Raw genomic sequence first — 288,358 nt, 5'->3', positions numbered from 1 at the left:
TTGGCCATGTCCCTGAGTATGGCACAGCTTGTGCTTTTTGATACTCCAGTAACGTTGCAGCTCTGAAATATGTCCAAACTAGTGGCAAATGGCATCTTGGCAGCTTCACGCTTGAGTTTCCTCAATTCATGGGCAGTTATTTTGCACCTCTTTTGCCCAACACGCTTCTTGCGATCCTGTTGGCTATTTGCCATGAAATGCTTGATTGTTTGGTGATCACGCATCAAAAGTTAGTCAATTTCAAGACTGCTGCATCCCTCTGCAAGACATCTCACAATTTTGGACTTTTCAGAGCCCGTGAAATCTCTCTCTTGACCTATTTTGCCAAAGGAAAGGAAGTTGCCTAATAATTAAGCACACCTTATATAGAGTGTTGATGTCATTACACTACACCCCTCCTCATTACAGAGATGCACATCATCTGATTTACTTAATTGGTAGTTAGCTCTCAAGCCTATACCGCTTGGAGTAGGACAACATGTATAAAAATTATCATGTGATCAAAATACTCATTTGCCTAATAAGTCTGCACACAGTGTGTGTGTGTATGTGTGTATATATATATATATATATATATATATATATGAATAAATCCCCAACAGTGTCACCAGCAAAACACCATTATACCTCATCCATGATTCACGGTGGGAACCAGGCATGTAGAGTCCATCTGTTCACCTTTTCTGCATCGCACAAAGACACGATGGTTGGATCCAAAGATCTCAAATTTGGACTCATCAGACCAAAGCACAGATTTCCACTGGTCTAATGTCCATTCCTTGTATTCTTTAGCTCAAACAAGTCTCTTCTGCTTGTTGCCTGTTCTTACTAGTGGTTTCCTAGCAGCTATTTTACCATGAAGGCCTGCTGCACAAAGTCTCCTCTTAACAGTTGTTCTAGAGATGTGTCTGCTGCTAGAACTCTGTGTGGCATTGACCTGGTCTCTAATCTGAGCTGCTGTTAATCTGCGATTTCTGAGGCTGGTGACTCGGATAAACTTATCCTTCGCAGCAGAGGTGACTCTTGGTCTTCCTTTCCTGGGTCGGTCCTTATATGAGCCAGTTTCTTTGTAGCGTTTGATGATTTTTACCACTGCACTTGGGGACACTTTCAAAGTTTTCCCAATTTTTCGGACTGACTGACTGACCTTCATTTCTTAACACTAGAAGTTCCAGGAATTTCGAGCTCCATATGGTTCCAATGGTAGAAATGTTAAATGACCCCTCTCTGGGACTTCTAGTGTTAAAGTAATGATGGACACTCGTTTTTCTTTACTTAGCTGCTTTTTTCTTGCTATAATACAAATTCTAATAGTCAGTAGGACTATCAGCTGTGTATCCACCAGACTTCTGCACAATACAACTGATGGTCCCAACCCCATTTATAAGGCAAGAAATCCCACTTATTAAACCTGACAGGGCACACCTGTGAAGTGAAAACCATTTCCGGTGACTACCTCTTGAAGCTCATCAAGAGAATGCCAAGAGTGTGCAAAGCAGTAATCAAAGCAAAAGGTGGCTACTCTGAAAAACCTAGAATATAAGACAGATTTTCAGTTGTTTCACACTTTTTTGTTAAGTATTTCATTCCACATGTGTTAATTCATAGTTTTGATGCCTTCAAGGTGAATCTACAATTTTCAGAGTCATGAAAATAAAGAAAACTCCTTTAATGAGAAGGTGTGTCCAAACATTTGTTCTATACTGTATATATATATATATATATATATATATATACATATATATATATATATATATATATATATACATACACGACCACCTAAAAAACCTACCTGCTCAATCCTATGGGGTGGTTTTTTTTTTTTTTGGAAAACTTTTTGCATCACAATCTATGAGTGCAGTGAATTTATTTATTATCTTCTTTTAAATGTTTTTATTAATTTAACACAAAGTAATATGAATATAACTAGACATGTTATGAAAATATACATTGCTGATTTTAGTAAACAACACATGTCAATATTCTAGGTTATAGAATGTTACTTTTAAATTTAACCACTACATACTAAACTACTACAACAATAAAATACATTAACTTTTAATCTGTCTTCCTTACTCATTGGAGTGGAAATCACCAAATTACAACATATCGATCAATCATAACCACAAGGATATTTTAGAAATGTAAATTATTAAATATATAAATGGGAGAGGGGAAAAAAAAACAAAAAATAAAAACACAGGTTTAAATAGAGTTACTTATCATTAGGTTATTCCATCTTTCCCAAATTTTTTGGTATTTTGGGTATCGATTATTAAAAGTGGCGAAACTTCTCTCATAATTATTATGAAGTATTATCGTTTCTTTAATTTCTGTAATAGATGGTATATCTGTCTTTTTCCATTTAGCCGCTATACGAATTTTGACAATTAAAAAAATGTGAATAACTAGGTATTTGTCTTTGGTAATGCTATCTAAATCTAATGAAAAAGAGCCATTTGAGGTGTAATAGTGATACTATTTCCAAGAATTTGGTTTATTAAAAGGTTAACCTCCCTCCAAAGACATCTCAATTTGGGACAAGACCAAAATATGTGAAGAATATCTCACTTTAAATTACATCCTCTCCAGCATAAATGGGAATTATTACTTGAAAAGAGCGAGCGCTTATGAGGAGTAAGGTACCACCTAGAAAGCAATTTATAATAAGCTTCATGAAGTGTTAAACATATGTTAGAGGAGTATGTATCTCCAATACATCTATTCCACTTTTCCAAGGAAAAGGTGTTTTTTAACTCTTTTTCCCATTTTATCATGAATGGCCTTTTTTCAAAGAGAATGTCTTTGTTGAATATTTCATATATACATCTAGTTTGCCAAATAATATTATTATTGGCATTACAGATAAGATTACAGGATTGTTCAGTTAATAAATGGTTGTCTTTTAGTAAAGCGGAGATAATTTTTCTGATGGATAAATAGCTGTAGAAATCAATATCTGGTAAATCATGTTGTTTTTTTAGAGTTTGAAAAGAAATAAAATTAGTCCCACCATGTAAATCCAAAATTTTTTTTAAGATTTCTGTTCCTCCATAATTCTGGAGTTTTGACTTCTGGGAGCCAATTGAAAAAGGTAAGGGGGATATTCTTTATTTGCTCATATTTATTACTTTTTTGATTTAATGCCGCTAATTTTCTCCATGTTAAGATAGTTGCACATAAAATGGGAGATTGAGGAAGAGGATGATGAGGATTCATTAGATTATGAATGATTAATGAATATAAAGGAATATTATTATGTAAGTCAGTTTCAATCTCCTTCCATGTAGTAGTAAGATTATCTTTAAACCAAATTTGACTTTGTCTAATTAAATTAGTATAGAAATAACTGTAAATATTAGGTAAGCCTAAGCCTCCTCTTTTTTTCTTTTTCATTAGAATATAGTTAGCTACCCTTGTTCTTTTTTTTATTTGAAACAAAGGTATTAATGAGCGACTGAATCTTACTTAAGTAATTTTCTGGAATAAAAAGGGGAATAGTTCTAAAATAGTATAAGATTTTTGGAATAATCATCATTTTAATAAATGATATTCTTCCAAACCAAGTGAGTTCATACTTTAAGTTTTTTAAGTCTGACTGAATTATTTTAATTAGGTTCTCCATATTAATGCTAATTATGGATTTTATATCCCTAGTTAGTTCAATTCCCAAATATGAGATTGTATGTGTAGCCCAATTAAAATCTGTTAGACTTTTAATTTCCTCTGTTATACCATGACTGAAATTTAATTCCAAAATATTTGATTTTGCAATATTTACTTTAAAAAAAGAAATTCTTGCAAATTCATCTAAACTATACAGAACTTCTGTTATGGAAGTTACTGGATTTGATAGGGATAATATGATGTCATCTGCGAACAGGCAAATCTTAAACTCACTATTTTTTAATTGGATTCCTTCAATATTAGCATTTTCTCTGATATATTCAGGAAGGGGTTCTGAGATTAGGGCGAATAGTAAAGGAGATAAGGGACATCCTTGACGGGTACTATTAGTTAAGTTAAATGACATGGATAAAAAATTATTTGCATATACTTTTGCTGATGGACAAGAATATAGAGCAAGAATGGAATTTAAAATTTGATTTTTTAGGCCAAATTTAAGTAATGTTGTTTTCATATATAACCAATTGACTCTATCAAATGCTTTTTCGGTATCAAGAGTGATAAGTAATGTTGGATCCTTCTTATTGTTCATAATGTTGATTAGATTGATTATTCTACGGGTACCATCAGATGTTTGACGACCTTGAATGAAACCTAGCTGGTCATTAGAAATTAGTCTGAGTAAAATCTTTTTTAGTCTATTAGTGATAATTTTGGAATAAATTTTAATATCAGAATTTATAAGTGAGATAGGTCTATAGTTTTTTAACGAATTCTAAGTCTTCCTTAGTTTTAAAAATTAAAGTTATAGTGGCTTGGAGCATTTCCTTGGGGAATTGACCTGTTAAAGTAGCTTTGTTAAAAATGTTGACTAGGTGTGGAGTTAGTAAGTTGGGAAAGGCCTTAAAATATTCGTTTGTAAAACCGTCTGGACCTGGGGATTTTCCAATTTTTAACAATTTAATTACATTTATTACCTCATCAAATACAAATGGGGAGTTTAAAGTAGATAATTCGTCTTCTAAGATTGAGGGGAGAGTGACTTTAGAAAGAAAGGTATCAATAGCTTCTTTTGTGGGCTGAGGAGTTTGTGGATCAGAATTAAGATTATAAAGATTTTTATAATATTTTCCAAATTCTGCTGCAATATCTTTTGGATGAAAACAGTCTTCCCCATTTTGTTTCTTAATCTTTCTTATTTTGTTTTGAATCCTAATTTCTTTCAGTTTTCTGGACATATATTTAGTGGGTTTATTAATTGAAGCATAATGGTTTGCCTTGATTGCACCTATATATTTATCATACTCTGAGAAAAGGGAGTTTTTAATTTCTGTTCTTATCCCAAGGATTTGACGATGAATACTTTGCGAGGGAGTTGGAGAACTTTGTTGTAAATCCTCAAGATCTTTTAATTGTGTTTTAAGATTCTTAATTAATTCTTTTCTCTGTCTCTTAATTCTAGCTGGAATTTCAATTAAATTACCTCTAATTACTGCCTTATGTGCATTCCATGTGACAAATGGACAAATAGATTCAGATGTGTTTTCTTGAAAGTAATTTTTTATGTTGGTTTCTAATTCTTCTTTTAAATGGGGAGTATGTATTAATGTTGGATTGCATCTCCATATATAATCCATACTTGTTGGGATCCCCAAATCTACTCTGCAAATAATTGAGGAATGGTCCGAAAAGGTTTTATGATTTATTGTAAAATTTTTAAATTTCGTAATAGAAAAAATATCTGTAACAGCTAAATCAATACGGGAAAAGGTTTTATGAGGTTCTGAATAAAATGTATATTCTTTAGAAGAAGTATGCAAACAACGAAAAATATCATAAAGTTTATTTGCAAAAAGCCAGTTTTTTAATGTTGGGTAAATTCCTCTATTTGGAGCTGTGGAATCAAGGTGAGCATCTGGGACAATATTAAAATCACCCAGTATAAGGAGATCTCCCTTTCTGACCTCTTGGATTTTGGACATTAATTTATTTAAAAAACTAATTTGCCCTTTATTTGGCGCATATAAATTAACTAATGTATGGAGTCTATTATCCAAGTTTGCAATTAAGATCAAAAATCTCCCTTCAGTATCTTTGTATTCCGCAATTAAATCAAAGGTTATAGTGTTCTTAATCATAATTAACACCCCTGCTCTTTTTTTTTTTTCGTTTAGAGAAGAAAAAATGTATGGGAAATTTTTATTATGAAATTTAGGATGAGAATCTCTAGCAAATTTCACCTCTTGTAAAAACACAACATCTGCTTTGTTATCTCTAATTTACTTCCACGTGACAAATCTTTTCCTTGGACTATTTAAACCTTTAACATTAAAAGACAAAAAATTTGTAGCCATAAGATGCAAGCCTGCTTAAAATAATGAGAGGGACACAAAAAGGAAAAAAAAAAAAAAAAACCCCCAAAAAACAACAAGTTAAGAATACCTATAATAAACAGTAGGAAATAACTAAATAGCTAATATCCTTATTGCAAGATTAATAATAAAATTCTTGAGAACAAAGAGTAAGAGAGAATTACTATTTTAAGAAATCGCTGCTCTACAAGACCTTAAACTATGTAATTGAATTATAACAAAGTTTACAAATACAAAGAACACGAAAAGAACTTTTAATCTTAGATTAATATCTTTCAAAATCTTTCAAATAATCCGCAGTCGAGAAATTAAAGATCTAATAAGTAGTAGTAACAACTAAACTAACAAACTGATCTTCCAAAGTATCCACTAACAATGGAAGCTCTTCGTTGGGGGAATAAGTTTGTGGAAAAGAAAGTTTCCGAAGCCAACCGTGCTAAATGAGGATTTTAGAAATTCCAAAGTTGGAAATGAGGATTTTAGTTAGACTCAGATCAATGTCTCCATAACAATTATTGGAATTAATATCTCCATTAGTAAGTGACTTTAAATTGTGAAACCAAGTGGGTTGATGATGGAGTTGTTCATGATTTCTTCTGTTACCTAAGGAAGAAAGAAACTTCATGCCCTCTCCAGGAGTGAAAATCGTTATGGTTTTTCCATTTTGATAAATTAACAATTTTGTAGGGCAGCCCCATCTATAAGGAATACCTTTTTGTCTTAGTATGCTGGTAACAGATGAAAATGACTTTCTAAGAGACATTGTGTATTTGGAAAGATCACTGAATACTTTAATCAGATGATAGGGAGATGGAAGGGTTTTCTTTTCTCAGATGTATTTTAAAAGTCTTTCTTTGGTACCAAAAAAAATGCAGACGTAAAATAGTATCTCTTGGGGTTTCTTCAGCAATAAAAGATGGTCTTGGCATAAGATAAATACGGTCAATTGTCAACTCCAGATCCGATGCAGATGGAAAAATCTTTAGAAGAAGATTCTTAATATAGTCTGGGAGTTTATTAGATGGAACACTTTCAGGTATACCTCTAAGTTTAACATTATTCCTCCTACTCCTGTCTTCGAGGTCTGAAAGTTTCTGTTGGAGGTAATAAATGTCTTTTTTTAGATCATGTTGATATTTTTCCAGGGAGTTTGTTTTTTCTTCCACCTGATCAATTTTGACCTCGTTTGCATTTATTCGGACATTTAATTGTTGTACCGTGTCCTGTAAAGCCTTAGTTTGTCCATTGCCAGCATTCAATTGTGGTTGAATGCATTAATAAGCTCATTGAAGTAAGGGTCTGAGCAATTGATCCTTGTTGTTTCTGTATTTGGTGAATTATAATGTTTTATTTCATCCATGTTTATAGAGTTATCAATTCTAGGTCGAGTCTTATCTAGACTATGAATAGGAGAGTCTTGTGAGTCAGAATCGCTAACTGGCCCTTTCCTTTTTGCATTGGTACCAGCTGGAGTAGTATCCATAGTGGAGACTTTACAATCCTGTGAATTTTTGGATATCAGAAGAGTATGTTCAGTAGGTTTTGTATAAGTTATTTTTCCAAAATTATTGGAAGAATTAGTTGTTGCATCCTTTTTAACATGTGTTCCTTTTGTTTCTACAACTTGAGAAGTTGAGGAACCTAAACACTTAGTATGAATTTTTTCAGGTTTACCTACATTACCTTGTTTTAAGGATTTATCGCTCATTTTGTTTTGTGATTTGACTCGGCTACTGTCTATCTCCTATGTATATCTCTATATCTATTCCAGCAAATGTGGACAGATTAGATTTACTATTGAACACTTGCAACTGGGTCCAATGAAACTTTGACAGCTTTTAATTCTTGCTCCGGATTTACTCAAAAAACACAGATACACACCAGATCTATTTCACTTTTGTCACTGGCCACGTATTAAGCTGTCAATACATGCTTAGCAAAAATAGTTTCAACACAGTTTGCACAACTCCCCTGAACTCGGAACTAGACACTCAGTATTAGGTTATATTTATAGAATAAGTCAATAAATGTGGCTTTTGTGAGAGCTTAAGTCCGCTACTCTTGTCTATGTCTTTATTAACTTCAACTCCTGTTTTAGTAAAGAAATACTTCAATGAGCCTTATGCTGAGCTGACAGAAATTCACTGAGTTGTCATGGAAATGGCACATAGACCTCTTCACTCAGGTGTCAAATTTCCCTGAGAGATATTTGACTAAAATGTTTTTTTTTTCTTTTAGAGAATTACCAATATTTGGGTGATTTTCTATGTTTAGTACTTACATTTGTCCCACAACATCTCTTTATCTCCTCAAACAGCCGTTTTTAATTAGTTATATCTCTCCTTCTGAATCTCCTCAGACAAAGTCTCTCAGAAGTGCTGCTCCTCAGAACTGACAAAATTCCTCTTCCATAATTATCTTTTTTCAGCACCAAAAAAGTCAAAAAAGGTCTCAAAATGTTCCAACAAATATACTGAATAAAATTATATATATTGTCTTGAAAATGTTTTCCTCAGTATAGCTTTATAAGTTGATATATATGAATGGCTCTCGGAGCACTCTCTCCCTGTGTCCTACATCGTCCTCAGCAGGCCACGCCCCCCTCTGGGTGGTTATTTTTATTATTTATTCTTTCTCATTCTCGGGTCCTCTATCAGAAGAGACCTGGGAGTTTGAGGGTTCTGTGCAGGATCCTAGGTGTTACCAGCATTGCACATTTCTGGACAGAGAGCTCAGTTGTTTACCCTGGAATCTGTTGCAGCCATTTTTCCAACTTAGGGGTCTCTACTCCGAGTGCTCCTATCACCACTGGGATCATTTTTGTCTTCCCCTTCCATATCCTCTCCAATTGTTCTTTGAGGCCCTGGTATTTCTCCAGCTTCTCATATTCCTTCTTTCTGATATTGCTGTCATTAGGCACTGCCACATCTATATCATTGCTGTCTTCTGAATCTTGTCCACTATCATGATATCTGGTTGGTTCGCCACCACTTGCTTATCCGTCTGGATCTTGAAGGTCCACTGGAATTTAGCCCTTTCATTCTCCAACACTTTTTCTGGGAACTCGCACCTGGACTTAGGGGGACTTTGCCCTTATGCTGTACAGATGTTCCTGTATACAATTCCCGCTACATGATTGTGGTGTTCGGTGTTCGCTGTTCCTGCTTGCATTTTGCATCCTGCCACTATGTGTTGGACTGTTTCTGAGGTTTCTTTACATAGCCTGCACCTTGGGTCTTGTCTTGTATGATAGATACCTGCCTCTATGGATCTGGTACTTAGCACTTGCTCTTGTGCCGCTATGATTAATTCTGCTGTACTGTCCCAGAGTCCAGTTTTCTCCAGCCATTGGTAAGACTTCTCCATGTCGGCCACCTCCATTATCTGTCTATGGTACATCCCATGCAGTAGCTTGTCTTGCCATGGGACTTCATGTTCCTGTTCTTCCTTCCAGGTCTATTGTTGTTGCTGTCTTCGGCTCTCTCGCAGCATCTCATCTGTTGGTGTCACTTTTCTGATGTATTCCTGGATACTCCTTGTTTCATCTGTGACACCCTGGCCTATCTGGTTGTCACAGGGTATTGCACAATTTTCCTTTCCGTGCAGTATCCACCTCTTCCTTGGTTCCAGGTGCCACCCAATGATGTTGCTAAGACCAGTATGCAAATCGCACACACACACACACACACACACACACACACATACACACACACACCAGGGGGCAGGTCCAGTGAGGAAAGGGCTGCACACCGAAGGGTTAAGCAGACTGGTGGGAGGTGACTGGGCAGTCGTCGGCAGGGGAGCAAGGAGAGTGGTGGCTATCAAGTAGCTCTCAGGAGGAGAGCAGGCTAGGGAGTTTGAGCTCCTAGGACAGTGTGAGAGAGCAGCCCTCAGAGAGTGAGGGGCTGAGGGGTAGAAGCTCCCGGAGGATCGGAATAGACTGGAACACACCAAGCAACATCATAGAGAATGGTCACCTGGATGTGCTCCCCTCAGCGGCAGCGGTACTGCAGGACGTTTGGTTTAATCACAGTCTGTGTGTTTACTGACCTTCCAAATCAGCACAGCCTCATCCAGCACCACGATTACTAACTGTGAGTTTCTCTGCTCCCTGTCTCCCAGGCCTACAGCCCATGGATCCCCCTACCATCACAGAGCTCCGGGGCATCCCCCCTACTCACGGAGGGGTTAAACACCTGGATGCCATCCCATCGCCACTGGACGCTCTCCACAGCAGCGGTGGTATTACACCTTACCACACACCATGGGTGGCGTCACGAACTCTAACGACAAAACGCCTTGTAAATACCCCCCTTTTATTTCGGGTGTACGCGCTGCCCCTCCTGGGTCCGGTGGTCCCTCGAGCCACCGCGGATCCAGATCCGAATCCGAGCAGCAGCCCGGCTGCTGGCGCTGGGGCGGTACACATCCATGATGGTGACTCGCACACCTATCAAGCCTCGACCACCCTCCTTTCTGTTGGGATACAATCTTTGGATGTTAAGCCCGCTTTCCACGCTACAATATATCTTACGATGTGTCGGCGAGGTCACGTCGTAAGTGATGCACATCCGGCATCGTAAGGTACATTGTAGTGTGTGACAGGTACGTGCGATTGCGATTGAACGTTAAAACGTTCATCGCATACATGTCGTTGAATCCTAAAGAATTGCACGTCCGGTTGTTCAATATTCCCAAGGCAGCACACATCGCAGTGTGTGACACCCCGGGAACATTGAACAGATCTTACCTGCGTCCCGCGGCTCCAGCCGGCAATGCGGAAGGAAAGAGGTGGGCGGGATGTTTATGTCCCGCTCATCTCCGCCCCTCCGCTTCTATTGGCCAGCTGCCGTGTGACGTCGATGTGACGCCGAACGTCCCTCCCACTCCAGGAAGTGGACGTTCGCCGCTCACATCGAGGTCGTATGGACGGGTAAGTATGCGTGATAGGGGTTAATCGTTTGTGCGGCACGTTCAACAAATTGAACGTGCCACACATACGATGGGGGCATTGCAAATCGCATACGATATCGTATGCGAAATTGCAATGTGTAAAGCAGGCTTTAGACTTGGGGTGGAGACTTCCATGCATTGTAAGGAGCTTCCGCGTCTTCACATCTGTAGCTTCCATTTCTTGTTTTGGCCAGCACAAAAGAATTTCTTCTTTGGCGAGCAGAGTATCTAATAACTGACAGAGAGTATGTACTGATGGCGCGGATCTTATTCTTCCCATTGAGATGGCTTTTCAGGACATATCCCTCTGATAGTAGTTGGATGTTGCTGCTTTCCTTGCCTCCTCATTCTGGTTACCGTATCAATGCGGGATGCCTAGGTACTTATAGCAGGTCCACAATTCTACTATGTGCCCTGCTGGAAGTTCTACTACATCAGCCTTTACTACTGTGCCTCTCTTCCTTACCAAACAGCCACATTTCTCTAGCCCTAAGGACATGCCGATATCTTCACTGTAGATCCTTGTCAGGTGAATTAGTGAGCTGATATCTCGCATACAACTTTATGTCATCCATGTAGAACAGGTGACTGATGGTTCTTCGACTCTTGAACTTGTATCCATATCCAGACACTGTAATTATCTGGCTAAGGGGGTTCAAACCTATGCAGAACAGCAGTGGGGACAAAATACAGCAGTAATTTATGCAGCCCTAAGGGTATCTGCGCACGTCTGCGTTCTATTCCGCAGCATTTAAGTCACTGCATGTGCATTTCAAAACGCAGCCAAAAAGCTGTGTTTTGAAAGCATTGTGCATGCAGAATTCATGCGTAATTCATGCGTTCTGGATGCTTGTTCTACCATAGACAGAGTGGGAAAAGCATCCAGAACGCAGAAAAGAAGTGACATGTTGCTTTTTAGAACGCAGCGTTTTGGCAAAATATTTAAGCAACCAAATCGCTGCGTTCTAAAACGCAATGTGCGAATGGATTATGCACAATCTTCATAGTTGTGCTGGGAACGCAGGACGCATGCTTTTATGCTGCGGTGCAAAATGCAGCATAAAAGCATGAAAAAAGCACACGTGCGCACACAGCCTAAGATTGGCACAAATTGGCCAATTCATGTGAGCCCATCAGTCAGGATAAAGGAACTGAATAAAGGTGGAACTATTTCTGCAATGCTGTAGGAATGACACAAATCCAAAAATACTGAAGTATAGATGGTTTATTCTACGTGTTTCAAAATGTGTCCTCACTGCTTCATCAGGAAAATCCACCTGATGAAGAAGTGAGGATGCCCCTTGAAACGCGTAGAATAAAACCACCTATACTTCAGTAGTTTTGGATTTGTGTCATTGCTACAGCATCGCAGAAATAGTTCCACCTTTATTCAGTTCCTGATCTATACCAGCTTTTGTGCACGTGGACTCTGCAGCAGCTGATTATGTGCTTTGATACAAGTTGTGTGTCACACAACCATATAAAGTGAGCACTATTCCTTATCATCTTTCATGTTTATTGGATAAGACGTAGAGTTGAGCGAGTACCTAACTATTCGTACACGCTATACTCATAATGAGTACTGTCTATTACTCGCGTATTCATTCCGAATAGCATGTGTAATGCAAGTCATTGGGGAAAACTCGCCATGTAACGAGTAACCCGAATGCCGTACTATTCACTACTCGCACGAAAAGTACGGCATTCAGGTTACTTATTACATTTTGCCCATTGACTTCCATTGCACACACTATTCGGAACAAATACGCGAGTATTAGACAGTATTCGTTATGAGTATAGTGAGTACGAATAGTTAGGTACTCACTCAACTCCAATAAGACCCTATTGCGCTTTCTATCCTTAGCTTTCATCTCATCAGTCATGATAAGAGGTACCGGACTTTGAGAGGACCCTAAACCTAAAATTTATTAAACATGTCTATTGAGCTAAAAGTCTACAAATTAAAAAAAGGCAGGTAGGATACAGAACAAATTAAAAACAGCCTTGTTACAGCTGTTTGTGCCCTCATGAATTGGCCATTTGGTGCACCATGTACCTTCATTTTTTCATTTTATATGTATATTCTATATGGCAATAATGTAAATGAAGAGAACCATACGACCAAAATCCAAAGTGCAAAAAGTGAGATCTTTATTGGTAGGGGTAGGTGCAGGGCGGCACAATACAAGTGAGGCCACAGACGATCAAACACTGACCATATATATAAGCAATTAGTCAAATCGATAATGCATCCATATAGAGATCACAAAACCTCAATCACCATGTGCCTATAGGGGAAACCATTGAAATCCGTACTTCAAAAAATTGAAAGAATACAGATATCAACAGAGTGGAATATATCATCACAAAGAGGGGGGATTTACCCATATATCCCATATATCAAATGCTCAATTGAATCCAATATGTTGACAACTTCAATGGAATCCCAAACCATGCACATTGATGAAAGATTTCACTGTATGCATATCCTGAATTAACATCAATCTAGAACTGACACAATACGCATCAAATCTATGCTATAAAAATATATATAGAGGTCAACAGGTTAAATTACATCATCCAAAAGAGGGAAAATTTCCCCACATCTCCCAAACATCAGGATATCCAAGTGATACTAGTATATTGGTAATCTCCAGGGAGACTCAAAATGTATATGTAAATGATGTAATCATTACTATGTGCACCGTCTGCACTGACATCACTCTATGACAACCACACTGGGCATCATTAACAGACTGTGGTCATAGCTGTGATCAGGAAATGCACACAGATTGTATATGGACGTGTAACACCAATCAGGAAGGGCTATACCATTATATGTATGGGAAGAAACAAACATTTCTATATACCTTGTTAGTGTGAGTCCTCACTGATGTGACTAAGGTGCCTATATATAGGGGGAACCTCACACAGATCATAACAATATTGTGGTAAAGCGCTGTACCTGAAGGATTGGTGGTCAGTGGATGTTGTCTGCGTCCTTCCCGACGGCCGTTTCGGCGAGAAACCTTCGTCAGGGGGCATGTACAAAGTGAGGGAACACGTGGATTAAAAGGAAGCGTCAACCAATCACTGCCAGCTACGGTATTGGTGACGCAGGCAGTAACCAGGACAGCATAGGATGCTCACCGCCAGCCGCGCCCACCTCCCGTCCGACGGTTCCGGTCACATGACCGCCACGTGTGCGCATCACGCGGCCGTCACGTGAGCGGACGTCACACCAGGAAGACGGCGCGGCAGCACAGAGACGCCCACTGCTTCCATAACGCCTGCGCATATTATATCGCATGTAGTATAAGATCAGCATTAATGTGGGAGGAATTTTATGGACGGGACAAAGTGCCAAATATATAGTATAGCCGATACATATGTATGTCATGGATGTATGGGTACTTTATATACACAGTGGCAAAGTCCAGGACCGATGTAGATATAAACATGACGTATATAGAAGCATGATATACAAAAATTGTGAATAATAAACATATAAATAGTAAGCGACCGAAGGATCAACATAGAAGATATATAAAACATTATGCAATCCCATTTCCCCACACAACACTGCAACATATGGGAACATCATGATATCATGGGAAATCAGTTTATCAAAATTCCATACTCGGTGGTATATCCGAACGATGGACATGACATCATGAAAAAAGTAGGATGCCATCATGCCAAATCATGTAGATCCCCCACGCACATTCCCATAAGATGTGGTTACGTCATGTATATCAAAAGAGCTACCCAATATTGGCAATAACTATAGCATCCAAAAAGACATAATGCTCTGTGGATATAGACTCCAAGATATGGGAACTTCATGATATCATGAAAAATCGAAACTCCATACTCGGTGGTAATTCCAAATAATAATCATGACATCATGAAAAAAGGATACCATCATACAAAATTATGATGGTCCCCCACATATATTCCCATAAGGTGCAGTTACATCATATATGATGGGAACTACCCAATATTACCCATAACCATAACATCCAAAAGGCACAATGTTCTATACATATACACAGGCCAACACACAATAGAGATATCAAATGCTCCTAAAGCTTGGTGCAGTCCCGGCTCTTCATATAGATATAGAGACTTCATGATGATATAGGGAATTCTTCCAATTTCAATCATGCAGGTATGTCCGAGGGATGATAGGGAGACGCCTAAGATAAATGGATTAAAATTAAAAACTAATACAGATAACAAACATTAAAACCAAAAATTAAAAAACCACATAGAATACTCCCCACATATAGATGACACTAGGTTCTCTTCATTTGCTATTTAATTACGACTTCTCCTCAGTCCCCATCCAGGATTCTATGCATACTATAATGGTCACTATCTATATTCATGTCTGGTAAATCATGGTGTGGCTGTGGTTCCTTTTGAATATATGGCAATAATGTAGTCTAAAATCCAAATATTCACTGTTTGCACACCTCCTCCAGCCACATACAGAGTGCAGTTGTAATGTGCTTTTATATATTATTTATATATATATATATATATATATATATATATATATATATATATATATATATATATATATATACACACAGTCATGGACAAAAGTTTTGAGAATGACACCAAAATTATATTTGCAGATGATCTGTTGCCCTCTGGTTTTTAATTGTGTTTGTCTGATGTTTACATCACATACAGAAATATAATTGCAATCATATTATGAGTACTAAAAGGTTATATTGACAGTTAGAATGAGTTAATGCAGCAAGTCAATATTTGCAGTGTTGACCCTTCTTCTTCAGGACCTCTGCAATTCTCCCTGGCATGCTCTCAATCAACTTCTGGACCAAATCCTGACTGATAGCTGTCCATTCTTGCATAAACAATGCTTGCATTTTGCCAGAATTTGTTGGTTTTTGTTTGTCCACCCGTCTCTTGATGATTGCCCACAAGTTCTCAATGGGATTAAGATCTGGGGAGTTTCCAGGCCATGGACCCAAAATCTCTAAGTTTTGTTCCATGAGCCATTTAGTGATCACCTTTGCTTTATGGCAAAGAGCCATTTTCCAGCATCATGCTGGAAAAGGCATTGTTGGGCGCCAAACTGCTCTTGGACGGTTGGGAGAAGTTGCTCTTGGAGGACATTTTGGTACCATTCTTTATTCATGGCTGTGTTTTTAGGCAAGACTGTGAGTGAGCCGATTCCCTTGGCTGAGAAGCAACCCCACACATGAATCGTTTCAGGATGCTTAACAGTTGGCATGAGACAAGACTGGTGGTAGCGCTCACCTCTTCTCCTAATAAGCTGTTTTCCAGATGTCCCAAACAATCGAAAAGGGGATTCATCCGAGAAAATGACTTTACCCCAGTCCTCAGCAGTCAACTCCCTGTACCTTTTGCAGAATATCAGTTGGTCCCTGATGTTTTTTCTGGAGAGAAGTGGCTTCTTTGCTGCCCTCCTTGAAACCAGGCCTTGCTCAAAGAGTCTCCGCCTCACAGTGCGTGCAGAAACACTCACACCAGCCTGCTGCCATTGCTGAGCTAGCTCGGCACTGCTGGTAGTCCGATCCCGCAGCTGAAACAGTTTTAAGATACGGTCCTGGCGTTTGCTGGTCCTTCTTGGGCGCCCAGGAGCCTTTTTGGCAACAATGGAAGCTCTCTCCTTGAAGTTCTTGATGATGCGATAGATTGTTGAATAAGGTGCAATCTTTGTAGCTGCGATACTCTTCCCTGTTAGGCCATTTTTGTGCAGAGCAATGATGGCTGCACGTGTTTCTTTAGAGATAACCATGGTTAACTGAAGAGAAACAATGATACCAAGCACCAGCCTCCTTTTAAAGTGTCCAGTGGTGTCATTCTTACTTAATCATGACCGATTGCTCGCCAGCCCTGTCCTCATCAACACCCACACCTATGTTAATGGAACAATCACTAAAACAATGTTAGCTGCTCCTTTTAAGGCAGGAATGCAATGATGTTGAAATGTGTTTTGGGGGTTAAAGTTCAATTTCTTAGCCAATATTGACTTTGCAAGTAATTGCTGTTAAGCTGATCACTCTTTATGACATTCTGGAGTATATGCAAATTGCCATTAGAAAAACTTAAGCAGTAGACTTTGTAAAAATTAATATTTGTAGCATTCTCAAAACTTTTGGCCATGACTGTACACTGTATATTGCACAGCTCTGGCAAAAATTAAGAGACCATTGCAAAATTTTCAGTTTTTTAGATTTTTCTCTTTATAGGTATATTTTTGAGTATAAAGTAAATTGCTCTTTTATTCTATAAACTACTGACAACATGTTTCCGAAATTCCAAGCAATAAATTTTGTATTTATTTTCTGAAAATGAGAAATGGTCAAAATAACAAAAAAAAGCATTGCTTTCAAACCTCAAATAATGCAAATAAAACAAGTTCATAATCATATAGAAACAATAATATTGATGTTTTAAGTCAGGAAGAGTTCAGAAATCAATATTTTGTGGAATAACCATGATTTTTAATCACAGCTTTAATGCGTCTTGGCATGTTTCCACCAGTCTTTCACACTGCTTTTGGGTGACCTTATGCCACTCCTGGTGCACAAATTTAAGCAGTTCTTCTTTGTTTGATGGGTTGTGACTATCCAATTCCTCTTAATTACATTCCAGAGGATTTCAATGGGGTTCAGGTCTGGAGATTGGGCTGGCCATGACAGGGTTTTGATATGGTGGTCCTCTACACATTGATTGACCTAGCTGTGTGGCATGGCGCACTGTCAGAAAAGTGGTCTCTTAGTTTTTGCCAGAGATGTATATTATATATAGCAGTAATGCCATTCAAATTTCATAAATTCGTGGATTGCATACATCTTAACGCTTAAAGATTATGTGGGTGTATTCTTTGCCTTACACTATGCAGCCATAGCAGTGACATGGAAATTTCTATTCCAAGCAAAACAGCTGTCTTCACAGGTGATTTGAATACTCCATTTGCTAGAACAGCCTCAAGGGAACTAACCAATTCGGTCATTACTGTGTGTGTATATATATATATATATATATATATATATATATAGTGCCTACAAGTAGTATTCAACCCCCTGCAGATTTAGCAGGTTTGATAAGATGCAAATAAGTTAGAGCCTGCAAACTTCAAACAAGAGCAGGATTTATTAACAGATGCATAAATCTTACAAACCAACAAGTTATGTTGCTCAGTTAAATTTTAATAAATTTTCAACATAAAAGTGTGGGTCAATTATTATTCAACCCCTAGGTTTAATATTTTGTGGAATAACCCTTGTTTGCAATTACAGCTAATAATCGTCTTTTATAAGACCTGATCAGGCCGGCACAGGTCTCTGGAGTTATCTTGGTCCACTCCTCCATGCAGATCTTCTCCAAGTTATCTAGGTTCTTTGGGTGTCTCATGTGGACTTTAATCTTGAGCTCCTTCCACAAGTTTTCAATTGGGTTAAGGTCAGGAGACTGACTAGGCCACTGCAACACCTTGATTTTTTCCCTCTTGAACCAGGCCTTCGTTTTCTTGGCTGTGTGCTTTGGGTCGTTGTCTTGTTGGAAGATGAAATGACGACCCATCTTAAGATCCTTGATGGAGGAGCGGAGGTTCTTGGCCAAAATCTCCAGGTAGGCCGTGCTTTCCATCTTCCCATGGATGCAGACCAGATGGCCAGGCCCCTTGGCTGAGAAACAGCCCCACAGCATGATGCTGCCACCACCATGCTTGACTGTAGGGATGGTATTCTTGGGGTCGTATGCAGTGCCATCCAGTCTCCAAACGTCACATGTGTGGTTGGCACCAAAGATCTCGATCTTGGTCTCATCAGACCAGAGAACCTTGACCCAGTCTGTCTCAGAGTGATCCAAGTGATCATGAGCAAACTGTAGATGAGCCTTGACATGACGCTTTGAAAGTAAAGGTACCTTATGGGCTCGTCTGGAACGGAGACCATTGCGGTGGAGTACGTTACTTATGGTATTGACTGAAACCAATGTCCCCACTGCCATGAGATCTTCCCGTAGCTCCTTCCTTGTTGTCCTTGGGTTAGCCTTGGCTCTTCGGACAAGCCTGGCCTCGGCACGGGTGGAAACTTTCAAAGGCTGTCCAGGCCGTGGAAAGCCAACAGTAGTTCCATAAGCCTTCCACTTCCGGATGATGCTCCCAACAGTGGAGACAGGTAGGCCCAACTCTTTGGAAAGGGTTTTGTACCCCTTGCCAGCCTTGTGACCTTCCACGATCTTGTCTCTGATGGCCTTGGAATGCTCCTTTGTCTTTCCCATGTTGATCAAGTATGAGTGCTGTTCACAAGTTTGGGGAGGGTCTTAATTAGTCAGAAAAGGCTGAAAAAAGAGATAATTAATCCAAACATGTGAAGCTCATTGTTCTTTGTGCCTGAAATACTTCTTAATACTTTAGGGGAACCAAACAGAATTCTGGTGGTTTGAGGGGTTGAATAATAAATGACCCTCTGAATAAACCTTTCACAATTTAAAGAAAAAAAAAAAAAAAAAGAAATAACATTCTTTTTTGCTGCAGTGCATTTCACACTTCCAGACTGATCTACAGTCCAAATGTCACAATGCCAAGTTAATTCCGAATGTGTAAACCGGCTAAATCTGCAGAGGGTTGAATACTACTTGTAGGCACTGTATGTATATATATATATATATATATATATATATATATATATATACATACATATACACACAGTACAGACCAAAAGTTTGGACACACCTTCTCATTCAAAGAGTTTTCTTTATTTTCATGACTTTGAAAATTGTAGATTCACATTGAAGGCATCAAAACTATGAATTAACAGATGTGGAATCAAATGTCTTATATTCCAGGTTCTTCAAATTAGCCACCTTTTGCTTTGATTACTGCTTTGCACACTCTTGGCATTCTCTTGATTAGCTTCAAGAGGTAGTCACCGGAAATGGTTTTCACTTCACAAGTGTGCCCTGTCAGGTTTAATAAGTGGAATTTCTTGCCTTATAAAAGGGGTTGGGACCATCAGTTGTATTGTGCAGAAGTCTGGTGGATACACAGCTGATAGTCCTACTGAATAGACTGTTAGCTTGCCATAATACAAATTCTTAGTAAAGAAAAACGAGTGGCCATCATTACTTTAAGAAATGAAGTCAGTCAGACTGAAAAATTGGGAAAAGTGTGAAAGTGTTCCCAAGTGCAGTGGCAAAAACCATCAAACGCTACAACGAAACTGGCTCACATGAGGACCGCCCCAGGAAAGGAAGACCAAGGGTTAGCTGATGACCAGCCTCAGAAATCGCAGGTTAACAGCAGCTCAGATTAGAGACCAGGTCAATGCCACACAGTTCTAGCAGCAGACACATCTCTAGAACAATTGTTAAGAGGATACTTTGTGCAGCAGGCCTTCATGGTAAAATAACTGCTAGGAAACCACTGCTAAGAACAGGCAACAAGCAGAAAAGACTTGTTTGGGCTAAAGAACACAAGGAATGGACATTAGACCAGTGGAAATCTGTGCTTTGGTCTGATGAGTCCAAATTTGAGATCTTTGGATCCAACCACCGTGTCTTTGTGCGACGCAGAAAAGGTGAACGGATGGACTCTACATGCCTGGTTCCCACCGTGAAGCATGGAGGAGGAGGTGTGATGGTGTGGGGGTGCTTTACTGGTGACACTGTTGGGGATTTATTCAAAATTGAAGGCATACTGAACCAGCATGGCTAACACAGCATCTTGCAGCGCTATGCTATTCCATCCGGTTTGCGTTTAATTGGACCATCATTTATTTTTCAACAGGACAATGACCCAAAACACACCTCAAGGCTTGGTAAGGGCTATTTGACTAGGAAGGAGAGTGATGGGATGCTATGCCAGATGAACTGGCCTCCACAGTCACCAGACCTGAACCCAATCAAGATGGTTTGGGGTGAGCTGGGCCCCAGAGTGAAGGCAAAAGGGCCAACAAGTGCTAAGCATCTCTGGGAACTCCTTCAAGACTGTTGGAAGACCATTTCTGGTGACTACCTCTTGAAGCTCATCAAGAGAATGCCAAGAGTGTGCAAAGCAGTAGCCAAAGCAAAAGGTGGCTACTTTGAAGAGCCTAGAATATAAGACATATTTTCAGTTGTTTCACACTTTTTTGTTTTTCATGAAGTATTTCATTTCACATGTGTTAATTCATAGTCTTGATGCCTTCAATGTGAATCTACAATTTTCATAGTCATGAAAATAAAGAAAACTCTTTGAATGAGGTGTCCCCAAACTTTTGGTATCTACTGCATATATATATATATATATACACACACAGACAGCAAGCAGTTTCTATAATATATAATATTTTTAAGTCAGCAGATGGTATTTGATGGGAAGGAACTGTTAATGTGAGATTGGTGAGGAGGATGTTTTGCAGGAGTGGAGTTTTTCCAAGTGGCTGTGGGAATGTGGACGGTTTCAGGGGAGGAGGCAGAGCTGGGTGGAGCCTGGGAGGAGTCTCAAGGGGTCCGAAAATTTTACCAGTATGGGGCCCTGAAATTCCTGGTATGATCTGAACACCACTTTTAGCCTCTAGATGTATGGATGTATAAAGAGAGGTCTTGACTTCGGTTAGGATATTCTAGCACAACATATACTAGAACATGCTCACTTCGGGGCGGTCTCTCTTTAGGAGTGTCTCCTGTTGTTGGACCTGGCTTGCCCATGATAAGCCATCCATTTTCGTCAGCCATCTAAGTAACTTGATTATAGCCAATCATTTATGGCTATAAAAATAATATAGTTATAATTGTGGTCCAGCGGTGGTGAGGATCTAACAACAAGCGCCATTGAGTGGTTATACTATATTTGTTAAGGAGATCCGATATACGCTATTCATTGATGGCACCATATTCATAGGTTTGGACTCCATAGTACATTTTACTACTACATCCTGCATATAGTCCTAGTACCTGCATAAGTGCTCCTGCTGCAATGTACCTTTATTACCTTATAGTACGCATGAAGTCACAGTGAAGGTCATATGAGACTCTATTCATTTTCTAGTTGCCGGCTTAACATCCGAGTGTCTCCATTAATGTAAAATTACGTGATAAAAGTCCAGTGTGACGAAGGCCAGTGGCCGAAAGGTCAATTGTTTTTAGACCAAGCACATATACATAATAAATGCTGAAAACCTGATCAATAAAAAGAAATTTGCATACTAAATCACCACATGTTTGCTTTTTTTGGGAGTTGTAGTGTGCCGGGGTTATCTTTCTTCTGCTTTACCCTGCATGGTTGGGCTGTTGTCTTCTAATGGGGCTTGTGTGGGATAGGTCCTTAAGTCCAGTCCGCAATCAGTTGATTTGACTCGGACCTGTCAGTTCAGGGCTTTGTACTGGGTCTGAGTACCCCTCCTGGTGCTCCGGTTTCCAATCGGTTCCCAGGTTCAGTACCGCCGGGCTGCCGCCCGACCCCGGTCCCAACGGTTCCACCGGCTGTAATCCCAGCTCCTGCAGGGGGCGCACCACCGTCTGCCTCCTTGCCAGTGGCAACAGGGCTCCGACCCAGCCACCTGGTAGTCTCTTGGCAGACCTGGACACCGGACTGCCCGTGAACTTGACTGCTCTCCACCTCCTCTAGACTACTCTGCACCTGAACTAGACTGTTGTGTCTGTGTTTTCCCGCCTCCAGGCCTGTGAACTCCTCGGTGGGCGGAGCCAACTGCCTGGCTCCACCCCCCCTGGTGTGGACATCAAACCTGGAGGGCGGTGACAAGGCTTTTAGTTTGACTGGTGTTACCTAACCGGGAGGGGGAGTGGTGTTGTGTGCGACTACCTGGGACGACCTGACTAGTCCAGGGCGTCATACCTATTCTGTCCTGTTACGATTTTTTGTAGCTCAGATGGCAATTCTCCTGCTTTTTTTAACCCCACATCAACAGAGAATCTCTTCCACTTCCGACCTGTCAATCAGCATTACATCCACAGTGATGCCTCATCAACAAAACGGAGTGAAAGAAAATATGCTCTTTTGATGAGAAGTCACAGAATATGGGATAATCACAGGCAGGAGTGGTCCATAACCATTCTGAGCTGTCACAGGCAGGAGTGGTCCAGAACCATTCTGAGCTGGAACACTTTGTTGCAGGGCAGAACAGACACATAGTTAGCAACTATCTGCTGGTAAGTTTATAGTTACATAGGTTGAAAAAACCTAGGCCCATCAAGTACAACCTTCCTCCACCAATTATACATTTTTTGTCACTAAATTATCTATAACCCACAATGTTGTGTGTACTGAAGAAATCATCCAGCCCTTTTTTAAAACTGTTATAGTATCTGCCATTACTACCTCTTGTGGTAGGGCATTCCACAGTCTGGGTGCTCTAACTGTAAAGAACACTTTCCTATGAAACTGCCAGAATAACCTTTCTTCCACCTGTAATAAGTGGCCTCTGTTACTTAACTTAATCCTTCCAAGATGATGCTATGTGCCAGTCCTTTGCATTGACCACACCTGTATTTATAGATATAAATGAGATCTCCTCTGAGATGTTTTTTTTTCTAAGCTAAACAAGCCCAACTTTTCCAACATGTCATCTTATGATAGGTCTTCCATTCCTTGCAATAATCTAGTTGCTCTTCTTTGAACTGACTGTAATGTCTGAATATCATTTTTAAAATGTGCAGCCCAAAACTGAATCCTATATTCCAGATGTGGCCTTACAAGTGACTTATAGAGGGGTACGTTAGGATCACTGGATCTAATCCCTTTTTTTATACAGCCTAAAATCTTGTTTGCTTTTGCAACTGCTACTTGACATTGAGTGCTGCTGCTCAGCTTACTTGTAACCTGAATACCCAAGTCCTTCTCCTGTTCTGTAGTCCTGAGTTTACTTCCATTTAATGTATATGCAGCAATAGGATTACTCTATCCTAGGTGCATTACTTTATATTTATCTAAAACTCATTTGCCAAGTGTCTGCCCATTCCGACATCTTATCCATATTGTTTTGTAATATTTACTATCCAAGTCAGTTTTTAATATCCTACATATTTTAGCATCATCAAGACTGACACTTTACTCTTACTCCCATCCACAAGGTCATTAATAAAGAGATTAAAAAGAATTGATCCTAGCACGATCCTTGCGGTCCCCCACTGCTAACTATAGCCCAATTAGAGAATGTACCATTTATGACAACTCTTTATTTTCTATCTTTTAGCCAATTCCTTAGCCATCTGCTTATAGTTTCTTCTAGTCCCTGTTTCTAGAGGTTCAGTATAAGGTTGTTATGTGTACAGTATCAAATGCCTTTTGAAAATGTAGATAAATCACATTACCTGTATTATCACCATCCTTATTTGCACTTAACTCTCATAGAAACCCAACATTTTGGTTATCCACAACTTATCTTTCATGTATTCATGAGGCTTGACCGTTATTATATTATTCTGCAATATATTTCTGTAGGTCATCTCTTATAATGCCCTCAAAAACTTTGCAAACTTACCAGACGGTAGTTGCCAGGATCTATCTTCTTACCTTTCTTAAATATTGGTACCAAGTCAGCCATCCTCCAATGCTATGAAACCCACCATGTTACAAGAGTTTAAGAAGATGAGATGCAGTGGTCTATCAAGTACTAAGCTCAATTCCCTCAATATACAGTGTGTCCACCCATATCCTGTCCACTGACATTAACTTGAGAACGGTGGCAGCTATAGGCATAGAAGTGGTATCTAGGTATAGTAAAGTAGCCATGCGCTACGCAATGAAACCACCTATAGCGCCACCTGGTGGAAAACAACGGAGTTAGCATTTTTATCTCGAAAACAGAATGAGATAAAAAATGGACGAGAAAAAAAGTGAATTAAAAAATTGTAGGGCATCATCAATTCAATATGAATCAACACCTTGCATACAGAAATGCTATGATATGAAACCCATGACCCCCCAAAATATTGAATGCTGGTCACACATATGGCGCTCATTTAACTTTGATGCTCAAAGTGGCCACCGTCAGCTGCAATGCACATCTGGACTCTGGACAGCATACTGTATCTTGCTGCACGTTGTGCAATATGGTAGGTGACACGTTTGCACAAGCCTCTGTGATACGTCATCATAGATCCTGCAATGTTGGTGGAGGGGTCGCATACACCTGCTGTTTGTTGTGACCACACAAAAAGAAGTCCAATGGAGTCAAGTCAGGTGAGCGTGGAGGCCACTCCACGCAGCCACCATACCCAATGACTTGTCGGAAGGTCTCCATGAAGTATCGCTTCACGTCCACAGCCTTGTGAGTTTTACACATTCTTATCACAGCATTTCTGTATGCAAGATGTCGATTTGTATTGAATTGATGATGCCCTACAATTTTTTAATTCACTTTTTTTCTCTATCTCGTTTCGTTTTCGAGATAAAAATGCTAACGCCGTTGTTTTCCACCAGGTGGCGCTATAGATGGTTTCATTGCGTAATGCATGGCTACTTTACTATACGTAGACAACACTTCTATTCCTATAACTGCCGCCGTTCTCAAGTTAATGGCGGTGGACAAGATATGGGTGGACACACTGTATGTGGATGAATACCATCCAGCCTTTAGGATTTGTCATTGTTTAATTTGCTCAGATACAGGCATACTTCCTCTTGTGTCAAACTAGTTGTATCAGGCAGGGAACTTTAATTTTTGCCTTGCTGAATGGTCCCTGGAATAGTCAGTTCATTGGTGAACACATATGAAGAGTGCTTGTCTAATATCTCAGCCTTTTCTTCGTCCTTTATAACTATCTTGTTATCTTTTATGGGGCCCATACCATCTTATTTTTTCTTTTTGGCAATGATGTATTTATAACATTTTTGGAGATTTACTTTAATGTCACTGGCGATTTGTGTTTTTAGCCCCATAACAAAAAAAAACTGCAGGATGCAGTGACGGACTGTAGCACATGACCATTGGACCTTGAGGAATATCATATGATTAATGTTGGTTAATGCACACTTTCTCAGAGAATATTTAACCTGACAAACATGTCATTCCTTCCAGCATCTGAAACAAATTGTAGAAAAAATATCAAGAAATGACACCTTCCATTAAAAACTGTACCAAAAATAAAAGGAAAAGGGAGAAGGTAGAAAAGGTGGTCTCTATGAAAATTAGAAGATAATTGTGGTTTAATGGAGTTTCTAGTATTTTACATTAGAAAAGGTTTATGGGCCATAAGCATCATTCCACAATGAGGATGTCTCACAAGGCTTGCTAATCAAAAGAGGAGACAGTGAAACAGTCAGGTAAGAGGCTATTTTCAAGGGTCTCATAACCACAGATTACTGACGTGGATGTTGGACCATACCCTGTAAATCGATTTTCACAATCTCTAATATTGGCTTGTCCAGCGACAAATTTTGTGATCTGCTTAGGTTGCTTACACAGGAAATGTCAAAGAACTTTGCATTATTTTTTACAAGTTTAATGTTTGCCCGCAGTTAACTGTTTTTATGATTTAGAAGGGGCCAAATCAGGTAAATAAAATAGTTTGAATAGTTTGACAAGTATGTAAATGACTCAATGCAATGTGAAGAACAGCCTTAAATGATCACTGACTGGTAACTTTTGCTGTTCAATGATAGTTTAATAGTCTGTTTACACAGGCCAACCCTGCTTGGATGTGCACAAAATGACCAGTCATATATTGTTCAGTGTGCATAGGATGCCATTGTTCTCGTTAGCACAGGTCCTGTTTTCACAGGATAATGCCAATAATGATTATGTTTTGTATAAACAAAAATATCATTTCACTCAACAAATGAGCACTAGATCCTTTATTTTGTGTAATTGTCAGTTGGGTTCTCAATGGACCTGACATTTTTCGAGCACAATTCACAGATCGTTCATCAGATTGAGGTTTAGTAGCAAAGTCATCACCACAAACTTTGTCATATTCTTTACATTTTGTTGAACACTTTTGTAGTGTCTCAGGGTTCAATGATATTAGCAAAAATTTACCATGAGGCCACATGAATGCCAGTACCCAAGGTTTCCCAGCACAACATTGGCAAATGCTTCACAGAGCTTAGACTGGTTCTCTCCCCCCACCCTCAGTACATTTCAGTTCTATTACTTACCCAGGTAAATGATGTACATGCTCCTTCTCACGGGGTCCTTGTCCGATATCACACAACCAACAGAGCGAGAGATGACTGAACATTCCAAAGATCATTTATTCCAAGCAAAACAGAATGTCCATCAAATAATCCACCACGCGTAGAGTAAAAATAGACCAGAAATGGCATAAATGTCCTGGGGATCAGTCACAATCCTCCAGCAGTCCTTCTCCAGGGAAGTCTGGATTTTTCACAGTCTCTCTGGGGTGCTGGCCGCAGCCTCAGCGTCTCCCTCAGAGATTCAATCTTGCTGCTTCTCTCTTGTAAGTCTCACCCAGAATGAATAATCCCCCAGGTAAACAGAGAGTTTAGGTTGATTCCAGGCCCCCTCCCCCACACCTAGGGACAGAAGCACTGCAAGGAGTTATAACCCTGCAGACAGGATAAATATTACATCGAATAGACAGACCACCACACCCAAAACATGAACCCACACAAAAATGGTACATGACCCACAATATCACACTCCTTACCATGATCACCTTCTTCAATTGCTCCAATTCTTCTGTTCTGAAACTCACAGGCCCAATGTAAGCTATCAGCTATGGACATTGGTCAGTAAGAGCACTCTAACCTTTTTGTGTGCTATGCAGCAAGCTGGTGCTCTGTGTGTCTGACACAGCCAGTATTAATCAGTTTGTGCTACAGCTACTCTTCTGTGGGTCAGATTAGGCTCTGATTGGCATGTGCATTAACTAGCCATGGGAAAATATGACCCTCTGACCATGTCACCAGGTATCTTTTCATGGTTCACTTTTGGTAGGCACTAACCACTGCATGTGAAAAAAAGAAAATCTTTGTGAAACAATTCAATCACTTGTTAGTAATAGTGCTTTCCTATTTGGTCTAAGGACGTGGCCAGTGTCCATATATACATGCAAATATAGATGATCGAGTCAGTCATCAGGATAAAACGTTCAATTTATTTAACACCTTAAGAAACGTTGACATATATTTCTGTCAAAGGTCGCATCCTTGCCTTTTATGCGGGTTCACACACTGAGCCCGCATCTTTTCCTGCACATGATGGCTGATCTGATCAGCTGTCATGTGCTTCTAAAAGCCATGGGTGGATCAGAGATCTGTACGCAGCTGTTAACCAGTTAAATCCTGCTGTCAATCTCCTTGTTCACAGGCAAGTCCATGAGGTTGTTGAGGGGTGCCAATGGGTTGCCTTGATAGCCAGGGGCCAGCTGATGACCTCTGTGTCTGTCATGACGCTCTTCATGTGAAGGCTGGCTGCGAGCCAGCATCATAGGAAATCATGATTTCTGCCATACAGACCAGAGCTGTCGCACTTCTCTGTACAGCACAAGCGATTGGATGATTGCTGCTTCAAGTCCCCTAAGGGGAGAGGTAAATACAATAAAATGTGGAAAAAAGATTTTAAAAATATGAAGCCCCCCTCCCCCAAAAACAGAAGTTCAAATCATCCTGCTTTTGCCCCATTGAAAATAAAACAATTTAAAAAATAAACATTTGGTATCGGTGAGTTCAGAAATGTCCGATCTATCAAAATATAAAATAAATTAATCGGATAGGCAAACAGCGTAACAAATAAAAATGACAACCGCCAGGATTACCTTTTTTTTGAGCAGTTACAACATTGTAATAGAATACAATAAGAGATTATCAAAACATTGCATTTACCCAGATATGGTATCAGTAAAAACATCAGCACAGGCTGCAAATCATAAGCCCTCACATAGTCCCAGATCCTGAAAAATAAAACCTTTAAGGTTCTCATAATATTGCACCAAAAGCTATTTTTTTAAATTTTTTTAGCAAACTTGAATTTTTTTTCACCACTTAAAAAAATAAATAAAATAAATCTACGTTTGGTATCTATGTACTTGTACTGACTTGGAGAATCATACGGCCATGTCAGTTTTACTATATAATGAAAATGGTAAATAAAAAAACCCAAAAACCAATTGAGGAATTGCACTTTTTTTTTTTGCAATGTCACTGCACTTGGAATTTTTTCCCGTTTTCCTGTACACTATATTGTGAAATGAATGAAAAGTACAACATGTCCTACAAAAAACAAGTCCTTATACAGCTATATTGACGGAAAAATAAAAAAAAAGTTATGGCTCTTGGAAGAAGGGGAAGTAAAAGAAAATGAAAAATGGCAAGGTCATGAAGGGGTTAAAGTGTATAAAGACAAAGGAAGTGGGTTAGGCTTCACTGTGGCGATGTCTAACCGACTCCTTTTGTTGTTGTTCACCTTGGATTGTTATGCACTTTAAACAAATTGAATGTTTTATCCAGATTCCTGACTTCATCCTCTATAATTAGACTGACCTCTACATAAAAGGAACACATTTCACAGACCTGCGGTTTAGGAGATGCTCTGACCCAGTTAGCTAGTTATTACAATATGACCCTTGTCAAAATTCCTCAGATTCTTATATATGCCAATCTTTACTGCTTCCTACATAAGGCCTGTCACTCATGTTCAGTTGATGCTGCTTTCAAGATTGAATATCAAAGATTGAAATGCAGATTGTTGTCCAGAAGTTACTCTCATACTATTTTGAATAGAGTCCAAAATATTGCTGCACCTCCACATCTTCTTTATTAATTGATGATGGTTTTCCTTTGTTACAAACTTTAGCACCGACTATGCTGATATTGTAAAAATATTTAACAGGAATATTCCAATTTTATATCAAGACCCCTCAATTGCCAATATTCTGCAGCTTGGGGTTCAACATTCAGCCTGTAGGGCTATATCTATTGGCAATATTGTGTTGCCTAGTGTCTATACCATGCAGACTGTTGGCTCCTCTACTCGGCCTAAATGTGTGGGAAATTTCAAATGCAGTTCTGACAAGTGTAAATTGTGCTCAGGTACAACACGTTTAGTGGTTATTGCAATACACTTAGGAGAATTTATTACCAGGAATGAATAGATATACAGCAATTGGTAATAGAGTTTTTTAAAATTTAACTTTTAATTCTAATTATTAAAATTGACTCAAGGTCTAAAAATTTCACCCGTGAATAGTGACCACACAAATAGACGAACACAAGCAATTTGAGTATTCAGATCCAATAGGCATGCAAGACCATATTGGAAAGAGAAAAATCAGATATCAAATACCCTCACATACCAACGGGTAGTGTAATTACACAAAAACATCCGTTTTTTTTACCTCAAATTGCTTTTTAGCACCTGACAGAAGCAGGGTCTCATATTTCACCCATCCTCTCTGACAGGAATAAGAAATAGATATTACCTTAGTAGGGCATGATACACATTATCTATTCAGCCCAATGATAACAGCTATGATATGCTCAAAAGCCCTCCTTGTTTTCTTCCCAACGCGTTTCCTCTTATTGATTCATCAGGGGAAATACCATTTGGAGGCTATAATATGAAAAAGGTATAATGAGCTACTGACCAGTCTAAGTGGTGCTCAGGTAGAGAAAAAGACATTGCTGTAAAAATCCCCAAATGATAAACTGATATTACCTTATCAAAGGAGCATGGGATCTATATCACTCTAGGTATGTGCTTCCATAACACCCCAGGTCCAGGGACCACGCTTCTTATGACGTCCACATGGATTACTAGGCCGCCGGCATTTTTATCCGGTCCCAATTAGCCTCAGTTTGAAAAACGCGCGCCATGTGACATTAGTCACATGACCGCCGAGTCATAGCGCCGCGTCATCTTTCCCTAACACGTGACCATCGCGTCATGAATCATGGTCACATGCTCAGGTTAATTCCTGGTAAGATGCATGCTGGACCAAGATCATGTTTACCGCGGTCACGTGGTCACCATTAAGCCGCGCCTCCAAGCCCAGTTTCCAACAGAGAACGTGAGGAGCAATAGTATTAGGAGGAGGCCGCGGTCATGTTACCTCCGTTCAAGCCACGCCCCCAACCTTCCATTTCAAGGCAATAATGGACGAATTGTGGAGATAAACACATCTAAAACAATCAGCGATTAGGCTTAATCCCTAAGGTGGGGGGGGGGAGAAGGGGGGGAATCTATATGTGGAAGATAGATCAGTTTATTAGTAAGATAGCAATAGACTGCAATGCGATTATCCCAATATGTTAAATCGCAGCTAATATCCCCTTCATCATGTACATCCCATGTAGGGAGTTCAAATACATAAAGAAGAGGGGAAGATTATTACTTGGGTATAGTCTTTTTCCCTATTTAGACTAGGTGATAACGAAGGACGGAGCCCCGTCCAGAAGAACAACTGATCCATAACCAATGGATACAGAACATGATATGGTATTTTTTGGCAAGCTCCTGACCAAACAGGGACAAGATATTACAATAAAAAGAGAAAGTTATCAATATATACATCTTAGGGGATAATAGATGGTTTTTGATTATTTTGACAGCATTGATCAATCCTCCAGACAGACAGTACAATAAAGAAAGAGAAAATGTCCCTAGTAAAAGGCTGTCATCTGAAACTGCCTGACTGCGGAGGTCGGCACCCTAACCGTCACGTCATGGCGCCCCCACTCTACGGTGGCTCACCCTATCTGGCCCTATACTATCCCTTCACAAAAAGCAACTGAAGGTAAGGATCTCATTTAATCCCATAGGGACCTGGGTCCTAAGAGTATAGATCCAAAAGGTCTCACGCTGCAAAAGGCTCTTGTCCCAGTCGCCACCCCGAAGGGGGCGAGCGACAGAGTCAATGCCCATAAAAGTGAGACCCCTTGTATCCCCCCCATGTACTTGATTGATGTGTTTGGCCAGAGGGGTATCTCGTTTATTGATTATGTCTCGCAAGTGTTCTCCAACCCTGCGCCGTAGCTCTCGTTTCGTCTTTCCCACGTATTCAACCGGGCAAGGACAGGTGGCTTTGTAAATTATCCCAGATGTATGGCAATTAATGAATGACCTTATTGAGTATGTTTTACCCGTATTATGACCTAGAAAATCCTTTCCAGTTTTTATAACCGGGCAAGCAATGCAACCACTACATCTAAATGAGCCCACTATACCATGCTCCAACCATGTAGTTCTTTTTGGTGGGTTAAAGTGGCTGTGAACTAGTCTGTCTTGTAGTGATCTATTACGTCGATATGTACACTGAGGGTGTCCACCCACCAGGTCCCCAATATCCAAATCCATCTGGAGGACCGACCAATGCTTGTTCAGAATGGAATATAAGGCCTTTGATCCATTACTATATGTAGTAATAAATCTGATTTTATCTTCCTCAGGTCGTCTCGGGGAGGGGACCAAAAGGCTTGTTCTATCCTTTCTACATGCTTCTTGGTATGCTGTTTTTAAGATCTTATCCGGGTATCCCCTTTCCCTAAAACGTTTCCTTAGATCCGCAGCCTGCTCCCGGAACTCACGGTCCGTAGAGCAGTTGCGTCTAAGTCTAAAGTATTGCCCTTTTGGGATACCTCTCTTTTGTGGAACTGGATGGCTGCTTTCCCAACGTAATAGTGAGTTGGTGGATGTGGGCTTTCTATATGTTCTTGTGGATAGGTTCCCCAAGTCATCTCTCATGATCAGAACGTCTAAAAAGGGAAGCTGGGTGGCGTTGCTCTCACTAGTAAAGAAAAGATCGATGGTATTATCATTCAGATGTGTGACAAATCTTTTGAAGTTTTCAGGGTTGCCCCTCCAGATCACAAAAATATCATCCAGATATCTTGACCAAAAAACTATATTCTCAATACCTGGGGGGGTCCCCATCACCAAAAATCAAAGTCTCCTCCCACCAGCCCAGGAGTAGGTTTGCATACGAGGGAGCACAAGGGCTCCCCATTGCAGTACCCCTGAGCTGGTGATAGATCCGCCCATCAAATAAAAAATAATTTTTTGTGAGGCAAAATTCTAAAATTTGGAGGAGAAAGTTGTTATGTCCCTGAAATTGACGCCCACGCGTTTTTAGAAAAAATTCAATCGCGTGTAGCCCTACTGAATGTATTATTGAGGAATTAAGGGCCTCGACGTCAATACTGCATAAAATGTCATCCGGTTCCAAAACAACACCATCCAATTTCCTCAAAAGATCAGTCATATCTCGAGTGAAAGATGACAGAGAATTTACAAAGGGGGTAAGCAATTTATCCAAATAGATACCCACATTTTGACACAGACCATTTACACCAGACACAATCGGCCTGCCTTTAAGGGGTGTTATACCCTTATGGATTTTTGGTAGGCAGTAGAAGGTAGCAGTTACTGGATGTGATGGTAACATAAATTCATACTCATTTTTGCTGATATAGTTGTTGGTAAGACCATCTACGAGAATTGACTTTAGTTGTCCCAAAAATAGCACAGTAGGATCTGAACTTAGTTTTGTATACCCTGCTGTGTCATCTAGAAGTGACCGACACATGTCCCTATATTTACACCAATCCATGACCACGACATTGCCTCCCTTGTCAGAGGGTTTTATGACAATGTCGTGGTCATGTTGTAGCTCGTTCAAAGCTCTCATTTCCTCCTGTGTGGTATTAAAGTCGGTGTACTGTTGTTTTTTGTCCAAATTTTCTATGTCCTCACACACCAAACGAGAAAAGACATCTATTGCAGAGACATCACTCTGAGGTGGAGGTAAGCGGGTACTCCTTTGTTTTAAATCGGTGAAAGGACCCTCACCAACAAGGTTTGGGTCTTCCTCTGAAATACCCATCAGAAGGCGGATATCCGGCAAGAGATCTTCTGAGACTCCCAATTCCCTACATTGTACCTTTTCATTAGGAATGAAGTGTTTCCGCCATTTTAATTTTCTTACAAATAAATGAAGGTCCTTAATGGTATCAAATACATTAAGTCCTGATGTAGGCACAAAAGATAGGCCCTTGCTAAGAACGCACATAGCTGCTGGGCTTAAGTTTTTAGTAGATAAGTTTATTATCTGGGAAAATCCCCCTGCAATGGGTTGTAGGGTTGCTGGCGGCTCCGAAGGTAATGTTGGTGATCTAAAAAATGGGGTGTATATGGTCGGCCTCCCCTGCCTCCGCGATTATAGTTCTTATTTTTATTTTTACCTCTCTTGGGTCTAGTATCGTTATCTGACACCTCTGTGTCAGTTGATGAGGGTTCTGTTTCTGGTGGTGGTATATAAGCCTTGTTGGCAGGAAAAAGATATGCCCTATGGTCCTTAAACTCCTGAAGGTCCCTGACGAAATAGCGGTGTTTTCTCTCCTTAAGATGGTATTGAAACCTTTCAACTGAGTTTTGTAGGGTAGACTCCCGAGATTTAAAGTCTACCTCTGATGAAAATTTTTTTGTTGTCTCAATTTGGTCAGTTAGTTTTTTTGACAAAACTGCTAATCTAGCTTTTTCTTCCTCTAAAAGGAGGTGCATTAATCGCAAAGAGCTGGCCGTAATTTCCTTTTCCCACTTATCAGATAGTCCCTGTTCCCTATATCTCGTCCCAGGGGTAAGAGTAATACGAAGGTGTCGGGGTACAATAGCTGCCTTTATATAATTTTCCAAACTTTGGACTTCCCACCATGAGCTTATATGGTCTTTATAAATTTTGGTCAATTCCTTAAATACAGTGCTATAGGCTGGAGTACAGCTCGGTTGAATGAATTCTCGTTCTGAGAAGACGTCTCTTGCTTCAGATGTCCAATTATTTAAATCAAGTCCCGTTGACAGGAAACCCGCCATACCAATATATATAGTACAATTAGGAGAATTTATTACCAGGAATGAATAGATATATAGCAATTGGTAATAGAGTTTTTTAAAATTTAACTTTTAATTCTAATTATTAAAATTGACTCAAGGTCTAAAAATTTCACCCGTGAATAGTGACCACACAAATAGACGAACACAAGCAATTTGAGTATTCAGATCCAATAGGCATGCAAGACCATATTGGAAAGAGAAAAATCAGATATCAAATACCCTCACATACCAACGGGTAGTGTAATTACACAAAAACATCCGTTTTTTTACCTCAAATTGCTTTTTAGCACCTGACAGAAGCAGGGTCTCATATTTCACCCATCCTCTCTGACAGGAATAAGAAATAGATATTACCTTAGTAGGGCATGATACACATTATCTATTCAGCCCAATGATAACAGCTATGATATGCTCAAAAGCCCTCCTTGTTTTCTTCCCAACGCGTTTCCTCTTATTGATTCATCAGGGGAAATACCATTTGGAGGCTATAATATGAAAAAGGTATAATGAGCTACTGACCAGTCTAAGTGGTGCTCAGGTAGAGAAAAAGACATTGCTGTAAAAATCCCCAAATGATAAACTGATATTACCTTATCAAAGGAGCATGGGATCTATATCACTCTAGGTATGTGCTTCCATAACACCCCAGGTCCAGGGACCACGCTTCTTATGACGTCCACATGGATTACTAGGCCGCCGGCATTTTTATCCGGTCCCAATTAGCCTCAGTTTGAAAAACGCGCGCCATGTGACATTAGTCACATGACCGCCGAGTCATAGCGCCGCGTCATCTTTCCCTAACACGTGACCATCGCGTCATGAATCATGGTCACATGCTCAGGTTAATTCCTGGTAAGATGCATGCTGGACCAAGATCATGTTTACCGCGGTCACATGGTCACCATTAAGCCGCGCCTCCAAGCCCAGTTTCCAACAGAGAACGTGAGGAGCAATAGTATTAGGAGGAGGCCGCGGTCATGTGACCTCCGTTCAAGCCACGCCCCCAACCTTCCATTTCAAGGCAATAATGGACGTATTGTGGAGATAAACACATCTAAAACAATCAGCGATTAGGCTTAATCCCTAAGGGGGGGGGGGGGGAAAAGGGGGGGAATTTATATGTGGAAGATAGATCAGTTTATTAGTAAGATAGCAATAGACTGCAATGCGATTATCCCAATATGTTAAATCGCAGCTAATATCCCCTTCATCATGTACATCCCATGTAGGGAGTTCAAATACATAAAGAAGAGGGGAAGATTATTACTTGGGTATAGTCTTTTTCCCTATTTAAACCAGGTGATAACGAAGGACGGAGCCCCGTCCAGAAGAACAACTGATCCATAACCAATGGATACAGAACATGATATGGTATTTTTTGGCAAGCTCCTGACCAAACAGGGACAAGATATTACAATAAAAAGAGAAAGTTATCAATATATACATCTTAGGGGATAATAGATGGTTTTTGATTATTTTGACAGCATTGATCAATCCTCCAGACAGACAGTACAATAAAGAAAGAGAAAATGTCCCTAGTAAAAGGCTGTCATCTGAAACTGCCTGACTGCGGAGGTCGGCACCTTAACCGTCACGTCATGGCGCCCCCACTCTACGGTGGCTCACCCTATCTGGCCCTATACTATCCCTTCACAAAAAGCAACTGAAGGTAAGGATCTCATTTAATCCCATAGGGACCTGGGTCCTAAGAGTATAGATCCAAAAGGTCTCACGCTGCAAAAGGCTCTTGTCCCAGTCGCCACCCCGAAGGGGGCGAGCGACAGAGTCAATGCCCATAAAAGTGAGACCCCTTGTATCCCCCCCATGTACTTGATTGATGTGTTTGGCCAGAGGGGTATCTCGTTTATTGATTATGTCTCGCAAGTGTTCTCCAACCCTGCGCCGTAGCTCTCGTTTCGTCTTTCCCACGTATTCAACCGGGCAAGGACAGGTGGCTTTGTAAATTATCCTAGATGTACGGCAATTAATGAATGACCTTATTGAGTATGTTTTACCCGTATTATGACCTAGAAAATCCTTTCCAGTTTTTATAACCGGGCAAGCAATGCAACCACTACATCTAAATGAGCCCACTATACCATGCTCCAACCATGTAGTTCTTTTTGGTGGGTTAAAGTGGCTGTGAACTAGTCTGTCTTGTAGTGATCTATTACGTCGATATGTACACTGAGGGTGTCCACCCACCAGGTCCCCAATATCCAAATCCATCTGGAGGACCGACCAATGCTTGTTCAGAATGGAATATAAGGCCTTTGATCCATTACTATATGTAGTAATAAATCTGATTTTATCTTCCTCAGGTCGTCTCGGGGAGGGGACCAAAAGGCTTGTTCTATCCTTTCTACATGCTTCTTGGTATGCTGTTTTTAAGATCTTATCCGGGTATCCCCTTTCCCTAAAACGTTTCCTTAGATCCGCAGCCTGCTCCCGGAACTCACGGTCCGTAGAGCAGTTGCGTCTAAGTCTAAAGTATTGCCCTTTTGGGATACCTCTCTTTTGTGGAACTGGATGGCTGCTTTCCCAACGTAATAGTGAGTTGGTGGATGTGGGCTTTCTATATGTTCTTGTGGATAGGTTCCCCAAGTCATCTCTCATGATCAGAACGTCTAAAAAGGGAAGCTGGGTGGCGTTGCTCTCACTAGTAAAGAAAAGACCGATGGTATTATCATTCAGATGTGTGACAAATCTCTTGAAGTTTTCAGGGTTGCCCCTCCAGATCACAAAAATATCATCCAGATATCTTGACCAAAAAACTATATTCTCAATACCTGGGGGGTCCCCATCACCAAAAATCAAAGTCTCCTCCCACCAGCCCAGGAGTAGGTTTGCATACGAGGGAGCACAAGGGCTCCCCATTGCAGTACCCCTGAGCTGGTGATAGATCCGCTCATCAAATAAAAAATAATTTTTTGTGAGGCAAAATTCTAAAATTTGGAGGAGAAAGTTGTTATGTCCCTGAAATTGACGCCCACGCGTTTTTAGAAAAAATTCAATCGCGTGTAGCCCTACTGAATGTATTATTGAGGAATAAAGGGCCTCGACGTCAATACTGCATAAAATGTCATCCGGTTCCAAAACAACACCATCCAATTTCCTCAAAAGATCAGTCGTATCTCGAGTGAAAGATGACAGAGAATTTACAAAGGGGGTAAGCAATTTATCCAAATAGATACCCACATTTTGACACAGACCATTTACACCAGACACAATCGGCCTGCCTTTAAGGGGTGTTATACCCTTATGGATTTTTGGTAGGCAGTAGAAGGTAGCAGTTACTGGATGTGATGGTAACATAAATTCATACTCATTTTTGCTGATATAGTTGTTGGTAAGACCATCTACGAGAATTGACTTTAGTTGTCCCAAAAATAGCACAGTAGGATCTGAACTTAGTTTTGTATACCCTGCTGTGTCATCTAGAAGTGACCGACACATGTCCCTATATTTACACCAATCCATGACCACGACATTGCCTCCCTTGTCAGAGGGTTTTATGACAATGTCGTGGTCATGTTGTAGCTCGTTCAAAGCTCTCATTTCCTCCTGTGTGGTATTAAAGTCGGTGTACTGTTGTTTTTTGTCCAAATTTTCTATGTCCTCACACACCAAACGAGAAAAGACATCTATTGCAGAGACATCACTCTGAGGTGGAGGTAAGCGGGTACTCCTTTGTTTTAAATCGGTGAAAGGACCCTCACCAACAAGGTTTGGGTCTTCCTCTGAAATACCCATCAGAAGGCGGATATCCGGCAAGAGATCTTCTGAGACTCCCAATTCCCTACATTGTACCTTTTCATTATGAATGAAGTGTTTCCGCCATTTTAATTTTCTTACAAATAAATGAAGGTCCTTAATGGTATCAAATACATTAAGTCCTGATGTAGGCACAAAAGATAGGCCCTTGCTAAGAACGCACATAGCTTCTGGGCTTAAGTTTTTAGTAGATAAGTTTATTATCTGGGAAAATCCCCCTGCAATGGGTTGTAGGGTTGCTGGCGGCTCCGAAGGTAATGTTGGTGATCTAAAAAATGGGGTGTATATGGTCGGCCTCCCCTGCCTCCGCGATTATAGTTCTTATTTTTATTTTTACCTCTCTTGGGTCTAGTATCGTTATCTGACACCTCTGTGTCAGTTGATGAGGGTTCTGTTTCTGGTGGTGGTATATAAGCCTTGTTGGCAGGAAAAAGATATGCCCTATGGTCCTTAAACTCCTGAAGGTCCCTGACGAAATAGCGGTGTTTTCTCTCCTTAAGATGGTATTGAAACCTTTCAACTGAGTTTTGTAGGGTAGACTCCCGAGATTTAAAGTCTACCTCTGATGAAAATTTTTTTGTTGTCTCAATTTTGTCAGTTAGTTTTTTTGACAAAACTGCTAATCTAGCTTTTTTTTTCTTCCTCTAAAAGGAGGTGCATTAATCGCTAAGAGCTGGCCGTAATTTCCTTTTCCCACTTATCAGATAGTCCCTGTTCCCTATATCTCGTCCCAGGAGTAAGAGTAATACGAAGGTGTCGGGGTACAATAGCTGCCTTTATATAATTTTCCAAACTTTGGACTTCCCACCATGAGCTTATATGGTCTTTATAAATTTTGGTCAATTCCTTAAATACAGTGCTATAGGCTGGAGTACAGCTCGGTTGAATGAATTCTCGTTCTGAGAAGACGTCTCTTGCTTCAGATGTCCAATTATTTAAATCAAGTCTCGTTGACAGGAAACCCGCCATACCAATATATATAGTACAATTAGGAGAATTTATTACCAGGAATGAATAGATATACAGCAATTGGTAATAGAGTTTTTTAAAATTTAACTTTTAATTCTAATTATTAAAATTGACTCAAGGTCTAAAAATTTCACCCGTGAATAGTGACCACACAAATAGACGAACACAAGCAATTTGAGTATTCAGATCCAATAGGCATGCAAGACCATATTGGAAAGAGAAAAATCAGATATCAAATACCCTCACATACCAACGGGTAGTGTAATTACACAAAAACATCCGTTTTTTTACCTCAAATTGCTTTTTAGCACCTGACAGAAGCAGGGTCTCATATTTCACCCATCCTCTCTGACAGGAATAAGAAATAGATATTACCTTAGTAGGGCATGATACACATTATCTATTCAGCCCAATGATAACAGCTATGATATGCTCAAAAGCCCTCCTTGTTTTCTTCCCAACGCGTTTCCTCTTATTGATTCATCAGGGGAAATACCATTTGGAGGCTATAATATGAAAAAGGTATAATGAGCTACTGACCAGTCTAAGTGGTGCTCAGGTAGAGAAAAAGACATTGCTGTAAAAATCCCCAAATGATAAACTGATATTACCTTATCAAAGGAGCATGGGATCTATATCACTCTAGGTATGTGCTTCCATAACACCCCAGGTCCAGGGACCACGCTTCTTATGATGTCCACATGGATTACTAGGCCGCCGGCATTTTTATCCGGTCCCAATTAGCCTCAGTTTGAAAAACGCGCGCCATGTGACATTAGTCACATGACCGCCGAGTCATAGCGCCACGTCATCTTTCCCTAACACGTGACCATCGCGTCATGAATCATGGTCACATGCTCAGGTTAATTCCTGGTAAGATGCATGCTGGACCAAGATCATGTTTACCGCGGTCACGTGGTCACCATTAAGCCGCGCCTCCAAGCCCAGTTTCCAACAGAGAACGTGAGGAGCAATAGTATTAGGAGGAGGCCGCGGTCATGTGACCTCCGTTCAAGCCACGCCCCCAACCTTCCATTTCAAGGCAATAATGGAAGTATTGTGGAGATAAACACATCTAAAACAATCAGCGATTAGGCCTATAAGGGATTAAGCCTAATCGCTGATTGTTTTAGATGTGTTTATCTCCACAATACGTCCATTATTGCCTTGAAATGGAAGGTTGGGGGCGTGGCTTGAACGGAGGTCACATGACCGCGGCCTCCTCCTAATACTATTGGTCCTCACGTTCTCTGTTGGAAACTGGGCTTGGAGGCGCGGCTTAATGGTGACCACGTGACCGCGGTAAACATGATCTTGGTCCAGCATGCATCTTACCAGGAATTAACCTGAGCATGTGACCATGATTCATGACGCGATGGTCACGTGTTAGGGAAAGATGACGCGGTGCTATGACTCGGCGGTCATGTGACTAATGTCGCATGGCGCGCGTTTTTCAAACTGAGGCTAATTGGGACCAGATAAAAATGCCGGCGGCCTAGTAATCCATGTGGACGTCATAAGAAGCGTGGTCCCTGGACCTGGGGTGTTATGGAAGCACATACCTAGAGTGATATAGATCCCATGCTCCTTTGATAAGGTAATATCAGTTTATCATTTGGGGATTTTTACAGCAATGTCTTTTTCTCTACCTGAGCACCACTTAGACTGGTCAGTAGCTCATTATACCTTTTTCATATTATAGCCTCCAAATGGTATTTCCCCTGATGAATCAATAAGAGGAAACGCGTTGGGAAGAAAACAAGGAGGGCTTTTGAGCATATCATAGCTGTTATCATTGGGCTGAATAGATAATGTGTATCATGCCCTACTAAGGTAATATCTATTTCTTATTCCTGTCAGAGAGGATGGGTGAAATATGAGACCCTGCTTCTGTCAGGTGCTAAAAAGCAATTTGAGGTAAAAAAACGGATGTTTTTGTGTAATTACACTACCCGTTGGTATGTGAGGGTATTTGATATCTGATTTTTCTCTTTCCAATATGGTCTTGCATGCCTATTGGATCTGAATACTCAAATTGCTTGTGTTCGTCTATTTGTGTGGTCACTATTCACGGGTGAAATTTTTAGACCTTGAGTCAATTTTAATAATTAGAATTAAAAGTTAAATTTTAAAAAACTCTATTACCAATTGCTGTATATCTATTCATTCCTGGTAATAAATTCTCCTAATTGTACTATATATATTGGTATGGCGGGTTTCCTGTCAACGGGACTTGATTTAAATAATTAGACATCTGAAGCAAGAGACGTCTTCTCAGAACGAGAATTCATTCAACCGAGCTGTACTCCAGCCTATAGCACTGTATTTAAGGAATTGACCAAAATTTATAAAGACCATATAAGCTCATGGTGGGAAGTCCAAAGTTTGGAAAATTATATAAAGGCAGCTATTGTACCCCGACACCTTCGTATTACTCTTACCCCTGGGACGAGATATAGGGAACAGGGACTATCTGATAAGTGGGAAAAGGAAATTACGGCCAGCTCTTTGCGATTAATGCACCTCCTTTTAGAGGAAGAAAAAGCTAGATTAGCAGTTTTGTCAAAAAAACTAACTGACCAAATTGAGACAACAAAAAAATTTTCATCAGAGGTAGACTTTAAATCTCGGGAAGGTAGAAAGAGGTTTTTTGCCCAGCTCACCTGTGTGATGGAAGCCAGTGATCCTGGGCTGTGCACGGAGAAGAGGTTTGGAGAGCCAGTCCATGTGCATTGAAATTGGTTGAAGGATTTCACCAGCACAAAACTCCAGGCATTTTGTTCTTTAAAATAAAACTTCCTTTATTTTCTTATCATTAAAAAGTCCATGCTAGGGTCGTCAAGCCCATGTCAGAGAGGACGCGTTTCGAACATCCAGTTCTTATTCAGTCTCTAAACCATCTAGTCACAGAACTGTTTAAAAAGGGGCTGAACCCAAACATGTGATCAAATGCAAGGAGAGAGCAAGACAATTACAAAAACATTAACCCCTTGAGTTATATCACTCCATATAATGCTTATAACACTTATATATATACAAAGTATTTTTTTAGCCAGATTAATATGCAAACATCAATTCATTTCTTTTATTTAAACCTTTCGGAAATCTTGTGCCCATTAAAAACATCCATTTTATTTCTCTCTGAAAGAGGATATCTTTCAAATTTCCCCCCCTTCTAGGTAGTTGAATTTTTTCAATGGCATTGACTTTCATGCCTGTTAAATTACCTGCATGTGCGTCGCGAAAGTGTTGAGACGCTCCTGATAATTTTCTGGTGGTGGCATTATTAACATCATAAATGTGTTCAGATATCCTCTTTCTGAGAGAACGACAAGTGCTGCCTATATATTGTAACTGGCAAATAGTACACGATATTAAATAAACCACATGGTCTGAACTGCAGTTTATGAGTGACATTATTTTATACGTTTTTTTATCTGTAAATGAAGAAAATTCCTTCACATTTGACATATAACCGCATAGTCCACACGATCTGTGGCCACATTTGAAAGAGCCTGTGCTGGGTAACCAATTGCCAGTATTTTTTTCTTTTTTAGTGGAACCGCACCTATTCATATGATCACTAGGTGATAACATGGATCCCAATGTAATGTTCCTTTTTGAAACAAATTTAACTCCATTTTTTAAGATTTTGTGTAATGTGTCATCTGTAGATAAAATGGGTAAATATTTTTTAATAATTTTGATTACATCATAATAATTTTTACTGTATGTTGTTGAAAAAACAACTGACAATTCTTTCTGGGGATTATCTCTGGTTTTATTCATGTCCAAATATTGTGACCTACTCACTTTGATTGCCTTGGTTTTGGCTTTCTGGAGATTTGTCATTTTATACCCTCTTGCCAAAAACCTTTTTTCAATAGTGCTGCATTCTACCTCAAAACCATTTTGGGTGTTGCAACATCTCCTAGCACGGACATATTCACCTGTAGGGATGTTATTTATAACATGCTTTGGATGGCAACTTCCCGCATGTAATAGTGAGTTGCCTGATATGGGTTTTCTATAAAGACTACAATTAATTTCTCCATTGTCACCCTTCCCATGGAATTGTATATCCAAAAAATTAATTTTTGATACATCATGAAAAAAAGTGAAAAAAAGATTATGGGCATTATTATTAATGTATGATATGAAATCCTCAATTTTTTTGTTTGGATTTTGCCATACAATAAGTACATCATCTATAAATCTCAGATATAATGCTATATCCGAGAAAAAAGGATTGCACTGATTAAAAATATATTGTTCTTCCCACCAAAACATAAATATGCCTGCTAGAGAGGGGGAAAACCGTGCGCCCATTGAACATCCCTGTAACTGAATATATCCTTTATTTAAAAAGGTAAAATAGTTGTTTTTGAGTAAAAACTCAGTTACGTCAATCAAATAGTCCTGTAATTCAAGTGAGTAGTCAGAATATTTTTTGAGCAAATCTTTCAACGCTAAAATGGCAAGAGAATGTGGAATGGATGTATACAATGATTGCACATCACAAGTTAACCAACTAAAATTATCCTGCCATTTCATCTGAGAAATAATATTCAACACATGTTTGCTATCCAGGACATAGCCAGGAGACATTTTAGGAAGAAATTGAAGGTGGTTATCCAACCACTCTGCTAGATGTTCAGTATAAGAATCTATACCTGAGACAATCGGTCTCATTTTTGGGGGAAATTGGTTTTTATGTGACTTGGGTAAGGCATGCAATAATGGTATTAAACAATAAGATGGATTAAGATAATCTCTCAATTTTTCATCAATTAAACCCAAATGTAAACCTTCTTCTAGAATTTTTTCCATGGATTTTTTTATATCTGCAGAGGGGTCATGATCGACTCTCCTGTAGGTATCACAATCCTGTAGCATAGTCACTACCTCCCTTTCATAAAGTCCAGTATCCAAAACTACGACTGACCCCCCTTGTCAGAATTTTTTATTATGATTTTAGAGTTTTTTTGCAAGGAAATAATCGCATCCCTCTCAGTCTTAGACAAATTTTGAACCATAGGTTCTTGTAAATGAGAAAGAGCAGTTAATTCCTTTTCTACTATGTTCTGGAAATCAGTCATCTGATCACACCTCGAAGGTATGGGATAAAAACTGGGATTAGGAACATTAAAGTGGGAAACCGCACAATGTGGATTGGGTCCGGCACCACTATCACTTGACAAATCATGCAAATCTTGTAAAGCCATTTGTTCTTTAAATCTCGGGAGTCTACCCTACAAAACTCAGTTGAAAGGTTTCAATACCATCTTAAGGAGAGAAAACACCGCTATTTCGTCAGGGACCTTCAGGAGTTTAAGGACCATAGGGCATATCTTTTTCCTGCCAACAAGGCTTATATACCACCACCAGAAACAGAACCCTCATCAACTGACACAGAGGTGTCAGATAACGATACTAGACCCAAGAGAGGTAAAAATAAAAATAAGAACTATAATCGCGGAGGCAGGGGAGGCCGACCATATACACCCCATTTTTTAGATCACCAACATTACCTTCGGAGCCGCCAGCAACCCTACAACCCATTGCAGGGGGAATTTCCCAGATAATAAACTTATCTACTAAAAACTTAAGCCCAGCAGCTATGTGCGTTCTTAGCAAGGGCCTATCTTTTGTGCCTATATCAGGACTTAATGTATTTGATACCATTAAGGACCTTCATTTATTTGTAAGAAAATTAAAATGGCGGAAACACTTCATTCATAATGAAAAGGTACAATGTAGGGAATTGGGAGTCTCAGAAGATCTCTTGCCGGATATCCGCCTTCTGATGGGTATTTCAGAGGAAGACCCAAACCTTGTTGGTGAGGGTCCTTTCACCGATTTAAAACAAAGGAGTACCCGCTTACCTCCACCTCAGAGTGATGTCTCTGCAATAGATGTCTTTTCTCGTTTGGTGTGTGAGGACATAGAAAATTTGGACAAAAAACAACAGTACACCGACTTTAATACCACACAGGAGGAAATGAGAGCTTTGAACGAGCTACAACATGACCACGACATTGTCATAAAACCCTCTGACAAGGGAGGCAATGTCGTGGTCATGGATTGGTGTAAATATAGGGACATGTGTCGGTCACTTCTAGATGACACAGCAGGGTATACAAAACTAAGTTCAGATCCTACTGTGCTATTTTTGGGACAACTAAAGTCAATTCTCGTAGATGGTCTTACCAACAACTATATCAGCAAAAATGAGTATGAATTTATGTTACCATCACATCCAGTAACTGCTACCTTCTACTGCCTACCAAAAATCCATAAGGGTATACCACCCCTGAAAGGCAGGCCGATTGTGTCTGGTGTAAATGGTCTGTGTCAAAATGTGGGTATCTATTTGGATAAATTGCTTACCCCCTTTGTAAATTCTCTGTCATCTTTCACTCGAGATACGACTGATCTTTTGAGGAAATTGGATGGTGTTGTTTTGGAACCGGATGACATTTTATGCAGTATTGACGTCGAGGCCCTTTATTCCTCAATAATACATTCAGTAGGGCTACACGCGATTGAATTTTTTCTAAAAACGTGTGGGCGTCAATTTCAGGGACATAACAACTTTCTCCTCCAAATTTTAGAATTTTGCCTCACAAAAAATTATTTTTTATTTGATGGGCGGATCTATCACCAGCTCAGGGGTACTGCAATGGGGAGCCCTTGTGCTCCCTCGTATGCAAACCTACTCCTGGGCTGGTGGGAGGAGACTTTGATTTTTGGTGATGGGGACCCCCCAGGTATTGAGAATATAGTTTTTTGGTCAAGATATCTGGATGATATTTTTGTGATCTGGAGGGGCAACCCTGAAAACTTCAAGAGATTTGTCACACATCTGAATGATAATATCATCAGTCTTTTCTTTACTAGTGAGAGCAACGCCACCCAGCTTCCCTTTTTAGACGTTCTGATCATGAGAGATGACTTGGGGAACCTATCCACAAGAACATATAGAAAGCCCACATCCACCAACTCACTATTACGTTGGGAAAGCAGCCATCCAGTTCCACAAAAGAGAGGTATCCCAAAAGGGCAATACTTTAGACTTAGACGCAACTGCTCTACGGACCGTGAGTTCCGGGAGCAGGCTGCGGATCTAAGGAAACGTTTTAGGGAAAGGGGATACCCGGATAAGATCTTAAAAACAGCATACCAAGAAGCATGTAGAAAGGATAGAACAAGCCTTTTGGTCCCCTCCCCGAGACGACCTGAGGAAGATAAAATCAGATTTATTACTACATATAGTAATGGATCAAAGGCCTTATATTCCATTCTGAACAAGCATTGGTCGGTCCTCCAGATGGATTTGGATATTGGGGACCTGGTGGGTGGACACCCTCAGTGTACATATCGACGTAATAGATCACTACAAGACAGACTAGTTCACAGCCACTTTAACCCACCAAAAAGAACTACATGGTTGGAGCATGGTATAGTGGGCTCATTTAGATGTAGTGGTTGCATTGCTTGCCCGGTTATAAAAACTGGAAAGGATTTTCTAGGTCATAATACGGGTAAAACATACTCAATAAGGTCATTCATTAATTGCCGTACATCTGGGATAATTTACAAAGCCACCTGTCCTTGCCCGGTTGAATACGTGGGAAAGACGAAACGAGAGCTACGGCGCAGGGTTGGAGAACACTTGCGAGACAATCAATAAACGAGATACCCCTCTGGCCAAACACATCAATCAAGTACATGGGGGGGATACAAGGGGTCTCACTTTTATGGGCATTGACTCTGTCGCTCGCCCCCTTCGGGGTGGCGACTGGGACAAGAGCCTTTTGCAGCGTGAGACCTTTTGGATCTATACTCTTAGGACCCAGGTCCCTATGGGATTAAATGAGATCCTTACCTTCAGTTGCTTTTTGTGAAGGGATAGTATAGGGCCAGATAGGGTGAGCCACCGTAGAGTGGGGGCGCCATGACGTGACGGTTAGGGTGCCGACCTCCGCAGTCAGGCAGTTTCAGATGACAGCCTTTTACTAGGGACATTTTCTCTTTCTTTATTGTACTGTCTGTCTGGAGGATTGATCAATGCTGTCAAAATAATCAAAAACCATCTATTATCCCCTAAGATGTATATATTGATAACTTTCTCTTTTTATTGTAATATCTTGTCCCTGTTTGGTCAGGAGCTTGCCAAAAAATACCATATCATGTTCTGTATCCATTGGTTATGGATCAGTTGTTCTTCTGGACGGGGCTCCGTCCTTCGTTATCACCTAGTTTAAATAGGGAAAAATACTATACCCAAGTAATAATCTTCCCCTCTTCTTTATGTATTTGAACTCCCTACATGGGATGTACATGATGAAGGGGATATTAGCTGCGATTTAACATATTGGGATAATCGCATTGCAGTCTATTGCTATCTTACTAATAAACTGATCTATCTTCCACATATAAATTCCCCCCCTTCTCCCCCCCCCCCTTAGGGATTAAGCCTAATCGCTGATTGTTTTATATGTGTTTATCTCCACAATTCGTCCATTATTGCCTTGAAATGGAAGGTTGGGGGCGTGGCTTGAACGGAGGTAACATGACCGCGGCCTCCTCCTAATACTATTGCTCCTCACGTTCTCTGTTGGAAACTGGGCTTGGAGGCGCGGCTTAATGGTGACCACGTGACCGCGGTAAACATGATCTTGGTCCAGCATGCATCTTACCAGGAATTAACCTGAGCATGTGACCATGATTCATGACGCGATGGTCACGTGTTAGGGAAAGATGACGCGGCGCTATGACTCGGCGGTCATGTGACTAATGTCGCATGGCGCGCGTTTTTCAAACTGAGGCTAATTGGGCCGGATAAAAATGCCGGCGGCCTAGTAATCCATGTGGACGTCATAAGAAGCGTGGTCCCTGGACCTGGGGTGTTATGGAAGCACATACCTAGAGTGATATAGATCCCATGCTCCTTTGATAAGGTAATATCAGTTTATCATTTGGGGATTTTTACAGCAATGTCTTTTTCTCTACCTGAGCACCACTTAGACTGGTCAGTAGCTCATTATACCTTTTTCATATTATAGCCTCCAAATGGTATTTCCCCTGATGAATCAATAAGAGGAAACGCGTTGGGAAGAAAACAAGGAGGGCTTTTGAGCATATCATAGCTGTTATCATTGGGCTGAATAGATAATGTGTATCATGCCCTACTAAGGTAATATCTATTTCTTATTCCTGTCAGAGAGGATGGGTGAAATATGAGACCCTGCTTCTGTCAGGTGCTAAAAAGCAATTTGAGGTAAAAAAACGGATGTTTTTGTGTAATTACACTACCCGTTGGTATGTGAGGGTATTTGATATCTGATTTTTCTCTTTCCAATATGGTCTTGCATGCCTATTGGATCTGAATACTCAAATTGCTTGTGTTCGTCTATTTGTGTGGTCACTATTCACGGGTGAAATTTTTAGACCTTGAGTCAATTTTAATAATTAGAATTAAAAGTTAAATTTTAAAAAACTCTATTACTAATTGCTGTATATCTATTTATTGCAATACACGCATTAACATTTGTACATTTGTTAATTGTAATAGTACCCACCTAGTGTACCTGGCATCTTGCCAGGCGTGCAGTCTGGATTATGAAGGGTGTACCATCAGTAAACTCATGATCCGCATCTCTGAACATCTATGTGATGTGGTTCCGCAACCTCTCAATCTGAAGAAGGCGATGTCAGGTTCACCCCAGCATTTCATTGAGGTGCATCAGGGTAATACGTCTTCCCTAGACATACGAGATATTGAGAGGGTTGATTGGGTGGGTTTCCTTCTCAAAAGAGAAGCTTTTTGGATTTTGGAGCTCTCCACCATACATCCTATGGGCCTTAATTATAAATCAGACCTGTTCTATCCATATTGAAATTTTCATCGTTTGCTGCGCTTGAGATTTTTTGCAGGGTTCTTGTTTGTCTCCTAGATGTTTCTATGAGAGGCTATATTACAATATCCTTATATCATTTTTTTATTTTTATTTCTGATTGAGTTTATTTGGTTGATTGTGAACTTGTGTCATGTGGGAATCTCTAGTGATAAGGGTGCTTTACATGGTAGCGATATCAGTAGCAATTTGTAGCAATAGCGAGCGTGTAAGTACCCACCCCCATCGCGCATGCGATTGTTTGTGATCGCTGCCGTAGCGAACATTATCGCTACGGCAGCGTCACACGCACTTACCTGGTCGTCGTCGTCACTGTGACTGCCGAACAATCTCTCCTTCAAAGGGGAGGGACGTTCGGCATCACAGCGACGTCACCGCAACGTCACTAAGCGGCCGGCCAATCAAAGCAGAGGGCCGGAGATGAGCAGGACGTAACATCCCGCCCACCTCCTTCCTTCCGCATTGTGGCCGGCGGCAGGTAAGGAGACGTTCCTCGCTCCTGCGGTGTCACACATAGCGATGTGTGCTGCCGCATGAGCGATGAACCACCTGGATAAACAACCCTTACCGATTTTTGAGTTTGGGACGACCTCTCCATGGTGAACGATTTTCACCATTTTTGAGGTCGCTTAAGGTCGCTGGTCAGTGTTACACTCTGCGATATTGTTAATGACGCCGGATGTGCGTCACTAACAACTTGACCCCGACGATAAAACATTAACGATATCGTAGCGTGTAAAGCCCCCTATACTCTTTTCTTGCAAGGTATTTATTTCCTTTGTTCTGGACAAGCAGTTTGTGCAATATGTCATTACACCGTGATTTTTTTCACCCCTAAAATTGTTGTTTATCTATTAATAAGAATAGTAACAAATATTAACACTCATACACTATTATACCTGCAAATTATTTATTTCATTTGACTGATTATAAATATATAATTTTCTCGTTCCAGATCTGTTTGAAATATTTGAAATCTTCACAATCTATTGTTTATTATATTTGTGTCCTGGATAAATCTGTGGCTGGCTACTATTATTTATATCTGTTTGCATATAGAAGTTTATATTCACGGATTTACTTTTTTCTAGATATGTCACTTTGTATGAGTTATATTTGGCCATAATCATTACTTATGTATCAGTCATCACAATATTGTTATACAGGTTTATTTTTCCACTCATTGCTTCTTGCTTTGGGAAAAAACTTTTTTATACTCATGTGATGTAGTAATTAATTGTGTTTGTTCCATGGATTTTTCTACCCCTCCATTTATGTGTTGGAGATTTATATATCTATATATAATTGCCTTATTCTGTCTGTCTGTCTGTCTTGCTCCAAAATTGTGTCCTTACGGTGACACAAAGCTGATTGGCCGCTGGGCTCGCCATGGCCCCGCCCCCCCGCACGGATTGGCCGCTCGCCCAGGCTGCGCCCCCACATGGATTGGCTGGCCGCTCGCCCAGGCTCCACCCCCCCCACAGATTGGCCTCTCACCCCGGCACCCTGCAGGCATTGGCAACTCGGCCACGCCTCGCCCCCCTCACGCAATGCACGCTAGCTCTGGCCCCGCCCCCCCACGCATTCCCCGAACCGACACGGTCATGGAGCCACGACTACCAGGTGAGTACTGTACCCCTGGGAGCCCACATCAGCGTACGCCGCCAAACCAGCCGACACATACCCTCGCATTGCTGGGGCTGGCAGGCGTATGCTGGTGTGGGCTCCCGTGCGAGCGGGGGACGAGATACGCTGGTAACCATGGTAGCATAGTTACCAGCGCATCAAGGTCCTGCAGCGGCGGAAAATACATACACACACGCACATAACAGCACACACACACACACACACACATACACACACACACACACATCAGATCACACTCACTCTCACACACACCTCACACACACATCACATCCACACATCAAGGTCCTGCAGCGGCGGAACATACACACACGCACACACATAACAGCACACACACACACATACACACACATCAGATCACACTCACTCTCACACACACATCACATCGCATCCACATACTCACAACATCCTGGGATATCGCTTGCTTCTTGGCGGCGATACTGTGCTGTGAGCTTCCAGGACCTGCCGGAGGATCACATGGCCATAAGCATGTGGTATCTCCGGATGTTGTGAGTATGAGCGCGTATGTGCAATATCGTCAATGTGTGTGAGTGTATGCGATTGGGTGTGTGTGAGTGTATGCGATCGGGTGTGTGTGAGTGTATGCGATCGGGTGTGCGCGAGTGTATGCGATCGGGTGTGTGTGAGTGTATGCGATCGGGTGTGCGTGAGTGTATGCGATCGGGTGTGCGTGAGTGTATGCGATCGTGTGTGTGTGAGTGTATGCGATCGGGTGTGTGTGAGTGTATGCGATCGGATCTGTGAGTGTCGGCAGAGGAGCACGGTGTGCTGGAGGAGGCTGGGAGGAGAGAGGCTGATCCTGGGGAAGGCTGAGATGGTGAGGCTGAGAGAAGAGAGGCTGATGCTGGGGGAGGCTGAGGCTGGGGTAGGCTTGGAGGAGAGAGGCTGATGCTGGGGACCGAAAAGGCTGATGCTGGGAGGAGACAGGCTGATGCTGGGGGAGGCTGAGGCTGGGGTAGGCTGGGAGGAGAGAGGCTGATGCTGGGAGGAGAGAGGCTGATGCTGGGAGGAGAGAGGCTGATGCTGGGGGAGGCTGAGGCTGGGGTAGGCTGGGAGGAGAGAGGCTGATGCTGGGAGGAGAGAGGCTGATGCTGGGGGAGGCTGAGGCTGGGTTAGGCTGGGAGGAGAGAGGCTGATGCTGGGGACAGAGAGGCTGATGCTGGGATGAGAGGCTGATGCTGGGGACAGAGAGGCTGATGCTGGGAGGAGAGAGGCTGATGCTGGGAGGAGAGAGGCTGATGCTGCGGGTAGAGAGGCTGATGCTGGGAGGAGAGAGGCTGATGCTGCGGGCAGAGAGGCTGATGCTGCGGGTAGAGAGGCTGATGCTGGTGCAGCATGGGGGATGGAACACGATGGGGGGTGCGCAGCATGGGGGATGGAGCACGTTTGGGAGTGCGCAGCATGGCGGATGGAGCACGTTTGGGAGTGCGCAGCATGGCGGATGGAGCACGTTTTGGAGTGCGCAGCATGGTGGATGGAGCACGTTTGGGAGTGCGCAGCATGGCGGATGGACCACGTTTGGGAGTGCGCAGCATGGCGGATGGAGCATGTTTGGGAGTGCGCAGCATGGCGGATGGAGCACGCTTCCAGGACCTGCCGGAGGATCACATGGCCATAAGCATGTGGTATCTCCGGATGTTGTGAGTATGAGCGCGTATGTGCAATATCATCAATGTGTGTGTGTGTGAGTGTATGCGATTGGGTGTGTGTGAGTGTATGCGATCGGGTGTGTGTGAGTGTATGCGATCGGGTGTGCGCGAGTGTATGCGATCGGGTGTGTGTGAGTGTATGCGATCGGGTGTGCGTGAGTGTATGCGATCGGGTGTGCGTGAGTGTATGCGATCGGGTGTGTGTGAGTTTATGCGATCGGGTGTGTGTGTGTGTGAGTGTATGCGATCGGATCTGTGAGTGTCGGCAGAGGAGCACGGCGTGCTGGAGGAGGCTGGGAGGAGAGAGGCTGATCCTGGGGAAGGCTGGGATGGGGAGGCTGAGAGAAGAGAGGCTGATGCTGGGGGAGGCTGAGGCTGGGGTAGGCTGGGAGGAGAGAGGCTGATGCTGGGGACCGAAAAGGCTGATGCTGGGAGGAGACAGGCTGATGCTGGGGGAGGCTGAGGCTGGGGTAGGCTGGGAGGAGAGAGGCTGATGCTGGGAGGAGAGAGGCTGATGCTGGGAGGAGAGAGGTTGATGCTGGGGGAGGCTGAGGCTGGGGTAGGCTGGGAGGAGAGAGGCTGATGCTGGGAGGAGAGAGGCTGATGCTGGGGGAGGCTGAGGCTGGGTTAGGCTGGGAGGAGAGAGGCTGATGCTGGGGACAGAGAGGCTGATGCTGGGATGAGAGGCTGATGCTGGGGACAGAGAGGCTGATGCTGGGAGGAGAGAGGCTGATGCTGGGAGGAGAGAGGCTGATGCTGCGGGTAGAGAGGCTGATGCTGGGAGGAGAGAGGCTGATGCTGCGGGCAGAGAGGCTGATGCTGCGGGTAGAGAGGCTGATGCTGGTGCAGCATGGGGGATGGAACACGATGGGGGGTGCGCAGCATGGGGGATGGAGCACGTTTGGGAGTGCGCAGCATGGCGGATGGAGCACGTTTGGGAGTGCGCAGCATGGCGGATGGAGCACGTTTTGGAGTGCGCAGCATGGTGGATGGAGCACGTTTGGGAGTGCGCAGCATGGCGGATGGACCACGTTTGGGAGTGCGCAGCATGGCGGATGGAGCATGTTTGGGAGTGCGCAGCATGGCGGATGGAGCACATTTGGGAGTGCGCAGCATGGCAGATGGAGCACGTTTGGGAGTGCGCAGCATGACGGATGGAGCACGTTTGGGAGTGCGCAGCATGGCGGATGGAGCACGTTGGGGAGTGCGCAGCATGGGGGATCCAGCATGATGGGGAGTGCGAAGTATGGCGGATGGAGCACGTTTAGGAGTGCGCAGCATGGCGGATGGACCACGTTTGGGAGTGCGCAGCATGGCGGATGGAGCACGTTTGGGAGTGCGCAGCATGGGAGATGGAGCACGATGGGGGGTGCGCAGCATAGGGGATGGAGCACGATGGGGAGTGCGCTGCATGGGGGATGGAGCACGATGGGGAGTGCGGAGTATGGCGGATGGAGCACATTTGGGAGTGCGCAGCATAGCGGATGGAGCACGTTTGGGAGTGCGCAGCATGGTGGATGGAGCACGTTTGGGAGTGCGCAGCATGGCGGATGGAGCACGTTTGGGAGTGCACAGCATGGGAGATGGAGCACGATGGGGGGTGCGCAGCATAGGGGATGGAGCACGATGGGGAGTGCGCTGCATGGGGGATGGAACACGATGGGGGGTGCGCTGCATGGGGGATGGAGCACGATGGGAAGTGCACACCTCCCCCCAACACACACACGCGCGCGCACTGCACAACACACCACACACACACTGGGAACCACAAACAACTGCCCTACACAGACACCCACACACACAGACAACGCTGCACACACACAACACCCAACACACAAACACCGCGGCACACACAAATATACGCACATACCGCACAACACACACATTGCACAAAACATACCTCCCCCCAAAACACACCACACACACACAAACTGCGCAACACACACACACAACGCGACAGACACACAGCGCTCCACAAACAACGCAACACACGCAACACACATACAACACCGCTCTCACCCCCCGTCACACCCAGACAACACCCAGAACATGTACAGCGCCCTACACAAACACTTGGTAACTACACACAACAACATCTATATATATATATATATAACAAAAATCATACATGAACTACACAATATGTAAATTCTAGAATACCCGATGCGTAGAATCGGGCCACCTTCTAGTATATATAAAAATAAACACTATCAGACACTCAGTGCGCCCGCAGATCAGCTGTTATTACTGTTATTAGCAATGGCTGAGGTCGGGTGTATACAGTGTACAACGTTGGAACAGTGCAGCTCTGTACACTATGTAGTGGTCGTTCCTGAAACTTACAATTTAACTAATGGTCATATATAAAGAGTCTGATTCATGAAATCTATTACCTCAGTACTTTGCTGTAAAAAGCATATTGCATCATTTTAGTGTAAATGTCGGCTGCGCTAAAATTATGCGACTTTTGGCGTTCTTATGCCACTTTCACCCACCTCTGACAAAATCAGTGGAGGTGGAGCACAATGGGGTCATAGTGACCGCTACTCATCAAATTCATGAACTTCGCCAGTCTTGATGAATGGGGTCCAAAGGCTTTATCTACAATCAAAATTTGTTTTAGGAAAGAAAAGCAGTAAAAAGTAATACAGTTTTGCAAGGCAAGCAAAGCTTTTATAACATTTGTAACTTGGTTTAAGAGCAATGATTTGCAATAAGAGCAAATACCGTGCACACTTCCGGTTCTTTCCTATTACCACGCTCTGACCCACTCTGGAGGTAATTTTCTCGTAAATATGTACTTTAAACACTATACCATTGTACAGTACAGTATACACTATATAGCATATCAATTTGCATTTGTGTATACAGTATTGTACTTTCTTTCTGCTAACCAGATCATTGCTTGTACTGTAATCTAATTGCCTGGGCAGTATTCCTACCCCACATTTGGCTTAGTGCTGCCCATATTTTGGGGAGAATAGATTTGGGGTGTGGTTTTTTGTGTATTGTACTAGAATAAAGATTGTCATATTTGTACATTTTTCTCTCAAGTATACCTTCCGCACACCAACAATTCTATTGTAAGCTAAAGTGCAGTTTAAAGTGTTTTATATGTTTAATTACTGTACAGTATTTTGTATTAGTGTACTGTTATCATTTTATATGAATACAGTACATTATTTTGTATTACTGTAATAAGTTTGTATAAATACAGTAAATATTTTTGAGTTGTGGAATGAATTGTCTGCGTTTCAATTATTTCCTATGGGAAAATTCACTTTGATATAAGAGTAACTTGGCTTAAGAGCACACTCCCGGAACAAATTATGCTCATAATACAAGGTTCCACTGTATTATAGATGCAAGGAAGAAGAGATAGTTTGAAAAAAAAGTTAAGTAAAAAGAACAAGTAGTGAAAAATATCACACATTGGTCATGTCTTTCCTTCAAGAAAAACTAAGTAACTGAGGATAAACAAGATTTGCAAAATCCTATGGGGTGGGGATAGTTGATAATAGAATGATGGGAGAAAGTAAGAAAACCTCAAGATTCTCCTTTGTGAAATTAAGAACAGCGAACTATGTGCTCAAGGCCAGTCTCACAAATTGGAAGCAAGAATCAAAAAAATAAATTCCTGATATGCCACTAAGCACATAACTAGCAGCTCTGGACTAAGCGAGCCACTTTAGAAAAATCACGATCATTCAAGGTGTAGTTGTTTGCTACCAATGTGGTTTTATAGTTTAACTAGTAAAGGATCCAAAGGTTTCTCTTAGGCTGCTTTCACACTACGTTTTTTTAACATGCATCATGAACGTTTTTTTGCTGTAAAAGCGGATCCTGCTTTTACAGCAAAAAACGCATGCAAACGCATGTGTTATTTTGCAGGATCCTGTCACTTTAAGTTTATGGGCGGGCATTGGAGTCTTGTGATCGGGAGTCAGTGGAACTGAACGTGATAGACTGGGAGCCGGCTTCTGACAGCTGCGGAGGCTCGTAACCAAGATAAACATCGGGTAACTGGCTTGGATACCCGATATTTACGTTGGTTACGAGCATCCGCAGGTGCTAGGAGCCGGGCTGCCGGCTCCCTGCACACGTAACCAATGTAAACATCGGGTAACTAAGAGAAGCGCTTTGATTGGTTACCCGATATTTATCTTGGTTACGGGTGTCCGCAGCTCTCAGGCGGGGGAGAGAGACAGAGAGGGAGGGGGAGAGAGGGGCTGATCACCCGAGGCTGGTTTCTGTGCATGCTCAGTAGAGCAAGCAGGATCCTGTCTATCAGCATGCCAGCATTCACATGTGTTTGCGTGCAGTATAGTCAGGATCCAGCAATTTGCAGTATTTGGACGCAGCTCAAAAACGCTACAAGTAGCGTTTTTGAAAAATGTTAAAAAAGTGCAACTTGCTGGATCCTCACTATAACGCATGTGAACGCATGTTGACGCGAGTCCATTGCAAATGCATTGAAATGAAAACGCATTTGCACTGGATCCGTTTTTGTGTTAAAAAAACGTTCAGGACGCATGTTAAAAAAACGTAGTGTGAAAGCAGCCTTAGATATATTTACTTTGAACCACATTAACGCTTTGTGTAATATAAAGTGCAAGAAGAGTTGGATGTTCTTCAATATCAGACCATGGTATACAGCCAGGCTGGCAGCTTGACGCTGTAAAGCCCAGAGCCAAAACCGGTTCCCCCTACTCAATCTTTTCTGTTGAGTGCTGCCATAAGAGATTACATCACCCCTATATACAGAATAAAATTAACAATTAAATTATGAAGTCAGACAGCTCCATCTGGTTTGATGATCATATTAGCAAGGTATAATGTGCCGCTGAGGGGCCTGTTCCCTGACTGCAACCTCTCAAACCTGTATAGTTATACCACTGGATATAGCCAACATGAACATATCCAGGACTATAATCACAAGAAGCAATCTATAAAAGGAAAGATCAGCTCTAAAAGGATGTGTCATATAGAAAGAGATGTCATGCCAGATATTAATGATGTAAAACACAGCATACATTAAAGATAACTGCTGGCAAGGTTCATTATCCGCTAAGAAATAAAAACTTTTAAGGTAAAGAGCTTTATCTTGTATTACAGACTGTAACACATTCATCTCTCAATATCTGCCAGACGCTTACAGTAAGTGTGTAATATTGAAATGATCCCTAATGAGCGCTACATTTAAGAACAATACTTTTGTAGTATGGTTCTCTCAGTGTAAAAAACGGGTCCTATGGCTCTCACTGTGATTACATATTACACCAGGGCTACACAGAACAGAAATATTGGTCACAGCATGAAGATCACAACAATCTTCATCATCAATACCCGAATACTGGCAACTATACATTCAACTGCCCTGGAAAAGGACAGTCAGAGGGTATCCGTCAGCAGGATTATGCATTTGAGAACAGCATAATGTAAGAAAAGAGATCCCAATTCCAATGATGTATGAATTAGTTTACTGGGTGCAGTGGTTGTGACACAATCTGAGTTTTTAGCTGTAGTAATGCAGCAAAACTCAGAAAGCTGTCCACACCCTTATCACAGCTTTCTGAGTACATTGTATAGTGACAGTGAGCTGCTTATCAGAGGGGAGGCATGGTTGGACCAAAATTCAGATGTCATGTAGTCTACGTAGTGATAATCTGATGGTGATAAAACCTTCATTCTATGGAATCAACAGCACACAGCCTAATAAGTGACACATCGCTGAAATCTTGTGCTTGGATTACATAGCAAAAACCTGCTGACAGGTTCCCTTTAAGGCTATAATTGTGTTCATATGAGGTTGATTTGCTGTTGAAATTTCTGAGATCATAATATACAGAATATCACTTCCATACAAGTGAATGGGATGTTTCTGCAGCATGTATGTAGATTTCTGAAATCCACATCCAGTTTTATTTCACATCTGATGCGCACATACAAACACACATACCCTTCGGTAGAGTGCCTTCTTTCTACGACCCGTAGTTGTTTGATCTCAATATAAATGGTATACAGTTATATAACAGTCTTGTCCTCTGTTTCCTTCTTTAGGGAAATTGGGACCCGACTTGGGACGTTACTGCATATCTTCCATTCTCTTGGCTAGTAGACTGACGACTGCACAATATAAAGAGACTATAGAATGAGGCCTCAATCTACCTAGCTGAATTCTCCCTTCTTGGACCCTTGTTTACTTTTATCTCTTTTGTATTCTTTATTTTTCAGAGAAGAGGATAAGACGCAGTGACTGAGAAGTTCTTTTTGTCACAACTAAGTGACTTTAAAGCTTGAAGGCTTTCTTTATGGTTGATTATAGTTTTATTGCATTAGTTACCACAAATAACTAAGTCATATGAAAACCATACATATAGATCACTACTACTAGTGTATGAAGACACAAGCCCTTCTTCAGGATAGAAATTTTCATAGACATAAGAAAGTATTTCCAAAATTTGATCGGTGATAGAACAGATTCTAGCAGCTTTATAAATCCTTCTACATCTCCACTATGACTTTGTTCTGAAGACGCTACAGATTGTAAAACAGGTGTTTGTGCCGTTCCCCTGAGATCTTGAGACGTCCTGATAAATTATAGGATGGATTGCTCATTTCCTTTCCTCAATAATAAGAGATGCCAGTCTCTCCAGTCCCTGCAATAGTCAGACAATGACAGCGTTTAGTGTACATGTAAGGAATGACAATACACAAGACATGATCAGCAGAATACTCAGCATGAATTCCAAGTAATGCACACACTTTCTGGTTAACTAAAAGGAAATGATTAGAGTCCTCTGGACTCCATAGTGAATTATATTTTTAGGTTTTTTTGTTACTTTCCTCTTGGATCTGGAAATTTTTACATTATGTTTTAGCCTCGAATTTCATGACTCTGGGAATCTTTCTGAAGCTTTCAAAAACTGAATTCAGATGGGGCCCAGAAAGGCCGTAAAAGCTTTGTAAAATCTCAAAATTGTTGTGCAACTATTTTGCGACTTTTGGTGCTTTCATGTAAGTGTGAGTTAGCTCCACTGAAATGGAAGGAGCAGAGGTGCGACTTGGCGTGTCCATATACACCTGGCTAATTCATCCAACCTGTCGGCATTTTGCGCGGCAGAAATGAAACTCCAATCTTAGACTGGAGTAGCATCTCTGAAACAAGGCACGGAGGCACAAGCCACTGAGAAGAAGTAGAGAATTCATTAGGTGGAGTGCGCTTCTTAATAGAGGTGAGTGAACCAGACATTCAGTTTTTGGTTTTCGACCAAACACCGACTAAAAAAAAAAAAAAAGTTCGGGTTCGGTTGCTTTACGTATGCAAACCACTCGAGCGAGCATCACTGTGCTCAGGTATGGTTGGTGCTGAGCCCACTCCGAGCAACTTGCAGTGTTTGATCGGCTCGCCACTGGGGGTAACAACAGCATGATCGGATGTAATGTGCAATCCCCGCAAAAAATGGGAAAACCTTGCCCACCATCCCCAGCAAGTATTCAGCTTATGGCTGGCTGTATGTGGGTGGAGACTCGAACTGCCAATCAGTGACTTCTATTGGGGTTCAGGCCAAATCCGATCCCATGGAGGTACAGTTCAGCTAAACCCAACAAACTGAACTTTCACTGGTTCGCTCATCTCTACTTCTTAATAAATGAAATGCCTTTATAGTCCATCAAGTCTAGAGTGAGCGTGAGCCAGTCTTGATGAATTGACCCCATGGAATACAATGAAACAAATGGAAACAAATGGAATCCAAACACTGCAACCTTTTCTCCAGACCCAATAGTTTAGTAAGTCACTTTCAAAACGCCAAAAATATAAAAAACCCTTTGTCAGGCCCAGCAGCAGTCATTTATCTTTACTACATGACAACATTGATATGAAAACACTGCACATACCTGGTCAATCTGCTCCGGAGTAGAGATAGAAAAGGAGGCTCGCACATAAGAACTGGGCTGGGAACTGTCAATATTAAATGCCGAGCCAGGAACTAGAAGAACCTACGGACGAACAGACAACAATCTATATACAGTGCCTACACCATTGTCTAGTATATTCCCGGTCACGGCTGACATTTGTTATTATACCACTGCATTACATTAACCAATTATTCTTCACAGCAGACACTACATGACATTTCCTAGCCTAATTAGAGGTTTTCTGGACAGTCACGACTTGTCTGCGCAAACAAGGCTGACACAAATCATCGGATATCATTTGCCAACATTACTTGTACTAATTACTAGATATTGGGGTAGATTTACTTCTGCAATTATTAAGAAGAGCATTAACATGTGTATGACAGGACCAACTCATCTAAACCAAAAGGATTTAGTGGACAATGCCCAGGACAGCATGATACCGGCTCAGCGGTGCGCACCATGTCGGCAGATAAAGCACACGTTACACCGCTTAGTCTCTGGCGTGGCTACTTTTACATTTATCAATAGTAATAGATCTGCCAAATTGTGTTCACTATTAGGGTAGAGTCACACAAGGGTATCATCGTGAAAAATGGACAGCAATAGAACCAATGTTATTTAATTGGACCGTTCAGAGAAGCATTTTTTTTTTTTGCTGACCAAATCTACACTTGAAAAGAAGATTGTAGCATGCATTAGTTTCGTCCATGTGTCAGGTCAGACATGCCCATTCACACCTATGGGTGTGCAGAAAAAAATGGATCCTATAGAACATCCTTTTTTTTTATGGATACGTTGCAATTCTTTAACATAGGAAATGACAAATGGCCTTGAGAAGGATTAACTGCTGCTATAAAGAACGAATTTCACATGGATGACAACGGAGAAAAAAATTGTTCCAGTTATCTGGTGATTTTTTTATATGCTTGTGTGAATCCGTCCTCAGTATGCTCCTGCAGTTTATCTAGTCCCTGCTTTTTACTATTCTAGCAAATATTAGATGTAAGGGACTATGACAGTTGGGTCAAATGAAAACATATACAGTCATAGCTGAAAGTGTTGGCACCCTTGAAATTGTTGCAGAAAATGAAGTATTTCTCCCAGAAACGTATTGCAATTACACGTTTTGTTATACACATTTTTTCATTTGTGTGCATTGGAACAACACGAAAATAAACTGAGAAAAAAGGCAAATTGAACATAATTTCATACAAAACCTCAAAGATGGGCCTGTCAACTTAATATTTGGTTGCTCACCCTTTGAAATAACTGCAATCAGTTGCTTCCTATAACCATCACCACGCTTCTTACACTTCTCAACTGGAATTTTAGACCACTTTTCTTTTGCAAACTGCTCCAGGTCTCTCATATTTGAAGGGCACCTTCTTCCAGCAGCAATTTTAAGATCTCTCCACAGGTGTTCAATGGGATTTAGATCCGAACTCATTGTTGTTCGTTCAGAACGCTTCAGTGCTTTGTTTCCAACCATCTCTTGAAGTATATTTCAGGTCATTGTCCTGCTGAAAGACTTATGACCTAGGATGGAAATACAGCTTTCTGGCACTGGGCACTACATTACGACACAATATCCTTTGTTAATCTTCAGATTTCATGATAACTTGCACATAACAAAGGCACCCAATACCAGAGGCAGCAAAACCACGTCAAAACATCTTTGAATCGCCACCATATTTGACTGTAGGTACTGTGTTCTTTTCTTTGTAGGCCTCATTCCAGTTTTAGTAAACAGTAGAATGATGTGATTTACCAAAGAGCTCTATCTTTGTCTCATCTATCTACAAGACCCTTTCTCAGAAGGATTTTGGCTTACGTACATTTTGTCAAACTGCAGTCTATCCTTACTATGTCTCTGTGTCAGAAGTGGAATCCTTCTGGGTCTCCTGCCATTCATTTCATTCAATTGTTGCCAGATAGTTTGTGCTGATGTTGATGCACACTAAAGGAGAGCTTGAATTCTTTAGAACTTGATTGGGGCTAATTGGGGCTGCTTATTCACCATCCTGCATTGCAACCTTTCATCAATTTTACTCTGCCATCCATGTCCAGGGAGATTAGTTACAGTGCCATGAGTTGTAAATGTCTTGATTATGTTGCACACCGTGAACAACATAACATCAAGATCTGTAGAGATGGGGTTGTAAACTTGAGATTGTTGATATTTTTCAAAAATTTTGGTTCTCAAGTCCTCAAGACAGTTCTCCACTTTCTGTTCTCCTTACTTAGATTGGCACATACAGACACACAGTGTAAAGATAGTCAACCTCTCCCCTTTTTATCTGGTTTCAGATATAATTTTCATATTGCCCATACATGTTACTTGCCACAGGTGACTTTGAATGAGCATGACATGCTTAAAACATGTTTTTCACATATACTTTTGGAAAGGCGCCAACAATTTGATCTGGCCCATTGAGGTTTTGTGTGAAATAATGTTCAATTTGCCTTTATACTTTTTTTTGTGTTTTTTTTTTGCTACTCCAATACACATAAAGAAAATAAACATGTGTAATTGCAATAATTTTCTGGAACAATATGGGTAAAAAGAGATGCGGGTTTTGATGCTGCGCTAGAAACCACAAGAACCAAGGGTGTATAATGAAATCCTTTTTCTTTATTTCTGCAGGTCATGTTTCAAAGACATATCAGTCTTCTTCATCAGGACAAAAATCAAAAGGAACAATTTTTGTCTTGATGAAGAAGACGGATATGTCTTTGAAATGTGTTGACCTGCAGAAATAAAGAAAAAGGATTTCATTATACACCCTTGGATTCTTGTGGTTTCTAGCGCAGCATCAAAACCCGCATCTCTTTTTTTACCCATATTGTTTCATTACTTTCTTCGGGGCTGCTACTGACCACCATTTAAATATATGTGCATTTAAGGAGTTGCGCCTGACAACTTCAACAGGTGAGTGTGCTTTTGGCAGTGTATTTTTGAAATCCCATACCGGGTAAGACCCTATGTGCGCTTCTCTCTTCCACAGATAAATACTAATTTTCTGGAGAAATACTTCATTTACTGAAACAATTTCAAGGGTGCCAACACTTTCGCGTATAACTGTAGGTTTGTATAAAAGCTGTATAAATAAAACAATAGGAGATTAACCAGTTTACACTTTTTGCAAAGATATTTTTTTTTACTTTAGATTCACTGGGACAATACAAAATGTTTGTTTTGGTGAACACGGCCTTTAAAGAGTAACTAAACATTTTATTTATATTCTTTTAGAATTTTGTCCAATATAAAAAATATGTAACTTTGTAAATTTCTATGTTAGGGGATTTGTCTTCATTCCTGTTAAAAAAAAAAAAAATTGCTTTTAAGTGGTTTCTAAAACCCAGAATTCCGAAATCTATTTCTCAGCCATCAGCTGCATTGATATAAAAATGTATTCATTTGGCGTATAGTGATGACAGTGAAGGGCCAGCTCAGCAACTGTGCCTCACTAAAGGCCACTTTACACACAGAGATAAATCTGCGGCAGATCTGTGGTTGCAGTGAAATTGTGGACAATCAGTGCCAGGTTTGTGGCTGTGTACAAATGGAACAATATCTCCATGATTTCACTGCAACCACAGATCTGCCAAAGATTTATCTCTGTGTGTGACGGGGCCTTAACTCTGTGGAGGAGCAAGGTGCTGAGGTGATATTTTCACTGCCATCATCTGTACTCCAAACAAGTATGTTCTGATGTAAATGAAACTAAAGGCAGAAAAATACTGGTTTAGAAGCCAATTACAAATCCTCTAATAAAGTGATTTGCAAAGTTTCATAGCTTTCCATGCTGGACAAAATTATAACAAAATATAGTTAGTCTTTAAATCTACATAGTAGATTTCACTCCATATTTAATGTGCCCTACTGATATCCATCTTTCTTCTCTCACAGTCTACCTTGGAGGTGTAACTTCAATTTTATTACAACCTTACAACTAATGATTTCATTACTAGGAGCAGAATTCTTCACACATTCATACAAAACTCTTATCTGCGTGCAGTCACCTCCATGTAGTGTACTATGCTCTTCTCTGTAAGCGCAGTATAATATAGGTATAGGTCTGCTCTTCCTAACTAAAGTGGCAAAATAAATACTGTACTTGTGGCTAATAGAAACTTTCAGAAAAATTATTCAGTATAAGAGATAAACATTCCCCAGTCCCAGTCATCAGTGAGTGATACATGTAGATACTCAGCATCCATCAATCTCTGCATTGACGAGGGCGAAGGCAGACAGAGGGGCTTTGTCTTCATCAATAAAGCACACTCATAGCTACTGTATTTTTTGATAACTGCTATTTGTTCTATTTGACTAATCAGAACATATATCTGTCTCCGTACCACAATATGGTGGCCTTAAAGAAGAACGCACAGTATTATGGCAGATCCACTTTAAAATGAAGCTGCATATATGTATGTGCCGTAGTAAGCTCCTTATAATGGGATCTGTTGGCTACAAACTTGTATTATTTACCTTTATGACTTAACAGAAGATACTACTTAAAGCCAGAAACTCTATGGAAATATAGTATAAAATTAATCAGAAAATGTATATTTAGGGGTACTTTACACACTGTGACATCGCTAGCCATTGCTAGCGATGTCGCGTGCGATAGCTGCCTCCCCCGTCGTTCTTGCGATATGTGGTGCTCGCTGCCGTAGTGAACATTATCGCTACGGCAGCGTCACACGCACATACCTTTTCAGCAATGTCGCTGTGACCGCCGAACAATCCCTCCCTCAAGGGGGAGGTGCGTTCGGCGTCATAGCGACGTCACAGAGGCGTCACTAAGCATCCGGCCAATAGAAGCGGAGGGGCGGAGATGAGTGGGACATAACATCCTGCCCACCTCCTTCCTTCCTTATTGCCGGTGGACGCAGGTAAGGAGATGTTCGTCATTCCTGCGGTGTCACACATAGCGATGTGTGACGCCGCAGGAACGACGAACAACATCGTACCGGTGGCAGCAGCGATATTAAGGAAATGAACGATCACCGTTTTGGAACAATTTTGCGATTGTTGATCGCCGCTCAGTGTTACACGCTGCGATATCGCTACCGGCGCTGGATGTGCGTCACTAACGACGTGACTGCGACGATATATCGGTAGCGATGTCGCAGCGTGTAAAGTACCCCTTAGAGTTGGAGGTACACTTTAAATGCTTTTTTTCCCCAAAAACAAAGTACATTTGAATTAGATCTTGGAATTATAATACGTTTCATAATCGGATGTGTTAAAAAATGTTCCTTCCTTGAGATAATCTTATATATGTGTGTCCATACAATGTACTGTGTATTGGCTGTGTCTAACCATACAGATCTACTCCAGTTCATGGTCGGCACCTGCCACAGCTCCTGGAAAGGGGTGGAAGCATAAGTCTATTATAATAAGTGAGTATACAGACAAAACAGTGGGAGCTTGCAGCTACTAGTTTTTGATGCTACAGATTTCCCTGCCTGTTTTGCACTGGAGTGAGGTTTTCTGCCATGTCACTAGTCCTGTGAGCTCATAAATCAAGTCTCTGACATATCGTCTCAGTGCCTTGATTTATAATGAGCTCATAAAGCTGGAGTTACTGCAGGAACACTCTCTATAGTGTTACCTCATGTAGGGAAATTTGTTACCTCATAAAGCAGCAGACCCTGCTGTTTCAACCATATACTCACTTATCATGATTAGGCAAAAATGGGAACTAGAAAGACAATAAGCGTAATAGGGTCTGATCTGAGATAAACATGGAGACAAATGGCAGATGTGCTCACCTGTTGAGGTTGTGAAGTCACAACCACTGTGTAAGCTTTGAGAAAGGCTGCTGTAGATCCATGATGTGAAGATTGTGTGAAGTTGGATTCAAGTGGGTTAAAATCTGTGCTGACAGTGATGAACAGGAGATGGGAATATTGAACTGCAGTACAGATTATAACACACTTGTCTCCATCTTGAAACACTGATTTATGCTCCCTGCCCTGGCCAGAGGCTGTGGTATGTGCCAACCATGAAATGGAGCAGGTCTGCACAGTCAGACACATCCATTACACAGTATATTGCAAGAGCACAGTAAGTCACATCCATTACACAGTGCATTTCAGAAACACGGTGAGACACATCCATTAGGCCTAGCCCACACGACGAGTAATACGGAGCGAGTGGAATGCGATTTAAAAAAAACAAAAAAAAAAACAACAAAAACAATCGCATTCCACTCGGACCAATATTACTCTATGAGCCCGCTCACATGATAATTGCAGCATGCAGCGGGTGCAATGTGAGCTTGTTTCACTTGCACCCATTCAAGTCTATGGGGAGAGAGAAACATCGCATTGCTCTCGCGTTACACCGCTGTAATGCGAGACCAGTGTGATTCTCGGAGCAGCCGTCAACAGAGGAGATAGGGAGATAAATCCCTCCCTCTCCTCCGCAGCACCGGTCCTCCCCTTCTCAGCACCGGCCCTGCCCTTCTCAGTGCCGGTCCTCTCCTCGCAGCTGTGGTCTGATCGAACAAATTGGACCACAGTTGCATGACCCTCGGCTCTCGCTGTGCTGCGAGCATGAGTCATGCAAGGACTTGCAGTAATTCCCGTGTGGCCTCAGCCTGACACAGTGCATTGCAAGAGCATGGTCAGACACATCCAATACACAGTGCATTGCAAGAGCATGGTCAGACACATCCAATACACAGTGCATTGCAAGAGCATGGTCAGGCACATCCATTACACAGTGCATTGCAGGAGCACGGCTAAACACATCCATTACACTGTGCATTGCAGGAGCACAGTCAGACACATCCATTACACAGTGCATTGCAGGAGCACGGTCAGACACATCCATTACATAGTGCATTGCAGGAGCACAGTCAGACACATCCTCTACACAGTGCATTGCAGGAGCTTGGTCAGACACATACATTACACAGTGGAAAGGCGCACATTTATAAGATTATCTCAGCATAAGAACATTTTTTTAACCTATCCAGTTGTGGAAATGATTATTATTCCAAGATCTATTGATTAAAATGTTCTTAGTTTGTGGGAAAACCCCTTTAAGGCTTGAACCTCAGACTTATTCTCATCCCCATCTATAAACTATTGTTTCTGATAGTTCTAGTGCTCCTAATGATTTGCAATATTACATCCAGACTAAGCTCACAAAATAGAAGTGCCCATCATCTGGAGTCCCCTGGCCTGTCATCATTTCTCAATTAGTCTTTGAACAGTAGCGGACACAGACAGAAGAGGGCCCTGTATAAGAACAATATTTTGGCCCTTTGCAGTCCAATCGTTTATCATAATGCACAAATCGTCTTGCTTTGAAGGTGGAAATGCGTCCCCTTCCCTCTTGGGTCCCTGTACGGCACCATGGATGCACTAATGGTACAGTATATCCGTCCCTGTCTCTGACTCATCAAATAAAACTACTCACTTCTTTTTATGATCAATGTAAGCATCAAAGACAGCATGACACTAGCAGACAAAACATCATTGATTCTTTACCTCTTTGCTGATTGCTTTCAACATGATTATTTGATGGGTATCTGGGACTCCAAGGATTTTCATCCACAGGAACATGCCTGCTGTAGGACTGTGCCACTCTGCTAAGCCTCTCATTTAAGAAATAAAGAGTTCACAGTCAGTAACAGAATACTAACCGTATATTTAGTTTAAATGGAACAAAATACATTGTTTATCTAGGATGAAAGGGACTAGAAGAGTAATGGATTATCAGATACCCTACATCATACATGTCAAAGTCAAGGCTGCGGGCCAAATCTGGCCTGCAATGTAATCATATTTGGCCTGTGAGGAAATAACCAAAAAACCACCAATTTACACTACTCTCATAAAAAAGAGAATTTTGTTTACTTACCGTAAATTCTTTTTCTTATAGTTCCGTATTGGGAGACCCAGACAATGGTGTTTAGCTTCTGCCTCCGGAGGACACACAAAGTACTACACTTAAAAGTGTAGGTCCTCCCTCTGAGCTTATACACCTCCTGGAGAACCAGATCTAGCTAGTTTATCGCTTTGTGTTCAGGAGGCATACATCCACACATGCATTCTCATCTGATTTTTGATTTTTGGAAAGAGTTTGAAGAAAAGCGGGTCCAAGTGGACCTTATACACCCCCTGGAGAACCAGATCTAGCCAGTTTAGTGCAAAAGCTGAAGGAGAATAGCCACCCACAAGTAAAAACAGAGCAAGAACCGGAACAACCGGAGACTCTGTCCACGACAACAGCCGGTGATAACACGCGGAACAAGAAATTGCCAACAGGCAACAGGGAGGGAGCTGGGTCTCCCAATACGGGACTATAAGAAAAAGAATTTACGGTAAGTAAACAAAATTCTCTTTTTCTTTATCGTTCCTATGGGAGACCCAGACAATGGGACGTCTCAAAGCAGTCCATGGGTGGGAAATAAACAGAAAAAAACGAAGAAGTAGGCGGAGCTAACTTCACAAATGGGCGACAGCCGCCTGAAGGATGCGTCTGCCCAAGCTCGCATCTGCCGAAGCATGAGCATGCACTGGGTAGTGCTTTGAAAAGGTATGCAGGCTAGACAAAGTGGCAGCCTGACATACTTGTTGAGCCGTAGCCTGGTGCCTGAAAGCCCAAGAGGCACCGACAGCTCTGGTCGAGTGTGCCTTGATCCCCGGCGGGGGAGGCACCTGAGAACACTGGTAGGCATCCGAAATGGTCGACCTAATCCAACGGGCTAAGGTCGGCTTAGAAGTAGAGAGGCCCTTGCGCCGACCTGTGGTTAGCATAAAAAGAGAGGTGCACCGCCTAAGAGCAGCGGTGCGAGACACATAGATCCGGAGAGCACGCACCAGATCCAGAGTATGAAACACTTTTTCAAAGCGATGAACAGGAGCCGGACAAAAGGAAGGTAGGGTAATGTCCTGGTTAAGGTGGAAAGGAGAGACCACCTTAGGAAGAAAGTCCGGAGTCGGACGGAGAACCACCTTATCTTGATGAAAAACCAAAAAAGGTGACTCTGAAGAGAGCGCAGCCAAATTGGAGACTCTCCTGCGGGAAGTTATGGCCACTAGAAAGACCACTTTCTGTGAAAGACGAAACAAGGAAACCTCCCTAAGAGGCTCAAAGGGGGGTTTCTGCAAAACCGTGAGAACCAAATTGAGGTCCCAGGGATCCAAGGGCCGCCGGTAAGGCGGAATGATGTGAGACGCGCCCTGCATGAAGGTGTGAACCTGAGCCAGCCGGGCGATACGCCGCTGGAACAGTACTGACAGAGCCGAGACTTGTCCCTTGAGAGAGTTGAGGGACAGTCCTAGCTGCAGACCAGACTGTAGAAAGGACAGAAGGGTCGGCAAGGAAAAAGGCCAAGGAGGATGGCCGGAAGAGCGAAACCAGGACAGGAAAATTTTCCAAGTCCTGTGATAGATCTTGGCGGAGGAAGACTTACGGGCCCGAGTCATAGTGGAGATGACTTCAGGAGGGATACCAGAAGCCGTCAAGATCCAGGACTCAAGAGCCATGCCGTCAATCTGAGAGCCGCAGAATTCTGGCGGAAAAACGGACCTTGTGAGAGAAGGTCTGGACGGTCCGGAAGATGCCAAGGCACCTCTACGGACAGATGGAGCAGGTCTGGGTACCAAGCTCGCCTGGGCCAGTCCGGAGCAATGAGGATGACTCGACGGCCCTCCATTCTGATCTTGCGCAGGACTCTGGGCAAGAGAGCTAGAGGGGGAAACACGTAGGACAGACGAAACTGGGACCAGTCTTGAACCAGAGCGTCCGCGGCGAATGCCTGAGGATCGTGGGAGCGAGCCACGTAAACAGGAACCTTGTTGTTGTGACGGGATGCCATTAGGTCCACGTCCGGAGTGCCCCATTTGCGGCAGATTGACTGAAAAACTGCCGGATGCAGGGACCACTCGCCACTGTCCACGGTTTGACGGCTGAGATAATCTGCCTCCCAGTTTTCCACGCCTGGAATGTGGACTGCGGATATGGTGGATTTGGGAGTCCTCCGCCCATTGAAGGATGCGTTGTCTGACTGTACTCGGATGTGCTTGCCCGCCAACAGGTGGTGAAAAGCTAGGAGAGCCAGAAGCACTGCTCTGGTTTCCAGCACATTGATCGAAAGGGCTGACTCGGACGGAGTCCAAGTGCCTTGCGCTCGGTGGTGGAGACATACCGCTCCCCAGCCGGAAAGACTGGCATCCGTGGTGAGGATCACCCAGGACGGGGCTAGAAAGGAGCGCCCCTGAGACAGAGAGAGGGGCCGAAGCCACCACTGAAGAGAACTCCTGGTCTGTGGCGACAGAGCCACTAACCTGTGCAAGGAGGAAGGTCGCTTGTCCCAACAGCGGAGAATGTCCAGCTGCAGGGGACGCAGATGGAACTGGGCGAAGGGAACAGCCTCCATTGACGCCACCATCTGACCCAGCACCTGCATCAGGCGCCTGAGGGAATAACGGCGGGGCCTCAGCAGAGAGCGCACCGCCAGTTGGAGGGACTGCTGTTTGACTAAGGGCAACTTCACAAGTGCCGGCAGAGTCTCGAACTGCATCCCTAGGTACGTGAGACTCTGGGTCGGAGTCAGAGTAGATTTGGGAAGATTGACAATCCACCCGAATTGGGCTAGAGTGGCAAGAGTGAGCGAGACACTCCGCTGACAGTCTGCGCTGGATGAAGCCTTGACTAGAAGGTCGTCCAGGTAAGGAATCACTGCCAACCCCTGGAGGTGCAGAACCGCAATCACTGCTGCCATGACCTTGGTGAATACCCGAGGGGCCGTGGCTAACCCAAAAAGGAGAGCCACGAATTGGAAATGTTCCTCTCCGATTGCAAAACGTAGCCAACGCTGGTGTGAAACTGCAATTGGCACATGCAGATAGGCATCTCTGATGTCGATGGATGCCAGGAAATCCCCTTGGGTCATTGAGGCAAAGACTGATCGCAGAGACTCCATGCGAAAATGCAGCACCTGAACATGCTTGTTGAGAAGCTTGAGATCCAGGATGGGCCGGAAGGAACCGTCCTTTTTGGGGACTAGGAAGAGATTTGAGTAGAAACCTCTGAACCGTTCCCGGGCGGGAACCGGCACAATTACTCCGTTGGCCTGCAAGGATGCCACGGCCTGAGAGAAGGCGGCGGCCTTGGAGTAGGGGGGAGTTGACAGAAAAAATCTGTTTGGCGGGCTGGAAGAGAATTCTATCCTGTAGCCGTGGGAGATGATATCCCGCACCCACTGATCGGAGACGTGTTGAAACCACGCGTCGCCAAAGTGGGAGAGCCTGCCACCGACTAAGGATGTTGCTGGAGCGGGCAGATAGTCACGAGGACGCTGCCTTGGCGGCAGCACCTCCTGCGGTCTTTTGTGGACGCGCTTTTGGTCACCAGTTGGATTTCTGGTCCTTGGCTGAGTTAGTGGACGAGGCCGAGGGCTTAGAGGACGACCAGTTGGAGGAACGAAAGGAACGAAACCTCGACTGATTCCTGCCCTGGACAGGTTTCCTGGTTTTGGTTTGTGGCATGGAAGTACTCTTCCCGCCAGTAGCTTCCTTAATAATTTCATCCAGCTGTTCACCGAACAGCCGGGACCCAGCAAAAGGGAGTCCAGCAAGGTACTTCTTTGAAGAAGCATCTGCCTTCCACTCTCGAAGCCACAAGATCCTGTGGATAGCGAGGGAATTAGCCGAAGCCACCACAGTGCGGTGAGAAGCCTCCAGCATGGCAGACATGGCATAAGATGAAAAAGCTGAAGCTTGGGAAGTCAAGGAAACCATTTCGGGCATAGATTCCCTGGAGAGGGAATGCATCTCCTCTAGAGAAGCAGATATGGCTTTGAGAGCCCACACTGCTGCAAAAGTCGGGGAGAACGAGGCCCCTGCCGCTTCATATACAGATTTGGCCAGAAGGTCAATCTGGCGGTCAGTGGAATCCTTAAGAGAGGTGCCATCAGCCACCGATACAACGGTCCGGGATGAGAGTCTAGACACCGGGGGGTCTACCTTTGGGGAGTGAGCCCACTCCTTGACCACCTCAGGTGGAAAGGGAAAACGGTCATCAGAACCACGCTTTGGAAAGCGTTTGTCAGGACAGGCCCTGGGTTTGGTCACAGCAGCCTGAAAACTAGAGTGGTTAAAGAACACACTCTTTGCCCTTTTAGGCGAGGTAAACTGGTGCTTTTCTGCCAGAGAGGGTTGTTCCTCTGATACTGGCGGATTGAGATCCAGTACGGAATTAATGGACGCAATCAAATCACTAACATCAGAGTCACTTTCGGACAGATCAATGGGGTATATGGAGTTAGCCTCCGAGCCCCCAGTAAAGGCATCCTCCTCGTCCTGCGAGTCAGCTCCTGAATCAGAGCCGCGGGACGAGGAAGGAGAGGGAACCCTGTGTCTCTTCTTAGAAGTATGGGGTCTGGGCCCTGATGATGAATCCTCTGTGAGCTCCGGTCCTGAGAGACCCCTAGCAGCAGAGGCACCCTGTGAAGGGGGCTGATGCATATTCAGCAAAGTCTTGGACAGAAGTCCCATGGACTCAGCAAAGGACTGGGAGATAGACCTAGAAAAGGATTCTACCCAAGCCGGGGTTTCAGCCACAGGAGCAGGAGCAGCTTGACAGACCACTGGGAGTGAGACTCCAGGCTGAGGCACCGTCAGGTTAGAGCAGGCATCACAATGTGGATAGGTGCTCGGTTCAGGCAGTAGGAGCTTACATGCAGTGCATACTGAATACAGCTTTGGAGCCTTGCTCCTCGTGTGAGACATGCTGCTGGAGTGGGGGCTCTGCCAGAGAATGACCCCCAGAGAGTATATGCAGAGGTCCACAACCAGAGGTTGTGGCTTACCCGACCGCTGGAGCCGTGTTGTGAAGCCCGGACCCCAAGCACCTCAGCAGGGATGCTGCAGACCAGCGCTGCAATGACTGATCGCAGGGGGAACGCTGAGAAAATGGCCGCTGGAGCGAAGAGAGGGGGCGGGACTTGCTTAAGGAGCGGGATCTGGAGGGCCATAGAGACCTACAGGGGAGGGGACGTACACTGCAGTGAGGAGTGTCCCTCCCCTGTGCAGAACGGCCGCCGGGCGGAGCCGAGCCTGTCCCTCTGCATGGATGACATGCGAGGGCAGAGAAACCGAAACTAGGCCTCCGGCGAAGCCGGGGTCTAAATTTGAGCGATGTGGCCGGCGAGCAGGCACCATCGGCGCGGTTCTCAGGCGATAGCCAGAGAACCCGCCGGAAATGTCATAAAACACAATCAGCACACTCTCCCACAACAATAAAGTACAGGGACCCCCAATATATAAACGTCTCAGGTACTTAGCTTGCTGAGACGCAGGGTTCCAAGTCCCTGGGGATGAGTGCTCCGGTCCAGCAGGATCCTGAAGGGCTGCGGATGGAGACCGGTCTCCTGCCAAGCATGGAGAACCGTGCTGGCTCCCACTTCAAGCCAGAGCCCAGGAGGGATGGTGAAGGAGCGCGGCATGTAAGGCTTCAGCCTTGGAATCAACCTTAACAACACCACCGACACAGTGGGGTGAGAAGGGACATGCCGGGGGTCCACTTGGACCCGCTTTTCTTCAAACTCTTTCCAAAAATCAAAAATCAGATGAGAATGCATGTGTGGATGTATGCCTCCTGAACACAAAGCGATAAACTAGCTAGATCTGGTTCTCCAGGAGGTGTATAAGCTCAGAGGGAGGAGCTACACTTTTAAGTGTAGTACTTTGTGTGTCCTCCGGAGGCAGAAGCTAAACACCATTGTCTGGGTCTCCCATAGGAACGATAAAGAAAAATATTTTATTCAATAAATATTCTAAAACAGAACAATTGTGATGTTCTCTCTCTTATCATCAAGACCACATATAGGACAAAGACAATTGGTGCAGGTGTTAACCAGTGTTCAACCCTCGCCAAAAGGTAGGCTCAGGACAGATGGTTCGTAAGGGAGAACAGGGTTCAGAGGTTTTCTTAGATAAGGATCAGGATAATACTGCGCCACATGGATCCTAAGTTTTTCTCCTGCGCATTATCTCAGGGTCCTAACCTCTGTTCCTATCGATACGCTATCCCTCACTGTCCTAGTAGCCTATAGCGGGGGTGACCATCACCAGAAAAAGTGATACGGTGTAGTGCAGGACAGAACCACAATTAAACAAACAACATGAATAACTTATGCGTTAGTTATCAAGGTTCTTCAATGGGACACGGTTTCCCTTGCATAGGTATAGAACTGTTAGGTAAGAGTCAAGAGGTCCACTTAGCTCATGGCCCCCTCAGACTCTCCCGACGCGTTTCACCCCCCCTAACGCAATACAGGGGATCATCAGGGGATCAATTCTGAATCACTTCATTAATTATCACACACACGGGACTATTCCTGAGTTTCAGGCTAGGGCTTATTTCTTAGTTCATGTGTAACGTAGTTAAAGGAAGACTTGTTAGTCCGGTCAGATGTTACTGATTAGTCCCTGAGTTGGGATGTAATAGATGATTGTGCACGCAGTGGTGGTTGGATTGTTTGGACGGATGAGATTATGTCCACTCTGACTTCAGCACCGAGTAGTGTACCGTATAGAGCAGAATATGGCTGACACTCCTGTCAGAGGAGTCAAAAAATACACACGGAATACGTTTCCTATTCTAGTGGTATGTCTGTAGATATCCTCATTATTCTGGACAATGTATGGTCACAGTTATTCCCTGTAAAATGAAACCACATGCAGAGGAGGAGAAAAAACAGCTCCCTGTCCTATGGATATTTCAAAATCTCACTCAGCATTAGGGTCACTAGTGTTCCCGGATAGTGAACTCCACCAGCAAGGACTGTAAGTCCCGAGTATTAACTACTCTATCACGCTGGGAGCTCACAGCTGTAGTGGATTCCTCCAGGGTACTATGCAGCACGGTCAGAACGTGGCCATCATCCAGACTCATGAGTCCATGAGACCATGCTAATAGTACAAATCTATACTCCTCATCCTCCTACTGTATCATAATCTGCCACCACCTTGATGACATCGTGATAACTTTCATCCACAAAACGTGTTGCAACCTCAGAGTGATACGCCAGGACTGCAGAGGCAGCCGGAGCTTTACTGGAGGCGCCTTATCCAACAGTGCAGGTTGTGGGCACTAAGAAGGGCAAAGCCAAAAAGGCTGCTATCACGAAACAGATGGAGAAGGACAAGAAGGAGGGCGATGATCGCTTCACACTGCTGGACCTTCTGTTGGACTTCTATAAGTAACCTAGGGGCTTTGAAAACTTACCATGAAGTATCCTATGTACTTGTACTGTACACAGAGCTGCACCTGACGATCAGATGTGATTGTTGCCGTATGTGCAGGTAGTGCCCACTTACAGCACATCCAATGGCAGAACATGGCACTGTAGGATATTACATGGCTACCAGTACAACACTGGCCATTGTGATCAACAGTCTCTGAAAACATGACAGCTAATCAGACAAGGGTCTCTTTATTCTTGGTTTGGGGTCTCAGATGTCTGTCCTGGGGGCTAATCCTGTGATTAGAAATCCACTGAACTTCTCTCTGTACATGGTTACATTCTTGTATATTATTGTATCCGGATTACAATGCTCACATTTACAGCACATTTCTATATCCATTCTTTACATTTATTGTATATTTATCTACATAGAATTTACTTATTAATTGTACATCATATGGATCTATTAATTAAAATGTACTTTGTTTGTTAGACAACTCCTTTAAGTTTGCTTCCATATGCTTAAGGGGTGCTTCACACACAGCGAGCTCGCTGCCGAGATCGCTGCTGAGTCACGCTTTTTGTGACGCAGCAGTGACCTCATTAGCGATCTCGCTGTGTGTGACACTGAGCAGCGATCTGGCCCCTGCTGCGAGATCGCTGCTCGTTACACACAGCCCTGGTTCGTTTTCTTCAAAGGCGCTCTCCCGCTGTGACACACAGATCGCTGTGTGTGACAGCGAGAGCGACAAATGAAGCGAGCAGGGAGCAGGAGCCGGCGTCTGGCAGCTGCGGTAAGCTGTAACCAGGGTAAACATCGGGTAACCAAGGTAGTTACCCGATATTTACCTTAGTTACCAGCCTCCGCCGCTCTTACGCTGCCTGTGCTGCCGGCTCCGGCTCTCTGCACATGTAGCTGCTGTACACATCGGGTTAATTAACCCGATGTGTACTGTAGCTAGGAGAGCAAGGAGCCAGCGCTCAGTGTGCGCGGCTCCCTGCTCCCTGCACACACAGCTAAGCGGTGTGCGCTGGTAACTAATGTAAACATCGGGTAACCATACCCGATGTTTACCTTAGTTACCAGTGTCCGCAGCTTCCAGACGCCGGCTCCGTGCAAGCGCAGGGTCGCTTGCACGTCGCTGCTGGCTGGGGGCTGGTCACTGGTCGCTGGTGAGATCTGCCTGTTTGACAGCTCACCAGCGACCATGTAGCGATGCAGCAGCGATCCTGACCAGGTCAGATCGCTGGTCGGATCGCTGCTGCATCGCTAAAGTGTGAAGGTACCCTAAGGCAGGACCTCACAGGCCACCAAAGTTTTGTGATTCCACGGCACTTATTTGGCCCGAGGTCACCATAGAGATCGTCGTCATGTCGCAATCGTGTTGTGATGATTGGAGCAGATAGGGAGAAGTCTTGCATTTTGGTGCCGCTGTCACTATTCACTGCGGCATCAGAGGCGTCCATTGTGGGCGTTACTGCAGGGTGTCAGCTATGATACACAGCTGACACTCGCTGATGATTTCACCAACTCTGCTTGTAAGATGGCACAATTGTAGTGCTGTGCATGTTTCGCGGTTTGAGGGAACGCAGTTTCATCAGCAGCGTACTTGCACAGCAGATGTTGTTAAGGGGTTAAACCTGTAGCAGTACGATGAACAGTGTCACCGAGCATTAATGCTGCTATTTGGTATGACCATTATCAGTTAATTCATAAGATGGCTTTCATATTAGAAAAACATTCTTCTGCACAAAATGCTTTTGACTTGTTACCTACCTGTTAACCACTTATCTGCAGATGCAAGCATGGCGTCCCTCTGAGACCGGTAGAACTGTATGACACTGCAAGTCACAAAAAAAGGAAAATATACATATATTGTAATTATACTGTATATCTCCACACACACACACACACACACACACACACACACACACACAACTTAGTACCCCATTGTCACAAAAATCACAAATGACCAGGGTTAGGTACGAAACAGATGGAAAAAAAGAAGGGAATTTTGTTTACTTACCGTAAATTCCTTTTCTTCTAGCTCCTATTGGGAGACCCAGACAATTGGGTGTATAGCTTCTGCCTCCGGAGGCCACACAAAGTATTACACTTGAAAAAAGTGTAACCCCTCCCCTCTGCCTATACACCCTCCCGTGCACCACGGGCTCCTCAGTTTGGTGCAAAAGCAGGAAGGAGGAAACTTATAAATTGGTCTAAGGTAAATTCAATCCGAAGGATGTTCGGAGAACTGAAAACCATGAACCAAAGGAACAATTCAACATGAACAACATGTGTACACAAAAGAACAAACAGCCCGAAGGAAACAGGGGCGGGTGCTGGGTCTCCCAATAGGAGCTAGAAGAAAAGGAATTTACGCTAAGTAAACAAAATTCCCTTCTTCTTTGTCGCTCCATTGGGAGACCCAGACAATTGGGACGTCCAAAAGCAGTCCCTGGGTGGGTAAAAGAATACCTCAATAACAGAGAGCCGAAAAACGACCCCTTCCTACAGGTGGGCAACCGCCGCCTGAAGGACTCGCCTACCTAGACTGGCATCTGCCGAAGCATAGGTATGTACTTGATAGTGTTTTGTGAAGGTGTGCAGACTAGACCAGGTAGCTGCCTGACAACTGCTGAGCCGTAGCCCGGTGTCGCAATGCCCAGGACGCACCCACGGCTCTGGTAGAATGGGCTTTCAGCCCCGAAGGAAGAGGAAGCCCCGAAGAACGGTAGGCTTCAAGAATCGGTTCCTTGATCCACCGAGCCAAAGTTGACTTGGAAGCCTGCAAACCCTTACGCTGGCCAGCGACCAGGACAAAGAGCGCATCTGAACGGCGCAGGGGCGCCGTGCGAGACACGTAGAGCCGGAGTGCTCTCACTAGATCTAATGAATGCAAATCCTTTTCACACTGGTGAACTGGATGAGGGCAAAAAGACGGTAAGGAGATATCCTGATTGAGATGAAAAGGAGATACTACCTTAGGGAGAAACTCCGGGATAGGACGCAGAACCACATTATCCTGGTGAAAAACCAGGAAAGGGGATTTGCATGACAGCGCTTCAAGCTCCGACACTCTTCGGAGTGAGGTAATTGCCACAAGAAAAGCCACCTTCTGCGAAAGACGTGATAAAGAGACATCCCTCAGCGGCTCAAAAGGTGGTTTTTGAAGAGCCATTAACACCCTGTTAAGGTCCCAGGGTTCCAGCGGACGCTTGTAGGGTGGAACTATGTGGCAAACTCCCTGCAGGAACGTGCGGACCTGCGGAAGCCTTGCCAGGCGCTTTTGAATAAATACTGAGAGCGCCGATACTTGTCCCTTGAGAGAGCCGAGTGACAAACCCTTGTCCATTCCGGATTGAAGGAATGAAAGAAAAATGGGTAAGGCAAAAGGCCAGGGAGTAAAACCCTTATCAGAGCACCAGGACAAGAAGATCCGCCACGACCTGTAATAGATCTTGGCGGACGTTGGTTTCCTGGCCTCTCTCATAGTGGCAATGACATCCTGCGATAAACCCGACGACGCTAGGAGCCAGGACTCAATGGCCACACAGTCAGGTTGAGGGCCGCAGAATTCAGATGGAAAAAACGGCCCTTGTGACAGCAGGTCTGTGCGGTCTGGAAGCGCCCACGGCTGACCCACCGTGAGATGCCACAGATCCGGATACCACGACCGCCTCGGCCAATCTGGAGCGACGAGAATGGCGTGACGACAGTCGGATCTGATCTTGCGTAACACTCTGGGCAACATCGCCAGAGGAGGAAACACATAAGGGAGTCGAAACTGCGACCAATCCTGAACTAACGCGTCCGCCGCCAGAGCTCTGTGATCTTGAGAACGTGCCATGAAGGCCGGGGCCTTGTTGTTGTGCCGTGACGCCATGAGATCGACGTCCGGCATTCCCCAGCGGCGACAGATCTCTCGAAACACGTCTGGGTGAAGAGACCATTCCGCCGCATCCATGCCCTGACGATTCAGAAAGTCTGCTTCCCAGTTTTCTACGCCCGGGATGTGAACTGCGGAGATGGTGGAGCCTGTGGCCTCCGCCCCCAGCAGAATCCGCCGGACTTCCTGGAAGGCTTGACGGCTGCGTGTGCCGCCCTGGTGGTTGATGTACGCGACCGCCGTGGCGTTGTCCGACTGTATGCGGATCTGCCTGCCCTCCAGCCACCGATGGAACGCCTTTAGGGCTAGATACACTGCCCTTATCTCCAGAACATTGATCTGAAGGGAAGACTCTATCGGAGTCCAGGTTCCCTGAGCCCTGTGGTGGAGAAAAACCGCTCCCCACCCTGACAGGCTCGCGTCCGTCATGACCACAGCCCAGGATGGGGGCAGGAAGGATTTTCCCTGCGATAGAGAAGTGTGAAGAAGCCACCACTGAAGAGAGGTTTTGTCTGCAAGGGAAAGAGACGTTCCTGTCGAGGGACGTCGACCTCCTGTCCCATTTGCGGAGAATGTCCCATTGGAATGGGCGCAGATGGAACTGCGCGAAAGGCACTGCCTCCATTGCTGCCACCATCTTCCCCAGGAAGTGCATGAGGCGCCTCAAGGGGTGTGACTGACCCCGAAGAAGAGATTGCACTCCTGTCTGCAGCGAAAGCTGTTTGTCCAGCGGTAGCTTGACTACCGCTGAGCGAGTATGAAACTCCATCCCGAGGTAAGTCAGTGATTGGGTCGGTGTCAACTTGGACTTTGGGAAGTTGATGATCCACCGAACCGCTGGAGAGTCTCCAGAGCGACGGTCAGGCTGTGTTGCCACGCCACCCGGGAGGGTGCCCTGACTAGGAGATCGTCTAAGTAAGGGATCACCGAGTGGCCCTGAGAGTGTAGGACCGCCACAACGGATGCCATGACCTTGGTGAAGACCCGTGGGGCTGTCGCCAGGCCGAAAGGCAGTGCCACGAACTGAAGGTGTTCGTCCCCGATGGCGAAACGCAGGAAGCGTTGATGCTCGGGTGCGATCGGCACATGGAGATAAGCATCCTTGATGTCGATTGATGCTAGGAAGTCTCCTTGTGACATCGAAGCGATGATCGAGCGGAGAGATTCCATCCAAAACCTTCTGGTGCTCACATGCCTGTGGGACTTGGCTGAGGGCCGAAAGGACCGAAACCTCGGTTGTATTTTCCGTTGCTGAGGTCTCTTCGGTTTGGACTGGGGTAAGGACGAGTCCTTTCCCTTGGATTCCTTAATAATTTCATCCAATCGTTCGCCAAACAATCGGTCGCCAGAAAACGGCAAACCGGTTAAGAACTTCTTGGAAGCAGAGTCTGCCTTCCATTCGCGTAGCCACATGGGCCTGCGGACTGCCACCGAATTAGCGGATGCTACCGCTGTACGGCTAGCAGAGTCCAGGACGGCGTTCATGGCGTAGGACGAAAAAGCCGACGCCTGAGAAGTCAAAGACGCAACTTGCGGAGCAGAGGTACGTGTGACCGCATTAATCTCAGACAGACAAGCTGAGATAGCTTGGAGTGCTCACACGGCTGCAAAGGCCGGGGCAAAAGACGCGCCTGTGGCTTCATAGATGGATTTCACCAGGAGCTCTATCTGCCTGTCAGTGGCATCCTTGAGCGATGAGGCATCTGCAACTGATACTACAGATCTAGCTGCTAGTCTAGAGACTGGAGGATCCACCTTGGGACATTGAGCCCAACCCTTAACTACGTCAGAGGGGAAGGGGTAACGTGTGTCATTAAGGCGCTTAGTAAAGCGCTTGTCCGGAGATGCTCTGTGCTTCTGGACAGCATCTCTGAAGTTAGAGTGATCGAAAAACGCACTCCGTGTACGTTTGGGAAACCTAAACTGGTGTTTCTCCTGCTGAGAAGCCGACTCCTCTACAGGTGGAGGCGGGGGAGAGAGATCCAACACCTGGTTGATGGACGAGATAAGGTCATTTACTATGGCGTCCCCTTCAGGTGTATCAAGATTGAGAGCAACGTCAGGGTCAGAGCCCTGAGCTGCAACGTCCGCCTCATCCTCCAGAGAGTCCTCAAGCTGAGACCCCGAGCAGCGTGAGGAAGTCGGGGAAGATTCCCAGCGAGCCCGCTTAGCCGGTCTGGGACTGCCCGGGGCCTGTGTAAGGACCGGTCTGGACTGCAAGGCTTCTAGTAGCTTGGCAGACCATTTGTCCATAGACTGAGCCATGGATTGTGAAAACGACTCAGAGAATTTCTCAGCAAAAACTGCAAACTCTGTCCCTGCCGCCTGGACAGGGGAAGCAGGAGGGTCTGCCTGAGCCGAGGGGCCCACTAGTGACCGAGGCTCCGGCTGAGCAAGTGCAACAGGGGTCGAGCATTGCTCACAGTGAGGAACCTGCAGGTAACATAGCCGCACAAGAGGTACAGGTTGCAAAAAAACCTTTTGCCTTAGCGCCCTTGCTCCTTGTGGACGACATGCTGTTGTCTCCTAGGAGAGTGATCACTGAGGGTATATAGCCAAAAGCAAAACAACCCGGCCGAACAGAGAAAATATATACAAATATATATATATATATATTATATATATATATATATATATATATATATATATATATATATATATATATATATATATATATATATATATATATATATATATACTCCGGCACCCTAGGGGGACCAGCACCGGGTGACCGGTGTGGCTTACCGACCGCCCAAAGCGGTGTGTGTCCACCAGATTCCCTGCCTTAGGTCTCCCAGAGCTGCAGAGCTCGTTCCTGAAATCCTCCACCGGCAGAATGTGTAAAAATGGCTGCCGGAGCTCTCAGGGGAGGAGGGAGCCGTGGGCGGCGACTAGTAAAGTGCGGGAATCTGGTGCCCCACAGTGATCAGTGAGGGGGGGGGAAACCTAAAGTATGCTCCAGCCCTCACTGCCGACGTCAGGTCGACCGTCCCGCCCTTACCCCTGACTGGCAGGCCCGGGGGCGGGAGTTATGGTACTAGGCCGCAATGAAGCCGGGGACTAAATTTAATACCGCGGCCGACAAACAGGCGCGGTCGGCGCGGAAGTCCCGGTCGTCACAAAACCAGCAGCTGCTGCAGTGTCTGTGAAACAAGCGCTCCATGCACCGTCCCCATGGGGACACAGAGTACCTTTAGATGCAGGGCCCTGTCCCTGAGGATACAAAGACTCCTGTCCGGCAGATTCCCACAGGGGCTGCGGAGGGAGCCCGGTCCCAGTAAATGGATGACCTTCTCCCAGAGCCTCTAAGGGATGGTGAAGGAAAACGGCATGTGGCTCCAGCCTCTGTACCCGCAATGGGTACCTCAACCTTAACAGCACCGCCGACTTAGTGGGGTGAGAAGGGAGCATGCCGGGGGCCCTGTGGGGGCCCTCTTTTCTTCCAACCGATAAAATCAGCAGCTGCTGCTGACTAAAATGGGAGCATGAGTGGATGTGTGCCTCCTTCCACACAAAGCTAAAAACTGAGGAGCCCGTGGTGCACGGGAGGGTGTATAGGCAGAGGGGAGGGGTTACACTTTTTTCAAGTGTAATACTTTGTGTGGCCTCCGGAGGCAGAAGCTATACACCCAATTGTCTGGGTCTCCCAATGGAGCGACAAAGAAAAGCAGAGCTTACATATGAAAAACAATAGTAGTTACTTCTTAAAAGAAGACAAAAACAATACAATTATTAGCTGTCTTGAAACACTGTGAATTGATTGAAGTGGAATGATTTTTCATACCTCTCAATATGCTCCAGGAAGCCGTCTACACCCCATTTCTGCAGCAGCTGCACTACCATTATCTGAAGAAGAGAAAAAGAAAACAGAAGAGAATAGCAGTCCAGTTTAGATGTCCAAATAACTGCCCCATACACATGAAGACTTGTCTCCGCTCCTGAAGAACAGAAGGATTGGGCATAAAACCCCCAAAACTGCTCAATCTTCATCCTTCATCTGTTTGGGGAGAGTTGTAAGGACCCTATATGATTAGATAGTTGGCCGATCCCGTGGTGATTTGGCTGAATTTTATAAATTGTGTACAGGGGCATTAAAGAGTCAGCAGGGCTGTGGAGTCGGTAAGCCAAACGTCCGACTCCTAAATTTCCCTGATTCCAACTACATGACTCCGACTCCCTCATACATGCCTCATGTTTGTGATAAATTTAGTGTAGTAAAATGGTAACATAAGGCTTTTAATCATTATTATGATACAACAATCAACTACAAGCCTAGATTCTGTGATCAGGAATAGGACATTTCATAACTTTCCCAAATGTTTATGAAAAAATATTCATCACATACTGCATTGAACCACTGTATCCAATTTATTATATATTTTAGGAGTTTGAGTCGTTCCATTTTATACCGACTCCACTAAAATGGACACCGACTCCACAGCCCTGAAGTAAGTGTCATTTTAATTTTTATTTCATAAATCAAAATACACATCAAAATAAGAAAACTGTAACCTTAGAGAAATCTGCTTCCTTCTCCTCCTGGATTGATCATTCATTATCAAAATTCTCAATTCATGGGTAAAATCTGTCTACAGACTTTTCTATTACTGAGATAGGAGATGACAGTTGGTGCTCATATAGTTCTATGGAGAACTGTAACTGTTTTTTCAGGAGACTTTGCAGTATATTCTCTGTGTCGGCCACTAGCTCATCCCTCCTCTATAGAATTTTAAAAGCACCAATTGCCATCTCTAATCTCTGTAATGGGCACATCATCTTCAATGATCACACACTTTACCTGTGAACTGAGTGAAAGTTGAATTCAGGTAAAGAAAGAAGCAGATTTGTGTGATAAGATATATTACAAAGTTTCTTATTTTTACATGTGCTATTGATTTAGGAAATAAAAAGTAAAACAATGGTTACTCTTCAAGCCTTTTCTATAATCAGATGGTTGCCACTCCAAAAGGGAAGCATACTGATAGTATAAAGGTAGAACTTGTTGAGCAGGAAATTTCCAAACATGGAAAACATTCTAAGGTATGTGCCCACGGGACAACGTACCCACGGATTTTGCCGTGAAAAACCTGCGGATTTATCTGGATTTTCAAGATAAATCCGCAGGTTCTAGCAAGTACAGACACTCCCCATGTTATCCTATGGTATTGGGGGAGTGCTGTATTAATGCTGCGGTATGTGCGGCTGCTGAATATGCTGCAGATGTCCCGCAGCCGCACATAACTGCATGTCAATTATTCATGCGGAAATATCTGTGGAATTCCCGCTCCTCCACTATGGAGATAGAGGGCGAGATTTCCGCAGGAATTCTGCACGAAATAGGCACTGTTTACCGCAACAACTCCGCAGAAATGGATAACTGCGGATTCCGGGAAGCAGCTGCGGTAAACCTGCGGACAGACCTGCGGCAAAGTCCGGGTGTACATTGTCACGTGGGCACATAGCCTTATGGCTAACAACTATTACACAACAGTAGTATGTGTATTTTTTAGCTCCTGACCCCCCCCACCCCAGCATTGGCAGTAGAGAAGGTGTGAGAATCGTATAAAATTACCTGGGTAAAGGCACTTGTATGTAATGTTGATGCCTGCATGTGCAGAACAATCCGATCTATAAGCGGTTTAGGGCCAGTTAAATAGCCAATCCTTAGTCTGGTAAAACAAGAAGATAAATGCTCTATTAGAAATAACACTCCTCTACAGATGTGCTGTATAAGGCCACGTTCACATGTTCAGTATTTTACATCAGTATTATACGCTAAAATCAGGAGTGCATAAAAAAAATCCAGAAGTGGTGCTCATGTATCTATTATACTTTTCCTCTGATTGTTCCACTCCTTGTTTTGCCTACAAATACTGATGTAAAATACTGACCAAATACTGAGCGTGTGAACGTGGCCTAACATTATATATTGCCTACATTATACACCAATCAAGTCATTCATTACTGAAAACAGGATTCTTACTGAAAAGTTAGAAATAATGATCTTACCCTGAAGAAAGAATCTTTGACATGGAGTCAGCTCTAATAACTCTACCATCAATGTCCATTGACAGAAATGATGGTGCCCAGGGCTAGGGAAAGCGAAGAAAAGGATACATTGATAAATGCTTTTAAAACACACGCCTCAGCATTGAAATTGCAACCCCAAGAAGAAACATTTGTGGAATCATGGAAATCACAGGATGGATAGACATGTTAATGATATGCAAATGATGAAAAATGAAACAGCATTCTATAAACATCTTAATTTATTTAGTATCAAGTATGAGCGCCACGTGCAGAAATACCTGCACTTACAGCTTTGGCTGCTATCAATGAGGTTATTGGTTTGAGGTCAAACGAAATCCCTATCTATTTAGTGCCGTAATCTAAGCTATTTTCTAATATACTTGTATTAAAAATGTCCTACCTTTCCCTTACTACACTATCTAACTGCTACTCTATTCGTTTTTCCTATTTCATGTTTGATGCCGCTTTGTTTGAGAGTCCCCGTGCCTGCTGGGATACTCAAGCGAAGTGTCATAAGAGCAGGGGGGGGCAAAGGCTGAGGTCACTGTCACAGCCCTTGCCCCATCCCTGAAATGAAGCGTCATCAGTGCCGCTCGTTTCAGGGGCTATGCTTGTCCCTGCTGTGTCCCTCCCTGTGAGTTGTGCACTGTGTGAGCTCGGATTCTCAAACACAGCATTATCACACAGGAAATAGGAAAAAAAAAAAAGAATAGCAGTCAGATAGCGTAGTTAGGGGCACGATAGGTAATGTTTAATGCAAGTGAATTAGAAAATAGCTTAAGATTATGGCACATAGACAGGGATTTCAGATTAAATTAATTGGACTTATGACAGGTTGTCTTAGAAATGTTCTGCCACTTGGACACACAAATCATGAAGATCTGTTGCTGGCAGCTATTTTTTGCATTTGACAACCAATGATATGCCAGATGTTCTTCATGGTAGACAAGTAAAGAGATGCTGCAGGCCTTGGTATCATGTTTAGCCCACACAAGCTGCTCACAGAAACAAAAGCAACATACGGGCCGGAGTTACGTTAAAAAAGGCCTCCTGGGACACTGGAGAAATGAGCTTACCACTGGTTATACAACCAAATCCATATAATGCTGAGATGTTAGTGTACTTGGAATAAAGACTTGAATGGACTGGCTACTGTACATTATACCACCCCACACCATAATCCCAATAGTACAACTATTGTGATGCGAAGGCCTCTTCAATGACCTCAAGTGACCACTCTCAAAGGCTATTAGGGTGCAGAGCAAGAAGGCTAAGGAGGTCTATTTTCTTCAGTGATGAGTCACACTTTTGTTTTGGACTCAATGATAGCCAGTGATTGGTTGTAGACCACGTAGGCAATGTCATGAAGAGGCCTTAGGGGTACTTTGCACGCTGCGACATCGCTACTGCGATATCGTCGGGGTCAAATCGAAAGTGATGCACATCCGGCGCCGGTAATAACGTCGCAACGTGTAAAGCCTAGATGCGTCGATAAACGATCGCAAAAGCGTCGAAAATCGGTGATCTGTGTAGCGTCGGTCATTTTCATAATGGAGATACGATGTTGTTCCTCGTTCCTGCGGCAGCACACATCGCTGTGTGTGAAGCCGCAGGAGCAAGGAACATCTCCTTACCTGCCTCAACCGGCTATACGGAAGGAAGGAGGTGGGCGGATGTTTACGTCCCACTCATCTCCGCCCCTCCGCTTCTATTGGCCGCCTGCCGTATGACGTCGCTGTGACGCCGCATGACCCGCCCCCTTAGGAAGGAGGCGGGTCGCCGGCCAGAGCGACGTCGCAGAGCAGGTAAGTGCGTGTGAAGCTGCCGTAGCGATAATGTTCGCTACGGCAGCTACCACAAGATATCGCATGTGCAACAGGGGCGGGTACTATCACGCTCGGAATCGCTAGCATCGGCTAGTGATGTTGCAACGTGCAAAGTACCCCTTAATGAGGGAATGAAAAATCACATCAATCCTACTCCCAGGATTATAGTTTGAGGTGGCATAACATATGGTAGCAGGAACCCTCTACTCTTTATTCCATGTACTTTAACAGCTTGGTGTTACTATGATTTGGTCATTTAACCAGTGGTGTGACCAATTTCCTAAAGCATCTCAGAAGCTGGTTTTCAAAATAACACCAGATCGCATGTTGTTCATGCTACTGTGAGCAGCGTGTGACCTAAATGTGTTACCATGATCTGAAGCGTCTCTGGACTTGTCTTTCATTGAGCACATATGGAACCTTTTTGCTCAGCAATGATTTGCCCAAGTGCATGCAGAGTGAAATAAAATTCCTCAAACAACCATTAATTACCTCACTGATCGCAGACTAGGTGTGTACGTGTGGGGATTTCTATATGTGGTGTTCATACTTGATACTGAATAAGCAGATGTTTGGAAAATTCTGTTTCAATTTTTTTATTATTTACATAACATTATCATGTATAGCTGACCTCTGATTTCCATAACTCAAAGAGGTTTCCTTCTTGGTGTAATTTTAATGTTGAGGTGTGTAGATCAAAAGAAACTTCAAGAAACTTGTCTGTAAATGTTTGCTTATTGAGCCACCTACAGATCAATTGAAGATATTACAGTTGAGACATCAAAACCAACAAAAACCTCACTACATGTTCTTCATGATATTAGCAATTTGGACTGGACATACACACTTTTATAAATTACAAAAGGCTCACCTTATTGAACTGGAGAAAGTAATAGGGATCATCTTCCACAATAATCAAATCATATTCTTGTGCAATCTACGAAAAGAGATAAATAACTATTACAACCCACCATGAGGTTTTTCAATATTCCAAAACATCTTCTGTCTTGTGTAAAGACCACACTGCACCTAACAGTCCACAATAATACAGACTGGGAACACAGCACACAGTGATGATTTCACGTGGTTGCCTTGGACTATGTCAGTAAGTAGATCATTACACTTGTACCTTGTAGACTTCTACTTTGCGGTCCGTGGTCAGAGAGGCTCCTGTGGGATTGCCCCCATTCGGAATAGTGTAAATAATTTTAGGAGATTTCTTTTCAGGTATGAGGACATCCTCTGGTCGCCACCTGGAGAGAATATCTTTAAGAGCCTTAGGAATAATACCATGCTGATCAGTGGGAACACCAATGAGATTGCATCCTAGTGGTTTTATCTGTAAATCAAGAGGTTTAATAATGCAACAGTTGGAAATAAGAAAGTGCACAGCGCATTAGGGTCTTATCCACATAGATTAGTATATTGGAAGACAAGGATGAGGTCACGTGGGTATTGTGTGTAACAAAATCACTGTCAAACCAATGCATCAGCTGCTGCAGTATCCACAAGTGTGTAGCAGTGTGATTAAAGGGAGAGGATTTTATCTGCGCTGCTGATTCCCAATGAAGATCCAGGATAAAAGGTAGAAGAAAGTGGTTGTTTGTCAACAAGTTTCAAAGTCAATCAAACTCCTTCCTCAGGACAACCACGTAAAAAAACATGGTTACGTGGTTTTACTGAGGAAGGAGTCTGAGGGACTTTGAAACGCATTGAAAATAAACCACTATCTTGTACCTTTTGTCCTGGATCTTAATTGGGAATCAGCAGTGTAGATCAAATCCGCTCCCTTTGATCACACTAATCCAACAGTGATATAGTGTTATATACTGCATTTTCTCATGTTCTTTCCCAACATCACTATAACATACGACCATAAAACTACATTTTGGATCAGTAAAGATTTTTAGAACCCGCACCCCCATAAAGTAAGTAGAAAAGCAATGGTGAACCACCCTCCTAATATTTTAATGGCTATACGGTCATACATGCAACAATGCAGATGACCGTACAGTGCCAGATCCAATGGACGATACGATCATGTGATCATGTAATCATCACAGATATAGACTTTTCCAAAGAAAGTTTAAAAGAAAAAAGATACTCACAGCTGCCAGAGTCCCAGAATAGGTTGGTGCGTCTATCAATACACTATCTCCAGGGTTTACAAGCATCTCAAATACCTAAAATGTATGATTAAAAAGATATTCATTACACTGCTGTATCAAATACTAATGATAATAAACTCATACTGCCTTCACATGCATGGAGAGGGCTCGCCTGTGTGCATCGATTCAGAATTGCCTTCTTGTCACCTGGTTAGGGCTTTATCAGTGTCTTACATACGTGAGAATACAATAGAATAATTTTTCTATGTGCTTTTCTTCTGTGAGAATCCAATATATTTACCTATATGCTTTTTCTATAACCACGTTTTCTTTTCTATATGAGAAGAAGCTAAGAGACTGTAAGTATGTTTATATCAAGGTCAGCAGCTGCTATTGTGAAACAAGGGAACAGAATGAAAATATTGATAACAATGGAAGGCTGCATCTGCGCAAAGTCCAAATTTATGATTGTGAGTTATATGACAGGGACTTTCCAAGTTATGGAGTCGGAATATAAGAGGGGCTAGAGATTCATATAACTAATGGTATATTTAGGAATTTTGCTAAAATATTAACCCATTATGGTTCTATAAAAAAAGAGAATTTTGTTTACTTACCGTAAATTCTTTTTCTTATAGTTCCGTATTGGGAGACTCAGACCATGGGTGTTTAGCTTCTGCCTCCGGAGGACACACAAAGTACTACACTTAAAAGTGTAGCTCCTCCCTCTGAGCTTATACACCCCCTGGTGAGCCAGTCCCAGCCAGTTTAGTGCAAAAGCTGAAGGAGAATAGCCACCCACAAGTAGAACAGAGCAAGAGCCGGAACAACCGGCAACTCTGTCGTGACAACAGCCGGTGATAACACACGGAACAAGAAAATTGCCAACGGGCAACAGGGAGGGAGCTGGGTCTCCCAATACGGAACTATAAGAAAAAGAATTTACGGTAAGTAAACAAAATTCTCTTTTTCTTTATCGTTCCTTTGGGAGACCCAGACCATGGGACGTTCCAAAGCAGTCCCTGGGTGGGAAATAAACAGAAAAACTAAGAAGTAGGCAGAACCTAACTTCACAAGTGGGCGACAGCCGCCTGAAGGATGCGTCTGCCCAAGCTCGCATCTGCCGAAGCATGAGCATGCACTTGGTAGTGCTTCGAGAAGGTATGCAGGCTAGTCCAAGTGGCAGCCTGACAGACTTGTTGAACCGTAGCCTGGTGCCTAAAAGCCTAAGAGGCACCGACAGCTCTGGTCGAGTGTGCTTTGATCCCCGGCGGGGGAGGCACCTGAGTACTCTGGTAGGCGTCCGAAATGGTCGATCTAATCCAACGGGACAAGGTCGGCTTAGAAGCAGGGAGACCCTTGCGCCGCCCTGTGGTTAGCACAAAAAGAGAGGTGCACCGCCTAAGCGCAGCGGTGCGACACACATAAATCCGGAGAGCACGCACCAGATCTAGAGTATGCAGCGCTTTTTCAAAGCGATGAACAGGGGCCGGACAGAAGGAAGGTAAGGAAATGTCCTGGTTAAGGTGGAAGGGAGAGACCACCTTAGGAAGAAAGTCCGGAGTCGGACGGAGAACCACCTTGTCTTAGTGAAAAACTAAAAAAGGTGACTCCGAGGAGAGCGCAGCCAAATCAGAGACTCTCCTGTCCTGAGAGAAATTATGGCAACTAGAAAGGCCACTTTCTGAGAAAGACGATACAAAGAAACCTCCCTAAGAGGCTCAAAAGGGGGTTTCTGCAATACCGTGAGGACCAAGTTAAGGTCCCAGGGATCCAAGGGCCGCCGATAAGGCGGAATGATGTGAGACGCGCCTTGCATGAAGGTCCGGACCTGAGCCAGCCGGGCGAGACGCCGCTGGAACACTACTGACAGAGCTGAGACTTGTCCCTTGAGAGACTTGAGGGACAGTCCTAGCTGCAGACCGGACTGTAGAAAAGACAGAAGGGTCGGCAAAGAGAATGGCCAAGGAGGATGGCCGGAAGAGTGACACCAGGACAGGAAAATTTTCCAAGTCCTGTGATAGATCTTGGCGGAGGAAGACTTACGGGCCCGAGTCATAGTGGAGATGACCTCAGGGGGAATACCAGAAGTCGTCAAAATCCAGGACTCAAGAGCCACGCCGTCAATTTGAGAGCCGCAGAATTCGGGCGGAAAAACGGACCTTGCGAGAGTAGGTCTGGACGGTCCGGAAGATGCCACGGCATCTCTACGGACAGTTGGAGCAGGTCCGGATACCAAGCTCGCCTGGGCCAGTCCGGTGCAATGAGGATGACTCGACGGCCCTCCGTTCTGATCTTGAGCAGGACTCTGGGCAAGAGAGCTAGAGGGGGAAACACGTAGGACAGACGAAACTGGGACCAGTCTTGAACCAGAGCGTCCGCGGCGAAGGCTTGAGGATCGTGGGAGCGAGCCACGTAAACAGGAACCTTGTTGTTGTGACGGGATGCCATTAGGTCCACGTCCGGAGTGCCCCATTTGCGGCAGATTGACTGAAACACTGCCGGGTGCAGGGACCTCTCGCCACCGTCCACGCATTGACGGCTGAGATAATCTGCCTCCCAGTTTTCCACGCCTGGGATGTGGACTGCGGATATGGTGGACTTGGAGTCCTCCGCCCATTGAAGGATAAGTTGCACCTCCATCATTGCCAGGCGGCTGCGTGTCCCGCCTTGGTGATTGATGTAGGCAACCGTTGTTGCGTTGTCTGACTGGACTCGAATGTGCCTGCCCGCCAACAGGTGGTGAAAAGCTAGGAGAGCTAGAAACACGGCTCTGGTTTCCAGCACATTGATTGAAAGGGCTGACTCGGACGGAGCCCAAGTGCCCTGTGCTCTGTGGTGGAGATATACCGCTCCCCAGCTGGATAGACTGGCATCCGTGGTGAGAATCACCCAGGACGGGGCCAGGAAGGAGCGCCCTTGGGACAGGGAGAGGGGCCGAAGCCACCACTGAAGAGAGCTCCTGGTCCGTGGCGACAGAGCCACTAACCTCTGTAAGGAGGAAGGCCGCTTGTCCCAACAGCGGAGAATGTCCAGCTGCAGAGGGCGCAGATGGAACTGGGCAAAGGGAACAGCCTCCATGGACGCCACCATTTGACCCAGCACCTGCATCAGGCGCCTGAGGGTATAACGGCGGGGCCGCAGCAGAGAGCGCACCGCTAGCTGGAGAGACTGCTGTTTGATTAAGGGCAACTTCACAAGTGCCGGCAAAGTCTCTAACTGCATCCCTAGGTACGTGAGACTCTGGGTTGGAGTCAGAGTGGATTTGGGAAGATTGACAAGCTACCTGAATTGGGCTAGAGTGGCGAGAGTGAGCGAGACACTCCACTGACAGTCTGCGCTGGATGGAGCCTTGACCAGAAGGTCGTCCAGGTAAGGAAGCACTGCCAACCCCTGGAGGTGCAGGACCGCAATCACTGCCGCCATGACCTTGGTGAATACCCGAGGGGCCGTGGCTAACCCGAAGGGGAGAGCCACGAATTGGAAATGATCCTCTCCTATGGCAAAACGTAACCAACGCTGGTGTGAAACTGCAATTGGCACATGTAGATAGGCATCTCTGATGTCGATGGACGCCAGGAAATCCCCTTGGGTCATAGAGGCAATGACTGATCGCAGAGACTCCATGCGAAAATGCCGCACCCGAACATGCTTGTTGAGAAGCTTGAGATCCAGGATGGGCCGGAAGGTACCGTCCTTTTTGGGAACTAGGAAGAGGTTTGAGTAAAAACCTCTGAACCGTTCCCGAGTGGGAACTGGTACAATCACTCCGTTTGCCTGCAGGGATGCCACGGCCTGTGAGAAGGCGGCGGCCTTGGAGCAGGGGGGAGTTGAGAGAAAAAATCTGTTTGGCGGGCTGGAAGAGAATTCTATCCTGTAGCCGTGAGATATGATATCTCTCACCCACTGATCGGAGACTTGTTTTAACCAAGCGTCGCCAAAGTGGGAGAGCCTGCCACCGACTAAGGACGTGGCTGGGGCGGGCAGAGAGTCATGAGGAGGCTGCCTTAGTGGCAGAACATCCTGCGGTCTTCTGCGGACGCGCTTTTGGGCGCCAGTTGGATTTCTGATCCTTAGCTGAGTTAGCGGACGAGGCGGAGGGCTTAGAGGACGACCAGTTGGAGGAACGAAAGGAACGAAACCTCGATTGATTCCTACCCTGGGCGGGTTTCCTGGTCTTGGTTTGTGGCATGGAAGTACACTTCCCGCCAGTAGCCTCCTTAATAATTTCATCCAGCTGTTCACCGAACAGCCGGGAACCAGCAAAAGGGAGCCCAGCAAGAAACTTCTTGGAAGAAGCATCTGCCTTCCACTCTCGAAGCCACAAGATCCTGCGGATAACAAGGGAATTAGCTGAAGCCACCGCAGTGCGGTGAGAAGCCTCTAGCATGGCAGACATGGCATAAGATGAAAAAGCTGAAGCCTGAGAAGTTAAGGCAACCATCTCAGGCATAGATTCCTTGGTGAGGGAATGCATCTCCTCTAGGGAAGCAGAGATGGCCTTGAGAGCCCACACTGCTGCAAAAGTCGGGGAAAACGCGGCTCCCGCAGCTTCATACACAGATTTGGCCAGAAGGTCAATTTGACGGTCAGTGGAATCCTTAAGTGAGGTGCCGTCAGCCACCGACACAACGGTCCGGGCTGAGAGCCTAGACACCGGAGGGTCTACCTTTGGGGAGTGCGACCACTCCTTGACCACCTCAGGTGGAAAGGGAAAACGGTCATCAGAACCACGCTTTGGAAAGCGTTTGTCAGGACAGGCCCTGGGTTTGGTCACAGCGGTCTGAAAACTGGAGTGGTTAAAGAACACACTCTTTACTCTCTTAGGCGAGGTAAACTGATGCTTTTCTGCCAGAGAGGGTTGCTCCTCTGAGACTGGCGGATTGAGATCCAGTACAGAATTAATAGAAGCAATCAAGTCACTAAAATCTGAGTCACCCTCGGAGAGATCGATGGGGTACATAGCCTCCGAGCCCCCCGTGAGGGCATCCTCCTCATCTTGAGAGTCAGCTCTTGAGTCAGAGCCGCGGGATGAGGAGGGGGAGGAAACCCTGCGCCTTCTTTTAGAAGGACGGGGTCTGGGACCTGATGATGAATCCTCTGTGAGCTCTGATGGACGGAGGTCAGAGGATAGGGATCCTCTGGCAAGAGTATTAGAGGCACCCTGTGAGGAGGGCTGATGCATATTCATCAAAGTCCTGGACAAAAGTCCCATGGACTCAGCAAATGACTGGGATATGGACCTAGAAAAGGACTCTACCCATGCCGGGGGTTCAGCCACAGGTGCAGAAGCAGCCTGAGAGACCACTGAGGGTGAGACTCCAGGCTGTGGCACCGCCAAGTTAGAGCAAACATCACAATGTGGACAGGTGCTCGGCTCAGGCAGCAGGAGCTTACATGCAGTGCATACAGAATAAAGCTTTGGAGCCTTGCTCCTTGTGTGAGACATGCTGCTGGAGTGGGGGCTTTGCAAGAGAATGAACCCCAGGGAGATATACAGAGGTGCACAACCAGAGACCGGCTAAGGCTTACCAGACCGCTGGAAGCGGTGTTGTGTGCCCTCCAGATCCCGAAGCCCGGACCCCCAATGCACAGCACCTCAGCAGGGATGCAGAGTGCAGACAGACCCAGCGCAGAGTGAACTCTGCCTGAGAAATGGCCGCCGGAGCGAAGAGAGGGGGCGGGACTAGGGGGCGTTCCTGTAGGGGAGCGGGAACTGGAGGGCCATAGACCTGCAGGAGAGGAGACACGCCCCAGCAGTGGGGAGTGTCCCTCCCCTGTGCAGAACGTCCGCCGGGAGGAGCCGTGCCTGTCCCTATTGCATGAGTGACATGCGAGGGAAGTTAACAGAAACTAGGCCTCCGGCAAAGCCGGGGCCTAAATTTAAGCGGGGAGGCCGACGCGCAGACACCATCGGCGCGGTTCTCAGGTGAAAGCTAGAGAACCCGCCGGAAATGTCAAAATAAACACATTCAGCATACTCTCCCCATACAATAAAGAATAGGGACCTCCAACACATAAACGTCTCAGGTACTTAGCTGCTGAGACGCAGGGCCAGGTCCCTGGGGATGAGTGTTCCGGTCCAACAGAATCCTCAAGGGGCTGTGGATGGAGACCGGTCTCCTGCCAGGCATGGAGACCGTGCTGGCTCCCACTTCAAGCCAGAGCCCAGGAGGGATAGTGAAGGAGCACGGCATGTAAGGCTCCAGCCTTGAAAATCAACCTTAACAACACCGCCGACACAGTGGGGTGAGAAGGGACATGCCGGGAGTCCAGACAAGGACCCGCTTTTCTTCAATTTCTTTCCAAAAAGCAAAAAATCATATGAGAATGCATGTGTGGATGTATGCCTCCTGAACACAAAGCAATAAACTGGCTGGGACTGGCTCACCAGGGGGTGTATAAGCTCAGAGGGAGGAGCTACACTTTTAAGTGTAGTACTTTGTGTGTCCTCCGGAGGCAGAAGCTAAACACCCATGGTCTGGGTCTCCCAAAGGAATGATAAAGAAAGGCTTGTAATAATAAAGCCCAACACACATGTGCACCTTACTGAGAAAGGAATTTATACCAGCAGTATTTGTGTGGTCTGAATTTCTCCGCTGGCTCTCAGCGACCTTCAATTTGAAATTTAGCAGACATTCACTGTTAAGAAGGAGATTTCCCGGAAAAATTTGAATTTCTCCTTAAGGCTAGTTTCACACTTGCGTTGGACGGCTTCCGTAGCATTATGTTGTGTTACGGATGCAACGGATGCGTTGCATATAATGGCACAACGGATGCTACGGATCGTACAAAACAACGGAAAGCTTTTTTTTTTTTATTTATTTTTTTTTCTTCTTTACAGTTTTACCGCCAGCAGACTATTGTAAATGATCAGCTGATCGCTCTCAATAGCCGGCGGCCGGTGGCTCAGTTGAGCGCTGTCACTTGCTGGCAGCCGGGCATGCCGGTGGGCGAGCGCTCAGCTGAGCGCTCTCACTTGCCGGCGGCCGAGCTTGCCGGCGGGCGAGCGCTCAGCTGAGCGCTGTCACTTGCCGGCGGCCGGGCATGCCGGCGGGCGAGCGCTCAGCTGAGTGCTCTCACTTGCGTTCGGCCACTGCGAGACAAAATAAAGTTTGTGATTTTAAAAAAAAAAAAAGACCATGCGCAGTGAAATCCTGATCCGTCACCCATATAAGTCTATGGGAAACAGCGGAATCCGTTAACGGATTCCGCTGTTTTCCAAAAGGGCGGATTGTAACGGAAGGAAAACAATGCAAGTGTGAAAGTACCCTAACATATATAAATAAAACAATACAACAATTAAAACAACCCTATCAGATAATGCGACCCTGAGGAAGGAAAACATGTTTTGCGAAACGTGTAGGTTTTATTTTTGGTCTGTGCCCCACTCCATAAAACAACATGACATCACACCAAATTAGTTTGGAAAGTAAGCATAGTTTTTTGTGCTGAGTTAGCACTACTGGCCAGGACGCTCCTCATAACGTAAGGAGGACTTGTTACTTGCATTTTCCTTCAACCTTGCTTCTCGATATGCAGTAGACCGAAGGTATTCTCCCAAGCATTCAACCGGAGCAAATTAAAGTACAAGCAAAAGTTGAACATCATACTGAGGTTAGGGCGTATGGCTTAATATATATGTACTATGGGTTATTATTTAATCTAAAGATGACACACAGTTGTAGCGATTCTGTTTGTTTGTTTAGTGTTTTTGCCCAATACTCATTATCTAAAAGGACTCTTTTTTGTTTTTAGTATGAAGTCCGAAAAGCGTTAAAAGAACCTATGACCTGAACTTTCCATCTGCGTTCTTCATATGGATTTTAAAATGTATTAATAAAGGAAAAGGGTTTTTAACCCTATTTTTGAAATTGGTGCTGTATCCAACCTCTCCTCTTTCTCGTTGTTCATTATATGCTCGGTTGGACTAACCAGCGGATCTCATGCACCCCTGGGATCCTGCAGTATTGGGTGACAGGTTAGCTGTTTTTTCTTCGCATACTACCTGTTTAACACCGTGCTGCCATGGAAGGATATAACAATCGGGATAATCTGAATGTGATTGATTTCAATGTGTTTCAAAGATGGAATATCTCGTTCTGCGGGATTAGGCGACTAGTCCGGTGGACTGCGCGCCTTATTTCAAATATTAGCTTGTCTATGTATATGTCTCCTTTGTACCCTAATTGATGTACATCTGTGATTTTTCCCGAAGAAGGAGATATTCTATCTCCGAATCATGTTGAAATAAATCACACTGAAGTCATCCCGACTGTTTTATCCTTCCATGGCAGCGCGGTGTTTAACCCTTCCCTCTCCAGCCCACGATTCAAGTATGTTAGACAGACATTTCATGGGATTAATGTGTTCTATTCTTGTAGCATTTATAAACAATATATAAAAGTAGAAACAGTACCAGCACAAATCCGTAAAAAAAAATTCAATTGTATTCAATGCAAAAAGGCATAAAAACAAGAAGGTAGGTGGATAAAAAATATAAACTGATACAAGACAGGTACAGTTTATATTTTTATCCACCTACCTTCTTGTTTTTATGCCTTTTTGCATGGAATACAATTTAATTTTTTATACGGATTTGTGCTGGTACTGTTTCTACTTTTGGATTGTCCAGGGAGCTGCTCTGCACCGTACACTTTATCAGTTGAGCTGAAATACTATTTTCTATAAACAATATATAGCTGTGTCAAATTTGGTTTTACTAAAAATCGTCTTAGAAGTGGCAATGATTTCCCAAGGCATGTACATGTATGTGTAGTAGACCAAAAAATGAACTGTCAGATGCACCATAGTACCTTGGACAATCCTTCTTGGCTGCCAGTTGTGACGCACATAGCCATCTGTCCTTGCTCCGGGCTGTATGTTAGGGTTGGTGGATTGTGCAGCTTTTTTTGCAAATCTTTCAACCAAGACACCAATTCTGGAACTCTAAGTATTAAAAAGAATAAATGGATTCAAAATGACAGATTAGATAAAATAATAAAATAGTAAGAGTCAATTCTTACAAGATCTCGGATAATACAAAAGCGCTAAAACTAACAGTCAATTTAATACGGATGTTTTTGTCTTTTGTCATAACTGTCAGTGCTTCCATGATGCTACTCAGATGCTTGCACATTTAATTTGTGTCTGCATACATACAGTATTTTCCTACATTTGCTAGCTTTGATGAGGCACCTACAGAGACTATTTGAAACTCAAGCTCAAACAGTGAAAGGTCAGACTAGAGATGAAGGTGCAGGGATTGCCTTGAAATTAATACTATTCTCAATCAAAGACAAGATTGTAGTGCCAAAAAGATCTGCACTAGACTTGTAATATTATTAAATGTGCAAAAAATCCATATAAAAAACCTTCATCTTATGAAATATTTGATTTATGCATATGGATTTTTTGCATATTTTTTTGCATATTTAATAATATTGAAAGTCTAGAGCAGATCTTTTTGATATATCTCTTTTTATGCTTTTTGATAGGATTTTTTTTATCCATGTAAGGAGTTTTTTTAAAAAAGGTTTTTGAGCAATTTTTCTACTAGATTTTTCTAGATATTTAATCACATTGATACATGCAGTTAGTGTTTCAGTTCTGACATTTCAATCTGAATGATTTGTTGCTAATTAATAGCCCGTGTGCATTTGTAATTCTGTTAAAGGGAGCCTGTCAGGTCAAATATGCACCCAGAACCACGAGCAGTTCTGGGTGCATAGTGCTAATCCCTGCCTAACCGTCCCTGTGTACACTAGCATAGATAAAGGGATCTTTAGAAAAAGTATTTCTAAAAATCTTTTATATTGTATCATTGAGTGTAGGGACTAGTCCCCTGGGCGTTAGTTCCCCTGGCTATTCGGCTCCATTAGCATGTAAGTACACCCCTGTGTGCGTGCTAACATGCTAATGAATGTGCAGCATCAGAGGATGTTCTCACTCACCTCTCCACTTACATTGCATCAGACACTGGATTTTGGCTCAGTGCGCATGACTCCAAAGTTCCAGTCATGAGCACTATGAAGCTGGGTGTATGCGTCCAGGCTTCAAACTGAAGTAATGCGCATGACCCAAACTCCGGGGTCGTGTGCACTGAGCCGTAATCCAGCGTCGGACGTGATGGCGGCAGAGAGGTGAGATCATCCTCTGACGCTGCGCATTCATTAGCATGTTAGCACACCCACAGGGGTGTACTAACATGCTAATGGAGCCGAGTAGCAAGGGGAACTAACGCCCAGGGGACTAGTTCCCACGCTCAGTAGCATATGATAAAAGATCTTTAAAAATACTTTTTCTAAAGATCTCTTTATCTATGCTAGTGTATACAGGAACGATTAGGCAGGGATTAGCAATATGCACCCAGAACTGCTCGTGGTTCTGGGTGCACATTGCACCTGACAGGTTCCCTTTAACTATGAGGCTGGTTCCCTCACAAAGAACGTGAGATTATTTATTCTGAGTGCAGTTGTAGATACACTGTGTTTGAGAAAGGCGGATGAAGCCGTAATGCGTAACAATGCATCTTGTTTGTATGGATTCAAGGAATAGATCCTTATAATTCTTGAAGAAATTGGAGTGCCGGTATTTTTTTCTGTATCGGATCTGGGATGCCTTCCCTATACCTGAGCACCAACATACAATGAGTGCCGCCTGGAATTTCTTTTCTACAGCCGTGCTTTAAGTCATAGAAAAACTGTGACAAGTATACTAAAGTGAGTCTGAAAAGCTCCACATAATATCACATCCTGAATCCAGACCTCCTGGCACTGTGCAGTCTTTTAACCGTTTCCTTCATTCTCTGTTACATGCATTAAATATACCCTGTTTCCCTGACAATAAGAACTACCCTGAAAATAAGCCCTGGCATGATTTTTCAGGATTTTTGAGGATGCTCAAAATATAAGCCCTACTCCAAAAGGAAGCCCTAGTTATAGTTCATTAAAAAAAGACAATTTAGATAGTGTCCAGGCATCTGTACACGTAAAAAAGTAATATCAATTAACAATAAAATGAAGCAGGACATATAGACCCCTAACCAAGGAAAGCAGATACTCAAAAAGAATCATACTCAAAAGACCCCATGAGACCCAAAAAGTTGGCAAGTGCCAGGTTCTCATACATGGAATGGGTAGTCCTGCTAGTCACCCCATTGCACTAGATTGTTGGTCATAGAAAAATAAGAAATCACTTGCAAATAAGCCCTGACACATCTTTTGAAGCAAAAATGAATATAAGACCCTGTCTTATTTTCTGGGAAACACGCTATCTGTGGGTGATATGGACATTCACTAATAAGTTCCAAACTCTTGCACGATCATAAAAAGAACTGATCATTGGGAGCTATATGGATTAGGTTTGTATGCCCAATCAGTGCCAGCCTGTGCAGCAAAAAGCGAGGTTCAGATTATTGGATCATGAATTACCCGTTGCCAGTATGACAGGTTACTCTGAGTTAGGCAAAGAAAGCGTCTTCGTCTAGTGAGCTGTTAAGGCTAAGAACACACATCCGGCTTTTCTGCCGTTTGTTGGATCCGGCGCGCTCCCATACAGTCTATACAGTACAGTGGCTGCGCTGCAACTTCCTGGCCACATGCTCCGGTCACATGACAGCACGTGACCGGAGCTTGTCACGCAGCTACTTTACTGTACACAGTGTATGGGAGCGCGCCGGATCAGACAAACGGTAGAAAAGCTGGATGTGTGTTCTTAGCCTAACATGTAAACTGTGCAATAGAAGTAAGGGATATATGTATAAAACTGCTCCGCTGCTGATCATAAACGATATCCAATGGAGTGTTGGTGTTGAACAATCTTCTTCATCAGGATCACACTGCAAACAGTTTTCATCCTGATGAAGGAATATTTTCAACTCTGAAATGCGTAGATTAATAAAACTAATCTTTTGATCAGTACCATCATTCTCCATTGGATGTATTTTTGAGCAGCAGAATTATCTGAATATACCTTTTTACTATTGAATTACTGGCTGCTCTTATTCTAGCATATGAAGCAGCAGCTGGAATCTCTACCTACAAAAAAGTTGTGCCTGAAACAACCCAACCCGGTCAGCAACACCATACTATCTACAACATTTATTGCCCAGTTGATGCCCGATTATGCATTTTTTGGCACTTTTTAGCTTTACATGTAAACTTTGGTACTTAGGAATAACGTGTGAGGCTGTCATGTGTGAGCCCTTTAGCTGTAGTATAAGGAGAAACTGGATAGATGTGCATACTCAATTCTAGTGGAAAACCCTTCAAGAAGAGAGATATATCAACATAAGGATGGCGCCGAATAGACTACTAAATATCAAAGGATCTCTAAGAGTTCAGTACTTTCTGGTCATTGAAGTTTCAATTTACATATTTGGTCAATTACCATTTTTGTCTGTGAAGTTTTGGTGTAATAAAGCCCATGACGGTTATTATAACATACATAAATATTATTATGCATTACTATGTAACTCATTTAGAGGAACCTTTCTTAACTACAGACAGTAGGAATCAGAAACCGGCTCCTGCATTATAGTATGTATGATTAACTCTGAAACGCTGCAGCATTTAATAAAGACCCATAGTTGTTTGCATGGCCCGGTGGGGAGAAGTTGGCGCAGTCACACATCTTTGACTAGTCACCACAACCCCGACCCCATCAACTATGTTTTACTTGAAAATGCCCCAGTGTATCAGTGACAAGCATAGGTTTGTAACACAGTAGACAGTCTCTGATTCTTACTGGCCATGGTTTGAGCAGTAGGAATCATGAAACAGGTTCCCTTTAATGACAAGCTAAGGAATGTACCCAGGTGTTGCAGAATACTGTAATGCTTTCTTCATCAAAGTCTCCCCAATTTCAATAGCTGTACCATCAGTCAAGGTAACACTGGCAAATTTAAAAGGGAATGTATCTGGATTTGGAGCTCCCCCTGCAAGTGATATCATGGATGGTGGTGACTTCATCAATAAATCAGCTGCAAAGAGAGAAAAAAAAATAAATTAACTAAAAAAGCAGAAAGTCTTCCATTTAAGAAATTGCAAGAGCTGGCTATACTATCAGAACCAGATAATGCTTTGGATTGCTCAGGATCTCACAGAAAAGAGCGTTTAAATGTCCACCATAAGTTCCAATGGACACATTTCTTATAGGTAGATGCACATATGACCTATGATAGTATTGCAATTCATGTATGACAGAAATGATAACTTTATATTGCACTTAAAGCTATTGTTTCTATGTAGATAAAGGGTGGGCTTCACAAATGCTTGTATTACACACAGGATGGTATAACTGCAGGTTCTCACAGTCATATCATGTTTGCTAATGACTGTGTGTGGCGAAAAACTAACACTCCACGTCATTGTGAAAACAACATTCCCACTGTCACACATGGTGGTGGCAGCATCATGATATGAAGATTTCTTCAGCAGAGACAAGGAAACTGGTCAGAGTTGATGAGAAGATGGATGGAGCTAAATACTGGGCAATCCTGGAGAAAAACATGTTAGAGGCAGCAAAATACTTGACACAGGGGTGTTGGTTCACCTTCCAGCAGGACAAGGACCCTAAACATACTGCCAAAGCTACAATGAATGGTTTAGATCAAAGTCCAGACCTAAGAAGTCCCATTGGGAATATGCGGCAAGAATTGAAAATTGCTGTTCACAGACGTCTCCATCCAATCTCCCTGAGCTAGAGCCATTTTACAAAGAATAATTGGCAAAAAATTCAGCCTTTAGGTGTGCAAAACTGGTACAGACATATCCCAAAGGACTTGCAGCAGTAATTGCTGAAAAAAGTGGTTGTATAAAGTATTGACTTAGGAGGGCTGAATACAAATGTAAGTCACAATTTTCACAAATATATTTTTTAAATATTTAGTAAACCCTGTATCACTTCCTTTACACTTCACCATTACTTGCTACTTTGTGTTGGTATATCACATAAAATCCCAGGAAAAGATATTTGTTTGTGGGTGTAACATGAAAAAGAAATGTAGAAAAGTTCATAGGGTATGCATTCTATTTAAAGGGCACAGAGAGGGCATTTATTACTGTCTACTTAGATTGATTTTAGCACTATATGGTTTGTGTAGAGGTGAGGTAATGGGAGGTAAGGTGCTGAAAAAGCAGTAATCCAAGATGTCCGTGTGTTACATTTTGTAGGGACTTTGATGGGAGAAATGGTCATGGTGGTCTAAACTGAATTGTAAAGAAATGGAAAATTAGGTATTACAATCATCGAAAAGGTCAGTGGTGAGAGTCTGTACACTATACACATATGCAGATGCTCACTGAAGTGTGGTAATATCAGTCCTAGTACAGTGGTTTTGGTTAATAATCAGTATGGTAGTATTATCACTACTATACAGTGCCTACAAGTAGTATTCAACCCCCTGCAGATTTAGCAGGTTTGATAAGATGCAAATAAGTTAGAGCCTGCAAACTTCAAACAAGAGCAGGATTTATTAACAGATGCATAAATCTTACAAACCAACAAGTTATGTTGCTCAGTTACATTTTAATAAATTTTCAACATAAAAGTGTGGGTCAATTATTATTCAACCCCTAGGTTTAATATTTTGTGGAATAACCCTTGTTTGCAATTACAGCTAATAATCGTCTTTTATAAGACCTGATCAGGCCGGCACAGGTCTCTGGAGTTATCTTGGCCCACTCCTCCATGCAGATCTTCTCCAAGTTATCTAGGTTCTTTGGGTGTCTCATGTGGACTTTAATCTTGAGCTCCTTCCACAAGTTTTCAATTGGGTTAAGGTCAGGAGACTGACTAGGCCACTGCAACACCTTGATTTTTTCCCTCTTGAACCAGGCCTTGGTTTTCTTGGCTGTGTGCTTTGGGTCGTTGTCTTGTTGGAAGATGAAATGACGACCCATCTGAAGATCCTTGATGGAGGAGCGGAGGTTCTTGGCCAAAATCTCCAGGTAGGCCGTGCTAACCATCTTCCCATGGATGCGGACCAGATGGCCAGGCCCCTTGGCTGAGAAACAGCCCCACAGCATGATGATGCCACCACCATGCTTGACTGTAGGGATGGTATTCTTGGGGTCGTATGCAGTGCCATCCAGTCTCCAAACATCACGTGTGTGGTTGGCACCAAAGATCTCATTCTTGGTCTCATCAGACCAGAGAACCTTGAACCAGTCTGTCTCAGAGTCCTCCAAGTGATCATGAGCAAACTGTAGACGAGCCTTGACATGACGCTTTGAAAGTAAAGGTACCTTACGGGCTCATCTGGAACGGAGACCATTGCGGTGGAGTACGTTACTTATGGTATTGACTGAAACCAATGTCCCCACTGCCATGAGATCTTCCCGGAGCTCCTTCCTTGTTGTCCTTGGGTTAGCCTTGACTCTTCGGACAAGCCTGGCCTCGGCACGGGAGGAAACTTTCAAAGGCTGTCCAGGCCGTGGAAGGCTAACAGTAGTTCCATAAGCCTTCCACTTCCGGATGATGCTCCCGACAGTGGAGACAGGTAGGCCCAACTCCTTGGAAAGGGTTTTGTACCCCTTGCCAGCCTTCTGATCCTCCACGATCTTGTCTCTGATGGCCTTGGAATGCTCCTTTGTCTTTCCCATGTTGACAATGTATGAGTGCTGTTCACAAGTTTGGGGAGGGTCTTAATTAGTCAGAAAAGGCTGGAAAAAGAGATAATTAATCCAAACATGTGAAGCTCATTGTTCTTTGTGCCTGAAATACTTCTTAATACTTTAGGGGAACCAAACAGAATTCTGGTGGTTTGAGGGGTTGAATAATAAATGACCCTCTGAATAAACTTTTCTCAATTTAAAAAAAAAAATAAAAAAAGAAATAACATTCTTTTTTGCTGCAGTGCATTTCACACTTCCAGGCTGATCTACAGTCCAAATGTCACAATGCCAAGTTAATTCCGAATGTGTAAACCTGCTAAATCTGCAGGGGGTTGAATACTACTTGTAGGCACTGTATATCTTGGTATGCTGGTAACATTTGGTTATGGACTTGGTGGTATTATTTGTCTATTATATTGTAGTATAGGAGACTCATGTTTGTGAAAAGTGTTGTGCATTCTTGAGTAAATTTTCAGCAACAGCTTGCCAAATCCTCACAGTGACTAATATAAACACTGTTAAGACTGCAATTTGCATACTTACAGTCACGTAACGACTAGAGTCACAACCTTAATTTCTTGTCGTTACAAGAGGACAAGTATGGAAATGTAGCACCCCTGAGGTATCAGGTGCCACAAAATGTAACCTGTGGAAACTCAAACCCTGGACTATCCGTGCCAGCCAACACACCAGCACCTTCAGGCCACATACACAACCCCAACACCAGACTGGGAGACTGCCTAGGAACAGGTACAAGGTATTGGCACTGATTGGATAGTCGCCACCCAATTTGTAGGGAGAGACCCAGTGAGGGTGAGGGGCCAGTGGTCAGTTGGGAAGTTGGCGGGAGGAAGTAGTCAGTTAAGAGAAGTGAGCAGAGTTGAGGAGTGTGAAGGAAGGAGTAGAGGAGTTGAGAGGACAGAGAAGGAGTTGAGAGTGAAAGTACAGAAAGACCTGACGTAACAATGGAGTGCTGTAATAGGAGTGAGGGACTGTGGAGTACGGAACAAGAACTCCAGGAACCGTGGATTACATGTAGAAGTGTAAAACTTCAGGAACGGCGGGACGCCTGTGGAAGTCTGGAACCAAGGCCCACAGGACTCAGTACAAGTTGAAACTGCAATACTGGTGTGGACTGTTTCCTTATCGCCCCGTGCACTTACACAGATGGTTCCCCACTACAATCCCCATCAGTCACTGCTGGAGCCTGTCCCTGCTTGGGGAGGGCCCAAAACACCTAAGCTGCACTACTCCATCAGCCCCAGCAGAACCCTGCAACCTGGCTGCATACGGCAAGTGGCATAGTCGAGAACTCTTTTTATTCTATTCCCTTTATATTTTTAACCCCTTTTTTCTGAGGGCCGACCTCCTCAGGATCACGGAACCGGGCATCGGCCACAAACACGACTGTACCCCCCTGCGCACCAGCAGTAAATTTTGGTCAGGCAGAGTAGTATCTGTAATTCAGACCTCACTTAGGCTACTTTCACACTTGTGTTCAGCGCAGTCCGTCACTATGGAGAATAGCGCAGTCCGTTAACGAACTGCGCTATTCTCCATAGACTTGTATGGACGACGCACTGTAACGCAAGTGTCAGCGTTGCATCCGCTGGACGACGCAGCGTCGTTATTTTGACGCTGCGCCGGGCGGATGGAACGCTGCATGTAACTTTTTTTTGAGCAGCGGAAACCTTTATTTTTCACTGCGCATGCTCTTTTTTTTTTTAAATCACAAACTTTATTTTATTTCTCGGTGGCCGAACGTTCATTTGAGCGCTCGGCCGCCGGCATGTCAGGGCACTCAGCTGAGCGCTCGGCCGCCGGCATGTTAGGGCAGTCAGCTGAGCGCTTGGCCGCCGCCATGTCAGGGCACTCAGCTGAGCGCTCGGCCGCCGCCATGTCAGGGCACTCAGCTGATCGCCCGGCCGCCGGCATGTCAGGGCACTCAGCTGAGCGCTCGGCCGCCGGCATGTCAGGACACTCAGCTGATCGCCCGGCCGCCGGCATATTATAGCGCTCAGCTGAGCGCTCGGCCGCCGGCATGTGAGAGCGCACGGCCGCCGGCTATTAAGAGTGATCAGCTTATCGTTCACAATAGTCGGCTGCCGGTACTGTAAAGAAGAAAAAATAAATAAATAAATAAATAAATAACGTTTTCCGTTATTTTGTACGATCCGTAGCATTGCGTTGTGCCACTATATGCAACGCATCAGTTGCATCCGTCACACAACGCAATGCTACGGAAGCCGTCCAATGCAAGTGTGAAACTAGCCTTAGAAAAAATTGCAGCATGGGCCAATATACTGTCAAATGCAAGGATGAACTTCAGTCCCAGTCCAGTCTTAAAGGGAACCTGTCACCAGATTTGTCTCCTATAAGCTGAGGCCACCACTTATAAGCCCTTATATACAGCATTCTAGAATAGTGTGTATATAAGTTCCAAGGCTGATCTGTATAACGTAAAAAAAAGCTTTTTATTATACTCATCTGCAGGGTGGTCCGATGCGATGAGTGTCGCTGGTCTTGGTCTGGCACCTCCTATCTTCTTACGATCACCGTTCTCCTTCCCTGCTCCATGTGGATGACGCGTCGTAAGTGATCCACACAGAGTACTGGGCAGAGGAAAGTACTGTTATGTGCAGGTAGGGGAAAGGTCAAAGACCGCCTGTGCATGCACACTACATGGCCACAGCAGGGCAGAGAGAAGTGTGTATAAGAAGCAGCACAATGGAGGACTCTGTATGGATGTCGTAGGATGCATCATCCAGACGAAGCTGGGAAGAGGACGGTGACTGCACAGGATAGAAGAGGTGACAGACCGAGATCAGCGACGCCCATAGGATCCAACTGCCCCGCAGGTGAGTGTAATTGTCATGCTAAGTATGGGGCAGAACCAAGCGAATGGAGAAAGGGAAGGGAAACCCTGTGTCTAGGGAAGGGGGGGGATGGTGACCCTTGAACAAGCCTACTGCTGGGCCCTGGCTTCCTTCACCACCCTAGATAGGTTCCACACATATACGCCGAGCCGGATACCTAATCCTGAAGTAGGCCCTAGGTAGGGAGTGACTGGGATGAGCACTTGGTCAACCCCACTAAGCACTAAAGAAGACATAGGGATAACAAACAGGGGAAAAGTAAACAACTTACCGCATTTTTCGCTTTATAAGACGCACCGGATAATAAGACACACCCCAAACTTAGACATAAAAAAAAGGTGAAAAAAAGAAAAATGGGGTCCGTCTTATAATCCGGTGTTCTCTTACCGGAGGGGGGCAGCAGTGGTGGTGAAGCGGGGTCACAGGAGGCAGAGGTTGTGCTGGCAGGCACGGCGGGTCAGTGGCAGCGGGGTCCGTGGTGGCAGGTGGCGTCCGGGGTGGCAGGAGCCGGGGGACCCGTGGTGGCAGGAGCCGCGGGGCCCGTGGTGGTGGCGGCAGCAGCAGCGTTGGCGACGGCGGGTGAGTCATGCAGCAGGCCAGTGCAGTGAGTGTCCCAGTGTCCGCGGTCCCGGTTCAAATAATGGCGCCTGCGCAGATGGAGCTCTTATCCAAGGGCTCCATCTGCGCACGCGCTGACTCCCGGGGGAGCGCGTGCGCAGATAGAGCTCTCATTCAAGAGCTCCATCTGCGCACGCGCCCGCTGCCGTCAATTGAAACTGGGACCGCAGACAAACTGGGTAACTTGCTGCACAGCCGCCCGCCCCGCACGCACAGAGTGGCAGCCGGCAGGCTGCCCGCCCACCCTGCGTGCAAGCAGCCGGGTACCTGTGCTTGCGTGCGGGTGGCAGCCATCTGCCGCCCGCACAGGCACCCGACCGCCGCCCGCACACAGCACCGGGCCGCCGCCCACACACAGCACCCGGCCGCCGGCCACTGCCCGCACACAGCACCCGGCCGCTACCCGGCCGCACACAGCACCCGGACGCCGGCCGCACACAGCACCCGGCCGCCGCCCGCACACAGCACCCGGCCTCCGCCCGCACACAGCACCCGGCCTCCGCCCGCACACAGCACCCGGCCTCCGCCCGCACACAGCACCCGGCCGCTGCCCGCACACAGCACCCGGCTGCCGCCTGCACACAGCACCCGGCCGCAGCCCGCACACAGCACCCGACTGCCGCCCGCACGCAGCCACGGGTACCCAGCTGCCACCGCACGCAAGCACAGGTACCCGGCCGCTTACACGCAGCCACAGGCACCCGGCCGCCCGATCACCGCACAGACAGGACCCCTAGGTACCGCTATATTCGCTTTATAAGACGCACCCCCCATTTTCCTCTCAAATTTTTGGGAGGAAAAGTGCGTCTTATAAAGCGAAAAATACGGTATCTCCAGATGACTCAGGGAGAGGCACTGCAACAACCACAAAGATACTTCAGATGTATGAAAGCTGATTGCTTTCACTGAAGACTTGTTAATGGTATAAGAGCTATCACCAGCACCAAGTAATAGGAAGTGAAAATATATAAAGACACTAAGGGAGGAGCTGATGAAAAACAGCTGGAAGGCTGAGAAACTCTGCAGGGTCCTAAAGGGAAAAGGATGAAAACCAAGTAGAAATAATGGAAGGTCAGGGAGCAGTTTGCACAGCCAAACTCGGTGACCTTCTATAGCCGGACACCACAGGACTGTGCCACCCGTGACACACACGTGACAATAATAAAATCTTTTTCTTATGTTATACAAATCGGCCTTGGCATTTATATACAGTATTCTAGAATGCTGTATATAAGGGTTTACTGGTGGTGGCCACAGCTTATAGGGGACAAATCTGGTGAGAGGTTCCCTTTTAAGGACGGATGTCAGGCAATCAATTTTCAAATCAATGTTATAATCCCTGATTATCTTGTATTTATTTCAAAATATAAGTGACCATACCACACTTTTAACACCTCCTACCTTGGCAGAAACAATTAAAGGGGTGGTCCGAAGGCAACATCATTTTCCTTCTAAATCCCTATTTGATGGCATAATCTAAGCTATTTTCTAATAGACTTGCTTAAAAATTCCCTATCCTTCCCTCACTATTTTATCTAACTGCTTTTCTATTTTTTTTTCACTTCCTGTCTGATGATGCTTTGTTTGCGAATTCCCAGTGCATGCTGGGATACTAAAAGCATCATCAGGGTACAGAGGCTGCAGTCACTGTCACAGCCCCTGCCCCCTCTCTGAAATGAAGCATCATCAGAGAGGCTCCTGCCTGCACACTATGCGATGTGCACAGCGCACATTCTGTTGTTGGCTTGGATGAATATTAATAAGCCGACAACAGAATGGTCATACCCAGCATGCAGGAGACAAGCACTCTCCCACAGGTGATGGCACTGGCCAGGTATTCTGGCACTGTTCTGTTAATGGCTTTCTATTACTATTGATTTAAGCCAACAACAGAGCGGGCGCTGGGCATATCGCACAGTACACAGCACACAGGGACAGAATAGGGACACAACAAGGACGAGCACAGCCCCTGAAACGAGCATCACGCTATAAGTTCAAGGTAGGGGCAGGGACAGTGACTGCAGCCCCTGACGCCTGCTTTGATGATACTTTGTTTGAGTATCCCAGAAAGCACTAAGATATTCAAATGAAGAGTCGTCAGACAAAATAGAAAAACATTTAAAATGTAGTGAGGGAAAGATAGGAAATTTTTAAAGTAAGCATATTAGAAAATAGTAGCGTGCTGGTATTTTTTCCTGTATGGCATCAAATAGATAGGGACTTAGTAAGAAAAGGACTTGACCTTTGGACCACCCTTTTAAGTATGGCAACTGAAATAGATGTCAGAGGACCATTTGATAGAATATGAAGGTAATTTGGTCTTACCCACCAAAGTTGTTGGTAAGTGTCTTTTACATACTGTATGATGATATTTAGAGATGAGTGAACCTTTGTATGTTCGGTTCGCCAGGTACATTTGAACCTTAAAAAAGTTCAGTTTGTGACTAAAGATGAGTGAACTTTTGGGAGGTTCGGTTTGCTGGCAGCAAACGAGCCTAGCTCTACAGGCTCACGCTTGATCCGAACCCCAGATCAAGTCACTGATTGGCAGTTTGAGTCTCCGCCGACATACAGGCAGCCATAAGCAGAATACTTCTGGGGGACGATGGGTGGGCTTTGTCCAATTTTTTTTGTTGTTGCACATTACATCTGAGCATGCTGTTGTTACCCCCAGTATGTGCCATTCAAACACTGCAAGCAGCTCACACAGGGCTGAGCACCGAGTTTACTTGGGCACAGCGTTGCTCACACGAGTTTTGTTCGCATGTACTGTACAGCATCCGATCTTCAAACCTGAACCTTGATTTTTAAATTTGGTGTTCGGTTACAAAACCAAACCTCAGGTTCACTCATCTTTATTTGTGACCCTGACTTGATACGAACCTTAATGGGAGTAAGTAATTGGGCAGATCACGGCTCCACAAACATGATGCCAGCCATAAGCAGAACATTCCGGGGGAGGTTGGGCAGGGTTTTTCAATTTTTGTTTGTGTGCACACTATATCTGATCACGCTGATTTTACCCCAAGTGGGAGCCGATCAAACACTGCAGGCAGCTTGCACAGGACTGAGCACCGATCATACCCAAGCACAGCGCTGCTCACTTGAGTGCTTTGCACTCATAACTCACTCGAACTTCGAAGCCAAACTTTGTTTTTTTTAGAAGTCGGTTTCCGAAACCGAACATCGATCCCCATGTTCGCTCATCTCTTGTGATATTTGTTAGTACATATACACATGCCCAGTGATTGAATTATGAACGATAATTTGTTCCTATCTCATCTTTAATGATAAAAAATATAATTTGACAGCGGCACATTCCCTCATGAAAACGGGATGCACTAAAGACATCAAAACAAAAAACAACTTCTAAAAAATGTAAGAAATAATTATTCACAACTTTCTTATATTCTAATTTACTTTTGCTCGGTGATAAAGAAATAATAGCATTTTTAAAGATTTAGAGGATTTAATTATCCTACACAATGATTCTTATAACTTATTTAAAAATGTTTTATATGTAAAACATAAAAGGGAAAATGCAAATTCTACAGAATCTAATTCATTTAAGAGCACTTAAAATGAATTCAGCCATTAAATAACCAATAGCCATTTCTCAGAGCAGAAGTCTATAATCTCATAGCCACAAATAATTTTTATGCTCGTACAGTAAAAGTTACAACACCCTGTAAAAGTGTAACATATTGCAGGAGCTGGTAAATCCAGTGACATGAGGTTAATGTGTGCCTCTGTGTAAATCAGGTTATAGAGCACAATGCATTTCTCCAGAGCGGATCAATCGGCATTTATTCTTACACTGCAGTCTTATGTGACAAGGACGGCAAATTGATGTCTGTTTCCTAAATTAACTTGTCAGATTTTATGACATGTATTCTCTGGGCTGGAGGATGCTGATCAGTTTTTCTACAGTCCTTTTTCATTTAGGAAATTATATTAAAGGGGTTGTCCGGGCATATAATATTGATAACCTATTCTAACCCCCACTCAAAAACGGTGGGGGTTCGACACTCAGGAACTGCACCAATCAGCTGCTCTTAGCTTTGGCAATGGACTGAGGTAAAGAGTGAATGGAGATGACTCCACATCTCTGCACATTCTTTAGCAGATGCTGCCTGGTATTGTCCTCTATAAGATTGGTCCCCAACCTTTCTGACCTTGAGAACCACATTCAGCTGAAAGAGAGGGTCACGAGCCACATTTAGCTTTCGCCCCTCACTGTAGTGACAACCAGGGCTGCCATTACCCGTATAACGACCGCCAAAGCTTTTCCACAGAAATCACCACCCCGAGGCAGTATACCAACAACCAGAGGTTCCTACCTCCATTCAGATCTGCTCTTCTGTGTGGGGCTACTCAGAAAAGTCACCATCTGGAGACCTGCTCTTCATAGCTGCTTGCAAGACCTGGTCCAAATGTGCCGCCTAGATAACAGACAGCCGCGAGCCAATCATCATGGCCCCCTGAGCCACATGTGGCTCCCGAGCCAAAGGTTAGGGACCCCTGCTCTATAACATAAGCTGTTGTGTAGTAGCAGTGACTACTACACATTGATCAGAGCTGTGCTGTTCAACTCTGTTGGCTATACTTAGATGAAGCCAAGTGTAACAGTTTGTAACAGGTGTACCAGCTTGTAAATTTGATTGTTAGGGGTGCCGAGCATTGGACTCCCATAATCTGGTATCGATGACCAGCATCATTTAGAAGTACTTATTCTCTTTTTTGGTTTGCCCTGACATATTACCGAGAATGTCCCCTAATGAACTTAAGCAACTTAAGCTATTCGGGAAGTCACTGCAACTCCATTGTGGGTTTCTTAGATGTTGTGAAAGTTAAGGGGGTGTTAGAGAAGGAAAATAACTTTACTTGATGGGAATCCCAGCTATGGATTCATGCACAATCACGTAGTCGTTTCTTTCATAAGATTCATAGCATTTCACCTACAGATGACATTGTGCATCTGTAGTGCTGAATTGACCGACCAATTTCCAGATCTGCAGCTCTGCGTATCTTAATGTATAACATGGCTGTAGATCTGATACATCTTAAGACAAAAGAACCAATTTATAGGTCTTTTACATTATTTTGAGACAAATCACTTACGGTACATTTTCCCCCCTTCCTACCCAATTTACTCCATAGACATATGGCTGGGTTGTAAGCACACAAACACCTAAATACATGAATGAAGCCTTATGTTTTGCTCTTTTATGTATACTTACTCATTGCTCTTATAGCTGAGGGTTGCCTGGCCGCACTCACAGCTGTCAAAAAACGTGCGTAATTCATGTCTGTGTATAAGGAAAGAAAATAGAAGACAGAATTAATTGCTCCATTTTCATTGTGCTCGTAATTCTCTAACCGGCTATGCAAGAAAATAGATAAAAAAACAAACTCCCAAAGAGGCAATATATCTTTATTTCATGATAGTTATATAGCTCACGTTCAGAGCAAAGCTCTGTAAGCGAAACACAGCAGCCTCACCCTCTACCCATCCTAGCATTAGTTTACAATGCATTTTAAGCTTTTAAATATAAGTGTATGGACAACGAGGAGAGATCGTGAAAAGATGATGGATGTACATAACATGTACTAGAAAGGCACATACTAAGAATGAATAAGCTTTACTTACAAAGTTATGGAAAACTACTTTAAACCTATCAAGGGAACATGGCTCCTAGACCACAAACACTTATTTACTGGTATTCCTACGTTAATACTCTTCCTAACAAGCCCTTTTGTACTGTATATTTGATTGCAGTAAAAAAAAAAATCATTTTATAAATCCATTTACGATACATTAATTGGTGCGAGACTAACTGAGGGGACATTGGTTTCCCCCAAACTAGTCGACCCACTAATCATGTTGTCAGGCCCATCTGGTCATCACATTATTTGAAGAGCCCTCAATACCACTGGCGCTTTGCAAATCCCACACATGCATGCGACTTTCATCCTTTCATGTCAGTATATGTTCCATCTCTTAATATGCGCCCCTTTCTGTTATGACAACCCATCTTTGCCTCATGATTGTCTCCACTCCACTTGTGGCCATTAGTGGAAGATGATGGCTGAATAACACAGACATCATCTGTTGGGAATGTCGTGGGCTCAGTTCTTGAACCCGCACCATTCATCTGCACCCGACGAGTTCAAGATAAGTAGGGTGCTTATTTTTAAGGGGTTAAAGAGGTTCAATCATCTCCTGGAAAATTTTGCAGGGTGAAAGGCCAAACCTTTCTCAATTATATGTGTAAATGTGAAAAAACAAGAATGCAATCATTTGGAAATCTTTTCTAGCCATATTTTATTCACAACAGAACACATAGCAGAAGTTACAGTTAGACATTTTTACATTTCATTTGAGAAGAAAAGAAAACAAAAAAACAACTCATTTAACCCCTTAAGGATGAAGCCAGTTTTGTACTTAATGACACGGCCATTTTTTTGCAATTCTGACCACTGTTATTTTATGAGGTTATGACTCTAGAACGCTTCAGTGGATATCGGCGATTGTGAGATTGTTTTTTGTGACATATTGTACTTCATGATAGTGGTAAATTTAGGACATTAATTTTTGCTTTAATTTGTGAAATAAATCGGAAATTTGATGACAATTTTGTAATTTTCAAACTTCTAATATTTATGCTCTTAAACCAGAGAGTTATGTCAGACAAAATAGTTAATAAACAACATTTCCCACTTGTCTACTTTACACCAGCGCAATTTTTGAAACAACATTTTTTGGGGTTAGGAAGTTAGAAGGGTTCAAAGTTCATCAGCAATTTCTAATTTTTTCAACAAAACTTACAAAACTATTTTTTTTAGGGGGCACATCACATTTGAAGAGACTGACACAGGTCGACAAAGGACACTTTGGCCTAGGTGACAGAAAATACCCAAAAGTGACACCATTCTAAATACTGCACCCCTCAAAGAGCTCGAAACCACATCCAAGAGGTTTATTAACCCTTCAGGTGCTTCACAGGAACTAAAGCGATATGGAGTGAAAAAAGAATTATCATTTTACCTAAAAATGTTGCTCTAGACCCAATTTATTCACTTTTAGAAGAAATAACACAACAAAATGGAACCCACATATCCCACATGTGGTCAGAAACCTCTGTTTGGAGAAATGGGAGGGCCCGGAACAGAAGGAGCTATATTTGAATTTTGGAAAGCAAATTTGGCTGAAATAGATTGCGGGCACCATGTTGCATTTGCAGGGACCCTAAAGGTATATAAACAGCAAAAACCTCCCACAAGTGACCCCATTCTGTAAACTAGACCCTTCAAGGAATTTATCTGAGGGTACAGTGAGCATTTTGAACCCACAGGTAACTTCACAGAATTTACTAATATTAGGCCATCATATTGAAAAGTTTTATTTTTTTCACAAAAATGTTGATTTAGCACCAAATTATTCACTTTTTCAAGAGGTAACGCCAAAAAATGGATCCCACAGTTTGTTACCCACTTTTATATGAGTGCAGTGGTACCCTACATGTAGTCAGAAAGTTTTGTTTGGACAAATGGGAGGGCTTGGAACAGAAGGAGCAATATTTGAATTTTGGAAAGCAAATTTGGCTGAAAAAGGTTGCGGGTACCATGTTGCGTTTGTAGAGCCCCTAACTTACCTAAACAGCAGTAACCCCCACAAGTGACCCCATTTTGGAAACTAGACCCCCTCAAGGATTTTATTCAGGGTTATAGTAAGCATTTTAAATCCACAGATACTTCGCAAAAATGTTGCTGTAGCAGCAAATTTCTCACTTTTAGGCTATGTGCCCATGATCCAGTGACATTGCGTCTAGTGCCAGACCTCCTGCAGAGATGTGTTGACACACTACCTACGATCAGGGTTCTGGATGCTGCGGACTTTAGCTCTATTCTCCCCGTGGAGAACAGTCTCATCTCCGCAGCAAACAATTGACATGCTGCGGCTTGGGAAGCCATGCCGCAGGTCAGTTTATGCTGCAGAGAAAAGAAGCACAGTGGGCAGGAGATTTCTAAAAATTCTTCTACTGCGCTTGTACTGTACAACACAGCGTCATGGAAACAGAGAAAATACTCTGCGTCCAAAATGCTGCAAACCCTGATCATGGGCACATAACCAGAAGCCTATAATGGATGGATGGACAGAGGTAAAACACATATATAATATCGCACCCCCCTTCATATTTTAACCTGACACCCTTTACTGACTTTCATGTGGTACTAAAGGTTGTTTAGCCTTGTATTTACCCAAAAAATAAATAATTAAAAAAAAAACGAAGTGGGGTCCCCCATTTTTGATAGTCAGCTAGGGAAAAGCTGGTAATCCAAATTGGAGGGCACACCATGCTGTTTTTTTTATTTATAATTAAATATAAAAAAAACCAAAAAAACAAAACAAAACATGAGGTCTCCTCCAAATTGGAATACCAGCCAAGGTAAAGCGGACAGCTGGGGTCTGGTATTCTCAAGGTGGGAAGGGCCATGCTTATTTGGCACTTCCCAGCCTAAAAATAGCAGGCCACAGCCGCCCCAGAAGTTGCGCATCCATTAGATGTGCCAATAATGGTGCTTCACACCAGCTCATACTGTTACCCTTTTGCGGTGGCAAACGGGGTAATATATGGAGTTGATACCAGCTGTGTAATGTCATCAGGCATCAAGCCCAGAGGTCAGTAATGTCACGGCGTCTATTAGATAACTGACATCAATAACCCAGTCAGTAATAAAAATAAAATAGACAACAAAAAAAATGTATTTGAAAAACACTCCCCAACACATTTTCCCTTTCACCAATTTATTGAAAAGAAAAAAAATCCAGTCTGCTGTAATCCATTTTGGAGGTCCCACGATGACTCTGGACCTTCCAAAATATGTGGGGCACGCTCAACAAATGTATCCCTCATTTTCTGGAGGAGCAGGCACTCCATATGAGCAGTGTGGCTGCAGTGAATTGAGAATACTACACTCACAGTCTCACACTCCCCGGGTCCACAGCACAGTAGTTTGAGTGCAGTAAGCTCAGTGTCACTGCGTGCAGAGCCGGCTTAGAGCTGCTGTCTGCACATGCGGCCTTCTGCCGACAAGGAGAAGGAGGGGTGGCTGGGGAACAACGTTGCAATAGGTACCGACCGGACCGGGGACTGACGGGTGACCTAGTTGGACCTGGGGACGACTTTTCTGCCTCATCTCACATGTCCAGGGATCAGGATCATGTGAGACGAAGCAGAAATCAGAGGAGGACACACGCAGGCGGTATGCAACTCGTTCGGCAGCCATTTTGTGTGATCGTGAGGGGGATGGGGGCACTTTGCCACACAGGGGGACGAGATTTATCTCCCATCTGACATGTTTGATCATACCAGGTGGGAGATAAATCATTTTATCAAAGTGCTTCCATTTTCTGCAACGTGATCATAATTCTCTGGTGTGTACCAGTGATCATGTGACTGGGGACCGGAAAAAAAGGCCTGAATTGTGATCTCTAAGGTTTTAGCTACACCCCCCCCGCCCCCCGAGATTTTTTGACGCTGAGGGTTGCTATTTACTTTTTTCTTCCCGCAGTTTTAAAATGGCAGATTAGAATAAGTATTCTCTTCTGCTGCCATTTTAAAACGTAAGGCTGCCATAAAGAGGTTAAAAATTGATGGCAGCAAGACATCTCAAAAAAGTTGTTAAAAGGAAAACAAAAGGCTGGAAAAGTTGATGGTACTAATGAAAACCAGCTGCAGAGTCAATTTTCAACAAGTCACATGACTTTCTAAAAAGAGCAAGTTATAGAGGTAGAGTCTCTCAAGCAAAGATGGTCAGAGGTTCATCAATATGAAAAATAATGGGCCTTACTATATCTCCTTTAATATTGTTTTCAGTTTCTGTTTTAGGTCTGAATTGAAAATAGTGTGCATTGAAAATGGAAAAGGGATGGTCAAAGTAAATATTAAATATTTACTGACCATCCCTTTTCTATTTTCAATGCACACGTGGTATTGACAATGTGCATGCGGTTCTCATAGTGGTTCACATACTTCCTACACAGCTTGGTTATATATCACTATAGTTACTCACTGCGTCCTTGTTGGTACGAGTGTGGCGCCTGTTCTGCTGCTGGCAGGCCTCCTGTCATTGTGGCAGCAGCACAAGCGCGAGAGTTGGACGACTTGTGTCTGCTCCCACGCGTGCGCAGTGTTGTCTGACGGCGGGCCCTTGTGCGGCATTGTGATTGACAGGTGGCGCATGCATCAAACAAAGCGATGACGTATGAGGAAGTTAGGTTTGAGTGGGACATTTAAGGCTGCTTTCACACATCCGGTTTTTCCTGTGCGGCACAATCCGGTGCTTTGCAGAAAAAACGCAACCGTTTTTTTTTGCCGCCGGTTGCGTTTTTTTTTTGCAAAGACTTACATTAGTGCCGTATTGTGCCGCATGCGGCAGATTTAGCCGATGTGGCGGTCGGATGGAACGTTGCCTGGCATGTTTTTTTTGTCCGGCAAAAAAACCCGCATCGATTTGCAATGCATGCGGCAGAAACCGCATCCGGCCGCCGCATGCGGCTTTTTCCAGTGCGCATGCTCAGTAGCCTGTCCCAAGCGGCAAAAACCGTATGGGCCGCATGTAAAAAACGTATGCAAAGGATGCGGTATTGTCGCCGCATCCGTTGCATAGGTTTTAGAGCCGGATTGGCTGGCTTTGCTAAAACCGGAGGTGTGAAAGCAGCCTAAACTGGCGTTCAAGGAGGGGAGATACCACTCTCCCTCCCTGAGGAAACCACATGTTGGGATACTTACTTCCCTGGTGAAACGTATGTTGATGGATGTATGGGGGAACCCTTCTCCCTGGAACATCATTGCAGGCAGGGCCGAATTTACCATTAGGCACCCGTGGTCCGGTGCCTGGGGCGGCAGGTTGCGGGGGGGCGGCACCTTCTGGCAGCAAAAAAAAAAAAAAATTGGAGGGAGGCTGAGGCTGAGACTGGGGGGAGGCTGGAGGGAGGCTGAGACTGGGGGGAGGCTGGAGGGAGGCTGAGACTGGGCGGAGGCTGGAGGGAGGCTGAGACTGGGCGGAGGCTGGAGGGAGGCTGAGACTGGGCGGAGGCTGGAGGGAGGCTGAGACTGGGGGGAGGCTGGAGGGAGACTGAGGCGGAGACTGGGGGGAGGCTGAGGCGGAGACTGGGGCAGGCTGAGGCTGGGGGGAGGCAGAGGCTGAGACTGGGGGAGAGACTGATGCTGAGGGATGATAGAGGCTGATGCTTGGGGAGGCTGGGGAGAGAAGGTGAAGCTGAGGGAAGAGAGAGGCTGATGCTGAGGGAAGAGAGGCTGATGCTGAGGGAAGAGAGAGGCTGATGCTGAGGGAAGAGAGAGCCTGATGCTGGGGGAGAGAGCGGCTAATGCTAGAGAGTGGGGCAACATGGAGGTGTCATTATGGAAAAGAGGAAGGCAGCATTAGGAGCTCATGGAGAGGGGCAGCATGCATGGGACATTGTGAGAAGGGGGGCAGCATGCATGGGACATTGTGAGGAGGGGGCAGCATGCATGGGACACTGTGAGGAGGGGGCAGCATGCATGGGACACTGTGAGGAGGGGGCAGCATGCATGGGACACTGTGAGGAGGGGGCAGCATGCATGGGACACTGTGAGGAGGGGGCAGCATGCATGGGACACTGTGAGGAGGGGGCAGCAGGCATGGGGCATTGTGAGGAGGGGGCAGTAGGCATGGGACATTGTCCTCACATCATGCTGCTCCCTCCTCACAATGTACAGATCATATTTCATAATCGAGGAAGGTGTGGTGGGTATAATTTATAAGGGAGGACAGTGTGGTGTTTTAGTTTATTAGGGGCAGTGTGTCAGTCACAGTATATAAGTGGGGACGGTGTGGTGGGAATATTTTATGCTAATGCTATGTTTTGATGTGCCTGTGGTGATCCCCATGGGGGGGTTAGTGCCCTTTGTTTCTCATTGATACTTTTTAAAGTGTTTTACAGAGTAGATCTGCCTTAAACAGATGTCGTGTGTGAAAACTCAGTTTTACGTTGTCACTAAGGGGCGCGACCACTTAAAGTGCCTAGGGCAGCATGAAGGCAAAATACAGCCCTGATTGCAGGCCTGAATTCCAAGCACAAAGCACATTCTTGGTATGAACTATACTTGTGTATGTACATACTTTTTTCCTTGCACTCTGGCACTTTAAAAAGGGGATATTCCATTCTGATATATTATTTATGTTTTTTCCCCCTGTATTAATGGCTGCTATCAATCCGGGGTGCAATAATCTTTTTTTAGCATACTGATCGTATTGTGCTCTTGCTGTACACACTATTTTAATCTATGCTGTAGGTGTCCCTTTGGATATGTTTTTACCATTTGTGTGTGTGTGTGTGTGTGTGTCATCACTTTTGCATATTAAAAATCTGACATCACTTTCTTGTTAAAATATTAATAAAGAATAGAAAATTATTTAAACACATATAACTCTTTTCTTCTCCTGTTTTTGATCTGTTTCATGGAGTGTGTGTTAGCGGTAGGGTTACCCCAAGTGGCACCCTGCCTCCCTACCAGGTTAAATATGGCTGTATGGAGACCTATTTGTATCACTTCTAGAAATCATTGTCTGTGAAGTGCGCCGTGCAATCCACAAATGCAAGTTATAGTGAGAAAGAAGAAGCCATATAGCGACATAATCCAGAAAAGATGCCTCTGTTTCATCATTGATTCATCAGAAATGGAAGTCCTGATGCAATCATCATTCTACACTTCTCCATTTCAGGATCAGCTAAGGCTGCGTGCTCATCAGCGGTATTCTGCCGCAATGCCGGATCCGTCAGAAATGCGGTACAGTTTAATACAGGTAATGCGACTGCATGTAACCTTATATTGCCGCGATTCCACTATATTCAACTGTACCGCATTTCTAACGGATCCGGCATTGCGGCAGAATACCGCTGATGTGCGTGCAGCCTAAGCCTCAGTGTGCCAGATGTAATAAATTATTGGAACAGCGCTTTTATTTTAACCACTTGTGAATATATTAAATAAATTCCTTATACTGAAGCAGTAAGGCATCCTGTATGATTTTGGTCTTCCTGCTTTTCACCTCTAAAGGTTTTCGGATTCTGCTTGACAGTTCAGTGCATCAAGTGTAGCTGAATGTAGGAAGTGATTGCCAAAGAAGAGTTTGGATTGCCGACAGCTACTGATCATTGATTCATTGGCTCTCTTATATAAATAGAGGTGGTGAGTAGAGAAGACAGGACCCGTGGAAGTTCGGTTGGGTAGGTTTATCTGGAATAAAGATAAAGTTCGGTTTGGGACCCGGACTTGACCTGGACCCCAATGGGGGCCAGTAATCAGGCAGTTCGGGTCTCTGCCCACATGCAGCCAGCAATAAACAGATCACTTCCGGGGGTGGGTGGGTGTACATTTTTTTTTTGTACACACTACATCCGATCACTGTGTTTGGTACCCTCAGTGCGTGCCATTCAAACACTACAAGCGGCTCGCACTGGGCCAAGCTCCGAGTACCCTAGCACAGTGATGCTCATGTGAGTGGTTTGCATACGTAAAGCACTGAACCTCTGGTTTGCTCATCTATAGTGGTGAATAGAAATTAGTGTGTGCCGCCCCGATGACGACCGAGGTGCTTGGATCCGGGGTGGTCTTGACTCGAGGGGTCCGGACCCGGGCTCGGTGAGCACTCAAAACTTGAGAAGGGGGTTATTTACAGGGGAAGAGTTCGTGACGCCACCTGCGGGTTGCGGTAATGGGAGTACCGCTGTTTATGGAGGGAGTACCAGGGCAGAAGGTGTGAAGCAGCAAGGTGTCAGTCCCTCCACAGGCAGGGAAGGCCCTGGGCTCAGGGGGTTGGTAGAATTGGGAGGACAGGGTGCAGGGACCAGGGTACTCACTGTGGGGAGTCGTGGTGTTGGATGAGGTTGAGAAAGTAGACACACACACTTTAGGTAAACCAAAGTCTCTGAGTGCCGCTGCCGCTGCAGGGAGCCCGTCCAAGTACCCGGGTCCCACCGGTGTCACTTAGTGATTCGAAACCTGTTTCCGTGCACTGTTTTGTGTCTGTTAGGTCCTTTTAGCTTGAAGCTGTAAGGTCCAGTTCTTCAGTTTTTAAGTGAAGTCTTGCTCCTAAGGGCTGGCACTTGGGACTTCAGTGGGTTGCTTTGTTTGGAAAACCCTGTCCCCCGCATTGTGCTGATGCCCTCAGTCTCTGAGCTCTGGGAAGGTCCCTGAAGACCCCCTTCCTCTGCAGGTTAATTGCCAGGACGTTGAATCGGATCCTGACCTAGGGTCCTGTACCCCGTCGTGCTCAGTACCGGTCAGCTCTGTGGGTCCCTCTCTGGTGCCTGCAGTCCCTCCTAGACTGCGTCTGTCACACCCCAGACCGACGTCCCTTAACCCGGTCACCGACTCCTCTTCTAGCTCTCCAGGAGCTAACACTCCAGCTCCTCTCGCTTTGGGAGCTCTCACTAGACTAACTTCGTCCCTCCCACCAGTCTGCCTGACCCCTAGGTGGGTGGCCCTGTCGAGCTAGACCAACCCACTGGTGTGTCTGACAGGTCATGATGTGAGGTGTTGGTTGGGGTTTGTGGTGCTGATGGAGGCGACACCGGTTGCTGGGACTTGGAACCATGGGGGGCAGGTCCTGCACCCTGGAGAAAAGGATGCCGTTCTCTGTAGCACCCTGATGTATTCAGGGGCGCTACAAGTGGACCCGTGGAAGTTTGGGTTCTGTGGGTTAAGCTGAACTTCATCTAAAGTTCTGTTTTGGATCTGGACTTGATCTGAACCTCATTCAAAGCCACTGATTGGCAGTTCGACTCTATGCCCACATACAGCCATAAACAGAACACTTCTGGGGGGGGGGGTAGGTTTTTTAATTTTTTTTTCCTATACACTACATCAGCTGTCACTAATGGGGGCACTGTTGATAGCTCTGTATATGGAGGAGTCTAGTTGACATTGTATTTGGGGGCTCTGTGGCTGTCACTATATTGGGGGCACAGTGGATCGCACTGTATATGGGGGAACTCTAGGTGACACAGTACTTGGGGGCTCTATGGCTGTCACTGTATTGGGGGCACTGTTGTTAACTCTGTATTTGGGGACCCTGTCTGTCACTGTATCTGGAGGAAGGCGGCACGGTGGCTCAGTGTTTAGCACTGCAGCCTTGCAGCGCTGGGGTCCTGGGTTCAAATCCCACCAAGGACACCATCTGCAAGGAGTTTGTATGTTCTCCCTGTGTTTGCGTGGGTTTCCTCCGGGTTTTCCGGTTTCCTCCTACACTCCAAAGACCTACAGACAGGGACTCTAGATTGTGAGCCCCAATGGGGACAGTGTTGCCAATGTATGTAAAGCGCTGTGGAATTAATAGTGCTATATAAATGAATAAAATTATTATTATATTTGGAGATAATATGATTCTCCTTGTATTTGGAGGTAATTATATGCTAAGGTGTGTGCCAGTAATGGCAGCTCTGGGCTATTTTGGAGTCATTTTTCTGGTTGCCTTTGAATGGATGTGAACTTTAAACCGGGCACAGAAGCCTCACAGGATACATTAATGTATAATATGTTTTGTGCTGCTGTAATGGGGCATGACGGAGTATGGGCATTAATGTATGTTACGTGCTGCTGTAATGGGGCATGACAGAGTATGGGCATTAATGTATAATATGTTACGTGCTGCTGTAATGGGGCATGACAGAGTATGGGCATTAATGTATAATATGTTACGTGCTGCTGTAATGGGGCATGACAGAGTATGGGCATTAATGTATAATATGTTACGTGCTGCTGTAATGGGGCATGACAGAGTATGGGCATTAATGTATAATATGTTACGTGCTGCTGTAATGGGGCATGACAGAGTATGGGCATTAATGTATAATATGTTACGTGCTGCTGTAATGGGGCATGGCAGAGTATGGGCATTAATGTATAATATGTTACGTGCTGCTGTAATGGGGCATGACGGAGTATGGGCATTAATGTATAATATGTTACGTGCTGCTGTAATGGGGCATGACAGAGTATGGGCATTAATGTATAATATGTTACGTGCTGCTGTAATGGGGCATGACGGAGTATGGGCATTAATGTATAATATGTTTTGTGCTGCTGTAATGGGGCATGGCGGAGTATGGGCATTAATGTATAATATGTTACGTGCTGCTGTAATGGGGCATGACGGAGTATGGGCATTAATGTATAATATGTTTTGTGCTGCTGTAATGGGGCATGACGGAGTATGGGCATTAATGTATAATATATTTCGTGCTGCTGTAATGGGGCATGGCGGAGTATGGGCATTAATGTATAATATGTTACGTGCTGCTGTAATGGGGCATGACGGAGTATGGGCATTAATGTATAATATGTTTTGTGCTGCTGTAATGGGGCATGACGGAGTATGGGCATTAATGTATAATATGTTACGTGCTGCTGTAATGGGGCATGACAGAGTATGGGCATTAATGTATAATATGTTACGTGCTGCTGTAATGGGGCATGACAGAGTATGGGCATTAATGTATAATATGTTACGTGCTGCTGTAATGGGGCATGACGGAGTATGGGCATTAATGTATAATATGTTACGTGCTGCTGTAATGGGGCATGACAGAGTATGGGCATTAATGTATAATATGTTACGTGCTGCTGTAATGGGGCATGACGGAGTATGGGCATTAATGTATAATATGTTTTGTGCTGCTGTAATGGGGCATGGCGGAGTATGGGCATTAATGTATAATATGTTACGTGCTGCTGTAATGGGGCATGACGGAGTATGGGCATTAATGTATAATATGTTACGTGCTGCTGTAATGGGGCATGACAGAGTATGGGCATTAATGTATAATATGTTACGTGCTGCTGTAATGGGGCATGACGGAGTATGGGCATTAATGTATAATATGTTTTGTGCTGCTGTAATGGGGCATGGCGGAGTATGGGCATTAATGTATAATATGTTACGTGCTGCTGTAATGGGGCATGACGGAGTATGGGCATTAATGTATAATATGTTTTGTGCTGCTGTAATGGGGCATGAGGAGTATGGGCATTAATGTATAATATGTTACGTGCTGCTGTAATGGGGCATGACGGAGTATGGGCATTAATGTATAATATGTTTTGTGCTGCTGTAATGGGGCATGACGGAGTATGGGCATTAATGTATAATATATTTTGTGCTGCTGTAATGGGGCATGACGGAGTATGGGCATTAATGTATAATATATTTTGTGCTGCTGTAATGGGGCATGACGGAGTATGGGCATTAATGTATAATATGTTACGTGCTGCTGTAATGGGGCATGACGGAGTATGGGCATTAATGTATAATATGTTACGTGCTGCTGTAATGGGGCATGACGGAGTATGGGCATTAATGTATAATATGTTTTGTGCTGCTGTAATGGGGCATGACGGAGTATGGGCATTAATGTATAATATATTTTGTGCTGCTGTAATGGGGCATGACGGAGTATGGGCATTAATGTATAATATATTTTGTGCTGCTGTAATGGGGCATGACGGAGTATGGGCACACATCGGCGCCCTCAGGTTTATGTGTGACTGGTCATCCTGGTTATACATTAAATGGCCATTTACCATTAGTGCCTCCGGCTCCATGTGCTCCTATATGTAATGAGCTATATATACACATAGTGGACTGGTCACAGGCTGATCACCGGGGACTGGATTCAGGACCCTATTATTATACTGTGCTTCCAGCGCCCCCTGCTGGCTCATGCTTCCCCATGTTTACATTAGAGGTTATTCCTGACTGCAGCATGTACACGTCTCCCATACGGGGATATAACCCGCGGCACGATGCATGCACTATACACAACACATAAATACCTTCTGCCTATTCATTCAGCTGTCTCGCCGTCTTACCCCAGCCAGGCCTGCTCAATCCATCCCCGAGCATGCCAGGTCCGTCAGAGCAGCTTATATTCCTTACAACGTCAAGCAGTGAAACGCTCCTTTGTCGCCATCTACTGGTCATTATTGAGATTACAACTCATCAGTTTCTTACTCTCAGTATTTGATATCTTTAACGAATATCCCAGCTTAGATCATAAAAACTGCAAATATTTGTGATCTTCTGCATACATGGCAGCTTTTTAATTATTTTTAGAAATGTCTTTGTTTGTTATTTGACACCTGGGCTAGAGGATGACTCCTAGTGAGGCCCTGTTACTTGTCTTTGGAGTAGTATTTTAAAGAGAAGTTAAGTGTCCAGTTATGGCTTATTTTTATTCCTGCTACTACTCCCTAGAGGTTTCATTTTTTTTTTTTTTTTTTAAATCTGCCATACAGTTCCAGAGATATGGGCCATTTTATTTGCTGCTAATATTTATGGTCTTTATCAAGGGGCTGCTGTGACCTGGCGAGAGCTGGACAGTATTCCTGATGGGTGATTTGTGAATGATCCGGTACAAGGAGCCGGTTGCCGGTGAATGATGGGAGCCGGCACTCCAATGAGAGCCACTAAAATCTCTGGATGACTCTTATAAGGTCAAATGACAGTGTTTAGCAGGTGGAGGGGTCTCAACTGTGGTAATGTAATCTTAAATGTGTGTTCAGCTCTAGCAAACACATATTTAACCCTTTCACGACCGGCCGATTTTTCGCTTTCCGTTTTTTTTTTTCGCCATTCTTTTTCTGAGAGACGTAACTTTTTTATTTTTCAGTCAATATGGTCATGTGAGGGCTCATTTTTTGCGGAACGAGCTGTACTTTTAAATGAAACCATCAGTTTTACCATATTGTGTACTAGAAAATGGCAAAAAAATTCCAAATGCTGAAAAATTGCAAAAAAAGTGCGATAGCACTATAGTTTTTGAGATATTTTATTCACTGTGTTCACTATATGGTAAAACTGATGTGTGGGTGTGATGCCTCAGGTCAGTGCGAGTTCGTAGACACCAAACATGTATAGGTTTACTTTTATATAAGGGGTTAAAAAAAAATCGGAAGTTTGTCCGAAAAAAGTGGCGCACGTTTTACGCCATATTCCGTGACCCGTAGCGTTCTCATTTTTCGGGATCTTAGGCTCAATGACGGCTTATTTTTTGCGTCTCGAGCTGACGTTTTTAACGGTACCATTTTTGCGCAGATGCTACGTTTTGATCGCCTCTTATTGCATTTTGCGCAAAAGTTGTGGCGACAAAAAAACGTCGTTTTGGCGTTTGGAATTTTTTTGCCGCTACGCCGTTTACTGATCAGATTAATTGATTTTATATTTTGATAGATCGGGCGTTTCTGAACGCGGCGATACCAAATGTGTGTATATTTTTTATTTTTTTAACCCTTTAATTTTCAATGGGGCGAATGGGGGGTGATTTGAACTTTTAGGTTTTTTTGTTTTTTTTTAATTTTTTAAAACTTATTTTTTTACTTTTTTTTTTTATTTTACTAGTCCCCCTAGGGGGCTATTGCGATCAGCATTCCGATCGCTCTGCAGTATCTGCTGATCACAGCTGGAAGGCTGTAAACAGCAGATACGCTGTCTTTCTCTTTTGCTGTGCCCCGGGCACAGCGAAAGTGAAACCAATTCATGTGTAGTACAGGAGTCATCACATGACCCTGTACTACCATGACAACTATCGGGAGTCACGTGATCGCGTCACGTGACTTCCGGTTTCGGCGGTAAGTAAAACTTTACCGCGATTGCGCTTATAATGGCGCTGTCATGTATTGACAGCGCCATTATAAGGGGTTAATCGGCACGAGCAGATAACGATTCTGCTCGTGCCTAGCAGGCACACATCTCAGCTGTGAAAATCAGCTGAGATGTGTGCCGATCGCGGCATGCTGCCGCCGGAGGACCGCGGGCAGTAAGATTATGTCATTTAGGACGTAATTTTACGGCCCGCGGTCGTTAAGGGGTTAATAGGGATCCATCTAGGATCCAAAAGAGCTGGATCTTTTTATTGAGCAGAGCCATAGGATCCAGATCACCAAAAAGATCCAGGCCGCCCATCAGTAGACAGTGTGTGGTGTAGGCTGTAATTAGGTTGCAGCAATGGAGCTTCCTACTGCACATGCTCACTGACTCCTGTCCTCCTCAGGACAGGCTTTTGTCAGTGTAAGGCTCGTTTCACACGTCAGTGAAAAACAGTGACGTTTTTCACTGGCGTGTAAAACACGCACATGTCCCTCCGTGTGCCGTGAATCACGGCACACGTGGGTTGCCTAAGTGCAATCCGGGCTCCGTTCTCCGTGGCCCGTGATTGCACTTAGAGATTAACTCACCTGTGCGCGCTCCCGCTCTCCATGGTGCTGATCGCTCCCGTGGTGCAGCATCCGGCCAACGGTGACCCCCGCAGCAGCTGCTCCCGGGTCGGCTGTGTCATGCATCATGAATATGCGCGACAATAATGAGCCGGCTCAGAAGCAGCAGGGAGAACGGGCTGCAGAGGACATCGCTGGACGCCGGGTGAGTTAAAATGTTTTTTATTTTAAAAGCACGTTTTTTTCTGGCACGTGTTTCACGGACCACACCACTGCGTGGTCCGTGGGACATCAGTGATGCCAGAAAAAAATGGACATGTCTCCGTGCGGCAAACACGCACACGCGGGTACGCCGCACGGAGACACATGCAATGATAAATCACTGACGTGTGAGCAGACCCATTCATTAGAATGGGTCTGCGTATGTCAGTGATTCTGGTACGTTTTAAAAAAAGCACAAACGTACCAGAATCACTGACATGTGAAAGGGGCCTTACAAGATGGCACAGCAGCCTTTATATTGTACTTTAGTGATACAATTGACCTTCTAGAAAAATTTGATTTGTGTTAACATTTTCTAAAACCCAGAACTTTTTTCTGATTTCTAATTATGCCTTGTTTTTTAGAAACATTTTGGGCTACACATGACTTTTAGGCTATGTGCGCACTTAAGCGTTTTTTTTCATGTGTTTCCGCAGCATTTTGAACTGCAGCGTTTTAATGCCAAAATGCTTGCGTTTTGATTTTCAAGCAAAGTCTATGGGAAATAGGGCTTTCTTGTGCGCACAATGCTGTTAAAAACGCAGTGTTTTAGTTGCAGAAAATTTGGCAAAAACTCAGCATTTAAAGAAGCAGCATGTCAATTGTTTTTGTCATTTTGGCAGCGTTTTGCAATGAGAAATTTCAAAACGCATTCTTCTTCAAAATTCTAGCGTTTTACATGCTTTTTTGATGCAGAAAACATGCTTTTTGGACCAAATAAATGCATGGGTTTTTGACAAAATATCAATGGCACGATATGTCCCTTTACACACACACATAGTCCGACAATTAAATTTATGAAAATCAAGAATTTATTGTTATTTTATGCATAAATATTACCAAACAGTTATCATTTTAATAAAATAAGCTATTTTGTGTATGATTTTAATCATGATATTTATAATTTTTTTTCATAGTGTTTGTATGTTTAAACTTTATTTAGCATTGTATTTGTAGTCAAAACGCATCTGACTTTAACACTAGAACTACTGGACTCGTGACACCTATATAGAAATACATGGTGCAAAGTAGTCAAAATGACTACCTCAGTAGTTCTAGTGTTAAGCAGTGAAAAAGCATGTAAAATCGTGGCTAAAACGCGGTAAAAACGCAAGCGTATTTATAGTTTTTTTGTGGTCAAAACCAAATTTGACAAATACCATTTCTGTCAGAGGATGTGTTTAGAACTGCAACTACCTCGACGCAAAGTGCGCACATAGCCTTAGATCACTTTGTATTGTCTCGCCAGTTTAGTGGAATCAGATGATCCTGGTGCACACCTTTTCATGAATCAGTAGCATTGGACTGGTGACATGCGCCTCTGTGCACCATGCCAGAAATTGGACACAAGTCCATGATGTGAGATGTCTGGTGTAAGTAACACCACAGCCTGTGATGACTTAAAGAGCCATGGAAAGATGCCCCTGCCATGCCCCGAAGTGTCCCAGCTGCTCACATTTTGGCATATTTGGGAGAAATTAGCATGAAAATGGCAAAAGTCACAAATTATTTTGTGCCACTTCAATTTTGTTAAAATTTTACAACTTTTCAAAGCAATTTATGCCCTAATTGTGACAAAAGTGATTTGATGAACTGGGACTTGTGAGGAGTGAGTGTGCTCAGCCCTACTCAATAGTTGATTGAGCATCAGGGTGCTCAGACACACTTGCTTTCCGATCGAGTATCGCGGGTTCTCAGGCGTCATGCTCCAGTACCCACCCCACATGTTTTGCAGCTGTTTTTCAGCCACTAAACATGCAGCGATTCCCTGCCAATCATACTAATGCCATAGCCGTGTTGGCTACTGGCATTTTGTAATTGACCAGTCGCATTGCGTCATCTTATCTTATATGAAACCCACACACTGTCCTCTTAAAGTAGTTCAGGGAAAGTTGATGTAGTAGGAAGAGCTTAGATTAGAGCAAGGTTTGAACACTTGCACCCTTTAGTGTCTTTCATGTGGCACTAAAGGGTGCTTTTAGCCTGATTTAATTTAATAAATCATTTAAAAAAACAAACAAAAAAAACACGTGGGGTCCCCCTATTTTTAAAACCAGCCAAGGTAAAGCAGACAGCTGTGGGCTGGTTATTCCTTCCCAGCCCAAAAATATAGCCTGCATCTTTCCCAGAAATGTCACATTCATAAGTTGCGCCAATTTTACCGCTTCGGCCCGGCTCTTCCTGATTGCTGTGGTGCAGTAGCAATCAGGGTAATATTTTTGGGGTTGATGCTAGCTGTGTAATGTCAGCTGACATGACGTATAAGGATTAGTAATGGAGAGTTATCTAGCACAGAGGTCCCCAACTCCAGTCCTCAAGGCCCACCAACAGTGCAGGTTTTTGGGATTTCCTTAGTATTGCACAGGTGTTAATGCAATTACCTGCCCAGGTGCTGGTTCCAACAGCAGTGCAATGCTAAGGAAATCCTGAAAACATGCACTGTTGGTGGGCCTTGAGGACTGGAGTTGGGGAACCCTGATCTAGCAGACATCCCCATTACCAACCCGGTAAGTGTAAAGTAAAAATACTAAGACTCACAATACTGTCCCTCGGTCCCCAATTTATTTAAAAAAAAAGCAACAAAAAAACAAACAAAAAAACAAACTATGAAGCTCCGACATAACGTCAGCAGTGCAAGGGCTGGGGCGAAACGCCAGAATATTTGTCATGAATATTCCCCATTGAGTTAAATGGATATATCAAAATTTGCAACAGTGCCACACTCGTCTCTAAATGCATGAAAAAACAACACTTTATAATGTTTAAAGCATAACTGTTGTTTTAATTTTTATTTAATAAATCAATAGTACATATGAAAATAAGCAGCTTTATCTTATCGGACAAATTTGCTTCTTTCTCTGCGAGAATTGATCAGTCATTATCAAAATTCTCAGTTTTGAGGTAAAATCTGTATTCAGTGAAGACTTTCCCATTACTGAGATAGGAGATGGTAGATGCTATGGATACAATTCTATATAGACCGGAGGAGGGAGGAACTACAGGCAGAGGGAGGAGCTAGAAGCATAGCTCCACCCCTCATCCCATCATTATAGAATCTCGCCAGTAACAGCTGCCATCTCCTATCTCAGTAATGGGAAAGTCTTCACTGAATACAGATTTTAGAATTGAGAATTTTGATAATGACTGATCAATTCTGGCAGAGAAAGAAGCAGATTTGTTTGGTAAGATATATTACTATATTATTTTCATGTGGACTATTTAAGAAATACAATTTTAAACGACTGTTATGCTTTAAGATGAAAATCCAATGCTAAAGTTACAGTCATTTTTCTCTTCTGCTTTTCTCTGTATAATCCGGCCTCCTGACCCATTGCCCCCGAATTAGAGACAGGAAAGTATCAGGGAGGGGAGAACAGACTATTTTAATTTGTCCCATTCATAGTGGCAAATCTACAGAAAAATCTACACAAAAATTATGATTTTGAGCACATGATGCCCCTTGTGAACATGCCTTAAAGGGAAGGTGTCATAAAAAAAAAATTCAATAACTGAAAAAATGTAAAGTATTCACGTTTTAATGTTTTGTTTAAATATTATTTTTTTTTAATTGAGAAAAATATAAAAAAAAATAACTTTAAAAGTTTGATATTTTCCTCTCTTAAACACTAGGGGGAGCAGCTGCTGAAATCCTACTGTACAACTAGCTCACATTACAACTACAGTAAAAGTGGACGGAATCTTCTCTCATGTGTTTGATGTCATGTCCGCCCTCCCGTTCTGGGTGTTTCCAAAAGGATAAGGGAAGATGAAGTTTAGGATCACAGTGCGGAGCCATTTTGTTGGTAACCGCAAAATGATCCTAATATGTCTAAGGTTTCACTAAAGACAGCTGGCATAGTGCTCCACTGTATACTGTGCCCCACTGTATATTATGCCCCATATACTCTGCCCCCATACTTCTGTTCCCCCATATACTGTGCTGTGAGTGCTGAGAAGAGGAAATGCCGAGACACCAGGCTGACAAGAGAAGCTGCCGTGTGCAGTAGTCTGAGGTGACATGCGACGAGGAGGTATGATCTGCACCCTAAGCCCGCCAACCGCACTTACAGATGTCACGCCGCTATCACCACTCCCAGGCACATGCACTCAACTGAGACCTCCTCCCGGCAGCCTCTCCTGACAGCCTGGTGTCTCGGCATTTTCTCATGTCAACAATCAGTGCACAGAGCAGTGAGGAGGAGCTGCCAGGAGCAGAAGTCCGAGGCGAGCACACACGCGGGGTGGTGGAGGGGTGCGGTGACCGCAGCTTGACTTCCACAGCACAACCGCCACTGCCACCATGCTCAGGGGGACAGTAGAGCACACAGCCACACAGTAGACGCTCTAGACTCCACAGAGATGGCAGCAGTTTCCTCCCAGAGCTGTGATCTGGACAGCCCAAGGAGCGTGTACAGCTCACAGCAGGAAGCAGACACAGTGCAGGAGATAGGGTCGAGCCCAACTACTATCTCTAATGCACAGGGACTGTCGTATTTGATGTGGGTAATTGTCATTACACACAGCAAATCCAAGATGATAGCCCCCAATTTTTGAGTAAAAATAGAATTAAATAAAGACTAAATTAACAATAAATTGTCCTCCTTCCCAGCTCCGCGTGGATGATGTGTCCTACGTCAACCACACAGAAGTCTCCATTGCGCTCCTGCGCACGTGTAGTTCTCTCTGTCCTGCTGAAGGCAGATCAAAGTGTAGGGTACTCGTCACTGGGCCAGTAGTTTCTTGGGGTTGTTGTGACTGGCCTGACCCGACTCAGTGGCCCCATCAGCTATATGAAAAGACAAACAAGTGCGAGGGGGAATGGATGGAGGGTGAAGGGTCCCTGGGAAGCATGTCGCCGCTTGCAATGGTGACTGGGTCTCGGCCTCTTCCGCCGCAGACCCTTCCTGTGACTGCTCCTCTCCCAGGAGCACTGTTGGATGGGAATGGAGGATGCTTTGCAGCGCCACCCAAGGTGTGCGGCCAGGGATTAGCCGCCGCTGCAGAGTCTCTCTCCGTGGGAGGTGTTGGGTGTAGCCAAGATAGTATCACTCCCCACAGGTGAAGCGGGATTACCCCGGGAGGTTGGTGAGAACGGGGCGGCAGTCTACAGGAGCACCGGTGTGCAGGCCGGCAGCATTTTCTCAGAGCCACTGGGTGCGGGTTCCAGATGCTTTTATTCTCTGGTTAAGATGGTATTGCACCCCAGGTGCTGGTCCTCGCCGTCAGAGACTCCGGTCGATCCCGGGCAGGTCAGAGGTCCTGTCTGGTAATCAGTGGGTTCTCTCCTCCATGCACAACTCTGTACTTGGTGGGTCCCCGTGGCATGAAACGTCTTGGGATCCCCTACTGCTCTTTCTCACTCTCTGTCTTGGACCGTATGGCAGCCAGCTTGAACCTCTCTTGGGTTGGACCTCTGTCCACATTCCAAGGTTCCCTCTCCGCTGCTGTGTCCCGGACACTACCGTCAGTAAGGTCCTTGATGGTCCCCTCACCGGTCAGATTATTATCAGGTGAGCTTGAAGCATCCTCCTGAACTAGGGCTCTGTACCCCGCCTTTGCTCAGTCCCGTGAGTCACACCATACTCTACCTGGCGACTGTACTCCTTTTGCCCATGATTACTGGTGCCGGGGCCCGTCCTTCCAGGTGTTACTAGCCCCGGTCTGTCTGGCTCCCCTCTGCACGAGACTCCTGCAGAAGTCGGTGCAGTGTTACATCCCAGACCGTTCTGTTCTGCCTCCCAGAGGGGTGCCTGACAGCAACCCCTCAGGGAGCTGCTCCACAGCGTGTCTGCTCTGTCTCTGTCTGACTGGAACTGACCTTGACTTCCTGTCTGCTTTGTAACTTACTTCTACTCCTGCCCCCCACCTTTGCAAGGATCCAGATCGTTGTTATGGTGACCTGGAGTTCCCCTCAGTGCCTGGGTCTGCTAGGAACTAGCTGAGTCACTTCCTGACTGTGTAAATGAGCTATGTGAGATGTGTGTAAACTTACTGGGTTAACCTCTTCCTGTCCGGGAAGGATATAATGATATATCCTGTAGCGTCCAGTCTCAGGGGCTTTACAAAAGTATTATAGTGCACATGTGCTCGCATTCTTTGGCCTTTCCCCGCTACTGCGCATTACAGTACCTTGCTCTTCCCTCAGCAGGGCAGATCAAAGTGCACATGTGCAAGAGTGCAATGGAGGCCTCTGTGGATGACATAGGATGCGTTATCCACACGAAGCAAGAAGGAGGACGGTGATGAAGAGAGGAAGCTCTGGACTGAGACTAGCGACGCCCATAGGACCCGACCGTCCCCTAGGTGAGTATAATAGAAGATGTTTTTTACGTTATACAGAGCGGCCTGGACTTTTATATACAGTATTCTGGAATGCTATATATAAGGGCTGACTGGTGCTGGCCGCAGCTTATTGGGAAAAAACCTGGTGACAGCTTCCCTTTAACAGTATATTTTTTTAATGACAACTTTAACTAGATACTGCAATTATCTACAACATTCTTACTGTGCACATTTCAATTTTTATCTCATGGTAAATTCTGAAGTAGAATTATTAACCTGTGGGTTATAGTTTCACAACACTCCTAGCTATATTTCTTTGCATCCTGCTGTGCACAGTTTACTACAGTGTGTTGTATTCTCATTCTTACCACTGTTTTATTTCAAACTAAGATGTAGATAGAATTTAATATTCTGGGAAACCCAAAAATTCTTAACAAATATTGTGAAAAAACGTTAGTAAATAATAGTAGACAAGCAGTGGCGTAAGTAGAGTCTAATGGGCCCTGGTGCAAAATTTGGACCTGGGTCCCTCTCTTCAAGTTGGTCAGATGTATTGGCCCTTGTAGCATTTTAAATCCTATAAAGATATATGCATTGCCCCCCCTCCCCCATCCTGTACTAATGTCCCCCATCCTGGACCCCTTTCTGGTAAATATGTCCCCCATCCTGGTAAATATGTCACCCTTCCTAGTAAATATATCCTTGATTTTGGTATATATGTCCTCCATCCTAGTAAATGTCTACCATCCTAATAAATGTGTGCCTGATCCTGGTATCTATATTTTCCACATCATGTTACATATGTCCCCCATTCTGGCAAATATGTCCCCATCTTGGTATATATGCCCCCCTTCCTAGTACATATGTCCCCCATTTTGGTATATATCTCCCAACCTAGTAAATATGTGCCCGATCCTGATATATATGTCCCACATCCTGGTATATATGTCCCCAATCCTGCTATATATGTCCTCATCCTGCTATGTATGTCCGAAATTTTGGTATATATATTCCCAATCCTGGGCCCATTCTGGTATATATGTATCCATCCTGATATATATGTTCCCATCCTGGGATATATGTTCCCCATCCTAATATGTATATGTCCTCATCCTAGGCCCAGCCTGGTATATATGTCCCCATCCTCGTATAGTTGAAACGCCCACGCTGGGGCTTGCAGTGCTCGCACGCTCACCGAGTTGGTGGTGTTCGGGGTCAAGCTGTGAATGGCCCGACCCCGGCTTTCATGACTCCGTTTCAATAAAAGAGTTCGAAAGTCCAAGGTGACCAGGGGATAATGGAAAGAGGGTGACGGGGTTCCTGGGGAGCATGTCACCTGTTGCAGTGGCGACTAGGGTCCCGGCCTTCTGCGCTGCCGGGTCCACCTCCCCTTGCAACTCTTCTCTTCCCCAGGAGCGGTATGGGATGAGAACGGGGGTTGCTAACAGCGCCACCCATGGTATGCGGCCAGGTGATTAGCTGCCGCTGCATAGTCTCTCTCCGGGGCAGGTGTTACATGCAGCCGAGATGGAATCGCTCCCCATGGGTGGAGCAGGGGGCTCTGAGAGATTAGTGAGAACCGGGGGCGGCAGTCCACGGGGGCACCAGGGCACAGGGCATTTACTCACAAGAGTCACCAGGTGCAGGTTCCAGTTCCTTTTTATTCACTGGTCTTTTCCTATATCGCACCCGGGTGCTGGTCCTCAACGTTGTAGCCTCCGGTCGGTCCCACGCAGGTCAGAGGCAGGATCCAGTAGGGTAATCTGAAGGTCTCTCTTTCATGTGCGTTTGGTTGCTGTCCCCGTGGCATGGAGCTTCTTGTGGACTCGCCGCCTCTCTATCTCTCTCTACTCTGGTAGAACCCCCTGAATGAATCAGGGTCCCTTAGGTGCCACCAGCTACATTCTCCACGATCCTCAGTACTTGTCCCCATTCCCTACCTCCAGGTGTTACTAGCCCTGGTCTGGCTGGTTCCCCCTTGCAGGAGCTACCCCTGCAGGGGTCTGTATTCTTTCACATTCCAGATGGTTCTAATTAGACTTCCTGTCTGCTCTGCAGCTCACTCCCAGCTCAGGCCCCAACCCTACCAGGAATTCAGCCCGTCGTCATGGTGACCTGTCTGTGTGAGGCCCCCTGCTTCCCGCTCATTTAGGAGACAGGATGAGTCATGCAAACCTGAGCTACGTGCTGAAAATCTATTAACCCCTTTCTGGTGGTATGATGTGTGTGTGAACTTACCTCTCCTTGCCCAGGAAAGGATATTATACAATACCCTGTAACGACCATGCTACAAAGGCGTTACATATATGTTCCCCATCCTAATATATATGTCCTCATCCTGGGCCCATCCTGGTATGTAGTTCCCCATCCTGGTATATATGTTCTCCATCCTAATATATACAGCTGAAACCAACCAGAAGTTTACATACACTATCTGTGGCGCCCTGGACAAGCCAGGACGTCACAGGTACTGCAACAACACACCCCACACCCCGGCTAGGCACATCGAGGTCAAACAAAAATCCTTGTTGCCTCCCTCCAGGGGCTGATGTCCACACCAGGGGGTGGAGCCAGGCGGTTGTCCCCACCCACCAAGGAGTTCACAGTCCTGGAAGCGGGAAAAGGAAGTCAGATGAGTTTTGAGTTTGGAGTTTGAGGAGTGAAGTGGTAGTGGAGGAGACTGACTGTGTCCGGGTGCGTGGCCCGGGCACATACAGCAAGGTTGGCAGACGGTGGTGCAGGAGAGGCTGATTGACGTGAACCGTAAGGACCGGGGACGGGCGGTGGCCCGCCGGTACCGGATCGGGGAGCGAAGAGAAGGCAGCACCATTCGGCAGGGCTTACGGACCCCGACCAGGCTAGGAGTCGCCGTAAAACCGGTCAAATCCTTTAGCGAAGGGAACCTCCGGGGTTTCCCAGCAGTCAAGACCCGATTGAAGGCAACAGCTCAAACCGTGAAGGGAAATACAGTCACCGCCAAAACTACAGTTCCCAGGGCCAGAGCCTGCGGGCAAAAGGGGCTCCCTCAGCATCCATCCAAGCTGGGGAGCGGGTTACCGGTGGGAAGCCACCAGAACCGAGAACATAACACAGGTCCAGGGAAAGGCAGTCACCACCAACCTACTGGGAGAAGAACAACCGCAGCCGTCTGTGGGACCCGTCCATCCAGCCGCTTGTTTTACCGGAGACTTTGCATTCATCATTGGCTGAGTGAGTACCACTGTGCCGTGCGTCACCGCGCTGCCCGTGCGACCCTGCACCTCACCAGGCCCTGTAACCCGCCTGCCATCCCTCCCTCACCGGGCCCCGGGACAACCAATCCCCCTACCCACGGAGGGGAAGAACAACATCTAAGCTGCTCCCTGTCATCGCTCCCGGGATCCCCGTTCAGAGCAGCGGTGGTGTCACAACCTCACCACAACCGCGGGTGGCGTCACGGACAAAAAATCCCCCAAACCATTCCCCTTTTCACTCACGGGCGAGGAGCGCCGCTCGAGTCCCCGGATCCGGCCCACCGCTCGAGCCACCGAGCAGCAAGCAAAGCAGCAGCAGCGCCGGACCCGAGCGTGGTGAGCGCAGCGTCCCCTCCCCGCCCGCGACATATCTAAATAAACACATTTTTCTCATCTGACGTAAAATCAAATAGTAACGGTAAAAATTACTACTGAAATTAATGTAAATGTTTGACTTTGCAGAACGTACTAAAAATTCTTAAAACTCTCTATCCCGCATTATTCTGGCATTTGGCAAATATAAATAATTTTGCTTCCTAATTGACCTAAAACAGGAAAGGTTTATTCTGATTTCTTGTCAGATAGTGAGAAAAACATGCAGATGTGTCTTTTTAGATCAGAAGTCTCAAACACCTGGGCCACATGTGGCCCCTGCGGCTGCTTCTTGCAGCTCGCAGACACCTAGACCCCATGACTATTGCGACCTGGTACATACACAGGGCCACCACCGTCAGCACTTTCCTTCCAGCGAGTATAATTTGCGGCACCGCGCAGAGAAGCATGCCTCTACACAGCTTTACAAATGGCAGCTGCCACTGGCGCGGCTACCCTTAGTAAAGATGTGAGGAGTGAAGTACCGCAAATCGTTACTCAGTAGGAAAACGCTGATGGCGGCGGCCCTGTGTACCAGACAGCAATCGTCATGGACCTCATGGGGTCTAGGTGCCTGCCGGCTGCAAGAAGCAGGTAAGGAGGACACCCACGAGGGAATGGAGGAAAGGTCAGAATTTTTTTATTTTATTTTTTTTAAATGTCAGCAAGGTCATAACGAGATATTACTACAGGATGGGACATTACCACAAGGGGCAATATGGGCACATTACTACAAGAGGGCAATATGGTCACATTACCACAGGAGACAATATGGACACATTACCAGAGGGGACAATATGGGCACATTACTACAAGGGGGCAATATGGACACATTACTACAGAGGACAATATGGGCACATTACCACAGAAGACAATATGGACACTTTACCACAAGATGGCGACACTATGTGCACATTACTACAAGAGGGCAATATGGGCATATTTCTACAAGATAGGGACAATATGGGCACATTACTACAAGAGGGCAATATGGGCACATCACCACAAAGGGAAAATATGGGCACATTACTACAAGTTGAGGACAATATGGGCAAATGACTACACGGGGACAATATGGGCACAATACTACAAGGGGGCAATAGGAGCACATTACTGCAAGGGGGCAATTTGGGCACATTAGTACAGGAGACAATATGGGCACATTACTACAAGAGGACAATATGAGCACATTACTACTGGAGACACTATGGGCACATTACTACAGGAGACAAAATGGGCATATTAGCACAGGGGACAATATGGGCTTATTACTACAAGAGGACAATATGGACACATTATCACAAGAGGACCATATTGGCACATTACCACAAGGGGCAATATGGGCACATTACCACAAGATGGCGACAATATGTGCACATTAATACAAGAGGGCAATATGGGCATATTCCTACAAAATGGGGACAAAATGGGCACATTACTACAAGGGGGCTATTTGGCACATTACTATAGGAGACAATATGGGCGCATTACTACAAGGGGACAATATGGGCACATTACTACAAGGGGACAATATGGGCACATTACTACAGGAGACAATATGGACACATTACTACAAGAGGACAATATGGGCACATTACCACAAGAGGGCAATTTGGGCACATTACTACAGGAGACAATATGGGCGCATTACTACAAGGGGACAATATGGGCACATTACTACAAGGGGGCAATATGGGCACATTCCTACAGGAGACAATATGGGCACATTACTACAAGTGGACAGTATGTGCACATTACCACAAGGGGGCAATATGGACACATTACTGCAAGGGGACAATATGGGCACATTACCACAAGGGCACAATATAGGCACATTACCACAGGGGCACAATATGGGCACATTACCACAGGGGACAATATGGACACATTACTACAAGGGAACAATATGGGCACATTACCACAAGGGCACAATATGGGCACAGTACTACAGGGGACAATATGGACACATTACTACAGAGAACAATATGGGCACATTACTAGATGGGGGACATTACTAAAAGATGAGGACCAGGAAGAAAATATAACTACAAAATGTTGGCCAAAATTACTATATAGTAGCAATTGTAAAACGATATTACTTACAAGAAGGGGATAAAATGTAAAAAAAAAAATCAAAATAAAGAATGATTTTTTTTTACCATAAAAAGTATTTTTAATATATAAACTGAAATAAAAAAAGCGCACATTTATTATAATAAACAAGCGAAAAATGTTAAAAGAAAACGTGATCTAAAGGTGTATAGAAAAAAATATGCGATCACTAAAAATGTCACTGGGTCCAGAAAAGAATGCAGCCCCCCAAATAATTTTTTTTTCTATGTGCAGCCCTTATATTCAGCCGAGTTTGAGACCCCTGTTTTAGTGTACTGTATGTAACTCTCTGGTTTCAACTGTATATGTCTATATTTTGGCCACATAACAGTTTTGTGCCCATGTGAATTCATTTAATACAAAAGATATACGGACTCTATTTTTTCTTTTTAGCCATTTAATACATTTAAAGCTGTCTCTATCTTGGATGGCATGAGTGTAGAAAGAAAAAGAAAAAAGATAAAATGAGAACATTCAACAAACCTTGGATAGATCAATGGTATGACCGAATATATGAAACTGTGTGATTTATCTTATTAAGAATTTTGCTTCTTTCTCCACTTATGCACCACTTCTTCCCCATGCCATGCCTCCTGAATTTACCATCAAGTCTTTCTCAATAGAAGATGATATTTCGCAACATTTAGGTTACACTTTCTGTAATATTCCATTCAGATGGGAAGAGGAGTGAGAAGCAGAGTGATAAAATAATCGGAGGGACACCGAGATTTTTTTTTACTGAGTTTTCTAATAAGTCTTTTACCTCACCTCAGAGCTGGATGCACATCTACATTGCTCAGTGCTGCTGTATGATATTCTCTATGTTGCATCTCTCTATATGCTAAATAAGGTATTCAGGAATCTATTTACATATGCTGTGGTGTGTATACGAGAAATCATAACAAATAGTCATATAATAACACTCACACAGGACAGCAAAGTTACTTGAAAGCATAGTTCACTTTTAACCCCTTCACAACATATGTCGTATCCCTGCCTTTGATCTGGAGTCACACGCCAAACCCACACCTTTCCCTGCACATTACAGCTGATTTAATCTGGTAGATCTTCAGCAGGTAAAAAAGTGATTTTTATCAAAACTCCATTAACCAGCCCAGTAAGTGACACATCGCTGTAATCTGTCTCTCTGATGGTGATGGGACATGATTCTATAAATGTGTACCACTTATTTATGTACATCATTGCTAACCTAACTGCACCTTTACCTTATTGGTAGAGTTGGTGGGAAACAATTCCATGGCCAGGTCAATGTTTTTGGCCATCGGATGGGAGCCGTGAGAACCATCTCCTACTTCTCGTCGTCTACTTTTTGTAACTAGCTTTCCTGACCATTTTACAAGTGGTCATGCCAGAATGACATTGTGCCAGGCCATCTTATCAAAAGAAGTGGTTGCTCTTAAGTAGGAGATGGTTCTCAGGGATCCCATCCAACATTCAGAGATTACTGATCAGGCCACAAGGCTGGGTCCTGAGAATCAATTTGCAGCTAATATACTTATAGCCCATGAACAGTGGTGGAACGACCTTGGTCGCAGGGGTCATGATTGCAACCAGGCCCGGGGGTTCAGGGGGCCCCAGGATCTCAGCCAGTGGTGGCAGGCCCCGTGACCGCTATGGGGCCCGTGAGTCAGGGGGGCCAGGTGTCAGGTCTGGCACTGGGCCCCCTGCTGAAGATTGCACTTTCAATTGTATCGGCATTGCAGATGCCGACACAATTGAAGCAATGATGAGAGAGGGAGCGGAGCACTCCCTTTCTCATCATACGTCTGCTGTGTCTGTGGCGCTTTGACGTGTCAACATAGCGAAGTGCAATGACAGCAGTACTGCGAGCTGCTCTTCTGAGACGCACAGATCAGCAGAACAGTGGACATGCTGAGAACACTGGAGCATCGGGGAAATTAGGAAATGTGAGTATTTATGTATTTAATCATGGTGGCCAGAGGTATATGGGGGTGCATTAAACGATATGGGGCTGCATAATACCTATATGATTGAATATGGGAGCTGCATACTACTATATGGAGGAATATAAGGTCTGCATACTACTATATGGGGGTTGCATACTACTATATTGTGGAATATAAGGGCTGTATACTACTGCTATATGGGGGCTGCATAATGCTATGTGGTGGAATATATGAATTCATCTGTTCATGCCTAAGCTCGCTTGATTTTGTTTCTCCTGGATCTATTAGCCCTAACCTGGGCGTCTCCATGCAAGCATCGTGATTAACTCAATGCTGATAAGCTGTGGTGAGCTGGCTTTTTCTTTCCTCTAACTTTACAATAGTGTTATATATAGCACAAATATAATGTTCAGTAAAAAATAAATAAATGGATGGCACTATGTACCAGGATGGGAGACAAATATACAAACATGGGATGGGAAAGCCGGTTGCTGAGGGAATGAGGCTTTTTCCCTCAGCACTGAACTTTCCCATGCTTTGCTATACATCTTTTCCTCAGCACCCAGCTTTACCATGCTCCCCAATACATCTTTAATTCAGCACCCATCATTCCCATGCTTTGATATCCCTCAGCACCCAGCTTTCCTATATTCTGATATTCATCTTGTCCTCAGAGCCCAGGTTTCCCATGCTCTGCTATCCATCTTTGTCTCAGCACTCAACTTTCCCATGTTTTGCTATACATTTTTCCCTCAGGACTCAACTTTCCCATGCTCTGATATCAAGGGCAAGCTGGGTGCTAAGGGAAGATGTATAGCAGAGCATTGGAAAGCTAAGTGCTGAGGACAATATGGATATCAGAATATGGAAAGCTGGGTGCTGAGGGAAAGAGGGATATGAGGGAGCCAAGTGTCTGCGTAATTATCCTGTACCTTGAGGGGGCGGGGACGGGGGGCCTTCATGTCCAAATTTTGCACTGGGGCTCATCGTACTCTAGTTACGCAACTGACCATGATATTTTGTAATATCTCCCACATGCATGGGAGCATTTTAACGAAGGGGAATGGCACACTGACTTTTTTGAGGCAGTCAAACACAATGAGTTGTTTAATACACACCACTTCAGAAATAGTCCTTCTTTGAGGAGCTTTTAATTTACTGCAGCGTTTTAGTTTTCTTTTCCTGAAACTTTTATTTTCAGCCATCTTATTGGGCATTCAATAGGCTCATGAAGGAAACTTCTCCAAACTAGGCAAAGAAGTTACCTGCACTTTTTCTTTTCCCATCAGGCATTTTTCAAGGCTTGAAGTTAAAATAAAAGCTCAAAAGACTGAAGGTGTGAACAGCAAAGTGGTTTCAAAATAGAATTGAACAGGATGAATCTTTCTTCGGTTTTTATTAGTGATTTTTCAGGTGTTATTTTGAAGCAGACTCACTCCAAAAAACTCCTAAAAACCCTATCAAGAATACATTTTATGTTATGAATCCCTCAGAAAAAAGTGAATATTTTTTCAAAGTAAGCAACATTTATAGGTTGGATTAACATTACTGATTTTAAGGTTTTTAGCAGTTTTAAAGGAGTTTTCCAGGTTGTCAATATTTTTAATGCTTGTTAAAAAAGCTGATAATTCTGTCCCAATGTGTTTCTTGGTTCCCATGTGTCACAGATTTTGGAGCAGTATTACAGTTTTCTGTTTTCAAACCCATGTGTGAAGGAGCTGTCCCCGGATGATGCTGTTGCAGACAGAGATTGTGGTGCTGATAAAATGAGGGAGTCCTTATTAGATACATGAAACCTGGAGAGACCCCTGGACATTGTCAATAATTACAGCTAAATACAATATATATATATGATTATCCCTACAGATTTAAAAAACAAACAAAAAAAAAACAACAAAAAACATCAAAAAACAAGAATAATGGGGGCGTGGCCTGGACATGGAGCCGACAGGAAGCACACTGTAAGAGCTCCTCACCAACGGCTGCAAACACCATCATCCACCAGCGATTAAAGAAGCTTACCGGAGCCAGATGAGAGGGAAAGCGGGTCTCAGGTCGCAGACACCTGCCAGAGGGACTTCCAGCCGCGGGGGGCAAAGTATCATGCCATTCCTGACCGAGTCCCAGCGTCCTCCCAGGCCTGTAATGGTGACCGGGACACGTGCTGCTGCGACCCGGCTGACACAGCCTGAGCGCTCTCCTGCTTCCCCCGCCCGCTCTGCACAACAGCCGGGTGGAAAGTTACTGACTGACCCGGCATTGCAGACCTCTGGAGGGATGACTCCTGGGAGAGACGCCAGAGACCGGCCTGTGGTGGATGATGGGGGAGGGGTGAGCAGTGGGAATATGGCTGCAGGGCGCGCTTCTCCCTCTGGGTCCTCACAGGGCAGGGGATCTTCTGCCTCCCTCCCTGACTGCTCCAGCACACCAAGCACCCCGCGGTCGTTCCCTGCCCCACAACACTCACAGGCCCCAGCAGCTGGCTCAGGAGAGGCCATTGAGCAGAGCTTGCTCGCCCTCCCCTGCCGTGGAAGGGAGAATACAGCTACTCCCCTGCAACATTATGGGGATGAACAAGGCTCAGAAATGTCACCTCTAAGAGACCAAATCAATGCTATGCCAACCAAAATGGATATGGAGGGATACATTGCCCGCCTGGAGGCTGTTTGTAAAACGGAAATTCGCTCCTTGAAGGAGGATATGTCATCACTGACTAACTCCGTGCGGGCCCTTGAATCGTCCACCCAGGATTTATACTCTCAGCAAAGTTCACAACAGCAGCTTATAGATCAGCAGGCTCAACAGATCCACCTCTTGTTTGACATGATGGAAGATGCTGAAAACCGCAACAGACGAAATAATATACGAATTCGTGGTTTACCAGAGTCAGTCGGGCCTCAGGATCTGATCTCTACACTGCAGAGGATGTTTAACTCCTTGTTGGAACGTCCCCTTGAAACACACATTGAAATGGACAGAGCACACCGGGCACTGGGGCCCAGAAACCCGGATCCAGAGAGGCCAAGGGACATTATTTGCAGGGTACACTTCTTCCAGATCAAGGAGCATATTATGAGAAAAGCAAGAGATAAAGGTACCCTTGATTTTAAAGGAACTCCCATCCAACTTCTAGTGGATCTTTCCCGATCCACACTTGCAAAAAGAAGAGCCCTGAGACCCCTGCTGGAGGTTCTACGCAACAACAATATTGCTTACTCCTGGGGCTATCCTTTTCAACTACAAGTCAGGAAGGGTCCCAATCTGATCATCTTGAGATCTCCGACTGACCTGCCAGATTTTCTGTCGGCTCCGGATCTCCCTGGGATAAAGTTACTGGACTGGCCATATACTACACCTCCACCCCAGAGAGTGGCCCGTCGTGGCGGTTCCTTCCCCTTTGATCAACCCCGTACTCAGCGACAAAGACCTCAGAAGTCGCCGAGAACCTCATCGGCGGAGACTTGAACTCTCGGGACTTCTGGGTGATAAGTGTTGTTCGAGAGAGGAGTTAGGGTTATCATGGCCTACTTTGATACCTAACCAATATTGCCCAATATCTGCCCCCCCCCTTTTTTTTTTTTTCTTTCTCTTTCTCCCCCCTCCCCCTCCTCTTTTCCTCTCCCCCTTCCCCCCCCCCCCCCTGGGCATCACCAATTCTAATAATGTTGGGATTCTCTGTCCCCCCTCTCGGCATGCTCTAATGCTGGGTTGGGGTACTTGAACCCCCCTGGGTATATGTACCTCTCCTAAAAATCTCACGGGATGTGAGTTAGAGGCGGGAGTTTATCTTTATCCCTCTTGCCACATTCTTTACTTTGTTGATGTGATTAATTTACTGAGCCTGAGTTGTTAGCTGTTATATATGCTACTTCTATTTTGGTCAGGTGAATGACCATATGTGATTTTTTTTTTTTTTCTGCCCTTTTTCGGTATTATCTAGTTAGGTGGTGTAGCAGCCGTTTCTCAGGCGACATAGTTTTCAGTCACCTCTCATATTAGGGTGTGTTCCTAGAACACTAGTTACGAGAATTCTCTCAGTTTTGATTGCCTTTTGAGCTAGGACTCAAGAGGCTAAGTAAAGACAAGTTTTGATATTAGTCTTTATTATTCTAATCTCTTTTTCCGTTCTACTACTTTCTCTGCTTTCTTTTCTTTAATCTTAGTTTCTTTCTTCTCCCTCCCCATCTTCTCACTTTTCCCTTGGGTGCCCAGAGGATAGTGCTTCTACGATGGCGAACCTCAACTTATGCTCTCTAAATGTTAGAGGATTTAATGTACCAGAGAAGAGATCCAAGATCCTCTATAACAGGCATAAAAAAAGAATCCATATTCTACTGCTTCAGGAGACCCATTTTAAAACAGACCACATTCCCGCATTGAAGCATAGATATTATACTTCCTGGTTTCATAGTACCAATTCAGTCGCAAAATCCAAGGGAGTTAGCATCGCTCTACATAAATCTCTCCCAACTCAGGTTTTATCAGTTAAGCCTGGCCCAGAGGGGCGATTCATTTTTATCAAACTTAAGATCTGTACCAAGTTATTTACCATTGCTAATCTTTATCTCCCCAACCAGGACCCGGCCAGGATTTGCCAAAAATACCTGAACACTCTCTCTGAATTCGCTGAAGGCTCCCTGATTCTTGGAGGAGATTTCAATCTCATCTTTGATCGGGCTGTTGACTCCTCCTCGGGTAGGTCTTCTGTTCCTGCAGTGAAACTGCGAGGTCTCAGGAGTAAATTACTAGACTTGAGGCTCATCGACGTCTGGCGTACCCTACACCCTAAAACACAGGACTACACTTTCTATTCTCCTGTCCATGATATGTACAGTAGAATAGACCTTTTTTTTTTTAGTCACCACCTACTCTCACATGACCCGGCCTGTACTATAGACCCTATGGTATGGTCCGATCATGCCTCGGTGTCACTTTCTCTCCTTTTGACAGACCTACGCCCCGGGGAATGGTTATGGTCTTTAAACCCACACTTATTAAAAGATCAGACGTGTCAGTTAGCCATCAGTAAGACCATCACAGACTTCTTCGAATTTCATGCCAATGACCTAACACCCTTACCTCTCCAATGGGAGACCCTGAAGGGGATGATTCGGGGGACCTTTATTCAACAGGGAACCAGACTTAAAAGAGATAGAGCCTGCACAATAGACAGATTACTGACTTCCATTCAACACCTAGAACAGACACATAAACGGACTCATGACCCTCAGATTTTAACAAACTTGCTCAAGGCTAGACTAGACTTAGGAGCCCTCTTAGATGCAGCGTCTGCCCGTCATCGAGATAGAGGTAGGAGATTTATGTACGAATTCTCTAATAAGCCAGGCAGAGCTCTGGCTAGATTTCTTAATCCTCGCCTTCCCTCTACATTTATCCCTACCATTAAATCACCATCTGGACATTCAGCACACAAACCTCATGAAATAGCGGATGTATTCCGAGATTATTATGACAGGTTATACAACCTAGGTGGCCCAGTGGCGGACATGTCCCCAACAAATTTCCAAGCGAAAGTGGACAACTATGTTGATGGTACCCCTCTCCCCCCATTGAACCATGTGGACTCTCTCATGCTAGATGACCCTTTTAGCAAACAAGAGGTCACTGAGGTTATTAAGAGTCTGGCCAATGGTAAGAGCCCCGGTCCGGATGGATTCCTGGCCAACTTCTATAAGCAATTTGCTTTGGAACTGACGCCATTCCTGACTAAGACCTTTAACTCCATATCCTCAGCTTGCCCCTTCGCCGTGCAAACCCTTGCGGCTACCATAACGGTGATTCCCAAGCCTGGGAAGGACCCGTTTTTATGCTCCAACTACCGCCCTATCTCTCTTATAGGAGTAGATGTCAAGATCTTCGCCAAATTAATAGCTAACCGGTTGTCCCGGCTGTTGCCTGCCTCAATCCATACTGACCAAACTGGATTTGTCCGAGGTAGAGAGGCGCGCGATAATACTATTAAAACTCTACTTTTGACCTCACATATGTACAGACAAGGTACTCCAGCCTGCCTTCTATCGATCGATGCCGAGAAGGCATTCGATCGTCTCAACTGGACCTTTCTACGCTCCTCCCTGAGGCAGCTGGAAATCGGCCAAACTATGTTAGAGAGAATTTTTGCCCTGTATCATAAGCCCTTAGCACGAGTTCGAGCCAACAATACTCTATCTTCTCCCCTGCAAATATCTAATGGCGCTAGACAGGGGTGCCCCCTTTCAACCCTTCTATATGTAATAGCCATGGAGCATTTGGCTATATCCCTTCGAAACTCCCCCGATATAAAGGGCTTTGATGTAGGTCAGAAAGATTATAAACTTGCCTTATACGCTGATGACCTCCTTCTATATCTAACAAATCCGGAAATCGCCTTTCCAATTCTCATCCAGGAATCCCAACGTTTTGGCATAGTTTCTAACTTCAAAGTAAACTACTCAAAGACAGAGGCCCTTAATATTACTCTCCCTACCACACAAGTCAATAGACTGAAATCCGCCTTCCCATTTAAGTGGGAGATCCAATCTATCAAGTATCTTGGGATATCTGTTTCGGACAATCCAGATGAGTTGTTTATGGCTAATTACTCCCCATTGCTTACTAGAACTCTTGCTGATCTAAATAGATATAATCGGGGACGACATTCCTGGTTTGGCCGGATCAATGCCCTTAAGATGGACATACTCCCGAGGTTCCTTTACTTATTCCAAACAGTCCCGATCAAAGTTACTAAACAATATTTCAGACAACTCCAGAGGGCATGTAGCAGATTCGTCTGGGGGACGGGGAGACCTCGGATTCGATACGCCACACTGTTGAGACCCAAATCCAGGGGAGGCGCTGGTTTACCTGATTTTGAAAAGTATTACCAGAGTGTCCTCCTCACGAGGGTCTTGGATTGGAGATTTAACGATCTCAATAAACAGTGGGTGGGCGTTGAGTCCCATCTCTCCCCGTTCCCTCTGGCACGGCTTCTATGGGCCCCCCTTCAACAGAGACCGGCGGTTTCGGGATTTCAACCTCTGACTCAGGCGCTCATGCTTTTTTGGGACAGGCATCTGGAGACGTTAAACTTATCTCATAGACCGGGGAGTATGAGCTCACTCTTTAATAATCTCGACTTCCCCCCTGCGTCGGAGAGATCTACCTTCTTATGTTGGGACTCAGCAGACGGAGTTACCCTGGGACAGGTTGCTAGGAAGCTATCTGGAACAGCATCTTTTGAAGCTTTGCAGGAGTCATGCCCGGGGAGGAGACTATCCTGGTTGGAATATACTCAACTGACCACATTTATAAAAAGGAAATTCCCGGGAAATGCACTATTATCCAAATCTATACACTTTGAGACCCTAATTTCATTAAATGCCGCGCCGCAACATACCATCGCATTGATCTACAATCTCTTATGTACAGCCCAATATAAAGGTGCCCCAACGTATTTGGAGGCCTGGCAAAGAGAGCTCCAGATCACGTTGTCAGAACAAGATCATCTCAAAATCTTTACACTCTCTCATAAAATGTCCATTTCCTGTAGTGCACAGGAGAAAAATTTTAAAATTCTTACACGCTGGTACAGATGCCCTGACGTATTGCATAAGATCTACCCCACAGTACCAGATACCTGCTGGAGATGCGGAGACGAAATTGGTACTATGAAACATATATGGTGGGATTGCTCCTTGATAAGGTCATTCTGGGATTCCATTTTTGAAATATACTTTCAACTGTCGGGTATTCGGGTAATTCCTACTCCTCAAATAGCTTTACTGTCCCTAATCCCTGGATCTGTCTCTGTGACCAAAAGAGGTGTCCTACGCTTTCTTCTCATTGCTGCTCGTATGATTATTCCAAGACATTGGAAGACAACTTCAACCCCCTCTGTAAGTGAATTTTTGGAGGAGATGAATAGATTGGAGCGTATGGAGTCCCTGATGGCAGATGATGGGGACAAATGGGATAAACATGCTGGCACGTGGTCTTCCTGGCTCCTTTTCCGGGAGACTCCGAGATTTACGTCTTGGCTCAGATAAGGGGCTTTACACGGGTCTTTCCTTCCTTGGGTTCCTTTAGTTGATATTTGCAATCTCTAAGAGGATTCGTTTACCTGACGCCGGAATTCTTTGGACACCCAACCTTCTCCTACCTATCTATCCATATCTCCCCCCCCCCTCCTCCTCTCATACCCTCCTCTCTTTCCTATACCTATCTTTTTCCTCCTTCGTCTCTCTTTCTAACCTTCACTCAGTCTTTATAGTTAAAATAGTTTCCGTAATACTGCTTTGAGTTGACATACCATGATACGGTATAACCTGAATTGTCTTGTTTTAACTGCATTATCTGTTATGGTTTCTTATGTGACCATTCTTATCCTGATAAAAGTTCTCTTACAATACAGTGCTACATGCTTGATCCACATGTTTGGATCAACCTTGACTTTTGTTTGATTACATCTTATTCGTGTTATAAGCAATGCTTTGTTCACTTTTTCTTAAACCCAATAAAATGATTTACAGAAAAAAAAAGGAAAAAAAAACCAAGAATAATCTTAGAGGGAATGGAAAGGCTGCATTCTGGTTACTATATTCACACCTATCTGTAATAACGTTAAAATAATAATAATAATAATAATAATAATAATAGTAATAATTTATATTATGGATCTGAACAGTGAAAAGAGCTATTATCAGTCATTTTATCCCCTAGGAAACAATTTGCTTCTGATGTGGATTTCAGAGAACAGTTCAGCTGACATAGACGGGAATGCCGGCAGTGCCAGCTGGTGCCATGTATTTCTGCTGGCAAATCACTCGGAATAATAAAACAAGGCCTACCTTTGGCTTTGGAGATTTGTGCTGGTGAGCTAAACATTTCTCACGACTTTCCTAGATGATAAGCTCTTACAATTATCTCAAACAGCTACTACGAGAAGAACGAGTGTGTCACAGGTTTTTGTTTCTTGCCCTTTGGTCCGATTTACCTGATTGGTTATTTGTTAACATTCCTGTACTAGATCTCCGGACAGTGAGCCTAGAGCAAAGTCTATTTATCCTGATCTGCAGTGCCATCTAGTGCTATGTGGGTTTATTTATCTTAAAACAAGCTATGATCCCTTGGCATAGCAGGACTCAAAAAAAGAGTTGTACATTCAGTACAAAAATAGTGATCAGATCTGGTAAGAGAGAAAAAACCTGTAGTAAAAAGAAAGAAATCTTGTTGTCAGAGTCGTGTAAACTGTCAGAAAGTGATCATGTCTGATTTTTTCACTTACAAGAGAAATAGTCCTAAATTCATCAGTGATATCGTTCAGAGTTTCATCAAGTTTTCATCTGAGCTTGTTCCGAATTCCCTCAGTTTTTCTCAGATGAGAATTTTTGTTTTTACCTTTTCCTTTCTAGCAGTCATTGAAAAACACACCGACTCTGATGTCATCCAAGTGCTGTCCAATTTTTTTCATGCACCCATAGACTTGCATTGCTGATTTTGATCTGACACTCTTTTCACTATCGAACATGTAGCTGGAATATCGCATGGAACACTCAGGCCACAAATATAAAGCAAAGGAAAATATTTATGGCACTTCCTACCTTTCTAATGTGAACAGATGCATGCAGAGCATGAAACATGGTAACAAAAGAGAAACAGCTGCACTCTGCAGTGCTGAGATATGTGGAACAATGAATATCGGAATATAGACATGCATTACTGCTATGAAAAACATACTTAGTACACAAAAATGGCCAGTTTTATGTGAGCTCAACAGCAAATAGACATGTGAACAGCCCCACAGACTATGCAAGTGATATCCGTAAAAAAACACTCATAGAACGAGGCTGGTCTCGGCAGTGCAATGTGATCCTTGCGCAAGTCACACACAAGTGTGACTCCAGCCTTAGGCAGATGTTTTTCCACTGCCAATCTACCATCTTAAAGGGGTTGCCTCAAATTTAAAAATGGATAAAATTGCAAAGTCCTAGTAAAAAAGCAACACTGCCATTAAAAATCTTCTCAAGAGTGGAGGCATTTTTATTTTATAATCTACAGCTTGTTGCCTAGGTTACAGCCCACCCTGCAGTCTCAGCATCCCCTAGGCAAGGAGTATGCACCACAATCCGCAGTATGCTGTAAAGCTGCACGTGTCGCTCTGAAGCTAACTTCACCTCTCCCATGAAACCAAGGGGGGAGGGGGTTGCAGGATTGGTGTGCACCTGAAGATTCATCTTAACACAACCTTTTTAACTACACTACATTTCAAAAGTTTGGGGTCACCTAGACAATTTTGTATTTTCCATGAAAAATCATACTTTTATTTATCAAATGAGTTGCATAATGAATAGAAAATATAGTCCAGACATTGACTTGGTTATAAATAATGATTTTTACTTGAAATAATAATTTTCTTCTTTAAACTTTGCTTTTGTCACAGAATGTTCCCTTTGCAGTAATTCCAGCTTTGCAGACCTTTGGCATTCTAGCTGTTAATTTGCTGAGGTAATCTGAAGATATTTCACCCCATGCTTCCAGAAGCTCCTCACAAGGTGGTTGGGCTTGATGGGCACTATTTACGCACCATATGGTCAAGTTGCTCCCTCAACAGCTCAATAGGGTTGAGATCTGGTGACTGGGCTGGCCACTCCATTACAGATATAATACCAGCTGCCTTCTTCTTCCCTAAATAGTTCATGCATAATTTGGAGGTGTGCTTTGGGTCATTGTCCTGTTGTAGGATGAAATTAACTCCAATCAAGCACTGTCCACAGGGTATGGCATGGCGTTGCAAAATGGAGTGATAGCCTTCCTTATTCAAAATCCCTTTTACATTGTACAAATCTCGCACTTTACCAGCACCAAAGCAACCCCAGACCATCACATTACTTCCACCATGCTTGACAGATGGCACATCAGGCACTCTTCCAGCATCTTTTCAGTAGTTCTCCATCTCACAAATGTTCTTCTGTGTGATCAGTTCTGCGTCTCACAAATATTCTTCTGTGTGATCCAAACACCTCAAACTTAGATTTGTCTGTCCATAACACTTTTTTTCAATCTTCCTCTGTCCAATGTCTGTGTTCTTTTGCCCATATTAATCTTCTCCTTTTATTAGCCAGTCTCAGATATGGCTTTTTCTTTGCCATTCTCCACTGAAGGCCAGCATCCCGGAGTCGCCTCTTCACTGTTGACGTTGACACTGGCATTTTGCGGGTACTATTTAATGACGCTGCCAGTTGAGGATCTGTGAGGCATCGATTTCTCAAACTAGAGACTCTAATGTACTTGTCTTGTTGCTTAGTTGTGCAGCGGGGCCTCACACTTCTCTGTCTACTCTGGTTAGAGCCTGTTTGTGCTCTCCTCTAAAGGGAGTAGTACACACCGTTGTAGGAAATCTTCAGTTTATTTGCAATTTCTCGCATGGAATATCCTTAATTTCTAAGTCCAAGAATAGACTGCTGAGTTTCACATGAAAGTTCTCTTTTTCTGGCCATTTTGAGAGTTTAATGGAACCAACAAATATAATGCTCCAGATTTTCAACTAGCCCAAAGGAAGGTCAGTTTTATAGGTTCTCTAATCAGCAAAACTGTTTTCAGCTGTACTAACAAACTTGCACAAGGGTTTTCAAGGGATTTCTAAAAATCCATTAGCCTTCTAACACAGTTAGCAAACACAATGTACCATTAGACCACTGGAGTGGTGGTTGTTGGAAATAGGCCTCTATATACTGTATATTATAAGGCTGGGGCTATATAGCGACTTTGGTCATGTGGCCAAAGATGGCCGTATGTTGCTGTACATTGCAGCAAGAAGATAGTTGCTGGAGTCACATTGCGACCACTAGGTATCACAACCTCAACAGGCAAGTTACAGACAGAACCAATTGGATTTTGATCTGACTTGCTTGTCGCAGTCCCAGTGCTTTGTGGATCACAATGTGGTTATTTTCACCTGCAGTACACTGCTATATAACAGTGGCATAGCGTGATGCGACCTGTGCCACAGACAATGTCACCGTGCAACCTCAGCTCTATGGACAACATTAAAACATGTTACATGCTAGAAATACAAAGCTCACCAGTATATGGAAAATCCCTTATATATAGATAAAAACAATTTTATTGGATATGCATTAAAAGAGCTCAGACAACATATAGGTGCATAAAAAGTGCAAGTACATAAAATACACAAAATGTACACCGCAAAAAATATGTATACCACAGAAAAGTGTACTCCACCAAAATGCACAGCACAGAAAATGGCTGGTATATCAAGGACACAGTCCTGTTTTCTACAATAATGGAGTAAAGAGCACTATTTAGCCTTAATATGGTACTGCCTTACCGCAGAGGTTGGCACCCCAAAGTCAATGCAGGGTTATAGCATTCTGCTCAACGTCAACCTTCCTTCACTGTCCCTGAAGCCCTATAATGATGTACCCATTCAGGTTAATGAATTTCAAGTATAATAATGACAAGTATAAAAATACACCAGATATACGTTGAACCAAGCCCAATGGGAATCAAAATATAAGGAAATACCCCTATAACAACGCGTAACACCATAATGTTCACATGTATAAAATACCTAAACATTAATGCAACATGTCATTATAAGCACACAAAATGTATGGCTGAGGATAAGTAGGCTCTAATCTAATGATTCACATAATGCACTGTAAGGCATAAATTACATTTAGGACTAGATATAAACAATACAAACAAGCAAAGTAAGAGTACTTCTCTTTAGAGAGATCCAATGACATGGCCTTGACACAGTTCCCCCGAGAACATGCAGGTTCCTCAGGAGGCTGAGTGGAGATTGGACTGGCGGAGCCTGTGGATATAGTGGATAGTAAATGCTGCCATGGGAGTAGAATTGGGCAGGTTTAATTGCTAGCTCATATATATATATTCCAGGGGCAAAAGGAGCATACGGTAGGTCACCCCAGGCAATCATGTCCCCATTATAAATTCAGCACATGCCTCATGCCCCAGACACTGCAGGGAGATCACATGATGCAGTAGTCATTTGTCTAAAACACCTCAGGGAAAATGGCTGCTCCCATGGGTCTAATAATAGCACAAAGTTAAAAGAGCACACTCACAATATCAGCAGTGTGAGTGCCATAAGCGTACATCACCATGTGAACATGTAGTCAGGCATCATGCAGTGTTCAGCTTCACACTCACTGTGTGCCATGATGGCATCAGACTCTGTTCAAATTCTAGAGTCTGACAGGCAAACTGATCTCTCCTAGTTTCTCAGCCAGAACCTGGCATCGTCTGCTTCATTTCCATTTCTCCCCAGTCCTATAGGAGTTAATTCCTCTGGATTGGTGTGCGGCTCCTGGGAGCTCAGGTTGTTGATTACTACCCACTGCCATCTCCTTCTTATTTAAGGGATGGGAGTCTGTTTCTCTGAACCGATAATAGCTTCAGCATAGCTCCAGCGATTACGGCCTTTGTGGTGATCCAGTTCTTGGTGACCTTTAGTGTGCTATATTGAGTGATATGGAAGTTCTCTTGTTGTGCTTTTACTTCCTTCCTTTTTTCTTTACTCCCTCTGTACACATATAGTGTCTCCTTCGTGTTTGAGTGCGTGTGTATGAGTTTTGGTTTTCTCTTGTCTGTGTCGTTTCCATGGGCTTTTGGTACTGTATTTTCTGGCCCGGCCCGGCCCAAGGGTGGGGGAGAGGAGGAGTAAGGTCAGAGCTTGGACAGGAGTCAGGGTCACGCTGGGGTTGAGACCTCGCTACTATCAAGCGTACCTCTGGGATAAGGGACAGCACAGGATCTCTAGTGTGAGGGTCAGTCTAGAAGTCCCTCTGCAGTCATTTCATACCCCGTGACATCAGGTCACCTTAAGGGGGCGTGCTCAACAGCGGGCGCATGACACGGTGTGTGGCTGTGGGCAGATATCATAATAAGGGTACATATCTAGCCATGGTGTGGAACAACGATGACGTGATCATGGGGCTATGTTATAGGCCTACATCACAAAAAGGTGTGTCCAGCCGCATTGTCACCAGATTTTTTTTTTAGCCTTCAGGAGGTGTGTTTGTGAGAAGACATCACCAAAGGGGAGTGTTTAATGGCATCATAGCAGGCCACATGCAGATGGATGATACTGTATGTACGGCAGAGTTAATTTTAATTGCCGTGATGTCACTCACTATATTTGATAAGGCAAATATTGGTGCAATCCTAAGGGAAATATGAAGGACCAACTGCCACACTAGTCATCAAAACATATTAGTTTACACATTATGGTAACAAGAAGTCTATTCATGAACCTCATAAAAAAGGGTAAAATATGGGTCATAACAGGAAGAACATGTTGGAGAAACATATATAATGGTGTATCATGATAGAGTAATGTATATATCGTAGTTCCAAAAATGCCTAGCAGATAGTTATATCAAGTTAAATGAATGAAGGTAACAATACATCCCCCAAAGATACAGTTTAACCCCTTAACGACCCATGACGTACTGAATACGTCATGGATCGTGTGCCGGTAAGCCCCGCCCCCTGCCGCCGGTCGGCGGCGGCGAGACGCGCACATATCAGCTGTTATCAACAGCTGATATGTGTGCCTGCTAGCCGCGGGTGGAATCGCTTCCACCCGCGGCCATTAACCCCTTACATTTCGCTGCCAAAGTCTTGGCAGCGATATGTATATGGGCGTCGCCATGACAGTGACTTACCCCGCCCCCGCCGGAAGTCACGTGACATGATCACGTGACTTTCGGCGGTTGCCATGGTAGCACAGGGTCATGTGATGACGCCTGTGGCTAACATGAGTCACTTCCTCTCAATGCCGGAATACAGCCGGCATTGAAAGTGAAGCAGCAAATCTGCAGTTCTCAGCTCTGTAGCTGAGATCTGCAGATAGTGCAGAGCGATCGGATTGCTGATCGCAATAGCCCCCTAGGGGGACTAGTAAAATAAAAAAAAAAAGTAAAAAAAAAGTTTTAAAAAATTAAAAAAAAATAAAAAAACCTAAAAGTTCAAATCACCCCCCTTTCACCCCATTGAAAATTAAAGGGTTAAAAAAATAAAAAATACACACATATTTGGTATCGCCACGTTCAGAAATGCCCGATCTATCAAAATATAAAATCAATGAATCTGATCAGTAAACGGCGTAGCGGCAAAAAAATTCCAAACGCCAAAATTACGTTTTTTGGTCGCCGCAAATTTTGCGCAAAATGCAATAACAGGCGATCAAAACGTAGCATCTGTGCAAAAATGGTACCGTTAAGAACGTCAGGTCGAGACGCAAAAAATAAGCCATCACTGAGCCTCAGATCCTGAAAAATGAGAACGCTACGGGTTTTGGAAAATGGCGCAAAACGTGCGCCACGTTTTTCGGACAAGCTTGTGAATTTTTTTTAACCCCTTAGATACAAGTAAACCTATACATGTTTGGTGTCTATAAACTCGCACCGACCTGAGGCATCATACCCACACATCAGTTTTACCATATAGTGAACACGGTGAATAAAATATCCCAAAAACTATTGTACAATCCCACTTTTTTTGCAATTTTTCCGCACTTGGAATTTTTTTGCTGTTTTCCAGTACACTATATGGTAAACCTTATGGTTTCATTTAAAAGTACAACTCGTCCCGCAAAAAACAAGCCCTCATATGGCAAGATTGATGGAAAAATAAAAAAGTTACGCCTCTCGGAAGAAGGGGAGCAAAAAACAAAAACGCAAAAACGGAAAGTGCCCGGGGGCTGAAGGGGTTAAAATAAAAATGACCCTATCATGGGCCGATATGTGATATATATGGTAGGTGGGGTTCAAAATCGAAAGTTGAATTTCATAACTAGCCCAGTACAGGTTTTGAACTATATATACAAAAATAAACTAAGCAAGATATTGCAGACTAGAAAGATGCAATAGATCGCATGTGGCACTTCCACTATATCCAGCCTTGATAAGGTTGGTCTTGATAGATTATTTTACTAATAAATGCATTACAGCTCTATTCATAGAGCTTTCTTCAGGTTAAAAACTTATAAAAAAATAAATAATGTGTACCTTAGAGCTATACTGAAGTCTTTTTACCCTGTACTTTCCATCCTGAGGGAGCAGATGGCAAGTTCAATTACTAGTTTGCACCTGAGGTAAAGGTGTTGTCTTTCTTAGGCCCTGTGTGCACGCTGCGGATTTACCATGGATTTTGCCACGGATTTGTCACAGATTTGCTGCAGAAAATGTGTCTAAGGCCCCCTTCACACGTCCGTGATACACGTGCGTGTTTGGTCCGTTTCCGTATATACCGGAGACACGGCCAAACGTGCACCAATGTTAATCTATGATTGTGGTCACACGTCCGTTATTTCATTATGTCCGTGTGTGCGTGTCCGTGATCCGTATGTGTTTGCGTTTGGCACGGATGCATGTCCGTTATCTGCACGGAGCACGCACACGTGGACACAATGAAAGTCTATGGGTATGTGCACACACGTTAGTAAACACGTATGCATATACCTATAGTCCGTGTCCGTTTGGTGTTTTTATTTCTAGTGATGTCGGCTATTCTTTCTATTTCTGTGTATGTCGGTCAATCTCCCTGAGTCCGTCGGTCAGTCTCTCTGTCTCTCTGTCGGTCTCTCTGTCTGTCTGTCCCTCTCTCACAGTCTGTCGGTCAGTTTCCCCCCCTCTCTCATACTTACCGTTCCCCGATCTCCGGCGCAGCGCTGCACGGCATTCACACTGCTGCGGCGGCTTTTACTATTTTGAAAAAGCCGGCCGCTCATTAAACAATCTCCTATTCCCTGCTTTCCCCACCCACCGGCGCCTATGATTGGTTACAGTGAGACACGCCCCCACACTGAGTGACAGGTGCCTCACTGCACCCAATCACAGCAGCCGGTGGGCGTGTCTATACTGTGCAGTAAAATAAATAAATAAATAATTAAAAAAAAACGGCGTGCGGTTCCCCCCAATTTTAATGCCAGCCAGATAAAGCCATACGGCTGAAGGCTGGTATTCTCAGGATGGGGAGCTCCACGTTATGGGGAGCCCCCCACCCTAACAATATCAGTCAGCAGCCGCCCAGAATTGCCGCATACATTAGATGCGACAGTTCTGGGGCTGTACCCGGCTCTTCCCGATTTGCCCTGGTGCCGTTGGCAAATCGGGGTAATAAGGAGTTATTGGCAGCCCATAGCTGCCAATAAGTCCTAGATTAATCATGTCAGGCGTCTATGAGACACCTTCCATGATTAATCTGTAAGTGACAGTAAATAAACACACACACCCGAAAAAATCCTTTATTTGAAATAAAAAACACACACAAATTCCCTCATTACCAATTTATTAACCCCGACAAACCCTCCATGTCCGGCGTACTCCACGGACCTCCAGCGTCGCGTCCAGCTCTGCTGCATGGAGGTGACAGGAGCAACAGAAGACACCGCCGCTCCGGTCACCTCCACACAGCAAATGAGATGAGTAGCGCGATCAGCTGCTGTCACTGAGGTTACCCGCGGCCACCGCTGGATCCAGCGGTGGCCGCGAGTTACCTGACTGACAGCAGCTGATCGCGCTACTCATCTCATTTGCTGTGTGGAGGTGACCGGAGCGGCGGTGTCTTCTGCTGCTCCTGTCACCTCCATGCAGCAGAGCTGGACGCGACGCTGGAGGTCCGTGGAGTACGCCGGACATGGAGGGTTTGTCGGGGTTAATAAATTGGTAATGAGGGAATTTGTGTGTGTTTTTTATTTCAAATAAAGGATTTTTTCGGGTGTGTGTGTTTTTTTACTGTAACTTACAGATTAATCATTGAAGGTGTCTCATAGACGCCTGACATGATTAATCTAGGACTTATTGGCAGCTATGGGCTGCCAATAACTCCTTATTACCCCGATTTGCCAACGGCACCAGGGCAAATCGGGAAGAGCCGGGTACAGCCCCAGAACTGTCGCATCTAATGTATGCGGCAATTCTGGGCGGCTGCTGACTGATATTGTTAGGGTGGGGGGCTCCCCATAACGTGGAGCTCCCCATCCTGAGAATACCAGCCTTCAGCCGTATGGCTTTATCTGGCTGGCATTAAAATTGGGGGGAACCGCACGCCGTTTTTTTTTAATTATTTATTTATTTTACTGCACAGTATAGACACGCCCACCGGCTGCTGTGATTGGGTGCAGTGTGACACCTGTCACTCAGCGTGGGGGCGTGTCTCACTGTAACCAATCATAGGCGCCGGTGGGCGGGGAAAGCAGAGAATAGGAGATTGTTTAATGAGCGGCCGGCTTTTTCAAAATAGTAAAAGCCGCCGCAGCCGTGTGAATGCCGTGCAGCGCCGGTGATCGGGGATCGGTGAGTATGAGAGAGGGGGGGACACTTCAGTCAATCGGGGGATTAGCGGTCACCGGTGAATCCTTCACAGGTGACCGCTAATCAGTACTCGACACAGACAGAGCCGCGGTATGAGGATGAAGTCGGGTGAAGTTCACCCGAGTTCATTCTCATCGCGCAACTCTGTCTGCTGTCAGCCGACATTTATAAACGACATTGTGCATCACACACACGGACATTACACACGGACATTACACGTACACATACACGTTAATTCCACACGCACACACGGACGTTCTGCACACAAACACGGCTAGCATACGCAATTCACACAGGTGCCACACGGACCATAAAAACGGACACAAAAACGGGACACGGACCCGAAAAACGGCCCGTAACACACGTGCGTGTTTTTCACGGACGTGTGAAGGGGGCCTAACAGTGCTGCAGTCATTCCCCAGCAAATCCTATGGGTTTTAAAAAATGCTGTGCACACACTGCGTTTTTTTATACCCGCGAATCTACCCGAGGATTTTCCGCTGCGGAATTAATGAGCATGTGGTTTTTGCCATAGATAATGATAAAAATCCGCAGGGACCAACCTGCAGGAAAATCCGGGGTAAATCCGTGGCAAACCGCGGTAAAACCGCATGTGAATTTCGCTGCAGTTTTCGTGCAGTTTTTTACCGCAGGTGCGGGATACTTTAAGAGGGTCCATTTTTTTCTTAAGAAAAAGACACTTTCTAGTGCGCACATAGCCTAATATTCCTTGGGATAATCTTGTCCTTGGGAAGTTGTAAACAACATAACATTTTTACCCAACAATAGAGTGATCACAGTGTATAAAAAAACACCAAAACTTAAAAAAGATGACACAAAAAATTAATTGATCTGCATACTGTGCATGAATAGAGCCGAAACTGTTTTATTATACACACACGTATTTTTTATTAAAATAATCTATCAAGACCAACCTTATTAAGGCTGTATATATTGGAAGCGCCGCATGCGATCTATTGCATCTTTTTAGACTCCATCTGTGGTGTCTCTGATGGAAGGAATTATTTGCGGCACACTGATCGGACAGCAGACCAAAACACCAGCAATAAGGATATATTTTACATGAGCCTTATGTGCTCACTAAAGGTGAGTGCAATTATTACATATATTGCCAACATAAGTTTAAAGGTTTATTATACTCAGAAAAAGTGCTGCACCGTTTCTTTTCCTTCTTCCTTACAGGGGGATATACTGAATCAAGATATTGCAGAATTAGACAGAGACAGCGAGGGAGAGTCGATGTTGAGCGGGGGTGCCATAACTTGTGTTGCCAACCTCCGCGGTAAGGCAGTACCAGATTAGGGCTACCTAGTGCTCTCCCCTCCATTATAGGAAGAGCAGAGCCCTAAGCAGAGCCATGGGCGGAGTGACCCATGACTCCACTTTGGAGGGCAAGCAAAAGGTTAAAAGCAGAGCAAGCTTGGCTGTGCTGGGGTTTGATACTTTAAGGGGAGGTAGTTTAGGGAGGTGTGGTCAGGAGATTTGTAGGAATGTATATAGGGTAAGGTAAAAGGGGTGGCCTGCAATAGGCACGTAGGCACCACTGCTGAAGGTCCTGCCCTCCCTCCCTGATGAATGGGGTGGACAAAGATAGTTTGTTATATATATATATATATATATATACATTATTTGTATGTACTGTATATATGTGTGTGGGTTTATGCATATATGTATGTTTGTATATATATATATATACACTGTATATAGGTGTGTATGTATATATGTGTGTATATATAATGTTTTTTATAAAAAAAAATGAAGGTCATGTTTAACGGGTCATTTCGGCGTTGTGGAGGAGGCGGGGGTTCTTGGAGTTGGTGGCAAAAATGGTGGTTGGGAGGTGGTACATCTTGTGGATGTAACCTCCCATTTTGGATCAGATCTTGGTTTATTGCCTGGCGGATTGGGGGGCTCTTCAGGGTGGAGTCCCTGGGAGTTGGTGATGTTGGTAATTTTACAGCAATAGTGGTGCCCCCGAGCTTGTGGTCACGGCTGGGGTAATGCTGGATGGTTTCAAGTATTTATGGCTTCCGCCAGGCTTTGGAGCTCCAAGAACCTCCTCACTTTTCATGTTGATTTATTGTATGTTTGTTATAATAAAGGCCGATTTGGCCATAATTAATACAAAATGGTGGTCTGTTGTTTGTGGAAGGGCATCTCTAAGGGCCCAGATGTTCCCTGCTATCCACCCCCACACAGTATCCACAGCTGATGGACAGTCCACAGACATGGTCTTGGGGATAACAGTTGCTTTAATATAGCAGGAACAAAGCAAATCAATACGGAATATATGTTTCACAGTCTCTCGTGGGTAGGCCACGGCAAATACAGCTTGGAGTTGAATGCTGAAGTGCAATTAGGGTACTGGAGCTTTAAGTGCACGATTTGTTTCAGAATTAATACTGGTATGCTTTAGGTTCAGAGTCTCTTGAGTTTAGAGGGTAGATATGATAAGATTGTACAGACCTGGAGTCCTGGGGTTAATTTCACTGCTAGTTCAGACACGTGCAGTACTTGTAAGCAAATGAAGACAGATTCTCCACATAATGTCTTCCCTCAGAGGAGACTCAGCCAGAACCAGCTCATTCCAGTTGTTTCTAGACCGAGGCTGGAGAATAGCTCCACCTATTGAGCCATATGACCAAGAACTAGCCAATAGGATAACACCCAATGAACACTTCAGATTCTTACAGTTTTCACCAGTAGATGGTGCTAGAACACAACAAATGAAAAATGCTTTACTTATAACATATAGCATAATATTACATATAAGTAAATGTACTTAAAGAAACAGACACAATCTGGACCGGGCCACTACACATCCAGGTATGGGGTGATTGTGAACCCGAAGGGGAGGTAAATTGAGGTACTAGGTGAAGCCTCTACAATACTGCAGTCATGTCCAAAACAGGATAGCCGTCCTTATTTGGTGTACATTTTGATGGTGTATATTTTTTTGTAGTATACATTCTCTGTGATGTACATTTTTCTATGGTGTACATTTTGGATATTTGATGTACTTACACTTTTTATGCACCTCCACTTGTGTGTATACAGTATATTGTCTGTCCTCTTTTAATGCATATTCAATAAAAATAGTTTTTAGCTATATATAAGGGATTTTCCATATGAGCTCCTTGTTAATCTTCCCTACTAATCATGCTACAGTATATGTGAGTTCATTTGCCAACTTGTCTTTCTTAGTATGGCGGGATTTCTTTCAGCCCCTATCAATTTTGATTCATGGTCTATTGAGGCCGAACAGGTTTTGTCAACAAATGAGTCTTATTCTACATGTGGCAAATTATCCTTTTCTCTTAAAACATTGTTTAAGGAATTACTCAGTTGCAACAAGAAGAATTTGCCTAGTTCATGGGTCTACATATTAATACCTCTCCCCCACTCAAACTGCATAACCCGATTTTCTGTCCAGCTGGGAAAAATAATCTATAGCGTCCTCTGTCCACTTTATTTTCATAGTAAGGAGTAAAAAAGCTTTTTCAATAATTCATTTAAGCAATTAAATAAACTAATCACTAAGTCTCAGCAATTTAAGGCTGAGTTAAGGCCCTGTCACACACAGAGATAAATCTGCGGCAGATCTGTGGTTGCAGTGAAATTGTGGACAATCAGTGCCAGGTTTGTGGCTGTGCACAAATGGAACAATATGTCCATGATTTCACTGCAACCGTAGATCTATCAAAGATTTATCTGTGTGTGTGAAGGGGCCTTTAGACTTCAGTACGAGAGAGGCCCAATTATAGACCTCTGTGGAAAAATATCAGAACTCACTTAAGAACAGAAAGCGTAAACAATTCTTGAGAAACGTAAGTGATTTCAAAGAAAGAAAATTTTGTAACTGAAAATAACCAAACGATTATGTCCATCTGACGTCTCCTCTGATGCAGACAACTGAGATAGAGAGAGGTCAGAACTTAGGAGTCGCTAGTTATTTAGGGAGATCTAGTATGCATCCTTCTAGATAAAGATGGCAGGGTTGGATGGAAAGATGCGCATTAAGTTAACCACACGGGACCCATGTATGCTGGCTGCAAAGTAGGAACCTTAGATCTAGATACTGGTTCCTTTTTGTCTCGATCCATAGCATCCTCATCATCCTCTTTTTTAGAGGAGGACACTGTGAAGACATATCCATTCTGAAACCTAATTTTATAGACAGTGATGACCCCCAAAAGGGCTAAATTATCAAATTATCTTCACTGACCCTGACAGATGAAATGAGATCTATCCTACATAAAGGTCTCTCATTCATCCCCAGTACCTTTAATTGGGTAAGGGACTTCCAATTTTTTGGGACGAAGCTTAAGTGGCCCACATTTTTCTAAAACACCATCAGGAAGCAGTGTGCTAAATTGGGGATTTCTATGGAAGACTATGACGAGGCTGGGATACTATCTCACTTAATGACTGAGGGGGAACAAGAGAGCGGTATGGGTCCCTTTACAGAACTTAAGCCTACCAGCAAAAGGATGCCCCCTGGAGGTGACGTGACAAGTATCAATATTTTCATCAAGGTGGTGGTGGAAAGTGATCTGAAAAAAGTGCATTGTGTTATTGTGTGCGTTGTGATTTGAAAAAAGTGCGTTGAAAAAGTTCTCATCAAGAGAAACTAGCCTTGGATAGTCTTGAAAAAATCCATGATATAATTATCAAACCCTCCGATAAAGGGGGAAATCGGTAATCTTTGATCATCAAGATTATGGACTGTTGTGGTGCAAACTTTTTGAGAAAAAAGACACCCATGAGGTCCTGGATGCAGACCCCATGCAACTATTTAGAGAACAATTGATCAACATTTTGATAGAGTCTTTGGATTCTAGGCTTGTCTCTAAAAATGAGCTTTTAATTTTCATTAAAAATATGGATTTCATGCTTCTTGTTTCCCCCGCGGTGCCAACCGTTTACACACTGAACCAAGGTAGGCAAAGGTCTAAACCCACTCAAGGGACGCCCTATAGAATCGGAGGTTAACTCGTTGAGCCAAAATGTCAGTGCAGTATGTATCTTGATAAGATCCTACACCCTTTTGTGCTGGCCTTCCCATCTTACATTAGAGATATGGCTGATTTCCTGGCCAATCTCAAAGATATCACCTTAAAGGATTATATCTATCTGGCCTCTATAGATGGTGAGTCACTTTATAGCAATATCCCTCATTACAAAGGTGTTATGGCGGTCAAACATTATTTGAATTTTAGAGCTACTTTTCATAATTCCCACAATACCTTGGTCATCAACCTCCTGAAAATTGTTCTCACACATAAATATATTTTTTTGACTGTAAGTACTTCTACCAACTCAGGGGGACAGCGATTTCTGGTGCTCTGTCACATGAATACCTCTATCTGGGTTGCTGGGAGGAAAATGTCATCTTCCAGGAAGATTTAGAATTGTGGATCTCAATATCTTATTTTATCTGAGGCACATAGAAAATATCTTTATCCTATAATCCAGGCCTGTGGATCAATTCAACCTCATTATAGAAACCCTCAACACCAACAATCTGGGTCTAGGTTTCACCATGCAGTTACATGAGAACTACCAACCTTTTCTGCATATCTTATCCCAATAGAAACAAGGGTGACCCTCTCGACCTGCACATATAGGAGACCCACATCCTCTAACAATCTCCTCTCACAATCTCCTAAAATGGGATAACTCCCATCCAACTTCTCTTAAAAAACTTATCCCCAAGGGGAAATACCTAGAGGATGAGAAGGGAGTGCTCCAAGAACCAAGTTTTCTACATTAAGTCTAGAGACCTTAAGGACTGATTCTTTCAGAAGGGTTATGCTCTGGACGTTTTACAGAACACTTTTATATATAACTCAAAAAGCGATAGTGAGTCCCTCTTTATACACAAAAATGTAACCATTAAAGATGGGGACCTTATGAGAATTATGAAAATCAGGCCAGTAATGTGTAAAAAATCCTTCGTAAGCATTGAGGATTTTACTAGCAGACCCAGACCTACAAAATATTTTAACCTCCTCATCCCCAAATTTCTTATAGAAATGGTAGATCTTTGGGAGTCTAATTAGTGCATACTTTCTACAATAGACTTTCACCACCGGGCACTTGGCTTGACCGAAAGCCCCTAGATACTTTCCGATGTGGGAATTGTCAATTTTGCAGCCAGGTCTGTTCCTCTGAACACTTCACTGGAGCATGAACAGGAAGATGTTACTATTTGAGGAATTTTGCCAATTGCAAAACCACTGGTGCTGTGTATCAGGCCGCTCACTCCTGCTCACTTGACTACATAGGCAAGAGGAAAAGGGAGTTCGGGCGATGCATTGGGAGCATTTGTGTGACATCAAACACAAGCGGGATACTTCCATAGTATAAGAGATGTCCACCAGGGTGACGCCAAAGCCATTTCCTTTAGGGCCATTGAGGTAATTAATTATGTAGTAAATTAATTATGTAGTATTCAAGTAGTAAAGGCTTGTCACTGTACCATTCACGAAATGTAGGGCAGTTCTGTACTGACTAGACACACCTACCCACACTGTAACACCACCACCAAATGCTCATTTGGTGACAACAGTGGCTGATACATAGCGCTCTCCTTGACTTCTCTAACAACATTGCGGCCATAATTTCTGCTCAGCGTGAATCGACTTTCATTAGTGAATAGCATTGAGGCCTATTGATCCCTTGTCCAGCAAGATGATGACGGCTGTGACTGGTTGTGTGGTCAGGTTCCCTTGCAGGTCATCTAGTATGCAGACTAGGCTGATGTAAATAGTTTTGAATGGTCTGACATGAATGGTCTGGGTGCCTCTCATCTCCCTTAAATGTTGCTGGAGTTGTGTGGCATTCATCATCCAGTTCCAAAGGGCATTGTTGACAATGAAGCGGTCATCAATGTGGAATATGGCCAAAGGGCATCTTCTTCTATGCCTTTCTGTGACTCTTCCAGTCTCTCTGTATCTCTGTTGCAACCTGCTGATGACACTCTGGGACACTCTAAGCTCAGTGGCCACTTCTGAGAACATCTGAATTCTGGCAATGGCGAGTAATGGTGATCAATTGTTTGGTCTCATGATGTCAAAATGTGAATAGTATGATAAAGAGGACTGTTTAAATACCAATTCTAATTAAACTCCAAAATGTATTGGGCTATTCATGGATCAAACACCTGTTGTGCCTTCTTCTTGATGCCCCCAGAAGAAGGCACTGTGCCGAAATGCTCGTTAGGGTCGTGGCAATGCATGGCATGATTCGATCTGGCTGCTATCTACCCTTGCACTTTAATATTCCTTACGGCTATGTATATATAATGTAAACTGATTGTTTATAGTTACTAGTTGGCCTTTGGTAATTTATTACAAGCAAGTCAATTGTGTCTTGCTACTCCTGCTGCTATTTTTTTGCACTAATCACTTTATTGGAGGTGATATTTTTATTTATTCTATTGTAGTGACAGCTGTTTGCTGTCATCATCATTATTATTATTTTTAGTACACTGTGCACCTGTTAATGTGATAGTTATTATATTATTGTAGGGGTAGTATCTCTTACATTATAATATTACTATTTTTATACTGTGCACCAGCTTGATTACCATTCTTTAATGTTCACTGTATATCACCTTTACAGGCAGTATATATTGAATATTTTGGGTTTGATTATTCCTGCATCTTGTGAGCTGTGCCACCTTGTGGCCATGTGTGAAACAATTTGTCAATTCTTTGTATTTTACATTGTTTAAATAAATGTAATATATTTATTCTTTAGTGCATATTTTTTCATGTAAGTATTTATTGTCTACTGCATGACCAAGTATTTTTGTTCATATACAGTATATACCCATTACACTTGATATATTTTCCTAACTAATCCCTCTAATACTAACTTTGGAGTATTTTAACATAGTGTACATGTATTTACTTGTGTGTATATGTTGTCTGTCCTCTTTTAATGAATATGCAATGCAAATTATTTTTATCTCTATATATGGGATTTTCCAAATACTAGTGAGCTTCTTATTAATTTTCCCTATCAGTTATACTATATGGGAGTATATTCAAAATACCGCAGTAAAATATCAGGGGTTGTATGAGATTAGAAAAACATGGGACTGTGTCGAAGCCGCAATAGCAGATACAGTCCATTGAGAAGAGTGATGCTGTTCTGCAAAATGCAGCCCTGTGTCTCCTGTACAGACCTTCCACTTTACAAAAGGCTCAGGTGGTCAGACTATTTCGGAGCACTTGGCCTGGGCACACTTTTCGATTATAGATAAGACGTCTTACTGCTCTGTGATGTATTTTCACTTCTAGGTCCACTGGTGACTCATTTCCTTCCTAGTCCATTAGTAACAGGCGAATGGAGTTTAATAGGCTGAAATGCAATCCACATCTTTCTTGCAAGAAATACGGATACTCCAGAGCCATTATTATGATAGCGCTGGCCTTTCTGCACGTTTGTTTTCCAATGACATGCATGATAATAAAGAGAAAAAAGTCAATAAATCCATAGCGAAGAGCAGCATAATGACGTCTGAAGTAATATATTTTCACGGCATTCATAGAACAGCCCTATACATTGCACCTCGGCTTTCTGAAAACATGGGTTTCTGCTAAATATCATTATGATAAAATTTACTTCATCTGTATTGTACAGTTAAAACCAGAAGTTTATATACACTATCTAAAAAGACACATCTGCATGTTTTTTTTTCACTATCTGACATGAAATCAGAATAAACCTTTCCCGTTTTAGGTCAATTAGGAACTAAAATGATTGATATTTGCCAAATGTCAAAATAATGAGAGAGAGAGAGAAAGGGAGAAATGTTTTAAGGCATTTTTATTACTTTCTGCAAAGTCAAAACTTTACATACAATAAGAATACTATGCCTTTAATCAACATGGGACAGCCCGTATGATGATGTCATGTCCTTGGAAGCTTCTGATAGGTTTATTGGCAACATCTGAGTTAATGAGTTAATTAGAGACACACCTGTGGATGTATTTTAATGCACACCTGAAACACACTGCTACTTTGTGTAGCATCATGGGAAAGTCAAAAGAAATCAGCCAAGATCTCAGGAAGAGAATTGTGGATGCAAGTACAAACAAGATGGAAATGTCCAGCCATTATACTGCTCAGGAAGGAGACAGGGTCTGTGTACCAGAGATGAATGTGCTTTGGTCAGATATGTGCATATCAACCCAAAAATAAAAGCAATGGACCTTGTAAAGATGATGGTGGAAGCTGGTAAGATTGTAAAATTATCCACAGTGAAACACGTATTGTATCAACATGGGCAGACAAGACACTCTGCCAGGAATAGGCCATCATCACTGCAAAAGAAACATAAAAAGTCAGATTAATTTTGGAAATTCACACAGGAACAAATACCTTCATTTTTGGAGACATGTCCTGTGGTCTGACAAAACTAAAATTGAACTGTTTGGACATAATGACCATCATTATATTTGGAGGAAAAAGGGAGAAGCTTTGAAGCCTTGGAACACCATCTCAACTGTGAAACACGGGGGTGGCAGAATAAAGTTGTGGGGTTATTTTGCTGCAGGAGGGACTGGTGCACTTCACAAAATAGATGGCATCAAGAGGAAAGAAGATTATGTGGCCATACTGAAGCAACATCTCAAGACATCAGCCAGAAACTTAAAGCTTGAGCAGCAATGGGTCTCCCAAATGGACAATGACCTCAATGACCTGAAGAATACTGACAAACTGGTTACAAAGTGGCTTAAGGATAACTAAGTCGATGTTTTGGAGTGGCCATTGTGGGGCCCCGAGGCTCGGTGTCGGTGCAGCGGTGCATTACCTTCAGGGACTCCACGCGGCTGGATCTCGTCACAGGTAGGAAATCCTCTATTTTGATTGTCGTGACGCCACTCTCAGAATTGCGGTCAGTGGGGACCGCCACTGCAGGTTAGGGGTGCCTGGGGCTGATAGTAGGTGCAGTCAGTTGTAATAGCCTCCTGAGAGTGAGGCATGCCCCAGGGTCCCGTGTAGGTGTGTGGAACTACAAGTCGCAGAATGACTCACACGCACAAGCAGGATGTCTTTCAGGGGTTTTTACTCACTGATGGTGGCAGGGTGAGTAACCCGGGCGTAGCTGGGATGAACCAGGCTGGAACCAGGTGTCCTTCAGGCTGACTTATGAGGGTGGCTACCAACTCGCCTTCCTTAGCCCGTTGTGTTTTGGGGTAACCCCTGCTTGAAGCCCTGCTGGGGTCGCCCAGGGAAGTTGCTGGTGCCTCTCTCCCCTTCTTTTTGGCCCGTTTGCTTGTAGCCTGGACCAGGTCACTCCGGCTGCTTGCCTCCTGTGAGCTATGGGCCCTCACTTTGGCTACGTGGCTGCGGACTCTGTGGTGTTGTCTTGGGGGTGTAAAGTGCCCCCTCATGCAGGTTTGGCAAAGGAAAGGTGAATCTATCCCTGCACTGGGACCTGCTACCCGTTTGGGCCTGGTATCTCCCTGACAGTCTCCTTACTTTCCACTCCGTTGCTCTCTCTTTAGCCGTGTGTGGATTTCGGGCAGCACTACCAGGTGACCGTTCTCCCCCGTCGGTAGTCACTGCGCGTACGTTGTCAGCCTTGTGTAGAGCTACAGGGTCTGCTTCTGCCCTCCCTGAACTTCACCACTCAACTGTCTTCGGCTCACTCTTCCCTCCTCTCCTGTTCTTGCCTACGTCACCTAGCAACCAGGCTCTCTACCACACCCCTCGAGTGGAGATGGAGGCTTCGCCCCCTCCTGGGATCCCCAGGGGTCCTCTCAAAGGTAAATGTGTGAGACCTGATCACTATGCGCCTGTGTAGTCACACCTCGGTCAGCCTTCTGGATTACCTGTTTTGTACTGTCCCCAGCATGGGTGCAGTACTCAGTGGTGCCTGACCAGGTCAGGGGCGCCACATTCCCCCTTAGTTATCACCAGCACGTCCTCGGGCTGCAAGACAACATTTTAAAATGCGTAAAACAGTAAAACATGGTAAAACGTTTTAAAACCAACAGGTACCATACATCACCACCCTCCACCCACAAGTCCGTTAACCCACCCTAAACCCTCTCAGGCGGCAGGTCACTGGTTTCTTTTGGTAACCAGGTCTGGGCCATCAGCTTCCCCAGACCTTTCTTCCCATCTGCCTCTCCCGTTGGCCGCGCCTTCAGCCACTTCTGGCAGGTTGTAGAGGCGGCTTTCATGGTCTGGTGGTTTCAGGGTATACCTGGCCTGGTGGAGCCGCGCCTTCAGCCACTTCTGGCAGGATGTAGAGGCGGCCTCCACAGTTGGTGCTGACCAGGTACCCTCTTTGTGGTGGAGAGCCAGGCCCCATAAACAGGCGTGCTCCCTGGTAGTGGTCGTACCTCTGGGGTAACTATAAACACTGCGAGAGTTTGTGGCTATAGCCAGTTCATAGCCTTAAGGTTCATAGGTTAAAGTGCAAAAGGGTTTCTCACATAAGTTCATGTGGGCACATGCTTGAACTTGTAAACGTTGCAAAACTGTACTTTAACTTGCTGTACTTCTTACTTTACTTTACATGGACTTTGCTCCTTCTTCCTCCTCACCAGGGCTTGGGCCTGTAGGGCTGTGGCACCTGTCGTCATCATCTGTAGTGGTTTCATCAATGAGTTCTTTGTATTTTCTTTCCTCTTCTTCTGTGTCTGTTTCTTTTTCAGGATTACTGTAGGGACTTCTGGGACATGGTGTAACATCCAGTGCGTACCATCCGCGTTCTCCTTGGTGCATGGTGAATTCCACTGAGTCTCCCATCTGTAGATTTCTTCCTGGATGTCCTCTAGGCAAATGGGCTCTAACATCCCTTCTGTTCACAAAGATGCCTTCTTTCATTCCAGGTACAACTATAAAGCCATATCCTGATTTTAAACTAAAGTCTTCCACTACTCCACGACAAAGTGGGCCTCTGACCTGGGATTTGGCTCTCCTTAAAGACCGTTTCTCTTCCAAGTCTCTGGCTGTTACTTCATCCTTCCTATTCGGAGATTGCTGTGCAGGGGAAAACTTTGTTCTGCTGCGGCGCCGTGTCTTGCGGGCTGGATTCTGCTGGGTTGCTACTTCACTGCTTGCAGGCTCCCAGGCGAGGTATCTGGGCAAATCTTCCTCAGCGGAGGATGTCGGGCCCTCTTCATCCCAGCGGGAGTACGGCAGCATCTCTGGCTCTTGGACTGGTGCTGCATCCACTGCTGATGGCTCTGGGGTCAACTTCTCAGCTTCCTGGCCTCCCCTCCCCCTTAGTTCTTCTGGGCACTCCTCTTGTGGCAGCGCTAGGGATGGATTTTCATCAGCAGGCCAGGGCGGGGGACCCTTTGGCATGAATGTTGCAGGAGTCTTCCTGTGAGTATGCGGAGGGAGCAGATACCGGTCCACCATCTCCTTTGGGAAGTGGGCCTCTAGATCAGCCTTCAGCTTCCAGTATTCGGGGTCCTCCCCCAGCAGGGACTTCCTAGCAGGGACTTCCTTGGGCTGGGGAGCGGTGTCTGCTCTGGCCTTGCAGGCCGGGGTAAATAATTGTACAGTCTTATCTTGGCGGGCCGAGCCTGGCGTGACAGCGGCCTGGACTTGGCGGGCCGGACTGGGCGTCGCTGCGGCGGCCTGGACTTGGCGGGCCGAGCAGGGCATCGCTGCGGCGGCCTGAATTGGCGTCGCGGCTGCGATGGGATCTGTGCAGGGCGGGCTGGGCATCGCCCCTGCGGCCTGGATTGGCGTCGCAGCTGCAGCCGGTCCTTGGCGGGCCGCACCTGCGGCGTGGAGGAGGGTCGCGGTGGCAGCCTGATCTTTGCGGGCCGGGCTGGGCATCGTTGCGGCGGCCTGGGCTCGGCGGGCCGCACCTGGCGTGGCTGCGGCCTGATTCAGCGTCGCCGCGCCGGGCATCTCTCCAGGGACCGCGGGCATGGCAGCAGGGGTCGGGGCACTCACGCTGACAGGGGCAACACAGGACTCACCCATCGGTAACATCATCGGGGTCTGAGTCGTCGCCGCTCGGTCTGGCACTCGTCGTGCGGTTCCCCTCTCATAGGCCTGAACCGCTACAGCCATCTCCAGAAGCTCCGTACGTCCCTCGCTGATCTGCCATACGACCCTGGCCTCCAGTTGGTCGCAAAACTGGGCATGTTCCCGATACCACCAGGCAGCGGAGCCTGGTTCTGGGTCTCTGCGTTCAGACGCCATTTCCTCTGCGTCTCCTTCTTCTAGTAGCAGGCTTCTGGCTCCCTTTCTTTCCCGACGTCTCTGAACGCCTCCGCTCTCATCACTTGCGAGGCCAGGACCCTTCAGGGGATCTCTGGGTAGCCACACCTCTTCGTGGGCGGTAACTTCTCCCAGCGCGGGCTGCTGTTGTTTTTCAGCGCGCTTTTCATGGTGGCAATATGGCGGCGCTTCCAATTTTCCAAGCGGACCGCCCAGGCACATGGTCACCTGTCTGAACAGGTCTAGTCCTTATCCTGTTCGTGACGCCAGATGTGTGGGGCCCCGAGGCTCGGTGTCGGTGCAGCGGTGCATTACCTTCAGGGACTCCACGCGGCTGGATCTCGTCACAGGTAGGAAATCCTCTATTTTGATTGTCGTGACGCCACTCTCAGAATTGCGGTCAGTGGGGACCGCCACTGCAGGTTAGGGGTTCCTGGGGCTGATAGTAGGTGCAGTCAGTTGTAATAGCCTCCTGAGAGTGAGGCATGCCCCAGGGTCCCGTGTAGGTGTGTGGAACTACAAGTCGCAGAATGACTCACACGCACAAGCAGGATGTCTTTCAGGGGTTTTTACTCACTGATGGTGGCAGGGTGAGTAACCCGGGCGTAGCTGGGATGAACCAGGCTAGAACCAGGTGTCCTTCAGGCTGACTTATGAGGGTGGCTACCAACTCGCCTTCCTTAGCCCGTTGTGTTTTGGGGTAACCCCTGCTTGAAGCCCTGCTGGGGTCGCCCAGGGAAGTTGCTGGTGCCTCTCTCCCCTTCTTTTTGGCCCGTTTGCTTGTAGCCTGGACCAGGTCACTCCGGCTGCTTGCCTCCTGTGAGCTATGGGCCCTCACTTTGGCTACGTGGCTGCGGACTCTGTGGTGTTGTCTTGGGGGTGTAAAGTGCCCCCTCATGCAGGTTTGGCAAAGGAAAGGTGAATCTATCCCTGCACTGGGACCTGCTACCCGTTTGGGCCTGGTATCTCCCTGACAGTCTCCTTACTTTCCACTCCGTTGCTCTCTCTTTAGCCGTGTGTGGATTTCGGGCAGCACTACCAGGTGACCGTTCTCCCCCGTCGGTAGTCACTGCGCGTACGTTGTCAGCCTTGTGTAGAGCTACAGGGTCTGCTTCTGCCCTCCCTGAACTTCACCACTCAACTGTCTTCGGCTCACTCTTCCCTCCTCTCCTGTTCTTGCCTACGTCACCTAGCAACCAGGCTCTCTACCACACCCCTCGAGTGGAGATGGAGGCTTCGCCCCCTCCTGGGATCCCCAGGGGTCCTCTCAAAGGTAAATGTGTGAGACCTGATCACTATGCGCCTGTGTAGTCACACCTCGGTCAGCCTTGTGGATTACCTGTTTTGTACTGTCCCCAGCATGGGTGCAGTACTCAGTGGTGCCTGACCAGGTCAGGGGCGCCACACCATCACAGCCCTGATCTCAATCCTATTGAAAATTTATAGGCAATGCTGAAAAGGCTGTTGCGAGCAAGGCGACCTACAAAAATGGCTCAGTTACACCAGCTCTGTCAGGAGGAATGGGGAAAAATTTCTACCAGCTATTGTGAGAAACATGTGCAAGGATATCCAAAACGTTTGACCCAAGTCATACAGTGTAAAGGGAACCTGTCACCGGATGTTCATAATACTTACCTAACGGTCAGTGTGGAGCAGACTGGTCAGATGGGCGTCTCTGTTCTCCGGGTCCCGCCCCTTCTCTTTCGGCCATCTTTGTCCTCCTTCTGAAGCTAGTGTGGATGACGCGTTCTACATCATCTACACTAGCCGACAGTGAGGTCCAGCAGACGCACTTTGATCTGCCCTGAACGGGCAAGGTTTATTCTGATTTCATGTCAGATAGTGAGAAAAACATGCAGATGTGTCTTTTTAGATAGTGGAGGGAAATTTCAACTGTGCAGTAATCCGTTTTGCAGATTTTGTGTAAAGTGGGTTTTCTTGTAAAACTAGCCATTGAGGCAGAACTGTGGTAGGGTCTTCAGCCCTGCCCCGGCCCTCCACTGACACTGGTATCTTTATCCATTTCCCGGTTCAAATTTAACGCTTGCGCTGTCCTAGCTGCGGGCTACACTTGTACACACTGATTTCCTGGCGGATCTGAGGAAATTGAGCAGATTGACCTTCTGGTGGTCTACAGTAAAATAACACAGCGAGATCTAAGTCTGCAAATGCACTGTCATGGGTATCATTTTCTGAAGACTGCCTTGTGATCAATGAGCGCAAGCCCTGTCCGCGGCTAGGATGGTGCAACCGCAAAATTTGAACCTGGAAGACAATAAAGACACTCGAGTCAGCAAAGGGGCCGGGCAGAGCTGAAGACCCTACCCATAGTATCGCCCCATATGCCCGCCCCAATGCACAAAGCTATGATTACAAGAAAACTCAAACACTCACTACATAAAATCTACAAAATGGATTTCTTCACTGCAGGTATCAATTTCATAAGTGTAACAGCACCAATATGGCTTTGTCTAGACTTTAGCTAGCAAAATCCTGCAGATAAGCAATATGCAAATCACCTGTAAGTGTACTGTGAGTGTCATTGCTCTTAGTGCCCTTCAAACCTGATTTCAATATGACTGCTATGTAAGATTTCTCATGATTTTTGCCAAAAAGGTTTTCTTGTTATTTAAGGGGTTGGGGGAAATCACCTATGCAGACATACCTCTACTTTTATATGTAAAAGCATGCTGAAAGGCTCCTTTTAACACTAGAAGTCCCAGAGAGGGGTCATTTAACATTTCTATCCTTGGAACCCAGAGACGGGTCAAATGACCTGAAGGAGTTTAGCTAACATCCTATAATCACCGTCTTTTGTTCTGTAATTAAGGCCATTACTGTCGCACCACAGGAGGTTGTTGTTTTCCATTGAGTTTAGCCATTTAGTTTCTAGTTTGCGCTATTCAATCTGTTGTATTTTGGACTAAGGGTCGTTTGACCCTCTTTCGGGACTTCAGAGGGGAGCTCGAAATTTCTGGGACTTCTAGTGTTAAAGGGATAGTTTGAGATACAAACAAAAGCCATGTGGACAATATAGTTAAACAATAATAAAATAATGTATGCTCACCAACTCACCTCCAATTATGTTCACTTCAGTGGTCTGCAAATGGACAGTAGCCATTGTTAATATCATTTTATGAAGCAGACAAGTGACTAGAATTGCACATCATGCCCAGTCACAGTGATTTCTTTTACCAGACAACATCTTTAAAGAGAACCAACCATCAGGAAATTCAGATATAAAGTAAAGCCAGTCCTATACTGGTCCTATGATGCTGAATGTAAACATAACTTTTGTTTAGAGATTGGAGGTTTTATTTAAGAAATATGTGGAAGTAAAGTTCCAGAAATGCACTGCTATTTGATTGACAAATGCAACAGGAAGGGAATATGTGGGTCGGGTCTTGCAATCTATTTCTGCCTCTGTCTGCTGCCTGGTCTTGTAGCATCCCTGAACCCATCAGGGCACTACAAGGTACTGCACCCTGTCAAAGATGCAAGGCCTACCCCCAGGGACCTGGAAGACCAGTGCCAGTAACAGCAAAACACATTATAATCCCAGTTTTCCTCCATTCCCACAGACTGGTGACAGACTAGACTTGGACCCAATGGATGGCCACCCAGGGGTAGAGCCGATCTTGTCCACTAGACAATGACCAGGTGGGAGGGGACAAACACACAGTCAGTGAGAGTTAGAGTTAGTAAGTGGAAGTAATAGGACACGGACGCAACTGCTCTGACACAGTAGTGTAACGGAGACCTGAGGGCCCAGGTGTGTGGTTGCCGGAGGAGTACGGCGAAGTACTCCCAGAACCATAGCACCGACAGGGCACAGAGCCCTAGGTCAGACAAACGCTCCAGATAAAAATCTGCACAGTGAGGGGACCATCAAGGACCTCACTGACCTTAGAAATCCATGGGGCACCAGCAGTAACGGGAGAGCCAGGGACCGGAACCGAACACCGTCCCTACAGAGTTCACACTGCCACCGTACGGACTAAAGACTGAGAGACTAGCAGGAGGGGACCCTCAGACACTCCAAGCCACAGTGACCCACCAACTTGAGAAAGGTGCAGGGGAAATAAGCCACCAGGTAACCAACCGGCACTGGGACTATGGGAACCAGAGGTGAAAACCAGCCTTCCTTCGGGTACCAGTTACCATCTACAGTGAATAAAGAGAACCAGTTAAACAGTATCCCCTCATGTGGCCTCCCCTTCTTTACGCGCCTAAGTCCATCACCTAACCACCCTGAGGCCTCGGACCTACTTGCGGAGGGCCCAACACCCAGACTGCCATCACATCAGCCTCAGCGGAGAGACTGTGCAGCGGCGGTTCCACCACCATAATCGCAACCCGCAAGTGGCGTCACAACATAAACTCTATTGAACATTCCCCTGTATAGTGACACATCCCAGTAGTATACTGCCCGGGACCGAGTACCCCATAGCCCTGGGCGGCAAGGTCTATTTCCTCCCCCTATTGCCATCATAGATGTTAATTCTGGTGCGTACTTACGTGTCACTCAGACTTTGTCATATATCTGATTGAGTGTGAATGCAACAAACAGTACATAGGAAGAACGACTCAGGCACTACACAACAGATTGAACTCCCATAGACACAATATAAAAATAGGGTTCATGCTACATGGCCTTTCTAGACATGTTACCATATGCCACGATGGGAAATCAAAACTTAGGATTAATCCCATTGAGCAGATACCCCCCTTTGCTCATAACCGTATTGAACTATTGAAGAAAAAAGAAACATACTGGATCTACAAATTGAACACTTTAAAACGCTTTGGTCTAAATGAGGTTACAGATCTATTTTACTGAGGTACTACTTTTAGATATTTATTGTCATTCTAATATTTTATTATTAATTTAGGATGATCTCCGGTAGTTGCTTTTATTCTTATTTTTTATTCTTATTCTTTTTTTATTATTATATTCTTGGTTTTAAGTGTTTTTTTATATGCCTGTTTCTTTTTATCCGTGTATAATAATGTATTTTCTTTTTACATGTCGGGTCTTAAATAACGCAAATTTTAATACATGTACATACACCACCTATTTTACACATATATTTATTCATCATTTATTCATTATTTTTTACACGTATCTACAAAAGGTTTTTAGGATATTTATACTGATCTTGATGCCACACTGTAGGCTTGAACCGGGACCAAGAGGCAACCTCACTTGGCCCGTTTGGGGGATTGTTTTCCCTCCTTTAATCTATTTCGTATTCTCCTTGTTTTCAGCTATATAGGACATTTGGTCCACTAGGGCAGAGGTTCCCAACTCCAGTCCTCAAGGCACACCAACAGTGCATGTTTTCAGGATTTCCTTAGTATTGCACAGGTGATAGTTTAATCACCTGCAAAGGTGCTGAATCCAACACCCATGCAATGCTAAAGAAATCCTGAAAACATGCACTGTTGGTGTGCCTTGAGGACTGGAGTTGGGAACCTCTGCACTAGGGCATGCGCACTATAAATTTTCCCACGCTCCTGAACTTACTTGACCCTGTCATCCTTTCAGAGTTCTCTAAGGAGCACCGGCTTCATATCTTTCAATCGAGCATGCGCACTGAATAGTTTCCCACGGTCTTGAACTCGTTTCACCCCGCTTACTTGTCCGATTCGCTGTTCACTTCAGTGAATCTGTAATTTGAACGGCCTGTGAGCCGTAATAGAATTCATGTTCGTTCCAAGTAAAGTCCGTTTACTATACCTACATATAATTTGGTCCCGTCTTGCTGTCCCTTTTCTAATAAAAATTATACCTTCATACACTGTGGCATATTCTGCTCACAATTACCGTACCTCTCAATTTGAGTCCTTTTAGCTATGTGCTAATTATTGTGGACCGTAATTCCTATATTAGTACACATACATATTTGTCCTTTTATTGATGTTAGCAATCGTGCTGCCTTTAACCCCTAGAATGTAATCACTTCTTCACTGACGCGCTTGCGATAGATTATTTTAATTTCACAGCGTGTATTACTTCACTGTAACTAGCACTTGCGTTCTCCATACTACTGTTTTTTCACACTATTCTTCACCCTGATTCTTTCTCCTGTCCCCCCCTCTTCTTTCCACTTAAGGGGGATGGATACCCTCAACAGGATCGGTTAGTAAACTGATCCACATATAATGAGTGGCACAATCAGCTGCACGTTCCCCGCACACTGTTCCTGGCTCCTGGGTTGATGAATGCCTGACGCTATCTATAGTATTCTAGGCAACCTGCGATACACTGATATATTTGTATGCACATATATAGATACATTTATATACATATATATATATTTTTTTAGAACTCAATTAAACCACTCTTACATATTTTTTCAATACAAATTTTTATTCATTATTTTTAATGTCTTGGGATGAAAGAGAGAGTTTATAAAGAGATAAATTGTATTATTCTTTTATGACAATGTACTACGTCATTTGTGATCTTGAAAGGTATAGATTCCCGCCGATTGTTTTCTTTGGGGGTGTGTCATGATGTCATCTCTAAGGTATATAATGTTGTATAGGCTCTCTATACAGCAGATTTGATGTTCTTTGCCAGTTTGTCCTGAGGAAGGGAGATGTGTCTCCTGAAACGCGTAGACATGTGCATGAAATAAAGCAACATTAATCTTAAGCTTTCAAGATCTGTTGGTCATTGGCGCGGCTTTGAAACCCATCTCTACTGCTCTCTGTTATCTGCCTTATGGGGACCGCTGCTGTGGCTTGGAGTTACATGCTGTTATAGGAGTTGTGACTTTCACAACCCCTTTTGGTGAGTAGTATTGCTCATTTTCTCACCCTGTATATATTGGGGTAAGACCCTATTGCGCTTCTTTTTCCACAGTTTCTCTTAATTCTGGTGCAGGCAGACAGACAGGGGCGGGAATAGATAGCAGGACTCGACTCACATATTCCCTTCCTGTTGCACCTGTCAATCAAATAGCAGTGCATTGCTGGAACTTTACTTGCACATATTTCTGAAATAAAAAATCCAATCTCTGAACAAAAGGTATGGTTACATTCAGCATCCTAGGGCCCGTATAGCACTGACTTTACATTATATATAAAAATTCTGATGGCTGGTCCTCTCTAAGCTGTACTCTGCTGTGAATTATTCTTTTTTTCCACTCTTTTATAATACAGCCATAATTGCAGTTTTATGCATCTTCCCCTAAATCCTAAATTGTATATCTACCTAACTATGTGGGGATATAGCTTTTAATTTTGTCTTTAAACGGGTTCTCCAAAAATGTGATAAAATGGCCCCTGTTATGTAATTCAAACAGCAGCCTGCCATGTGTCAGGACATTCTGAAGTCTGACAACCACAAATCAAGAGATCTGTGTCTCAACTGTTCGAAGAGCTATTGTAAACACAAGTACCACCGTGATCCAAGGAGAAGAGCTGTGATATGAGAAGAAATAAATCTTCTTGGCTGACTGAGCACAAAGGATTTTTATCTTCAGCCTCACTATTCCATAGTGAGTTAGCAGACGAGATATATTTGTTATGTTACAGCCATTTTCCTTGGCTCATGGAGAGATATGTGGTGAACATGCAACTCTTCTCTCAGTTGAGACACAGGTCTATGGGGCTGTATTTCTTCAGACTGCAGCCAATTCTATTATGTGACCAGGACAGGCTGATGTTTAATTATGTGATGGTCATGTGACGACATGGACTCTGTCAGTGCCTAGCATAGGTTAAATTTCTTAAAATTCAGCCAGACATGAAGACAGTTTGTTTATAGATGGGGAAGGCCAGACACCCATTGTATTAAGTGTTTGCTGGATGCGATTTAACTTAGCTGTCTCTTCCTCGTCTCTGCCATTGACCATTATTACTGGGATATTCTGTACACGGCTTGAAATCTAGCCAATAGGAGCCCAGTCTTATCCACCAATCGTGAAGACCCCAATGGTCTGAATGGAGAGCTCAGGGGTATAAGAAGGAGGACTGTCCATTGCCCAGAGAGACTCTTGCTACATGCTAAAAATCTAGGATCTGCGGATCCGATTGGCAAGCCATAGCTGAACCTGGATTAAAACACTACATGGACTTCAGCATCGAATGCAAGGATTCGGCTTTGATATCAAGGACTACCTACGGAAGGAATCCAGCTTGGGATAATCCAGTCATCTGGCTTGCAGACCTCAGACAGCTTCCTAAATCTGGCGTTATTCCATTCTCGGTTGGTGCCCGCCAAAAGCAGGGTGCTGCTGGATGGGAGTAAGTAGCCCTGGAAGCTCCGAGGCACGGAGATTCTAAATCCCTGGTGAGCCAGCGGAAGGGTGAGACTCTGTTGCCTGTTACATTTGTGTGTTTTGCTGGATATGTGTTATGTGCCATTAATTGTTTGGGCATCCAATAAAGTCTAAATATTGTGATTCCCTCACCCTGTGTTGTCTGAGTAGTGTTCTGCCCACGGTTAAGGAGGTCGGGCGTTCAGTTGGGATGAGCCCTGGGCCATGCTGTCATTCTAAAGGTGGCCGGGCCAACGGACGAGAGCACCCACTGACCCCCGTGTCTCCACAGGCCATTTTATCACATTATTCGTGAACTCCTTTATGCAATATTGGTTGTCATATGGCTTCACTAGAAACAAGAAATTGGCAAGTATAACTTGCATATTTGTTAAATTTAGCTTTGTCTTCCAATGCTGATTTTTTTTCTTGCTGGTAATTAGTAAATGTTCTATTGTCATATTAGCTTCTCTCCACAAGATGTCAGCATAATACTTTAGTGAATGACTAGTAGCCATTGGCAATGCCTGGATTTGTATGCCTAATGATACTGTCACTATCGTAGAAGAATATATTTTCTTAAGGCAATGCTGTCACAGACATTGTTAGTACTAGTCACAGTGACAACTATGAAAACGCTATCTGACTATCTGCCTAGACTAGTTATGCTATTGATTTGGAACATCTGCTAACCTTTGCTAACACAGATTTCACAAATGCCTCCTAACAAGAGTTGCCTAATATTAATTCTTCATTTACTATGTATGCTGTGCATATCTGTACCAGCGATGATAAAATATTGAAGTGATTTATACAATTCTGGGATTTGTTAGGTTCCCTCACGTGACTATAGTAATTTACGGTAGATTTGCTTTATTGTTCCATGTTTTATTTGCAGCTCATTTTTTCATTATTGTAGCCAGGTTCTGAGCGCAGGCAGCTGTTTCCGATATCCACACAGGCAGAGAAGTCACTGCGTATAACCTGACAGCTTGAGCAGCAGTTCACTTGTGACCCTCAGCACCACACATGAATTTGCCGGGCTACTTGGCTCTGGGTCCCACCAGCTCCCATCACTATGAAGTACAAAGGCCAGCGCCATGGACTGAAGACAAGTTTCAACTAAAAGTTGTTTTATTTATTCCATCAAAAAATGCACAGGACAGACTGCCAGTGTGCCTGAATCCTCCAGCTAATGGAAGAAAACAGTTTTTACTTGTGATTTATCTTCAGCCCAATGCGCTGATCTTAGTGCTTAATATTGACCACTAGAGCAGAAACAGGACATACTGCTTGTGGCTGAGCGCCTGTCAGCTGCACTGTAGAAGCCTCTGGTTTGCATTTCGTTGTAGGGAATTGGGTACACGCAAACATGTATCAGTGCCACGATGACTCTGGGATAGGGGGGATCCGGGGCCCCTAAGCTGTCCCTCAAGCTAGAGGGCCCTATGCTATCCTTATTCTCAGGGATATCCCTAATGGTGGGGATGCCTGAATCTCCTTCCTGGCACTGCTACTGACCAGCCCTAATCTGTTTCCCCCTCCCTCTCCCCCCAGGGAGGGACAGGACAAGAGTGGCATGAAAGTCACAGATATAGACAGACAAGGGAAAAATAAAACTCTGTCACTCAGCATGCACACACATAGGTAAAGGCAATAAGAGATTCAGGAGGAAACACAAGAGGGGAAACTTCCACAACCGTAACAATCAAAAAGCACAATTTTCACCAGAGAATCTTGGACACCATGCATCACTGATCAACATAGAATCTATAGCTGGCATGGGTAGAAGATTTCACCCTGCTTAACCCCTTCAGCCCCAAGCCTATTTTGACCCTAAAGACCAGGCCATTTTTTTCAATTTTGACCAGTGTCACTTTATGAGGTTATAACTCTGGAACGCTTCATCGGATCCTGGTGATTCTGAGATTGTTTTCTCGTGACATATTGGGCTTCATGTTAGTGGTAAATTTAAGCCATTATTTTTTGTGTTTCTTTGTGAAAAAAACGGAAATTTAGCGAACATTTTGAAAATTTTGTAATTTTCAAACTTTTAATTTTTATGCTCTAAAACCAACGAGACATATGACACAAAATAATTAATAAATAACATTTCCCAGATGTCTACTTTACATCAGAACAATTTTGGGAAAAAAAAAAAATTAAGGAAGTTATAGGGGTTTAAAGTTTATGAGCAATTTCTCATTTTTACAACAAAATTTACAAAGCCACTTTTTTTAGGGACCACATCACATTTGAAGCGATTTTGAAAGGTCTACATGACACAAGACACCAAAAAACAGCACCCCTCAGGCTACTCAAAACCACATTCACGAAGGTTATTAACCCTTCAGGTGCTTCACAGTAACTAAAGCAATGTGGAAGGAAAAAATTAACATTTTACTTTTTGCAACAAAAATGTTAATTTAGCCTCAAATATTGCATATTCACAAGGGTAGCAGGATTAAATAAACCCCCAAAATTTGTTGGGCAATTTCTTCTGAGCACGCAGATACCTCATATGTGGCGAAAAACCACTGTTTGGGCACACGGCAGGACTTGGAAGGGAAGGAGCGTCATTTGACTTTTTGAACAGAAAATTATCTGGAATCGCTAGCCGCACCATGTTGCGTTTGGAGAGCCCCTGAGGTGCCGAAACAGTTGAGCTCCCCCACATGTGACCCCATTTTGGAAACTAGACCCCTCATGGAATTTATCTAGATGTTTATTGAGCACTTTGAACATCTGGGGGCTTCACAAAAGTTAATAGAGTTGAGCCGTGAAAATAATTTTTTTTTTTTTTATCACAAAATTGTTACTTCAACCAGGTAGCTTTTTTTCACAAGGGTATCAGGAAAAATTACAACATAAAATGTATTGTGCAATTTCTCCTGAGTACACAGACACCTCATATGTGGTGGAAATCAAATGTTTGGGCACACGGCAGGGCTCGGAAGGCAAGGAGCGCCATTTGACGTTTCAAATGCAAAATTGTCTGGGATAATTAGCGTATTCCATGTTGTGTTTGGAGACCCCCTGAGGTGCCGAAACAGTGGAGCTCCCCCACATGTGACCCCATTTTGGAAACTAGACCCCCATGGCATAGAAAAAAAAACAGGGTGCTTGCACGAATGTTCTGCAAAAAAGAGGGGGTGGACTAGGTGGGATGGAAAAAAGAAGTCCTGTCCAAAGTCGAGTACGACTGCAGGACGATTGCTGATCAGGTACCTAATTGATCAAGTTTTGTTTTGTTTTTTTTTATTTGGGGTGCACAAAAAAAGCAAAAACTAGAGCAACAATTACGTACCTGATCAGCCAATCACGTAGCTGATCAGCACTTGGCGGCAAGCAGGTGGGGGAGGAGGGGGGGATAGGGAGTGGGAGATGCGATTGGGGATAGTTAGAAAAGAGCCACGAACAATACTTACAGGATGGATCAGAACTGCGGCAGATGGGGGGGGCGGCAGATGGGGGGGCAGCGGCATATAAAGGGAGCATCTGTGAATATGAGACGGCGGCGGCTGGGATAGGGTGGGGGCGGATGGGAGAGGGCGCAGTGGATGCAGGAGCGGTAGAGGATGGGGGGGATGGAAGGGAAGGGGAGTTTGAGGTGAGATTGGGGATAGTTACCCTACAGGATGGATCTAGGCAGCAGGTTCACAGGAGATGAAGGAGGCAGCAGATCGGGGAGGGTGAAAGGTGGTAGAGGGAGCACAGCGAAGATCACGGAGGAGACAGATGAGCAGAGCACAGATCACGGGGTGAGAGGGGAGGGAGAGCGGACAGCAGATCACGAGGGTTACTGGTGAGGGAGCACAGATCACGAGGGTTACAGGTGAGGGAGCACAGATCACGGGGGTGCAAGGGGAGGGAGCACAGATCACGGAGGTTAGAGGTGAGGGAGCACAGATCACGGGGGTGCAAGGGGAGGGAGCACAGATCATGGAGGTTAGAGGTGAGGGAGCACAGATCACGGGGGTTAGAGGTGAAGGAGCACAGATCACGGGGGGTGACAGGTGAGGGAGCACAGATCACGGGGGTTACAGGTGAGGGAACACAGATCACGGGGGTGACAGGGGAGGAAGCACACATCACGGGGGTTACAGGTGAGGGAGCACAGATCACGGCGGTTAGAGGTGAGGGAGCACAGATTACGGGGGTGGCAGGTGAGGGAGCACAGATCACGGGGGTTACAGGTGAGGGAGCACAGATCACGGGGGTGACAGGGGAGGGAGCACACATCACGGGGGTGACAGGGGAGGGAGCACAGATCACGGGGGTGACAGGGGAGGGAGCACAGATCACGGGGTGACAGAGGAGGGAGCACACATCACGGGGGTGACAGGGGAGGGAGCGCACATCACGGGTTTGACAGGGGAGGGAGCACAGATCACGGGGGTTACAGGTGAAGGAGCACAGATCACGGGGGTTACAGGTGAGGGAGCACAGATCACGGGGGTTACAGGTGAGGGAGCACAGATCACGGGAGTTACAGGTGAGGAAGCACAGATCACGGGGGTGACAGGGGGGAGCACACATCACGGGGGTGACAGGGGAGGGAGCACAGATCACGGGGGTTACAGGTGAGGGAGCACAGATCACGGGGGTGACAGGGGAGAGAGCACACATCAAGGGGGTGACAGGGGAGGGAGTGCACATCACAGGGGTGACAGGGGAGGGAGCGCACATCACGGGGGTGACAGGGGAGGGAGCGCACATCATGGGGGTGACAGGGGAGGGAGCGCACATCACGGGGGAGGGGCGGGTAGCCGATCACGGGGGTGAGAGGTGGGGGGGAGCGGGCAGCACATCACGGAGGGGAGGGGGCGAGCAGCACATAACGGAGGGGGCACGCAGCACATAACGGAGGAGAGGGGGTGCGCAGCACATAACGGAGGAGAGGGGTCGCACAGCACATAACGGAGGGGAGGGCGCGGGCAGCACATAACGGAGGAGAGGGGGCGCGCAGAACATAACGTTGGAGAGGGGGCGCGCAGCACATAACGGAGGAGAGGGGGCGGGTCCGGGCAGCATATAACAGAGGAGAGGGGGCGGGGCCGGGCAGCACATAATGGTGGAGAGGGGGCGCGCAGCACATAACGGAGGAGAGGGGGGCGGGGCCGGGCAGCACATAACGGAGGATAGGGGGCGGGGCCGGGCAGCACATAACGGAGGAGAGGGGGCGCGCAGCACATAACGGAAGAGAGGGGGCGGGGCCGGGCAGCACATAATGGTGGAGAGGGGGCGCGCAGCACATAACGGAGGAGAGGGGGGCGGGGCCGTGCAGCACATAACGGAGGATAGGGGGCGGGGCCAGGCAGCACATAACGGAGGAGAGGGGGCGCGCAGCACATAACGGAAGAGAGGGGGCGGGGCCGGGCAGCACATAACGGAGGATAGGGGGCGGGGCCGGGCAGCACATAACGGAGGAGAGGGGGCGCGCAGCACATAACGGAGGAGAGGGGGCGGGGCCGGGCAGCCGATCACGAGTGGAGGGGGCTGGCAGCACATCACGGAGGTGAGGGGGCGAGCAGCCGATCACGAGGGTGAGGGGCCGGGCAGCAGATCGGGGGGAGCAGTGGCACTGTGGCAGATGGAGGGCGGCGGTGGCGGATCGGGAGGCTTTTCGGGGGTTTCATACAGTGCAATGGCAGCACGGCAACTTCCGGGTCCCATGCTCCGGTCACATAACAGCATGGGACCGGAGCTTGTCGCCCTGCCATTGCACTGTATACACTCACTGTGTGTGCTGGCTTGCTGCAGGGACCGACAAGTAAAGCTGATGAGGGCGGTCACCGGCAACAGGTCCACTGTGATTGGAGAGATCGGTCACAAGGCCGATCTCTCCAATCAGAGCTACTGGAGCTGGGGGAGGGTGATCCAGTGAGGTCACCCAGCTCCAGCCAATGGCCAGTGCTATAGCTGCACTGGACAGGGCTGGATTTCAATGTTTCAGTCACTTTAAATGTCTGGAACATTACAGTGGCTGTGATTGGTTGAGCGGCGTTCGTCAGCCAATCACAGCCTCCGTAGGTCCGGGGAGGAGGCACCACCCCTCCTGAGGTCAGGTACAGGTCCCCTCCTCCCCGAATCTGCGGTTTGTGTTAACCGATCGCCGTCACCGGAGGCTCCGGTGCCGCGATTCCGCCATGACGGAAAGATCTGTCCTTGGTCTTTAAGGCCCAGGGCACCATGATGGATCTTTCCGTCCATGGTCGGGAAGGGGTTAAATAGGAGGGGAGCAGATGTGATTGGCCTCCCTACCACTTGTGATCAAAGGAACCTAGCAAGTAGACTAGCAGAGATTAACTCTTGCTAGCCTGCCTATGAACTCCACAACTGCTCCAGGCCATAAACACAACTTAAGCTCAACTTTCACCAGAGAGTCTGGGACAACTCACAGAACAAGATAGAATAAACTATAGCTGGCATGGGTAGAAGGATTCCCCCAGCATAAATAGGAGAAGAACAGATGGGATAGGTCTCCCCACAATATGTGACTAAAGGAGCAAGCAGACTTGCAGAGATTAACTCCCACTAGCCTGTCCATGATTCAGCACACAGCACGGTGACGCCCGAATCTACCTGTGTTGATCCCAGACACCAGAGAAACTATCGGCTGGAGTGTCAGAATCAGCAATGTGAACAGAGTTCAACGCTGCCATGATATTCCATGAAGTTTGGACAAAACTTCGTGTGACAATCAGCCTCTCATTGAAGAAAATCTTTTTTTCCCCTCCATATGTGGACTAAAGCTGGGGATGCATTGTTTTTGCTTTGCAAAGTGTTCATGTGATCTGAATAAAGTTCACCAAATAGATGTAATGCCTCTAAATCCATAGATTTTGGGACCAATATTAAGATTCCCCTACCAATGTCATGAAGGTTTGAGACTTCAAGCCTCAAAGTGGTTGTTCACTTCTGGTGATAATTATTATTATTAATTATTATTATTATTATGCTATTTAAATTCATGTTTTTGTTCACATAAGTGGGCAACTCTTTAATGTTCTGACACATTTTCATAAACTAGACCCCATTGTGTTAAATCAAGTATTAAAATGGGCTGGACCAAGAGAGTTAAGAAGAACCAAAAATGGTAACCAAACAAATGGAATTTTAACTATGGCTTATAGATCCCATAGCCTTATTGCCCAAACCCTCCTCAAGCTTCAAAACCACACCAACTTTAAGGAGTCCTGTGCAAAGGCTATCTTTATGAGATAACTCCTACTTTGTGAAGTCAACTTAATCGACATCATCTGGACTCTTCTGGACCTTTCAAGTGACCAATCCATTAGAAAAATCGAGGGATGTTGGCAGGATTTTGTGTGAAACGGCCTTCACCTTAGTGTCTCCAGCTCTCCTCCCCAGCCATTATCTAAATGACGATATGAATAAATAAACATAAATGAGCCCGGTGAGTGCCATTGTTTTTTCACACAATGGATAGTTGCGATAAACTGTATTTTTTAATTTGAAAACTAGAACGATTAACCCCTGGATAACTGCAGATGAAAGAAAGGTTGCTTGAAATTGCGAGTATGGGCTTATGTTCACGTTGCGTAATTTAATGCGTTTATGCAGCGTATTGCACTGCAGCGTAAGCGTATGTGTCCTGCGTCCCCAGCATAATCTATGAAGATTGTGCATAATACGTGCTCACAATGCTTTTTTGAATGCAGCGATTTGAGTGTCAAAAATTTGACAAAATCACTGCGTTTAAAAATGCAGCATGTCAATTATTCCGTGCGCTTTGGATGCTGCTCCCACTCTGTCTATACGAGAGCCAGCATCCCGAGCGCATGAAATACAGCATCCATTATGCAGTGTTTCTTCAGCGATTTGAATCGCACATGAGCTGTCAAATCACTGCAGAATTATCTGCAGTGACACGACAACGTGCGCACGAGCCCTTAAAAGAGTGCCGATCATATAATGTTGTCTCATACCTCATTATGATGGCCTATACCCAGGCTTGTTACTAAATCCAGCTCTACTGGATATCCAGGGCACTCCATACAGTTCTGGTATATAGCAACACATGTCCAATTCAATATCTGTCTGCTTTCAGTGTGTCAATGTGCAGCAGCCCCGGGGTTGAAAAAATGGTTGTTCACTAAGCAGACACCAGGCTCTGAGAGCCTTATTCTTTAAAGGGAATCTGTCAGCAGGTTTTTGCTGTGTAATCTGAAAATAGCTTGAGAAAAGGGTTAAAACTCTGTATTCAGTGATGTGTTACCTTATCAAGCTGTGTGCTATTGTTTACTTTAGACCACACCTCCTTCTCTGATAAGCAGCTCACTGTCTTTAGACAATGTACACAGAAAGCTGTCGTGTAGGCGGGGTTAGTTTTCTGAGCTCTGCTGCATTGCTACATCTAAACTCTAATTGTGTCATAACCGCTGCACCCAGTAAATTGAATGATACATCATTGGATTCAGGATCTTTTTTCCTACATTATACTGCCCTTAGATGAGGTAGTACAGACTTGGTGACAAATTCCCCTTAAATCTTTGCCAGAATTCACATTGCATTAACCTCTGTCTGTGATGCTTGGATTTAAGACTTATATTATATGAAAATGATATCCCTAAAGCTTCTTTTCACAACATTTTGTGCTTTTGACCTGGAAACGCCAATATGTTCCTCCAGTAATGCAGTTTTTTGTCAGACGAAGAAATAAATTATAGTGTTGAACTGTAAGAAGGTTTAGCTGAAAATACAGTAGACCCTGATGTCCATGCACCAATAAGCCTATTGTTCTACATTCTGTTACTGAGAAGAAGGGAGACATTGCGGAAGTTACTTTACATTTCTTGTTGTGAAGCCGCGATTGAATTGAGCACCAAAATCAATAGTATATTAGGCTGATACATTGAAATATACAAGGCTTTTCTCAAACAATCAGTAAATGGAAAGTGCTAGGAAAGTAGAGCTGCTGTCATTTTAAATTAAAATAGGCACAAGTTTTTATTCTGTATGTAAATTGCTTTCTCCAGTGTTAAGCATGCCCACTGAGCATGTGAGTGATCCACTCCTATGGCAAAAAAGACTCCCTCCCATCATTTGTATAAAGATGTGCAGTATTTTATGATATCATGAATGTCATCTTCATAGGTTTTTTCATACCTGATGTTTTATATTGTAAATAATAACAATAACAATAATAATAAATTAGAATTCACATGCAAGATCTGATCAATACATTAAAAGTGTGTTTGCCATGCAAGGTTAAGTTGTGCATGCTATGTTGGAAAATGATGCAAATCCTTCCCGCTGTCAGAAAAAAGCTGTTTAGAACATTTCCATACTGATTGCATAGAACAAGAGATATTGATTGACATACATAATAGATAATGCTGAAAGCAAGACACAAGTCTGCAGAGTTCAATCTCGCTGTTTCCTTGAGAAGCAGCCACCAGCATGTTCATTAGAGGCAGACATTTCCATACAAAATAAGAGAAAGATGGGTAATAAAATATGACAAATAAATTAGAGCCCTATAACTGTGAAAACTAAACATTAAGAGTATTTATATTTTTTTTTAGCCAGAAGTCCCTTATTTTTACAGATGGGTTATTACTTTACAGAGTTGTTGGGAACTCTGCTCCTCTCCTGAGTAGGGTCACTATATTAGAGATCCTACGAGACCATTAGGCCGGGGTCACACTGGCGTATAGCGTCCGATGTGAGAGAATCCAATGCGATATGATGATGATACTCAGCTCAGGCTCTGCTCCTCTTCTGAGTAGGGTCACTATATTAGAGCTAATACAGGACCATTAGGCTGGGGTCACACTGGAATATAGCATCCGATGTTAGAGAATCCAATGTGATATGATAATGATACTCAGCTCAGGCACTGCTCCTCTCTTGAGTAGGGTCACTATATTAGAGATCCTACAAGACCATTAGGCCGGGGTCACACTGGCGTATTGCGTCCAATGCGAGGGAATCCGATGCGATATGATGATGATACTCAGCTCAGACTCTGCTCCTCTCCTGTGTAGGGTCCCTAGACCATTAGGCCGGGGTCATACTGGCGTATGGTATCCGATGCGAGAGAATCAGATATGATATAATGATGATACTCGGCTCAGTCTCTGCTCGTCTCCTGAGTAGGGTCACTATATTAGATATCCTGCGAGACGCTAAAGACCACGTCTCACTAAGCGACATCGCTAGTGATATCGCTGCTGAGTCTTGGTTTTTGTGACGCAACAGCGATCTTGCTAGCGATGTTGCTGTGTATGACATCCAGCAACGACCTGGCCCCTGCTGTGAGGTCGCCGGTCATTGCTGAATATCCTGGACCATTTTTGGTCGTTGCTCTCCCGCTGTGAAGCACACATCGCTGTGTTTGACAGCGAGAGAGCAACGATCTGAATGTGCAGGGAGCCGGCTTCTGCGGACGCTGGTAACCAAGGTACACATCAGGTAACCAAGCAAAGTGCTTTGCTTGGTTACCCGATATTTACCTTGGTTACCAGCGTCCGCAGCTTCTAGAAGCCGGCTCCCTGCTCCCTGCACACGTAGCCAAGGTACACATCGGGTAACTATAAGCAAAGCGCTTTGCTTAGTAACCCGATGTGTACTATGGTTACCAAGCACAGCATCGTTACACGGGTCGTTGGTGGCTGATCTCTGATCGCTGTGGAGATCTGCCTGATTGACAGCTTACCAGCGACCATGTAGCGACGCTCCAGCGATCCCTGCCAGGTCAGATCGCTGGTGGGATCGCTGGAGCATCGCTAAGTGTGACGGTACCTTTAGGCTAAAGTCACACCAGCATATGGCAAGAGAGTTGGATTCTACATGGTAACACTCTGCTTAAACTCTGCAGCGAGCGTGAGCCAAGTGTTAATATACTGGGCTCCGATTCTCTTGCATACGAGAATCGTATCACAGGTGTGGTGGAGAAGATGGAGAGAATAATTTTCCCATCTTCTCTATCCCTGTATATATCGGACTGTATGTGGATTTAATCCGAGTGCAGTCCGATGTTACACTCATACTCATAGATTTGTATGAGTGTGTGTGATCAGAGATCTACTGCCAATCACAGTATCCTGCATTTTTTTGCTTATGCTGAATCGGCATGAGAATAAATTTACTTATTATAATATTGAAACGAGTGCTATCCGATTAAACATCAGGTAGCACTCAGCCCTGTTATACGCTGGCTATACGGCAGTGTGACTGCACCCTAAAGCGGGCTTTACACACAGTGACATCACTAGCGATGTAGCTGGTGAAAGCACCCGCCCCCGTCGGTTGTGCGTCCCGGGCAAATTGCACAACATCACTTACACCCGTCACACATACTTACCTGCCTAGCGACGTCGCTGTGGCCGGCGAACCGCCTCCTTTCTAAGTGGGCGGTTCGTTCAGCGTCAAAACGGCGTCACTAAGCGGCCGCCCAATAGAAGCGGAGGGGTGGAGATGAGCGGGCCGAACATCCTGCCCACCTCCTTCCTCCCTCATTGGCGGTGGCTGCAGGTACAATGTTGTTCCTCGGGTGTCACACATGCGATGTGTGCTGCCGCAGGAACGACGAACAACCTGTGTCCTGCAACAGCAATGATAATCGGGATAGGAACAACTGGACAACGATCAACAATTTGGTAAGTAATTTTGATTGTTAACAGGTCGTTCCCGCGTTTCACACGCAACGACGTTGCTAACGAGGCCGAATGTTCATCACGAATTCCGTGACCCCAACTATATCTCGTTAGCGATGTCGATACGTGTAAATCCCGCTTTAGCCTGATACCGAGTGTCATCTGTGATCAACTGATTATATATTGTACTGAATAAACTCAACAAGATGCAAAAAGAATATATATTTAGTCTGTAATAACTGATGTTCAATATGTGAGCCAAAATACTCTATCTTCACATGATGACGTTAGACTTGGAAGCTGGACCTTCATGTGTTTTTATTTGAATAAATCAATAAAAGTGATATTCTTTATTATATATGCCTCACACTATTAAATAGCCGTGATGCAGCAGTTCCCACAAACTGCCTTAAGAATCCATGATACAAAAGTCGGCACATCACTTTGTTTTCTGTTTGCTTTTTATCAGTTCATATTTCATAAGTATACATCCAGTAATTTTGATGTTTTAGATTGAAGAAAAGGGTTAATCTGCGCTTCCAGAGGAAGATCACTGAAGATCAATGGAGATTAAAACATCTGACTATAAAGATCAGCAGTCTGATTGCTCATTCATTTCTGTTGATCAGAGCTACACAGCTGAGATCACCAGAAATGCTTGTCTCTTGTAACAGGCAGCACTCGGCCGGCTGTTACAGGAAATGAGTCATGTGAGCTACAGGAGTCATCACATGACCCTGTGCTACCATGGCAACCATCGGCTCACAGTAATCACATCACGGCGCCGCCGGCAGAGACGGGTGAGTGAACATTTATTGTGACGGGCATTTAAATTGTGCTGTCACATTTTGACAACGCGATTTAAGGGGTTAACAAGCATGGGTAGATCGTGGATTCACCCCTGTCTGCAAGGCACGTCAGCTGTTCAAATCAGCTGACATGTGCAGGAATCACCGCCGGCTGCCTGCAGTAACCACAGGTGATTACACCTATATGGCTTAGGTCGTTAAGGGGATAATGTGGTTTTTATAGTACATAAAATCTTTGCATATAGACAACAGTGTGTGTGTGGTAAAAATAAAACATAACATTTGGTATAAATAGTTAAAAAAACCCCGTATAAATAAGGACAAGAAAATAATCACCAGGTACTCGAGATTCTCAAAGTTAGCTAGGGATTAGCCCTACAGATCAGCAGAATATGACCCTACAATTCTCATTAGCTCCTGCCCTTGCAGAGTAAAATTCACAGCCCACTCTGATAGTAAGGAGACCCTATACTCTCCCTATATGCATCTCAACACATTTCTTCCATTAGGATGTATCATAGGGTCAGCAGCAAAGATTATAAATAAATAGGCATAGTATATGGGAATGATGAGCATAGAATTGAAAATCTTAGACTCAGTGCACATGAAATACAGGAGATATAAGGGTTGTCCAACATCCATATAGCCTTTAGAAAAATAAACACAAGGTCAAGCCCCATCTTTGCATTGTCGAGTTGTGTTTTCTTGTCTTTGATTATGTTTCAATACATTTTCATTTTGCTGTGACAAATCTGTAAATATGGCCTTGATTTCAATTTGCCAGTGTACTCTCCAGCCACTTAATGAACCGAGTATATAAGATAAAATAAAATATATGTCAGTCTTTATTTATCCATAGCTGGGAAATTCATTACTGCAATTTACAAAGTTTGCAGAAATAAAACTTCTTCTTGATATTAAATGAGGGGTTTTATTTTATTATATGGCAGAACTACTGTATCAGGACTTTTATAATGACATAGAAAGTAGTGGTCCACATGGAATATTCTGAAAATTATTACATTTCGTCAAAGAATAAAAATGAAGAAGTACGGCAAAATCCAATTTTCAGGTCAGTAGCAAAATCATTCCCAATGACCGCGACAGACTTCTACTATATGTGCAAGAAAAAATAAAAGAAGAAAAACAAGTGGACACACTAATAGAGTCCAATTCCAGAAAAGAAATCATTAAATCAATATAGTATAATATATATATATATATATATATATATATATATATATATATATATATATATATACACTGCTCAAAAAAAAATAAAGGGAACACTAAAATACCATTGTGTTGTTAAAGTGTTCCCTTTATTTTATTGAGCAGTACATATATATATATATATGTATATATATATATATATATATATATATATATATACATACACACACACACACATATATATATATATATATATATATATATACAGTTAGGTCCAGAAATATTTGGACAGTGACACAATTTTCGCGAGTTGGGCTCTGCATGCCACCACATTGGATTTGAAATGAAATCTCTACAACAGAATTCAAGTGCAGATTGTAACATTTAATTTGAAGGTTTGAACAAAAATATCTGATAGAAATTGTAGGAATTGTACACATTTTTTTACAAACACTCCACATTTTAGGAGGTCAAAAGTAATTGGACAAATAAACCAAACCCAAACAAAATATTTTTATTTTCAATATTTTGTTGCGAATCCTTTGGAGGCAATCACTGCCTTAAGTCTGGAACCCATGGACATCACCAAACGCTGGGTTTCCTCCTTCTTAATGCTTTTCCAGGCCTTTACAGCCGCAGCCTTCAGGTCTTGCTTGTTTGTGGGTCTTTCCGTCTTAAGTCTGGATTTGAGCAAGTGAAATGCATGCTCAATTGGGTTAAGATCTGGTGATTGACTTGGCCATTGCAGAATGTTCCACTTTTTTGCACTCATGAACTCCTGGGTAGCTTTGGCTGTATGCTTGGGGTCATTGTCCATCTGTACTATGAAGCGCCGTCCGATCAACTTTGCGGCATTTGGCTGAATCTGGGCTGAAAGTATATCCCGGTACACTTCAGAATTCATCCGGCTACTCTTGTCTGCTGTTATGTCATCAATAAACACAAGTGACCCAGTGCCATTGAAAGCCATGCATGCCCATGCCATCACGTTGCCTCCACCATGTTTTACAGAGGATGTGGTGTGCCTTGGATCATGTGCCGTTCCCTTTCTTCTCCAAACTTTTTTCTTCCCATCATTCTGGTACAGGTTGATCTTTGTCTCATCTGTCCATAGAATACTTTTCCAGAACTGAGCTGGCTTCATGAGGTGTTTTTCAGCAAATGTAACTCTGGCCTGTCTATTTTTGGAATTGATGAATGGTTTGCATCTAGATGTGAACCCTTTGTATTTACTTTCATGGAGTCTTCTCTTTACTGTTGACTTAGAGACAGATACACCTACTTCACTGAGAGTGTTCTGGACTTCAGTTGATGTTGTGAACGGGTTCTTCTTCACCAAAGAAAGTATGCGGCGATCATCCACCACTGTTGTCATCCGTGGACGCCCAGGCCTTTTTGAGTTCCCAAGCTCACCAGTCAATTCCTTTTTTCTCAGAATGTACCCGACTGTTGATTTTGCTACTCCAAGCATGTCTGCTATCTCTCTGATGGATTTTTTCTTTTTTTTCAGCCTCAGGATGTTCTGCTTCACCTCAATTGAGAGTTCCTTAGACCGCATGTTGTCTGGTCACAGCAACAGCTTCCAAATGCAAAACCACACACCTGTAATCAACCCCAGACCTTTTAACTACTTCATTGATTACAGGTTAACGAGGGAGACGCCTTCAGAGTTAATTGCAGCCCTTAGAGTCCCTTGTCCAATTACTTTTGGTCCCTTGAAAAAGAGGAGGCTATGCATTACAGAGCTATGATTCCTAAACCCTTTCTCCGATTTGGATGTGAAAACTCTCATATTGCAGTTGGGAGTGTGCACTTTCAGCCCATATTATATATATAATTGTATTTCTGAACATGTTTTTGTAAACAGCTAAAATAACAAAACTTGTGTCACTGTCCAAATATTTCTGGACCTAACTGTATATACTACTGTGTTTTTTGAAAAATAAGATGCTTTTTACCTTGAATAAGCACTAGGGTTTATTTTTGAGTAGGGCTTATTCTTGGGGAGACACAGTTGGGGGTAAGTTTACCCTCCCAAAAAAGCAGACCATCCCTTCCCAGGAGAGTCATACCTACCAGTCCCCGAACGACTGCGTGGCTCCCAGATCCTCCTTTGATCTTCGGTGGGCACTCCCAGCAGGTATGCTTCACAACGGTCCATCCCTGTTTCTGGCTGACACACTCACATGCATCAGATCTCACACACACACACACACAATCATACATCTGATCACACACACACAATTACATATCAGATTGCACACACACACACTCACCACATCCGGTGATACCGATTTATTCCGGCCGGCAGGGGAAGATGAGACGGTGGAGAACGAGGACCTGCAGTGGAATGCATAGGATGCATAGAAGACATGCGAGTACTCTATGTGTTTCACCGCAGGTTCTCACTCTCAACTGTAGTGCGTCTTAGCTTTCTCTGCTGGCCATAAGCAATCGGTATAGCCAGATTTGGTGAGTGTGTGTGCAATCTGATGTGTGATTGCTTGTGCAATCTGATGTGGGAGTGTGTGCTATCTGATGTGTGTGGGTGTGTGATCTGATGTGAGTGGGTGTGCTATCTGACGTGTGTGGGTGTGCGATCTGATGTGAGTGGGTGTGCGATCTGACGTGTGTGGGTGTGCGATCTGATGTGAGTGAGTGTATGATCTAATGTGTGTGGGTGTACATTCCACCGCAGGTCCTCCCATTCGGCGTCTGGTGAGTATGATTGTGGGGTCTTCTTTCTTCTTTCTTTTGCAGATGTCTGCTTTCTGTAATGAAGTGTCCTGCAGTATTTTCTAACTTTTTTAGCTACATGGACACTTCATTATTAAACCGTTAGTAGAGTTTATTTTTGGAATATGACTTATTTTTAAGCCTTACACTGAAAATGCTGAAAATTCCTGCTAGGTCTTATTTTTGGGGGAGGGCTTATTTTTTTGCATAGCTTCCAGGAATTTAAAACATTTGTAAAAAAGATCTTCATCTATTTTTTTTCCCGTATGCAAAAATGAAGGAATACTTCAAGTTTCTCCTGCTCATTAGTCAGTAAAAAAAATTTGACACATGCCACCGTGCTGTGAATTTTTTTTACACAAACAAATTTAAATGAGTCATTTTGATCCATAATTTGGATAAAAATTGTACAGATTATCCACAATAAAGTACATTTGAACAGCCCAATAAACTATGTATTTGTTTTCTAGCCATGAGATGTATGGATAGAACATGTACGTGACTCAGGACGGCTGAATGAGGTTTACCTCTGAACAAGATGTGACTGAGTAGATGGATTAGAGGCAGGGACAGGCTCGAAATAATTAGAGAATTAGAGATAATGGGAACCTTGCTAATTAGTATGGACGATCCCTGCAATTAAACATCAAGCAGCATTGTAATTGACTAAAGAGGCGACTCTGGCCGGCTGACTAATGCTGGAATGGTCGGTGTGCACCTGATTAGTGGGAAAAATAATAAAAACACTTATTTCAATAAATGGTCATCAGCCTTGTAACTAACATCATTGTGACGATGGAGATGGATATGGGTAAAAATCTGTATTATTGTATTCTTGCACTGAAAAAACAACTACTGTCTGTGCAGCACTGTCCCTGAGGATAACCAGAAAAAGAATTATAAGTTATAATTAGTCCACCAAATGTAGTGTAATAAAATATATGATACGATAGGCATATTAAAAGCAGTAAATACTGGTAGATTCGTGTTCATTGTCCATTCCGTGAAGAGATACTACACAGAGAGTCATTAGTAATTGGACTTTTACTGGTCCTATAAAGCTTAGTGAGAGAACCCAGTGCCGATCCTTACACAGCGCACAAACATTATAAATTAAGGGAAAAGAGCTAATAAATTTCGTCAGGTGTCCGACCAGTTCTGCTCGGGTAAATAAACCGTGAGCCCCGAGCTCTTTGGCAAATACATTTTTCTGACTGCATTTCACAGAGCTTTTAAAATGTTACGTGAGACACTACAAATACCAATAAAAGCAAACAGTAAACAGAGGCTTGTTAATAGAAATTTATGAAGAACGGAAAACGCCTGAAGTCGGTAAAGTGCTTCTAACTGGTGGTAAAACGCAGTCTCTTCCCCAGCAGGATTACCGTGTCAGAAAGATGCATTGCAAGGCCTTCAGCTGTCTGCCGGGGAATGTCATGGAGGATAAGCACCTTGCAAACTGCTCCACTTTTTTATAATTAAGAGCTTTCTTTCTGAAAACGTGTTCAACGTTCCAAAGCCCTTGGAAAACCTACAAACAATGATGCAAATTGTATTTGTAGAACCCAGATATAGGTGTTTAAGTATATCCGCTGATAAGTCCTTCATGTAGTCTATTTTGAGGTATTTTTATGGATGCAGACAACACAATACTCAAAATTACGATCCGACCATGTAGTTTCAATTCAATACTAAAGAGTTACTCAACTCAACACATTGTGATTTGCATCTGTGCTTCCTTTTATACAGTGGCATCCTATGCATCCTATCCACCGGGAATCATCCTACCCCAAATTATTATACATCCATTTATCCATCCAACGTTCTATAAATATCAATCTAGTATCTATCTATTTTCTCAACATAGAAATTGCAACACAAGAAGGTTAAGTTATTGAGTTAATGAAATTACAAGATGGATGGACATACTGTACTAATGATATGCAAATGAAGAAAAAATGGAAACAAAAGTCTTCAAAACAACTTGATTTAGCTAGAATCAAGTATGAGCTCTACATAAAGAATGCATTTACACACTTTAGCTGCTATTAATGAGGTTACCAATGGTTGTATGAGGAATGTTCTGCTATACAGTATTGACTTAAGTACACAAATCATCAAGATCTGCTGCTGACAGCTTCCTTTTTCAATTGTCGACCAATGATGTGAGAGACAAGTCTGGAGATATTTCTGCCAATGGTAACACATTTAGGCGCCACACAGGCTGCTCACAGTTTCACGAGCAACATGCAGCTTCGTACAGTTGTGGAAAAATGGTGTCACGGTACTGGTGGTAATAGCTGGAGTCCAATAGCGGGAAACAGGTAGAACGCTGGAAGCGGAAAGTACACTGACAAGAGGGAACAGGTACAGTCTGGGACTTGTAGTTCCACGGCAGGTGCAGACGATAATCAGGTTGCTGACAGGCATGCGGGATACAGATGAGGAGGAAGGAACGATCCGGAAAGAGACGGTTTCAGCAAGAGAACTGCAAGCAGGAGCTTTACACAATACTCAAGCAATGAGTGTTAAACTAGGCTGGATATTAAAGACAAACAGGTGGCGAGGGAGGAGCTTATTGGAAGCATGCTCCACCATCTTGGCTGAGGGCAAAGTTAAGGGCGGAGTAACCAAACAATAGGTAACCAGGATATTCCTCACAAATGTTTTTTATGATGCTTTGGAGAAATGGCCTTATCACTGGTACCACCATCAAATCAATGTAAATCTGAGCTGTTAGCGTACCTGGTGTAAAGACAGCATACTTTATCCATAGCCTTCCACTATCATCACGAACTAAACAGCTGTCTCACTTACAAGCATGGTGCTGAAATGAAAATCACTATTGCAGTGAAGTGCATGCTGGGCTGGCATTATGGGGAGGGGGTGGGCAGACAGGGCAAATGCCAAGGGCCCCCACCCAAAAACGGGCTTTCTGCTTTTTCAGGCCCTCTATACAGTGCCCAGAGGATGTACAGCATTACTTACAGTAAATAATGTTGTACATGCTCTGTAGTCCCTGCACATGTCTCTCCCGCTCTCTTTGGCAGTGTCATGTCACAAGTAGAGAGGGAGGAACAGGGGAAAACAGCAGGGTACAGACACCAGGACAGGTAACTCCCTGGAGTTCTGCGTCCTCCTTTTCATCATGGCTGACCCTGCACAGCTGTCCTGAGTTCTGTACAAGTGAAGCAGCAGGACCTGGTAAGTATCGTATATATATGTACAGTATGTGTGCGTGTACATATATATATATATATATATACTAGCTGTAGTACCCGGGCGTTGCCCGGTATAGTAACTGTCTCTCTGTCTCTCTCCCAGTCTCTGACTTTGTGTCGCTGTCTGTCTCTCTGTCTGTGCCTTTTTTTGTCTGTCTGTGTCTATGTCTCTGTCTGTCTATTTCTATCTCTCGGTCTGTATTTGTATCAATCTATCTGTCGCCATCTCTGTGTCTGTCTGTCTCTATCTCTCTGTCTGTTTTTCTATGTGTGTGTCTGTCTGTCTCTCTCTTTCCACAGCTGTCTCTTTCCAGGTCTGTCTCTTTGCCCGTCTGTCTCTTTGCCCGTCTGTCTCTTTCCAGGTCTGTCTCTTTCCAGGTCTGTCTCTTTGCCGGGCTGTCTCTTTGCCCGGCTGTCTCTTTCCAGGTCTGTCTCTTTGCCAGTCTGTTTCTTTGCCTGTCTATCTCTTTGCCTGTCTATCTCTTTGCCTGTCTGTCTCTTTCCAGGTCTGTCTCTTTGCCCATCAGTCTCTTGCCCATCTCTCTTTGCCCGGCTGTCTCTTTGCCCAGCTGTCTCTTTGCCCGGCTGTCTCTTTGCCCAGCTGTCTCTTTGCCCAGCTGTCTCTTTCCAGGTCTGTCTCTTTGTCCGGCTGTCTCTTTGCTCGTATGTCTCTTTGCCCGGCTGTCTCTTTGCTCGTATGTCTCTTTGCCCGGCTGTCTCTTTCCAGGTCTGTGTCTTTGCCAGTCTGTCTCTTTGCCCATCTGTCTCTTTGCCCAGCTGTCTCTTTGCCCGACTGTCTCTTTGCCCGGCTGTCTCTTTCCAGGTCTGTCTCTTTCGAGGTCTGTCTCTTTCGAGGTCTGTCTCTTTGCCCATCTGTCTCTTTACCCGTCTGTCTCTTTGCCCGGCTGTCTCAATGACAGGAATGGAGCTGAAATTAATTCCATGTGTGATATTTTATTCTGAACATGTCTGCTTGTTCCATCATCTACAGAAAAGGGGACATTTTTAAAAGAAAAAACACAAACTTAGACTTAAAAAAAATAAATAAAAAAAATCAGATGGTAAATTTCAGAAAAAAACAAACAAGACACAAATGGAATAAATTTGAACTCCACTTATGTCATTGCAGTCTGTGACCCCTTTGTGGGGATTTATCTGAATCATATTTTAGGGGGATTCAGACCGAACCTCCGAACACTCTGGAATAACAGTGTGAAAAGGGTAAGGCTGGTTTCAGATCAGCGTTTTCCTGCCGCACTCGCAGATCCGGCACAAGGACAGTACAGTACATTAAAGTTCACTGGCAAGCTCCAGGCACATGCGGTCATGTGACCGGAGCATGTGACAGCATGTGACAGTGGCTTGCCGCACTGGCTGTGTACTGTATTGTACTGTACTGCCCTTATGCCGGATCCGGCAGTGTGGCAGAATACCGCTGATGTGTTTGTGCCCTTATATATACTACTGTGCAGTGGGAACAGGGTGATATATCCTATTGTGCAGTGTGAAAGAGGATATTTATATACTATTATGCATTGTTAACCAAGCGATATATACTATTGTGAGGCCCTGGACTAGCCAGGTAGTCACAGGTAGGCCCTTGCATAACACCCGTCCCACACAGGTAACACCAGCCAAACACATACATCTAGTCACCTCCCTCAGTGCTTAATGGACACACCAGGGGGCGGAGCCAGGTGGTTGGCACGCCCACCGAGGAGTTCAGAGGGCCTGAGGCAGGAAACAAACAGTCAGATTAGTGACAGGAGTGAGGAGTGAAGTGCAGCAGGCCTTTGGTGACAGGTCTGCAGCGGAAACTGACAGGTGCCAGGGTCGGAGCCCTGGTACCTCGGCTAGGAGGCAGACGGTGGCCTTAGCCTGCAGGAGCCAGGAAGATGGCCAGGTGGAACCATTAGGGACCGGGACAGGGTAGTGGCCCGCCGGTACCGAATTAGGGAAACGAGTGGAAACTGGAGCACACAGGGGGGTAATCTGACCCTGAAACGAGGTCCAGAAGCAACTGGACTGAGTTAATTCACTGATTGAGGTCTGGACTATAGGTCCTTTCCCACCCAAGTCCCGACTGAAGACAACAGCCCACCGAGGGGGATGGAAAGCCACCGCACAGGCAGAGAGATCCCACGGGCCAGCGTCTGCGGGCAAACGGGCTTTCCTGACACACATACCGCCGGAGAGCGGACTCCCGTCGCTGAAGCGAAGGCAGTCTACATACACACTACACGGTGCAGGAGAAAGGCAAAGACCACCGAACCAGGTGGGGGACCAGACGCAGCCGGCTGCGGGCACTGACCACCATCATCTTGGTTTACCAGAGACTCTTGTGCATCAATCATAGCGAGTACAACTGTGACCTCAGGCCGCGCAGCGCCCTGTACCGCCAAGCACCGATATACCATCCCAATCGGGTCACGGGGCCATCACCCCTGCCCACGGAGGGGGTTAACACCTTTGCTGCACAACATCTCCCCCGGGTGCCTAGTAAACAGCAGCGGTGGTGTCCACATTCACCACAGCCCGTGGGTGGTGTCACGAACTTAACTAAAAACCACAGCCCTTGCTGTAAACCTAACCACCTACGTAGCTCCAGCATCCTTTCAGAGTGAAGTGACCCCGGGTCCGGAGGTGCTCGAGCCACCCACCAACGAGCCTGGATCCGAGTGGCTCGGCTACAGCCAAGTGCGGGGTGGTACACTATTGTGCATTGTGAACAGGGAGAGATATACTATTGTGTATTGTGAACAGGGAGATATATAAAGTACTATTGTGCATTGTGAACAGGGCAATATATACTATTGTGCAGTATAGTGCAGTCTACTATTCTACTCCAAATTATCCCAGTATACCGGCCAGACACTGTCCCAAAAATATTTCCTTATAAACCGTTGCATGTCATTTCTTTTAGCAATCTTGGAGCGTTTTTTTTCCTATTCAAATGAATAGAAAAAAAAGTGCAAGTGAAACGGCTGCAAAAACGCAAGTAAAAACTCATAAGACACACATGTACTGTGTGCTGCATTTTTGCTACCAATACTCTGGTTGTTGATGCAGAACAATGCACAGCTAAAACAATGCATGTACACAGACCCTAACAAGAGTTTTCTGTGAATGTAAGAAAATGACCATAGAATTGATAAACGTCCCTGCGGCTTCAGCACCACTTGTGGTTGTACCTAATGTTATAGCTGCAAAGTGAAAAATGACCGGCCAGCACACCGGATCAGATCTGAGCCAGAGGAAATTTAGCACGGTAGATTGGGGGACACGTAACTTTTTTTATAGGAGTTATAATCAGCTGTATGGGAGGTAGGATGTAAAAAAAAAGCACTTCTAATTTTTCTATTCTTTGACTATTAGGGCTCATTCACATGACCATAATTTTGGTCCGAGAGTGTTTAAAGGTGTTGTCTTCTATTACATTCATGGCCTATCCTTAAGATAGGTCATCAATTTATGATCGCCAAGGGCTCCGACACCCGTCACCCTCAGTGACCAGCTGTTCTCGGTGCTGGCGACTGTAGAAAGCAGGCGGAAATGCTCAGTTCCAGAGCCGTCTCATCTTTTGATAATGGCCGGGTACTGCTCATCGGACTCCTATTGGTTTGAATAGGAGGTGGATGTGCAGTACCCGGCCACTGTCTGTTGACGGAGCAGCTCCGGAACTGAGTATTTCCAGCCACCTAATGCCGCCGGGACTGAGAACAACTGATCAGTGGGGTGCGGGGTGTCAGACCCCAGATGATCACATAGCGATGACCTATTCTAAAGGCCACTTTACACGCAACGACATCGCTGACGAGATGTCGTTGGGGGTCACGGAATCCGTTGCATATAAAACGTATGAATGACCGCCAACGATCAAAAATACTCACCATATCATTGATCGTTGACACGTCGTTTTAATCTCAAATATCATTGCTGCAGCAGGTACGATGTTGTTTGTCGTTTCTGTGGCAGCACACATCGCTATGAGTGACACCACAGGAACGAGGAACAACATTGTACCTGTGGCCGCCGCCAATGAGGAAGGAAGGAGGTGGGTGGGATATTCCGGCCGCTCATCTCCGCCCCTCCGCTTCTACTGGGCGGCCTCTTAGTGACGCCACTGTGATGCCGAACAAACCTTCTCCGTAGCAAGGAGGCGGTTCGCCGGCTACAGCAACGACGCTAGGCAGGTAAGTACGTGTGACGGGTGTTAGTGATGTTGTGCGCCATGGGCAGTGATTTGCCCATGACGCACAACCGACAGGGGCAGGTGCTTTCACCAGCGACATCGCTAGCAATGTCGCTGTGTGTAAAGTGGCCTTAACCCCATCAGCCCCCGGGCACTTTCCGTTTTTGCGTTTTTGTTTTTTGCTCCCCGTCTTCCGAGAGGTGTAACTTTTTTATTTTTCCATCAATCTTGCCATATGAGGGCTTGTTTTTTGCGGGACGAGTTGTACTTTTAAATGAAACCATACGTTTTACCATATAGTGTACTGGAAAACGGCAAAAAAATTCCAAGTGCGGAAAAATTGCAAAAAAAGTGTGATCGTACAATAGGTTTTGGGATATTTTATTCACTGTGTTCACTATATGGTAAAACTGAGGTATCTACGTGATGCCTCAGGTCAGTGCGAGTTTGTAGACACCAAACATGTATAGGTTTACCTGTATCTAAGGAGTTAAAAAAAATTCACAAGCTTGTCCAAAAAAAAATGGCGCACGTTTTGCGCCATTTTCCAAAACCCATAGCGTTCTCATTTTTCAGGATCTGAGGCTCATTGATGGCTTATTTTTGCGCCTCGACCTGACGTTTTTAACGGTACCATTTGTGCGCAGATGCTACGTTTTGATCGCCTGTTATTGTATTTTGCTCAAAATTTGCGGCGACCAAAAAATGTATTTTTGGCGTTTGGAATTTTTTTGCCGCTACGCTTTTTTATTTTTTTTAAATTTTTTTAAACCTTTTTTTTTCCTTTTTTTTTTATTTTACTAGTCCCCCTAGGGGGCTATAGCGATCAGCAATCCGATCGCTCTGCACTATCTGCAGATCTCAGCTACAGAGCTGAGAACTGCAGATTTGCTGCTTTACTTTCAATGTCGGCTGTATTCCGGCATTGAGAGGAAGTGAGTCATGTTAGCTACAGGCGTCATCACATGACCCTGTGCTACCATGGCAACCATCGAAAGTCACGTGATCATGTCACGTGACTTCCGGTGGGGGCGGGGTAAGTGACTGTCATGGCGGCGCCCATATACATATCGCTGCCAGATTTTGGCAGCGAAATGTAAAGGGTTAATGGCCGCGGGTGGAAGCGATTCTACCCGCGTCTAGCAGGCACACATGTCAGCTGTTGATAACAGCTGATATGTGAGCGGATCGCCGCCGCCTGCCGGCGGCAGGGGGCGGGGCTTACCGGCACACGATCCATGACGTACCCAGTACATCATGGGTCGTTAAGGGGTTAAGGATAGGCCATCAATGTAAAAGTAGTGGACAATCTCTTTAAAGGGAACCTGTAACCGGCTGTTCATTTTATTCACCTAATTTTCAGGGCAGAGCAGACTGGTCAGATGGGCGTCTCCGTTCTCTGGGTCCTGCATCTCCTGTTTCGGCCATCTTTGTCCTCCTTCTGAAGCTAGTGTTGATGATGCGTTCTACGTCATCTACACTAGCCGACAGTGAGGTCCTGCGCAGGCGCACTTTGATCTGCCCTGCTTGGCAGCTGTCATCAAGCCCGAGATTAAGAATGGGGTGGGGTCTATGAGTCCCCATTACTAACCCTGTAAGAAATAAACAAACACAGAAAATCTTTTAATTTAATTAAAAATAAAAACACCCTTTTCCCTCAATTTATTAACCCCTAAAACACCCCTGCAGGTCCGACATAATCCACTTGAGGACCTACGACGATCATGGCTCTGCTACATCTGAGGGCGCAGTGCGCAGACACATTAGAAAATGTAAAATTACACCGTTTCAATGCAGTTTTCTGCCAGGAGATGTAAATTTGGTGCAGAAATCTGATGCAGACATTTCGGCACCAAATTTGCACCTCCTTGCAGAAAACCACACCAAAATGGTATCAAAACTATTTTTGTGCATTTTTTTGCCAAGAGATGCAGATTTGGTGCTGAAATCTATACACCATATTCCTGCACGAAATCTGCATTTCCTGGAAAAAAAAATTGCATGACTATTGCATTAAAATGCATCATGTTTTGATGCATGTTTTTGCCAGAACATGCAGATTAGGTGCAGGAATATGGTGTATAAACACCAAATCTGCATCTCTTGGCAAAAAAGAACTTAGTTTTCTGTCAGGAGATGCAGGTCTGTGAACTTAGTGACCTCACTGAGTTTAATGAGGTCACCTGAAGTCAGTTTACCTGCGGTCAAAGCTGGGATACTGTGGGAACCTTGAGCTGTGACCAAAAATAAACTAAGTGACGTCACTGCTCATCACTGTGGCTCAGTCTTTGCCTGAAGCCACAGCGTGCGGACATGTTCTGTGCCCACCCGCTATGACTTCAGTATATAGGGTGCTTTACATGCTGCGACATCGCTAGCGATTGCTAGCGATGTGAGCGCGATAACACCCGTCCCCGTCGTTTGTGCGACATTTGGTGATCGCTGCCGTAGTGAAAATTATCGCTATAGCAGCGTCACACGCACATACCTTGTCAGCGACGTTGCTGTGACCGCCGAACAATCCCTCCCTCAAGGGGGAGGTGCGTTCGGCGTCATAGCGACGTCACTGCAGCGTCACTAAACGCCCGGCCAATAGAAGCGGAGGGGCGTAGATGAGCGGGACGTAACATCCCGCCCACCTCCTTCCTTCCTTATTACCGGTGGATGGAGGTAAGGAGATGTTCGTCGTTCCTGCGGTGTCACACACAGCGATGTATGATGCTGCAGGAACGACGAACAACATCGTACCTGTGGCAGCAGCGATATTAAGGAAAGGAGCGATGTGTCAATGATCACAGTTTTTGAAAGATTTTGCGATCGTTGATCGTCACTCCTTGGTGTCACACGCTGCGATGTCGCTACCGGCGCCGGATGTGCGCCACTAACTACGTGACCCCGACGATATATCGGTAGCGATGTTGCAGTGTGTAAAGCACCCTTTTATGTAACAGAGCCAGAATTGTCTTGGAACCTTGTGTGGATTACTTTGCAACTGTTTTGGGTTAATAATGGGGTGAAAGAGGGTGTTTTTTTGTATTTTATTTGAAATAAAGGTTTTTTTGGTGTTTGTGTTTATTTTTTTTCATGTACAGATTAGTAGTGGGGGTCTCATAGACCCTCCCCATTACTAATCTAGGGCTTAGTGGCAGCTGTGAGCTGTCATTACCCCTCATCACCCCAATTGCAACGCACCAGGGAAATTGGGAGGAGCATGGTAAAGTCCCGGGATTGTTTCATCTAATGGATGCTATTTTAGGCTTGGGGGGGCTCAATAATCCATGGGCTTTCGCAGCCTGAGAATACTAGCCCCCAGCTGTTGGCTTTATCATGCCTGGGTATCAAAATTGTGCAGATTGCACACCGTTTTTAAAATGATTTATTTAAATAATTTAAAAAAAGCTGCATGGAGTCCCCCTTATTTTGATACACAGCCAAGAAAACCACACACCTGGGGGCTGCAGCCTCTTTCTGTATGGTTTTTCTATTCTGGATATGATAATATGGGAGGACTCTACACCAATTTTTTTATTTTTACACCACAATTGGGACACACAGAGTACGCAATTGCAAGCAGTAAGACACACTGTCACACAGGATGGGGGCGCGGTCTGACTGCAACCAATCGCAGACACTGGGACTGCTGGTGGGCAAGCGGAAGCAGTGAATATGCATGAAGTTACAACCTTGCAGGAAACTGGTAAGTATAACGTGCCTGCTCTAATCCCCCTATCTCTTCTACCACCATTTTAAAGTACCTGATTCAGGTCGCCGTAGACTTATATGGGGGCCATCGTCTGGACAGACATCTGTGATTAATTCCGGGCCCAAACCAGATTTTTTTTTCAAACCCGATTGTACTTGCTGATCCCGGGTATCTGCAGATCCTCCCATGACTGCTGGTAAACTTTGAAACATTGTGTTATACTCAGGCCAGGTTTGTTGGGGCAGGTATCACATTGCCAAGTGGTTTCTTTTACCTCACTCACATCTACACTGCTCTGTACTTATGTATATTGCCTTGCTCACTGCTAGGGCTTCTTTTAGTGTACTAATTAAAGAATGGAGAGCAGGAACATGCCCATTTTCCCTGTGTACTTTGATGTGTCTGATAGGCATCATAGCAGTTAGTTTCCTCCCACCAGCTCAGAATCAATTGTGAATTAAGAGATGTAACTCAGAGGGAAAAACTGGTAACAATGTAGGATGCAAATCATATAATGGCCAGAAATATTTGTTCCTGATAAACAAGCACAACAGCTTTTTCTTTTGCTTTTACTTTAGCTGTCATATTTTCTGTGATTTCAGAACTCTTAATGGATAGAGATCCATTAAGAGTCTTATGTGTCTTTACTTGGGCATTTGAATGTATAGTTGGGTACTGGTATAACTATACTGGGGTCTAATGGGCAATATACTGGGATCTAAGGGCTCATCAATATCCCTTGACCTATGACCGGTATTGTTGAAAATGTTTGAAACGTTTGAACTAATTGCTGCCTCCCAAAAAGGGAAAGATGGTATCTTGTTAACCTGTTAGATGCATATAAAAATTGCAGTGCTGTGATTTGTTGCAGCTCGGGAGTGCTACCATTTGTCGACGGGGGATGTGGCGCCCCTGAAGCTCTGGTCGCCACAGGGTACTGCACCTCAGCTAAGGTGCGGTATCCATCTCAGGTAAGGGGGGTTAATCACCGATGTTCCACATTCACATTCTACATACAGCTTAGGAGCCTTCTCACAGGGGGGATTGGCTCAGGGTAGATAGGGGGATAGCCATCACGATGCATGGGACTTCCATGGTCACTGAAGCTAGCCACCTGGGAGGCGGGTTCCACTTGGGGTAGAAATAGACCCAACACGCTCACATCAAAAGAGGAGACGAATCGGGACCATAGTTCTGACAAGACACCTCTGGAACTCTTGGACTTTACTAGGCTTGGGGCTTGGAGCGGGAGCTCAGCCTGGGTACCTAACTGCTGAGGGGGACATCCTAGAAATAGGACATTCTCTCTCTCTCTCTTCAAACACCGGTGGTGGCCCTTTACTTGCTTGGGATTGACTGGAGCCCATGACGGCAGAGACCAGCACCTGGGTGCAGCTTTAAATCAGTGAGAAAAAGAACCTGGAACCACAGTTGCTGACTCAGACTCTAATTACCGACACCGTTGCCCCGCGCTTTGGAACTCCCAGGGGACTGCCATTCCCTGGTCATCCACCCGGGGCCCGCTCCGCCTCTGGGGAGCGATACCATCATGGCTGCCATAACACCTGCCCCTGCGAGGAATTCTGCAGCGGCAGCTACTCCCTGGCCGCATACCACAGGTGGCGTCACGACAAACTTTCCCCTTCACCCCGCTTTCCCCACCATTTACTGTACGCCTCGGGTCAACGGAACCATGCAAGGCCACCCGTGACATCGCCTGACCCGACCCTCAACGGCTCGACATCGAGTAAGTTAACCACCTGCCCTGTGTGGTGCTGCAATAACATCATTGTTGAATGTGTACATCAATTAACAGCAGTTCCCCTACTTGTTGGCAGTCTCCAGGAATATGTATATTTCTTATTACTGCAAAGTAAAGTCATTGAAAAATAGAAAATAAAATGGAAAATATGCATGAAACCATGTTACATAAATGGTAGATTAGATTTATTTATATTAATTTTTTGAAGATTAATCTCATGGTAATAAATGTAATTGAGCAATGTATTAATACAGAAAGGACAGCTGACATTTTTCTTGCCAAATTTATTTTTTAAGTTTTGTCCTTCCTATTTCTAAAAAAAGATGATCTGTCAGATTGCTACTTGTATTTTTGGCTTTCTGACCCACGTTGTGATTGTATCCGATCTACCGAAACCTTTTATCCACTATATCAATTTGAGTTTGAAAACCTGCATCCAAAAGTGCAGTTGTGCTGTGACCTAAGGTTTCGACCAGAGGGGATTTTATTAATGCACGTCTGGCTGTGATTCCTTTTGAATGTAAATAGGGATTTCTGTGGGTCACTTTAATAACATACCAGAGAGAAATAACTATAACATTTTCAGTAATTCTAAATATACTTCTCAAATTCTACATTTGTTACATTCATGGCAATTATATTTTTATCACAAGTCAGTATTTGCACTACTAACCCATACTACATCTTTATGAAGTAAAAAATGTGATTCTTGGTGAGTCTAGCAGACCTCACATAAGCTGGTTAAGCTGATCTATGTGTGGGCCTTTTACAGAGAAACACTTTTTTGTTGATGAGGTGAACATTAATGTATTAATTATTTATATTTTATTTTTTATTTGGATTACAACTTAATTCCCTAAATAATAGTCCTAACTGACCGCGGAGGTTGGCACCCTAGTACATAGTCAAATGGCACCCCCACACGGCGATGGGTGACTCTGTTTAATCCTAATGATATTCTCAAGATAATATACAGACCAAGGACTCAGTGTGTGTCAAAAGGGTCTTAGTAGTTGGATAAGAAAAGTACCAGGTATTGATGCATGTTGACATACCGTAAGTGTATATAAATTTATATTTGAAAAGCTTCAAAGGGAAACCTGAAGAGCCTCCTCTTTTGACAAGCCAACAACTTGCTGTAACCCTCAGTCTGCTATAGCGCTGCACAACCATCTCCACTGTCACCTAATATATCCTCACCCATCCCCTGTAGACTGTGAATTCTGGCGGGCAGGGTCCTCTCTCCTCCTGAACCTGTCTGTGCCTTGTATTGTTTATGATTATTGTACTTGCCCCTTTTATGTATATCCATTTTCACATGTATAGCACCATGGAATAATTGACGCTATGATAATAATAATATAAATTCAGGTAGATGATCCCATTGGATAAATTACTTATCTGGATCCCTTGCTGTGTATTGCCTTGACTCGTTCCCCTTCTTCATGTGGTTCCTCATGCAGTTCCCATAGGAGGGTCTTGGAAAATGTGTTAGGATAAGACAAGATCAACTGTCACCGAGCGAGGGCGCCACATGTGTACTAGGGTGCCAATCTCTGCTGTCCTAATATTTAGGACTTTATAGGAAAAGAAGCAGGCTGCTGGTGGACGTACTATACTGACCATATTGCTATGGCTTTTATATTGTATATTGTTTGCTGAATTTTAATTAACAAATATTTTAGATTAAGTTTTAAAAGGATACAACTTTCTGTACACTGCTTGTCATTATTAGAGATGAGCAACCCCCCTAGTGTTCGAGTTTGGTTCGGTTTGTCGAACGGCGGGTGTGTTCGTCGAACATTCGCCAAACGTTCAACGAACACCTTCAAACTCCATTGAAAACAATGGCAGGCAAACACAAACACATTCAAACACATAGAAAACAAAAAAAGGTTCAGCTTACCAGCGTAGAAGCCACAGGACAAATCAGGAAGTGCATGGATCGATCCAGGTGAGTCAGTTCTGGTATGAAGTACATATACACAGAGTAAACTCCTTCTACGGTGTCCAAAAGTGAAACTTCTCAGAAGTCCTTATAGGGCAAGGACATGTGACATACACAGCCAATGACACATGCCCTTGCTTGTGTGCAAAAAATGCACTTTGCTGTGTGTGTGTGTGATTGGCTGACAGCCTACACCGCTCCACTGTACACGCGGTTAGGAAAAAAAAATGGAGATCGCCATTATTTCAGGACCCCCCCATGCACACTATACACTGAATTTGAATATTATTATTAACATTGCGCACATTGCGTAGTGTCCATAATTCTACATACATAATTTTGCAGCGGTTTGGCAGCACGTGAATGTATTGTGACTGCAGAATGGATACAGAATGTATGCGCGCTGGATGCTTGCTCTGCCATTCAGCTCGGCTCCATGCCCCGTGACAGCAGACACAGACAGTCGCGCGATGAGAATGAACTCGGATGAACTTCACCCGACATTGTCATCCTGCAGCTCTGTCTGTGTCGCAGCCTGATTTGTGGTCACCCGTGAAAGATGCACCGGTGACCGCAAATCCCGAGTGAATGAAGTGAGACGCGATCAGCTGTGCCGTCACTTCAGTTACCGGCTTCCATCATCACCGCACACACCGGCACTACCTGAGTGAAGTCTCCGGTGACAGCTCGGCTCACTTCAGTTGTTGCGTGGAGCTGACACAGAGTGGTCGTGTTCTACAGCGCTCCCTATCAGCTTCATGTAGCAGAGCTGAAAGCGTCGTGTGAATTACTTCGGACCTGGATGGGTGTTTGGGGTTTAATAAAATGGTAAATGAGGATTTTTTTGTCTTTTATTCCAAATAAAGGATTTTTCGTTGTGTGTGTTTATTTACTTTCACTACAGATTAATCATGGAAGGTATATCGGGGAGACGCCTGCCATGATTAACCTAGGACTTAGTTGCAGTTATAAGCTGCCATTTAACTCCTTATTACCCCGATTGCCACTGCACCAGGGCAATTCGGGATGAGCCGGCTAAAGTCCCGAGACTGTCGCATCTAATGGATGCGGCAATTCCGGGCGGCTGCTGGCAGATATTGTTAGGGTGGTGGGCTCCCCATAACATGGCGCTCCCCATCCTGACAATACCAGCCTCTAGCCGTGTGGCTTTATCGTGGCTGGTAGAAAAAATTGGGGGGACGGCAGGTTGATTTTTTTTTAACCCCTTAAGGACGAAGCCAGTTTTGTCTCTAATGCCCAGGCCATTTTTTGCAATTCTGACCAATGTCACTTTCACAGGTTTTAACTCTGGAATGCTTCAGTGGATCCCGGTGATTCTGAGATTGTTTTTTTGTGACATATAGCTCAGGATAGTTATAAATTTAGGATGATATATTTTGCGTTTTTTCTTGAAAAAATCGGAAATTTGACGACAATTTAGAAAATTTTGCAATTTTCAAACTTTTCATTTTTATGCCCTTAAACCAGAGAGTTATGTCACACAAAATCTAATATATAAAGCTGAGTGTATGTATGTAAGTGTGTATGTATGTGTGTATGTATGTATGTGTGTATGTCTTTATCTATATATATAATTGCCTTATTCTGTCTATTTACAAACACGAAATTTTGCACAGACACTTTATGTGACCCAGGGAATGTCGTAGACTATGGTTTGACAGGAAAATTTAACCCTGCGCTTTACAGTTACTCTCCAAAAAACATGCCTCCATTACAGTAAATGGAGCCTGGAACTACTGGTTTTAATAGCAGCTGCGATTGGTTGCTATAGCAACAAAATACATTGTTAGTATAAGAAGCTTATGTATGAGGTAATATGATGTTGGTGGGGGAGACGGATAGAAAGAGAAAGAGACAGAGTGAGACAGAGACACAGACAGAGTAAGAGGCAGACAAGTAAAGAAACAGACAGAGACAGACAGGGAAAGAGACAGAGAGAGATACAGACAGACAGACGGTGAAAGAAACAGATGGTGAAAGAGACAGACAGAGACAGACATAAACATAAGGGGAAAGAGACAGACGAGGAAAAAGACAGACGGGGAAAAAGACAGATGGGGAAAGAGACAGAGACAGGCAGACAGGGAAAGAGGAGACAGACAAAGATAGATGGGGAAAGAGACAGACCTTGATAGAGACAGACGGGGAAAGAGATAGAGAAATAGAGACAGACAAGGAAAGAGACAGACAGAGACAGGCAGACAGGGAAAGAGACAGACAGGAAAAGACACAGACAAAGAGATGGACAAAGACAGACATGGAAAGAGACAGGAACAAAGAGATAGACACAGACAGACATGGAAAGAAACAGGAAAAGAGATAGGGAGACTGACAGGGAAAGAGACAGATGGGGAAAGAGACAGACGGGGAAAGAGACAGACAGGGAAAGAAACAGACAGACACAGAGAGACAGAGACAAACAGACACAGAGACACAGAGATAAGGAAAGATAGACTGATACAAAGACAGACAGAGTTAGAAATAGACAGACACAGACACAGACAGACAAGGAAAGAGACAGACAGACAGCGACACGAAGACAGAGACTGGGAGAGAGACAGAGTGACAGTTACTATCACGGGCAACGCCCAGGTACTACAGCTAGTAGTTAATAAATTACATTTTCCACATGTCTACTTTACATCAGCACAATTTTTGAAACAAAATTTTTTGGGGTTTGGAAGTTAGAAGGGGTCAAAGTTCATCAGCAATTCCCCATTTTTTCAACAAAGTTTACAAATCCATTTTTTTAGGGACCACATCACATTTGAAGTGAATTTGAGAGGCCTAGGTGACAGAAAATACCCCAAAGTGACACCATTATAAACAATGCACACCTCAAACTACACAAAACCACATCCAGGAAGTTTATTAACCCTTCAGGTGCCTCACAGGAATAAAGCAATGTGGAATGAAAAAAAAAATATTTTACCTAAAAAATTATGCTTTAGTGCCAATTTATTTATTTTAGATGAAGTAACACAACAAAATGGAACCCAAAATGTATTCCCTAGTTTCTCCTGAGCGCGCTGATACCCCACATGTGGTCAGAAACCTCTGCTTGGACAAATGGGAGGGCCCAGAACAGAAGGAGCAATATTTGAATTTTGGAAACTAATTTTGGCTGCAATAGATTGCGGGTACCATGTTCCATTAGCAGGGCCCCTAAGGTACCTAAACAGCAGAAACCTCCACAAGTGACCCTATTTTGGAAATTAGACCCTTAAGGATTTTATCTAGAGATATAGTGAGCATTTTGAACCCTACAGATACTTTACAGAATTTAATAACATTAGGCCGTCATATTGAAAATTTTCATTTTTTATCACAAAAATATTGCATTAGCACCAAATTTCTCACTTTTCAAGAGGTAACACCAAAAAGTGGACTTACAGTTTGTTACCCACATTCTTATGATTGCCACATGTAGTCAGAAAACTCTGTTTGGACAAATGGGAGGGCTTGGAATGGAAGGAGCAATATTTGAATTTTGGAAAAACTGAAATAGATTGCGGACACCGTGTCATATTTGCAGGGCCCCTAAAGGTACCTATACAGCAGAAATCCCTCACAAGTGACCTCAATTTGGAAAGTAGACCCCTCAAGGATTTTATTCAGGGGTATAGTGAGCATTTTGAACCCCCAGGGGTATCACAAAAATGTTGCTCTAGCAGCAAATGTCTAACTTTTAGGATATGTGCCCACGATCCAGCGACACTGAGTCTATGGAGATGTGAATGTTGTCCACGTAAGAACGCAGCTGGCCATGACCTCGATCCAGGTGCGGGCTGCTGCTGACTTTAGCTCTATTCTCTCCACGGAGAACTCTCCTCTCCGCAGCATAAATTGACATTCTGCAGCGCCAGATGTCAGTTTATGCTCTGGAGAAAATAAGCACAGTGGCAGGAGATTTCTAGAAATCCTTCCACTGCGATTGTACTGTACAACGCAGCGAAAACACAGCGTCCAAAATGCTTGAAACCCTAATCGCGGGCACGCAGCCAAAAAAAGCTAGGAAGGATGGATACATAGATAGACAGATGTCAAACACATATATAGTGTTTCACCCCCCTACATATTCTAAGCTGACTTTCATGTGGCACTAAAGAGTGCTTAGCCTTGTATTTAGCCAAAAAATAAATAATTAAAAAAAAAATGACGTGGGGTCCCCCAATTTTGATAGCCAGCCAGGGTAAAGCAGACGGCTGTAGCCTGCAAACCACAGCTGGCAGCTTTACCATGGTTGGTGATCCAATTTGGAGGTCACCCCAGGCTCTTTTTTTATAATTATTTTATAAATAATAATAGTAACAAAAAAAAGTAGGGTCCCCCCCAAATTGGATCACCAGCCAAGGTAAAGCAGACAGCTGTGGTCTGGTATTCTCAGGGTGGGAAGGTCCATAGTTATTGGCCCTTCCCAGCCTAAAAATAGCAGGCCGCAACTGCTCCAGAAGTGACGCATCCATTAGATGAGCCAATCCTGGCGCTTCTCCCCAGCTCATCCTGTGCCCTGGTGCAGTGGCAAATGGGGTAATAAATGGGGTTGACACCAGCTTAATGTCACCTGACATTAAGCCCAGCAGTTTGTGATGTCATGGCCTCTATCAGATACCCGACATCACTAACTGTCAGTACAAAAAAAAATAGACAACAAAAAAAAAATTATTTGAAAAAACACTCCCCAATACGTTCCCTCTTTAACCAATTTACTGTAAGGAAAAAAAAATCTGGTCCACAGTAATCCAATAAGGGGGTCCCACAACGACTCTGGACCTTCTAGAATATGGGGGGCACGCTCAGGGAATGTATCCCCCATTTTCTAGGAGGGCAGACCTTCCATGTGAGGAGTGCGGGTGCAATGAATCTGCACCATTTGCATGCATGTGTCCTACAGCCACTTAGCACTGATTAGTGACGCACATCACTGATCGGCATCTGTTTTTGTTTCTTAAAAAGTGTTAATAAAGAATCAAATAAAATAAATAATTTATATTGAATGAAAGGGCTAGATTAAGGATAGTAAAAGTATACTGTAGTAATCTTCTTATACTACAGTATTTTTTTTTACTGAATATAGTCAGAATTATTGGTATATAGTAAAGTGTAAAATGAAAATTAATCAAATACAAATAATAATTTAGATCAGGCAGCACAGTGGCTCAGTGGTTAGGGAATTTAGATTGTGAGCCCCAATGGGGACAGTGATGCCAGTGTATGTAAAGTGCTGTGGAATTAATAGCGCTACATAATAATATTTATTATTAATAATTGATAGAGCTAGATGCTATCCACAGTAAAAATATACTGTAGTAATCAGAAAATACTATAGTATTTCTTTATCTATATATATAATTGCCTTATTCTGTCTGTCTGTCTGTCTTGCTCCAAAATTGTGTCACCGTGACAGTGTCACTGGGACAGTGTCGTTAGAGTGACAACTATCGGATTGGCCGCTGGGCTCAGCCTGGCCCCGCCCCCCCCCACGGATTGGCCACTCGCCTCGGCCTGGCCCCGCCCCCCTCATGGATTGGCCGCTCGCCCCGACCCTCCGCACGCATCAACCGCTCGCCCACGCCCCTTCCCCCGAATTCAAACGAAGCCCTGACTCCCCCAGCCCAGACATAACCTTGCGATGCTGGGATCGTGACGGAGCCGGTGTACGCTGGTAACCATGATAAACATCGGGTAACTATAGGAAGCGCTTCCCTTAGTTACCCGATGTGTATCATGGTTACCAGCGAACACCGGCTCCCGGTACACATGTGCAGGGAGCCGGCATACGCTGCGGTCAATAATGAAGTGTCATGCAGCGGTGAAAGAGTTAAAGACACTGCAAGACACTTCATTATAGGCATCGGGCACCCCCAGAAGAGAGAAGACAGAAGAAAGAAGACCCCCGATAATACTCACCAGACGCCAACCGGGAGCAGGTGAGCGCATCAAGGTCTTGCAGCGGCGGAACACACACACACACGCACACACATAAGAACAGACACACACATCAGATCACACTCACTCACTCTCACACACACCTCACACACACACATCAGATCGCATCCACACACTCACAACATCCAGTGATATCGCTTACTTCTCAGCGGCGATACTGTGCGTGCAGTGACCTTCCAGGACCTGCCAGAGGATCACATGGCCGGAAGCATGTGGTATCTCCGGATGTTGTGAGTGTGTGAGCGCGTATGTGCTATATCATCAGTGTGTGTGTGCGTGTATGTGATCGGATGTGTGCGTGTATGCGATCGGATGTGTGCGTGTATGCGATCGGATGTGTACGTGTGTTCTGATGTGTGAGTGTATGCGATCGGATCTGTGAGTGTCGTCAGAAGGCAGACGAGCACGGCGTGCAGCACAGCTGCTGGGACCGCCCACCGGAGGGCACAGGGAGACGTGGGGTGTGAGTGTATGCGATCAGATGTGTGCGTGTATACTGTCTGATGTGTGACTGTGGAGCACTATGGGGAGTGCGCAGCATGGGGGATGGAGCACGATGGGGGGTGCGCAGCATGGGGGATGGAGCACGATGGGGGGTGCGCAGCATGGGGGATGGAGCACGATGGGGGGTGTGCAGCATGGGGATGCGCAGCATGGGGGATGGAGCACGATGGGGGGTGCGCAGCATGGGGGATGGAGCACGATAGGGGGTGCGCAGCATGGGGGATGGAGCTCGATGGGGGGTGCGCAGCATGGGGGATGGAGCACGATGGATGGTGCGCAGCATGGGGGATGGAGCATGATGGGGGGTGCACAGCATGGGGGATTGAGCATGATGGGCGTGCACACCTCCCCCCAAAACACACACACACCGCCACACGCGCACCGCACAACACACCACACACACACTGGGAACCACAAACACCGCCCTACACAGACACCCACACACAGACAACGCCGCACACACACAACACCCAACACACAAACACCGCGGCATACACAAATATACGCACATACCGCGCAACACACACACTGCACAAAACATACCTCCCCCAAAACACACACACGCATTCCACACCCACACAAACCGCGCAACACACACAGCACCACACACAGACAACACTGCAGACACACAGCGCTCCACAAACAACACAACACGCACAACGCAACACACAAACAACACCGCACTCACCCCCCACACCCAGACAACACCCAGAACATTTACAGTGCCCTACACAAACACTGGCAACTACACAGAACAACATCTATATATATATATATATATATATATATATATATAAAACAGAAATCATACATTAACTACACAATACATTCTAGAATACCCGATGCGTTAGAATCGGGCCACCCTTCTAGTTAAAATATAATCAGTGGAAAATTATTTTAGCACGTATACAACACATTTTTTCTGCCAACATAAAATAAGAATTAGTGTTACATAGTTACAGGCACTCAGTAATTTTTTTTATTGATGTCGGTTTAAGAATCGTAGTTTCAGAATTTTATTGGAAAATTGTAGTTATTATACTACAGTTTTTTTCTTCTAATATATAGAATTAACATCAGATAGTTTCGGCACTCGGTAATTTTCTTTTACTGACATCCGTGTAGGAATTGTAGTTTCAGGGAGTGATGAACAAAATAAAAAAATTTATTTAAAGGGATAGTTTACTAGTAATCATTACTGGCCACATCGATATAACATTGAGAAACAAGGCTTCTCTCAGATATCTTGTGTTGGCAATAGTGCCTGTGAGCGGCGCTATTGCGGTCTGCTCATCCCCATGCAGTGACCTCAAGGCTCTGATGTCCAGTGATGTCACATCAACTTCCTGTTTACCTGACATCACTGAGGTCGGCCCCAGTCTCTCTGAGTGACTGGGCTGTGGGCGGTGTTTCTCTGCTCATCACAGCCCAGCGTCACAGCCCTGTATCTTCCTGCTCCCTCCTTCACTGCAAAATGCCACAAGCAGGAGGGATGGTGGACTGTGATGAGCGGTGAAACTCCGCCCACAGCCCAGTCACTCACAGAGTCTTGGACCCGCCTCGGTGGTGTCAGGTCAACTGGAAGTTGACATGACATTACTGGACATCAGAGGTCATGGAGCCCGGGGGGAGTCACACGATGGGGGTGAGTGGACCGCAAGAGCGCTGCTCGCAGGAATTATTGCCAACACAAGGTATTTGACAGAAGCCTTGTTTCTCAACGTTATATCGAAGTGGCTTGGAGAACTAAGTAGTGAACCACCTCTTTAAAAACACGGTATTGACTGCAGCATGGTTAAAACCTGACGCATTTCTGGCATACAAAAAACACCCTTATTCCCTGGATGATGCTGTTCTTTTTTTCTTGAACATCTATTTTTCTGGTGGACCCCAAACTAAAGGATCTGGCACCCTTTTTTCCCCATATCGAGGACAGAAATTACAACATATAGCATGGCGAGCTTCTATTTTTTTTCATCTGTTTTCATTTTATTGATATGGAAGGGAACATGAAATACCACAAAGACAAGAAAAAAAAGTATAGAGTTATATGTCAGGAAGCATCAGCCATGTGAGGAGGAATTGGAGCTGCAGCATTCCACAATGAAAAATCAAGACCTTGTTTAAAGTATCTGTGTATGGACTAGCGAAATTTAATATTAAGCCTCTTGGAATGGAAATATAGTCTAAAAGTTTGTTGATGTGGAATTTGCACTTTGATTGGGCCACCCATCTAGACATCAGTCAGAACTTCTAATAAAAACTGAAGAATTTCAATTTTGAATATCACGCCTTATAAAGATTTGGATTACATATCTAGTAAACGGTTGACACTAAAAATCTTCAGTGATGAGGTCTTCCATATAACATCTGTGATATCCATATATGTTTACTGCTTTTCTCCTCACAAATTTATTGACTTCAAGTAAATGTATTATGACATATTATAAACACCCCTGATGAACCTCCTGTGTAGGAGGAGAAACGCGTAGGGTAAAAATTATTGAGTGAAAATGACTAATCAGGAGTTTGCAAATAATGTCATGTAAATACTTTTGTGACTTCAGGGACATTTTGGCCTGGGTGAATGTATTCTGGGTACTCCTAATTTCTCTATCTTGGGTTTGTGAGAGCCTCAGAATATAGACATACCTAAACCAAATTCAGTCCAATCGTATATATTTAAGGTCAATTGGTGTAGTGATATACTTACCCCTATTTTTGTTTTGGGGTATATCACTGGTCTTTCTGCTGTATAACCAGCTGGAGTCTCTCATATTTGTCTGTTTATTTTTTGTCTATGTGTGTATCCTTAAGGATTTATATGTAAAAATTATTTTTAAAAATGTTTTTTACAATAAAGAATCGATATTTTAGAAGTGACTTTTTCTGTGAAACATTATATGTCAGGAGCGGACACAGACAACAGTGGTTCTATGAAAAAACAGTATATGGGCTACTTGCCCACCAATACCTCTTCATAGAGCACCTTCTTATATCACTCTCAACCCCAAGTAATTGGGATCTGTAAAATTCTTTAGCTCAGGTCCTTACATTTGCTCTTAGTGCGCCTTGTCCCTTGTCCCAGACCCTCTGAACTAGCCCATTGCACATTTGGTAGGTCTGGGTCTACCATAACTGAATTATTTATTATTATTATTATTTATTTTTATAGCGCCATTCATTCCATGGTGCTTTACAGTGAAAATGTATGCCATCTGTGATTTTCAATGCTTTTTCAATACTATAATTACAGGAATATTAAATCTGGAACCGAGAACTGATATTGAGATGAATCATTTTCATGTACACAAGCTATTTTATATCAGACATATCTTCCATCTAGACCGGGTTTTGACTTGCCACAGTGGTTAATTCATATTCTCGATGAGAACGCTTTCCCAGGAACACCTTATCTTTATCATTCATATGGGTAAATACGTTCAATGGGCTTTGTTAATAAAATCCCACTATAGACTTCAAATTAGCTAGAGTCTCAAGAATTCTGAAAAAAGAAGAAAGATTCCACTTTTTGTTACCTGCTTCTAATCTTTGCCTCTTTTATGTCTTACAGCTCTACACATTTGGTTATCCACCAATAAATGTAATCTCCTTTGGATTCATTTTTAATGCATTTAACAGATTGTATCGTTTTAATTGAATCTATATTTAAATATGTCCGTAAGCTTCTCTTTTTTTAATGTTTTGTTTTCTTGTGTGCATCTCATGAATATGCAGAATTTGGACTAGAAAATGTTCAAAGCGAAACAAAGGAAAGGATTTCAATGTGAATAGGATAGTACAACGCAGCCAAACTATTTGAACATTAAAAACTAATTACTCTTGAATAGATAATTGTTTCAACAAGCGTCCATAAAACAAATATAAAAGCAAGCATGGAGTCACCGATAACGCTGTAATTTCTCAATCTGTAAAGGCGTTATAAAGTAAGATGTGCATAATATCACACTCCATAATTTTTAATGAAAAAAGCCAATTAAAATCTCAGGAGGTTTGGACATGAAAATCACGGCGGTGTCATTTTCCTGTTACATTGCCCTTGCTTGTACACATTTTACTATATGGAATACATTGGAAATAAATGTTTTAGTAAAAAATACAACTACGATAAATGCATAGTGTTATCATTAGATGGCAGTGCTGCTATAAGATACTGTCAGATGGAGGAGCGAAAGTGAAATGTACGTGGGCACTGGAAGGAATGACACGCTACTTGGTACAGTTTGTGCCACATAAGCTGGAAAACAATTTTAGAATTGATAATAACTTGTTGCGTTTACTTTCCTAAAGTCATGGGCTATCTGCTCTACTGCAGGAACCATGTCACCTTGGAGGCACTGGTGTTTATACCAGATCTGAGGTAAGTATTGGAGAACAATAGCGTGACTTCTGTAAGAGAAGGTTCTGAGAAATTAGGAGAAAAAAAAAGTGCAAAAAGAGCATAAAGCCCCATACAAGTTAGATTAATGTCGCAACCGCAGATATTTACAGGTTCAGCTAAAACTCTAACCAAGTGATCATTAGGGGGAGATGTTAAACGGAACCTGTCAGGTGCAATATGCACCGAGAACCACAAGCAATTTTGGGTGCATATTGCTAATCACTGCCTAACCGTCCCTGTATCTAGTAGCATAGATAAAGAGATCTTTAAAAAAAATATTTCTTAAGATCCTTTATGATATGCTAATGAGCGCAGGGGCTAGTTGGAAGGGCGTTAGTTCCTGTGCTCATTATGCCCTTTTAGCATGTTAGAACACCCACCGGGGAGTGCTAACGTGCTATGCCTATTGCTCAGCATCATCATCGGTAGTGATGCACGTGCCTGTGTCCATTGAAGTCAAAAGTGAACCCCGGCACACTGTGTAGTTCCCCAGAAAATAACACAATTTCAAATCTTTGGTCTATTTTTTCTTTATTGTAGATAGGTGAAAGAAAAAAGTGCTGTACAATGGTAGAAAGTCCACCTTGAGACGTTTCGGCCTTAGGCCTTCATCCGGTCGGACAATCTGACTGTGGTATATTTTACATGTGAAAAATACATAGAAAAAACAGATATCAGAAATGCATATGGTTACAACAATGGTTGAAACATGACATAATAATGCAAATGAGAGGAGAAACAACATGGTGACCATGGTCACATTAGAATCAAGGGCCCTAGATGATAACTGATAGGGAGCTAGATTAGTGAGGAGAGATACATCTGAAGATACAAGAAATCCCATATATAACTATAGCACTAGATTAGCGGATAATAGAAGAGGATAAGATGCTCACCCATATGGAGTCGTCTCTGTTAAGTAAGATGGAGTATAGTATGATCAGAGGAAATGTAGAAAAATCAATTGAGGATATTATATCTATCCTCAATTGATTTTTCTACATTTCCTCTGATCATACTACACTCCATGTTACTTACCAGAGACGACTCCATATGGGTGAGCATCTTATCCAGATCTGTAAGCGCCGCAGAGCATCTTTAAGTCTGTAAGATGCTCTGCACAGAGAATCGTGACATCTTCCTTTCAGATGATGACGGAGAAGGATTTGTCGTCTTGAATTATAACACCAATCCCTTTATTCAGCATAGTGATAATCTATTACCAATGGTGCCTGGCAGCAGCTTTCACATAGTGAATATTGGAGCATATGGGAGTCAATGAAGATATCTATAAAGAGATTAGCTGTTATACGTACAATGTACAGTATCAACCTACAGCAATCAAATGCATATGGCTTGCTTATCATCAAAATATAATGTATTATTAAAATCAAGTTTTTGTGTTAGACTCATTTTCAAAGATTTTTGGCAATGGTTATTTTGTCATACCTCAATCTTTACTAAAAAACAAAATGATTACTCTCACATTTATTGCACTGACCACTGGGGCTTATTACACTCTAACTTCCTGTTGTTCCAAGACATTACACATGGACATTTGGCACAATGAACAGACTCTGACCATATCGTTTGAATTGAAATATATGTGACACCCTGGACCTCAGGGGTCACCAGTAACAACACCCACCACACAACATACACACCCCCATCCCTTGTGAGGACACACCCGTCACCCGAAAGGGAGACCTGATGCCTCCCTCAGGGCCAATAGGGCACACCAGGTGGGCGGAGTCAGGCGGAAAGGCACGCCCACCAAGGAGACTACTGTCCTGAAGCAGGAAATACAGAAAGTTAGTTGAGAGAAGGAGTTGTAGAGTGACAGTGACAGGAGGTGTGAGGAGCAGAGCTGTCAGGGACCCGGGTTGGAGCCTGGGACGCCCGTAACGTCAGGCAGGCAGACGGTGGTGGCCGCCTGCAGGAGTACCAGTATAGCAACCGGCGGAACCGTAGGGAGCGGGCCAGGGTTGGAGCCCACCGGCCCTGAACCGGGGAGTCAACCGTTTACCGGAGCACCAGAAACCGGGTACTCAGACCCCGTCCTAGCTTAGAAGCCACTGAGTGTAGGCAAATTAACTGATTGCAGTCTGGACCTCACGGGTTCATCCTCACCCAAAGTCCCAAAAGAAGGCAACAGCCTACCGATACCGGGTGAGAGCCACCGCCAAGGGCCAAACATCCGACAGGCCAGCGCCTGCGGGCAACCAAGGGCTCTTCTGGCAGCTAAACGCCGGGGAGCGGGCTAACACTGCCCAGGCAGGGGAGCCGAAAACCACAACAAGAGGTGCAAGGGAAAGGGGCCACCATCAGCCTCACAAGGGACACAAGCAGCCAGCTGCGGGACCCGACCATACCCGAACTTTGGTTTACCAGTGACTCTGAGTGTGAATTAATAGTGAGTACACCAGTGCCATCCGGACACAACACCACACCGCAGTAGGGCACCTTGCACCCCAACAACATCATCGCCCATCCCGCCGGGCCCCGGGACACACCGCCCCTACCCACAGAGGGGCTAACATCCAGGCTGCGCCTTCAACACCGATCCCGGGAGCCCCCTTCACTTCAGCCGCAGTGGTGGTGCATCCCATCACCACGACCCGTGAGTGGCGTCACGACCCATACAACGGCAACGCGGCCTCCGGCTGCGAACCTCGTCCCACACCACCACCCCACTGCCTCCCCTTAACAGAGCGACGTGGCCCCCGGTCCGGAGGCGCTCGAGCCACCGACAACCCGAGCCCAGACCTCGAGCGACTCGGCCTGGCAAGGGAGCGGCCGAGCCCCTCTCAGGGCGGTACATATACAATGTGCCTGTGCAGAGGCCATTGTGAAGAGAAGGAGCACAGGGTCAGCTGTGACATCGCTTATTGTGATGGGTGGCTCCTGTGTATAGAGCCTGTTCCTGTCATTGTAATCCTGTCGCTTCTGATAAGGAGCCTTGCAGAAAACCCTTCCTGAAAGAACAGGAACTATTATTTTTAAAAAACCTAGTGGCCAGTATAACAATTGCAAGTTTAAAACATTGTGATATGAAAAAAAATTGTCAGCATTTAAATAAAAAATACTGTAAATGTAACACAAACACACAATTTAAACAATGGGAAATTTTCTGCTGATAGTTTCCTTTTAAACTAAATATAGTTTACATTACCGGTGAAACATGAAACACTCAAAAAGTTTGCTGGAGAAAGTACAGTAAGCGTGGAATCTTGCTATGTGAATTAAGGTCATGTCCTAACTAACAGCAAACCTGGGAAGACGTATTTTCTCTTTTATCAGACAGTTCAAATGAAGGTTCCATCTCCTCCACAATTATCTCTGTTCTCATAAACATCCTTATGCTTGCAGCTACAACAATATTAACGAGACAGTGCAAAGAAACAAGTATAGAAGTCATTGCCTTAAAAGCGGTATTCTCAAGTCGTCTCTTGAGCAGCTAAGAGCAGTGCAGTTTCCTTACTAATTGGTTTCTAGCAGGGTGTGCTCTCCTCCTTGAGTGACAAATGGTGAAGAGTAAAATTGTATTATTAGTAGAACTATAAAGCTCAGCACAGCCTCTTCTATAACACTATCACTACGGCTATGTGCCCACGTGTGCGCTATGCACCGCAGTTAAAAGGTGCGCTTCAGAGCGCAGCTGAAAAGCTCCGTTCTGAAGCGCATGGTGCCTGCAGAGAACGTGCGCTCTGCATGCTGCCTCTCCCTATAGACAGCATGCAAACCGCATGGAAGAAGTGACATGTCACTTCTTAGAATGCAGCAATTCGGGCAGCAGCCGAATCGCTGCGTTCTAATATGCCACGTGCGCACGGCTCCTGCACAATCTCCATAGACTATGCAGGGGACGCAGGACGCATGCAGTTACGCTGCGGTGCAGATCGCAGCGTAACTGCATGAAAACACGCAACGTGGGCACATACCCTACCAATGGTTTGTTCTATGTCATGTTATCACTATGCTTACACATGAGATAGAAAGGCATTTGACCAAGCACACAGTTCTGGATAGGGAGAGTAGAAAAGTGATAAGAACCAATTCTGAAACCTGGTGGTTGGTGATGTTGTAAGATAGGGAAAAGGATGGAGGTAAGCAGTTAACTGCTCTATACAAATCCATGGGCTGAAGACAGGTGGCTAGGATGATAAGCGTCAACTTCTCTTTTGAAATGTAATTCCTGCGCAAATATAACCTGGTTTTAGAGGTCGGTCACCATGGAAACAAGCTCTGCACTCTAACAGACAAAAGCTTACATTGAAGGAGAATAACAGCAGGTAGAAATAGTAAATCGATTGCAAACTTACTTATTATTTTACTTGTCTAACCTAATTTTAAGCAATTTAAGAATTTGACAATACCCATTTATTACCAAATATATTGTATTATGAAACCCCCCACTTGCCTACAATGTCTTTGTAAATGCAACTTCAGAGCAAAAGTGTAAACTATGCTCACGCTACCCAAAATACAAATCATTTAACGCTAAACATTTTTGAAATGATTAAAAATGTGACTGTTGATTAGAGTTGAATAAATTGTTTCAATATTATTCAAATGTGAGACGACTTTAATGAAATTTGCAAGTCCCAGTGAATTTGAACAATTCACAGTTCGATTTACACAAATTCCCCAAATAATATCCGCCACCATTATACTCAATAATGATGATTGCATTGATTGCAGAAGGCTGACATGACCTGAGTTGCGGCTCATAATGCATTGCAGCTATTATGTCACATGGTATTGCGCCGCTAGTCAGGAGAGACTATCATTGCCCTTATAAAAGCTGAGTCAGGGAATGCAGCAGCCATTTTAGGGTGATTTAGAATGGCGAGAAGACATAAGAGTTTGTAGCTCAGCAATAGAGATAGGAGTAAAAAGTCCTAAAACATTAGACCATATAATCCAGGCAGTAAAATGTTAAATAACTGCAGCAGTGAAGAAGATGAGAATAGTCGTCTGAAAATAAAACAGAGACTGAATTGATATGTGGAGCGAGACTTGGGAGAGGTGCCAGCAGCAGTGCCAGTGTCTGTCATCCTGCATTTCCATTACAATTACTTTTTTTTTCATTCTTATATGCTTGCAATAAAAAGCAAAGACGTACAGCAGCTATAATTCTGTGAAACAATACTTTATACAGAACAAAATGAACTCCGTCAGAGATAGTGTGCTTGTTTGCCATAAGCTATTGTACTTTTTGTGTTATCCTTCTTGTGAAGGGGCGAATGACTGTTGTTTAAAAAAACTGGATGAGAACATTACCCAAAATCCAGATATTTAACTGCGAGTGTTTGACTCACCAAGAACGCGTTTCGCCAAAGCATTTTGTGCACAACCGTTTTACTAGTCACATTTTACATATGCACGGTACATGCCCCCAATATTGTGCCCAATTGTATTTTTTGGCTTTCTGTTCATGTATCTTCCTAGCATTTTTTTATTTTGTCATTTGTTGGAAGGGGCTTGAATTTTGTAAAAAGTAAAAAAAGAATGAATAAATAATAAAAAGAAATTGATATCAATATTTGCAAACCTTGCATTTCTTATTACATCTTTTTTGACAAGGGTTAACCCCTTCAGCCCCGGGGCACTTTCCATTCTTGTGTGTTTGTTTTTTGCTCCCCTTCTTCCGAGAGCCGTAACTTTTTTATTTTTCCGTCAATCTTGTCATATGAGGGCTTGTTTTTTGCGAGACAAGTTGTACTTTTAAATGAAACCATAAGTGTTACCATATGGTGTACTGGAAAATAGCAAAAAAATTCCAAGTGTGGAAAAACTGCAAAGAAAGTGTGATGGCACAATAGTTTTTGGGATTTTTTTATTCACGGTGTTCACTATATGGTAAAACTGATGTATGTATGTGAGGCCTGAGGTCGGTGCGAGTTTGTAGACACCAAGCATGTATAGGTTTACTTGTATCTAAGGGGTTAAAAAAATTCACAAGCTTGTCCAATAAAAGTGCCGTACGTTTTGCGCCATTTTCCGAAACCCGTAGAGTTCTCATTTTTGGGATCTATGGCTCAGTGACAGCTTATTTTTTGCGTCTCGAGCTGATGTTTCTAATGGTATTATTTTTGCACAGATGCTACGTTTTGATCGCCTGTTATTGCAGTTTGCGTAAAACTTGCAGTGAACAAAAAACGTAATTTTGACATTTGGAATTTTTTTTGCCACTACGCCGTTTACCAATCAGATTAATTGATTTTATATTTTGATAGATTGGGCATTTCTGAACGCGGTGATACCAAATATGTGTATATTTATTTATTTTTTAACCCTTTAATTTTCAATGGGGGGAAAGGGGGGTGATTTGAACTTTTAGGTTTTTTTTTCATGTTTTAAAACTTTTCTTTTACTTTTTTTTAATTTTACTAGTCCCCCTAGGGAGCTATAGTGATCAGCAATCCGATCGCTCTTATCTATCTGCTGACCACCAGCTATACAGCTGTAAACAGCAGATACAGTCACTTCCTGCTTCCCTGGCCTCCGGGCCGGGTGAAAGCAAAAGTGAAATGTCATACCTGCAGGCGTCATCACATGACCCTGTGCTACCATGGCAACCACCGAAAGTCACGTGATCACTCACGTGAATTCCGGTGGGGGGCGGCGGTAAGTGAAAATCTTCACCGCACGTATATACATCTCGTTGCCAGACGTTGGCAGCAAAATGTAAGGGGTTAATGTTACGGGTGGAATGCAATTCCACTCGTAACATGTAGGCACACATATCAGCTGTTGAAAACAGCTGATATGTCTGCCGATCAACGCCTCCTGCCGCGGCGGATATATCCATCCATGGTCGTGAAGGGGTTAAATAATTAAGGTTGGATACATTGTTAAAAGTTAACTATAGTGTTGTAAAATATTTACGGTAAAAGAAAACGTGGTAAAGGTAATGGATGGGGTAGTGTAAGGCTAATTTCACACATCCGGCATTTCTCCGGATTGCCAGATCCGGCACACTGCAGTACAGTGTTAACACTGTAGAATGGCATAGTGGCAGGCTCCGGTCACATGCTGTCAGGTGACTGAAGCATGTGACCGGAGGTTGTCGCGATGCCATTCAACTGTATTACACTGTACTGGAGTGTGCCGGATCCGGCAATCCGGCGAAATGCCGGATGTGTGAAACTAGCCTAAAAGTGAAAAAACGTATACCAAGGCTAAGAATATGGGAGCCGCTAGCAGGAGCAGAAGCTCCACCAGTTAGGCTAAGAGCGCACTTTGCGTTTCCACCTGCGTTTCTGCTGCTTTTTAGATCCGTTTTGAGAAGCACCTTTTTCATGCCAAAAGGCATGCATTTTGATTTTCCAGCAAAGTCAATGGAAAATGGTGATTTTCAGACCGCACTTTGCGTTTCTAAACGCTGCGTTTAATTTGCATATTTTGTGGCAAAAAACATGTGTTCAAAGAAGCAGCATGTCAGTTGTTTTTGCCATTTTGGGTGCGTTTTGCTAACATTGAAGTCTATGAGAAATGGCAAAAACCAAGATTCCTTCAAATTCCTGCGTTTTACCTGCTTTTCCAGTGCAGAAAACATGCATTTTGTACTTCCAAAACGCAAGCTTTTTGGACATCAAAATAATAATTTGATATGTCCCTTTACACACACACATAATCAATTAAATTTAAGAAAAATGTGCATTTATTGCTATTTTAGCGATAAAATGTATATTACCGCTATAATTTTATGAAATATATCTATTTTCATTATTTTTCCCATTAATATAGATTTGATCCTTTTTTTTCTCTTTTTTCATTCTGTTTGACTGTTTAAACTTTATTTAGCAGTGTCTTCATGTTCAAAACGCATCTGTCAAAACGCAGGTGAAAAAGCATGGAAAAAGCGCTGAAAACGCATCTAAAACGCGGTAAATATGCATGCGTTTTCAGCACTAAAGTTCTGAAAAAGGCAACTTTGGTCAAATCAATTAAGCCAAAAACGTGCGTTTAGAACTGCAAGTAGGTGAACACAAAGTGCGTTCTTAGCCTTACACCGTGTAGTAGTACTACGGTACTAAATGCAAGCCACAATCGTCCGCCTGTGCTCTTGGCAGCGTATTCTAGAAGGAGTGATGGCATGTGTGACGACACATCACTCATCTCAGTCACAGCAAAATGATGTCACCTCTAATACTGAGTCAGTGCTCCGTGCAGAAAATGTCTCCTTGATCTGATTAAGGCCTAAAACACACTTCCACAAAAAAAAGTACGTGTCTCACGGTCCGTTTTTCTGGTCCGTGTTCCGTTTTTTATGGGCATTTCTCTGGTACGTATGGCATCCGTGTGATGGCGTGTGTGCGTGTGGAATGTCCGTATTGACATAAAATACGTACGTGTGCTGTCCGTGTGCTGTCCGTTTTTAAAGGCCCGCATTCTTACCCAATTAACGTTGTTAATTATTCATCATTAGATCCTGGTGTTTTTGTTTGCCATCAAATGACCTGATAGATTGGTAACAAGTGTTTCAGATTTTGTGATTAAAAACGGACACGGATGATACGTGCTGAACACAGACATACTCCGTGTGCGGTCCGTGCAGGCACAGATCCATAGACTAAAGCGGGTCCGTGCCTGCGTGCTGCCGGCCAAAAACGGACATGTCGTCTGTGTAGAAAAGCGCACACACGTACTTACCACACGGACACACGTTCCGTGTGATTTTACGTGTGTGTGCCATCTAATATTGAATAACATGGGTCTCCGTGTCTCTGTGTCTCCGGTACGTGCAAATACGTACCGCACACGTACAAAAAAAACGGATGTGTGTTGCGGGTCTAAGAGGGATCATTTTTGGATTGCTTTTTTTTCTTTTTTAAGTTTTAACTACTTCACAACTATTTTTCATTTTTGTGTTTTCCTCCCTTTCTACCAAGAGCCATAACTTTTTTATTTTTCCATCAGTATAATCATTTGAGGACTTGTTTTCTGTGGAATGAGTTGTACTTGTGAATGACAACATTCATTCTGCCCCGTATTGTACGGGAAAAGTGGGAAAAAATTCCAAGGGAGGTGAAATTGCAAATAAAGTACAATTCCCCGTATGTTTTTCAGGTTCTTTATTTACCATGTTCACTATATGGTATAATTGACCAGGTCAGTGCAAGTGTGTCTATATTAAACATGTATAGTTTTATTTTTATCTAAGGGCTGAAAAGAAATTCATAAGTTTGGAAAAAAAGAATTGTGCTTTTGTTGCCATATTCCGACGCCCGTAATGTTCTCAATTTTTGTGATCTGGGGCTCTGTGATGGCTTATTTTTTCGTCTTGATCTGACATTTTGAATTATAGCATTTATGTGAAGCTATGATGTCTTGATCGCCTTTTATTGCATTTTAATGCAATGTTGCGGTGACCAAGAAAAACATAATTCTGACATTTTGTTTTTTTTTATATCTCACTATGTCCTTTGCCAATCAAATTAATTGATTTTATATTTTCATAGGCTGGGCATTTCTGAGCTTGGCGATATCAAATCTGTGTACTTTTTATATTGTTTTATTATCAATGGGGCAAATGTGGTAATTTGACCTTTTTAGGTTTTTTTTCAGATTTTTAAAAATGTTTTTTTCCAATTTTTATTAATTTTATTAGTCCCCCTAGGGATCGTTGCTGCTGATCAGAGTTGTAAATGCGATCTATAGGGTTAACACGCTCAGGTCGTTTCAACATATCTGCTAATCGGATCAGCAGACATGTGCAGGGAATAATCCGAGCCTGCATTAAAGGGACAGAGATGGCCAAGGAAGAATATATACATTCTTGGTCGTGAAGTGGTTAAAAATCATTGAAAGTACATCAGTGCACTGTGTTATTGAATGGGCTGTTGGTTACTTCCCTGTTTCCATTTGTTTCCATGGTAAGGTTACTTTAATATTACTAAGGCTGTGTTTGCGCTAAAAGGATTGAAAGTGATTGGATACAGTCCGTTGTATACATCTTTACAGGACAATTGGAATATCTGACATTTTTGGGTGAAATTTTAATTTGAAAAGATTCAGTCATTCCTACTGTCGAGTTTTTCCTGTAGATGGAACAATCTTTGCATAAATCTACAGTAAAGGTGAATAAGAGAATCTGTGTAATATATCTTACCAGAGAAGTCAGCTATCCTTCATACTTAGCAGACCCTTCTTCCCATCCCTCTTGCCTCTTGATCTCGTCATCCATTCGGAAAAAAAAACAGCTTAACTCCATCTACTCAGACATAAAGGACTGCGCTCACTGCGGTTTGAAGCTACATGGCCTATTATACTCTATGGAGAGGGGAGTTTTAGGAGGAGTGAGGATCAGAGGGGGAAATGTGCAGAGGAAGACAGAACCATTGTGCTGAACTTTCTATCCAGTCCTTTATCTTACATCAAACTTCAATTCCCATCCAGACGACTCAGTACAGCTGTATAATTTCCACCATACTGCTGCTGCTTCTCTCTAAAGAAGAAGGAGTCCATTACTGTGTACTGTGCTACATGTGTGAGACACACAGTAGGTAGTCCCCTACCACCAGCTCAGGGTGGATTGCAGATTAAGGGTACGCTCATACGAGCGTATAAATCGGACGAGTACAATGTGAGAAAATCTCTCATTGCACTCGGACCAATGTTAGTCAATGAGGCAGAGCAGTTGGTCAGCTTTTGGTCAGCTCAGATTCTGGATGAGAGAAAACTTGCAAAATTGTCTTAAGGCCCTGTCACACACAGAGATAAATCTGCGGCAGATCTGTGGTTGCAGTGAAATTGGGGACAATCAGTGCCAGGTTTGTGGCTGTGTACAAATGGAACAATATGTACATGATTTCACTGCAACCACAGATCTGCCAAAGATTTATCTCTGTGTGTGACGGGGCCTTTACTCTCCCGGATGAGAATGGGACCGTTTTTTCATATGTTCATGTGAGTCCAGCCTAAGGCCTGTTTCACACACAGACGTTTTTCACTGACATGTAAAAAACGCATGTCCCTACATGTGCCGTGATTCACGGCACACGTGGGTTGTCCATGTGCAATCCGTGATACGTGTTCCGTTATCTGTGATTGCACATTGACGTATACTCACCTGTCCCTGCTCCTGCTGTCCATGGTGCTGAACTCTTGGGCTCTGCTATTTTTCCGGCCGGCGCTGACCTCTGCTGCAGCTGCTTCTGTGACACCCTGGCAAAACCAGGTAGTCACAAAAGAGTTAATTCTCCTTGTTGCCACCTGATCCCACACTGGTACAATCCAACAGACACCCCCCCTAGAACAGTAGGGACGCCCACTCAGGGGATATGAAGTGTCTGGGGAGAAAACAAGCGGTAGAAAGTAGGAGAGCAGAGCAGAGCAGACAGGGGTTGTAGCTCCTGGGCTGCTGTGGAAGCGTGCAGTGTGAGCCAAGTTCTGGGAGCTGAAGTGAGGAGTAAGCTCAGGGAACTGAAGGGGAAAGTGAGCTCCGGGACCGCTGGAACAAGTTGCTGTAGGAAGTAACCCGAAGTGGACCAGGGCAGGGTAGTGGCCCGCCGGTATTGTGAGCGGGAATCCGGACTAGCGCAGGGAAGTGGACTTTCCCCGTTCCAAGCAGAGGAGTTAAGGTGACTTTCAACAGTGTGCAGGAGAGAGGGCTCTGCTCCATTGTACCGTGTGTGGGATCCGAGCACCACCCACCCAAGGGCCGACGGACACCGACAATTTCTGGTTTACTTCATGGACTTGTGTGAAGTTACTGCGTCATCCTCAGAGTGAGTACACCAGTCCCCTCCGGTCCAATTCTGCGGACGGTGTTCTGCTGTGCTATCCCTGCCACCACCACAACTCCCAACTGGGCCCCGGGACTACACCTCCCCTACCCGTGGAGGGGATACCATCTTGCTGCCCCACACCATCGGTCCCGGGCACTGTCCACAGAGGCAGCGGCGGTGCCACCATTTCATCACTGCAACCCACGGGTGGCGTCACAGACAATTTCCCTTGTAAATAAACCCCTTTTCACTCATGGGCGATGGACGGCTGCGTGAGCCCCGGATCCGGCTGCCACTCGAGCCACAGCCACCTCCCAGATTCGAGTGCCTCGAGCGGCCCCCCGGTTGTGATCTGTCCCCTGCCCGCGACACTTTTGGGTCGGCTATTCCTGCATACATGAATATGCATGAGAATAAACAGCTGGCTCTGCAGAGGCCGGAGACAAGCAGTGCTGGAGAATGTGAGTTAAAAATGTTTTTTTATTTTCAATGTCCGTGTTTGTCTGGTATATGTTTCATGGACCACACCATAATGTGGTCCGTGGAACATCAGCGATGCCAGAAAAAAAACAGACATGTCTCCGTGCGGCAATCACGGACACACGTGTATGCTGCACGGAGACATGGTCAGTGAAAAATCAGTGATGCGTACACAGACCCATTGATGATAATGGGTCTGCGTATGTCCATGATTCTGGTACGTATAAAAACTAACACATACGTACCAGAATCTCTGATGTGTGAAACAGGCCTAAGAAATAGAATCTGCAGAGAGGAAAACTGTGGGAAATTTAGAATACAAGCCATATAATGAACAGATAATAATACGATAATAATATATTCCAAAAAATAAAATTAGTAAATTACCCTTTAAATTGTATTTTTCTTTCTTCAGTTTTTTCTCTTTGTACTTTTACATGCGAGTCAGGCAGCCTTGTGATTAGCATTACTAGAATTACGTACACCTATAGGCACTGATATAGTTGGCAGCATGAATAGAAACACCTGTTTAGTGCTATGCTATGTAATTGGAACTATTAAATAGAGAAATAAATTGTAGCTGATACTATTGCCTTGCATCACTATGTATAGTAGGTATCACTATGTTATTGACGCTACAATATGGATGCGACAATAGTTCAGACTACAGCATGTACATGTTTCTTTATGTGTGGCACATCCATACCAATCACCAGATGGTTAATTATTGTCATAAGAGCAGATTTAGTGTGATGTTGTCTCTAATCATAAACTGTAATGTGGAATTTGTTTACGCCACAAACACTTCATAAAGTGTCTCTTATCATAGAAAAATAATCACATGCAATGGAAATAGTGATAGTTGGCATAGTGATGGTGCTGCTTATTCATTGCCGCAATGTAAGAGTAAGGGGTACTTTACACGTTGCAACATCGCTAGCATCGGCTAGTGATGCCAAGCGCGATAGTACCCGCCCCCGTCACACATGCGATATGTGGTGATTGCTGCCGTAGCGAACATTATCGCTACGGCAGCTTCACACGCACATACCTGCTCGGCAACGTCGCTGTGACCGCCGAACTATCCCTCCTTCAAGGGGGAGGTGCGTTCGGCGTCACAGCGACGTCACCGCGACGTCACTAATCGGCCGGCCGATAGAAGCTGAGGGGCGGAGATGAGCGGGACATAACATCCCGCCCACCTTCTCCCTTCCGCATTGCCGTCGGGACGCAGGTAAGGAGATGTTTGTCGCTCCTGCGGGTTTACACACAGCGATGTGTGGACCTGCAGGAACGACAAACAACATTGTACCTGCGGTCGACCCGACATTATGAAAATGAACGACACTGCACAGATCACCGATTTTCGACGCTTTTGCGATCGTTTATCGGCGCATCTAGGATTTACACGTTGCGATGTCGTTACCGGCGCCGGATGTACGTCACTAATGACGTAACCCCGATGATGTTTCAGAAGCGATGTCGCAACGTGTAAAGCCCCCCCCTAAGGCTCGTTTCACACATCAGGGAAAAACACAGACGTTCTTCACTGACATGTAAAACACGCACAAGTCCCTCCGTGTGCCGTGATTCACAGCACATGTGGATGGTCTAAGTGCAATCCGGGCTCCGTTCTCCATGGTCCGTGATTGCACATAGAGATCAACTCATCTGTGACCGCTCTCCATGGTGCTGAACGCTCCCGCGGTGCAGCATCTGGCCGGCACTGACCTCCGCAGCAGCTGCTGCCGGGTCGGCTGTGTTGTGCATTCATGAATATGCGCGACAGTAATGAGCCGGCTCAGAAGCAGCAGGCAGAACAGGCTGCAGATGGCGTCGCTGGAGCCGGGTGAGTAAAAATGATTTTTATTGTATATGCACATTTTTTTCTGGCATGTGTTTCACGGACCACACCACTGCGTGGTCCGTGGGACATCAGTGATGCCAGAAAAAAATGGACATGTCTCCGTGCGGCAATCACGGACTCGCGGGTACACCGCACGGAGACAAGGTCAGTGAAAAATCACTGATGTGTGAGCAGACCCATTGATTATAATGGGTCTGTGTATGTCAGTGATTCTGGTACGTAGAAAAAAAAGCACAAACGTACCAGAATCACTGACGTGTGAAACAGGCCTAAGGCCCTGTGCGCACTTGACGGTTTTTGCCGCTGATTTCCTGCGGTTTTGCTGCATGTTTCGCTGCATGTTATGTTCATAACATCTCTGCAGTGATTCACCAGCAAAACCTATGGGAAAAAAAAATGTTGTGGACACTATGCGGATTTTGACAGCTGCATGTTTTGCTGCGGGATTCCCGCAGCAAAAACAATTGCATGTCACTTCTTTTCCGCACGTCGCTGCGGGATTTCACTCCATTGATTGCCATGTAATCGTGAAATCCCGCAGGGAATAATGCAGGCAGCAAATTCTGTGAGGTTCATTACGTTTTCCTGCGTTATTCCCTCCGGTATTTCGCGGTTTACCTGCGGTAATGTTCATCGCTGCCCTGCGGTTTGCAGGGAAGTGACATCATTATGACAGGAAGAGGAGGAGGAGCAGAGTAAACACACATATCAGACACAGACATAGAACACACACACATCACACTCACACACACACATATAGAATACACATAGAAGGCAAACGGACATATAGAAAAAAAACACGTGGGCTCCGCCGTATTTTTACCGTCCAGCCGAGGTAAGCACACAGCGGCGGCCCAGTATTCTCAGGCTGGGTAGGGCGAGGGGCAGGGTTAATGCCCCCCCTCCCGCAGCCGAGAATATCAGCCCGCAGCTGCCCCGGGACTGTCACTTCCATTATGCGGCAGTTCCGGAGTGTCCCCGGCTCTTCCTGTTGCCGTGATGCGGTGGCAATCAGGGTAATATAAGCAGTTAATGGCGGCGGATTGCCGCCAATAAAACCTGGCTTGATCATGGCAGCGTCTATGAGACAGCTGATATGATCAACCCGTAAGTAAAGTGAAAAAACACACGGAAAAATCCTTTATTTTAAATAAAACGCAAAAAGGCCCTGGTTCACCCCTTTATCAACCCCCTGAAACACACAGGTCCGGCGTAATCCACGTCCTGCGATGCTTGCATCCAGCCGCGACTGACACTGCTGAATGCAGCCTCGCAACAAGACAGCAGAGGTAACCACAGGGCATTTCCCACGACCGATAATGTGAACACACATTACCGCTCGAGAGAAATGCAGCGTGTGCTCACAGGGACTCTATCTATCCCTCTATCTATCCTTCTATCTATTCTTCTATCTGTTTTCTATTCATCTATCTGTCTATTTATCTACAGTCAGGGCCAGAAATATTTGGACAGTGACACAAGTTTTGTTATTTTAGCTGTTTACAAAAACATGTTCAGAAATACAATTATATATATAATATGGGCTGAAAGTGCACACTCCCAGCTGCAATATGAGAGTTTTCACACCCAATTCGGAGAAAGGGTTCAGGAATCATAGCTCTGTAATGCATAGCCTCCTCTTTTTCAAGGGACCAAAAGTAATTGGACAAGGGACTCTAAGGGCTGCAATTAACTCTGAAGGCGTCTCCCTCGTTAACCTGTAATCAATGAAGTAGTTAAAAGGTCTGGGGTTGATTACAGGTGTGTGGTTTTGCATTTGGAAGCTGTTGCTGTGACCAGACAACATGCGGTCTAAGGAACTCTCAATTGAGGTGAAGCAGAACATCCTGAGGCTGAAAAAAAAGAAAAAATCCATCAGAGAGATAGCAGACATGCTTGGAGTAGCAAAATCAACAGTCGGGTACATTCTGAGAAAAAAGGAATTGACTGGTGAGCTTGGGAACTCAAAAAGGCCTGGGCGTCCACGGATGACAACAGTGGTGGATGATCGCCGCATACTTTCTTTGGTGAAGAAGAACCCGTTCACAACATCAACTGAAGTCCAGAACACTCTCAGTGAAGTAGGTGTATCTGTCTCTAAGTCAACTGTAAAGAGAAGACTCCATGAAAGTAAATACAAAGGGTTAACATCTAGATGCAAACCATTCATCAATTCCAAAAATAGACAGGCCAGAGTTAAATTTGCTGAAAAACACCTCATGAAGCCAGCTCAGTTCTGGAAAAGTATTCTATGGACAGATGAGACAAAGATCAACCTGTACCAGAATGATGGGAAGAAAAAAGCTTGGAGAAGAAAGGGAACGGCACATGATCCAAGGCACACCACATCCTCTGTAAAACATGGTGGAGGCAACGTGATGGCATGGGCATGCATGGCTTTCAATGGCACTGGGTCACTTGTGTTTATTGATGACATAACAGCAGACAAGAGTAGCCGGATGAATGCTGAAGTGTACCGGGATATACTTTCAGCCCAGATTCTGCCAAATGCCGCAAAGTTGATCGGACGGCGCTTCATAGTACAGATGGACAATGACCCCAAGCATACAGCCAAAGCTACCCAGGAGTTCATGAGTGCAAAAAAGTGGAACATTCTGCAATGGCCAAGTCAATCACCAGATCTTAACCCAATTGAGCATGCATTTCACTTGCTCAAATCCAGACTTAAGACGGAAAGACCCACAAACAAGCAAGACCTGAAGGCTGCGGCTGTAAAGGCCTGGCAAAGCATTAAGAAGGAGGAAACCCAGCGTTTGGTGATGTCCATGGGTTCCAGACTTAAGGCAGTGATTGCCTCCAAAGGATTCGCAACAAAATATTGAAAATAAAAATATTTTGTTTGGGTTTGGTTTATTTGTCCAATTACTTTTGACCTCCTAAAATGTGGAGTGTTTGTAAAGAAATGTGTACAATTCCTACAATTTCTATCAGATATTTTTATTCAAACCTTCAAATTAAACGTTACAATCTGCACTTGAATTCTGTTGTAGAGGTTTCATTTCAAATCCAATGTGGTGGCATGCAGAGCCCAACTCGCGAAAATTGTGTCACTGTCCAAATATTTCTGGACCTAACTGTATTTATCTATCTGCTATCTGTCTCAGAAGGATATTACTTTTTTTTTCTTTTCAATGTGCTTTATTGCATTGAATGCATTAAAGCACATGTACCAACCCGCATGCGGCAAAACTGCAGCAATACCGCGGTAAAACCGCGGCAAACCGCATGCGGTTTTCATGTGCGGTTTGCCGTGGTTTTTTACCGTGGGTGCGGTAATCTTTCAGACCCTGCGGAATTTTCTTAAGAAAATTCCGTTTTCCAGTGCACACAGGGCCTTAGGGTGGTTTTATTGCAAATGTTTAGACATTTGTTTTTATGCTAGGTAGGATAGGCATTGTTAAAGGGAAGGTGTCATGTTTTTTAATTTTTGTATTAATAATAGTGATTATGGAATTTAATACAAAATTAAATTGTTTATTTCGTTTTTATTTAATTGTATTTTTACTGAAACACTGGGAGCTGCCATCTTGGAGTTATGACAGTTACTCACCTCAAATACAGCAGTTCTCTGTGCACCGGGCCTGATAGTCGACGTCCGACCCTATACTTAAGGCCCCTTTCACACGTTCGTGAAAAACCACGCACGTTTTTCACGGACGTGTCAGAGGTGCGTTTTGCCCTCCGTGAGCCGTGTTTATGGCACACATGTGTTCTCCGTGTGTTATCCGTGAAAACACACGGAGAACGGGAACTTTCTGCTCACCTGTCCCTGGCGTCGCTGTCCGTGGTGCTGATCTTTGGTCTCCGGTCCTGCCGACTCTCCGCTGCTGCAGCTTCCGGCCGCAGTGAAGTGAATATTCAATGAGCATAATGAGCGGCGGTCGGAAGCAAGTGACAGCAACGGCAGACACAGCAGGGCTTGAGAAGGTGAGTAAAGAAGTAAAGTTTTTTATTTTCTCAAACACGTGTGTTTTCTTCGGCGCTTGTCACACGGAACACCTCCGTGTGGTCCGTTTGCATTCCATGTAACACCCGTGATGCCGGAGGAAAACGGACATGTTGATGTGTGGAGCACACGGACACACGTATGCTCCACACATACACACGGTCCATGGCTGAACACGCTCGTGTACGCAGACCCATTAATTTTATTGGGTCTACGTGTGCCCGTGTCTCCGGTACATGAGGAAAAGGACCAAACACGTACCGGAGACAAGGACGTGTGAAAGAGGCCTAACAATGAGAGTTCTCTGTTGTGACCTGGACACGCCCCCTCTCTGTCCAGATCACAGAAGGAGATCACCGCCATCTTTGTGTAGCCCACAGCGTATGCTGTGTGCTGCACTTTCTCCCATTCACCCACTTGGGGATGGGGTGAGTACCGGTGCCGGGCAGCAGTGATTGCACCCTAAGTGATCCTGGTGTATGACTCTCCGCCATTCCCCCCCACGCCGCCGCTCCCCCCCGTTCATGTGTGCTCACTTCGGGTCTCCAACAGGTTGGTTAGACATGACTTATCTTTCATGGATCCATGCTGTTTGTCAGTTATTATATTATTTTCTGCAATATATTTTTGCATGTCATTCCTTAAAATGGCCTCAAAAATTTTGCATACTGCTGATGTCAGGCTTACTGGACGGTAGTTGCCTGGATCTACCCTCTTACCTTTCTTAAATATCGGTACCACATCAGCAATCATCCAATCCTGAGGCACCAACCCTGTTACAAGCGAGTCTAAAAAGATGAGATACAGCGGTCTGTCGATTACTGAGCTCAATTCCCTCAATATTCGTGGATGAATGCCATCTGGCCCTGGGGATTTGTCAATGTTTAATTTACTCAGATACAGGCGTACTTCTTCTTGTGTTAAATTAATTATATCGGGTGGTGAACTTTGATTTTTCACTTGTTGAATGATCCCTGGTACAGTCACTTCCTTGGTGAACACAGTTGAGTAATGCCTATTTAATATCTCAGTCTTTTGTTTGTCCTCTATAACTAAATTGTTATTATATTTTAAGGGGCCGATACTATCCTTTTTTTTCCTTTTGGCATTAATGTATTTATAAAAGATTTGGGGATTTATTTGAATGTCCTTGGCGATTTTTGTTTCAGTAGCTAATTTTGCTTGCTTGATTTCTTTTTTACATTTCCTATTGATATCTTTATACTTTTGAAATGCTATTTCTGTATTCTCAGCCTTTAAGATTTTAAACGCCCTTTGTTTTTGTTTTATTGTACTTTGTACAGTCTTATTTATCCATAGTGGTTTCTTTTTATTCCTGTAAAGTATAGAGGCACGGTCTGATAGAGCGCTAAGGAGGCCACAGTAATGGATTAATTTTTTTTAGAATTTATTGTTTTCTATCAGCCACAACGCGTTTCGATATACACAATATCTTCATCAGGTGGATATATCATATCCACCTGATGAAGATATTGTGTATATCGAAACGCGTTGTGGCTGATAGAAAACAATAAATTCTAAAAAAATTAATCCATTACTGTGGCCTCCTTAGCGCTCTATCAGACCATGCCTCTATACTTTACTGCTGATCTTCCCCTCTGTGGGTTCGCAGCAAGAGCTGCTTGGTACGGAGGTCAGATTACCAGAGACGCCCAGTGATATGTCACGTGACCAGCTTTTCAGGAATCTGCTTCCCTGGATGGACATTATGGGCTAACAGGTTAGAAGACTACTGACACCACACTCCCGTCTTATACCGTGGTTGTGCGAGGGCTGCACAACCACATCAGGTGAGCAGATTATTTTTCTCCTCCTCACCACTATTTTCCAGACCCTTCACATGAGCTCTCTTGTTTAAATTTTATTCTTTTTATTCCTGGACATTTTATTACCAGAGGGTATAAGTTTATTACAGGACTCTAGCAGTATATCCTTAAACTTACCCCATTTATGTTCGGTATCTCCAGTTACCATGACTTTGTCCCAATCTACACATTTAAGCTCTTACCTTAATTTGTTGAAATCAGCTTTCCTAAAATTCCAGGTTTTAGCATTCCCCCTTTGAAATTTTCCATTGAATATTACTTTGAAGTGACAGACAATCATGTGGTTTCTGGCAATAGAAGGTCACAGTGTTTGCCTGCGCAAAATGCTCCCTGACTTTCTATTGTTCCTACTGTTAGTATTCATTTAACTAGGTAGTTTTTTTGTTGGTTTTTCATCTATTCCACTTTAGGACCCAGGGGAGCGATCTTTCCATCCAGCTGATGATTATTAGTAGTCCGCTTGTGCTTAAATACTCCCATCTTCCCTGGACTTGTGCTGCTGATATTATTCAGTTCATTTAAGCCCTGGTTGCAAGCAGGTTGCTTATACTCATCTGTGGTATTGTTGTTGTAACTTTGCTGAACTTTTACCTGTGTCATATGTAGATAAGTGTGGTATACTCCGTGCTGCTGTACAAAGATCGGTGAATTTTCCTGAGGAAGAAGAGGGGATATCTCTTCAAAACATGTAGAATAAACCATCCACATTGCTTTTATTTTGAGGAGTGTTTCTTTGTGCAGAAGCGTGGAGTATACCACAATTATCCTGGTTTTTGTCTTGCTTCTGCCTTTGGCACGTGGGATCGGCTGCAGCTGTTATATGTCTCTATACTGGTTGTGAGTCTCACAATCATTTCAGGTGAGCGGTTTTCCTATTAAAAAGTTACCATATTTTACACACATTGCGCTCCTTATAGCCACAGCTTGTTTCCTATCTGTAGATAAGTAGTTCATGCTTTTCCGCATGTGTCCTCCTTTTGTCCTCTATAGTGTTTAGTGGAGTTGTTGAAGAGCTCTTCCCATCAGTTCCCTATTTAGTGCCCAGCACTAGGGATACCTAGGGTCCGGTATCCGACTCAGCGCATAGGTGCAGAACATATCTATCATGGTGAGGGACCCCAGGGAACAACAGTAGGCTCGGTCAGGGTTCACCATCTTCCCCTTCCCTAGACATAGGGTTTCCCTTCTATTCCGCCATTCATTTGGTACTTCCCCTAGTGTGACAATAGGAGCTAACTACACAAAATAGTTGTATATTTTCTAAAGACAAATTACAAAGGTACTTAATGTTTTATTGTATATGTAAAGGTGCACATATCCTTGACATAGCCGTAACCGGAAAAGAAAGGAAAGAGCTGCTGAAGTATTTATAACTCTTTATTCAGTTTCAAAATATTATGTTTAGAAATACTAGAAATCTGATAAATCCTGCTTCTTTTTAAGTCTCTGAATTTCAGTGATACCAATCCTTCAGACTTCATTCTTGCCTCCAGTTTATTTCTATACATAGAGTAGTATTTATTCCCATAGCAGCTGGAGGAATTATCGTCCTGAAGCAGTGATCCTGGCACAGCAATGATGTCCCGTTTTTATATTGCCACTAGCCTGGTAAACAGTGTGACAAACTGACAACGGTTAAAAGTAACAGCCTCAGATACATCAGAAGCAATGGATGTCTCATATTTCTGAAGAAGGCAATAGAAGAGGAAGCCGTGATAACCACAGGTATGAAGCTCAAAGTTCTTAATTAATTGCTGACAGTATTAACAACAGGAACAGGACATGGATCTGACATTCTGGAGAACAAAGACCTTGCCTTGGATGTTTGTAACTATGGTTAGAGGAAGAGATTAATCTACATCAAAAGAGAAGAGATGCCTACTGAGTTCTGTAAGAGTAGATAATGTAGAATCTTTGATGACAGAGAACATTTCTTGTCTTAACGTTTTAAAGAGTTTTAACCATTTGGTGTACAGAAATTATACTACTCAATATACACAACTGGGCCTATATAATAGTGATCACTATCATCCCCTCAATACACCATTTCTGAGCACCAATTATAGTCGTTCAGTGCTCATTTACTGGTCTGTTTGCATAGAAGTCAACGAACAATGATGGGGACAGAACAATTACTAATACACTCATTCTGTTCCCATAGAGCATCATGTTATCAACAGCACATTCCCTGTTTCCACTAGGCCATGTGCTGCCCATAACAATGATTTTTTTCCCCCTATCATAAACGGCTCCATCACCATACAAACAACATGTTCCTTGTGTGTCAGGTGATCACTGGCATATCTACATTGGCAGAAAGTCATGCCTATGAATGCTCAGTTGATGATTACCTAGTGTAAATGTGTAGCGAATGTGAAGCCATCAGGGAGCTACATGATACTGCATCCCCACCAGGACGCAGGGCCTATCCCCCGGAACCCAGAAGACCAATACCAGTAACAACACAAACATTCCACTTAATCCCTATTTTCCCCAATTCCCCATAGACTGGTACCAGGCTAGGGTTGGACCAATGGATGGCCACCTAGAGGTGGAGCCAGTCCAGTCCACTAGACGACCAGGTGGGAGGAGCAGACAGTGAACAGTGAGACAGTTAGTGAGTGAGTCAGCGACAGAGAAAGAGGAAGGACTGTCAAGAGTGTAACGGTGACCTGAGGGCCCAAGCAGTTGGTTGCCCGTGGAGTACGGTGGAGTACTCCCAGAGCCATGCACCAACGGGGTAGAGAATCCTAGGTCAGACAAACGATCTAGGCAGACCTTATAAAATTTGCACAGTGAGGGGACCATCAAGGACCTCACTGACCTTGAAATTCAAGACACAGTAGCAACGGGAGAACCAGGGACCAGGAACAGAGACTCTGACCCCACAGGGTTCACGCTACCGTCATACGGACAACCATTAAGAGACCAGCAGGAGGAGACCTTAAGCCACTCCAAGCCACGGGGACCCACCAAACAAAGACAGGTACAGGGGAAAGAAGCCACCAGGTCACTAAACCGGCACTGGGACTAAGGGGACCTGCGGTTGGGACCAGCCGGCCTCGGGTGACCAGTTTACTGCTTACTGTGAGTAAAGGAACCAGTTACACTGCAACCCCTTGTGTGGCCTACCTTTTTTCAACACCCATCTACATCACCTATCCTCTGGGGCCCAGCCCTGCTTGCAGAGGACCCAACATCCAGGATGCCACTAACATTAGCCCAAGTAGTGAGAACTGTGCAGCAGCGGCTCCATCCACATAGCCGCAAACCTCAAGTGGCATCACGTGATAAATTTTCTTTTATTATCCCCCGTAAATATATTCCTTTTAAAAAACACCCAGGGCATGGAACCGGGCAACGGCCACCAAAGTGACATTTCCCAGTTATACACCGCCCGCGACCGAGTACCCCATAACCCTGGGCAACACAAATGCACCACTTGCCATATCTTATGCAAAAATAATTACTAATGGTCTTATACTTTACTATAAATGGCATTCGAAATGCTAATAAAGGCCATGAACTAAAACTTGTCTTGCCCATGACTCCTTGACCTAGGAAAAAAGTACCAAAAAGGGCTGCTTCAAAGCTACTAAATAGATTAAAGTGAATCTATCACCAGTTTGAGGTTTTTGTTAGTTATTAATATGGGCATTCAAGTGTTATTTGAAAACCAGCTGAAGCCTTAGGGAGCTTTCAGTTGGAAGGTAGACAACCCCTTTAAGTATGGTTCCATTACATGATATCGATAGCTTCCTATTCCATACTTTGCATCTAAAATGCTCTTGAATTGATAAATTAAAGACCACTTTGAAGAGACCAAAAACTTATTACTAAACATATATTTCATATTTTCAATGCCCATAAAAAGGACATTGATAGAGGAATCATCAATTGCTATTACCTCTGATCATTTACACACACAATTATCTCTTTAGTCCCAATAGATCTTGTATATTAAGATACAACACAAATTCCAGCAAAAGATAAAAAAATGAAATCTTATAATTTTTTGTAATTGTATTTTTGGACCACTATGATATAGACAATACAGTTCTTATAACTTGATGCCACTGAAAAAGGAGATTGTGAGACACAGTTCGCAAGTTACAGAGATCACATTTAACAAGTATCTTACTATAACAACGGTTTGTTGGATTGGAAGTTACCTCTCCTGATATACAGAGATCCACTCGTGATAAAATCAAGGAGCAAGAATCCTATTACTACTCTGATTGCAGGTTCAGCTCCATATCGGGATTGTGAATATGCATTATCACAGGCAGACTGCTGAGATGTGCTCATTACAGGTGACAAAAGATGCTGTCTATTGTTCAATTGTTCCCAGAGGCTGCCGTTTTTAACTGTACCATTTTTGCGCAGATGCTATATTTTGATCGCATGTTATTGCATTTTGAACAAAATTTGTGGCGCCCAAAAAACTTAATTTTGGCGTTTGGAATTTTTTTGTTGCTACGCCATTTACTGATCAGATTAATTGATTTTATATTGTAATAGATCGGGCATTTCTGAATGCGGCGATACCAAATGTGTGTATATTTTTTATTTTTGTAACCCTTCAATTTTCAATGGGGCGAAAGGGGGGTGATTTGAACTTTTAGGTTTTTTTATTTTTTTTTAATTTTTTAAAACTTTTTTTAACTTTTTTTATTTTACTAGTCCCTCTAGGGGGCTATATGGATCAACAATCCGATCGCTCTGACATATCTGCTGATCACAGCTATACAGCTATAAACAGGAGATATGCTCATTTTCTGCCTCACCCAGCTCCGGGTCGAGTGAAACTGAAAGTAATTCATGTGAGCTATAGGAGTCATCACATGACCCTGTGCTACCATGACAACCACCGGAAGTCACGTGATCACGTCACGTGACTTCCAGTATCGGCCGGTGAGTAAATGTTTACCGCCAATTCCATTATAATGGCACTGTCACATATTGACAGCGCCATTTAAGGGGTTAAACAGCACGAGCAGATAACGATTCTGCTCGTGCCTGGCAGGCACACATCTCAGCTGTGAAAATCAGCTGAGATGTGCGCCGATCGTTGCATGCTGCCGGCGGCAGACCGAGGGCAGTAACACTATGACCCCTAGGATGTAATATTACTGCCCGTGGTCGATAAGGGGGTTTTAAACAATGAGATTTTAATCCAATGGGTCCTGTTCATCAACTTCCAGTGGTCACATAACTTCCAGCACGTTTCAGTTGTACAAAGCATATTCAGACACATGTTCAGTTTCCTCTGGATTGTTTCTATTCTTACTGGTCCTGTAAGTCCCAGCACAACTCAGCCTAGTGCAATTGTCCAATATTTGATAGTCACTTTGCCTTTCCATGGCTCCACATCTATTCTTCTCATAAAAGAGGGTGTCAGGGGGTTTAACAGTAGGGCCGGAGAACTTTCTTAAGCTCTCAGATGCTTTGAGAGACTCTGGCCAGGAAATTAAACTTTGCTCACACAACACTCAGCCCATTAGTTTTAAGCTGTAAGTAACTTGGGGCCCTGCTGTTTGAGTTCTATCCTCCAGTGTCGTATAACATGGGGCCACTCTGTAAAAAAGTATGTCTCGAGAATATACGTAGTCCTGCATTCTGTCTCGCCATCACCACTCCAGGATCACACGCTAGTCTCTTTTCTCCTCCTCTTGCCACAGATCACCCACTGCATGGGGCCTTCATGACTTCAGATTATACATCTGCTCCTGTCACACACAGGGTCGTAAATAGCTTTCTAGAAGGAAGTCATCTCTCTCCCTATGAACTAACCCCTCCCACTGTGGTCTAATCTTAACCTTTAACTATCTCTTGTCCTACAGTCCAACAATCACATATAATCTTACTGTACATTACACATTACATTACAATTCACATATTACATTATTTCCAAAGACACAGGACACAATTTTCATGACAATACAACAATGCAATTGGTGTCTTCAGGGAAAGGAATGCAACAGCAACAAGTCCTTCTCCCTACACATGGCTGCTAAAATATTATATATACTGTATTACTGCATATATATGACTTTGGATACAATATATCAGTAGTAATAGCACCTTAGTCTTAAATTGGTGAATGTAGGAGAAATGTATCTAAGCATAGAAGAAAAGTGGAGACCTGGTTGATAACAACTGCTCCTTTTCTTTATGAAGTTTTGATAAATCAATGTTTATCTCTTTCAGAGGTTTATGGTGTATAATATTTCTATAGATCAATTGGTTCATTAATTTTGTAGTCTATAAACTGTATGTAATCATGAGAATTGTAAGACATCAATATTGATGAATGAATTATTAATTATTTCAGCTACAGTGGATAATGAAAAGTCTACACACGCCTGGTAAAATTCCAAGCTTTTGTCATGTAAAAAAACAAATTATACCAGGAAGAATAATTTTACAGTTTTTTACATCTTTAATGTTACTCTTAATCTGTACAAATGAATTGAGAAACAAATTAAATTCACTTGTTGGGGAAAATAAAAATAAAACTAAAATAATGTAGTTGTATAAGTGTGAACACCCTCTTTTAATTGGGAATGTGGTTGTGTTAATAATTCCAATCACATTTAAACATATGTTTCATAATAGTCAGAACACAGCTGCCAAAATTTAAAGTGATTCAGACTAGGCCCATATAAATTTCTGTTCTAGTAGGATTTTCTTGTCATTTTCTAATTGCATTTTTTAGAAAAAGGCATGGTCCTTCAGCTTACAACACAGCAAAGGTTTCTTATTGTTGAAAATTATCAGTCAAGATCATTTCCAAAGTATTAGATATAGCTTAGAACACTAAGAAGATTTGGCAAAACAGTGATATTACTTAAAACCGAGCGTCTCACAAAGATTGATGAAGACATGAAGAAGAATTGGTCTGAGAGGCTGTTAAGAGGACCACAGCAACATTAAAGGAGCTGCAGGAATTTCTGGCAAATAATGGTTGTGTGCTGTTTGTGATAAGAATTTCCTGTATTTGTCATACATCTGGCGTAGAGTGATAAGACAGAAACCTTTTCTTATGAAGAAAAGCATTAAACCTTGCTGTGTGTTGCCACCCTACATTAAGTCTGCCAATATCATGTTGAAAAAAAGTGTTATGGTCTGATGAGACTAATGTTTAACTTTTAGGGGTACTTTGCACGCTGCAACATCGCAAGCCGATGCTTGCGATGCCGAGCGCGATATTCCCCACCCCCATCGCAGCAGCGATATCTTGTGATTGCTGGCGTAGCGAATGTTATCGCTACGCCAGCTTCACATCCACTCACCTGCCGTGTGACGTCGATCTGGCCGGCGACCCGCCTCCTTACTAAGGGGGCGGGTTGTGCGGCGTCATAGCGACGTCACACGGCAGGCGGCCAATAGCAGCGGAGGGGCGGAGATGAGCAGGATGTAAACATCCCGCCCTCCTTCTTCCTTCTCACTGCAGCCGGGACGCAGGTAGGAGATGTTTCCCGCTCCTGCGGCTTCACACACAGCGATGTGTGCTGCCGCAGAAACGAGGAACAACATCGTACCGTCGCTGCACTGGCATTTATGGAAATGTAGGACCATACACCGATGATACGATAACGACGCTTTTGCGCTCGTTAATCGTATCACAAAGGTTTTAAACACTACGACATCGCCAGTGACGCCGGATGTGCATCACTTTTGATTTGACCCCACTGACATCGCACCTGCGATGTCATAGTGTGCAAAGCCCGCCTTAGGCTACCATTCCAAATTAAAGTTGTACCACAAAACTTACACAGCGCATGACGAAAAGAACGCCAAACTCAAATGCTTCAGAGCTGTTTTTTTGGCAACTGGAACTGAGGCTTTAGTAAAGCTGGGGGGAATTATGGACAATTCAAAATATTGGTCAGTTTTGCTACAAAGTTCCAGGCCTATTTTAAAAAGCTGGAGATGATGATAACGTTCACCTTTCAGTATGTCGACCCTAAGCATACCTCCTAATCAACAAAAAAATGGTTTTGCTAGAAAAAAAATCAAGGTTTTGGGTTGCCTAGCCAATACCTAGACCTGAATCAAATTAAAAACTTGTGAGTTGACCTAAAGGAGGCGCTCAAAAGATGTCCTCACAATCTGACATATCTGGAGTGCTATGTAAGGAAGGAAGGGCAAAGATTGCCAATCCTATTTGTGCCATGCTGATAGAATACTATCCAAAAAGACTGAATGTTGTCATACAGTCAAAAAGTTCAAAGGGTTACTTTAAAAAAGTCTTAGATTAAGGCTATACATATTTATGTAATCACATTTTTTTTTTAAAAAAAATTCCCACTCAAAAATATTTTTGTATTTTTAATTGAACTGTATGACATTCTGAGTAGAAAAAGTTCTGAAATGATTCTTCTTGGTATGATTTTTACATGACAAAAACTTGGAATTTTAACAGGGCTGAGTAGACTTTTTATATCCACTGTATGCAAATTTGGAAATAGTTAAAGGGGTTATCCGGCTTCTTTTGACTTTTTTTCATTATTACCCTATTGGGCTACATTGGGGCAGGTAAGTAGATAGAGACCACTTACCTGCCCTGCTGTAAGCCCCTCTCCCCCAGCTCAGAGTGGTCATGTGACCGCTCCTGCCGCGATTTTGCTGCTTCCGGTCATTTCATGTCTACATGGGCAGGGCCATGTTGACATGCAAATCTGGAACAGCATGTCGCCTCCCTGCTGGGCTGTACAGTGCGTGGAGTAACCGCCCCCCCTTCCCTGCACCCTCCCACAGATTCCCCCGCACCCCGTACTCTGCCCACAACCTCCCACACACTCCGTAGTCTCCCTCCCCTCCCTCCTGTGCCCAGCTACGTGCGCCCTGAATTCCAGCCGATTCAGTGTCCAGTTCAATAAGGCAAGGAACAAGAAAGTTGCCCACTTGCTGTCAGATACACTGTCAGCGCTGTGTCCCCAGCGCTTTATCATGTTTACTGCCTGACGCCCTGGGAACTGTCTTCCCCCCCTCCCCCGTGCGTGCTGTCTGTGTCATCATGGGTCATCTGTGTCTGTGCATCAGTCTGTGTCCCGCGCCAGCCCCACGGATGCCCGCACTGCAGCGTGTCAGTGTTTGCTCCCCTCTGCAGTATCAACAGCTTCTCACCCTGCAGTGCTCGCATCCACGGGGATGACAAGTGCTGCTTGTCATCACTGCCCGAGCAGTCTGTGTCCCGCTCCCTGCCAGCCCCGCAGCTGCCCGCACTGCAATGTCAGTGTCTGCCCGCAGTATCAGCAGCTTCTCACGCCGTGGGGCTGGCAGGGAGCGGGACACTGCTGCTGAGGTTAGATGAGATAATTACCTGCTGTGACGATCTCCTGCCTCCTGACGTCACCGCGGTCACTGCTGTCTATGCCCGTCTCGCGGGCGGCCCAAGACTGTCACTAGCAGTGACGTCACTGGCTCTCGCGATACTGCGTAGAACGCGGCGGGCATAGAAGTCAGTGACAGCGCTGACATCAGCAGTGCATGAGATCGTTACTGCAGGTAATGATCTCATCTAACCTCCTGACGGCAGCGCTCGGCATCCCCTGCAGTGACCTGGGCTGACCTATTGATGTTAGCTCAGGTCACTGCACGGCTCTCCCAGCCAATGGGGAACATTTTGTTCTTCATTGACTGGGAGTCTCATTGACTATGGTATGGATCGCCGTGCGACCCCCTTATTGGATTATGCCGGACCCGGATTTGATTGTTCTTGTCAATAAATTGGTGAAAGAGGGAATGTGGGGAGTGTTTTTTCAAATAAAACTTTTTTTGTTGTCTATTTTTTATTTCTTACTGACTGGGTTGGTGATGTCGGGTATCTGATAGACGCGTGACATCACTAACCCCAGGGCTTGATGCCAGGTGACATTACACATCTGGCATCAACCCCATATATTACCCCATTTGCCACTGCACCAGGGCAATGGGATGAGTTGGGGCAAAGCGCCAGGATTGGCACATCCAATGGATGTGCCACTTCTGGGGCAGCTGTAGCCTGCTATTTTTAGGCTGGGGAGTGTCCAATAACGGTGGACCTCCCTAGTCTGAGAATACCAGACCACAGCTGTCCGCTTTACCTTGGCTGGTGATGCAATTTGGGGGGGACCCCACATTTTTTGTTTTAAATTATTTATTTAATTTTAAATAACAGCGTGGGTTGCCCTCTGTTTTGGATTACCAGCCAAGGTGAAGCTGCCAGCTGTGGTCTGCAGGCTGCAGCCGTCTGCTTTACCCTAGCTGGCTACAAAAGATAGGGGGGACCTCACGTCATTTTTTTTAAAATTATTTATTTATTTATTGGCTAAATACAAGGCTAAGCACCCTTTAGTGCCACATGAAAGGCACTAAAGGGTGCCAGCTTAGAATATGCGGGGGGGTAGGACATTATATTGGTCTTTCTCATCTATTATCTATCCCTCTATCTATCCCTTCATTCATTCATCCATCCCTCTATTTATCCCTCTAGCTATCTGTCTCTATCTATCCCTCTATCTATCTAGCTGCTTCCGTTTTTTTGCAGTATGAAAAAAAGTAGGAAGGTACGCAGATGACACACGGACCATATACGGAACGGAACAGATGCCACACAGTTGCATCCGTGAAAAACATGACCATTTTTTGCGGACCGCAAAAACGGGGCAGTCCTGTGAATGTAGCCTAATCAAGAGGCTTATGAGGGTGATGTATTTAATTACAAATAACTTTTTTCTTGGTGTATGTGTTTATTTATTTGCTGTGTCACAGATGAGAGAAGCTGGATCTCTGCTCTGTCACATGCTGAGAGGTCAGGTGCTGGGCAGAATACTGACAGCCAATGAGTGTGCAGAGGGAGGGCAGGGGGCGTTTCTGGACACTGAGGCTGGGCGGTGCCAGCTCTGACTGAGGTTTGGCAACCAAGAATACAGGAAATTGTCATGTTTGCTAGAGCTGAATGTAAACAAGGAGCTGCAGAGAATAAAGGGTGACTTCAAGAGGAACAAAAGTTAGAAAACAAAAAATAACAATGTAGGGGTGATTTATATGACAATACAGCATATATTAGCTTACATTTTTTTTTTGGAGTGTATGTCGGATAACTCCTTTAAAGCCATCTTGGATCAATCCTGTTCCCTGTGTTAGTATGGATGCTCAACTAGTTCTAGAAGCTATGTCTGGAAATACTCTCGGCTACATGTGCCATAGTGGTGGGCTCAATAGCAAGAATGTATCATAAATTCTCATTTTTTTTTTATGAAACTGCAAGGGGAAACCAGTCAAATCTAGTACATGAAGTGTTACAATAAACTAAGAAGTGCATGAAACACTTAAAAACTATTATATCATTTTCTTCTTTGATCAGTTTGTGTCTGGATCTAAATTCGTATTACATAATCTTTTTTTTCTGTCGGCTACATATATGCAGTAGTTATAAGACAAAATTGCACTTACAATCACTTCTTAAATCCTCATTCTTCGCCAGCATATTTTCAGTTTAAATTAAAAAAATAGATATATATGCACAGCATTTATATATGTGATATAAATGTAAGGCATTGTAAGGCAATCTGCATATTATCTACATTTTTTGAGCCATATGTTAGTTATAATTGTATTCTTTTAAATTGATGCATTTCTGTTTATAAAGATTTTCGTTCAGATGGAACTTATTTTATGCCTATTTTGTATTCTGACTGTTCAGTTGCTGGTTCAGTGAATCATTTCAATTTTTAATAAGTCGAGCATACAAACAGCACAAAATGTCCTAAAAAATAAAGGACATTCTAAAAAACAAAAAGACAACAAACATCCAATTACATCCAAGTTGGCAAAAGAATAACCCAGATTTAAAATCCTACTAAAAATATAAATCCAGAATATCTGAAGATTATTTAAAAAATAAAAATCTATTAATCATCAGTCATACTTTAGTAATTATCTACCCTTTCGCATTGTAGGAATCAGCAGCATATAGCTTATTTTTTGCATCTCAAGCTGATGTTTTTAATGATTCAATTTTTGTACAGATGCTACATTTAAATCGCTTTTTAATGCAATGTTGTGGCAAGCAAAAAAACATAATTTTGAAGTTTGGAATTTTTTTTGCACTGTTCATTTAAGAGCCATCGCTCTTTTGGCTCTTCCTGGAACAATGTCATGGTCGCATCAGGGATCATCACCTGACCCTGGACTACCATGACAACCATCGGCTCCCTGTGATCACGTCACGGGGCCGATGTCGGCGTGGAATGGCGCAATCCCTGCTGCGGCCATTTAAATTGCACTGTCACATTTTGACAGCGTGATCTATGTGGCAAGCAGGTGCGGGTGGATCGCGGATCAACCCACACCTTTAGCCCCACATGTATGCTTATCAAATTAGCAGACTTTTGCGGGGATCACAGCCGGCTCACTGCAGAAGCTGGCGGTAATTACTGCAACAAGAACAATGAGGTAACAGTACTTCATTAGTCTTGAAGAAGTTTTAAAGTATTAAAGGGGTTTTCCCATGAACAAAGGTATTTTTAAATCAATAGATGTTGAAAATAATAAGTTTCACAATTGGATGTGTTTAAAAAAAATCTTTCTGCGCTGAGATACCGTATTTTTCGGACTATAAGACACACCAGACCACAAGACGCACCCTGGTTTTAGAGAAGGAAGACAGGAAAATAACATTTTTAAGCAAAAAATGTGGTCATAACACACTGTTGTGGGATGAGGATCTGCTGCTGACACTGTAAAAAAACAACAAAACAGCCAAGATAAAGTCTCACAGCTGGGGGCTGGTATTCTCAGGCTGGGGAGACTCACGTTATTGGGAGCCCCCCAAGCCTAAAAATATCAGCCAGCAGCCGCCCAGAATTGCTGCATCCATTAGATGCGACAGTCCTGGGACTTTTCCCAGCTCATCCCGATTCCCCTGATGCAGTGGCAATCGGGGTAATAAGGAGTTAATGGCAGCAGCCCATAGCTGCCACTAAGTCCTAGCTTAGTGATGGCAGGCGTGTATGAGACACCCCCTCACCACTAAGTTGTAAGTGAAAGTAAATAAACACAAACACATAAAAATCCTTTACTTGAAACAAAAGACAAAAAAACACCCTCTTTCACCACTTTATTAACTCCTAAAACACCGAGGTCCGATGTAATCCACACAATGTCCCAAGACGCATCCAGCCCTGCTACATCTGACAATCACAGAGAGCAGTCATAGAACATAACAGCTCTCTGTGAGGGTCAGGCCGCAAGTGAAGTGAGCTGCCGGGATCAGCAGTGACTCCAGCTATCACTGCACATCACCTGACTGAAGTCACCATGGATCTCGCGGTCATTTCAGCAGTGGCCGGATTTGCATTAACAGCTGGAGGACTCCTGCTGTATACTCACCTCTTCTCACTCCACGCAGCTCACTTCCTGTCTGTCTGCCAGCTGACCTGTGTGGAGCCGTGTGTACAGCGATGACATCATCGCTGTGCTCACCGCTCTCTACACAGATCAGCTGGCACACAGACAGGAGGACACGCGATGCTGCAGGGGAACGGTGAGTATACCGTGCTTATTCACTGCCCCCCACGCTGATGATAATGCGCGGGCAGCAGTGAATACAGCCACATATGATAACTCCAGGCTGTAGTTGCCAGGGGTGATCACGCGGGTTGACTCTTTAGTATACGCGCATCCCCTGCCCATCATCCCGCCCACCTGTCAGCACCAGCTTCAGCGTTCAGCACTGAGAGATGTCAGGCGGGAGGATGGGTGTGCATATCAAATGAGCGGGCCCACGTGGTCATGGTAGTGCTGCGTCTGATGACCGGCTCCACCACCACCGCACCCGCCTTCACCCGCTCCACCACTACCGCACCGCAGCCATCGGACTATAAGACAGCCCCCCCACTTTCCCCAAAATTTAGGGGGAAAAAAGTGTGTCTTATAGTCCGAAAAATACGGTATGTGTCCCTGCTATGTACTGTATATATATATATATATATATATATATATATAAATGGTACAGCTTAAAACATCATCTTCAGCATAAAACAGGCCACCACACAGCTCCATTAGTGAAAAAAATAACAAAGCTATATCTCTCAGAAAACAGCGATGCAAAAACTATTTTTTTTCTATGAAATTGTTTGTAAGGTGTAAAAGTGGCAAAATGTGAAAAATATACAAATGTGCTTTCACTGTAATCATACTGACATGAAGAATAAAGCTGTCACTTTTATGACACGGTGAACAGCATAAAAAAACCCAATTCCTGAATTGCTGTTTCTTCTTGATTCTGTTTCATAAAAAGCGGAATAGAAATTGATCAAAAAATATTATGTGGCCTAATATGGTACCAATAAAAACTCCAATCCATCCCGCAAAAAAGCTCTCAGATGACTTTGTTGGCAGAAAAATAAAAAAACTATAGCCTTTAAAATTAAGTGATACAAGAAACTTTTACTTTGTAAAAAAGTGTTTTTAGTGTGATAGTAGCCAAACCTTAAAAAAAATATAAATCTTTAGCTGCCATTAATTTGTTCATTTTGAGTCCAAACGATTGCAGTAAGGCACGGCTCACAATTATTCTGTGCTCTATGCTGAGCATTTACACCTGGGACTACATGTAAGTCCATGAAAAACGTGATTCAGCCAAAATTCCCAACAGGAAATTAATTGTAATGAGACAGAGAGAGTAAATTTGAACTCATGTGTGGCCTGTGATCCGACAGTGTCCATCTTTTTATGAGCCTCTTTAGATATGCACAAAAGTACAGTCATCAACTGTTTTATAAATCTTTGAAAAGATGTAATCCAATTGGTGAATAAACACTCTTCCACACTCCCTCATTCACCAATTTATTCATTAAAAAGAAATTCTGGAAGTTCCAATGTAATCCAATCGAGTAATGTCTCACCGATTGCTATGGAGATTCGTTCTGAGAACATTCCCAGAATGAGCCTCCATAGGTGAGCAGTGACATCAGTTACTCAGTGACATCATCGCTCGAAGGAAATTCCGGGCTGCTGCTGAGTGGCAGGGACCTAGGGACCCTCATTTTTAAAACATTATCAGGACGAAGTGTGGGACCGAAAGGTTGCTTCTAGGGTACAGCGGATCACGAACAAGTAACGAGACCAGACTAGGGCTGAATGCAAACTCTTTTTCTTTATAAACAGATTTCGAAAGTTGGAAGGATTACCACAAACAAATGTACATACACCTGGCTCAAAAAGCCAGGATCAGTGTGCTGGACTAGGGACCCCTTCCAATATCTCAGGAACTTCCGAAACACAATTTACCTAACAGGAAAACTCCAAAAAACAATGCTGGAACAGCACTGTGATGGTGGAATATGGGGGGTTGTGGATCCTGGTGTGTAGGTTCGTATTTTAGGCTTGGTTCACTGTCCATTGTTTGTATTGCTTGTGTGTACATTATATTGTCTGTAGGTAATCACCTCCTGTAGTGATTGCCCCTAGGTCTGGGGGAAGGGGGCCTGGAATCCACCTAACCTCTTTACTTGCCTGGGGGGAGGAGGCAGTCTGTTGGAGAACTTGAAGAGAGAAGGACGAAGATTGATCCTTTGGGCTGAAGCTGTGGCTTCTCAGAGAGACCTGGACATTCATTTATCGCTTTCTGGACTATATTTGTGTTTCTGGACTAATTTTACCCTCTAAATGGTGGATTATGTTATGGACCATTTGATTTGTTTGGAATAAATGTTCTTTGGATTGCTCACTCATCTCTCGCTCTGTTGATTGTGTGATATGGGAAAAGGACCCCATCACAAGCACCTATAAACTAATAAGGAGTGTAAATTACTAAGTGCAATCAGGACCTGTCTCTAGACCAGCACACCAATTAACAATCTTATTTATACCTCTATTCCTCTCCCTCTCCCCTCATACATGTGCACAATAGTAAATTGCCGGGGTTAAACACTTATTAACAGTAGTAATGGGCGATCCCCCCAATGGTCAGGATTACAGAGCTCACATACACATGCTCTGGTGGCGGCTTGAGCTCGGTCGTATATCCCTGTTTCAATGTGATTTACAGACCTAGGGCTTCCTAAGTTCGTGCACTTCTCTACTCTTGAGCTTGGACACATCATAACAGAGATTTATACGGGTTGTGTACGCTACACTCCAGATTGCACACTTAGTGAATTGTGTGTTCACTATTATATTTTGTGGGGTCTCCCCCTATTTATGTATATGTATATTTATTTATTCTTTTCAATTTCAATCGTTTTACTTGATGGTGGTGTCATCACATTGGTTCTGTCTTCTGATGGGTGACACATGTTATTTCTTTTTTAATTGAGTAGGCTGGCCGTAGTACGTCACGTTTTGACAACGTGGCTGTGCTTCCCGCCGTTTTTTTTGCTTTAATGACGTCATATACACTATATAATGCAGGTCTCTGTCCGTTTTGGACAGATTTGATGTTATTTGTTCTTGATGGTCCTGATGAAGGGGGCAGAGGCTCCAGAAACGCGTTGACCCATATGATTAATAAAGTGACATTAATCTGAACATCTGCTGGAGTGATCTCTTTGGCGCAGCAAGTGAACACCTTCCTCCTTTACTCTCTGTGATCTGCTGTCTGCTGGTGGCTGCTGCCTGGGATCCGCAAAATACATGCTTTTATAGTAGTTGTGGCTTGCACAACTACATTTGGTGAGTACCTTGACTCCCCCCTCCCCACCCCGTACATATTGGGGTAAAACCCTATTTGCGCTTGGTTTTTCCACAGTCTTCTCCACGTTGCAATGGTCAGGATTGGCAGCCTTGCCTGATCATGTTATAAAGATCGAGATTGGGATCGAGATAAAACAATCTTGTGTCCGATCATCGATCTCGGGCTTTACAGTTATGGGATTGGGCGGGGGGGAGGCGCTGTAAAATAAATAATATAGTTATTAAAAAACATTGTCATTATACTTACAGGTCCTGCGACGCGTCTTGCAGATCCACTATCTCCCGGCCGCTGCGTTCGAGTACAATTATTGCTGTGCCGCCGGTAACCAGCACTGACTTACGGGACCTTTAATGACGTCACAGCCATGTGACCAGTGTGGTGTGAATGTTGTACACACATTGGCTTACAGACTGGTCACATGACTGACGTCATTGAAGGTCCTTTTAACTGAACTTTGACTGTCACTGTGCGAGTATCACATCACGGAGCATAATGTCCCCGCAGGAGCAGGTCAGCTGCATATGTTTCCATGCTGCTGAGGCGCTCCTGTCCAGTGTACCTTAACCATTTTGGCATGAAAACCACTACCATGTGTGTGCACACTTTACTTGCTAAAATAGAAAAATATGTGCGGGGCCTGAGCTCAGGACTTACAGTACTAATGGATGGATCCAGGGAAGTCTCAGGTACAAATGGAAAATCTGGCAGCTTTTGGCTCCGCAGAAAGTCCATAAGGCAGTGGCAACAACAGGGACAGATCACCTCCAGAGGGAGCGAGTAGTCACCTCATGAATGGATCACATCAGGGCAGAATCAGTAGTCCGGTGGAAAGGCTGAGGTAACCAGGGAGACCACTCTGATCACAGTTTCCTCTCTTCCTGGCAACAGGCTATGAATGTTGGTACTTAGCCATGTGGCCTCTATTCGTATAGCAATCAGCAGGCTGTCTCCAGCAGTCCAGGAATCACAGACCAACGCAGCGGAAGTCAGCCACCATACTTCAGGATCCCTATCGCTCTGTTATCCTGTCTCCTCCCCTCTTCCTCTCTCTTGCTGCTCACAGAATCCTCCTTCAAGACTGTGCTGACACCACTCTGGTGGACAGGAGGAGACACTGCAGCTGGAATATCAGCACTCTCACACAAGCACCATAACAATCAATGGACATTTGTGGGACATAACACAATTGGATTAAGGCGTTACTTCCAGAATTCATTTTTAATTAATAAATTGGTGAATGAGGCAGTGTGGGGGAGTGTGTACCTTGGCTGGTTATCAAAAATAGGGGAGACCTCATGCCGATTTTTTAAATTACATATTTAAATAATTTAAAAAAACAGTGTGGGATCCCCTATGTTTCTGATAACCAAGCAATGTAAAGCTGATAGCTGAACATTGCAACCCCAGCTGTATGCTTTACCTGTGCTGGTTATCAAAAATAGGTGGGAGCCCATGTAATTCATTTTTTTTCCGAGCATCGGACACCCAGTGTCCGGTATGAGCCCCGACCTTTTTTATCCTTATTACTGGATCATAAAATAAATGTAACAATTTATTTGTGCTGCTCATTAGAGATGAGCGAACCGGTCGCAGTTCGGCTCGAGCTTGGTTCGCCGAACGGAGGTCTCGTTCAGTTCGGCGAACCGGTTCGGCGAACCACTCGAACCCATTGGAAACAATGGGAGGCAATCACAAACACATAAAAACACATTATAAATGTACACATACAGTTAATAAACATTGCCATAACACTTACCTGTCCCCGGGATGCGTCCTGCACTCTGTCTCCCGACGCTTTTCCATCGGTAATCGCTGCGTCTTCCCGGTAACCAGCAGTGATGCAGGACCTATCGTGACGTCAAAATAGCCATGTGACCAGTCACGTGTCTATTATCTCATTGGCTACAGACTGGTCACATGACTATGATGCGTCATGCTAGGACCTGTCATTGTATCTCTCTGGTACACGGTGCACGTTTGTGTATCGCCGTGTACCGGTGACATGTTCTAGCACACGGTCGACTCTCCGTACTGCTTCCCCGTTCCCTTATTGACCGGCTGACACAGACGGTCAATAACAGAGATCACCATTGCTATAGCAACGCGCTTGGTAGCGGTGACGGTGACGTCACCGCTACCACACGCAGCGGCACCAGAATCACGTGATCAGAGCAGCGTTGATATGGCAACCCATCGCTTATAGCCGGGAGCCTGTGGTCACTCTCACAGAGTGATTTCTGCACGGAGCACAGCGTCCTTTCTCCCATGCTGTCTGATGTAGCAGAGCTGCATGTGTTGAGAAAGAAGACATAAGACCATGGATCGTGGAGGGGTGAGAGGGGGTAATAAACATGGAGTCTATAAGTGTGTCTGTGTATTTATTACTATTAAAGTATTTTTTTTCTGTGTGGTGTTTTTTTTTAACCCTTTATTGGAGATTCTTAATGGCCGGGTCAAACTTGCCTGACATTAAGAATCTCTGGCTTAATACTAGCTAGTAAAACAAAGCTAGTATTAACTCATTATTACCCAGCAAGCCACCCGGCTTCAGGGCTGCTGGAAGAGTTGGATACAGCGCCAGATGATGGCGCTTCTATGATAGCGCCATTTTCTGGGGCGGCTACGGACTGCAATTCACAGCAGAGGTACCCAGAAACCTCGGGCTAACCTGTGCTGCGGATTCCAATCCCCAGCTGCCTAGTTGAACCCGGCTGGACACAAAAATGGGGCGTTGTTTTTTTTTTTTTAATTTCATAAAATTCATGAATTAATTCTCATAGGCTTCCCTATATTTTAAGTTCCCAGCCGGGTACAAATAGGCAGCTGGGGGCTTGGGGGCAGCCGTACCTGCCTGCTGTACCTGGCTAGCATACAAAAATATGGCGAAGCTTACGTAATTTTTTTTGTAGTTTTTTGGCAAAAAAAATAAAAAATGCTTCCCTGGATTTTCCATTGCCAGTGAAGGTAACACCAAGCAGTGGCGGTTAGCAGCCAGTAGCTGCTTGGATTACCCTTAGCAAGCAATACAAAAAATGCAGCGGGAGCCCATATATATATTTTTTTTAATTGTTTATTTAAATAACTAAAAACAAAAAGGGCTTCCCTGTATTTTGATTGCCTGACATGACAGTGCTGTAAAAATAAATCTTTAAAAAAAATGATGTAGCGCTCCGCGGTATTTTTGATTCTCAGCGCAGATAAAGCAGACAGCTACGGGTTGCCACTCCCATCTGCCTGACGTTACCTTGGCTGGCAATCAAAATACAGGGAAGCCCATTAATTTTCTTTATTTAAAAAAATAGTTAAAAAAAAAATGACTTTGGGTCCCCCCATTTTTGATAGCCAGCTCGGGTAAAGCAGAAGGCTGTAGCCTGAAAACCACAGCTGGCAGCTTTACCATGGTTGGTCAATGTGGCGGTCACCCCAGGCTCTTTTTTATAATTATTTTATAAATATTAATAATTACAAAAAAAAAGTAGGGTCTCCCTCAAATTGGATCACCAACCAAGGTAAAGCGGACAGCTGTGGATTGATATTCTCAGGGTGGGAAGGTCCATAGTTATTGGGCCTTCACAGCCTAAAAATAGCAGGCCGCAGGCACCCCAGAAGTGGCGCATCCACTAGATGCGCCAATCCTGGCGCTTCACCACAGCTCATCCCGTGCCCTGGTGCAGTGGCAAACAGGGTAATAAATGGGGTTGATACTAGCTGTAAGGTCACCTGACACCAAGCCCAGCAGTTTGTGATGTCATGGCGTCTATCAGGTATCCTACATCACAAACTGTCAGTACTAACAAAAAAAATAGACAAAATAATGTATTTGAAAAAACACTCCCCAAAACATTCCCTCTTTCACCAATTTATTGTAAGGAAAAAAAACAAGGGGGTCCCACGATGACTCTGGACCGTCTAGAATATAGGGGGACAGGCTCAGGGAACGTATCCCCCATTTTCTAGGAGTGCAGACCCTCCATGTGAGGAGTGTGGGTGCAATGAATCTGCACCCACTCTCCCGGGTCCACAGCAGCAGAGTCCATGTCGTAACTGTTTCTACCAAAGCTGCAATGCCCTGCTCATGAGGTAAGGGCATGCCTAATCAGGAGAACTATTCTACATTTCCAAATATTGGTAATTGCTGATATTATTGCTATTCCACCTACTATATATTGGGGATAGGATCTTGGAGATGGAATACCCCTTTAAAGCCTGCTTTACACGCTACAAGATAGCTTACGATGTGTCGGCGGGGTCACGTTGTAAGTGACGCACATCCGGCATCGTAAGGTATGTTGTAGCATGTGACAGCGACGTGCAATTGCGATTGAACGAAAAACCGTTCATCACATACACGTCGTTCATTCCTGACGAATTGAACGTCAGATTGTTCATCGTACCCGGGGCAGCACACATCGCAGTGTGTGACACCCCGGGAACGATGAACAGATCTCACCTGCCTCCTGCGGCTCCCGGCCGGTAATGCGGAAGGAAGGAGGTGGGCGGGATGTTTATGTCCCACTCAGCTCCGCCCCTCCGCTTCTATTGGCTGGCTGCTGCGTGACGTCGATGTGACGCCAATAGTCCCTCCCACTCCAGGAAGTGGAAGTTCGCCGCCCACATCGAGGTCGTATGGAAGGTAAGTATGTGTGACGGGGGTTAATCGTTTGTGCGGCACATTCAACAAATTGAACGTGCTGCACATACGATGGGGGCATTGCAAATCGCATACGATATCGTATGCGAAATTGCAATGTGTAAAGCTGGCTTTAGTCCAGTTATCCAGCTGAATGAATACTAAACAACAGAGCTCGCTATTTAGACATGTTTTCTTGTGGCGTATAACGGACTGTCATGTTTGGTAGTCGTTCAGCAGGGCAACAGAAATAGCAAATCCCTCCATTTGTAAATATAGTATAGCTCTCCTGATCAACTATGTTCCTTACCTCATGAGCAGGGCATTGCAGTAGCTTACAGATGCATGGTTACCACCACTCACTGTGTCTGAACACAGGAAACGGAGCTGACAACCGCTCTGTGCATGCGGCAGCGTCTATTGAAGGAGGGGGCCGCGGGGGATCAATGCTGCACAGGTACCGTGGGACACCGGGGAACACCGGTGGGGTTATAGGGGATGACCTGGCAGGGCCTGGTGAGGAGTTTTCTATCACATGTGTCATGGCACATGCAACAGAAATCAGAGGAGTAGGGTGAATGCGGCCGGCGCGCTGCTGTGCGCGTGGCCATCTTGGATTTCCGGGAGGGGGGCACTTTGGCGACAGCGGGGGACCGGAGGGGACCGGGGAGGAGATTTATCTCCCATCTGACATGTTTGTTCATGCCAGATGGGAGATAAATAATTTTTTACCGGCGCTGTCATTTACTGTAACGTGATCACTGGTATACGGTGTATACCGGTGATCACGTGAGTGGGGATCGGAAAAACCAGCCTGAATCATGATCTCCAGGGTCTCAGCTACCCCTGAAACCCCGGAGATTTTCTGACGCTGGGGGGCGCTATTCACTTATTTCTGCCTGCTGTTTATAAACGGCAGATCAGAATAAGGCTACATTCACACGACCGATCCGTTTTGCGGTCCGCAAAAAACGGTCCGTTTTTTTCATGGGTGCATCCGTGTGGCATCCGTTTCTGTTCCGTATTGTTAGGTCTGGGTGGTGGATCCACTGGGCCGTGCACCCCACAGGAGGCCTGGGTGCACGGCAGCCGGAGCACTAGCGGGACGGTTAGAACAGAGTCACTGGGGCTTCAGAGTTCCTGGAGACAGTGCGGAATCTGGCACAAGTGCTGGGTAGGAATGTCAGGCAGTAGTATTGATCACAGGACATGGCACAAGGGGGACCTGAGCACCTAGCTTTCAAGACAAGGCTTACAAGACACGTTGATCAGGCCCCGCCCACATGGAAAGGCCAGTCTTATATACCCACCACAGCCTCATGTCATATCCTGCTGCAGCAGTGCTGGGCCCATAAGACTAGGTGAGTGGGCGCGGCCCGACACTATACAGAAGCATGAGTCAGACACATGAGACTGGGGACAGGACACAGGAAAGCACGAGCGGGAGCGGCAACCATGACCGGTGGACACGTGGACCGGATCAGTGGGTAAGGAGCAATGCCGTATGTCATCCATTTGTCATCCGTGTGCCTTTCGTTTTTTTGGCGTACTGCCAAAAAACTGAAGGAGGGAAAATACATACATTTACCCAGGATCCATAGCTTCAACCTACATGAGGCGGTCACATGTTCACTCCATTGCCATTTTCTACTGCTTTTCACAGCGTAGAGCGCTCTGGTGAGTTTCCTGTGCTTGCACACTTCATATCAGTCTTTTCTGTCATTATAATGGCAGAAAGACACATATTGTCGCACTCTCCTGCATTTTGTAATTTTGCACCCTTTGGTGCCTTTCATGTGGCACTAAGTGGTGCTTAGTAGAGATGAGCGAACCGGTCCCGGTTCGGCTCGAGGTCGGTTCGCCGAACGGAGCTCCCGTTCGAGTTCGGTTCGTCGAACGTTCGATGAACCGAACTCGAACCGCATAGGAAACAATGGCAGGCAATCACAAACACAGAAAAACACCTAGAAAACACCCTCAAAGGTGTCCAAAAGGTGATAAACAACTCACAACACAACACAAACACATGGGAAAGTGACAAGGACATATACTCATGCGAAAACAAAAGAGCTGGACAAGGAAAAAGAGGAGGAGACACAGATATATGAGTATATGCAAGGAAACATCGATGCCATTACTGTGCAACTTGAGCCCTGCTCATTTTAGGCTTCCAATCTGGATAAATTGTCTGAGCTCGACACGTACTCCTTGGGGATCTTGTCGTGTCCTGCAGCCAGCGTTCTCGCGGAACCTGTCTTCAGTGCTGCTGGGGGTCTGCTGGCAGATAAGCACACGTGTCTGTCCACTGACAATGTGGACATGGCTCTCAGAGGACTTTTCTTCCCCTGGGTCAGCCAGGGGACGGGAAAGGCATGCGTATTTTTGAGAGTGCTTCATGCAAAGCATCTTTGTAAGCTTGAAAATTGGGTCAACTGATGCCAGTCAAGTGGGGTGTGTGTGGCCCAGTTAGTGGAAACGAGGGAGACTGTGGTTGGAGTCCCCTCGCTGTGTTTCTAAAAGAACCAAGATGAACAAGTCATGGCTCTCAGAGGACTTTTCTTCCCCTGGCTCAGCCAGGGGAGGCGAAAGGCACGCGTATTTTTGATAGTGCTTCATGCAAAGCATCTTTGTAAGCTTGAAAATTGGGTCAACTGATGCCAGTCAAGTGGGATGTGTGTGGCCCAGTTAGTGGAAACGAGGGAGACTGTGGTTGGAGTCCCCTCGCTGTGTTTCTAAAAGAACCAAGATGAACAAGTCATGGCTCTCAGAGGACTTTTCTTCCCCTGGGTCAGCCAGGGGACGGGAAAGGCACGCGTATTTTTGAGAGTGCTTCATGCAAAGCATCTTTTTCATCTTGAAAATTGGGTCAACCGATGCCAGTCAAGTGGGGTGTGTGTGGCCCAATTAGTGGAAACGAGGGAGACTGTGGTTGGAGTCCCCTCGCTGTGTTTCTAAAAGAACCAAGATGAACAAGTCATGGCTCTCAGAGGACTTTTCTTCCCCTGGGTCAGCCAGGGGACGGGAAAGGCACGCGTATTTTTGAGAGTGCTTCATGCAAAGCATCTTTTTCATCTTGAAAATTGGGTCAACCGATGCCAGTCAAGTGGGGTGTGTGTGGCCCAGTTAGTGGAAACGAGGGAGACTGTGGTTGGTGTCCCCTCGCTGTGTTTTACATGCTTTTAGAAGGGCATGACATGGCTTGGAGGTTGACTTTCAGCATCTGCAAACTGTTGGCTACCAAAATGCTGCCTTTCCAACCTTTTTAACCGAGGATTTTCGAGACCTTATACCCATCGCAGTGCCCCAAGAGCCGATGCCCAGGCGCCACTCCTTCTCCAACAAAGGCGTGCACGCGCTACACCAGCATGTCGCACTAAACATCACTGATTCCTTGAGAAACTCTGTGTGACAGGGTGCATTTCACCACAGATAATTGGCCCAGTAAGCATGGACAGGGGCGTTACATGTCGCTGACTGGGCAATGGGTTACTGTGGGGAGAGATGGAGAAGGGTCTGCTGTACAAGTCTTGCCGTCCCCACGAGTTGTGTCAATCCTTCTTCTGTATGTAGAAGTTAATACACTGCTTCTGCCTCTTCAACCTCGTGTGGGTCCTCCACCTTGGCCCAAACCCTGTGTGGTCAGGCCACCCTTCCTTGTAACTGCGCACAAGGAATACCACACACCTCTTTACTATGCTGGCAGCAGAGCTCAATGCCATCAGGTGGTCAAAGGTTTACTTTGAAATGTATGGGAAATGTGAGTCACACCGCTGAGAAGTTGTGGACGGTTAGCTCTGGAGACCGAGTTTCATCAATGGTTGTCTCCACTCAACCAGCAGCCAGGGAAGGCCGGGTGCGACAATGATGCAAACATGGGTGCGGCCCTTCACTGTGACAATGTGTCACACGTGCCTTGTGTGGCTCACGTGTTGAACCTGGTTGTCCAGCAATTTTTAAAGCACTATCCTGGCCCACATGGCCTTCTGCAGAGAGCACGGTGTAACGCCTTCCTTGATCCACACCCTCAGATGGGCTGTAAATGATAGGCTAGAGGGAAGCCACTCACCAAGCAGGACCCCTAGAACCCTGAAACCCTTTAACCCCTATACAGGGATTAGGAATTACACAGGGCCCAAGGTGATCAATACCTGTGGAAGGCTGCAGTTCCAGAGAATAGTAGTCAGGCAGGGTCAAAACATTAATTGAGTAACAGGAACAGAATGGGACGGCCAGGACTTAATCAGTAAACAAGCAGAGGTGAAATGCGGATCGGCCAACAAGGTACATAAACAGCAAGCAGGAAAAGTAGTCAGGTAACAAGCACACAAAATCATAAAACTGAACTGGGGGTAAAAGTAACCAGAGGTTCATAGCTATGTCTGGCAGTGGTCTGCAGACAGGATGGGCATAAAAAACGGTGTGGTGTCTTCCCATTGGTTGTAGCTGAATGATGGTACTTCATCTGTGAGATACCCACCAGCTACATTCAGCCAGAGATTCTGCATCTGTCAAGGTAATGCAGCCCAGTGGGTGAGCATAACCTGCGTCCACCTGCGCCGCTGGCATCGACTCCTCTCCCATCATCAGCACTATGCATGAAAGGAACACGTTGTCACCTGGCGACCAGAGTACAAATTGACGGAGCGGACTCTGTTGGTGACTTAACAGCCGTGTGCGGCAATGATGCAAACCTGGCTGCGGGCCATCATCAGGGCAATGTGAGACACGTGCCTTGTATGGCTCACGTGTTGAACCTAATTCTCCAGCAATTTTTAAAACACCATCACGGCCTACATGGCCTTGTGCAGCGGGCACGCTCGCTATGTGCTCACTTCCATCGTGCGCACACAGCAGCTCAACAACTTTCGTCGCTACAGAAGTCTTTAGGTCTGGTGGTTAAGCGCCTGAAATGCGATGTGCCGACACGCAGGAATTTGAATCTGCACATGTTGCAGCGTTTGTGGCAGCACCGCCGAACCCTGCTGCAATACGTTATGACATATAGCCTGGGATAACTTGATCCAGAGGTGGTGCAGATCACGCTGCTGGAGTGGTGTCAGATCAAGGACCTATGCACCCTTCTACACAATTTACAAATGTCGACGAAGATGTTTAGCACTGGCAATGCCATTCTCAGCGTGACAATTCTGGTCATCTACATGATGGAGCACACTGTAATTATTATTCGGAGTCAGGTGTTGGGACAAGAGGAAGGGGAGGAAGTACAGGAGGAGTCATATGCGGAAGTGATAACAAGATCTACGAGGTCCAGATGGTCAGCGGCACCTAGACGGCAGTCATGGTGAGGGAGAGGAATTAACAAGGGCGCATAGTATCAGCAAAAAGTGTTGAGGAAGGTGCAGGAGCCCATGAAGAAATGGAGGACGAACTGGCGATGGGCATGGAAGACTCAGCAGATGAGTGAGAGATTGCTCACATTTCGGTTGTGCGAGGTTGTGGGGAGAGGGCAGAGGAAGGAGGCACGATTCTCACCTCTCTGCCACCAACACACCAAGGACTTGGTCCTCCTGGATGCACAAGACACATGAGCGCCTTCTTGCTGCACTACCTACAACATGACCCTCGGATTGTACGAATTCAAAGTAATCCTGACTACTGGGTTGCCACACTGTTAGATCCACGGTACAAGACAAAATTTGGCAAAATAATTCCTGTCATACAAATGGACACACGTATACAGGAGTATCTGCAGAAGTTGGTACGCAACCTTAGATCTGCTTTTCCACTAAACACCAGTGCTGCACAGAGTGAATCTCAACGCTTTGTCATGGATAGCAGGAAATGGTCTTTTACTTGTCCATATCTGAGGGACCGAGGGCTGGCTGCTGTGCTGAGATGGCGTTGAGTACGGTGTCCCTGCAGAGTTGCACTTTTGGTCATATACAAAATGAGTTGAAAAAGGACATATGCTGGTGGAAAGGGGAACAGGTGTGTTGGAAAGGGGAAAAAAGTTTTTGTCCGTGGATTTGGTGGTTAAGCAACATGAACATTTGCTGAAGAAACACCATCTGTTACAGTGGGACTGGCAGATTTGGATAAGGTGGTATATACTATGTTACCGCTATATACCGAAAATTATTAAGAAAAAAAAAGAGAAAGGTATATATCCCCATCAGCAGTCAGTGTCCACCGTGCTCCCAGATGGAAAAGGAGAGGTTGGCAACTGGAAGGTTTGGTGGAGGATACAGAGCTGTGTGGCTATGAAACTAATAGTAGCCTGAACCGAGTTAGACGCCATTCGGATCTGGAGACTGGGAGCCCTGTTAGCGTCACAGGGTCCACATGCCCACCCAGCCCAGGAACTCCCTGTTAACAACACAGGGGCCATTGAGTACGCTGACCGTGTGTGTAGGGGCCACACCTGTGGACAGCAGGCGCATCAGCAGCAGCAGGCCTGTTAATGCCACTGGGCTGCACAAGCAGGACTTGTAGGACAGGAGCTGGTCTTAACCGTTCTGCGTTACCAACTGTGGTGGTGGCCTGCATCGACACCCTATCCCTGCCTACCTCTGGCCTAAAGCCGCAATGGGTTCAACACATGGAGGTGTGCTCTTTCGGAGCATAATAGAAGACTGCGCACCTCCTTGTTGGCTCCAGCCTGTTTTATAACCTGGGTCTGCCCCAAACCAGGGTGGACCACAATGTACCTCCTGGAGATAAAAGCAGAGTGACATGTCATGAATGGCATAACTAGCGTCCTATTTGGAACCGCAACTTCAATGATGACCTCATGGCTGCCATGACCCAAACACCTCACCAGTCATCGTCTGACCATCAATAATGCGGTGACAAGTCATAGGGGCGGGCCTCTGCAAGCCATTTGGGAGTGGCCTGGCCACATTGTCAGGACACCTGATGCCCTGTGGTCTATATGGGACCCCCACATCAGGGGCAGGGCCAAAGAGTTCATTACCGGACATAGTCTCTGATGCAGTAAGTGCCTGAGCATGCTCAGTAGCATGAAATACAGTGTCTGAAAAAAGACTATCAGCTTTATGGTGTCTAGGCACAACACAGGACCTAGACCAGGCATGGAGTGCAAGTACCTGTGCAAAGAGGCTTTTCGCACTAAGTGTGGGAGCATGCGCTGTATCCCGAAATGAAGACTTAGCCTCAGCAATGGCACAGTCAGGCTGAGCATACTTAATAGGCGAAACACTGTAGTTAGGCTGCGGCTGGGGTAAATCGGCACACGCATGCGCACTAGCTGCCTCTCCACACTTAGACGTGGAGGAGAAAGCAGCCAGCTGGACAACCCAAGGCCCAGCCCTAAATGGCAGCTGACGCCTGGGCGCAAATGAAACCGCAGCAGGCTTCAGGTTACAGGTTTTGTAACAACAAATACCATCAAAAAGAACAGGTGTACTTCTTCCCATGGATAATCTGATATGATCCTTTTTTTCACGGACACAACCATCGCTAACAAATGTAGATGAGGCCAAAACAGCAGCTGCTTCAATGGATCTGAAGTGCTCCATAAAGTGGCCTCTCCTCCACCCCAATTTCAAGATCCCAAATACTCCATTCCTCTGTGGTGTCAATCCAATCGCACTTGCTTCCTAACAGCTCTCAAGTTTCCACCAGCCCTGCTGAGTATGGGGTAACAGAGGTGGTTGAGTTTGCATAGCTGTTCAGTCGCACTATAGCCTGCGAATCAGAGGTCAGCTCCAAAGCTGCAATGAGTACAGACAAGGAAGTTATTATTATTTTTATTATTATTGATTTATAGTATAATTATTATTATAGATTGATTTATAGAGCACCATTGATTCCATGGTGCTGTACATGAGAAGGGGGTTACATACAGAATACATATACAAGTAACTATAGACAGACTGGTACAGAGGGAAGAGGGACCTGCGCTTGCGGGATTACATTCTAAAGGATTTTTGGGAGGAGACAGTAGGAGTGGTGTAGGTTGAGCGTCAAGTACGGATGGTGGTGGTTTCATTGAAGGTTATAGTCATTTCTGAACAGATGAGTTTTCAGATTCAGTTTGAAGCTTGCGGGTGTAGCAGATAATCTGACGTGTTGAGGTAGCGAGTTCCATGAGACAGGGGAAATGATCTGCGCAGATGGTCAGAAGCTTTGTGAGTGGGATCCAGGCCCCGATGAAGAAGGTGCTGAGCCTAATCTACACCCTCATTTCCAAACAGTCAGTCCTCCTGGTGGAGACAATGGGGAACATGATGAGGAGCAGAGATACCTGATTGGAATGACAACTTTACTATTCGGTCAGGGCAGGAAGAGGTTTTCTCGGAGGACTCAGGACGAGGGGAATGAAAACACACAGGGTTATTGATGAGGTTGGAGACCACACTTACTGTCAAACCAAAGTCAGCCAGTCGATGAGGTCAGCAGAGGAGGTGGAGGAGGATGCTACTGACGACGAGGTTACGTTGCGTCTTCCTGGCCAGAGACAAAGTACTGGAAGCAAGTCAACAACTGAATCCTGGACCACAGCTTTGACTCTGAGCAGAAGTCGTGTTGGCTATGCAGGTCGCATGGGCTGTAAGCCTTGCCTAGCCTGTGAATTTATGGACATCGCAAAGGATCACCCAAGTCATGGAATCTGTAAGATTTGTCAACAATCTGTAAGTAGAAGGCAAAAACTCACACCTTTGAGTTGTTCCTCCTTGAAGTGTCACATGGATATGAATTGATAGCGTGAAGGTGTATTGCTCAGCTTTAGCCACTGTCAATGCAACATGCTTATTTGCCATTGCATGCATTGTTGCAGACTACACACAAGGGTCTGCTGTTTTTTTGGATCTGCCTTGGTTTGGTCACTATAGCAATATCAAATTGCTCTTCGGATGTGGACTTGGAGATGCTCTCTATGAACAGAAGGAAAAGCTAAAGGTGTGTGTTACAGCAAGGAGCCACCGCGGAAACACTTCGTTAAATTGTGAGGGGAGTCATGTTGTACTTTGATGATGAGCCCCGTAATGCCAGTGAGCAACATCCTGAGCCACAGACCAACATTCTTACTTCTTACAGTGCTGTCCATACTGTTTACCGTGAGAGGAGCGTAAAGTCTTTATTTCTGGAAACTGGACATCACAGTACCCGGGTACGGTAGGCTGTGCCCAGACAATAATGCGGGCACGCAACACTTTGTTTTATTAGCAAAACACATATCTGTTCTGGGTAGGCCAACTATATAGACAATAAGACTTGCTGCCTCTGCACTGTCAAATTGTCACGTACAGTTTAAATCATAGATGGACAGCAACACATGTTTGCATTGACTGTTGTTTTTCAAGATTTCCATGACTGTGTTGCAGAGCTGTGTGGTTTGCATTCACACTGTTATCATCTGCATTATCTGTGAGGCTTCAGCTAACAAGGGTATTCAGGGGGGGTAATTTGTTTTGTCTATGCTTAGGTAGATAACTTGGAAGCTCTTGTGATGCGCCACTGGTAAGTCGTGTTCGCGCACACAATCACACACACACAGGCACAAACACACAATTACTGCTACGCAGAGGGATTAGCAGGTAGTAGGCAACAGAATAGATTGTTCAATTATTTAAATTGTATGCATGGTTCTTATTGTTTGTTTTGGTAAAGTTAAACAATCATTTATCAACCCAACTGCCTAGAGTCCTTTTCCTGTTGCCTGGTTTTGCTGCATACTGGGGAGCCCACCCTGTACACGACTTAAAATGAAGCATAAGTCGCAATGTGAATTTCACTGTGCTACAATGCGGCCTAGCGTGCCTGTGCAACCACCGCCTGCCCCATCAAATGCATCTGCGTGCTCTTCATCCTCTGTGACTGTGGGGACAGCAGTCACACATGGTTTTTCACACTGAACTTCCACTCCTTTACCCGCAACAGGGAGTGTGATTGGCAGGTCATCACTTTTTTTGGAAGTGGAAACAGAAGGTATTGTTGAGCTGTCAGACATCGAGAGAACCATCATTGGATGCAGGCTACATTATATCCACGCCTGCACCTTCGTCACAGATTGGCTGGACTACCTGCAGTTAATAATTGCATTCCAGAAATGGAAAGGAGTGTAGAATGCACATGTGTTGTACCTTGCTTGGCAGCAAAGGAACACTAAAGGCTACTTTACACACTGCGATATCGGTCCCGATATCGCTAGTGTGCGTACCCGCCCCCATCTGTTGCGCGACACGGGCATATCGCTGCCCGTGGCGCACAACATCGCCCAGAGCCGTCACACATACTTACCTGTCCGGCGACGTCGCTGTGACCGGCGAACCGCCTCCTTTCTAAGGGGGCGGTCCGTGCGGCGTCACAGCGACGTCACTGAACCGCCACCCAATCACAGCGGAGGGGCGGAGATGAGCGGGACGTAACATCCCGCCCACCTCCTTCCTTCTGCATAGCGGCCGGGAGGCAGGTAGGGAGACGTTCCTCGCTCCTGCGGCGTCACACGCAGCGATGTGTGATGCCGCAGGAACGAGGAACAACCTCGTTACTGCTGAAGTAACGATAATTGGGAATGGACCCCCGTGTCGCCGATTAGCGATTTTTCACTGTTTTGCAACGATGCAAAATCGCTAATCGATGTCACACGCAACGGCATCGCTAATGCGGCCGGATGTGCGTCACGAATTCCGTGACCCCAACGACTCCGCATTAGCGATGTCGTAGCGTGTAAAGCCCGCTTTACTTAGTATTCCAGACAATTTTAGGATGGCAGAAAAAGAGTCAGCTCTTTGGGCAAATTAAATAGCGTGGCAAAAGTGGACAGATGGGTACAGTGGCCGTGTTCTGTGGGTACCAGGACAGTAAAAGAAGCCTCACTTTCTATCCCTCCTAATGATCAAATGCAGCAAATAATTCCCTGAGTTTGCTATAAAATTAGCATAGCAAAATGTGCATGAGGGTAGAATGCAGAGGTGCTTGAGATTGCTTGGCACAAGTGGCACAATAAAGGAGTCCTACAGCCATTTTTTGTATGCCACTAAATGGCAGTATTTTTTGCTACCATTATAGCTTATTAAAAACAGAGAAGGAGGGTGTCATGCAGAGGTGCTGCACATAGCTTGGCACCAGTGGGGCACTAATGGAATACAACAAACAGTTCTATGATGCCACTAAATGGCAGTATTTTTTGCTATCATTATAGCTTATTAAAAACAGAGCAGGAGGGTGTCATGCAGAGGTGCTGCACATAGCTTGGCACCAGTGGGGCACTAATGGAATACAACAGACAGTTCTATGATGCCACTAAATGGCAGTATTTTTTGCTATCATTATAGCTTATTAAAAACAGAGCAGGAGGGTGTCATGCAGAGGTGCTGCACATAGCTTGGCACCAGTGGGGCACTAATGGAATACAACAGACAGTTCTATGATGCCACTAAATGGCAGTATTTTTTGCTATCATTATAGCTTATTAAAAACAGAGAAGGAGGGTGTCATGCAGAGGTGCTGCACATAGCTTGGCACCAGAGGGGCACTAATGGAATACAACAGACAGTTCTATGATGCCACTAAATGTCAGTATTTTTTGCTATCATTATAGCTTATTAAAAACAGAGCAGGAGGGTGTCATGCAGACGTGCTGCAAATATCTTTGCACTAGTGGGACTAGACAAAAGTCCAATAGCCACGTTTAGGATGCCACTAGGTACACTGAGTGTTTGCTAGTATAATGGCTTAGTTAAAAAGAGTTTGAGTGTGCAATGCAGGCACACGTGCTGCAAATATCTTTGCACTAGTGTGACTAGACAAAAGTCCAATAGCCACGTTTAGGATGCCACTAGGTACACTGAGTGTTTGCTAGTATAATGGCTTAGTTAAAAAGAGTTTGAGTGTGCAATGCAGGCAGACGTGCTGCAAATATCTTTGCACTATTGGGACTAGACAAAAGTCCAATAGCCACGTTTAGGATGCCACTAGGTACACTGAGTGTTTGCTAGTATAATGGCTTAGTTAAAAAGAGTTTGAGTGTGCAATGCAGGCAGACATGCTGCAAATATCTTTGCACTAGTGGGACAATACAGAAGTCCAACAGCCACGTTTAGGATGCCACTAAGTTCACTCAGTGTTTGCTAGTATAATGGCTTAGTTAAAAAGAGTTTGAGTGTGCAATGCAAGCAGACGTGTTGCAAATATCTTTGCACTATTGGGACTAGACAAAAGTCCAATAGCCACGTTTAGGATGCCACTAGGTACACTGAGTGTTTGCTAGTATAATGGCTTAGTTAAAAAGAGTTTGAGTGTACAATGCAGGCAGACGTGCTGCAAATATCTTTGCACTAGTGGGACTAGACAAAAGTCCAATAGCCATGTTTAGGATGCCACTAGGTACACTGAGTGTTTGCTAGTAGAATGGCTTAGTTAAAAAGAGTTTGAGTGTGGAATGCAGGCAGACGTGCTGCAAATATCTTTGCACTATTGGGACTAGACAAAAGTCCAATAGCCACGTTTAGGATGCCACTAGGTACACTGAGTGTTTGCTAGTATAATGGCTTAGTTAAAAAGAGTTTGACTGTGCAATGCAGGCAGACGTGCTGCAAATATCTTTGCACTAGTGTGACTAGACAAAAGTCCAATAGCCACGTTTAGGATGCCACTAGGTACACTGAGTGTTTGCTAGTATAATGGCTTAGTTAAAAAGAGTTTGAGTGTGCAATGCAGGAAGACGTGCTGCAAATATCTTTGCACTAGTGGGACTAGACAAAAGTCCAATAGCCACGTTTAGGATGCCACTAGGTACACTAAGTGTTTGCTAGTATAATGGGTTAGTTAAAAAGAGTTTGAGTGTGCAATGCAGGCAGACGTGCTGCAAATATCTTTGCACTAGTGGGACTAGACAAAAGTCCAATAGCCACGTTTAGGATGCCACTAGGTACACTGAGTGTTTGCTAGTATAATGGCTTAGTTATAATGAGTTGGAGTGTGCAGAGGACAGGAGGGTACAGTGCCAGGATTGTGGGGCTCTGGGTGGAGGAATGGAAGCCTGCCTTTCTATTCCCTCCTAATGGGGAAATGCAGCGACGAAATCCCTGACCTTAGCTACACAGACGCTGTCTCTGTTTTCAGGACCTGTCACCTATGGCTCTGACCCTGCCGGTACGAGCCCTTAAAAGGACTGATAGAAAGTGCTCTCCCTTAGCTGTCTAGCGCTGTGTATGGAGCGTATACAGCAGTATCGGCGATAGGACTCAGGACGGAGCTGCGCCAGTGATGTCTGACACCAAGGACGCAGAAGGCAGATAATGGCGTGCTGGAGGAAAATGTCCGGTTTTATAATGCAGGGACATGTGACATGGACATCCTATCACACATGCCGTTGCTTCTCTGGCTAAATGTCCACTTAGCTGTGTGTGTGTCTGGGATTGGCTGACATGCTGGCCCGTCCCACAAGACGCGCACGCTTAGGGAAGGAAGACAAGGAAAAAAAAAAAAAATGGCGATCGCCAGGTAGGCGGAGCCAAGCGGGGTAATGTGTGCGGAGTGTGTGGTGGGTGGAGCTAAGCGGGGTAATGTGTCCAGAGTCCCAGGTGGGTGTAGCCAAGCGGGGTAATGTGTGCAGAGTGACAGCTGGGCGGAGCCAAGCGGGCCATGTGTGCAGAGTGCCAGGTGGGCGGAGCCAAGCGGGGTAATGTGTGCAGAGTGCCAGGTGGGTGGAGCCAAGCGGGGTAATGGGTGCAGAGTGCCAGGTGGGCGTAGCCAATCGGTGCCATGTGTGCGAAGTGCCAGGTGGGCGGAGCCAAGCGGGGTAATGTGTGAAGAGTCCCAGGTGGGTGGGGCCAAGCGGGGTAATGTGTGCAGAGTGTTAAGTCGGCGGAGCCAAGCGGGGTAATGTATGCAGAGTCCCAGGTGGGTGGAGCCAAGTGGGGTAATGTGTGCAGAGTGCAAGTGGGTGGAGCCTAGCGGGGCCATGTGTGCGGGCGGCGGAGTGGGTGGAGCCTAGCGGGGCCATGTGCGCTGAGGACGTAGTTGTGGGGACTGCATGGCTGGGGACAGGTGAGTGTGAGTGTGAGTGTGTGTGTGAGTGTGAGTGTGTGTGTACATGCCAAGTGCAGGAAGGGGTGGAGCCCAGCATGGAAGTGTCGGCTCCCTGCACACGTAACTAGGATAAATATCAGGTTACTAAACAAAGCACTTTGCTTGGATACCCGATATTTATCTTGGTTACCAGCTTACCGCAGGCTGCCAGCGATGGCTCCCTGCACACTGTAGCTGTAAAAAGCCCTGCTTTTGCTGATAGAACCGTTCTCAAACGTAACTCGAACTGTCAAGCTTTTAGCAAAAAGCTCGAGTTCTAGTTCGATCTAGAACACCCCCCAAAATCACTCGAACTGCGAACTGGAGAACCACGAACCACGAACCGCGCTGAACTCTACTGCCCATGCTTGTTAACCTGTTAATTTCTTGTCACACTGGAATGTGACCGGATGGGAGAATGACTGGACAAGGACCCCTGCCGCTTACCCTTCATGTTAGAAAAGTTTACCATAAAGTGATGGCACACCAATATGTTCTTGATGCTCTTTCTCAAGACTGTATTCACATATTATTTATCAACTGTCTCAGTGCTTTTTCTTTTATAGACGATACGTGAGTTAAAAACACTTGTTTTTTTTTCATTCATCATCTTTAGAGGTCGATAAAAAAAAATGATTAATGGAATAAAGTCTCTAAGCATTGCCTGCAAGGTATTTCTGTCTTCATGTCTCCCAACAGATGCATTTTGAAATGTTTTGTGAAACAGTTTTTCGCTGACAACCAATGGGATCTATTGTGATTTTTGTTTGTGACTGTCTTTTATCACAAGAGTTGGTAGGAACAAAAAGCAGGGAAGGAAAATGGCGAGGTGTAAATGCAGTCAGATTTGGTGTTTCCTACACAATATATTTCTGTATTTTTTAAAATTTCTTAGTGAAATTTAAAAAGATGCTCTCTGATTAGAAAGGAAAAAAAATGTTTTAAAAGAAATAAAGAGAATATAATAGTACTTGTATCAGTTAATGATTTGTCTTAAAAAAAACAAAAAAAACCAGATTTTAAATGAAAAATAAAAGTATTATGAGGCTGAGCCAAAAAAAATCGGTTCATTTATGCAATAAAGTGGGCTTTACACGCTATGACATCGCTCAAGTGATCTCGTTGGGGTCACGGAATTTGTGACGCACATCCGGTCGCTTTAGCGATGCCGTTGCGTGTGTCAATTACGAACGATTTTGCATCGTCACAAAAACGTGCAAAATCGCGCATCAGTGAAATGGGGGTCCATTCTCAAATGTCGTTACTGCAGCAGTAACGAAGTTGTTCCTCGTTCCTGCAGCAGCACACATCGCTCCGTGTGACACCGCAGGAACGAGAAAGTTCTCCTTACCTGCCTCCCGGCCACAATGCGGAAGAAAGGAGGTGGGCGAGATGTTCGTCCCGCTCATCTCCGCCCCTCTGCTTCTATTGGGCGGCGGTTCAGTGACGCTGCTGTGACGTCGCTCGCCGGTCACAGCGACGTCGCAGGGCTGGTAAGTAGTGTGACGGGTCCGGGCGATGTTGTGCGACACGGGCAAAGATTTGCCCGTGTCGCACAACCGATGAAGGCGGGTACGAACGCTGGCGATATCGTTACCGATATCGCAGTGTGTAAAGCGGCCTTTAGACTCTGATCTGAGTGTGATCTGAGTGTGATCTGAGTGTGATCTGAGTGGAATCTGACTGTGATCTGATTTTTTTGGATGTGGAAAAGATGTAAAAGAAATTTCTTATTCTTCTCCATTCCGTCAGTCCATGAAAATCAGACCATACTCTGGTGTTATCGTTCATGCTGCTATTTTTTCCACAGACAGACTTACTCAAAGGAAAAAATAGGAAATATCTACGGCCCCATAGAATAAAGCGGGCTTTACACGCTGCAATCTCGCTAGCGAGATTGCAAGCGATTGTACCCGCCCCCGTCGGTTGTGCGACACGGGCAACTCGCTGCCCGTCGCGCACAACCTCGCTTACCCCTGTCACACGGACTTACCTGTCCTGCGACGTAGCTCTGGCCGGCGATCCGCCTCCTTTCTAAGGGGCGGGTCGTGCGGCGTCACAGCGACATCACACGGCAGTCGTCCAATAGAAGCGGAGGGGCAGAGATGAGCGGGACGTAACATCCCACCCACCTCCTTCCTTCCGCATTGCCGGTGGAGGCAGGTAAGGAGTTGTTCGTCGCTCCTGCGGTGTCACACATAGCGATGTGTGATGCCGCAGGAACGACGAACAACATCTCTAATGAGAGGTAAACGATTTTTTGTTTTAGGACAACCTCTCCTCGGCAAATGATTTTTGCCACTTTTGTAATCGTTTTAGGTCGCCCATAAGTGTTACACGCTACGATATCGTTAATGATGCTGGATGTGCATCACAAACAACGTGTCCCCGACGATAACTTATTAACGATATCGTAGCATGTAAAGCCCGCTTAAGACTTGGGCAAAAAATAGGGTTATATAAGTGAGCCTTAAAAGTACTAAAAGCCTCCTGAGGCCATGTGCGCACTAGAAAGTGACTTTTTCTTAAGGAAAATCCGGTCCCTCTTAAAGAATCCCGCAGTTGCGGTAAAAAAACGCTCCAAAACTGCAGAGAAATAGTCATGCGGTTTTACACCGGATTTACCACGGATTTACCGCGGATTTTCCGCAGGTTGGTCCCTGTGGATTTTTGCCATTATCTATGGCAAAAACCGCATATTCCTGCAGAAAAGAAGTGACATGCTCATTAATTCCGCCGCGGAAAATCCATGGGTAAATCCGTAGGCATAAAAAAACGCAGTGTGCGCACAGCATTTTTTAAAACCCATAGGATTTGCTGGGGAATGACTGCAGCAATGTTAGAGACATTTTTGCAGCAATTCTGCGGCATATCCGCAGCAAAATCCACGGTAAATCCGCAGTGTGTGCACAGGGCCTGACAGAGGAGCAGGAACACTACTTGAACAGGCCACCTTTAAAACACTTTGACTCCAGATCATTATTGCCTTTATGCCTGTTTTTGCCTTTTTTTTATGGACCCAATTTAAAACTCACAAAAACAAATTCAAGATGTGAAAAAAAATTAAAATTGAATTTTTTAATTTGCTCCATTTCCATAAATTGCATACACAATTGGATGAATTTCGCTTCAACTAATGGTAAGAAACAACCATCAGAAATCTTAAAAAATATGTATGAATTTGGTATTGTCATGATTGAACAGCCCTATAAAATGAAGTTAAAAGGAACCTGTCACGTTTGTAGCTCCCCTGAGGTCTCAGGTGCCACAAATAAATGTGAACTGTGGAAACCCAAGCCCCGGAATATCCGTGCCAGTCAACACACCAGCACCCTCAGGCCACATGCATAACCCCAATTCCAGACTGGGAGACTGCCTAGCAACAGGTAGAAGGGATGGGCACTTATTGGCTAATTGCCACCCAATCTGTAGGGAGAGACCCAGCCAGGGGAGGGGCGAGTGGTCAGTTGGGAAGTTGGCAGGAGGAAGTGAAGGAGTGAGGAGAGTTAGGAGTGAGAAGTGAAGTAAAGAAGCAAAGGTGAAAACACCTAAAGTAAGAACGGGACACTGTAAAGGAGACAAGGACTGTGGAGTAAGGAACCGGGACTCCAGGTATAGTGGGTTACCTGTGGAAGTATAGAACTCCAGGAACCGCGGGGTGCCTGTGGAAGTACGGAACCAAGGCTCACAGGACTCAGCACAAGGCGGGGTGCAGACCCTAGGACAGCGGGACACTTTATGGTCAACTGTTAAATCTGCCAGGTGAGGGGATCTCCAGGGTCCCTCACAAACCCAAAGAGTTTGAAGATCAACAGCAAAGTGGGGACCTAGGATCAGGAACAGAAGCCCACCAATTAAATAGTCCAAGCTGCCTGCCATAGGACATAGGACATTTTTTGGCTTGCACTCAGAATATATATATTAGTGCTCACTTCAGTTATCCTATTCAGTTATCTGCCATAGGACAAAGACTGAAACGGAGGGGCTCCCCAGAAGCTCTAAGCCACTGGAGCCCAATATCAACAAGTGTGCATGGAGGACAGCCACCCTAGGTTCATAGCTGGCATGGAGAACAAGGGGAGCGGGAACACCTGAAACTGGCACCAGCGGGTCCAGGTACCAAGCCAAAGTAAAAAGGCAAGTTGAAACTGCAATACCAGTGTGGACTGTTTCCTTTTCACCTCCGTACACATACACTGACTGTCCCTTACTACAGCCCCTTCATCATCCACTGCTGGGGCTTAGCTCTGCTTGTGGAGTGCCCAAAACACCTAAACGCTGCTTTACACGTTGCAATTAATTGTGCGATCGCATTTGCGATCACACCCGCCCCCATCGTAACCCCCCCATCACATGTACTTACCTTCCAAATGACCTCGCTGTGGGCGGCGAACATCCACTTCCTGAAGGGGGAGGGACGTTCGGCGTCACAGCGACGTCACACAGCGGCCGGCCAATAGAAGCGGTGGGGCGGAGATGAGCGGGACATAAACATCCCACCCACCTCCTTCCCTCAGCATTGCTGCCGGCTGCAGGTAAGCTGCAGTTCATCGTTCCTGGGGTGTCACACGGAGCGATGTGTGCTGCCTCGGGAACAATGAACAACAGGACGTTCGATTTTTAGAAAATGAGCAACGTGTCAACGATGAACGAGAAGGTGAGTATTTCTGCTCGTTCATAGCTATCACACGCTACGATATCACTAACGATGCCAGATGTGCGTCACTTACGACGTGACCCCGCCGACATCTCGTTAGATATATCGTAGCTTGTAAAGCCCGCTTTAGCTGCATTACTCCACCAGCCCCAGCAGAACCCTGCAGCAGTGGCTTCAATAACCTGGCCGCACACTGCAAGTGGCGTAGTCGAAAACTCTTTCATTTTGTTTTCTTTTATTTTTCCCGTTTTTCACCCCTTTTATCGGACCGCAGGGTCACGGAACCGGGCATCGGCCGAAACCACGAGCAACCCATGAACTACAGCTCATACAACTGCTAGAATGACTATGACCCTTCTTCTGATTAGCAGCTTACTGTCAGTAGACAATGTACATAGAAAGCTGTGGTGTGGGCAGGTTAGCTTTCTGCATTCTGCTACATCTAACAACTCTGATTGTGTCACAGCTATTGCACTCAGTAATCTATGTGATACATCATTGGAATCCTGATCTTTTTTCATAAAATATGCTGCTCTCAGAAGGATTAGCAACACCTGGTGACGATTCCCTTTAATTGAAATCACTTTTTCATGCATATGAGCACAGTGTATGGACCTACTAGAGATTGACTGCTATCTCCACATGCAATGTCATGCAAGGAAGACTGTCACTCACTATTAGGACTGAACATTAGATTCCTGTATATACAAAAACCAATTTCAATAAATACAATACAACTTGTAACTTTTCCCAACAACATTGTATAATAATTTAATCAGCTCATCCTTCTCTATAACATCCTTCCAGCGGATCAGGTACCATTTTCAACATGGCAGGTTCCCTTAGACATGCCACTTATACCACATGGTAAATGTTGTAAAAAAATAAACTTATATTCCTGACACTGTATCATTTGTGTTGTTTTCTTCCAGAGATACCTACCTTGTCTAGTGTTTAACATAATCTGGTTTGTTTCATGCATGATTCGATACTCTTTGTTTTCGTGTGTTCTTATCGTGGTTTTGCTGCTTCCAGTCTGAATCTACATTGGGCACATTTAAAAAAAAAAAACAAGAAAAACTATTGCAACTGTGTCAAAACATTTCACTGCTACTGTATGCCTATCCTTACAGTTATTAAATGGGTCTTGAAAAGGGAGCAAGGATAAGAGCAGTAAATTGCGTCTTGTTTATTAGGCCATCCCAAATTATTTTAGGGATTGTATAGTGATTATGATATCATGATGATTATGGGGATAGCAGGAAATCAGGTCTCCTAAGCTGACCCTCAGGCTAGGGGGCACTATGCTATCCTTAGTCTCAAGGATACCCATAAAGATAGGGATGCCTAAATCTTTTTTCCTGACCTTGCTCCTGAGCAACCCTCATCTGATACCCCCTCCCTTTACCCCAAGGGGGACCAGGATAGAAAAAATAGACAAATAGATAGGGGAAACCAAAACTCTGTCATACAACACACGCTCACAGAGACAATAAAAGTTAAGGAGGAAAACAAGAGTAGGGAGGAAACAACAAGACAGCGGGTAAACGCCACAACCACTCCAAAAAGCAACACTTTCCAGACAGTTTGGGACACCAAAACACAGAGACCATCACAGTTTAACCTATAACTGGCATTGGTAGAAGATTTCATCCAGCTTAAATATGAGAGGAGTAGATGTGATTGGCTTCCTCACAACATGTAATCAAAGGAGCATAAAAAGCAGGCTAGCCAAAGTTAACTCTTGCTAGCCTGACTATGACTGAGCACACAGCAGGTCAATGCCCCAGTCTGCCTGTGTTGATTAGAGACACTAGACAAATGGAGTGACAGAATCTGCAATATGAACAGAGTCTGACACTTTCATGATAGTCGGCAAAGTGCATGCAAAACTGTGACGGATGCAGACTAAGATGGCCATTATGGGGTAGAAAAAAAAGTAAAGTATCTGCCACATACTGTATATCGTGCCACATTATTTCATAAATCCATTCACATTTCATTGTTAACAAAACCTGCCAATTCATTTTCTATTTTACAAAACTAACGGTCACATAACCTTCAATGGGTTCATTTTATTTAGCGCCATAAACTATTGTGCGATTATCTTTTTGTAATGTGATTTGTAGGGCAAAATGATTTCGCAATTCCCACAAAATGTAACATTATAAAAGTGCAGCAAAACCAGGAGCTTCATTTGTACAATAGATAATGTTTTCTTTTGTTCTCTCTTTGACAGGTGATAGATAGAAGATTACACAGAGGTCCTGTATGTATATGATAAAACGATCGTGCACCACGCAAGGTCACATCATGAAGATTTCAAGACAGCGAGCAGACACTGTAAAGAAAAAAGTAGAGTTAGAAGATATGAAAAAATTATTGCAGATATTGTTTTTTGGTAAGACTTGTAAAACATGAAAATCAGTGTAATGTGGGTTACTTTCTTTTGTGCAAAACCTATACCATTTCTTGGGTGTCATATTAAAGCATGACATGATTCTCTGTAGTCTTTGCTATCATTTTAGTATCTATGATAACCACACACTCATGTTGTACTCTAGGAGTTATAACATTGGTTTATTCAAACCTCAATATAGAGTGTTTCTGCATTTATTATAGGCACATTCAAAGGCTTGTGGCAGCTGAGGGCATAATTATTACTTATAGTCACATTTTTGAGTGTCTATACGTACATAGATACATAGTTACATAGGTTGACAAAAGACCTACGTCTATCCAATTCAACCTTTCTCCACCAAGTGTACTGAGGAAATCATCCAGCCCTTTTTTAAAAGCTGTTATAGTATCTGCCATTACTACTCAGACGCCACAGGGTACTGCACCTCACTTAAGGTGCAGTATTCGTCTTGGATATGAAGGAGGTCATCGCTGGTAACAACCACAACCAACACATAACACAGGGGTTCTGTCACTGGGACTGGGCTAGGGTAGGTGCTGGGGTAGCCATCACGAGGTATGGGACCTCATGCCTATTAGTCAGGGACCCGGGAGGTGGTGCACCCACAAGGGGAAGTGAGGAGCCATCCTACACACAATAGGCAGTCTGCACCGGACAGTGTCAGCGTGAGATTGCACTTTGGAGGAGCAGCAGGCAACAAATAGTTCGGGGCCTGTGGTCTGGAGCAGGAGGCTCGACCCGGCTTCTTAAGAAAGGAAATGGAATCCCATGGTTCGTGGGGAGTGCAGCAGGCACCCGTGACCTGCTCCACAGCCCAGGAGCTGGGGTGGAGGGAGACCATTGAAAGGAAACAAACAGAAGGGACCGCCAATCACGACCT

General features: G+C 44.4%; 1 protein-coding gene across 7 annotated transcripts; it reads right to left on the bottom strand.

The window, feature by feature from the left end:
- Positions 1–58,376: 58,376 nt before the first annotated feature.
- AADAT (aminoadipate aminotransferase) lies at positions 58,377–235,453 on the bottom strand. 7 transcript variants are annotated; one of them, XM_075335007.1, is made up of 15 exons: positions 235,306–235,453; positions 190,379–190,525; positions 114,071–114,139; positions 102,533–102,701; positions 98,536–98,668; positions 89,720–89,794; positions 88,741–88,950; positions 88,483–88,548; positions 85,765–85,847; positions 85,328–85,424; positions 83,540–83,601; positions 77,643–77,707; positions 68,157–68,263; positions 60,624–60,725; positions 58,378–59,383 (listed from the first exon to the last, which is right to left on the bottom strand). In XM_075335007.1, the coding sequence occupies exons 2-15, from the start codon at positions 190,440–190,442 to the stop codon at positions 59,339–59,341; spliced, it is 1,347 nt and encodes a 448-aa protein (XP_075191122.1). In that variant the 5' UTR covers positions 190,443–190,525; positions 235,306–235,453; the 3' UTR covers positions 58,378–59,338. The 7 variants fall into 7 exon arrangements, with proteins under 7 accessions (XP_075191173.1, XP_075191168.1, XP_075191122.1 ...); XM_075335058.1 differs by lacking the exons at positions 190,379–190,525; positions 235,306–235,453 and adding an exon at positions 156,024–156,086 and having other exon boundaries at positions 58,377–59,383; XM_075335053.1 differs by lacking the exons at positions 190,379–190,525; positions 235,306–235,453 and adding an exon at positions 119,627–119,706 and having other exon boundaries at positions 58,377–59,383.
- Between the last annotated feature and the right edge of the window lie 52,905 nt (positions 235,454–288,358).

Source organism: Anomaloglossus baeobatrachus, chromosome 1, assembly GCF_048569485.1.
Source record: "Anomaloglossus baeobatrachus isolate aAnoBae1 chromosome 1, aAnoBae1.hap1, whole genome shotgun sequence".
Classification (NCBI taxonomy): Eukaryota; Metazoa; Chordata; class Amphibia; order Anura; family Aromobatidae; genus Anomaloglossus; species Anomaloglossus baeobatrachus.
This window is presented reverse-complemented; position numbering and strand designations above follow the sequence as displayed.

Excerpts from the sequence above, each read along its gene's own strand:
- AADAT (XM_075335007.1), bottom strand. The coding sequence starts at position 190,442 with ATGGATTGGTCACTTGAAAGGTCCAGAAGAGTCCAGATGATGTCGATT. Across the intron at positions 89,795-98,535 it reads GCCAAGAAGGATTGTCCAAG|GTATTTGAGATGCTTGTAAA; the intron begins GTACTATGGTGC and ends CATACATTTTAG. Across the intron at positions 60,726-68,156 it reads TGAAAGCAATCAGCAAAGAG|GTTCTTCTAGTTCCTGGCTC; the intron begins GTAAAGAATCAA and ends GTTCGTCCGTAG.